This window comes from Anabrus simplex, chromosome 1 (assembly GCF_040414725.1).
Source record: "Anabrus simplex isolate iqAnaSimp1 chromosome 1, ASM4041472v1, whole genome shotgun sequence".
In the NCBI taxonomy this organism is placed as follows: domain Eukaryota; kingdom Metazoa; phylum Arthropoda; class Insecta; order Orthoptera; family Tettigoniidae; genus Anabrus; species Anabrus simplex.
The window spans coordinates 187,144,030-187,376,554 of NC_090265.1; the positions used below are offsets into that span (position 1 = coordinate 187,144,030).

Here is a 232,525-nt window from a genome sequence, read left to right on the forward strand (position 1 = left end):
CAACTTCGAGATTTGGAGAAAACACTGCTATTTATTTTAAAAATGAGTTAAAATGTTAAAATGAGTGGTCTTAAGGTGACTTTTTCGGATGATTAATTTTGGCAATTTGGAAATGAAGTCGATAGAATTTTAGGGGAGCTCTACGTGTATCAACAAAGTCGTCAGACTTGGTGAAGCATTGGAGGAGATCGGGTGTGCTGTTGATGCTGTATCTTGTCCAGAATCCAGAGATTTTGTTACATGAAGAGTGGAAGAGCCTCCCAAAAAAGAAAAGTTTTCAGCCATGAAGAAACCTGCTGCAGTGCTTCTTACTTTGCTTAGGTCATCGTGCACCTGTGAGTAGCTGTTTTTCACGATGAACTTTATGAATTCATCAGTCAGAAACCGTCTTGGTTTAGATCTAACCGTACCTTGCAAGTTATCGAAGATAAATGGCATGGCTAGTAAATTCCAACTAAATGTGATCTAAGTCATTGGCAGTTTACTTTTTGTTTAGTCCTATTTATTTCTAACATTATGATTTAACGAAAAGGTGTTTTACACATATTCTATGGGCTTCTTATAGCTTTACGAATTAATTGTGTAGATTAAAACAAAATATATCTTATTCTTAAAATTTAAGTTTTTGAATTATAATTTATGTGATATTTGCAAAATGAAATCACGGAATATGCAGTGCAGTGTATTTATATGTGATACGTATAACTATTAATAATGTATAAATAACGAAATACAAAATACAATTCCAGAGGAAAGGAAAATAACAGATGGCAGACTACTCAGAAGAGATTTGCCATCCTTGCCCTAGGACATCACCATTTAGAACGATGTTACTTTTCTTCTTCTGACAGAATCTAGCTCTTGGGAAAGCAGACCCGAACCTTTTCTTATTTTCGACGAACTTTCACTCAAAGAATCCTCAAACTGAACTTGAGCACGAGTTTGGTAGACTGAAAGACATTCCGTCTCTGTAGATAACCTTGGTATTACTTTCGTATGCTAAGAGAAAATGTCTATAACATCCTAATTAAATGATAGCCTATAGCGCTGTAACGGTCATATACGTTAAACGACTTGTTTGTACCGTTCAAGTTAGGTCCTCATAATCACACACTCACTAATTAAAACCGTGGCGTGCGCTGTACGTAAGCAACTTGATCCCAAACCTTTTATTTAAATTGAGAAATAATTTAAGAAAAGCCGCTTGATCAAATTTGAAGACACCTTTAGTTAAACATGTTTCCATTCTTTCTTAATCTCTTTGGATCAGGGCATACAACTGGGAAGGAGAACAAGTACCTCGCCCAGGCGACCTCACCTGCTATGCTGAACAGGGACCTTGTTAGACAAGGAAGAGGCAAGGAAGCGGCCGTGGCCTTAAGTTAGGTACCATCCCGGCATTTGCCTGAAGGAGAAGTGGGTAACAACAGAAAACCACTTTGAGTATGGCTGAGGTGGGAATTGAACCCCCCTCTACTCAGTTGACCTCCCGAGGCTGTGTGGACCCCGTTCCAGCCCTCGTACAACTTTTCAAGTTTCGTGGCAGAGCCGGAAACCGAACCCGGGCCGCCGGGGAGGGCAGCTAATCACACTAACCACTACATCACAGAGGCGGACTAAACATGTTCACAGGGCTCCTAATTTGTGTCACCTGTTTGTCACGGACACAAGCCTAATCCCACAGTAGAAATAAGGCATCACTGTCTACAGTGTTCTTCGTTTTCATTCTGTTGTGACCGAGCTCGATAGCTGCAGTCGCTTAAGCGCGGCCAGTATCCAGTATTCGGGAGATAGTAGGTTCGAACCCCTCTGTCGGCAGCCCTGAAAATGGTTTTCCGTGGTTTCCCATTTTCACACCAGGCAAATGCTGGAGCTGTACCTTAATTAAGGCCACGGCGGCTTCCTTCCCACTCCTAGCCCTTTCCTGTCCCATCGTCGCCGTAAGACCTATCTGTGTCGGTGCGACGTAAAACAACTAGGAAAAAAATACATTATGTTGTGTACAGACGCCAGCTACGCACCACAGCCGACTTTTCCAACTTTCATAGACAATACCCCACGACCAGGAGCACTGTAGCATTATATACTATTTTGAAAGTAAAATATGTTAGTGTCACATTCATTTTCCGATATTCTTGGAAGCGAGGTTGTGATTATTTCTTCTTGCACGCAGACATACATACAACACATGTAATGTATATCGGGTATGACTTGTACTGACATGTGGTCAACCCGCAGAGTAATTCACGTTGATAAACAGTCACTGCAATAAAGTAGAAAATTTGTGGGCCCCCAGGTAAACATTCGGGACAGGGGACATTTTCCAAAAAAATGGGACTGTCCCGGGAATAACGAGGCGGATGGACACGCTCCTTGAATTTGTATATGCCGTAAACTAAATCTGGACGCTGAATAACATAACAGTCTATAATTCAATGTATATATGTACGTACGTAAGCATGTAAGCTTACCGGACAATAAATTAGTCTCCCTAGTGCGCACGCACAGATGGATCGTTAAGCCTATACAGATGGCGCAGCGAACGAGTCCCGTGCTCAACCGCAAGCGCACTGCCTCTACGTGAGCATAAGGCAGTAAGCGATCAGTGAGACTTTGATGTTTCAAGCGGACAGTGTACGTCAACATGGATAATGTAAGGATGTGACAGAGTAGCAAAAAGGGATAATCGTGTTTGGCCGTGCCCATGACCACACGGTGCGTGAAGTTGCTGGATTTGTTGGCGTTTTTCAGTGGACTGTTCAACGTGTCTACAAGCGGTGGTGTACTACATATGGCCACGAAACACGAAAAAGGTCGGAAAAAGGTCCTGACTGAGAGACACCGGAGATGCATTTCACAGCTTGTGAACCAAAATCCCTTCTACACCCGACAGGAATTCCTGCAGTCAGTGAATGAAGGTCCATCCTAACATGTTAGCGAGAGAACATCGCGACGAACTATATGCAACGCACGTTTGGAGTCGGTCACGTCGCAAGCGGCCATTGCTCACACAAGCACATAATAAAGCTGCGCGTCTTCAATAGGCTATAAATCATCGAACATGGACAGTCGCTGACTGGCGGAATGTAATGTGAGCTGACGAATCACGTCTTTGCCTGTGTTACAATGACGCACTTCGTCGAGTGCATCGAAGGCCAAATGAACCATTTCATCCCGGACATGTGCAAGGTCAGGTTCAAGCCGGAGGTGGGTCTGCGATGTCTTGGGGGTGTTTTTCGTATCATGGATTGGGCCCACTCATTGAGGTGACCACTAACATGAACCAGCATGTTTATTTAAACATTCTGGATGATCAGTTGTTGCCTTTCAGTCAACATCTGCATGATGAGTATTCTATTGATACCCTGATTACCGAGCTCAATAGCTGCAGTCGCGTAAGTGCGGCCAGTATCCAGTATTCGAGAAATAGTGGGTTCGAACCCCACTATCGCCAGCCATGAAGATGGTTTTCCGTGGTCTTCCATTTTCACACCACGCAAATGATGGCGCTGTATCTTAATTTAGGCCACGGCCGGTTCCTTCCCACTCCTAGCCATTTCCTGTCCCATCGTCGCCATAAGACCTATATGTGTCGGTGCGACGTAAAACAACTTGTAAAAAGAGACGCATATGTGACTGGTTTTATGAACACTCCACCGCCGTAATACTTCTCGATTGGCCTGCAAAATCGCCTGACTTGAATTCCATTGAAAATCTATGGGACATGTTGAAATAGCGGGTAAAAGGCCGACATCAGAATCCCCGAAAATTTGGTAGAATTGTGCGATCACTTCCTAATCGAAACCAGTCAGTCGGTTATCAAGTCCAGAGGCGGAGTTACACGGTATTAAATGACGCTTGTAATGATTTCTCCAGGGGTGACTAATTTTTTGTCCGCTGAGCTTATGTATGTATGTAAATATCATGTCGTACCGGTACTCTAGTCTTCCACTCGGTTTATGAAATATGTTTTACGTACGTGAGACGCGCTCTTTTTCCTACAGATTTTCCTTACTGTCCGCCTTTGTGGTATAGTGGTTAGCGTAATTAGCTGCCACTCCCGGAGGCCCGAGTTCGATTGCCGGCTCTGCCATGAAATTTAAAAAATGGTGCGAGGGCTGGAACGGGGTCTACTCAGCCTCGTAAAGCCAACTGAGTAGAGATGGGTTCGACTCCCACCTCAGCCATCCTCAAAGTGGTGGTTTCCAACTTCTCCTCCAGACAAATGCCGGGATGGTACCTAACTTAAGGCCACGGCCGCTTTCTTCCCTCTTCCTTGTCTGTCCTTTTCAATCTTCCCTTCCCCCACAATGCCCCTGTTCAGCATAGCAGACGAGGCCACCTGGGAGAGATACTGGTCCTCCTCCCCAGTTGTATCTCCTGACCGCAAATCACCGCAACAGGACACTGTCCTTGAGGCAGTAGAGGTGGGATCCCTCACTGAGTCCGGGGGGAAAACCAATCCTGGAGGGTAAACAGATTAATCAAGAAAGAAAGAAAGAAAAAGGAAGAAATATCTTCCTTACTTTTGGTAAATAATAATAATAATAATAATAATAATAATAATAATAATAATAATAATAATAATAATGCTTTATGTAACATTTCTTGCAGGGATTTTACATTCTGGACTGAGGTTTGGAACGGGGCTCCTCCAGCCTCACGAGACCAAGAGAGAAGCTGTTGATAAGAGAGGCAACGGGCCTGATCAAAACGGGGGCGGTAGAATAATACCACCGGGCGAGTTGGCCGTGCGCGTAGAGGCGCGCGGCTGTGAGCTTGCATCCGGGAGATCGTGGGTTCGAGCCCCACTGTCGGCAGCCCTGAAAATGGTTTTCCGTGGTTTCCCATTTTCACACCAGGCAAATGCTGGGGCTGTACCTTAATTAAGGCTACGGCCGCTTCCTTCCAACTCCTAGGCCTTTCCCATCCCATCGTCGCCATAAGACCTATCTGTGTCGGTGCGACGTAAAGCAAGTAGCAAAAGAAAATACCCACGGTATTCCCTGCCTATCCGATTTCATTCGCCATCATTCATTTCATCTTAATTAGTTCTTCAACTGAGGATGGTGACAGAAAGACATCCGGCCGTGAAACATGGCAAATCATATTACCTCATCCCCTACTCCTTATCAGGAAATGGGTCTAAGCGGTAACATGCAGTACTTCGGAATTTTCTTCATTTACACTGTATGTTATTCTGAGAATGTCATTACTAAAAAATTGAGAATTGAATTGAATAAAATGTAGCAGGTCTACTTGAAAATGTTGGGAAGGGGGTGGGTGTCATAATCATTTTCAAGTTTATGCAACAAAAACAATGCTGTACATACTTTATACGCAAGTTTATAAGTGATTTGTTAGAATCTGAAGATGTTCTTGAAGTGTGTCCAGTTATCAATGTGTTCTTTTACAGGTAGGCAATGTTTATAGTGTTATAAACGTTGTAGGTACTTCGTGCTTCGATAAACTGGAAAACTCAAAATTTATAGTATTTCAAAGCTTGAGAAAGGTATTCGAGAATAAAGGGTTAGCGAAGGAGCAAACTACACGATACAGGAGCGTAGCTGTAAGCTTACATTCGGGAGATAGTGGGTTCGAACCCTACCATCGGCAGCGCTGTTTATCCACGATCTTCCATTTATACACTACGAAAATGCTGCGGCTGTAGGCCTACCTTAATAATAATAATAATAATAATAATAATAATAATAAAATGACGAATACAAGACCAAGTGTGAGGTAGTTTGTGGTCCCGCCTGTGCAAGCGATTATATCCAACCAAATACAGTAGAGAAAATACGCGACACTGAGCGAGATTTCGAGGGATAGCTACTGGAGCTCACTCTAGCGGATAGACCTGAACAGTACTGATTCTCTCATAAGAGCACGTGTATTTTTGTGTGATGTTTTTGGTGCTATTTATGCGTTTTCAGTGAGTTGACATAAATAAATAGTAGTGTGTGTCATTCCTTGATATCTCCTCTCAACATGAGGGGAAAGGTATGTGCTGTGTTTGGCTGCAGTAATTACGAAGTAGAGAAAAATGTGCGGTCGTTCTTCAGGTTCCCTCGTGACAAGAACATGTAAGTAATATTGTGTTTGCATATATATTCTTCCAGTAACAGAGATTTTTATAGTACTTCATAATCTTCTGACCTGCTCGACCCATATTTTAACTGGCATAAAATGTAATTCGCATATTTTATTCCATAGTGCAGCAGTTAACCTTCAATACCGATGTGTTGTTGTAGGTGTGATCCGTGGGTTTTGAAATGTCACAGAAGCGATTTGGATAAGGTGTACAAGAAAGAAGGGACGTTACGCTTATATAAGAATTATAAGATCTGTTCAGATCATTTCCAGGCCAGCGACTTCAGAAATCCTCGACAATACAGCCAAGGGTATGTTATATTTTTGCTCTAATTGTACGTAAATATTCCTTAAAGCATCACTATCGACAACATTTTCATACTTTTCTTTCTTTATCCCTCTTCTCAGATTAAAGCCGGGATTTTATAGATTATCTTTCTGTTAGTAGGCTTCATGTTAGGAGGAAAATTGTTCAGCTATTAAATGTTAATTCGCCGGGCTGAGTGGCTCAGACGGTTAAGGCGCTGGCCTTCTGACCCCAACTCGGCAGGTTCGATCCTGGCTCAGTCCGGTGGTATTTGAAAGTACTCAAATATCTCAGCCTCGTGTCGGTAGATTTATTGGCACGTAAAAGAACTCCTGCGGGACTAAATTCCGGCACCTCGGCGTCTCCGAAAACTGTAAAAGAGTAGTTAATGGGACGTAAAACAAAAACATTATTATTAAATGTTAATTCATTGCATCATATGTGTAAGGAATATCTTTCTAGTAGGCGTCATGTTAAGAGGAAAATTGTCCAGCTATTAAATGTTAATTCATTGCATCAGATGTGTAAGGAATGTGCCAATATTTTTATTGGCACGTGTCTTAATGTGATGATACAATGTTTTTAAATGAGAAAAAAGACAAATCTAACCGTAAGAGTTCAGGCAGGAATGCTAAAGCTAAAAAAGTAATGCATAAATGAAAGATCAAGCCATTTCACACCAGTCCATTTCACTTCTTGTTTATATGTCTAATTTCAGTCTTTGAATAATAACATTTTAAATAATTCTTAATTCATTTATCCAGAAGTGCTTTAGCAACTTCGAAATTAATATTTCAATAACACTTTCTTTCTAGACGTAATTTATTTATCAATTTCCGTATATACATTTCCATTGATATTTGAATTTAGCGCGATTTGTTCAGGTCAAGTCACTAGGAGCGCCACCGTCGAATTGTCTCCCATTTTAGCAAGGCGAAATCCGTAAGTGTCGCATATTATCTCTACTGTATTTGATCCAACACGTGCTCCAGTATTTCCGGTAAGCCAAGTATAGAAAAGTGCGGGAGACGTTAATGTGTGAGATACTTCATTGAATAAGTTGAATTTTCTTTGCTTTCAGTTCCTGAACTCAGTTCATTGTGTGCTTCAAGCATGTATCTTATGTGGCTTGAATAATTTACTAGTTCAACATGCCGTACTGCTTTGTTCCTGGCTGTAAGTCAGGCTATGGTAGAATGGTTGATGATATGCAGTTTTTTCTCCACCGAAGGATAGACGTCAATTTGAAAAATGGGCCAGAGCTATTCCACGGAAAGATATGGAGTTAACGCATAATAGCAGAATTTGTCATGTTCATTTCTCTGATGATTTGATAGTACATTCAGATAATCTTATAGTCAACGGTGAAAAAGTGGATATCTCTCATGTGAGATGGAAATTACGTCCAGGAGCAGTGCCACATATTTTCCCTAATTTTCCGATATACCTTTCAAGTGAGATTAAGTCCCCTGAAACTCCCAGCAGAATAAAGAACCTAGACAGCATCAGGAAAAGAAGACTGAAGACGGGAGTGCAGCAGCGAATGTCTTTCTAATGTTGATCAAAATTTGGGTCATTCTAGAGTACTTTCTGATGCCGACAAGACAATATTATCGCTCAAAAGGCACCTAAAAATACTAATTGAAATTAAATTCGAGCTAGACCCAGTCTCAACTCAGCAAAATCGAGAATTAATTTTTTGCTGGAGGAGCAGGTTAGAAATACACAGGCATGTCGTTATAGAGATAAAAAACACCTTAGCAAGAAGGAAAAGATGATAACCAACATGCTCAAGAAATGCCAGGTGAAACTGCTAATTGAATGAGGAAGAGCAATAAATTCATTTTAGAGAGTTTATTGTTGAGTGTAATATTTAATGGAAAACTGAACTCAATATCGATGTGGGGCGAAATATTTTTTGATTGTGTCGATTCGCTGGTTATTGTTTTCAACATGTTATGGATGTAATCTCCAGACTTGTTTATCATTATCTGAAGTGCCGATTTTTCTTCAGAACGAAGCAAATCCGGCGAGATTTACAGTCACAAACGTCCACCAAATCCTCACGCCTACTTTCGAAAGTCCAATAACCGACAAATCGTCGTCGTCGTAAAAGTTTTCATTCCACACCCACAAGGGGTGGGGAGGGCCACCTAGAGGGTAACGCCCTCTCTCTGGCCAGGAGAGGTGGAGGGGTTGAGGAGAAGTGTTTAGAAGAAGGTGATGGGAATTGGCGATGTGAAAAGGAGAGATTAAGGTGCCTCTTGGCTAAGAGGGGTGTAATGCTAAGATGCTTTATTGAGTATAATAAATACAATGACATTATTACAAGTATTGTAAAGATAGACATGAGACAATAAATAAGTGAGTTATGAGGTGAAATGCAAGGGAGGGAGTTGAAGTTCAGAAGGAAGTACCGGGGTAGAGGTGCAAGGCAAGGAGATGAAGGGAAGCAGTTACATGGTTAAGAGAAGCAATGAGAAGATGAAGGAGTTCAAATGTTGGAAGGGGAGAAGGGATGAAACTGGCTGGAGGAAGGGGTAGACCAACTGGGGGAGGTGAAAAAAATGGAGGAGGAGCTGGCCGGGGGCGACGAGATGGACGATTGAAGGATTGGCGACCAGGTGAAGGTGGGGAATGAGAGGACTCCACGCAATAATAATGTCCGTGGACATGGACACTGGTGTTGATGAGCTGTTGGACCGCTTCAGAAGTAGTCAGCTGGAGCTGCACCATAAAAGTTGGGCCATAGGCATTCCGGATCCGACTGGCATGATGGACGGGACACCTGCTGCACGAGATTCTTGGAGAATGTCCCTGTCGGAGAAGTCAGGAGTGATTCCACGGAGCACACAGCTATACACGGCAGAAGGGGACGAAGAAGGTGGCTGGGCCGATGATGACGGCTGGGCGTAGAAATTGGGAGAGAGGACGACATAACTGGGGATGGATGACAAGAGGTAACAGTGGGGACAGGAATTGAAGAAGGGGTAAGGGCAGACGGCGTGGTGGTGGTTGTTGGGAAGGTGGGTGTTGAGGGCAGGAACGTCGTCCGGGATGGAGGCTCATGGACAACTGGGACAAGGGCTGGTTGCAGAAAGCTGAGCTTGAATGTACGGAGGGGGGAGGTACCACTGCGTAGTGGCTGCAGTGAATCATCGTGCCCGAAGTGCAGAGACGGCGAAGGGCGTCCTCATCGCTGAGATGTACCAAGATCTGTGAAGACGATGTACAGGTGAGGCCATCAGTCATTCCGTAGACATTACGGACTGGAAAGTCAGTGGCGCAAAGGTCGTCAAAGACGTCATCTTTGGGGATGGCAGGATCCACTCCAGGTATGATGCAAAATGTCATCGTCGTGGGGAAGTCGACGGCCAACGAGGCGTCAACCGATATGCTAATTGAGGTCGGCTAAGTAGCAGATAGAGGTGAAGGCCACTCGGCCAAGCAAAAATAATTCTGAAGTCCAAAAATAATGTTGAAGTGAACCGACAAATTGAGTTGGAAAGTAGATAGTTCATGGGTGTTTGTTTTTAACATGCTGGGAGTTAAGTGTTATATATCTGTATATGTACACTCCAGTAACCTGTCCTTTCCGCAACATATGATCAAGGCCGTAGCTGTTATTTCCATGTACCCTCTCATGGTATTTTCATTGTTATCTCTCATTGTTTTTTAAAATACAGTGTACTGTATATAATTATCAGTTACGGAGTAATACGTTTTGTCTGGAATCATTCCTAAGACCAGCTGATGAAGGCCGTAGCTGTTATTTCCATGTATGATGTTTTCCAATGTACCCTGCTGTGGTATTTTAATTGTAATCTCGCATTGTTTTATAAAATACAGTGTATATACTTATCAGTTACGGAGTAATACGTTTCCTCTGGCATCATTCCTAAGACAAGCTGATCAATACTGTGGAGCTGGCCCACTCTAGCACTACCTGGCAGGATGCGCTTAAACTTGAGGAGTCCTCGCACTTGTTCTTATATTCTTCATGATAATGATGTTATTTGCTTTACATTCCACTAACTACTTTTACGGTTTTCGGAGACACGATCACTTGCTTGCATGATGTTACTGTACAGGTACCACATTCCTGGCAATTTCTCGGGCTTTGGAGTAGGTGACATCTAAAATAAAATTGTACCGTTGAACTGCGCACCTTCTAGAAGGCCATCTGTGCTGTGAATCCTAAATTATGTATCACAAGATACTTGGAGCTTTAACCTTTAGATATCTCTACTATCAGCCTATGTGCCCCCTCTGGTGGGATTACGGATAATTACCCTTTAAGGGAATTTAATTTTCAGTGTTTGTAAACCTTGTAGATTGTTTTTTTATGTTACAGTTGTCAGCAATACAATGGCTTCTTTCTTCCTGAAGTTATTAACCAGTCAGGAATTTCTGTGTATTTTTCTCTAGCCAATTCAAATCGGGGGTGTGTACAGGCATTCTGCCTAGCTCAAGATTGTTTTGGAACTTTCCCCTCTGAGATACTATAAAAGCTGGGCGCATTAGGCATGTATTGTCATCTTCATCGCTCCGGTCTAGTATGCGTACGACATAATAGAAGGCAGGGGCTGTAGGCCCGCATTCGGAAGACCCATCAACTCAAGGTAATGGCAGACATCTCTTAACATATAACAGATCCAGGCAGAGAACTTGAGGGGAAGGTTTTAATCTCCTTTTCTTAATGTAAAGTTCTAAAATAACTGTTTAAATGTAAATTTTCGGCAAGTCTGAGGACTTTGTTCAAATCCCTGTGGGGAAGCATGTAATTTAAAGGAACATAGAGTGTTCACCCTCTGTTAATTCCCATTCAGCTTGGTATGGGGGTGAATAAGATTTTCTAAACCTCTTCACACTACTTTGGTACTTAATATTTCACATCTAGTCACCCCTCTGTAGTATAGGCTTATCCTCTGCAACTTCGGGGCATAAGCCCAATTAGGATTTTAAGTTCTTTTCAAAAGGAGTGCATGAGTTCCGCCTCCTAGCATTTTGTTCGTGGCCGATTGTCTTAAACTTTTTATTCTGTACACTAAGGCCATTTAGAATGGGCACTCATTGCCATTATTTATAGGCGAGGGTGTAACAGACTGTCGAGCAGAAATGACAGTAAATACAGTTTTTGAAGTTTACAAGGTGTAATTTTGTTAGAAGCTTGTGCCTCTGAGAGGATGGACTGTAGTAACTTTTGGAGCGCAGTCTCCTAGAATGAAAATGAATGGACCCAACATGCTCTTGTAAGAGTGTACCTGTTTTGAGCTAGTTTGCTCAACACTTGCAAATAATTGTGTCAATAATTTTCTCTATTGTACCTGATTTTTTACTTTAAGTCATTGTTACTGTGGGAGCTAACAAGCCCATTGTTAACTGTTGTTTGTTGTTGCTTATTCAGAGTATCTATCAAATTTTAAACTCACAAAAAAAACAAGGAAAGAAATAAAATTTCAAAATTTAGTGCTTTAACTTATACTCTGATCATTTCACTGTCCACCCATTCACCCCAACACCTCCTTGCACCTCTGTGAACCACAGAAATTATCATCATCATCATCATCATCATCATTATCATCATCATTTCTTCGCTCCAGCAAGCCGGGTGCGGTTGTGTACGAGCCTCCTCCAGTTTGTTCGAGGAGTCCTGTGAGGGTTCATTCTTTTCATGTGACCATACCATTGCAATCTCTTCACTTCTAGAGTCTCCAGCAAGCTTCTTTCCAATCCAAGCTGTTGTCGGATATCCACATTCCTTATTTTATCCATTTTTGTTTTTTATAAACAAGAACGGAGAAACTTAATTTCTGTTGTCTGAAGATGACTCTTTGTTGGTCCAGTAAGTGTTGCTGCTTCCAGGCCATACGTCAATATAGGTACTAGATATATTTTGTACAAGCTGAACTTGGAAACTAACAGAAATGTTTCATCCCAAAGTATTTGACGTACAGCGTGATAGAATTTGGAAGCTTTCTGTATTCTGTTACTAATCTCTTGATGTATGGTATTGTCTGATGACAGAACACTACCTAAATACTGGAAGTTGTCTACAATATCCATTTCCACATGTCCAATTCTTAGATGAACAGTTGGAGGGTTTCTGCTCATCACCAAGCCAACTGTCTTAGTTTTGCTGATTTTGAGACCCAAGGTTGTAAAAGCTTCATGCCAGAGATCTAGTCTAGTTTGTACTTCCACTTCGGCCTCACCCCATACCATTACATCATCAGCAAAAACCAGGGCATTAGTTGTTGGATCCTTTCCCTTAACTGCTTTTAAAACTTCATCCATTATGATTATGAAGAGAAGTGGTGAAAGACAACTTCCTTGCTGGACTCCACTCTTTGTTTCAAACCAACCTGACCTTCCATCCTGGATCTGGACACAACACTTGGTTTCATCATATAATCGTACTCGTGCTATGATGTCATCGGGCACTTTCTTATGTCTCAAACATTCTCATATATGCCTGCGTGGTACATGGTCATATGCTTTCTCGATGTCCAGAAAAACGGTTATAAGTATTTTACCTTTCTCTCAATACTTCCCATAGAGCATTCTGGTGGCAAAAATGAGGTCTATAGATGATCTATGAAGTCTAAATCCATGTTGTTCCTCCTCAAGTGTAGGTTCAACATATGTTCTAATCCTGCTCTCAAGGATGGATTTGTAGATTCTGAGGCCATGTGACAGCAGAGTTATACCTCTGTAGTTGGTACATTTCTTTCTATCACCTTTTTTCAACAATGGGATGATGACTCCTTGCTTCCAGTCACTGGGTGTTACATTCTCTTTCCAGATTCTATTTAGTACCCTGTACATCCACTGTTGCCCTACCTCTCCTACTGCTTTGATCATCTCAATCAATCAATCAATCAATCAATCAATCAATCAATCAATCAATCAATCAATCAATCAATCAATCAATCAATCAATCAATCTTGATCTGCATTTAGGGCAGTCGCCCAGGTGGCAGATTCCCTATCTGTTGCTTTCCTAGCCTTTTCCTAAATGATTTCAAAGAAAATGGAAATTTATTGAATGTCTTCCTTGGTAAGTTATTCCAATCCCTAACTCCCCTTCCTATAAATGAATATTTGCCCCAGTTTGTCCTCTTGAATTCCAACTTTATCTTCATATTGTGATCTTTCCTACTTTTATAAATGCCACTCAAACTTATTCATCTACTAATGTCATTCCACGCCATTTCTCCGCTGACAGCTCGGAACATACCACTTAGTCGAGCAGCTCTTCTTCTTTCTCTCAATTCTTCCCAACCCAAACTTTGCAACATTTTTGTAACGCTACTCTTTTGTCGGAAATCACCCAGAACAAATCGAGCTGCTTTTCTTTGGATTTTTTCCAGTTCTTGAATCAGGTAATCCTGGTGAGGGTCCCATACAATGGAACCATACTCTAGTTGGGGTCTTACCAGAGACTTATATGCCCTCTCTTTTACATCCTTACTACAACCCCTCAACACCCTCATAACCATGTGCAGAGATCTGTACCCTTTATTTACAATCCCATTTATGTGATTACCCCAATGAAGATCTTTCCTTATATTAACACCTAGATACTTACAATGATCCCCAAAAGGAACTTTCACTCCATCAACGCAGTAATTAAAACTGAGAGGACTTTTCCTATTTGAGAAATTCACAACCTGACTTTTAACCCCGTTTATCAACATACCATTGCCTGCTGTCCATCTCACAACATTTTCGAGGTCACGTTGCAGTTGCTCACAATCTTGTAACTTATTTATCACTCTATAGAGAATAACATCATCCGCAAAAAGCCTTACCTCTGATTCCACTCCTTTACTCATATCATTTATATATATAAGAAAACATAAAGGTCCGATAATACTGCCTTGAGGAATTCCCCTCTTAATTATTACAGGGTCAGATAAAGCTTCACCTACTCTAACTGTCTGAGATCTATTTTCTAGAAATATAGCAACCCATTCAGTCACTCTTTTGTCTAGTCCAATTGCACTCATTTTTGCCAGTAGTCTCCCATGATCCACCCTATCAAATGCTTTAGACAAGTCAATCGCGATACAGTCCATTTGACCTCCAGAATCCAAGATATCTGCTATATCTTGCTGAAATCCTACAAGTTGAGCTTCAGTGGAATAACCTTTCCTAAAACCGAATTGCCTTCTATCGAACCAGTTATTAATTTCACAAACATGTCTAATATAATCAGAAAGAATGCCTTCCCAAAGCTTACATACAATGCATGTCAAACTTACTGGCCTGCAATTTTCAGCTTTATGTCTATCAGCCTTTCCTTTATACACAGGGGCTACAATAGCAACTCTCCATTCATCTGGTATAGCTCCTCCAACCAAACAATAATCAAATAAGTACTTCAGATATGGTATTATATCCCAACCCATTGTCTTTAGTATATCTCCAGAAATTTGATCAATTCCAGTCACTTTTCTAGTTTTCAACTTTTGTATATTATTGTAAATGTCATTTTTATCATATGTAAATTTTATCACTTCTTTGGCCTTAGTCTCCTCCTCTATCTCGACATTATCCTTGTAACCAACAATCTTTACATACTGCTGACTGAATACTTCTGCCTTTTGAAGATCCTCACGAACACACTCCCCTTGTTCATTAATTATTCCTGGAATGTCCTTCTTGGAACCTGTTTCTGCCTTAAAATACCTATGCATACCCTTCCATTTTTCACTAAAATTTGTATGACTGCCAATTATGCTTGGCATCATGTTATCCTTAGCTGCCTTCTTTGCTAGATTCAGTTTTCTAGTAAGTTTCTTCAATTTCTCCCTACTTCCACAGCCATTTCTAACTCTATTTCTTTCCAGTCTGCACCTCCTTCTTAGTCTCTTAATTCATCTGATCCAGTTGATGTGTTGTTTTTCAGCTTAGATATTGCTGTCTCTACTTCCAACCATGTCAGATTAGTGGTATTTGTGCTGCCAAAATCATAAGGTTCGTCGTCTAATGGGGTGACATTTTCATAACAGTTAAGCGAAGTTTCAAAATGCCTTTGGAACTCCTGTAATATTTTGGTCTTATCCCCAGTCACCTCACCATTAGGAAGTTCTACAGATTGGATAGATTCATTTTGAGTTCTTCTATTCTTAACAGTACTGTATAACAGTTTTTTATTTCCATCCTGTTATTTTGGTAGCCAGATCTTCCTTGCATTTCTGCTTTTCAGCTACAACCAACTGTTTCACCTGTAATTTTTTCTTTCTGTAAAGCGACAGTTTCTCCTCTATTTCGTGTTGATCTCCCCGCATTCTTGCTTGATATAAGGATCTTATTGCACGGTTTATGTCATTGATAGCCTTTTTAATATCATCATTCCACCAGACAGTTTCTTTAGGTTTCCTTATTTGACTCTGTTGTCCACATACTTTTTCTGCTGTACCAACCACAACCTTCTTTAGAGCATCCCATTCTTCATCTACCAATTTCAGTTCTTCTCTTGGCAACAACCTGCGGACACCTTCCCTGAATTCTTCCTTTACACTTGGCTTGGTTAGTTGCCAAGTTTTTATTTTTGGGACTCTTTTGTTACAGACTTTGGGAGGTCTTTCCTCTACAATAACTGCAACCAACAGTCAATGGTCTCCACCAAGGTCTTCACTTGGAATGACCTTAACATCATTGACATTTTTGAAATCCCATAACAAAAATAAAGAAAAGTTTGTGAACTGATCGATTTTCACGAATATGTCAGCATTACACGACTATCCCTAAATAGATATCCAAAAATCTGGGGGAAAAATTAAAAATAAATTTTACCTGATCATTTTTGGATGCAGGACATTTTGGAACCAAACTACAGAACACACATAGTGTTAACTTCATATGACATTAAACTCCGCAGCATAACTTTAACAGGTTTAAAAACTAAAGACATATACAAGCTGGACAAACCGCCATGGGTATACAAACAGCAGAGTCATCATCATTTTAATGGATTTTAAACTGAAATGCAACATCATCATGTACCATATTGTATTTCATATTCATCTGTGCAGGTGTTATAGTATGTTTTAAAGTTGTTTAAAGTTATATTGTGTTTGCCCGATTTGTCTTGTTGGCTGATGATGGCACAAGTTTAGTGCTGAAACTAGTACCTCATGTGAATGATATATGACTCATTCACGTTAATAAATATCTTTGTATTGAATAGGGGGAACCCTCTTAATTTCAATTATTGTAATCCCACTTCAATACAAATCATGAAATTTCTAAATATCAACATTCCTCTTGGTTATCAAGGTCCACCAGTCGGTCTTTAGCACAAGTGAGAGCACTGGGGCTGCGAAAAACTCATCCTTTTAAGGCCTAAAGTCTGACGGCTTTTCCAATCTCTATAAATAAAGTTGTAGGGGGTCTGCTATCTGTAATTTTATTTGTTTTGCCCATTTTTCAGATATTTGTTTGTTTTAGCTAAACTCAAGACCAATCAGTGGTTTTTATTTTTTGCGTCTGTTGTTTGTTCCTACATCATGGCAAAACGGCTAAACAGATCTTGACCAAATGCCATATTTAGAGTATACTTATCCTGGAGAAGGTTTTGTTATGCAAATGATTTAAAAATCTATGAACAGACAGGAGGTTTATAGCAAAACCAAAGCAGTTTTCTTCCATTTTCTCTTATACTACTGATTTCCTGTAAAATCTGTTTACTATATGTGAAACGTCCCTTCATTATAGACAACTTTTGTTAAGTACAATATGATGGAGAAAATTACTATTTTGTGTGGGTCTCATGCTCTGCATTGTGTGAGTGACAGAGTGACAACGAACCTACAGGTTACCATGGCAACGTCTCTAACTGCTTGCCAACAGGGAAGTGACATATTGCCATTTTCGTCATCATTTCTGTAAACTCGCCGTTGATCATTGGATAGAGAGCAAGAGAGACGTCAATCAGCCATTTTGCAGGATATTGGCGGAATACCGTTGGAGATTACAATCGTCCTCGAATAGCACTACGGAGCGCTGTTAATATTTGAACAGTACCGTGGAATGTAGCCCATTATTTCACTCCGTAAGCTGTTTTCTGGCATTTCCTATAATTTTTACTGAATTTCTATTCTACTCCTGTTTTCCGCTTTAATTTCTTGCCTCTGTTTTGCCTCTTTAGGCTTAAGAAATAACACCATAAGTCATTTTCTTATCTGTTTACCTAAGAAATGCTGTGCCTAAATTTCTTATATCTGTAACTCATACCGCCACAATTTATTGAGGGACATTTTATTTTCCAATACATCCACTTGGTATTTAGATATTTGTCCTATCTGGCTGTGCTCAGTTATAATCCTATTTTCTATTAATTTCAACTTCCTTATCTGTATTACTTATCCTTTATTACTCCGTACGTATGCAAATGCTAATCCCAAAACCTGGACACACTTTTTTCTTTGAGGAAAAATTCCAAGCTGTTCAAATGTATAACTTTTGGCTCCACAAAATATCAAAATATTATAATAAAATTACATTAATAATTATCTGTCCCTGAGATAAATTAACATTTGATTTTATAATGGAGTATTCATGGACATCTTGGTGATACTTGAAAGTGACATTTTGATCCTCAATAAAGTCATGAATTTCTACATGAAGAGAGAGAATTGCAAGGTGTGCATGTCATTCTCCATTTTAATAGAGACATTAGCTAGTTAAACAAGATCCTATTGAACAATTTAAGCAGTGAGAGTGGTAAATGGAGAATGCTGATTAGAAGAGCTGATTCATTTTTAATAGATGACCATGAGTGAAGTCATTAAAAAGGAACAGACAATACCCAAGTAAAGTTTGCCCTGAGTATTTCTTTGTGACAGGGAACTGCCTGGAGACATGTGTCAAGAGATGGTAATAAATATATCATACTCTGTACTGTAGCTGCTGACGGACTAAAGTTCCAGAGCGACAATTATTCAAGGACTATGGTCACTGCCAGGATGGAAGCTGGGACCAGTTCAACTGCTTGTGATGGGTTAACTCAGCATGGACAGCCCATGATGGGCTGACACAGATAAGAAAACAGATGTCTTTTCAATCTAGTATAAAAGGGATTCGTTTTTGCAGCCAGGGTTTTGTAGAATATTGTAAATAGTAAGCTGTAACACTGTATTGGTGAAGTTCGTAGCTTTAACCGGAATGAAACCATAATGCATGTTTCTAGAGTTTGACTTTCTTTATGGTTTGCCTTAAGGGGAATTTATTTTAATCAGGTTTATTTTACACGAGATCACCAGATGCTAGTATGTTATAGAGCAGGGGTTTCCAAACGGCGGCCCGTGGGCCGCATGTGGCCCGCTAAGCCATATAATGATGTGAAGAATAGTTACAAAATAATATTTTATAAGTCATTCAAAATGTATTAATTTTTATATTCGTTATAGAGCCATGTCTGAACGAGTTCATTCTTTAATATTATTTCCTCTTTTTAAAAATTCATTTGATCTAAATAGATTATTTTTCATTTTAAAAAATTGAAAATAAAAATTTCAGATAATAATAATGATCCATTCTTACGTCCCACTAACTACTTTTGATGTTTTTTGGAGACGCCGAGGTGCCGGAATTTTGTCGTGCAGGAGTTCTTTTACGTGCCAGTAAATCAATCGACATGAGGCTGATGTATTTGAGCACCTTCGGAATGATCTAACATCGAACCTACCAACTTCAGAAGGCCAGCACTTCAATCTACTGAGCCACTCAGCCCGGCTCCAAATTTCACCCTTTTATGCAATTGTAAAATAATGTTTTAGCTAAGTAGTTAAAATTATCAAACCTTTATTTTATTGAATTATGCATATTTTTTTCCTAATGGTACTTCTGTAGGCCTACTATGTGCAGAATTTTACGAAAATTAGCCTATTATTCAAGTGCGGGCCGCGAACATGACTAAAGTTTCCAATATGGCCCTCGAGCCCTTACAAATTGGAAACCCCTGTCATAGAGAGTAGTTTATGTATGCATAGTTATGGAGTCACCTTATGTCAGGGGCTATTGTACCCCAGTTAAAGGTTGAACTGGGAGTTTGAGAAGATAGGACAACCATTTAATGTTAGTGCATACATGTGTTGTGTGTGTTTCTAGAGTGCTTGAGCATTTCACATAACGTTGAAGACTGGCCAGTGATGGTGTATGCTGTTGCTATAAGGTGTTCTAAAATACCAAGAAATGGGATCGTTCAGTAATACCACCAGGGGTCGAACCAGGGTGTTTCAGGTTAGAAACCAAAGCCCTGATAAGATAAAGTTGTGTCTAATGAAATATGGCCATGAGGTTTGAATGAAAGAATTAGAGGTGTTCCTCATGGATATCTAAATGCTGGCTGTGGCTGAGGAAGTAATTAATGCACAAGCCAGAAAAATAATTAAGGGAATGAATAAGTTGCCGAGAATCAGCTGTGAAAGGGGAGAGTAAAATAGGTTGAAATTCTATGAGCAATGTATTAAATGTGTCTTTTTTTCTTTATTGTGTGCTCTCGAAAGAGAGAAGTTCTCCACGGTAAACCGACTTAAAAGGGGCCATATGGAATTAATTCTGTCTGGACCTTGTCGTGCTGGGACGACTGAGAGAATATGGGTTATTGAATCAGACGGCTTCTTAAGTAATTAAAAGGGATATTGGTATATGAAGGGTTGTTTGACTGGACCAAGGACGGAAGCCAGCTGACCATATACGAGACCGAGAGGCACGGGTTTGTGTTTGTGTCCCATAAAGTTGTTTACAAGACAACATTATTTTCATGTGGATATTGTTTGTGTTTTCTTTGCAGGTATAAAATTAAGTGTGGTGATCTCCATGCCATTTAGCGCAGTCATAGTAGAGTGTACAATATAACTATTTATAATAGTTTATTTAAATCCGCCTTGATCAATACACTCATTAAATGAAAGAAACATTATTTATTAAACCATACATGTTTCGGGAAATCTCAACCATTCCCTTCATCAGTGGTTAGATCAAAGAATAACATAATATGACACAATCTTTTGTTTTACAATTTGAAGGAGTATTGTGTCCTAATACATCATGTCAAAGAGTAAAGAGAACTTATGAAATATTATAAAAATGATCAATACATACAATTTTGGTTGAACTGAATGAGAAACACTATACAAATTTATGATCTTCAAGTTTTTCTTCTTTTCTTCTTCTTTTTGTTCCTTAAATGATTATATGCTAGCCTAAACAGTGGGTTATCTTCTGTACTTTTCTCATTTAAACTTGATTCAGAATTACATTTTTGTGTAAGGTAAATTTCTAAATTTTCCAAAACATTCATTAGTTTTCCCTTTTTGGTCGAATGTAATAATTTCATGTCATTGGAAATGTCTGTAAATTTATGATTCATTTCAACCATATGTTCTCCCATTGCCGAATATATTAACAGTCATAGTAGAGGGCGATGGTGACAGTCAGTTGTGGATAACAGCTCATAATAAAAGGATATGTGTGATGAAGCTGGTGTTTCTATGGTATAATTTGATTACCTCAACTGGTGTAATGAGTAGAAATGAAGATATATCAACAGGTTATGAGCCCAGAGCTCCAGAGCGTCAAAACGCCACAGTACATTCCGGACAATATAAGTTGAAATGGAGTTAAAGGATGAAACAAGTTGTGACATTATTGACGGAAAAACATGGCGACCTCGTGGACCGGCGAAGAAACACTGAATAGGAATGTGGCTAAGCTTACAGTGGAGAAATATTTTTCGTGGGCATTGAAGGTGAAACAAGAGCTGTTGTTGAAAGATGTTTGGGAGTCAGTAATAGGGTATGAGGATTCACCAAATTGTCAATTGCCTCAGACAGAAACAAGACGACGAGCGTGAAACATGATTGCGTTAGCGGTTGTTTTCAAATATGTGGGAGAAAATTTTGAAAGTGATATTGCAGATACTGAATCAGTGAAAAAGGCATGGACGAGTTGTGTAATGACGGAGGGCTAGTAAATGGTGCTATGACCCTGAAATAGCTAACTCATTTTGTGAAGCCTAAGGACATGAGTGTTCAAGAATACTTCACAAAAATAAATCAACTGTGGAGGAGAACGAGTGAAGCCGGATAGGATTTCACGTATCAACAAGTTGCAGGAATGATCATCGGAAATCTTACAGAAGAATATGCAGGTTTTATACCTTCCTTGGAAGCTGATTTGGTGAAGCTGACAATCTTGAAGGTGAAGGCGAGATTACTCACTGAGGAAAGCAGAAGGAAACTTCAGCAAAATGGAGGAAAGGCTTATGACACTGGGAAACGTGAGGAGGATGAAGCTCAAGCCATGGCTGTTCAACAGAAATGATATATCAAGAAAGAAGACATGGGACAAGGAAAACAGTATAGTTGCTACAATTGCGGTAAGCAGGGACATAAATATTGTCGCAGTACCCAAAAAGTGCTTCAATGTAGTATTCTAAAGTATGTCCAACAACGAAGAGTGACAAATCATCACAGGAGAGTAAATCAGTGAATGTGAGTGGAAAAGTGGTAAGCTCAGAAATTATACATGTAGTAGATAAAGCAATGAGCATGGTAGTTTGTGTAGGAACTGAGAAAATTAGAGATTGGCTGTTTGATTCAGGTGTGTCCCATCATGTGTGTCCAACAGAGGAGATGTTTATAGACATGTCAACAAATGTAACTGGGAATGTAGAAATAGGAAATAACTCTAAGCTCGATATTAGAGGTATAGGTAAGGTGAAAATAAAAATGTCTACAGGATGGACAATTACATTTACAGATGTATTGTATGTACCAAACTTGGGTGCGAATTTAATATCAGTTGGTAAGTTAACCAGCAAAGGTTTCAAAGTATAATTTGCAGGTGAGAAAGCAGTGGTTGTAGATAAGAATGGAGATGAAACATTGTTTATTGCAAACAGAAGGAGTGATGTTGCCATTGATTTTTTTCTTGAATTTTTTAATTTTCTTCTGATGACGCAGAGCACAGTTCTCTGCAAATTTCACCTTATTTTCTTGACACGGCATAAGCCCAAAAGCTTATACAGTATCATGTCTAGGAGGAATAATGTATATTATGTAGTACAGATAGAGGGAAGAAATGATATTGTAGCTGTGAGTGATTTTGACCAAATAATAGATCAAGAATGTAATAACAATGTAGCATTTAAATGTGTTGGGCAGGTTATGTTGTGGCATGAGATACATTCTGAAACATTGTTTAAATTGCCTATGTTAGAATTGAAAAGAAGTGATGATATTAATACTTGTCATGTATGTATTCAGAGGAAACTAAGTAACAAGGGAGTACCTACCTAAGTCTTGTGAGCATTAGTTGGAAAAATGAATCCACTATCACATGGGAAAGCTCAGTATTTTGTAACTATGACTGATGAATACTCCAGATATAATGGTGTGAAAAATAAGGATGAGGTATCTTAGAAGTGAAGCTTCCACGGTGTGAAGAATTATTTAATTTCATTTCCGGGTTGAACCGTGTTGTACTTGTACGCACATCATGTACAGTTGCCGACGTTTCGAATACATTGCAGTATTCTTTGTCAAGGCTACTGAAATACCCCTACTCGATCCAAGGTAATCAGTCTCCCAGGCAGAAATTACACTACTAGAGTGACCTTGATCTTGGCCTTTTATATCCTAGCCTTTCTGGCTGACGTAAGCCCTGGCTGTCTCGTGAGAATTCTGGAAAGTATGTGTCACAGCCAGGTAGTGGGGACTTGCCCGCGCTGTTATGTAATGGGGTTGCGGCCCGTGTGTTTATGTTGTGGTCTGTATGTCTTAAACTATGAATGATAGGCATCCAAGAATTACTGATTTTATATCCTTCTTCTAAATTTATGTTGTTCGGATGTTTCTTGATTTCGATAGCCTCGCGGATTTTCCTTTCCAGATTCCAAGGGATAGCTGCTAGGATCTTGGTCTTGTCAAATGATATTCCGTGCCTAGTTTCGTAGGAATGCTTGGCTACTGCTGAAATGTCTGTGTTTTGGTTCTTGGTGTGATGGATATATTCTTTTAGGCGGGTGGAGATCAGACGTTTTGTCTCACCTACATAACAGGCTCCACAGCTACATTCAATGTGATATTCAGTATGCAGTATTCTTTGTCAAGGCGACTGAAATACCCCTACTTTTAAAAAAAAATGGAAATGCTGTCATGTCCATCGAAGGAATTGTAAATCGTAGTTTATACACTTTGCCGGCCCCGTGGTATAGGGGTAGCGTGCCTGCCTCTTACCGGGAGACCCCGGGTTCGATTCCTGGCCAGGTCAGCGATTTTTACCTGGACCTGCGGGCTGGTTCGAGGTCCACTCAGCCTACGTGATTGCAATTGAGTAGCTATCTGACGGTGAGATAGCGGCCCCGGTCTCGAAAGCCAAGAATAACGGCCGAGAGGATTCGTCATGATGACCACACAACACCTCAAAATCTGCAGGCCTTCCGGTAGGCCAAGGCCCTTCACACGGCTGTAGTGCCATTGGGGGGGGGGGGGGGGGGGGGGGGGCGTTATATGCTTAAACCCTGTACCTTTGTAGATTGTAACAAAAAATTATAACGTGTCTGAATGAATAAATATAAGAAAATAAAACTGACTGTTTATACCGAGCACAGTATAAATCAATCCGGAATATCGTGAAAAGGTCGATAATGTTGTGAAATGGACAATACGCAATGGTATGATGATAAACGGGGTTAAAAAGTCAGGTTGTGAGTTTCACGAATAGGAAGTCCTCTCAGTTTTAATTTCCACGTTGATGGGGTGAAAGTTCCTTTTGGGGATCATTGTAAGTATCCAGGTGTTAATATAAGGAAAGATCTTCATTGAGGTAACCACATAAATGGGATTGTAAATAAAGGGTGCATATCTCTGCACATGGTTATGAGGGTGTTTAGGGGTTGAAGTAGATGAATAAGTTTGAGTGGCGTCTTTAAAAGTAGGAAAGATAACAATATGAAGATAAAGTGGGTATTCAAGAAGAGAAATTGGGGCAAATATTCATTTATAGGAAGGGGAGTTAGGGATTCGAATAACTTACCAAGGGAGATGTTCAATAAATTTCCAATTTCTTTGCAATCATTTAAGAAAAGGCTAGGAAAACAACAGATAGGGAATCTGCCACCTGGGCGACTGCCCTAAATCCAGATCAGCTTTAATTGTTGATTGAACACAGGTAAATTGAGTCGAGTGGTGTATCTTGGTTTGCTTTGTTCTTTGAACTGCTTGGTGTGTGTGACAGTCAGTTGTGGATAACAGCTCATAATAAAAGGATGTGTGTGATGAAGCTGGTGTTTCTATTGTATAATTTGATTACCTCAACTGGTGTAATGAGTAGAAATGAAGATATATCAACAGTCCATGATGTGCGGAGCACGCCACATGCATTTAGAGGTCTTGGGTTCAGTCCCGTTCATGCTGTATAGCCACGTCCATAACATTTAGAATCTGTGTTCTGAGGTGAATTTATTTGAATATGTCATTTGCCATACCTAGATGAGCTAGGAGGATTTCCCGTGGTTGCAAAAATTATTCTTTTTCTTATAGGCTATAACATGTGTTGGACCAAAAGTTAAGAAGAATAGTTTGTTATCCATGTCAATGATCTAATATCTCCCAGTTTCCATAAAATCAAACTTAACATGATAATAATAATGGGACATGACCCATGCAACCTTCAGTTTTTCATGCCCTACAATAATTTGTAATTTTATTTTATGAATAGGGTGATTACTTTGTTTTAGACCATTAAAATATATTTTCCCCCATGTTGTAATAGTTCTCATTCATAGTTATATGCTCTTATCCTGGCCTTATACCAAACCAAACCTCATGGCACAACAGCACCGAAGGGCCTTGGCCTACCAAATGACCGCTGCTCAGCCTGAAGGCCTGCAGATTATGAGGTGTCATGTGGTCAGCACGACAAATCCTCTCGGCCTATACTCTTTGGCTTTCTAGACTGAGGCTACTATCTCACAGTCAGATAGCTCCTCAATTGTAATCATGTAGGCTGAGTGAACCTCAAACCAGCCCTCAGATCCAGACAAAAATCCTTGACCTGGCCGGAAATAGAACCCAGACCTTCTGGGTAAGAGGTAGGCACGCTACCCCTACACACAGGGCTGGCTATTCCTGTCCTTTAGAATAAGATTTTATAGTTAGAGTTGGAGGCCCCTTGAATTTACTGCAACCCTGATAGAAAATGGTTAGCCAGGCTTAATTTAGGACAGGTAAAAGATATTTATACAATAATAGGTATAATAATAAAGGGTTGCTAGGATTTAGACTGATACTTTCACAGCCTGTGTTAATAGACCTGATGATCTTTGAGTTTTTTTGCCATGTGATTTGGCAAACACCCTAAAGATGACCATGTCTAATAATGAAGGGGTTAGTAAAATATCCTGCCAAATCCCAGGTCGTTGTAATGCACTGCTTGAGAACCACTGCCGGTACTGTATAGCAGCAGGGTTAAGAAGAAAGTAGACTACAAATAATTTAGTTGAAAGGCAGGAATCAAATGACAGCACAGAGTGAAATAATTCGCTATGGAGCTGTTTATCATACCTTTTGATTGCACTCAAGTAATAATTATACCAATTTACTGGAAATAAAGTAAAGATACATCGTTATAGAAAGAACACCAATAGAACCACATAATATTTAAACCACAATGAAAGGTCAGCATCAAATGAAGGAGCAATAGAAAAGAAGGGAAAAAGAAATATAAAAACATGGAATAAAAACAATCTCCTCATTTCCATATACTGCCTTCGTCAAATCCTAAATCTTCCACAATAATTTCTTCTCAGTCTCCAACAAGCTCGTTTCTGCTTCCCAGCTTCGTCAAGATGGTAGGTTTCAGCCCTTACTGATGGCCATCTTGACAGTCTTGATGTGGGAAGTATGAGGCTAAGAAAAAAACTGGATAAACACAGGAGAAAGGAAGATACAAAATAGATAAAGATGAATACAGATGGCAAAAATTCTAGGAACACAGGACAAACACAAAAAGATAAAATGAACCCAATATGTCAATGCAAGTAACAACCTCCGTGGCTAAGGCAGCAGTGTGCCGGCCTCTCACCGCTGGGTTCCATGGTTCAAATCCCAGTCACTCCATGTGAGATTTGTGCTGGATAAAGCAGAGGTACTGCAGTTTTCCTCTGTCATCCTTCATTCCAGCAACACTCTCCAATATCATTTCATTTAATCTGTCAGTTATTAATAATTGCCCCAGAGGAGTACGACAGGCTTCGGCAGCTGGCACAATTCCTATCCTCACCGCTAGACGGGGGGCTTCATTTATTCCATTCCTGACCCTGTCAAATGCCTGGAAACAGGCTGTGGATTTTCATTTTCATGAAAATGCAAGTAATGGAAAGGCACAAAAAGTTGAAAAATCAAGTTAGATATTGAAAGACAGGAACATCAACGTACTGATACAACAAAAAATGGAAAGCAACAACAGCCTTACTGTTTGCAGACAACATAGTAATATGGGGAGAACATGAAATGGAAGTATAAGAACAAGTTACTTTATGGAATTGGGTGGTAGAGGAATATGGAATTAAAATAAGTGTAGTGAAGTGTAAAACAGTGGTGATGATGAGAGGTAATAGAGAAGGAAGAGGAAATATTGAAGTAAAGGGAAAATAAACAAAGAAATTGGAAAGATAATCCAACGAGCCACTGCGTTTTACCAATGTGTGAGAGGTATAGTGTGGAACCAGAACATGCCAGAGAAATGCTAGAAAATTCTGTACTCATTATATTACATCATAAATTTTGACATACATGGCAGGCACATGGACAACAACAAAATGCGATGAAAGCAGAACCAAGTAGCTGAGATGAAATTCCTTAGAGGAATAATTAGGAACACATGAAGGGATAAAATTAGAAACATAGAAATCAGAGAGAGAATTGGATTCCCTAAACTGCAAGACGAGATAGAGATCAGTGGTTTAAGGCAAGATGCCCTTCCTGACACCACATGATTTTCAGGTGAGATTCGAACCACAGTCATCCAGACAGAAAGCCAGGAGCTAAGTCACTGAGCTAATCATGCCCCCTCATATGTGTTGCATAGCCAGCCATGATATGTTCTCAATTTAGATTAAGTTCTAAAAATGGTTACTTGGGTTCGTACCTGAGTATTAACTCGAGTCCAAACCCAAACCCCATGGCGCAACAGCCCCCGAAGGGCCATGGCCTACCAAGGGACCGCTGCTCAGCCCAGAGGCCTGCATATTATGAGGTGTCGTGTGTTCAGCACGACGGATCCTCTCGCCCGTTATTCTTGGCTTTCTAGACCGGGGCCGCCATCTCACCATCAGATAGCTCCTCAGCTGTAATCACATAGGCTGAGTGAACCTCGAACCAGCCCTCAGATGCAGGTTAAAATCCTTGACCTGGCCGGGAATCGAACCTGGCGCCTCTGGGTAAGAGGCAGGCATGCTACCTCTACACCTCGGGGCCGGCACTCAAGTCCAAAGAAGATGTTAAATATGAAGGTTTTTTCTTTGCTAGTGGTTTAATCTCGCACTAGCACATCAAAAGGTTTTGCTGATGCAAGGAAGGGAAAGGGCTAGGATGGGAAGGAAGTGGCCATGACCTTAATTAAGGTACAACCCCAGCATTTGCTTGGAATGAAAACAAGAAACCATCGTCAGGACTGCCAATGGTGGGATTCAAATCCACCATCTCCCGAATGCAAGCTTATAGCTATGCAACCCTAACCAAATTGCCCACTCGATAAATATGAAGTTATAAAGATGATGGTTTATTTAATGTTTCAAGTACTTACTACCATCCATAGTTAAAGTTCTTATGGTACTCTGATAACGTTTAAATATGTTGAAGAGTTGGAAGAAAAGGAAGTTCCTCCAGAGTACAAGCTACAAGTAAATAGAAGTTGTTATATTACTCTGATGATGATTATAAATTTGCAGTTCCATATATACTGTTTCAGTGGAATAGCACTGGCCTCAGGTCCAACATTAATGACCTGATAACATGTAGATTACAAAGGTCTTATGACTAACAATTAATTTGGAAAGCTGCAAGCAAAACAAACTGCCTGGTTACATAAAGATTAAACATTTCTTGTGACAAACAATATGTCAGGAAACCCTCCCAGGAAGAGGAATCGCCTGGGTCCTATGTCAACTTTAGATAGTGGAGGTGGAGTTGTTGTCTTATGACAAGTACAAATACATAAACAGATAAGAGAAACTCAGTCTGGAAACACAAGAAATAATATTATAATTATATTGCACTGTAGGGTGTACAATTATGCCACATATATTTCTATGTATAACTTAAGTATACCTCCTTGATTAGTATAACAGACAGAATAGAGGGTTAATAAACTGGATGATACATACTGCAGTTTCAAATCACAATAGGGCCTAAAGAACTAAAAAAAAAAAGAAAGAAATGTAAACTTAATGTTCCGTGCAACTATGATTGCAAGTCTAGGGATATATAGCTTTATGTGAAATATAAACCACTGAGAGGTGAATTTCTATTTCCAAAATCTCTTATTTTTATTAGTATTTTAACTGTGGTTGCCTTTACGAGAGTCTAGTGATTAAGTCACTTATCGTAATAGAGCAAAAGTTACAGCTGCTTGTCATCCACCTCTCAGATAGCACTGACACTAGATTTAACTGATAGTGACCTTAATTAGACCATGAGTCCTCAGTCTGAAGGCTAGTTGGATCCCCAACAGTTTCACACTCAGCTATCAGCAGCACTTGGCTAGGAGCTGGGGCACAGTGATTATTTGAAAGTCACAGCAGTCACTTTTCCGGCACTCAAGTGGCTGACTGCTTTGTGCTTTGTGCAGTGATTTGAGCCTAAATGCTGCTATTGCATGGTGTGTTTCATAAGACTTCAAAGACATTGCAGTCAGTGCTTCTTATTCTTTACTAGCTGTAGTGTCCAGCTCTGTTTGGGTAATTCTTTTGAGTCTTTATTTTAAGGATTTGTATTACCTGCTTGAAGTGAAATTTTGTAATGCCTTTACTGTGACATTGATCGATAATTTACAAACTCTTTTGTAGATTTAGAAATATTGTTATGTGTATGATTTTAATTTGAGATTATTTATTTTTGTGTTAAATTATTTCCTTGTGGCAGCCCAAATTGTCTGGGAAGTAGGTGATCCTTTCAAACAAATAATTAAAGTAAGTTACTAATGAAGTGAAGAAATGAGGTCATGACGCTAAGCGATGAGTAAACCGACTGATGATGATGATGATGATGATGATGATGATGATGATGATGATGATGATGATGATAACTGTATAGATATGATGTACATAATTCCAACTGTCTCTGCCACCAATCAGCCTAGGGATCCCAAAAAAATATGGAATCAATGCTCCTTTCGGTCATTTTGGACATTATTTCTACACCCCTTCTGAACTCCCATGCTGAGGCTGAACTTGGACTTATATGGCATCTAAGATGTCACAGTTCATCTCAGCGACCCTGAAAACTTTGGATTTGACACTAATATCTGTCGTTTTCAATTATTTTTACATGTCATCCCCACCTCTACGGGGACAGGAATGTCTTAACCCTACAGTATTTTTCCAGATAGTAAGTCATATGTGTACATCCATAAACTCAGGAGGGGTGAAATGTAAAAAATAATTGAAAACAACCAATACTAGTGTCAAATTCATAGTAATCGGGTTCGTCGGGATGAACTGTGACACTCAGAATGCCATTTAATTAATAGTTCAGCCCCAGTCAGAGTGGAGGGTGAGAAGGGGTAAAAAGGAATGTCCAAAATGACCAAGATTATGGAAGTATGTGTATATATTTCAGTATATCTCTTAACTCAACTTGGTACTTATGACTCACTATCGGCAAAAAAATTCTGTAGGGGTAATAAATCCCTAGCATCCCTTGGGTCGGGGATGAGGAGGGGTCAACATGTAAGAATAATCAAAAACGAACAATTAAGACACCTGTAGCAGCCCTATGAGTGGAGGTGGAAAGGGGATGAAATATAAAAATAATAGAATTCAACCCACATTAATGTAGAATCCATAGTTGCTGGGATTGCTGAGATCAGTAATGACACTCAGGATGTTGTTCCAAGTTCAGCCCCCAAAATGATTATTGATCATTGGAATGCATTACTGTAGCATTGAAGTTGGATACTTTTCAAAAGACTCCAACATGTTGTAACTCATCTTCATACAGGACATGGCCATTGAAGGAGTGGAAGGTAAATGTGGTATTGTAAGTATAATGTAAAGCTAGTAGTAATTCAATATACCACTCAATCTATTGTAAATTGTAGTGTTAATGTATTGAAAGTCCAGGGGGTTCAATTTCCAGCCAGGCCAAGAATTTTAACCATGTCTGGTTAATTTCTCTAGCTCAGGGGCTGAGCACTTGTGTTTGTCTTAATACACATCTTTCATTTACATACATCACTCTACATACCACCACAGAAACATGTAAAAGTGAATACATCCCTACACATAGGGTTGGTGTTATCCAGCGAAGAAACTGAGACAAATCCGCACAAAGCATCAGATAATTGGGGAAAGGCCAGGAAGAAGAAGAAGTGTTAAGGTATGGAAATATTTTCATTGACGAATTCACAGTTGACTATATTAATTTTATTTGTAAGTAATTTTTAATTTCTATTGATTTTTTTGTTTGAATGTATTTTTGATTCATTTTTCTTATGTTATCATGTAATTCTTTGTATTTTTTATTTTGTTTAACTTTTTGTTTTTTATATAATTCTTTGTGCTAACTGGAGGGTACCACATTATATTTAAGAGCCATTGCTGTACTACTGTAAATAGATATTCAATGTATTTTTTAATAATTAACAAAATAAATAAATAAATAACAAAGTCATTCTAGCCCATACTAGAAGGGAATCTGCCACCTGGATGACAGCCCTAAATGCAAATTAGTGATGATTGTTTGGTATATGTAGAGCTTTCAGCCCAAAGGCTGGTTGAATCCTCAAAAACTTCAAAATCAGCTGCCATGAATAGTCTAGACATCATTGAAGAGGCATACTTGGGAAATGAGGATTGAGGTAGTTTCCCTTTGCTTTTGTCTCTGCACCAGAAGTCGCTGTTACACATCAGGCTGCCAAGCTCACCACAATGGGCACATCAACCAACCCTATGGGAGACATTTTCTCACCATTGTTATCAGGGACTGGCTGTATAAAGAATGGCATTACTCACACTGCTCATACCTCAGTCACTTACATTTTTAAAATTTGTTTTTACAACTTGCTTTACATCGCACTGACACAGATACGTCTTATGGTGACAATGGGATAGGAAAGGCCTAGGAGTGGCAAGGAAGCTGCCGTGGCATTAATTAATTTGCCTGGAGTGAAAATGGGAAACTACAGAAAACCATCTTCAGAGCTGCCGACAATGGGACTCGAACCTACTATCTCCCGGATGCAAGCTCACAGCTGCGTGCCCCTAACCACATGGCCAACTCGCCTGGTACTTACATATTATAGCCAAGGACAGTCTTGCCTAAGCCACGGACGAGTGAGGTCGCATTGAGTGGAGGGTCCCGGGAGTGGGAGATGTGGGTGAAAGTGCCGAGAGCTGGAAGGTTGTGGAGAAGTGTGCCGACAATGATTAGTGTAGAGCAGTACAGGGCGACGGTAGGAAGATGGCAGGGAAGAATGAAGAAAGAAGAAATGAAATTAGGAGGGTGTAAAATGGATTCGGAGAGAAAAGGTGAACTATTGCTATCAGCGGCGGTGATTATAATTTTGCTATGCATTGGGTGGGGGGGTCGAGCTGAACCCAGGCCCGACCTCTAGTAGAAATGAGGAAAGGGAAAATATGGACGCATTCAAAAGAGGTGGTGGAAGAAGTTGGCCCTTTTGAGCAAATTAAAAATATGGTTAAAGAACAAACCAGGGAGTTTGGAAAAATGGAGGTATGGTTAAGAGAAAAAAAGGAAGATATAACAGCACTAGTGAGACATAACTCCGAAGAAGTTGCAACATTAAGGGAAAAAATAGGACGATTAGAAGAGGAGAACTTGAAGCTGAAGGTTGAAGTGGAAGCCAATACTTTATATCGAAGAAAGAAGTGCTTATTTATATATGGTGTGCCTGAGGAGTTGAGAGAAGACAAAGTACTTACAACTTATAAAGTAGTGGACTTAATACAGGGGAAATTGAAACTTAACTGTAGTGAAGTAGATATAGACGATGTGCAGAGGGTGGGAAAAATTAGGGGCAACAGGCCTATCAAACTAGAACTGTTTTCTACGTTGATGGCTGATGCTGTGATAAGAAATGCGAGTAATGTGCAGAGAGAGAAAATATGGATCAGGAGAGACGTGGGATGGGAGGCGATTAGGAACGAGAAAATACTCAGAAAACACAAGATTCGTGCAATAAATCAAGGGTTGAGAGCGACTATTAAAGGGCAAGAACTAGTGGTAGCAGGTAGAAATTGGAAGAGAATCTGATCTGTAAATAGACTGATTGACTTAGACAGGAGGATAAAAGAAGACGAAGAAAAAATGAGTAGTGCAACGAAAGGTGGGGAAGTGAGGCGAGATATCAGTAACAGTGTGCAGTGTGAAGAGGGTCAGGGAGAGTGCCAAGTGAAAATGTGATCATAAACAGTGAAGAAGTCCAGGGAGAGGTGCCAAGTGAAACTGTGTCGAGTACTTAGTTAAGTATGTGGAGTTGGGTAATGATTTGGGATTGCATGAAGGCAAGGTCTTTCTGTTTGTGTTAGAGTTGGTTGGAATGCAAGTGCTGAAATGCTGAGTGTTGTTGTTTGGAGTATTGATTAGGTGTGCTAGTGCTGAAATGCTGAGTGTTGTTGTTTGGAGTATTGATTAGGTGTAGGTCAGGAACAATAATGTGACGCAAGTGCAGTGCGCAATAAGGACACTTGATGAGTATGTTTGAACATTGAGTAAGTGACTGCTACAGCTAATGACTGCTAGGAATAATGCTATCATATATATATTATTATTATTTTCTTTATCATTATTTCTCTCTTGATTCTGGGGTTTTAATTCAACGGAATGAGGGGCATGGCACGAGGTTCTGAGGATGACTGCTGTGGTGACTCTATTTTGGGGGTTGTACGTTTCCGGAGTATCCAACGAACCTCATGGCATGCCCAGGGGATACGGTAATTTCTTTCCTTACCCTTTTTTGTGATAGGAATTGTCTATTATTATTATTATTATTGAGATTTGATTATTCTATTTATTGTTGTGAACGTGGTGGCTTACGATTAGGAGTGGAATGGTGAGAGGGAAAGCATTGTAATCTGGTTGGATCTTGGGGCCTTCAGGAGGTCTCCACGGGAAGGGCCGGTCGAGTCATCATTGGGTTGGCGGCCTTCTTCTCACCAGGGGTGATGACTCGGCCGGACGGTAGGTTATTATGTGGTGTTTGTTCTGTTTGTGTTTGTTTATATGGTGGAGTGTGGTGGCTTAGGTTGGATTATTTTATTGTGAACATGTATTTGGGGCTGAACGCCTGTTATGTTCATGAATAAATGAATGAATTATAGCCAAGGATGAGACTGAGACAGGTCAATAAAAGTCCCAAATTTGATCTAGCCCATACCAGAAGATAGTGCGTTGTGAATATGTATTAATACTGTAATTACTAAAACTAACAAGTCTTTGGATGTTGTGAAGAGAATGCATAAATGTAATTGTTCCTAGGTAAAAGGCATTGGGATATTTATCGCTCATGAGGCCAACCCTAGAACATTGAGTACCCATTTGGGACCTGTATGAAACAGGGCTCATCAATGAAAGAGAGATGGTACAGCCAAAAACTTATACTACTCGTATATCTCACCAGAGATGGATCAGAGCTTTATAACTATTACTGAAACTAAATACTTATTACTTAACCCTCTACCCACCAATGTCTGATTGATCAGACATTTGGAGTTCAGTCCAAAAATACAAACATTTGATTGATCAGACATTCTGGAAAAATATTTTACAAGTTATTTATTTGTTTTAATAGTTCATAGTACATCTTTTGAGCTGGTATTGAAATAAATATGACTAACCCTTGCTGGCAAGATGTAGTGTTTACAGTGCGCTATGTCTTCTGGTATGGGCTAGAGCAATTTGTTACTTTCATTGACCTGTCTCAGTCTCATCCTTGGCTTTGACGATATGAAAGTGACAGAGGTATGAGCACTGCTAGTAATACCATTCCTTATGCAGCCAGTGCCTGTTATGATTGGTGTGAAAATATCGCCCATAGGGTCGGTTGGTGTATGCATTTCAGTGGGCTTGGCAGACTGATATGCAATAGCAACTCCTGGCTCAGCGAGGAAAGCAACGGGAAACTACCTCACTCCTCATTTCCCTAGTATGCCTCTTCAGTGACACTTAGGCTGTCTATGATAGCCTTTGGTGGAACTGTAGAGGATCAGACCAGCCTTTGGGTTGAATACCCAACATACACATATATGTACAACAAGTTATAAACTTGGTGATACTGATGAACTTGTAGCAGTGAATGTTAGCTGATGCTAAGGCACATCCTAAAAATGTGTAAATAATAGTAAATAGTTCCTTAAATTATATGTTTTCATGCAAAAAGTGAATTTTGGTATGTTCACTCTGTGTGAAGTAGTGAAATAGACATTAGTCATCAGTTTTACTGAAAACTACCTGGGAACTGCAGCCATTTTCATATAATGTAAGCATTAGCACATTTTCACATTAATGTAGTAAACCAAAAAATATATATATTGTTACATTTTTTATAGAAAGATGTTGGAAACATCACCTCTATAAAATAATGCAGTTTTATCTTCAATATTTTTATCTTAACAGTTTTTGATCTTGAAATAATTTTCTTTTGAAGTAAACATTTATTTGAATCATCATGTTATTTAAAATACAATTTATAAAATAAAGGTGTTATTAATATACAGTAATAAAATGCCCCGAACTTTACCTTAAAAATAAAACAAAAACCATATAATTTACATAAATAATACAGAAGTTATTACATATTATTTACTACCTAAAGATGCAGATTAGACCTTGGTGGTATAGGGGATGGCTGCTGTGTATGACGCTGGCAGTAAAAGGGGTTAAGACATAAGATTAGAAACAGACACAAACCAAATCTCTTGCTCTCTAAACATATACATCAACTGATTACACTTGGATGATCAGCCATTAGAAAGCATAATGAATGTTGAAAGTTAATTAGCTGCATGTGGAGTGCTTTTTAGAACAAAGACTGAAATAACATTTTTCTGCACGGAAAGTTGATATCTATAGCTAGGATATTATTCATATATATACATCCAAACACTTCATTTTACAAACCAACAGTATCAATTTGCAGTTTCTTCAAAATAAAATGTGTACAGTCATTTTCAATTTTGTCATGGGAATTTCTTTTATAGCAACTTTCACCCTTCATTTATCATGTCTTTCAATGACAGCTTTGAAGAAAAAATAATAATCCAGTAGATTTCCAGCTATCCATCTTGTGGCTATCCTGCCTAGTTCCAAAAACAAAAATTATCAGTAATAAAATGAGGAATAATTTACTTTGCCAAGGGGGTGCAAGTGGGCATCTGCTACAATCCTCGTGTGCCATGAGTAAAACACAAGTTGCAACATGAGAAACGCAGATTGCCACTGCCCTGCTACCTGCTCTTCGTTTTGTCAGTTGTGTATAAGATGCCAACAATGTATGTTTGCCATTGTTCCCGGTTATATTCCTAAATTGCTTTTTGATGGACTTCATTGCTTTTTATTGAAGATTACAAAATGGGTGATACACAAAAAGAGGGACTGCTTATTTATCATATCAGAAGCACTAATATATATGTATATATACTCCTGTGCAACCAAAAGGCAAATATATAACAACATAATAATCATAATATAAAAGGAAAAAAAGTCCCAATGTGATAGATCTGGACTGTATAAGTGACATCCTGTTGAGCACGAAAATGGAAACTATCCATTATAAAGTGACTGGATTCTGGGGTAACGGCAAAAACTATTGTTTCAGAGTTAGGAGATGGGAAAAATACAGTTGGTGACTGGAAGAAGAATTGCTAGTGGCTTTACGTCGCACTGTCACAGATAGGTCTTATGGCGATGATGGGATAGGAAAGGCCTAGGAGTTTGAAGGAAGCAGCCGTGGCCTTAATTAAGGTACAGCCCCAGCATTTGCCTGGTGTGAAAATGGGAAACCATGGAAAACCATCTTCAGGGCTGCCGACAGTGGGATTCAAACCCACTATCTCCCAAATGCAAGCTCACAGCCACACGCCTCTAACCGCACAACCAACTTGCCCGGTAAAGAAGAATTGAGCAGAAATTGAAAAGTGGTGTGCTACCCAAGGTAATGGAAGTGAAATGAAAGTAGAAAAAACTATGCTGAAAGGTAACCAAAAGAAGTTGAGGAAAATGAATTTTGTGGCATGAATACTTAAAGAGGGAAAGGCTTGCCTATTACTGGGCCAATATTGCAGGTAAAAGGATTGCAATTTAAGTAACAAAATAGTAGAAGGAGAATTCACAATTTACTTCAAGTGATGCATGATTAGATCACTGGAAAAATAAACATACTGTCACTTGCAGAGGTATGGAAAACATATTTATAGGATAACAAACCCAAAAAAATAAGAGAACTTCTGCTGATACTGTTAGATTCCATAGCAGTGTGCACAGTAAGGACACTATTGGGTGAACACTAAATGTCACTTCTAATAATATCTGATATTTTCTGGTACAATCTGTTGTTATATGTTTCCTTTTTCAGGTACCTTCTAAATGTATTTAATCATAAATTAGTTTTGATAGGCTGAATAACCTAACAGTTATAGGTAAGAAACGATTCAGTATTCACAAGATTACCATAAGTGGGAAGGCTTTCTCTGCTGATAAAGAGGCTGTATCTTTCTTCATTGCTTTTTAAGTTGTCCAAAGACTGATTTTTTAAGCTTATTGTAAAGAAGGGAATTTCTGGGGAGTATGGTAGTTGTACAACGGTGACAAAACCAGTTTAAATAGAAAGGTGTTCCCTACAAAAATGCTTGCATCTTAAAAAGAAGCCACTGCACCAGGACACAAGGAAGGTAAGGAATGAGTGAATCAACCTCTTGGCTTTCAGTAATGCAACTGAAAACCACAAGCTTAGGCTGACTCTAATAAGAAAATCAAAGAAATCTAGAGGTTTTAAAAAACTAAAAAATCAGGCATCACTACCCTTATATTACACACATCAAAAAAAAAAAAAAAAAAAGAAAGCAAGGATGAATTCAGAAATCTACCAAGGCATCCTTGAGATGCTAAAGAAACAGTATTGCCAGCATCTTGCCAGTTCATTGATATCAGCTATTGATAATAATGAAGACCAATCTCCATTGGTTGTGGCATCATACACGACCATTAACCCAGCTGAAGGGAGATAGGGTCACCTTCCCTATCCTTCACTTGAGTAATTCTTGTCTGGCGCATCTACGTTGCGGGGGTGGGTATCCTCTACATCAGTAGGCCGGTATAAAAGAGAGCTAAGTTCAGGCAGGGACCCAGTCTCACGGGGTATAACGTAGAACCCATGCCCAGGGTTACGGGTGAAGACCTTAACAGCATCTTAGGCAGAAAAGGAGACCTTCAGAATGGCCAAGATGGTGGATGAGACAACCCATCCTCTCTGGGGAAAATTAGAAGAGGAAACCACTGCCTTGTGGAGAAGAGGGATCTTCAAAGGCCAAGGGAGTAAACCCCGAAAGAAAATCCTCAGATGCGTTAGACTTAGCAGGTCAGCAGATGAGTAAATTTGTACTTACTTTCAACTATAATACAAGCCTCAGATGGAAATGGAATTGACAAGTCTCTGGCTACAGTTTCACAGTATGATGGTAATGCTGATGTTCGTGCAAGTGTTAGATCAGGGAACAAAACCCGACTTGGAACAATAAATATTTTAACAATGAATGGGAAGGAAAATGAATTGATTGACCTAACAGAGAGATGAAAACTTGGCATCCTGGGATAAGCAAGGTAAAATGGAAAGGGAAAGGAATGAAGAAATTAAGAAAGGGGTACGCCTTGTACTGGATGGGTAACAGTAAAGAGTAAAGAAATGGAGTGAGATTTATAGTGAATCAGAATGTTGAACCAATAGTTGAAGTTGAGTATGTACAAAGTAAATGAAAGAATACATGTAAGCAAGGAACTGCTGAAGATAGTACAGGTGTATGCTCCACAGACAGGATGTAGCATGGAAGAAAAATAAGATTTCCTCAATGAAATTGTTGGAGATGGGATCATGATAATGGAAGATCTGAATGCTCATGTGGGAACTGAGAGAATGGAATATGAGAACGTTTTGGGCCCACGTGGGTATGGCGATAGAGATGAAGATGGAGAGAAACTGTTAGACTTTTGTATCAGAAATAACCTGAAAATAAAGAACACATGGTTTATGAAGAGGAATAGCCATAAGATCAGCCGATATAGTTGGGATGGACAGTATGGAACACTCATCTATTTTATAATAACAGACCGAGAATGGGGAAGATACGGCATGAATACGAAGATAATCCCCAGTAAAAGCGTGGAAGGTGATCATAGATTATTAATTGAGGAATTAAAACAAGTAGAAATCCCTAAATTTGTACTGAAGAAGAAACCAAAGATCAGGATTTGGGAATTGGAGGAGGAGAATAAAAGAAAAGAATGGCATTCCAAGATTGGATAAAAAGGAAGTTGCCTAACATGGAAATATGAAGTGGAGAAGAAGAGTGGAACAATTTAAGACAGACATTTATGGAAGCAGCAGTTGAGGTATGCAGGAAAACAAAAGCAAAGGTTAAGGGAAAGGAGACACAGTGGTAGACAGACAAAATTAAAAAATAAATAAAAGAAAGGAACAAGGTGAAGAAAGAAATGGATAAGGAAAAGCAAAAAATGCATCAGAGGAATGAGAATAAGATAGACAAGTTACATGTGGAATACAAAGACTGAAACTACAAGTAAAGAGGCATATCAAGGAAGAAAAGTAGAAATGTTGGGGAGAGTTTACCGACAAAATTGAGCAAGATAGCTAAGGAAATCAGAAACTGTTACACAGAGTAATAAAATCTAAAAGAATAAATCAAGAAAATATCAAGGCATTAGAGAGAGAAGATGGATCCATAGTACATGACAAAAAGGGTCTTCAGAAGGTGATGGCACAGTATTTTGAAAAACTTAATAATAAGGATACTGCTCAGAGGAAGAACGAGATAAGAAAATGGAAATAATAGATGGAGGAAAATAAGAGAACCCGGTAACATGGTTGGAACTAGGAAGGGCAGTAAAAGCAATGACCAAATGTAAAGCAAGTGGAAAAGATTAATTCAATGCTGATATGACTGAGGCAACAGGAAGCATTGGACTACAGTGGCTATACCGAGCCCTCAATGCCATATGGAAGGATGAAAGGATACTTGAAGACTGGCAGCAAGGAAGCATTGTACCATTGTTCAAAAAGAAGGAAATAGGAAGAAATGTTAAAAGTTACAGAGGTATAACTCTATTATCAGCCATACCCAGATGACTGGAGTGGGACATTGATAATGATGATGATGATGAACCCTATTATCACATGGGCTAAAAAGAATGGAGAAAGTCATAGACAAAATACTGAGGGATATAGTAGAAACACAGTTAGAGGAAGAACAATATGGCTTTAGACCAAATAGATCAACAATAGACTTGATATTTACAGTGCGAACGATAATGGAAAAACATATGGAAAGGAACAAAGAAATCATCTTCCTATTTTTGGATATGGAAAAAGCTTATGATACGGTTAAGAGAAAATATGTATGGGAATGCCTACTGAAAAGGAATGTAAGAAAATAATTAATTAACAAGATAAAAATGTTGTATCATGAGAGTAAAAGCAGTGTACAAGTGGGGAGTGGTGAATCTGAAACATTTTGTACAAAAAAAAGTCTCAAGCAAAGTAGTGCACTGTCGCCATTATTGTTTATTATATTGATGGATGAAATCATAAAATGTGTAAAACAGAGTATCAGTAGTGATGAAGTGAATCCTTTGGTATTTGCAGATGATGTGCTGATTTGGAGAAAGGGAGAAAAATAAGTACAAAGGAGACTGGACATTTGGAATAAAAATCTGAAGGAGTTTGGAATGGTAATTTGTAAAAAGGAAAGCTGTAGTCATGCTCTGTGGAAAAGAGAAAAAGAGAAGCCAAGTGAACATTAGTGGAGATCGGTTAGAGAATGTAGAACAGTTTACATACCTGGGTAGCATTATTAATGGAAGTAATGAAATAAACCCTGAAATTAATAACAGACTAAGTAAAGGTACAACATTTCATCATCAAGTCAGAGAGCTTCTATGGGATGACAAAGTACCCAAGAGAACAAAATTATCATTATATAAACAGCATTTCATACCAATTGTAACATACAGACTAGAAACACTGGTAACTAATAAGAGACAAGATAGTAAGACCCAAGCAGTAGAAATGAAATTTTTAAGAACATCGGTTAAAATGACAAGAAGAAGTAGAATTAAAAATATTAAAACCAGAGAAGAGCAAAATATAGAACTGTTAGAACAGGAGAACAGAAAGCAAGACTGAGATGGTTCAGGCATGTAAAAAAATGGGAAAGGAACGGGTAGCAAGAAGGGAATTGGAAAGAGAAGTTAAGGGAAAGAGACCAGTTGGAAGACCAAGAAGAAGGTGGATGGAGCAAATTTGGAAGGACATTAGAGAAGCTGGATTGGATGTGGCGGAGGTAATGGAGCAGGAAAAGTGGAAGGACGGAAAGGAGTGGAAGAGGCTTGTTAACTAAACCCCGGGTGACTGAAGTGAGACATTGATGATGATGATGATGATGATGATGATGATGATGATGATGATGATGATGATGATGATGTATCTGAAAAAAATAAAGTGCTAAATATCATAAGGTGGAAGGTCAAAGTATGGGGAGAGATTCCAAACATATCACTTGTAAGGTCTTGTAAAATTCTTTTGGAGCATGAAGATGGACATTTCAACCTAGAACCCATGTGTGAAACTGAAGTGGAAGTTCAAAACGATAAACTGTGGAGCATTATCTGATACTGTAATCATTGAGAGGGGAGTTCTTCAAGGCAGTATTATTGAACCTTTATGTTTTCTTATATAAATGATATGAGTAAAGAAGTGGAATCAGAGATTATGCTTTTTACAAATGATGTTATAATGTATAAAGTAATAAATAAGTTACAGGATTGTAAGCAACAGCAAAAAGACCTCAACAATGCTGTGAGATGGACAGCAAGCAATGGTATGATGGTAAATGGTGTGAAAGTCAGATAGTGAGTTTTACCAAGTGGAAAAACCCTGTCAGTTTTAATTACTGCATTGCTGGGATGAAAATACCTTGTGGGGATCACTGGAAGAATCTGTAAGATCTTTTTTTTTTTTTTTGCTAGGGGCTTTACGTCGCACCGACACAGATAGGTCTTATGGCGACGATGGGATAGGAAAGGCCTAGGAGTTGGAAGGAAGCGGCCGTGGCCTTAATTAAGGTACAGCCCCAGCATTTGCCTGGTGTGAAAATGGGAAACCACGGAAAACCATTTTCAGGGCTGCTGATAGTGGGATTCGAACCTACTATCTCCCGGATGCAAGCTCACAGCCGCGCGCCTCTACACGCACGGCCAACTCGCCCGGTGTAAGATCTTCATTGGGATTATCAAGTAAACAGGATTTTAAGTAAAGGTTACATATTTTCCATGGTTATGAAGGTATTTAGGGGTTGTAGTAAGGATCTAAAGGAGATTGCATACAAGTCTCTGGTAGGACAACAATTAGAGTACCGGTATGGTTCCCATGTACATGGGTGGCCCTCGCCAGAATTACTTGATTCAAGGACTGAAAAAATCCAAAGGAAAGCAGCAAGATTTGTTCTGGGTGACTTCTGACAAAAGAGTAATATTCCAAAAATGTTGCAAAGTTTGGGCAGGGAAGACTTGGGAGAAAGGAGACTAGCTGCTCAACTGAGTGGTATGTTCCTAGCTGTCAGTGCAAACATGGCATGGAATGACATTAGTAGGTGAATAAATATGAGTGGTGTTTTTAAAAGTGGGAAAGATCTCAGTATAAAGATAAACTGGAATTCAAGAGGATGAACTGGGGCAAATATTAATTTATAGGAAGAGGAGTTAAGGACTGGACTAAGTAACCAAGGAAGATGTTTCATAAATTTTCAACATCTTTGAAATTGTTTACAAACATACTAGATAAACAAATTACAGGGAATCTACCAATTGGGCAAGTGCCCTAAATGCAGATCAGTGGTGATTGATTGGATTTGATTCGATGTATTTATTTATTTATTTATTTATTTATTTATTTATTTATTTATTTATTTATTTATTTATTTATTTATTTATTTATTTATTTGTTTGTTTGTTTGTTTGTTTGTTTGTTTGTTTGTTTGTTTGTTTGTTTATTTATTTATTTATTTATTTATTTATTTATTTATTTATTTATTTATTTATTTATTTATTTATTTATTTATTTATTTATTTATTTATTTATTTATTTATTTATTTATTTATTTATTTATTTATTTATTTATTTATTTTTATTTTTTTAAAGAAGAGACCTACAAGAGGGATAATACTTGGAGGGAAACAGTTTAGGAAGGTAGAGAGTTTCAAGTACCTGGGAAGTTTCATACAGAAAAGTGGAAGAAATGATAAGGAAATAATCATATGTGGAAGACAAGCAGGACCATTCCTGAAAAGTGTCAGAAGCCTGGTTTGGAGCAAGGATGTCCCTCAGAAAAGCAAAAGAGTAATATACAGGACATATTATGTACCATACCTATTTTGATGTATGGTATGCAGCAGAAACTTAGGTAATCAGAGAGCTGTAAGTAGGATACAGGCAAGTGACATGAAATTTCTGAGAAAGAGGATAGGAGTGACAAGAATGGATAAGATGAGAAATTAAAAGGTTAGAGATATAGTAAAAGAAGAGCCACTACAGAACAGGATAGAGGCATCTAGACTTAGATGGTATGGACACATGAAGAGAATGACAGAGGAAAGGATACTGGTACCCAGGAGGATGCACGAAATGGAGATAACAGGAAAACAACCAAGAGGAAGACCAAGGACAGGTGGATAAAAAGAGTGGAAGAGAGAACTGAGCAAGAGTGAAGTGGGAGAAGTGGTGGGAAGACAAGAGGAGATGGAGATGCTTATGTTCCAAGCAGACCTGGCCAACAGCTGGAAACTGCCTATGATGATGTATTTATACAATCACACAATTACCCCAAGAAGATATTTAACATGTAGGTGCTTACAGTGATCCCCATGAGTTACTGTAATCCCATCAACACAGTAATTAAAAGTGAGATGATTTCTCATGTGCAGTGTTCATGGTTTTATATTTCCTGCAATTAATTTAAACAGTATAAAATTTATCTTAAAATGTGTACAATATTTTTGTTTTTGGACTTCCTTTTTCTGTAATGAATGTTTAAAATGTATAGTATAGTACATAACAAATATTTATAAAGTACTCTCCTGGAATTAGAGGTCAGAAAATATGAATACCTGTCATGCCTTTTTGTTATCTGGTCTGCCCTTCTGCCACATTAGACAGGATAATCGAGAGGGTACTGTATATACCATAGGAATGTACCGTAATCAAGTTCTCACTATTACCTCAAATATCTAGCCAATGAGTACCATGTGTTAGAAGTACAGAAAATAAATTCTCATGCCAGGTGAAGGTTGTCGAATTCTAACAATGTTGGTACTTTCTGCCAGGGGAATGTACCGTAACAGAGACTGACTATCCTTAGGAGTGTTTGTGGGTAGGATTCTAATTACCAGTACCTACTGTCTGGTTACTCACCAAGACAGAATATAAAAGGAAAAGCTCAAGTAGGCTACATTCTAAATTCCTTTGTCCAATCAGTTGCACTGCATTTTCTACAATAATCTCCAATATGCCTTACTGAGAACTAGCTAAACCCATGAAAAGTTTGGGAGCTAGTGATCAAATATCAGCCATTTGCAGTAGGCTACTTCTATGAGTCATTCCTGAAACCACTTAAGAGATTCCTTGCTTTAAAGAAATATAATTTCCTGAGTAATCTAGTTAACATCATTAGACTACACTATCCAGCCAGACTAGATCAAAGCAATTAATTGCTGACTTACTGTGTATTATATTCTACTTCAGTATTGTTTTCAAACACTCTGCTCTGGTAGCAAACTAGAGAATAATATAAATCAATTAACTATAATATTGTGGCAATTGGTCTGCCTCTGTATAGACTATCCTGTAATGTAACAGCTGCTGTATTCAGTAAGCCAACAAAATTAAATAAATGGGTACAGTATCTTCAATGACCTCATTTGATATTAGGTGGTATATTCATCTGTACACAAGTGGTGACTTATTAGATAATCTTAGGTTAGATCTAATCTCCTTTGATCATGAGAAGCATAAGTTTTTGTATTTGAAACCTTGGCAGTTGGCACCTGTCTCAAGGCCACCACTTGAGAGCTGCTACTGTGGGAGGCCAGGTTGAATGCATTCAAACTTGTTACAGCAAAAAAAGGTATGAGTTTTAGGAACTTTCTGAGTTAATTTCTAAGGTAAAAGCTTTTGATTTGTGCCAATCATACTATATGATTTTCTAGAGAAAAAATAACTCATTAAAATAGCAAATGAGAGTTGCAGTTATAAGTGGCAGATGAATCTATTTTACTAAGATGTTGGGGCAGCCTCTCTTATAAGTTTTATAACATTATTTCTCAAAAGTGACATGGGCATGTCCTGTTTTCTTGAAAATTTTGTAACCGAATTTTGTTAAAGCATGAACCTAACCTAATTTGTGCATGCCTGTATGAAAGCACTAAAAAAATGAAGTTCTGTCAACACTTGTATGAGAATTCCAGTACCTAGCTAAGAAAAATATTGCTTCTCTGAAATAAGTTCAGAAATAGAATTCTAAAATAAAATAAAATTAGCCTCAGAACATTGTATAGGTTAGTCATGGTAATTGAAGTTGGGACTATCAAAAGCCATTGTTTGATGTTATTTATGAATTTAAATCATTGCATTAGGGAGGTACAGTAATAAAAAATGCGCTGTTTATCATTTAAAGTGCTCAACCTGAATTAAATAAAGGAAAATGAGGTAATTTCAGAGTATTTATGTAGAAAAATAAAGTAGAATTTCTAGTAGGCCTATATGTGGAGCTTTTGTGAAGCCCTTTTTACATTTTAATTTTAAAAAACACCAGTACGGTATCAGAAAGTTTTGTCAGAAGTGAATGTATTGTAAATTTTAAAATATTTGTGGACTACAGGTACTGGTAGAGAGAAGTTGTAGTAATACACCATAAACAGAATTGTATAACAGTAGGCCTACACAGTATTGTAAAAGATGTTTAAAGGCAAAAATGGTTTAGTAAATATTTAGGGAAGATGGAGATCAGGGAAGTGTTACATAGGAGGGGCAGGACAAGAGGAAGGGGACCAGCAGGAAAGGGAAACATACAGTAGAGGATAAGAAGAGGTAGATTGAACAGTGTAGTGAGGGGAGAAAAGGGAGGAGGAAGTGAATTCTGCAGGCGTCAGGGAAGTTAACCTTTGTCTAGTCGCGCAAAAATTATTACGTTACTAGTCGCGCATGGAGGTAACCTCCGGGGTTAAAAATGCATCCTTTGAGATGTTGTTTTGGCATGTTCGTTTGCAGTATTCTTTGGTATAATTAAAAGAAACCCTTTTAAGCACTAGTAGGTTATTTTTACACAGTTTGTTTGATCTAAAAGCAGATTACTGTAGACCTTAACTATGTCAAATGATTTTATGATATTAAATTTGTGAGACTCGCCATTATCTACGACGATCACATCATATGAAATATGAAATAATATTTTTGTGAAATAAGTTTAGAAGAACAAAACAACAAGGTCATCGACCTCCAAAATTAAAAATTATGCCCTAAAGTATAAGATAATTTAATCGCATACCGGTACGGATTAAATGTCCAGGCGATGTCACTTGTCAAAACAATGATCCCACACTAACACACAGGATGCACGATCACGCCAAAATGCTGACAGGACAGGTCCAAATGAATAAGGAGAAAGGTATAGGGATGGGAAGACCCACAGTTCAACTGGGAAGTTCAGTACCGTGCAAAATGTAATCGGCCCGGAGGAAATCTCCGTGAGCGACTAACTAAAGGTTAAGGGAGACCGGGAGAGGAGGGGATCTAATGAGAAGGGTGGGGTTGAGGCTCTGGTCATGGGTGACTCAAATGTCAGACGTGTGTGGAGAAAAGGGAATCTGGGTAGAGTGTTATCTAGGAATTCGGTTAAGGCAGATATTGGAGAAAATAGAAGGGTTGGGGGTTGGCAGCACAGAAGAAGTTTAAGGAAGCAGAGATTGGTATCATTGCGATACTGTGTAGGAGAGATACTGACTGGAAGGTGACTGGGGATTTAAATGAGACTACGGAATGGGTACGTCGAAACTGGGAGGAAGATTTGTAGATCCTAATGGGTGGGTAGGAGATCGGGGTCTATGCTCAGATAGCCTTCACTTAAACCACAATGGTACATGTAAGTTAGGGGGTTGTCCAGCCCCGCGGTGTAGGGGGCAATACGCCTGCCTGTCAACCAGCGGCTCCGGGTTCAATTCCTGGCTGGGTCAGGGTTTTTTAATTGTAAATGATTAATATCCCTGGCCTGAGGACTGGATATTTGTGTTGTCCTTAATGTTCTTTTCCTCACATTCAACAATCTACACTTCCTCCATTCCAATTACACGCAGGTTCATATCACATGGTGCAAGTTGGGGCAAGAGATCTTTATAGGTCAACGCCCCAAACAAATAGCATTTTAAAAATAAAATAAAATGTTAGGGGGTTTGTTTAGAAGAGTTATAGGGAGGTACAGTCAGGGAAACAGGGTGGTCTAGGGAGTGGTGGCAGAGATGACAGTATAGAAAGCACTAAGTCAAGTAAGAATGACATAAAATGTTTGGTGTTAAACTGTAGACATAATGTAAAGAAAGGAATAGAATTCAGTAATTCGATAGATAGATAGATAGATAGATTAGATATATTTACCAGGTACTTTAATAGGAATTGAATTATGACTAAGAGGTGTTATTATGGATGCAGAAATGTTCTCATTGAACTGGACTGTTTATCGTAGAGAGAGGTTAGGAACAATAGGAGGGGGTGTATTCATACTGGTTGATATGAGTGAAAATGATGTTCAAAAAGTTCTGGTATGCTATGATAAACTTCCGTAGAACTTTTATCACCACATTCACCCCCTCCTCAGAACTGAACATAGTCCTGCATAGGGATGCAGCTGGTGCGACGTAGTGGTGTTTCTTCTTGAGTACAGTCTGGGGTTCAAAGTGGACTATCAGGAGTCACAGGGATATTGACCTGAGTTGCCGGGCTCCCTTCATTAGCTGGCCATACACGGACAGATTCTTTGGCAGGCCTCGCCTTTGGGGCCAGATCCGACAGACCGCCTGCCAGGCGTGACCTTCAGAGACCCGGCCCGCTGCTCGCCATCAACTGTGACACCAAGCCTGCCATGTTGTGCAACATAATCTGTCAACATTCCAGACCCTCTCGTTAATGGAATGATCCCTTTGTTCTCAGCAGGCCAAGCCTCATCCGCTGGCCTTTCAAACTAGTTTGAAATCCTTGCCGGTCGGGTCTGCCGTACTTAGAACTGTGCGATGGACATCGAAGCAGACGGTGTCCAGAGGGGAAAAAATGCTGTTGCGGCCGTTGGAATGTGCATTTTGCTATATGTTAAATCATGCAAACAAAAAAATCGATCGAAGTGGATGAAATCATGGATAGGACAGCGAGACAGCTTTAGTCACATGAGTCTGATACAACACCTGAGAGAAAATGAACCGGACGATTACAAGAATTACTTGCGAATGGACAACAGCGTTTATGATATGATGTTAGGTAAGCATGTACCGGGCGAGTTGGCCGTGCGGTCAGTTGCACGCGGCTGTGAGCTTGCATCCAGGAGATAGTGGGTTCGAATCCCATTGTCGACAGCCTTGAATATGGTTTTCCGTGGTTTCCCATTTTCTCACCAGGCAAATACTGGGGCTGTACCTTAATTAAGGCCACGACCACTTACTTCGAACTCATACGCCTTTGCTATCCTATCGTCGCCGTAAAACCTATCTGTGTCGGTGCGACGTAAAGCAGCTAGCAAAAAAAAAAAGTAAGCATGAATGGATTTTTCTCATTATTACGTTAAATGTTTCATCCTTCTCAGTCTTATCCTTGGCTTTGACAATATGAAAGTGACTGAGGTATGAGTGATGCTAGTAATACCATTCCTTATGCAGCCAGTCCCTGTTATGAATGATATGAAAATATCACGCATAGGGTCAGCTGGTGCGTGCATTTCAGTGGGTTTGGCAGACTGATATGCGAGCAACTTCTGGCTCGGCGAGGAAAGCAACGGGAAGCTATCTCACTCCTCATTTCCCTCGTACGCTTCTTCCAGTGATGCCTAGGCTATCTATGACAGCTGTTGGCATAACTGTGGAGGATCAGACCAGCCTTCGAACTGAATACCAAACATACACAACACATACATAATGGACTTGTTTACCGGGCGAGTTGGCCGTGAGGTTAGGGGCGCGCAGCCGTGAGCTTGCATCCGGGAGATAGTGGGTTTGAATCCCACTGTCGGCAGCCCTGAAAATGGTTTTCCGTGGTTTCCTATTTTCACACCAGGCAAATGCTATGGGCTGTGCCTTAATTAAGGCCACGGCCGCTTCCTTCCAACTCCTAGCCCTTCCCTATCCCATCGTCGTTATAAGACCTATCTGTGTCGGTGCGACGTAAGCCACTAGTAAAAAATGACTTGTTTTGCGTAGCTCTTACTGGAGAACAGTCTGGTTGAAAGCGTATTTACTGTGGATATTGTAGCTTCTAAGCTGAAGAAGGAGGAAAGGAGGATACTGAAGAACGCTTGATTGCGACACCTCATGTTTTAATTGTCAGAGACACAGCCGCTCTTTGTACTTTCAATAAATTTCCCTAGCAGTGCCTTTGCCCACTCCATGCTTTCCTTACAGGAGGCTTGATCTGTGAGGCGAGGTCTTTCCGTTGAGGTGCTGACAACAGATCTGGTCTGTAGCGGATAACGCCTCAAACTGACCTTGCTCACTAACGAGCAGCCCTAGCCTGTCGGTATGCGTCACAAAAGACCTCGCCTGTCAGAATTCCTTTCCGTGTATGGCCGGCTATTGGAATGCTCAGGATCCATGGTGGATTTACCAGGGTATGGTGCTGGTCCATCATTCATTGTGGGACTGTCTTCTCCTCTTTGTGCCAGGTGACTAGTAGATACCATAGACTCTTGGCATCAGGGTACCAGATTAGGGTACCATATAATCATGAATACCATCTAGGAGGGTAACTTCTTCAACCAGTGGATCAAATTTAGATTGACAATTGAAGCAACAGAGTAGTACAGCTCCTGGTTTCATATAGGAGGGGAGCAGCCATTGCTACTACATCATGGGTAGCCAAACATGCGCTCGTGAGGAGTAGCATTTGTGGCGGTGCAGAATAGAGACCGAATGGCGTTAAGTGCTTCTTGAAGTATGGATTCCCATTTGGTGATTGTTAAACCTTTATCTTTCAGGGCAAGTTGAATTGTTCTCCAGATTATCCCATTAAATTGTTCAATCTGGGCATTACCCTGTGGGTTGTAGTGTGTAGTGTGGCCATTCCAAATGAAGTGAAAAAATTTCTTGAATTCCTGAGACGTAATGATTAGCCTTGATCCATATGTATATAGGATGGGGCTCCAAATATGCTGAAAAGTTGAGGTAGGCTGGAGATGACATTTGAGGCACTCATGTTACGGCAAGCTAAGGCAAAGGGGAAACTAGAAAATTCATCAAATATGGTGAGAATGTAATGTTATGAGTCTTAGTAGGCAATGGTCCCTTGAATTTCAGATTTAAATATTCAAATGGGACTGTAGCCTTTATAAGAAAACCTTGATGTCTGAAGAACTGAGGCTTTACCTCAGCACAGGTCCTGCATGAAGATGTGATGCACCAGATATCTTCTATTGAGAAGGGAAGATTTTTAATCTGTATCCAATGACCCATTCTTGTGATCCTTGGTGAAAAAGATGAAGAGAGAGTAGCTTTTCATATTCTGTATTACGATTGATTACTGACTCTCAGGAGGATGTCAGCAGCTTGGTTATGGTTGCCTGATTGGTATACAATGTCACGTGAATAAGGGGATAATTCCAAACTCCAGCGCATTATCTTCTCGTTCTTCATTTTTTGGGAATGTTTTGAATCAAACATGAAAGTTATGGAGCGCTTGTCTGTGATGAGGTGAAAATGATGGCCCATGAAGATGTACCTCCATTTACGAATGGCTTCCACAGTAGCAGAGGCTTCCTTTTCGATCACTGAATGGTGGCACTCAGAACCTGAGAGTGTTCAAGAGAAAAATGCAACAGGCATTTATTTTGGGAGAGGGTAGCAACAATAGTAGAATTGGATGCAACAGTCTCGAATGTAAAAGGTGCGTTGTTATCTATGTTACCAGGTGCAGCATTTTCTATAGTAGATATCTTCAAAAGCTTTAAGAGCAGTGGCAGATAGAGGTAGTGAGGCCTGGCACAGAGGTTGACTTTTTGCTGCGAAGTTTGGCACGAAGAGCAAATAATGTGAGAACATGCCAAGAGTTGTGCTAGGAGAGTGGTGGTCACATGGAATAGGATAGTCTCTGAACGGTTTCAGTTGACCAGGATCAGGCCCAATAGTCTTGTTATTGATTGTATATCCCAAGAGTCTGATGCATTTTTGTGAGAAGTTGCTTTTCTCTGAGTTGATTGTTTGACGGCCACTTTAAGGAAGTTATTAAGGTTCACATTACGTTTATCTTGGGCTACTCCACATGCTGTGACATCATCTAGGTGAGTGTAGGTATTCTTAAGACCTTTAGCTTCAATGATCTCATCAATTAATCTCTGGAATGCTACTACTCCATTTGTCATATCGAAGGGTATGCTGGTGTTCTGGAACAATTTTCCACAAGCCTCAAAACCAGTAAAGAGGCGATCGTGCTCAGGGATGGGTACCTGATGGTAACCACTACGTAAATCAGTGGTACTGAAAACTTCATATCTTGCCTCCTGTGTAATTATACCATTGATCTGTGGCAAGGGATAGACATCCAAAAGGGTGAACTTATTAACAGTCCAAGAATAATTACCTATCATGCGACGTTTGTAATTAGTTGTCAATATGACATGTACCTATGCTCTCCACGGGGGAGTATTACTCTCGGTTACACCTTCCTTCAGTAGTTTTTCAATTTCAGCTGCAATTAATTTTGAATTACTATCAGAATAGCAATGAGATTTAACAACTATAGGTTTACAATCAGGCAGTAAGTTAGAAAAGAGTACAGCAGGCTTAACTTTGGCTGCCGCTAGCCCCCAAATAAGGAGAGGGGCTTTAGAACCTCTGAAGTCGAACTGGACAGAGGAGTGAATCTTCATTAGGTCACGACCGATTATCAGATCACAGCAGAGGTTAGGCAGGATCGACAATACTATTCTTGAATAACGATGTCCACACATTTTAATATCTACGGTACATTGACCAATGATTTTTGCTTTGTGAATAATAGAAGCAAGACTCACTTCTACTGAGGTAGGATGAATTTTACAATTCAGTTCTTGAGCAGTAGAGTCATCTATAAATCTCAGATCACTACCAGAGTTAAACATGCCTGAAATAGGATGTCCATTAGTTATCACATCAGTCTTAACCTTTGATATATGAGAAGATACGGAACACGACATGATCATTGACATTGGTGCAGTTTGTTTTGATTTGCTAGGTTTAACAGAGGTAGACCTACAAACTGTAGCCCAGTGTCCACGTTTTCCACAAGAATTGCAAATGGAGTCTTTGACAGGCCATCTACTCCTGGAATGCCTATGTAAACCACAAAATTTGCATATGTTTACATAGGCATTCCAGGAGTAGATGGCCTGTCAAAGACTCCATTTGCAATTCTTGTGGAAAACGTGGACACTGGGCTACAGTTGCCACTGCGGGATCAGGGGGAAGGACATTCTCCTCAACTGGAGAGTGATTGTATAATTTTCAACACATGTTATCTGTGTCACTAACAGCATTAATTAAGGGCGAAGCATTGTCATATAAATGGGAGTGCAATTGGGCCTGTTCTAAAAAAAAAGTGCCTGAGAGTAAGCATCCGAAAGTGTAAGCGTCGTGTTTTCTAACAAGCTTTGGTGAATGACAAAACTGACTAATCCTCTAATAAATCCCTCTCATATGTAATCATCACAATTAGTTTCAGCAGTCATGCCTTTAAATTGACAATCTCTACAGCAAATTCTTAGTGATTCTATAGTAGATACCAGTCGATTGATTTGTTAGGTTGTTGCCACCAAGTAAAGAGTTGATGTCTAGCGAATATTTTGTTACCAAGTTGACATATAATATCTTAAGCTAAATATTGCATCATTATATAAGAACGTCAGTGACTAATGTGTTCGTAGTCGACAGGAGAAATATTGTGTATTAGCATATGTAGCTTTTGCTCTTCTGTAACTTCTGGAAATTCTCTTAGGAAGTTTTGGGACCAATGATTCCAGCGAGTTGTGGCTGTCGGTGAATTCAGATCAAAGTCTAGTATAGTTGGTTTCAGATGGTGATCCATGAGATTTTGTTTAATAAATTGATATAAGTGAAAATGACTATTTGCCTTTAAGTAGGTTTTGTTAAACAAATCTCAGCATATAGTTATGAGACTCTCAGTTATGTAATTGATGAATTAGATTAACTAAGTGAAAGAGCATCACAGATATGTTCGAAGAGTTCTGGTATGCTACGAACAAAATTCCATAGAACTTTTATCACCACTGTGGTGAAAGAAAAATTTGTAAGCTACAGAAAAGTTAAGGATGAGGAACATAAAATTCTAGGTGAAAGATTTATCTATAAAGATAATAGGCACTGTTGCAGAAAATGATTTGATAAGATAATCAGCTATCGATTCACTCGCACTCATTTTATAGGCTGTTTGTATGATAGGTTCACCACTCCCAAAGGCATTTTATTACCTTCTGCCAAGTTCAGCTTAGGCCGCCCCAAACATGGATTCGGAGACCTTTTGTAGCTGCTCCTCTGGAGTACAGACGCGCTATGGGTTTGCCCCTTCCGCCATCTCCACCGTACCGAAGTCCATCTTCTTCGCCGTAGATGCCGTTGATGTCTTCACCCATAACCCAGGGCAAGGGCCCTCCGTATTTATGACCAGGGTGTCCCAGTATTTTAAAGCCCCCAGGAATTGGGCTACCTGTTGGTCCACGAGTTGTATTGGTTATTTCAACCAGCCCTACGTACTGTAGGGTCTCCCTATACACCACCTGGGTATGCGCTCTGTAGGGATCAGGTTCCCCTTGTTACTTATTGGAAGTTAACCCCACCCACAAAATGGTTTAAAGTTGAAACTGGTCTCCCGACAGGGAAGTATACTATCCCCCATACTATTCATCATAGTCATGGATGAAATTCATAAGAACATTAAACAGAAATTGGGAAGGTAGGCAACAAAAGCCATGTTGTTTGCAGATGATATAGCGATATGGGTTGAGGATGAAACGGAAGTGCAAAAACCAGTAGATGTATGGAATCAAGAGATATTTAAGATGAAACTAAGCACAGAGAAAAGTAAAACAAGACAAGGGGAGGGAAGGAAGGAAGGAAGGAAGGAAGGAAGGAAGGAAGGAAGGAAGGAAGGAAGAGGAAAGATAAAACTGAATGGTAAAATTCTGGAAGTGGTTAAAAGTTTCAAGTACTTGGGAAGTGTGATCACAGATGATGGAAAGATAACTGAGGAAATTTGGAAAAGAATACAACAAGCAAACAGCTTCTACCAGAGTGTAAGGGGTATTTTGTGGAACCAAGATGTCCCAAAGAGATGCAAGAAAGTATCATGTTCAACCTATTATGAACTCATACTAACTTATGCAGCTGGATCGTGGACTACAACAGAACGAGAGGAGAGTAGAATACAGGCAGCGGAGATGAAGTTCTTAAGAGGTATCGAGGGCAAGACCAAAAGGACAGAATTAGAAATGAAGAGATAAGGAAAAGGACAAGAATCTTGAAACTTCAAGACACAATAGAAACAACAAAGCTAAAGTGGTACGGGCATATGATTAGGATGGGAGAAGAGAGAGTGCAAAAAAAAAATTTTTCAGGAAGTTAACAGGAAAGAGACCACGAGGAAGACCCCAAAAGAGATGGACTGATTCTGTGTGGGAGTGCATAGAGAAGAGGGGAGGAAAACCAGAAGATGTACCTAAAAAAGGAGAAGAGTGGTGGAGAGACAGGTAGCGATGGAGGTCCTTGATTCACAACCCGACCTGGAAAGCTGGAAATGGGAAATGAAGATGATGATGATGATGATGATGATGATGATGATGATGATGATGATGATGATGATGATGAATCAGCTATGTGGGGAATGACACAGAAAGGGTGGTTGTTGTAGCAGGTGATCTGAACTTATGAAATGTTAACTGGGAAGGGAATGCGAACGACAGAAAGCATCACCAACAAATTGTGAATAAGTTAATATGGGAAGGACAATTGAATCAGAAAGTGATGGAACCAACTAGAGGGAAAAATATTCTAGACGCGGTGCTGATAAACCTGTATGAGCTTTATAGAGAAACTGAAGGCTCAAGTTGTAAGACTGCAGGACAGAATAACAGCGCAGCGACTGAGATGGTATGGACATATACGACACATGGGAGATAACAGGTTAAAAAAAAAATATATATGTATGATTTAAAACTTGAAGACAAAAGACCAAGAGAGCGACCAAGACTCAGGTACAGGGACATGGTGAAGATTTACATTCAACAGTGAGGACATACTTTGGAAAGCATCGAAGAAGGAGAGAGAGAGAGAGTGTGTGTGTGTGTGTGTCAGATGGTATAAGAGACCATGAAGCTGTTTTTGTTATGTTTAAAAATATGGTAAATGTGATAGAAAGGAATATTGTAAAAGTAGGACTATTAAGCAATATCTTATGTGTGATAAGTGAGGCATGGGGAAAAATTTTTAAAAAGCAATTATGATCGATGGAAAATGGTAAATAAAAAATGAGGAGTGTGAAAACAGGTATGTACCTTTAAAAGTGGTAAGGAACAGTAAGGACCCATTCTATTATAACAAGGAAATAAAGGGATTAAGAAGGAGGTGCAGATTAGAAAGAAGAGTTAGGAATGGTTGTGGGAGTAGGGATAGATTGAAATAGGTTACTGGGAAATTGAATTTAGCAAAACAAAAAACAACAGTGATGATAACATAATGGCAAACATACTTGGCAGCCATATGAATAATAGGGAGCAATGGAAGGATATGTATAGATACTTTAATGCAGAAACAGGTTCCAGGAAGGGCATTCCAGGGATCACTAATGAACAAAGGGAATGTATATGTGAGGAATTACAAAAGGCACAAGTATTCTGTCAGCAGTATGCAGAGGTAAGTGGATATAAAGATAATGTTCAGATAGAGGAGGCAATTAATACTGGTGAATTACTGAAATTTACCTATGATAATAAAGGCATTTACAAAAGGTTACAAAAGTTAAAAGCTAAAGAGGCAGCTGGCATTAATAACATTTCTTTGGATATATTAAAGGCTATGGGTTGGGATATAATGCCATATCTGAAATACTTATTTGATTACTATCAGCATGAAGGAGTGATACCATATGAATGGAGAGTTGAAAAAGTAGCCCCAGTAAACATGGGGAAGGGTGATAAATATAAACCAGATTATTAATGGCCAGTCAGGTTGACATGTGTTGTTTGTTAGCTCTGGGAAGGCATTTTTTTCTGATTATATCAGACACATTTGTGAAATTACGAACTGGTTTGATAGAAGGCAGTTTGGGTTTAGGAAAGGTTATTCCAGTGATTATGCCAGCTGCCTTTTTAGCTTTTAACTTTTGTATCCTTTTGAAAATGTCTTTATTATCGTAGGTAAATTTCAGTAATTCCCCAGTAGTAGTCACCTCCTCTAACTGGACATTATCTCTATATCCGCTTCTTAGGATTGCAGCAAGATATAGCAGATAGTTTAGATTTAGGAGGTCAAATGGACTGTATTGCTATTGTCTATCTTTGTATCCACTTGTAGGATTCCAGCAAGATATAGCAGATACTTTAGATTCAGGAGATCAAATGGACTGTATTGCTATTGACCATACCAAGGCTTTTGATAGGGTAGATCATGTGAAATTACTGATGAAAATGAGGGCTCTTGGACTAGACAAAAGAGTGGTTGAATGGGTGGCTAAATTTCCAGAAAATAGAACTCAGAGTATTAGAGTAGGTGAAGTGTTACCTGATCCTTTAACGATTAAGAGGGGATCCTGCAGGGCAGTATTATTGGACCTTTATGTTTTCTTATATATATATATATATAAATGATATGAGTAAAGAACCGAAATCGCAGATAAGGCTATTTGCGGATGATGTTATACTGTATAGAGCAGTAAATGTTGCAGGATTGTGAGCAACTGCAGTGTTGTGAGTGAGTGTTGTGAGTGTTGCGAGATGGACAGCGGACAATGGTACGATGGTAAACAGGATGAAAATCCAAATTGTAAGTTTCACCAAAAGAAATAGTCCTCTCAGTTTTAATTACTGTGTTATCTGCACACTTTTTAGCGATAGATTTACACCCTAGTGCTGAATCGGTCGACTTTGGTTATCTTCGAGATTCGTATTGGCAACCTTTGAAACACAAACTAAGAATCGCTTATCATCGCTGTGCGACATCTGGCATACACTTTAAGTACTCGTACTGTTGTTGTTTACACAGCAAAGCCAAACTATAGAATTCATGCTAGGAACACGTTTCGCATCGGGCGTTGGCGTAAGATAATAAAGGTTTAGAAAATTCATATCGATCGATCATATTATCGATTCAATTCAGATTTCATTTTCATTCAGTTGGCAGTACTACCGGAACCGGCAGTGCTCCCTTCTTACTCCTCAACCGAGTACAAAAATCTGTCACTAAAAAGTGTGCATACTCTATCTAGGTGTTAATATAAGGAATGATCTTCACTGGGGTAATAATTTTAGGGAGATTGTTAAGAAAGGTTACAGATCTCTTCACATGGTTATGTGAATAATTAGGGGTTGTAGTAAGGATATAAAGGACAGGGCATATAAGTTTCTAGAAAGACCCAAATTTCAGTGTATGGGATCCACACCAGGACTACTTAATATGAAAACTGGAAAAGATCCAAAGGAAAGCAGCAGATTTGTGATTTCCAACAAAGGAGTAGTGTTACAAAAATGTTGCAAATTTTGGGCTGGGAAGACGGGAGTAAGGAGACGAGATGCTCGATTTTGTGATATGTTTTGAGCTGGCAGTGAAGAGATGGCATGGAATGTCATTAGTAGCCAAATAAGCTTGAGCGGTGCTTTTAAAAGTAGAAAAGGTCATAATATGAAGATAAAGTTGGAATTCGAGAGAACAAATTGGGGCAAATATTCATTTATAGAATGAAGAGTAAGGGATTGAAATAAATTATCAGGGAAAATGTTTGATAAATTTCTGAGTTCTTTGAAATTTTTTAAAAAGAAGCTAGGTAAGCAATTGATAGGGAACCTGCCACCTGGTCGACAGCATAATCATTGATTGATTGATTGATTGATTGATTGATTGATTGATTGATTATGCCACCTTGTCGGGAGGTGCATGTTGTAGGGTAAATTGATCAGAGATTTTCTGACAATATACGTAGGCCTATAAATTTTTACCATGGAGGTTAGGCATTGCGAATTTTAGACTGCAACCCATGCTGAATGGGAATATTGCAGCTCAGTGACATTGTAGTTTCTCTTGGCAATGCATCTGAGATTTTAAAACTAAAAGGTTTTGTCCCTACAGTTCCACAGCAGCTTATCACATAACAGCAGTCTCCAGGTACAACTTTTTCTTTGTGAATATGCTACACTAACTACCCTTACAATCCTCTGTTAACAACCAGCAATCTAGCCTCACTTGCTTGTAAAATTTGGACTCCCTCTGAATAGTTTATGTTGACTAGTTTTGTAGAACATTTGATTCAACACTGAACTCTTCTATGGAAGGCTTATGGGATTGAATCCTTGCACAGTGGGTCATTATTTAAGGGAGTTCAAATGTGAAAGACCAGTCTGATCTGGTGATGAAATGTTCTGATACTGATTTTCTGTTATTTAAATGTAAAAAGGGTTTCGCAAAAGCTCCATATATTTTACTGATACATTGGCATTATTATTATTATTTATTTATTTTCACATCATTATGCCCAACTGAGGAGCACGCTTGAACTTATTTCGCTCATGATTTTGCTTTCTTCTCTTCCCAAAATCTCTTCAACCTCTCACTGAAATTCTTCTTAGTTCTTCTGTCCAGGTTTTATTAGTTCTAGCTTTTGGCTCTGCGAAACAATGATTATTAATCAGTGTTCTGAAAGCAGATTGATGCTTCACAGTTTCCTCATTGATGTTGATTTCCTGAAGATCTGATTCTATTTCGTTTAGCCAGTTGTTCTTGACTTCCAGTTTTAGGGCAAGAATTAGAATTCTTTTGGTCAGTCTATCGTTGTTCATTCTCAGATTGCGACCATAGAATTTCAACCTCTTTTTCCTGATGATGTCTGAGATTTTTTCAGTATGGCAGTAAATTTGATGAGATTTCCTTTTCATCCATATTCCCTCTGTGCAGACTGGGCCGAAAATTTTCCGTAAACTTTTTCTTTGTTGCTTTTCTATATGTTTCATGAGTGATCTACTGCCAATGATTAAGGTTTCCAATGCGCATAATGCTTCTAGTTTTATTACTGTATTATAATGTCTTAGTTTTGTTTTCCGAGATAATGATTTTTTGTTATATGTGTTCCAAGTGATTTGATATGCTTTCTGTAATTTAGTAATTCTCTCCTTATTTGCTTCATGATTTAATCCAGAAGGTTGAATCATTTCTCCAAAGTATTTGAATTTATTTATTTGGGAAATTTGTCCAAATTTAGTCATCATAGCTTGCCCGTCTAGAAACCAAGAGGCTCCTTCGATGTACTGGATTTTTTCATATAATATTTGAAGTCCTATTTTGGCTGCAATTTCATGTAGGTTTTCGAGGAAGTGGATTGCTTCTTGCCTATTATTAGAAAGAATTGCCAGGTCGTCTGCAAAAGCTAGACACTGCACATGAATTTTTTTTCAGTTGTCTGCCAAGAGTTATTCCTTTTAACTTCTTTTTCCCGGTTTCTGATTACTTTTTCTAGAAAGATTTGTGACAGTCCATCTCCTTGTCGAACCCCTGTGTTGACATCAAAAGGCTCAGATATTTCTCCTAAGATTTTAACTTTGGAAGTAGTGACCGTTAATGTTTGTCTGATCAATTCTCTTGTTTTTCTGTCTACTTTAAATTCTTCGAGTACTTTGAAAAGTGTCTGTCGGTCTATGGAGTCATATGCTTTTCTAAAGTCTACGAAGGTCTGGTTTTGCGCATTTGTAAGATAGTTTTGAGATTGAGTATTTGTTCTGTGATGATCTGCCCTTTCTGAAACCTGCCTGGTATTCTCCAATGAACTTTGGAAAAACATTTGTAGGTAAGTGATACCAAGGAGATACCTCTATAGTTGTTGATGTCAATTTTATCACCTCTTTTTGTGCAGTGGATGATTTAGTGCACATTTCCAGTCCTCAGAAATCTTTTCCATGATCCAGATATCGCTGAGAATAGCATGAAATTTCGAGGCAAGACTTTCGCCACCAATTTTCCACATTTCGACAATTATACCGTCTTCACCTGGAGCTTTGTTATTTTTCAGTTCACTTATAATTTGTTTGACTTCTTCTGATGTAGGTGGTTCTGAATCTGGATTTGATGTGTTTTTCAAAGGTGAGTTGTTCTCCGAGAGATTCACAGTTTAAAAGTTTCTGAAAATGGTTTGCTAACAGTTGCAATTTTCGTGGTTATTTGTTTCTTGAGTTCAATCCGGACATTTGAAACAAAGGCTAGGTGCCTGGTAATTTAATATGTCTTCTCTGAAAGTTCTGTAAAAGTTTTGTATGTTATATTTTTGTGAATTCCAGTTCAATTTCTGCCAATCATCTGTGATTACATTTGCTTTCCTCACATGTGGTTATTTTTGAGGTTTGCTTCTGGATCTTAATGAATTCCTGCCAAGTTTCCCAGTTCTTGTTCTAAGTTCAATGGCCTTGTCGCAGGTTTCATTCCACCATCTGTGTTTGCGTTTCCTGGGAGGCATGCCTATACTTTTAGAACCTTCTACAAATGCTTTTTTGAGTTCTAACCAGTTGGATGGAGTCTGGTTGGAGATATTTGCAATAAAGGTTTTCTTTAAGATGTTCTGGGTTGATTCACAGTTTCCTGTTTGTTCTGATTTTGGGTCTGTTAGGTTGAAATTTGACTTTAACTAGAGGTAAATGGTGATCAGAATCATAACTCCTTTCTTGACTTTAACATTCATAATTTCCCTTTGATTTTTCTTAGAAATTGCCAAATGATCTAACTGGAATTCCCGTAAATGAAAGTTAGGAACTCTTCAAGTCATTTTCTTTTGTGATAGTGTCACGAAATGAGTTGACATTAATTTTAAATCAAAACTCTTGCAGAAGCCATTTAATCTTTCTCCATTTCTATTGGTTCTGTGGTGAGCCGGATAGAGTCCCACAATGGTTCTGAACTTCTTTTCCTTGCCAATTTGGGCATTAAAATCTCCCAAAATGATTTTGATAAGATGCTTTGGAATTTTGGCTGTAGCTTCCTCTAGTCGTTCCCAGAAGGCGTCTACTTTCTGTGGATCTTCTTGATTGTAGTTGTTTGTGGGTGCATGTGTGTTGATTAGTGTATAGGCTTTGTTTCCTGAGTTAATTGAGAGTAATGAAATTCTTTCAGAAGGAGACGTGAAGTTCAGTACTGATTTTGTAAGATTTATCTTCACTGCAAATGCAGTACCAAATTGATCTGGTGTGTTAGGGAGGGAGATTGCTGGTTTATCTTTGTAAATTCTGAAACTGTCTGAATCAAAATGATTTTCATCAGCATACCTGATTTCTTGGAGTGATAAAATTTGGATGTTGAATTTATCTAGTATGTTTGTTAGTTGTTTTAGCTTTCCAGTCTCAAGAAGAGTATTGATGTTTAATGTGCCAATGAAATGTTTGCACTTTGGGCAAAGAGATTTGGGAAGCTCTGATCCATTCCCGCATGATATTCTCGGTCCCTGAGAATCCAATGGCCGAGAAAGACTAGTATGAATACTAGGGCCTGGGGTAGTAGTGTCCTGAACTGACGTTTCCATCATGCTAGTAAGTTGAAGAAAATGGGGAGATTGACCTTCGTCAACCTCATGATGTTTTCTGGCTGTACCTGTTATTGGTCCACGAGAGGTATTTTATGTGCCCGATAGAGGAATGGGAAAACCCTATTATTATTATTATTATAATAATAATTATTATTGTTGTTGTTGTTGTTGTTGTTGTTGTTCTGCCTGCTGTCTTGATGGATACAGTGCTTTTGCATCCATCTCTTGGCACAGGCCAGAGTAAAGTGTAGCTTCCACTGAAGTCCCAGTCTCATCCATGGCTGTGACAATATGGAAGTTGCTGGGGTATGGATAGTGCTGAGTAATGACATTCAGAGCACGACTAGTGCATCTGAGTGTTGTGAAAGGTGCTGCTTATAGGGTCAGTCGTGTTGCAATAGTACTTTCTGACCCAGTGAGGAAAGCATTGGCAAACTACCTCACTCCTCATCTTGCCTAGTACGCCTCATTTTGGTGCTGCCATTGGTTTTTGGGGTTTTCTTATAACCGCATAACCTTTGGTGGTGCTATTTGAGGATCCAACCAGCCTCTGGGCTGATGACCTAACAGACATTATTATTATTATTATTATTATTATTATTATTATTATTATTATTATTATTATATATTTTTAATTATTATTGGCTTTATGTTGCACCGACGCAGATATGTCTTATGGCGATGATGGGACAGGAAAGGGCTAGGACTGGGAAAACCATCTTCAGGGCTGCCGACAGTGGGGTTCGAACCTACTATCTCCCGAATACTGGATACTGGCCGCACTTAAGCGACTGCAGCTATCGAGCTCGGTATTGTTGATGTTGTCGTTGTTGTTGTTTAGTAATTTTTTTTGTGGGAATATTAGCAACAATATCATTTCAAAATCCTTGTTTTACATTTATCAGAATTAGATGGTAGTGTGTGATAAGACCTAAAATAAGTGGATCCTTCTGTAGTCACATTTTCTATAATTTATGACAATATCTATCTGTCTATCTATCAGTTATTTTTGACATACTCCTTGGTGTCAAGAATCTAGATTACATTTCATCACTCTTCGGTTCATGAACTAGAAACTATTTGTTAATGGATTGTATTTGTGGTGTCTGCTCTAAAAATTAATATTGAAGCTAAGATAAGTGCTTCTGGATGTTTTTGTTTGAAAGAGAGTAAAGTAAACCCTAATGAGAGAGATCAAACTGTCAGAGGATGGTCAGTCTGAACCTTGGATCTTTGAGGACAATATGTTATCAGCCTAAAATGAACAATGCTGATGATTAAAATAAAAATCTTGAGTTCATTGAAATTCATGATATGGGATGCAGTAATTTATCATACAGGATACTGAGCAACTTCAGCAGCTTTGAGGTAACAACAGGTGGTGGGCCCTGTCTGCCTAACTACTTCCTGGTGAGTCACTGGCCTCACCTTGGACATCCTGTGGTGAATCATAAATTTGAGCTCTTCATTTACATTCTGTTGTCTGTGATTGCATTCTGTCTGCTGCTGTGTGGTGGTATTATTCATGCATCTTTGCTCTTGAATCAAGATTAGCACTGGTACTTGTATTTTGAATAGTTTCTGAACAGTTAGGAAATTTGACAAAATAACTGATGAAGAAATTTTTTTCATTCATGTTGCATTGATATGTTGTAGATTCTTCCAAGTTTATACCAGTAATAAACTGGTGAAAATATAATTAGATAATTTCCAGTCCCTGTTATGAATGATGTGAAAATATCGCTCATATGGTTGGTGCATGCATTTCAGTGGGCTTGGCAGACTGATATGTAATAGCAACTTCTGGCTCGATGAGTAAAGCAATGGGAAACTACCTCACTCCTCATTTCCCTATGATGCCTCTTCAGTGAAGCCTAGGCTATACATGATAGCTGTTGTTGGAGCTGTGGAGGATCAAACTAGCCTTCGGGCTGAATACCCAACGTATACATACAAGATAATTGCAGCTAACTTGCCGAGACAAAGTCCCTTCATTGGAAGGTTCTCCCTAAAAACAAGTCATTTCTGCAGTCCCTGCATTAGAAATTAATGTTGTCATTATCAGCATCAGTTATTGTAATTTCTTTAGCTATTACTACAATATGAACTTCTCAAAATTTTAAATTTTCGAACAGATTTTGTGTGTTTAATTGAACTTCATATCTAGGAAAGTTTGCTGCACAGTTTCTCACATTATTCATATTTCTCATATTATTAACTTAGGCCTATATCAGTACCAAAATTTATTTAAAAGCTGATATCTTCTTTTCATTATTTTATTTGAATAATATTTTAGATTAATTATTATCTGCAATACTCATAAACAGAAGGCCTCATGTTACAAAACATAAATATCTCTATGCTCTGTAAGTAAATAAAATAGGTACATGTCACTACAGTTTTGTTGGGTCTCTTGTCACAATGTCATTGTTTTACATTTTATTTTTGTATTGTTTCTGCTTGACTATAAGACTTACAGTATTTCTACATAGAAATTATTGCATTCAAGAGATGGTGGGTTTGAATCCCACCATTGGCAGTCCTCAAGATAGTTTTCCATGGTTTTCCATTTTTGCACCAGGCAAATGCTGGGGCTGTGCCATGGCTGCTACCTTCCCAATCCCTCTCGCATCCTTGTGTTGTCAAAAACCTTTGATGTGTTAGTGCAACATTAAACCACCAGGAAAAAAAAAAAGAGAGAGAAAAGAAAGAAGTTATTATCTATGTGGAACCCTTTGTATCAGTCCTCTATCTATAGATTAGATTCAGTACAACATGAATTTCTTCATCTGTATTAGTTTAGAGCAGGGCTCCCCAATGATTATATAGCCTTAGAACAATTGTTAGATCTACACAATATTTCACAATGCCATGAATTCCTTGCTACACTAGTAAATGGCAATTTCATGGGCTACTTGCTAGGAAAAATATACCAACTATGTTCCAAGGCCACTCATCTAAAGGAAAGCAGCCAAGGAAACATAAGAATAACTATATCCAAATTCCTTTTTGCCACGTGCAATTTGCCTGTACAGATTGCCCTAAGATGACAGATGGCAGTAGAAGCTTAGAAAAAGGAGAATAGCACTTGTTCAAAGCAAAAATAAATAGAGAACAAAGTTCCACCATGTGGTTGATAGACGCCAGCACACTTAGAGCTAATTTCAAAACCACGTCACTTTACGTAAGTACTGCTCTGGTACAAAGTTAAAAACGTACATGTACGTCCGTACTGCACTGGGCCAAGTCAACAGATGGCATTAATGTACGTCCGTACTGTTCAGTGGGTTAATCATTGCCCCAGAGGAGTGCGACAGGCTTCGGCAGCCGGCACAATTCCTATCCTCGCCGCTAGATGGGGCTTCTTTCATTCCATTCCTGACTCAGTCGAATAACTGGAAACAGGTTGTGGATTTTCATTTTCAGGGCCACTAAGGACCGCGAGATCTCAATTGTTTGTATTCTTGCGGGCCCACCAGGTTTTCATCCTTTCAGAGTGTGCTTTCTTCAATGCATCACAATGGACATGCTTCAGTTGAGTTGGGACTTCTTGGTGAGCCTGTCTAAGTTTATGTTTGAGTGGTGCTCTGAGTTGCATATCTGTTTCTAAGATTCCATACTTCATTTTGAGACTTCTGAAGTAGGATAATAAACATTTACAAATTCTTTCAGCTGGGAATGTGAAGAGGTGATCGTAAAAAGTTATCCTTCTCTTCTGGATTACGCTTGATATCTTCTCAGTGTGGGTGTATATTTCTAAGTTGCTCCAAAGTCTGTAAACACCATCTTTGATTATAAGCTATAAATTTTTTTTTTTTTTTCTTTCCATGTTCAAGTGCAATTATGAAAAATAAATTGACAAGTAAATAATATGAGTATTACATCAGTCTTGGGACTAGTTTCAGCCACTTAGTTGCCATCTTCAGCCAAATAAAAATTAAACAGATCATGTGATAACTAAAACATATGTATACAAGACAATGTTGCAGAAATAAGTATAACATTAAAATACATATAATAACAAAAATTGTGGTTGTGATCTTCTTGTCATAATACAATGTATTTAAGCTGAGTTAGGACCTCAGGCAAAGAAGTAAATCTGGAAATGATAGCCAGAATTAGGAATGAATAAACATACAGAAAAGAAATTAAAAAGGAGGAAAATTATTTATGAGACTCACCTCTATACTGAAATGTACAGTCTATCTAATGTCTGATGTAGAACAAACACTGAAATGCTGGAGGAAGCAGGTAGGCCATGTAAGGAGTGGATGGGGAACAAGCACTGACTTGTTGTAGGAAGCAGGCAATGTAAACAAAGGAGTAGATAGGGAGGGGAGGTGAAGGAGAATAAAGAAGGGATGTAATATTATTTACTTGATTGTATTTTTGTTAATTTATTTCTTATCACCATCGTTGAGGTTGGGACCAAGAACTTTTCAGATAATACTCCTTTCCTTAATTGCCAGTTTTCCAATCAAGCTGTGTGTTCAAAGTGTTAAACATTCTGCTGCATATGATACTTCAGGTCTGATTACAGTTTGATAATGTTGAATTTTTGCATTTTGACAGATGGATGTTTTTTTATATATGTCAGAAGGCTGTTTCAAACTTGTTGACACATCTTAAGATGGCAAACTTTTCAAAATTGTTGGATTCAGCCCATTCCCCAAGGTAGTTGGATCTTTCCACTTTCAAGATGCTACCATGGGTAGTCGGAAGATGTGCTGGAGCATGTACTGTACGATGTTAGAAATGAAGTGGGTTTTGGTATTGAAGATTTTGAGGCCAATCTTAACTGCACACTCATGCAGGTAATTGATTTGTTGAGTCGCTAGTTCATCAGAGGAAGTAAGGAGAGTGAGGTCATCTGCAAAAGCAACACAGTCAATATTAATACCATCACGAGTTCAGCCTATTTGAACTCCATTAGGAATTCCTTTAGATTGGAGAACATATCTCCATTCGTGGATGACCCTCTTGAGAGCACAGTTGAAAAGTAGTGGTGAAAGACCATCTCCTTGTTGAACTCCTGTTTGGATTTGAAAGGCTTCAGAAATCTCAGATCTGAATTTCACTTTGGAAGACGTACCTCTGAGTGTATTTTAGATGATCTGTCGGGTTTTGTTGTCTAGGCCAAATTCTTGGAGAACTTGGAAAAGGATTGTGTGGTCAATCGAGTCATACGCCTTCTGGAAATCTACAAAAGTAATAAATGGTCTGGCTCTGAGTTTCAAACAGGTGATAGTCATTTTTAGATTCTGAGTTATTGTAATGAATATTCATATTCTTCAAGTCTGTATTATGTAGGTAGGTCCTTTTCTGTCTGTCTCTCTCTCTCTCTCTCTCTTTCTCTGTGGGTTTTTTTTTCTTAGTAATTTCAGTTTTAATCAGTTTTAAAGCATTAATAGGTAATAATATGTATGTGGTTAAGTGTAAGAGAGTGCCAAGATCACTAACATTGCCTTGGATATCAAAAATAAAGTCAGCATGTGGCATTTTCTCATCAGGTGATAAGAAACTCACAGTAGGTGATTGTAGTAACTAACACAGTTTCTTTTCTGTGTTACATAGCATACAAAATTAGTAAAATATTTACTTTTAATGTTAAAAATTTTGTTTTGCTTATAGCAACCACACTTGTTAACATAACAAATCGGAATTACTGTATGGGTGGTACTTCCACTGGATCTTTCCGGATGAAAAAGCATTTCAAAATGATGTGAAACAATACCTGTTTTCCAGGAACCCACCAATCTGCCCATAGAAGTATTTTTACTTATATAGACAAATAAAAATGAAGACTGTGTAAATGTGGCATTTGCAACCATTTCTGTGTTGCTGTTGACTGGCATCGGTCAGCTGTTATGGAAACAAGTTTTCTATTCTCTGATAGACCTTGCATCATGTGTGCCCACAAGGGTGCCACCATGGTTGAATATAAGAAAATTGTGCAGTTTCAAATTATTGTGGTTAACGCCTTTAACCTTACTTTTGTCACTTCATCACTTGTTTGTTATATTTCAGCAGAACTCCAGGGGATGATAGAGGCCTATTGGCTGCTTTGCCACCCTAACCTGGAAGCTTATGCCTCCAGATTCCCTTTGCTCCCCAAGCCCGATTGTCACTAGCTGGACGTAACCAATCCAAGCCAATGGTATTGTCACTAGTTTGGGCTTGTAAAAACTGTGGCCTTGTCACTAGCAGGACCTAAGTTCCTAAGTTGTGGACATTGTCCATATGTTGGATCTCTAACCTATCTTTCACGAAGGGTCAACAGAATCTTTATCACCATCTGTGCTACCTAGTGGCATTTTTACAATTTCAGTGACTTTGAGCTCGATAGATAGCAGCACAAATCAAAACAAAGAAATGTTCCAAGGTACGCTATTTTCAAGGTACAACAGTCTCCCCTACATACATACATTTTCTCCTGCTAACTGTAATTTTTCATGAGCCATTTTTTGCAGCTGTTCTTTCCTGTTTCCTGTTGTCTTTCAGTTTCCTAAAGCAAGTTTTTAATACAATGCTAATTGAGGTTTAATTCATTTACAGGAGAAATGCCAAAAACAAGAAGATTTGTCCTGGCGAGGCCATTTGAAGGAGAGCCAAAAGAGAGTGACTTTGAAATTGTAGAAGAGGAGCTCCGTCCTATAAAAGATGGAGGTATGTGGGAGAAAAAAAAAATTGATTATCAAAGATTTTTAAGAGAAAAATATGAAGATTAAATAGCATATGCAAAAAATTATTATTACATTGTGCCACCATGTGTACTTTGAACTTAGAACTTTCATATATACATACATACACGACGGGGGTACCCAAAAATAACCGGACGTAATTTTCTGCGTGCCTCACTCTTGTAGTTTGGGCTTCTCCCTCCAGGTGGGTGTTCAGTAACCCCTCCTGAGTAAGTACGTCAACCGACATGGGTTGAGACAGTTGTAGCGAGCCTCTGTGACAGTTTTCGTGCAACATGTTTTTTGACCTCTTCGATTTTGTCATTTTGTGAATGGTGAATCAAGTCTTCTACTTGAGTATTTTGGGTCAGTTGCGTAAGAGTGTTCAGTTTAAACAGGCCAATTTGTGACAGAATGGAGACTGGTTCTTCCACCATGACAATGCTTTAGCTCAGACAGCCATTTCTGTGTGTGATATTTTGGCAAAAAATGCATGAGACTGCTTCCTCATTCACCCTACTCACCAGATCTCACACCTTGTGATTTCATTATGTTTCCCCAGATGAAAAAGGAGCTGAAAAGGAAACATGTTGCAGACATTCCAGAGGTGAAAAGAGAATCGAAGGCGGTGGTGCAAGGCATCCAAAAGAATGGGTATGAGTATGAAAGGTGTTTCGCACAGTGGGAAAAGGTTTGAACAAATGTATAAGTGTTACTGGGGAGTATTTCGAAGGTGACTAACATTTTTAACTCAAAGAAATTAATTCTGTATTGTTTTCTATTGTTTTAAGAGGAAGGACAACTAAACCATCCTGAAGATTGGGGTAAATGTTTTTGAGGATTTTAACTGAAACAATAATTGAATGTGGTTTGATGGAGAAAGGTGTGAATGGGGGCAGGAAGATTCATGGTTTGAGTTTTACTGGTAGTGTAGTGGCCACATATTTGCTTGGCTGGATTGTTTTAGTCAAGCCAGTGTAGAAAGTTGGGCAGAGCCTGCATTGAAGTGGTAGATGTTGTAGAAAGTGCAGCCATGACAACTTTGTATGGGTTAAGACTTGGTGGTGCTGGGTATTTGTATATCGTAGGACTTGCTGCAGTTGTGTTCAAGGGGAAAGAACCAGAAGGAGGTGGAGGTGGGGGTTAGTGTGGTTCATAGCGAGTGAGAATGTTTTTGCTCTTTGGTAGGAATCTGAATATAACTGGAGCTTTTTGGAAGAAGATCAAGGGTGTGGGATGAGGGTGGGAGAAGTTGGAAGCTTTCTTTTAACATATTATGTTTGATTTTGTGGAGATTAGGATGATCCGTGTTTATGACGGATACTGGGTTTGGTTGCTTGGGGAGTCATGGCTCAAAATCTGGCAGTCAACCAGTCGGGTAGTGTAACCATTAGCAGTAAAGGCCTTCCTCGAATTGTTGTAGGAGGCATGGACTTTAGTGGTTGAGCGAATCTATTTCCCCACAATCTCCCCCAGATAGCAAGGCTGATTGATAGTGATCATTTCATTATTATATGGTTGAAAACTGTTGTAGTGGAGGTACTGTTGATGGTTGGTGGATTTGATTTATACAGAGGCAGTGAATCTGCTATCATGGAAGTGGAGGTCAGTGTCAAGGACAATGAGAGATGTAGGGGAGATCGATCAAGTAAGGTGAAAACTAACAGACAGAGAGCTGTACACGTTCTGGATCAAAAGGGTCCAAGAGGTATGGTTCAAACTAGCTGCACTGCAAAATGCTGAATGATTGCCAGGCACCTCACAAATTGCTTGATTCAATCCATTTCTGCACGAGGACATCATCCGACTTGGTGGCAGACTACAATTCTCAGATTTGTCTCACAGTGAGCAACACCCAACGGTCTTGGATTTTTATTTATTTATATCATGTCAGAAGCAGAGTAAAAAAAAAAAAAAAGCTATTTGTTTAGGACGTCGACCTATGAAGATCTTTTGCCCCTACTTGCACCATATGTGAGGAACCTGTGTGTATTATGTAATGGTGGAAGTGTAAAGTGTTGAAAGTGAGGAAAGGAACATTAAGGATGACACAAACACCCAGTCCCCAGGCCAGGGATATTAATCATTTACAATTAAAAATCCCTGACCCGGCCGGGAATCGAACCCGGGTCCGCCGGGTGACAGCGGACACGTTGCCCCCCACACTGCGGGGTCAGACAGAAGCAGAGTTACATATAAAGATGTACAAAAAATATTTTGTCGCCTCAAGCAGCTCTTTCTCAGTACACGTGGCAGGACAAAGATGGCAATCTAGCAGATGGGCCATAGTCTGCCCTTCACCACAGCCACTCAAAACAGAATCCACTGAATATCCCCACTTGTGCAGATTGGTCTTCCACCTAGTAACACCCAAGTGCAGCCTATTTAGAGATCTCCAAATCGTCCAGTACTCCATATGCCCAGCTGGTAATTCTTCACAAGATGTTTACCATTCTACAATATGCTCAACCCTAGCTTGCCACTAGGTGAGTTTTGCGTACTGTTGTGTTCCTTCAAGTTTTTGTGCGGTCTTCAGGAAACTTTTGCATGATCTTAACCTTGATAATGCTGGTTGGAGTCCATGCAGTGGATGAGCTTGGGATTTTAATGATTTGGTCTTCTCCTCATGGGCTGCTGCCTCATGCTTGATGTCAGGAAGTGCGATGCCAGCAAGAGAGTACAATTTTTCTTGCAGTGCAGGTTTTAGACAGCCTGTGATGATACGACGCGTTTCATTGATTGCCATGGCCAAGCGTACTCTGCTGCCAAGTAACATAATGCTAGTGCTGAGGATGGCCATCATCGGTTCACCGAATTGATCATTCAAGAGACCCACATCATACTTCACCATCTAGGAACATGCATAGTACTGGCAGAACTATGTGAAGAATTCTGGATTCTGCAAGCTCGACAAATAACAAAGATTTTGCATTCCTGTCTACCATGCAAATTAGCACACAACAGCAGACCGCAGATGATTGAGGTGCCATTACCAGCAGACCACAACACAGTTGATGCAACTTTCTCTTTGACCAGTATCGACTTCACTGGATCCCTGTATTTGAGATGCGGCAGCAATGTTAACAAATCATACGTTTTTTTCACTTGTGCTGCCACCCATGCCATTTATCTAGAGCTATGTATAGACATGTCTACAGATAGTTTCTTGATAGCCATGCCGAGATTTGTCACCAGACAAGACGTGCCGTGCCGCACCCTTTATATTCCAACAACACCCAGAAGTTCCTCGCCACTTATAACGAGCTCACAGAATTCAACAAGATTGTGGCTGACTCCAGGATGCACCACCACTGTGCTCGCAGTGTGATCCGTTGGAAGGTCATCGCACTGGGGGTGGCGTAGTAGGGATGCTTTTGTGTAAAATGATGCCTAAGAAAAGTACTTGGTTCTTCCCAACTGAACGAAGGGGGTCTCAATACAATATTGACAAGTATTAAAGCCATTCTCAATAGCAGATCATTCTCTTGGGCTACAGACATGGGAGAACTTCTGACACCATCCCATTTTTTAGTTGGGGAAAGGCTAATGTCTATTCCAGAAGGACCAGAACCGAGTACAAGAAAAAATCTGGTAAAAGAATACAGAACCCAACAAAAGGTCTTGGGGAACTTTTCACACTTCAACTGAGAAGTAACCAAGGGGATAAAAATCCGAGGACTGAAATGCATTTGCCCAAGATCAAAGACATTGTCCTTCTCCAAGAAGACGTCAGACCCCGCCACATGTGAAAGAGAGCAAGGATAGAAGAGTTGCGCCCAGGGAGAGACAGATGCCCAAGAACAGTTATCCTGCAGCAGCCTGACAACACACTCATTACTTGGCCAGTTCAGCCGGTCATCTCTTTGGAGATAGACCAGGGTAAGGAGGATGTTGTGGAATGACACTTGTTACATCATCTATGAGATATTTGTGTAATTGTATATAGTTGTATTTATTTTGTGACAAGAATGAGCTGTGATAATAAAGGTAATGTTATAAACTTAAATTATACAATGTATACAACATAGGTAGTTACAGTGATCCCCATGAAGAACTTTCACTCCATCAACACAGTAACTGAAACTGAGAGGACTTTTCCTCTTTGTAAAACTCACAACCTAACTTTTCACCCCATTTACCATCACAACACGGCAGTTCTCGACAAAGCGCAGCTAAATAGCATTGAGGCAACAATCATCGTTATCAGCTGAGATGGTTAGGCCATGTTCACCGCATGGGTGATACCAGGCTTCCCCACCAAATTCTTTATGGTGAACTTTGCTCCGGCAGTAGACCTCATGGAGCCCCTCTTAAGCGTTTTAAGGACCAGCTGAAACACATCATGAAGACAACTGGTATAGATATACAGACATGGGAAGAATGTGCTGTGTACTGCTCACTGTGGCGCAACACTACATCCACCACTGTCAACTTGTTTGAAAAACAACGCCGCAGACATCAAGAGGCCAAAAGACAAGTTAGAAAACTCCGTCAATTACAACCCCGCCCTCCTCCATCCATTCAGTGTGATTTGTGTGGACGTATTTTTTATGCCAGGATTGGTCTGTTTAGTCATCGTAAACACATCCATAAACTGAGTTGAACTGGTCAATGTATGCAGGAAGAAGTTATATATACTTGGATTGAGTTACAGCTGACGACAACGATTGCCTGCTGCCCATCTCACATCTCGAGGTCATTTTGCAGTCACTCATAATCTTTTAAAGACCCATTATATTATAACAGAGAAATAAATAGATATGGTGGAGGTGCAAGTTAGAAAGGAATGGTTAGGGATGATTATGGAAGTAAGGAAAGGTTGAAGAAACTTACTAGGAAATAGAATTTAGCAAAATACCCAGCAAAGAATAACATGATGGCAAGCATAATTAGCAGTCATATGAATTTTAGGGAAAAATTGAATGGTATTTATAAGTATTGGCAGAAACAGGTTCTAGGAATCATTAATGGATAAGGGGAGTGTATATGCAAGGATTTAAAAAAGGCAGAAGTATTTAATCAGCAGATTTAAAGGTAGTTGAACATAAGGATAATGTTCGGGTAGAGGAACGGACTAATACATGTGAAGTACTGAAATTTACGTATGTTAATAAATACAAAAGTTGAAAGCTAAAAAGGAGCTGGAATTGATAAGATTTCTGGGAATATTTTAGAAGCAATGGGATACAGTACCCCATCTGAAGTACCTATCTGATTACTGTTTACATGAAGGAGCTTTTATTTCATTAATATTTTGAATTTGATTATCCAGATTTTTGCTTATTCAGACAACCCCTAGTATCAATTAGTCTAGATACTGAGTTCCTATTGTGCACTAATTTTGTTGATTTGTAGACAGAGTTGTAATATTTAGCTTGCAACTATTAAATTTACTTTTCTTGTCCAGCAATGCAAAGGTATTGCATGTGGTACACTACTTGTATGTATATACAGTATTTCCAACGTTATCTGTATTTTTATTTATTGTCATTTATAAACCTGAAGATGCCATGTGATTGGATGAAATATATCATTCTGTGTTTAGTGATCTTTTTGTTTCAGCTTTTATGCCTTAATTTTTTCTCTTTAAAAAAAGTAAATTGTGCTTGTCTAACAGGAACAAGTTAATTTTCTTGCTCAGTTTGAAACATAATATTTACTCAGCAGTGTCAACACTTATACACTGTAATATTATTGAAAAAAGGAATTTTATTCTTAGTTATGACTTTAGAGCAGTTTTTCAAAACCTTTTTCTTCAAAGAACCAAGTTTTTTATTAATATTTGATGTGGAGTACATACCTGGTTTAAAAATGAACTGTGACAGATTAAAAGAAGAAAGTTCTGTAGATTATCAACTCTGTGCAATGTTGCATACACTTCTGAAACTCTGCTTGGTATTTACCTTTTATCTCATTTTTCCTGTGTTTATTTGATTTTCTTCTTGTCTTACTCTTTTCAAGAATAATCCCCCACCTTCTAATTAATTTTGGGAGTAAAAGTGAGCTTGTTGGGAACTGGGAGGAAATACATCTAGAATAGTTTGGATTGATGAGGACAGAGTGAATCTGTGTAAAGATAGGAAAGTGTTTAACAATCAGTTATTAGTAGGGCTCAGATTGATATGCTCGATAAAATCTCCAGATATGCTCGAAAACCATGTGTTATATGCTCGATAGATATGCTCGAAAAACCATTATATGCGGTTAAATATGCAGAATATACTCAGAAAACGCCGTTAAAAACTATATAAAGGAAAGTGAAACGAAAAAACCAATAACATATCTTTATATACGAGCTTTATTTTCCAATTGTATGTATGATACACTGCAATATACTCGCATTCAAGTTTCAAGTATATATATGAGAAATTTTCTTATAAAAGTTACAGTTTAAAAGTTCATTTACAAAATGTTCAGAATTAGGCTAGTCAATGAAGTAGATCTGCATTGGTCTATACAACAAGAATTTTTTCTATGTTTTCAGTGTTGAATGATTTTCTTAAATTAGTCGGTAAAAGTTTCAACGATGAGAACGATCTTTCGACGTCAACTGACACGAGAGGTAAATACTTGAATGATGCTGCTTCTTGTGCAGAGTAGTTCGGAAAATCCTCTGGTGGTGCAGACTCACCACACAGTATCCTCTCCAAGTCCAAGACTGAACTCCAACCGAGATTTCGAGTCAGCACGAACTCCAACTTTTGTTTCACAGTTTTCCCAGTCTCTCCAGGCCACGAGTCGGCTTCTTGGATGACTCCTTGTATTGTAGCGACCACTTCAGCCAAATCCATCCGTCGCGATTCCAACTTTAGGATGGCCTCAGGAATGACGCTCGTGTAGGCTTTTATGACAGTCAAGGATGGCTTCAAGCCCTTCATTTTAAAAGCAGCCTTAGCTTTTGCGATGTACTTGCTGTTCGCCTCATCAAATGTATTGATCACCTGGAAAAAATACAATTGAAAAACATTAGCCAAGGAGAATAACTGAGAAAATTACAAAATTAGGCGCCGTGTGATGGAATAAACGTAAAAGGTATGAAAAGAATGATAGAGAAAACCTTGAAAATGAGAGGATTTTAAACATTTCAAATAGTCTTACATCTTCAATTGCCCTATGATTTTCAGCGTAATACAAGGCAGCCAAAATCCAAGTTCCCCATCACGTCAATATGGGCTCAGGAGGTAAAGGTAGCTCTGGATGTATCGTCTTGAAGGCACGGACATGAGAAGGAGCCTTGACGAAAATTTTCTTCACTGAAGAAATGACGCTGTTGACGCTGGACGATTTTTTGTGCAGCTCCTCAGCAACTCTGTGCATTGCATGGGCAAGACAAGTAACATGTAACATCTTCGAGTAGAGAAGCTTGAGGCTCTTTCCAGCCTCAATCATGTAGGGAGCAGCGTCAGTCACCAATGCGAGTACTTTGTTTACCTCCTCATCTGAAAAGTTTGGCCACAGCAAGCCTGAAACAGGAATGCATAAAATGAAGGGTGAACCATTCAGTTAATAGGATTCTGACATGTCGTACGACTGTAAGAGATATTTAACTATCAGAACTATCAGAGTCTTCACTGAGCATACGTAGAATGCATTGAAATTATAGTCAGACTGTACTTATTCTTTTTTGGCAAAATGCTCAAAAAATAAATTAACAAAAATATACTTACGCAGAGCTGCTTGCACTGCTCGCACAATGGTACCATGGTTTGTCACATCTAGCACCCTGCACAGAATTAGGTGGCCCTTCCCTGGTTCACTGGGACTGAGTTTCCCAACAATAACGTTGCCCATGTATCTTCCACGACTGTCTGTGGTTTCGTCGATAGATAACCAAATTGGGTGGCTTCCGATGTCATCACTGATTGCGTGTAGAACGTGGTGAAAAAAGTACCTGAATGAATATTCTTCATGAAATGAAGGTATTATCGAGAGATTACCTTCATTACGACAGATCCAGATCCATTTTAAAATTACTTCTAAATTGTTTAAACGAGAATGCGGAATACAGCAATCGTGCATGAATTCATACCTTTTCATACTCTGAAGAAACCTAATTTTTACATAGGGTTGACTCGTGAGGCAACTCTCTTCCTGCAAAGTCCTTGAAGAGAGCTCTAATCTCAGCATGTTCGACCTTGTAGAGGGGTATGTTGGCGCTTAGAAATGCCCTACAAACTCTGGAAGAGAACTCGTCTGAGTGCTGTTGCTGATTGAACAAAGGTTGTATCAGCGCTTGTGTTTTTTTTTTTTTTTTTTTTTTTTTTGCTGAGTGCCCACTTATGGCTTTATGTTGGGAAAATTGAAAACCCTTCAAAATCTTGATCTGAAAATAAATAGGTAGGTATGCATAAGTGAGAAAAAATACATTGAATGAACAAAAATAAAGCATTGTGGACTATGAAATTATTTTCAAATATTGCAGTAGAAGTATGAGCACCCTCTCAATGATCCCATGAAAAACCAGCAAATCCAAATGTCCATTTCCGCCTCGGAAATGTAAAATCCGACGATCTAACGGGTCTACACTCCGAATTCTTCGACTTCTCTCTACTTACCTAGTAAGTAGGCACCGTATGCTGCACATACGGCTTACTTGAAATTTCAACTGTCTAACCAGTAATATCTTTAAGAACGTAGAAGTAAAAATGTCAATAAGAACTTAACTCTTTTTTCGCACATTTTGCAGAAAGGAATTTTCCCGGCAGTAGAAAACGAGTCAGGGTCTTCCTTTGCACATTGTCGGAGTAAAACACACTTTAGGCATCGCTTACTTAGAAATCACAAGAATTCAATAGGTACGTACGGATACGATTACGAACTGAGAACTGAGAGTAGAATGCAGAAACTTCACTTGACCGGGTCGGATCTTCCACCACTTCATGGGAAAAGCCACCTAAACAATACTGGTTCCCAAAATAGGCACACCACTAAAATACCTCACATTTCAAAGTGAAAGGATGCTTGGGGCTTCCAGAGCTTATCTGACGAGTCGCACTCTAATCTGGCAGAGGCCAATTAAGGTGTGTGAATGACCTCACTAAAGGTTAAAAACCTGCGGTTCTATTATTCGCATCAGATTGGCTTTTCAATAATTATTTCTGTTTTCGAACCATAAGGATGGTCAGGGCCCGAATTCGGGGGGGAATTCGAAGAAAAACAAACTATTAAGACGAAAACCACAAGAATATGCATTTATATGCTTCTATTCTGAAAACCGCAATTTTATGCATTTATATGCTCGATAAATTTAAATTCTGTTGGTCCCAGAGATATAAAAATACCACTGAAAGGCTTCTTTCAGTGTGTACTATTCAGGAAAAAAATATGCTAATATGCTCGAATCCGAGCCCTAGTTATTAGGTATCCCGTTCATCAGTAGTGCATGCAGAACACTTACAGGTAGAAAGTACGGCGGGCCGATGACCTTTGATGTTAGGCCCCTTAAAACAACAAGCATCAGAAAGTACGGTGCTAGTGGATCACCTAGTATGTTAGAACAGATTATTTACCTTACTTTTACCTTCCTCACATCATTCTCAACCTCTCTAAACAAAAATGTTTCTTGATATTTATATAATCTCCTTATTATCGAAGTATTCTGTCTATCAACATAGCTTTATTTCTCCATAACTTATAGTTCCTTAGCCTTCTTCCCTTTGTATTATTATTCATCACTAATTATCCTAATAATCTCTTGTATTTTTACAGAGATCCTAACCGAGGCTGTATGGTTAAGTGTAGACCCATATATGAGGTAAGAAAATTATATTACATCTGCATTAATTGTAATTTATAAAACAAGACTGTAACCATAGTGCACGGAGTGAGAAGTGTGTTTTATCTGTAATAGATACCTATGGTTTATCAGATTGTTCTTGTGTAGCAGTGAATAGCCTTGTGCTTGAAGAATGTATTGTAACTGCTAAATCCATACTAGCACAGAAGTCCAGCAGACACTTCCCATTCCTATGAGCTTCCATATCTTCCCCACATTTACCAACCACCCTTTCGAATCCTTCAGTTCTATTTCCAGCTCTCGCATTGAAATCGCCCATTACACTACCCTATCCTTGCTGTTGACCCTGACTATGATGTCACTCAATGCTTTATAAAACTTGTCAATTTCATCCTCATCTGCTCCCTCACATGGTGAATACACTGAGACAATTCTCGTCCTGATGCCTCCACTGCCAAATATCCCCACATCATTCTCTCGTTTACGTGCCTAACAGAAACTACGTTGCATGCAATGATATTCCTGATGAACAGCCCTACCCCATACTCTGCCCTTCCCTTTTTAACACCTGTCAAGACACTTTATAATCTCGTATCTCTTCCTTGTTATCTCCCCTTACCCAAATACCACTTACTTCTAGCACATTCAGATGCATCTTTGCTGACTCAGCCAGTTCTGCTTTCTTTCTTCCATAAGCCCCATTAATATTGATAGCTCCCCATCGAATTCAATTTTGTTCGCCAAGTTGTTTCCAAGGAGTCCCTCGCCTGTCAAATGGGAGTGGGACTCAGTTATTCCCATAGGTCTGAGGTTTGCTTAAAATGTTCTGAGCTCAGTAAATTCTTGCAGCAGGATGCTACCCTACTTACACATAGTCCAAGTAAGGATCTCTCCTCTAATGGATTAGGGACCATCAGTGGATTGTGTAGTCCTAGCCACCTGAGCACAAGGAAGACCATGACTCAGAGTATGTCCAAGATGCCCACTCCCATTCCATAGCATCTGGTATCCCAACTCTCAGGACCACTTACTAGGCCACTCAGCTGTTGCCCATGGTTCACGAACTAGGGAATGACTACAGTAACCCACACCATGAACCATACAAATAAATATATATGCATGCATAAGGTAAAAAAAAGAATGAAATGGCATATGGCTTTTAGTGCCGGGAGTGTCTGAGGACAAGTTTGGCTTGCCAGGCGCAGGACTTTGAAATGACGCCCGTGGGCCACCTGCACATCATGATGAAGATGAAATGATGAAAACAACGCATACGCCAGACTCTGTGCCAGCGGAATTAACCAATGATAGTTAAAATTCCTGACCTTGCCAGAAATCGAACCTTGTACTCCTGTGACCAAAGGCCAGCACTCGAACAATTTAGCCATGGAACATGCATAAGGTGAAAGTAACTATTGATCATCATGCTATAATTTTATTACTTAGACCTACCTTCGTGTCAAGGCTGGTTCTGTCTTATGTTTTAAAGGAGACTGTACGTGATGCAAATGTAAGAAGGTATTAAAAAAAAGTTGTTTTTTTATTCATAAACTAGCAAGATACCCGTGCTTCGCTACGGTATTATACTGAAATTTATAATTGAATGCTTATTGTTGTAGATATATAATCCGCCGAAATTCGCGATCTGACTCGTTTACTGCGAGAATCCGCCAGAATTCGCGATCTGAGTCGTTTTCTAATAGATTACGGCAAGTTTCCTCCCATTTTTCAATCTTTCTTTCCAGCAATCAATTTCATACTTCCCGGCTAGGTCCAGGTATTCCACCCGGTCAGTTGGGTCCCTAAATCTTTGCCATCTTTTCCTATAAGCATTTTTAATATGGATCAAATCCTTCAGGAGATCCGGCGTGGTGTCTTCTTGGGTGCCTTGGTGGTAATGAACCCGCGGCCGGACTGCATTCTTAGTCATTACCCATCCAGGACCCGTTTCCAGTGGGATCCGCACATTTGACGACGATCCAAGGCAAGTGTGTGGGATTTCTGGCGATACGAATGACATACTCCCGTGCATTATTGACCTTATTATAGAGGTGAACAATTGGACGGTCAATCTCTTTCCTATCGTTTATTTCAAATGTGTTTAAATTTTTATTTATATGCCAGGAGAATCTACTGTAATCTAAGAACGTTCTCCGAAGGAAAAGATGGTTCTTGAAAACGAACCCAGTAAAGATTAGAAATGATCGGTTTATGATCAGAATAAGTACATCGAAAATCTACAGCCTGTTTCCAGTCATTCGATAGGGTCAGGAATGGAATGAATAAAGCCCCCGTCTAGCAGCGACAATAGGAATTGTTCCGGCTGCCGAAGCCTGTCGCACTTCTCTGGGGCAATGATTATTAAATGACAAATGAAATGAATTGATACTGGATAGTGTTGCTGGAATGAATGATGACAGGGAAAACCGGAGTATCCGGAGAAAAACCTGTCCCGCCTCCGTTTTGTCCAGCACGAATGTCACATGGAATGACCGGGATTTGAACCACGCAACCCAGCTGTGAGAGGCCGCCTGAGCAACGGAGGCTCCTTGTAAGTACATTGCGAACAGTAAAATCAATTGGTCTCCCCTCCTTGACACCCCACCGCCGTTAAGTCTATTTACCCCCCAAAAAGGAATGAAAAGGTGGCGTGCTTCTTTATGTTTAAAGGAGATTCCATACACCAATGTGGTCACGTCTATTACTTTCAGTTTTGAGATATAAGTATACCCATAAAAATAATTCACTTTTTTCACTTCCTTTCACACTCCTCCCCCTCCCCACCCAACCAAGTGAATTTTCCAGCAAAAAATACTTGTTTCTTTAATAGTAAAGGATCTTCTAAATACCAAATATCACGACTCTAACTTTTTCAGTTTATCCTCACGAAAGGAATTCAACTCCTTTTCACTCCAGCCCCCCCCCACACCCCAAGATGGTTTCCCCCAAAACGTGTTTTTCTTTGTTTTTAAAGGAGATCCAAATACCAATTTTCACGCCTGTAACAACTTTAGTTTTTATTAGCTTATGTATTCTCATACAAATAAGTCAATTAAATTTTCAATTCTTCATTGGATTTTCCGAGAATACGTGTTTCTTTACTTTTAGAGCAGATTCCAAATATTAAATTTCACGTCTGTAACATCTTCATTTTTGAGATATCAGTAGCCTAATTAAAAGAATTCAACACCATTTTCAGTCATTATTAACTACCCCCTCCACCCAAGTGGTATTTCCGAAAACTAAAAGTACACGTTTCTTTATTTTTAATAGAGATAAAAATACCATTTTTCACTTCTGTAACATGTCAAGTTTTTTTGAGATATACTGTAGAAATTCTCATTTTAAAATTTCACCCCTTTTTAGTTCCGTTAAATGGAGTTTCCAAAAACAAATCACCTATGTTTCTTTACATTTACAGGAGATTCCAAATACCTACTTTTTACGTCTGTAACATTTTACGTTTCTCAGATATTCTGTAGATATAGTCTTTCAAAAAATTCACCCCTATTTGTCACTCCTGTTTAACCGCCATTAATTGGATTTTCCAAAAACAAAAAATACGTGTTTATTTTTAAAGGAGATTCCATATAAAAATTTTGAGTTCTGTAATATCTTCAGTTTCTGAGATATATATATCCTCATTAAAGGCATTCAACCTATTGTTCACCCTTTTAACCCCTCCTGTTGGGATTTACTGAAAACAAAAAAATACGTGTTCCTTTATTTTTAAAGGAGATTCTAAATACCAATTTTTACATCTTTAAAAACAATTAAAGTTTTAAGATGTAGACACACTCATTTTAAAAATTCACCCCCCTTTTCACCCCCCATTATTTGGATTTTCCAAAAACAAAAAAATACCTGTTTCTTTATTTGTAAAGTAGATCCCAAATACCAATTTCAGGTCAGTAATATCTTCGGGTTCGGAAATATAAGTAGCCTCATTAAAGGCATTCAACCCCTTTTTCACCCTTTTCCACCCTTCCTATTGGGATTTTCCGAAAACAAAAAAATACTTGTTTCTTTATTTTTAAAGGAGATTCTAAATACAAATTATTACATCTATAAACTTTAGAAGTTTTGAGATATAGATACACTCATTTTAAAAATTCACCCCCTTTTCACCCCCCATTAATTGGATTTTCCAAAAACAAAAAATACATGTTTCTTTATTTTTAAAGGAGATCTCAAACACCAATTTTCAGGTCTGTAATATCTTCATGTTCTGAAATACAAGTAGCCTCATTTAAGGCATTCAACCCCTTTTTCACCCTTTTCCACCTTTCCTATTAGCATTTTCCAAAAACAAAATAATACATGTTTCTTTACTTTTAAAGGAGATTCTAAATACCAATTTTTACATCTATAAACTTTAAAAGTTTTGAGATATAGACACACTCATTTTAAAAATTTACCCCCTTTTCACCCCCCAATAATTGGATTTTCCGGAAACAAAAAGATATGTGTTTCTTTATTTTTAAAGGAGCTCCCCAACACCAATTTTTAGGTCTGTAATATCTTCAGCTTCTGAGATATAAATATCCTCATTAAAGGCATTCGAACAATTTTGCACCCCTTTTCACCCTTCCTATTGGGATTTTCCGAAAACAAAAGAATATGTGTTTCTTTATTTTTAATGAAGAATCTAAATACCAATTTTTACATCTGTAAACTTTCAAAGTTTTGAGATATAGATACACCAATTTTAAAAATTCACCCCCCTTTTCACCCTCCCATTAATTGGAGTTTCCAAAAACAAAAAAAATACGTGTTTCTTTATTTTTAAGAGATCTAAAGTACCAATTTTCAGGTCTGCAATATGTTCAGTTTCTAAGTACCGGTATCCTCATTAAAGGCATTCAACCACTATTTCACCCTTTTTCACCTCTCCCATTGGGATTTTCCAAAAACAAAAAAATACGTTTTTCCTTATTTTTAAGGAAGATTCTAAATACCAATTTTTATATCTGTAAACCTTTAACGTTTTGAGATATAGATACACTCATTTTAAACTTTCACCCCCCTTTTCACCCCCTTAGAGACGGAATATCCAAAAATCCTCTCTTAGCGAGCACCTACATCTTATTATGAATGTATCCTCAAAATTTCATTTCTTTATGTCCAGTAGTTTTGGCTCGGCGATGATGAATCAGTCAGTCAGTCAGTCAGTCAGGACAAGTTACTTTATATATATAGATATATAGATGAAGTTTGAAATATCTTTTGGGAACAAAAAGGAATTGAATTATTATATGAAAATAATTAAATTATAAACCATATCATCCCCTTTCTAGCAAACTAACGGATGTGCAAATTGTCAAAAATTTAGGAGAGCTGAAAGAAGTTGTGATTACTCATGTCAAATCAATTTTTATATTTCAATGATTGGTTCTATGTGTCATCCATAAGAATGAGCTGCAGATGTGAGACTTTGTCAGAGGATGGACATCATATTATATATAAATAATAAAATGTAGACCAAGACTTCAGAACTACAGGCTCCCTAGTTCATCACTTTCACTAGTTTGCCGTAGTGGCGACGATATCTATGAATATAAATTTTTTTAAAGCAAGTATCTGATCCTGTCCAGTCCTTTTGATGTATTAACTTATTCTGGCTACCTGCATTATGCATACTATTTAATAGTACAGTATTTTGCTTTAGAAGATTTCCATCTGGCACAACTTTTTCATATTTTCCATTTACTGATTTCAGAGTATATATGTCTCGTTATCCTGTTGGCTCAACTATGATAGGACTGCAGATTGCTAAGTAAGTATAATGAAATTTTAAATATATAGCACTGGATAGATAGAGATAAAGCAATGGATAGATAATTGCTTAAAGGTAAATAGCATGCACCAAAATGGGAAACATTCTTGTAGAAGTATTTTTCTAACATATTTTATGGATGTGTATTTATTTCCTCACACATGAAGGTAAAAATGGAATAAATATGAAACCTAAATGATATACAAAATAAAACAACACAAATCTGCTTATGGATTGTATCCTTCAAAAATAGTTTCATTTCAATACATTCATTGATGAAGATTACATTAATTCCTGAGAACTTGCAACTGTTGAACACATTTTTTGAAAGTAAGTTACTATAGAATGAATCTTCCAAATATATCAGTGTAACTTACATAAATCATTATTAATCTCCCTCCTCCTACTAATATTTGACTGGCAGCTGGCTGTAGCAAGAGATCAAGGCTTCAGCTAATCTATTCCAAATGTATAAACTTTCCCAGTTAGGTCATCTTAATACATGTGATCTCTTTCTTGATAGTTGACCCTTGTAGTTGTCACAAGTCATGCCTTTTCTTGCATCCCAACCTTTGTATTAACATCTTTGTAACACCTCCCAGTCTGAAATTACCCATGACAAATTCACACCCTTCTCTGTTTTCTTTCCCATTCTTTCACCAAGTATTTGTAAAAATATTCCCATTCATTTGCCATAACATTTATATTACTGCTGATAGGTAATAATTTCATGAATGGACTCTTCTTAATCCCAGTTCCTTCAGAACTCTCTCTTCTCAGGTATCAATTCCAGGGAACAATGGCTTGGCCACATTGAAACACTGAATCCTGCGAGACCTCTGAAATTAAGCAGCATTGGCTGTGGTCTCCACTTGAATGGGTAGCTTACATGTTGTTGTCTTGATGAAGAGTGGAAGGAACTCTTCACCTTACTGCAATTAAACTCTGGCTCAGAACACATGATCAGTGGCCCTTGGCTTAGCTAGGGCAATAACTAGGTCATCATCATCCAAGTTCAGTTAAGGCACTTAGTTATTATTATATATTCCATAAATATTTTCCCATAGAAACTCCATTTCCTTTAGTTACTTCTAGATATTTAAAGCAATTGCCTTAAGGAACTTTTAACCTTCCATTGGTCAGGGGTGAGCAGAACGCTCACTTTCTTTTTTAAACCTATGCCATACAAAGCTAAGCAGTGCATTTGAATCACCGCATAGCTGCCATTTGGGGTGTTATCAGTGAGGCCATGAATGTTAGAGGGTGCAACGCAACCTTCATTAGCAACCAGACTACCATATAACTGACCGCAGTGCAGTACAAGTGACTGAGTCGCTTGTGGGGACTAGAATATCACAGCACTTATAATTTATTTTATACTTCAATATTTTACACTCGAAAGTTACTATCTATCATTACTGTATTATCTAATTCCTAACAACAAAATGATCTCCAAAGACATCATAACATTCAGTCACCATTTCTTTTCTCCAAGGAGTACATAAGCCAACTCACTGTCAAGGACTACATTACTCATGCGGTCTCAACATCATTCCCCTCCAAGTCACTATCAAAACTTCCAAATACTGAGCAGGGAAGTCCACTTTTCTTCCAGAATGAGTTGTTGTCTTTACATTAGGGAGTTGTTGCCGGGATTGCTGGTTGTCTTCCAGTGGTTTATCGTGGATAACCTCTTGTGGTGTTGGTACTGGTCATTTCATGTAATGTTCTCCTTGGTTATCAGCAAGTAAGTAGGCAGATTTGAGGCAATCAAGTGAGATGTGGCTGTGCGGTTTGGGTCCTGTAGCTATCAGCTTACATGTGGGAGATAGTGGGTTCTAGTGGATTCGAGTTCCACTGTCGACAGCTCTGAAGGTGGTTTCCTGTGGTTTTCCATTTTCACACCAGGTAAATGCTGAGGCTGTACCTTAATTAAGGCCACAATTGCTTCCTTCTCACTCCTAACCTTTCCTATCTCATCGCCGCCAATGTTGGTGCAACGTAAAGCAGATTGTAAAAAATATATATATAATATCCTAGTTTGTAATTATACAGTGTTCACTTCCTATTTACTTGTTGTAAAAATGTACGGTATGTAATATGTTTCAAATATAAAGTAGTAAGGCAAGATGATTTAAAAATGGCTTGTGTAGCACACAGTACTTTACTGTGGTGTTTGTAATAATTTAGTACTGTATACTCTACTTCACTAAATATTGTACTACTGTAAACTTGAGCTATCCACAACAACAACAACAACAACAACAACAACAAAACAAATACCAATATTAAAACAAAGTAACCAATAATAATAATAATAATAATAATGTTGATAATCTATATATAAAAAGCGTTTTGTCTATACATTGCTCAGAATTTGAAAAGAATGGTATTTCTGTATCGGTCATGTCCACAGTAACAAGAAAATGCACTTTCTACTTTTCCGTAATTTCTGTCTGTCTGTCTGTATGTATGTATGTATGTATGTATGTATGTACTAGCTGATGTACCCGTGCTTCGCTACGGAATTCTAAATTTTATACAGAATTCTAGGTTAGGTAGTGTAAACCTTGTGAGCAAGATTGTATTAAGTTGCATAGCTGTTAATGTTGCCCTAGAAGCACGACGGTCAAGTCACCAACGTCTTTTCTCATATCAAGACTGGGTTAGGGAATTTTCATTGTAATGGTAGGCCAGCTTGCCTACCATCAGTCACAATCAGGTTGAGGAATTTCCATTATAATGGCAGACACTCATTCTCCGCCTGCCTTTATAGATTCTCAGAACGACTCTCTTAGTGGTTTTCCCAACTGAAATGAACATGGGTCATTACAATGACATCGGTAGGAATGGCGCCTTCATATGAAATTCTCGATCAAATGAAAAACCACACGTTTTCACTTTTAACGAACAGTACTATGCTGCCGAACTAACAGTCCAAAGCTACAGAGCTGGAATGACCAAGACGCAGATATCCATGATCCATGAACAATTGTCGTCCTTTTTTTCGGCGGGGGGAGGGGGGCGGTGTGTGTTCAAATAGTAGATAGTCCCAGGGCAAAAACTATGCCCGTTTACTTATCGGCTTCCTGGGAATACCCTATGAGTCGGAAATCTCAATTCACTACACTGGCGGGGGAAAGAACTATCAGACGTGGAGGCAATTTTTCCTCCAAGCCAGAGAAGAAACCACATCTTTGCTGCTAATTTGGAATAAAATTAATGTAGATTTAATGAAAGTGAAGAGGAAGAAGCTTTTCCTAAGAAACGGTTTTTTTCAAGGTTGAATTTTGAGTTATTTAGAGAATTCTGGTACTATAATTTGGAATAGGGCTAAATTGTAATTCCAGACCAGTTCATACTACTACTCCTACTACTACTATCTGAGCCTCTGACTTAAGTGCGCACACTGTTCATTCAAAACAGCGCGTCAGAGTAGGTACCGAATAGTTGGCATACTATGATGAACCAGTGTGTTACGTACCAGCAGTATCAGAAAATGTATGAACCAGAGGATTTGCATGCTAAAGAAGAAAGTTATCTAACTCCTCAGCTATTTCCCGCCAATATTCAGTTAGGCTGTTATACTCGGTACGCAGCAGTAATCCCATCTATCGGAGTTGAATGTCAGCATAAGAGACAAAGAACATTACAACAAACAACGGTCAATGTAATGTTATTGTTGATCTATGTTATGCGCTTTCGATATTGTAAGCCGTCACATTATTGTCTTCTTGTTCTGAAATACCACTCTTATCATAGTCGGTACGGTAAAACTGAATAAAACATAAATGATCGGAAATTATATTCTCTATAACTTTTGTTATGTAGTCATTTTCCATAGGACCAAGAACATAGGTATTTAAAAATTAAATTTTAGGTGCCTTCCCCTAAACTACCATTTCACCCAGGGTGAATAACATTGTTTATAGCTTAAACTGTAGTTTCTTATTCCTCGACTCTATATACCGATTTTCATTAAATTCTGTTTACCCACTTTGTCGGGGCTCGGCGTTGATATGGACTTGGCAACAAAAATCCAAATTCATGAATATCTCTGTTATCATAGCCGGTACGGTAAAAATGCATAAGACGTAAATGATCAGAAATTTAATTTAGTATTTAGTATTAAATTTAGTATTTATCGATATGACCACTAATAATATAAATACTTGAGAATTGAATTTTAGGTCTTCCCCTAAACTACCATTTCACTTAGCGTGAATAAAATAATTTATAGCCTAGATTGTAGCGGCTCACCTCCCGACTCTACATACCGATTTTTATTAAATTCTCTTCAGCCGTTTACTTGTGATGCGCGTACAGACATACAGACAGACAGAAATTACGGAAAAGTAAAAACTGCATTTTCTTGTTACTGTGGACATGATCGATACAGAAATACCATTCTTTTCAAATTCTGAGCAATGTACAGACAAAACTCTTATTTTATATATATAGACTAGCTGATGTACCCGTGCTTCGCTACGGGATTCTCAGAAAGACTGACTTGGTGGTTTTCCTAACTTAATCCAACATAGGTCATTACAAAAACGTCAGTAGGAATGTAGCGATTGAATGCAATGTTATCATATAAAATACTCGATCAAATGAAACACCGCACACTTTCTCACTTTCAACGAACAGTACTACGGTGTCGATCTAAGAGTCCGAAGTTCCAGAGCTGGAATAACCAGGTCGCAGACTGCCGTGAACACTCCTCTGTCATTATTCCTTTAAACATGCACACTACTCATTCCAATCAGTGCCTCCGAGTAGGGATTGAATAGCTCGAATACTATGATGAACCAGTGTGTTACGAACCAGATATATCAGAAAATGTATGAACCAGAGGAATGGCATGCTACTTCCCGCCAATATACAGGCAGGCTGTTTCAGTCGGTACGACCAGGCGAGTTGGCCGTGTGGTTAGGGGCGCGCAGCTGTGAGATTGATATATATAGATTTATCTATACGACCACTAATGACGTAAATAACTTATTTGAGAATTACATTCCAGGTCTTCCCCTAAACTACCATTTCACTCAGCGTGAATAAAATAATTTATAGCCTAGATTGTAGTGGTTCATCACCCGACATTACATGACGATTTTCATTAAATTCTCTTCAGCCGTTTCCTCTTGATGCGTGTACATATACATACAGACGGACAGACAGAAATTACGGGAAAGTAAAAAAATGCATTTCCTTGTTACTGTAGACATGACAGATACAGAAACACCACTCATTTCAAATTCTGAGCAATGTACAGGCAAAACACTTATTTTATATATAGATTACATTTCAGGCCTTCCCCGAAACTACCATTTTACTCAGTGTGAATTACATTATTGATAGCCTAGATTATAGCGACCTATTCCCCGACTTTGCATACCAATTTTCGAGAAGATACGACCACTAATACAATACATTTTTGACAATTAAATTTTAGGCCTTCCCCTAAACTACCATTTTTTTCAGCGTGTATAGCCTATATTGTAGTGACTTATTTCCAATGTTTGTCTACTGATTTTCATTAAGGCACGACCACTAATAACATAAATATTTGAGAATTAAATTTCAGGCCTTCCCCTGAACTATCATTTCACTCAGCGTGATCAAAATAATTTATAGCCTAGATTGTAGCGGTTAATCACCCGACTTTACATTCCGATTTTCATTAAATTCCCTTCAGCCGTTTTCTCGTGATGCGTGTACAGACAGACAGACAGACAGACAGACAGACAGACAGACAGACAGAAATTACGGAAAAGTAAAAAATGCATTTTCTTGCTACTGTGAACATGACCGATACAGAAATACCATTATTTTCAAATTATAAGCAATGTACAGACAAAACTCTTATTTTATATACATGGTGAAGTGAAATTCGCGCACTCAGGCGTCGCAGCGCGACTGCTCACATGCCAGCAATAAAAAAATGTCTCTCACAAAAGTTGGTCCTTCGAGTATATCCGGCAGAAAAAGGGCATTGAAGAGTGGCAATCTGGCAACACTGTAACCACATGTAGGGTAACTACCTCTGTCAGCACGTATTCTTTGCGCTGTACAGTTGGTGCAGTGGTTACAGTATTGGGTTAGCATCCAGGAGGTCGAGGTGTCGATCCTGGGTTGAAGCGTATTATTTTTATTTCATAAATGTAGTCCAGGTGGTATGGTATCTGGCAACTTAATCGTCAACAGCCATTGCAGCGGGTCCTCTAGAAACCCTTTGCACTTACATACTACGATCCTACAAATGGACGAACAATCGTTTCCCTTGGTCAGCTTTGAAAGACGTCCTTTCCACGTTGTGGGCGTGAATTTATTCGCACAAATTCATATACTAAATGCGAAACCTGTTTTCTTTCTACCCTCCTCCAATGATCTCATAGATTAGTAGCAACTGTTATTCTTGCCTCGTTCAAGTCCATTGTATTTTGTAAGGGCTTACGTTACCAGTAGGCCTAGCAAGGTATTTGTTGTGTTCAGCGTTACAAAATGTTGTAAATATAGGATACATGAGACCTAAGGTACGGTGTCTTACTGTATTACATTATGTAATGTCCGATGGAAATTAGTAAACAAAAAATTGCGCCTCTACCCAGGATCGAACCCTCTACCACCTGCATGCCAACCCAAAACCCTATCCAATGCACCCACTGCTCAGCGCGAATATATGTTGCTGACAGAGGTACTTACCGTACATGTGGTTACAGTGTTGCCAGATTGCCACTATTCAACGTCCTTTCTCTGCCTGATATACTCGCAGGACGAACTTTTGTGAAAGACATTTGTTATTGCTGGCATGTAGGGAGTCGCACTGCGACGCCCGAGTGCGCGAATTTCGCTTCACTCTGTATATAGATTACATTTCAGGCCTTCCCCTAAACTACCATTTCACTCAGTGTGAATAACATAATTGATAGCCTAGATTATAGCAACCTATTCCCCGACTTTGCATACTAATTTTCGTGTGAAGATACAAATAAATATATAAATAAATAAATAAATAAATAAATATTTGACAATTAAATTTTAGGCCTTCCCCTAAACTACCATTATTCTCAGCGTGTATAGCCTATAATGTGGCGACTTTTTCCCATCTTTGTCCACCGATTTTCATTAAGACACGACCACTAATAACATAAATATTTGAGAATTAAATTTCAGGCCTTCCCTAAACTACTATTTCGCTCAGCGCGATTAAAATAATTTATAGCCTAGATAGTAGCGGTTCAACACCCGACTGTACATTCCGATTTTCATTAAATTCTCTTCGGCCGTTTTCTCGTGATGCGTGTACATACATACATACATACATACAGACAGACAGACAGACAGACAGAAATTACGGAAATGTAAAAAATGCATTTTCTTGTTACTGTGAACATGACCGATACAAAAATAACATTCTTTTCAAATTCTGAGCAATGTACAGACAAAACTCTTGTTTTATATATATAGATTACATTTCAGGCCTTCCCCTAAACTACCATTTCACTCAATGTGAATAACATTATTGATAGCCTAGATTATAGCGACCTATTCCCCGACTTCGCACACCAATTTTCGTGAAGATAGACCAATAATACAATAAATATTTGACAATTAAATTTTAGGCCTTCCCCTAAACTACCATTTTTCTCAGCGTGTATAGCCTATATTGTAGAGACTTATTTCACATGTTTGTCTACCGATTTTCATTCAGACACGACCACTAAGAACATCAATATTTGAGAATGAAATTTCAGGCTTCCCCTAAACTACGATTTCACTCAGCGTGATTAAAATAATTTATAGCCTAGATTGTAGCGGTCCATCACCCGACTTTACATTCCGATTTTCATTAAATTCTCTTCAGCCGTTTTCTCGTGATGCGTGTACATACATACATACAGACAGACAGACAGACAGACAGACAGAAATTACGGAAATGTAAAAAATGCATTTTCTTGTTACTGTGAACATGACCGATACAAAAATAGCATTCTTTTCAAATTCTGAGCAATGTACAGACAAAACTCTTGTTTTATATATATAGATGTATGTATGTATGTATGTATGTATGTATGTATGTACATGCATAACTAGAAAACGGCTAAAGAGAATTTAATGAAAATAAGTATGCAAAGTCGGGGAATAAGTCGCTACAGTCTAGGCCTTAAATAATTTTATTCACGCTGATTGAAATGGTAGTTTAGGGGAAGGCTTAAAATTTAATTTTTCAAATATTTATGTTATTAGTGGTCCTATCTTGATAAAAACTGGTATAAAAAGTCAGGGAATAAGTCATTACAATCTAGGATATAAATAATTTTATTCACGCTAAGTGAAATGGTAGTTTAGGGGAAGGCCTAAAACTTAATTCTTAAATATTTGCATTTTAGTGGTCCTATCTCATTGAAAATTGGTATGCGAAGTCAGAGGATGAGCCACTATAATAGAGGCTATAAATCATTTAATTAACGCTGAGTGAAATGGTAGTTTAGTGGGAGGCCTAAAATTTAATTCTCAAATATTTATATTATTAGTGGTCGTATTGATAAATTCCACATAACCAAAGTTATATAAAATTCAATTTCTGACCATTTATGTCTTATACATTTTTACCGTACTGGCTATGATAACACAGATATTCATTAATTTGTATTTTTGTTGCTTAGTCCAAATCAACGCCGAGCCACAAAAAAATAGGTAAAGAGAATTTAATGAAAATCGGTATATAGAGTCGGGGAATAACACACTACAGTCTAAACTATAAACAATCGTATTCACCCTGGATGAAATTGTAGTTTAGGGGAAGGTGCCTAAAGTGTAATTTTTAAATACCTGTCATTGGTCCTATCGAAAAGTACTACATAAAAAATGTTATAGAGAGTACAATTTCCGGCCATTTATGTTTTATTCAGTTTTAACATACCGACTATGATAAGAGTGGCATTTCAGAGTCAGAAGAAAACTAAATGTGAAGGCCTACAATATCGAAAGCGCATAACATTGATCAACAATAACATTACATTGACCCTTGTTTGTTGTGATGTTCTTTGTCTCTTATGCTGCCTCTCAACTCCGATAGATGGGATTACTGCTGCATACCAAGTATAACAGCCTGACTGAATATTGGTGGGAAATAGCCAGGGAGTTAGAAAACTTTATTCTTTAGCATGCCATTCCTCTGGTTCATACATTTTCTGATACAGTTGGTACGTAACACACAGTGGTACATCATAGTATTCTAGCTATTTGATCCCTACTCTGACGCACTGTTTTGAATGAGCAGTGGGCATACTTAAGGCAGAGGCTCACTTAGTAGTAGTAGTAGTAGTAGTAGTAGTAGTAGTAGTAGTAGTAGTAGTAGTAGTAGTAGTAGTAGTAGTAGTAGTAGTAGTAGTATGGTCTAGATTAACAATTAGGGCTATTCCAAATTATAGCAGCACAATTCACTAAATAACTCAAAATTCAACCCTGAAAAGAGCCTTTTCGTAAGAAAAGCTTCTTCCGCTTCATTTTTACTAAATTCTACATTCATTTTATTCCAAATTAGCAGTGAAGAGGCGGTTTCCCCTCTGACTTTGAGGAAAAATTTGCCTCCAAGTCAGATAGATTTTTCCGCCGCCAGTGTAGTAAACTGATATCTTCCGACTCATCGGTACTCCTAGGAAATAGATTAATAAAAGGGCATAGTTTTTGCCCTGGGAGTCGTCACTATTCGACCCTCTCCCCACCGAAAAGGGACGAAGAGTGTTCACGGCCCACGGCAGTCTGCACCTTGGTCATTCCAGCTCTAGAACTTGGACTGTTAGATCGGCAGCGCAGTCCTGTTCGTTAAGAGTGAGAAAATGTGTGGTTTTCCATTTGATCGAGTATTTCATACGAAAGCATTGCTTTTTATCGCACCATTCCTACTGACGTCATTGTAATGTATGTTCATTCCAGTTGGGAAAACCACTAAGACAGTCTTTCTGAGGATGTAAAAAGGCAGGTGGAGAGTGTCTACCATTATAATGAAAGCTCCCCAACCTGATTGTGACTGATGGTATGCAAGCGGGTCTACCATTACAGTGAAAATTCCCTAACTCAGTCTTCATGTGAGAAAAGATGTTTGGTGACTTCCCCGTCGCGTTTCTAGGGTAACACTAAGAGCTATGCAATTTCATACAATCTTGCTCACAACGTGTACACTACCTAACCTAGAATTCTGTATACAATGTAGAATTCCGTGGCGAAGCACGGGTACATCAACTAGTATTTATATATATTCATATTACTCTCGCCATCAAGTAGCGCTACCTACACACTACAGTTTCTTTGTCCATTCTGACACGTGACAATTATAATCTCCATGTCTATTGTTTTTCACGTCATCCATCTGTGATTTACGTATGTGATAAATAGTGTCATTCTAATATAAACCATGCTGACCTTATTACTTTCCGAAACATCGTGCCTTTTTCAACAAGTTACGGGCCCAGGATGTGCGTTTGGAAAGTGATTAAATGTGTAGTGATAAAATACACTGAAGAATAGACACGTGAAAACATAGTGTCGCGCACGGTTGGCGGGGTTGAGTTAAACATTTAGCCAAATGTCTTCTGTGAAGAAATAGTGTGTGAATATGAACACTTCAAGTATGGTGTGCATCGAGCCATTGTCAAAGGACAACTTTGGCACGTGGAAAATTCACTTGAAGGCTATGTTAGTAAAAAAAATTGTATGTGGGTGTACGTATCTGGGATAAAGGGTAAGCCTGAACCAGTCAGTGAAAACGTGGCCGCTATCACAGAATGGGAAGAACGTGACAGTGAAGCAATGTCAGATATCAATTTGGCGATTCAACCCTCGGAATTGAAACAGGTAAAAGATTGTGTTGCTTCGCGCGAACTGTGGCTAAAACTAGAGTCAATTTACCAATTGAAGGGGCCAGCGCAGAAAACAACATTATTAAAGCAGATCGTGCTTCAAAGAAGGAGTGAAGATGGGGATATACGCGATCATTTGCGGAGATTTTTCGACGCCGTGGACAAGCTTAGTGGTATGGACGTGGCAATCAACGAATATTTGTTATCCATATTATTTCAGTATAGCTTGCCAGTCAGTTTCAAATACTTTCGGTGCGCGATAGAATGTCGCGACAAACTTCTAAAGCCCGAGGTATTACGCATAAAAATTGTCGAAGAAAGTGACGCGAGGAGCAGTGATCGGAACAACATGATGCAAAACTGTATGACTGTTGAATGAAAATACAAGAACAAGAATTATAGAAAGCCCACAAGCAAAGTCGATAAAGGCGAAAAAAGGAGGATCCACATCTCTTCGTTATCATTGTAAAAAGATAGGTCATAAGGCGAAGGAGTGCAAATCGAGTAAAAATGATCATGACAATGCTCACAAGGCCAAAGGAAGTACCTCGCTATATATTACATCAAAACTGAACTCGTGTAAGTTTGTGACGGACCGCGACGCAGATACAGTGTGGTGCCTCGACAGCGGCTGTACATCGCACATGTGTAAAAATCTGGACTATTTTTCACTAGTAGATCCAATGTTTCTGACTATTTAAAGTTAGCGAACTGCTCTACAACAAAAATAAATGCAAAAGCTGTTGTGACAATGTCAATGTACATTGATGGTTGTGATAAAAGTTTCAACCTATGCGATACATTATACGTACCTGATCTGCATACTAATTTACTCTCAGTCGGGAAGATCGTAGACAGGGGTCACCGCGTAGTGTTTGACAAAACATCCGCTCGAGTTACAGATGCGAACGATAGTACCTTATTCATTGCACATAGAAAAGACGGACTTGATTACGTTAATGGGTCGTACACCGAAGAACAGGGAGAAATTGCCCGAGCTGGATATACACACAAAGGGTCTATTGTGGACTGGCACATTCGATTGGGACATCTAAACATAACAGATCTACGTGAGACAGTGAAGAATAAAAGGATAGACGGAATCGAAGTCATTGACACTGAAGAGGATTTTGAATGTGAGATTTGTCTCCAAGGAAAGATGACACGTACCCCTTTTGCGAAGAAGTCCGATAGGAGAATGGAACCAGGGGAATTGATTCATTCTGATATTTGTGGCCCTATGAGGGTTTCCTCGAATGGAAACGCGCGTTACTTCGTCACATTCGTCAACGATGCGACTGGATGGTGCGAAGTGAAGTATCTTCGTCAGAAAAATTAAGTCATTAATGAGTTTCAGGACTTCAGAAAACTTCTGGAAACACAGAAAAACCCAAAGATAAAGATTTTGTAGTCTGATAATGGTATGGAGTATGTGAATTTACCAATTCGACGCATTGTTGAAAAGCTGCGGGATCCTACAACGCCTGACAATTCCGCGTAACCCAGAACAAAATGGAGTAGCAGAAAAGAAAAACCGTACACTCATCGAGATGGCCAGATGTTTATTAATGCAGCCCGGACTTCCTCCTCCTTTCTGGGCAGAGGCTGTTTCAACAGCGAATTACATTAGGAACAGATGTCCTACAAGTAAACTGAGTGGACGAACTCCTTATGAAGCCTGGACTGGAAAGGTTCCAAATGTTTGTAAATTCGAAAAATTTGGATCTAAAACCTACTGCCTAAATCGATTGCCAAACGTAGGAAAATTCGACCCTCGAGGACAAAAGGGCATATTCCACGGATATGCGGAGCAGTCCAAAGATTACAGAATTTGGATACCACAGGAATGAAAAGTGAAAATGTCACGTGATGTCAAGTTTTTGAAAGGAGACGGAAACGAGCAAAAATACGATCTTGATATTTTTCCAAGTCAGCCCCGAAATGTAGAGCACTTTGATGAAGATCATCTCAGGATAGAGCCAGAGGAGGTTGATTCTTTCATCAATGTAAACATATCTCTTAGACACACAGAACATACAGAAAGCATCAAAGATCCGGATAGTTCAGAAGAAGAATTTCTTGGTTTTGAAAATGAACCAGAACCAGAAATACGACAGTCTCAACATGCTCCAGAAAGACCAAAAATGAACTCGAGGCAGACCTCGAAAGCTTTACCAGTAACACGGTGAAGGACAAATTGATTCAGTATGTCTGGCTGAGGTTCCAATTCAGATGGCATTTTCAGGTCCAGAGAAAAATGAGTGGATGCTGGGGATGACAGATGAATTTGTCTCTATTCTAAGAAACAAGACCTGGGATCTCGTAGATCGTCTAGAATATAGGACGACAATTGGAAGTCGTGTAGTCCGTAGGAATAAGTACAGAGCAAATGGCGAGATCATAAGAAGGAGAGTCGTGGCCAGGGGTTTTTCCCAGAGGCCAGGTATAGATTATACAGAAACATTCGCACCAGTAGCACGACTCAGCTCAATATGAATGGCTATTGTACCTGCTGCACATCATGGAATGTATGTCCAACAATTCGATGTAGCAACTGCATACTTAAATGGAATTGTTAAAGAGGAAATCTTTATGGAAGTACCAAACTACACCAGGGAAATACTCAAATTCATCATACAGGAAATCAGTGCAACATCCGAGATCATAGCTGAAGCCAAGAGGATGCTGAAAATACTGAACAAGGATTGTGTGTGCCGTATTAAAAAGGCTGTGTATGGCTTGAAGCAGGCTGGTCGCTGTTGGCACCAACGCTTAAACAAACAACAACTAAAGCTTGGCGATTCGAGCGTCTATGTGAAGGGTTCTGATGCTGATGCTCTCCTAATCATAGTTTATGTTGATATTTTAGTTTTGTCATGGAACTCGAGAGAAATTGATGAGGTCCATGAATTTCTACAAAAGTCGTTTGAGGTCAAAGACCTAGGAGACATTAAGTACTGTCTCGGGATTGAGTTTTCTTGAGATGATGCCGGTATCACCTTGAAACAGAAAGGTCACGTTATGGACATTTAGATCGCTTTTGAATGTCTGATTGCAAGCCCGTGGCCTCACCAATTGAAGCTGGAATTAAACTGTCAAGATCGAGTACCTGGTCCAAGGATGATGGTGAGAAGCCCCCCTACAGAGAGCTCATAGGTGCTCTTATGAACCTATCAACTGTATCGTGTTCAGACATATCTCATGCAGTGAGTGTCTTAAGCCAATACAATGATTCTTTTGGCAAAGAACACTGGCAAGCGGCAAAGAGGGTACTGTGGTACCCGAAGGGTTCTTCTGGTGTGGGAATCACCTTTGGAACTGATACGAGTAATTTAACTGGCTATGTAGATGCTGATTGGGCTGCATGCCTTTACAATGTATGGCGGAGTCGTATCTTGGGAATCCAGGAAACATCGGACAGTGGCATTGTCCTCAATGGAGGCTGAATATATGGCCTTGAGTGAAGCTTCAAAAGAGGCAGTGCACTAGCAAGGGAGATAGGCATTAACAGCGTGTTGACTGTACAGCTATATAACGACAACACTGGAGCTCAGAAGCTTGCTGGAAATCCTGTTTTCCACTCTCAGACTAAGCACATTGATGTGCGACATCATTTCGTACGAGAGATTCTTTCGTCTGGGGACATTCACCTCAAATACTTGTCAACTGAGAAGATGCCTGCAGACATATTAACCAAGGGACTACCGAAGGATAAGCACTGGAAGTGCTTAGAATGTCTGGGTGTCAGAAGACTGAAACGTAGAAGCTGGTTCAGCCTTCGAGAGAGGGCGTTGAGAATATTTATATATATTCATATGACTCTGGCTGAGCCACCATCAAGTAGCGCCACCTACACACTACGGTTTCTTTGTCCATTCTGACACGTCACAATTGTAATTTCCATGTCTATTGTTTTTCACTGCATCCATCTGTGATTTACTTATGTAATAAATAGTATCATTCTAATATAAACCGTGCTGACCTTATTACTTTCCGAAACATTGTGCCTTTTTCAACAAATAACAACAACAATAAAAGTCACAAAAAGCATATTACATGAGCAGTGGCATCACCCATGACCAGAAGTGTTACAAAATGAGGCATGACCAAGAGAAGGTTCAGGAACGTTATCTTCTTGTTTGTATAGCTGGCTGCTTGACACCTCCCTGGATTTATTATTATTCCATTTTCTGTAAATCAATGTTCTAATTAACTTCATCCCAGGTGCAAACCATAGGAATTTCATTCCTTGTATTTTGTTGCTCGAGTGGTAGTCATACAATATGCTCTCTCTGCAAATCAGTGATAGTGTCGGCTTCTGGAAGTCGTATATTTGAAAAGCAGAACAAAGTTCATTTGGCACTCCATGTTGTACAATTTAAGCATATAAAAGATCTTTGTTCACACATTTTATGTTTACCCAACAAATTAAAATTCAGTCTTAAATCTCCCAATAGGAATCTGTATCTCTACCATCTAGTAAAATAAAATGGAATGTTGAAATTTCCATGCAGGCACCCCAAATGGTGTCAAATTAAAATGCTTTGCATGTGGTAGCCATACAATTATTATTATTATTATTATTATTATTATTATTATTATTATTATTGTTGTTGTTGTTGTTGTTGTTGTTGTTGTTGTTGTTGTTGTTGTTGTTGTTGTTGTTGTTGTTGTTGTTGTTGTTGTTGTTGTTGTTGTTGTTGTTGTTGTTGTTGTTGTTGTTGTTGTTGTTGTTGTTGTTGTTGTTGTTGTTGTTGTTGTTGTTGTTGTTGTTCAAACAGATTCTAGAGGGCGGCGTACAATGGAGATGACCGCCAGATTGGGATTAATGGTTATCAACGTTGGTAATGTGACAACCTTTCGGCGACCAGGATGTCAGGGAACTATACCAGATGTAACCTTTGCTTCTGAAGACATTGCATCAAGGATAACTGAATGGCGAGTAATTGAAGAATATACTGGAAGCGATCATCAGTATATCACTTTTCGTGTACTTCAAGAGACTCCGCATCTAAGGATTACCACGCGCAAGCCAGAAAGATGGAACATAGCCACTATGGATAGAGAAAAATTTCATGAAGTAATACTGAATGGAATGGACTGTATGACGGATACATGTCACGGAGGCAAAAGAAGCATAATTGCTAATAAATGCGTGGAACACACCATGAGACTCCTTCAGCAAGCATGTGATGCATCAATGACCAGAATCAAACAACGGAGAGGCAAGCGTCCAGCATATTGGTGGAATGAAGAAATTGCTGAGCTGAGGAAACAATGCCTGTGACTCAGACGAAGGACACAAAGAGCACGACATAACAATGAAGCTCTTTCAGTAGAGTATAAGACTATGAAGAAAAGACTGTGAAATACAATTAAAAAGAGTAAAACTGACAAGTGGTAGGAAATGTCTAAGGAAGTGGATGAAAATCCATGGGGATTAGGGTATAAAATCGTTATGAAGAAATTCGGGATGCTACCAAGCCCTATCATGGATCCACGCACCATGGAAGAAATAGTACACGCACTTTTCCCTGATCATGCAGAGAGGATTAATGATGAGGCTGAGAAAGAACTAGATAATGTACCACCTTTTACAACTGAAAAATTGATAACAGCAATTAATTCCTTTAGAAATAAGAAAGCCCCTGGACCAGATGGTATTCCAGCAGAAATACTAAAGGTGGCAGTCGAATTATGTCCTCAACTACTGTTGAGAATGTATAATCATTGTTTGAAAGCGGGAATTTTTAGCTTTCGTTGGAAGATAGCTAGATTGGTTCTGATCAGTAAAGGGAAAACGGGGGGTTACAGACCGCTATGTATGCTGGACACTGCCGGGAAAGGTTTAGAGAAGCTACTACAACCAAGAATACTAGCAGCAGTCCGATTATCCGACCAACAACATGGATTTCGCAGAGGTCACTCAACGCTAGATGCTGTGAAGGAAGTGGTGAAAACAGCAGAACGAGCTCAAATGGGTAATCATTACTCTAGAAAGCTGACGCTTCTTGTGACTCTAGATGTTAAAAATGCTTTCAACTCAACAAGATGGAGTGATATTTTGGAAGCTCTACAAGAAACTTTCAAGCTACCAGAATATCTCATGTATATACTGCGGGACTATTTGAAAGACCGTACATTGTTATACGACACGGAAGATGGTCAGAGAAGAAAACGGCTCACAGCTGGTGCAGCGCAAGGCTCAATTCTTGGAGCACACCTTTGGAATATTATGTATGATGGTTTGTTGCGGCTGGAGATGCCAGAAGATGTAACACTTGTGGGTTATGCTGATGATGTGGCTGCTGTGATTGTAACCCCTAACCTAGAGCTGGCTCAATTTAAATTGAATCAGGTGATACGACGTGTCAAAGAATGGATGATAAATCACAAGTTAGAACTCGCAGATCATAAAATGGAAATTGTTCTCCTGACGAGGAAAAGGATTAATACTGTTGTACCGATGCAGATCGGGCAGATAGCCATCGAAACAACTAGGAGCACAAAATATCTTGGTGTAACGCTTGATACTAAGCTTACATATTGGGACCACATCCAACGGGTAACAGATAAGGCAGCGAAAACCATGACTGCACTTAGTAGACTCATGGGAAATATCAAGGGGCCGAAATTAGTAAAAGGCGGCTTCTCATGTCGACTGTTCAATCGATACTGCTATACGGTTTAGAAATTTGGGCTGAATCATTAAAAATTGTGAAATATCGGAGAAGAATTGCGCCTGTACAACGGAGAGCAGCTTTACGAATTGCTTGCGCATATCATACAGTATCAGAACCTGCGATTCTAGTAGTAGCAGCAGTAGCTCCTATTGACTTGTTGGACTTTGAAAGACAAGAAATTTGGCTCGCACAAGAAGAGCTAGGAAGGAAAAGGGCAAAGGCTTTGGCTCTTAGTCGCAGAATGCAACGATGGCAAAGAAGATGGGAAGATGATTCTAGAGGGAAATGGACGAAAAGACTGATACCTTCTCTGGGCATATGGGTTGGCCGAAATCATGGTGAAGTGAACTACTATCTCACACAGTTATTGACGGGTCATAGATACTTCCAAAAATTTCTTCATAGACTAGGGCTAGCAACTAGTCTGGTGTGCATATACTGCGGTGATATTGACGACGTATTACATACTTTCTTTGTGTGTGTTCATTGACTGCCACAAAGAAGACGCTTAGAAGTTATGCAGGGAGAACTGACGCCAGAAGGGATCGTGTCAGTAATGCTACGAAGTCAAGTATCTTGGGACCAGGTGGCAGTCTACGTAGAAAATATTCTGCGTCAGAAGAAGAAGGACCTGGATGATTACGACAGACAGTAAAGCAGAAGAAGGAAGATGAAGCACAAGATGCATTAAGCACGACATCCATCCTGAATGGAAATTCTAAGTTCCCATAGAGGGAACTAGATATATTTCCACCAGTAGCGCATATCAAAAATCAGATAAAAAATTAGATGTAGGGTTTTTCCGGCGTTTGCTCTATTAACCAGCGTTTCGTCTTAGGTCTGACACTAGACTCGTCAGAGTGGGATGTGTCAGACACTACCCACGGATGCTGGGGTGCATGCAGGTGAACTTATCAGAAGCCTATTTAAGAGGCACAGTCTGATAACTGCATACGGGAGATAAAACTCCACAATGGAATTAATGCCCACCTAGCAATTCCAAATGGAAATTCTAAGTTCCCTTAAGACACTGCGAAAGTGTAGAAAGATCATTCCCTAGCCATAGCACAGCTGCTTTAGAGACCACTGACACCACATTCCATCCTTGCACAATACTTAAGTTAGCGCAACAGAGTAATACAGGTGGTTTTCCCTTCCTACTTGTTCACTGCTCACTCCGCTCTACTCTAAGCACACTGATGTCCTTAAGAGAATATTTCACATAATAGGTCTATTCACTGAATTAAGAACAGTTTAAATATCATGTATTCACAAATTGTATATTTATGTCATTGGTGCCTTCATTCACTTTATTTTCCTTAATCTTCTAGAGTCATTGAAACCTGTCATCCAAACTACAAAGTTGGTGACCATGTGGTGGGTTTCTTTGGTTGGCAAACATTCACCATCACAAACCTTAATAAACCAGCACCTCCAGGTCATCTCAAGCCATACATCATCCCAGATTTTGGAGATCTGCCACTCTCACTTGCACTTGGAGTGCTGGGACGAACAGGGTAAGGTTTAAACAGTTGATGAACAAAACAGATACAAAAAAATGTTGCCATCACTGATCTAACTTTTATATCTCTGTAAACTTTGTTGTATAGCTGTGCATTAAATTAATTAACTTTATATCAAAAAGATGAGATTAGATAAAATCTGAAACAATAAAATAGTCATACATTGTTGTATTTGATAATATTACTTTCATGCATCTATATATATAAATCTATATATGAGGCGTCTAGTATCAAAACCGGCCAAGTCACTCAAGGCATATTTTTCAATATGGACGAAAAACCTGTAGAGACAAAGCAATGATGGTCAGAAAAGATTTTTTTTCACAGTTATATCCTTAATGGTTTAATATTTAAGTTCCGCTGTTTTGAGAAATCTAACTCATAATTAACCCATCTTTTTTGTTAATTTAAATTTTGACTTGGCCGTTTTTGTTGCAATTTTGTACAATTTCTCAAGGTATGAAAGTAAATCTTTCAGTTCTCCACTTGGAACAATATCCACGTTACAGCACACAATAATGACAAAATACGGGCACACCGGAAATAGGACTGCTTTGGCGCCAATGACGGTAAGAAGCCCGCCAATACGTAAATCAGTGTTGCATATGAACAAAAAACAAAATATTATGACTTCAGAGAATATACATTACAAGGAACGATTTTGCCTACTGATATTATCACCTTGTTGCTTAATGTAACAACACAAGATTCCACACAATAATGCTGCATCATAAAGATTGTCGCTCGTTCCTTGACTTGGCCGGTTTTGAATTCACTGGCTGCATGACTTGGCCGATTCTGTTGCAAGACCGAGAATTCAGTGCTCTATAACATGAAGACATGGACGATTTTAAAACATATTCTTGTTTTACCTGATAGTGCTATACTTCTACTTCAAATTTATAACCTTAACTCATTTTCGTAAATTTTGTGACTTGGCCGGTTTTGATACTAGACACCTCATATATGTCCTGACTGACTGATTGACTGATTCATCATCGCCGAGCCAAAACTACTGGACGTAAAGAAATGAAATTTTGGGGATACATTCATATTAACATGTAGGTGCTCGCTAAGAGAGGATTTTTGGATATTCCATCGCTAAGGGGGTGAAAAGGGGGGTGAAATTTTAAAATGAGTGTATCTATATCTCAAAATGTTAAAACTTTACAGTTGTAAAAATTGGTATTTAGAATCTTCTCTAAAAATAAGGAAACGCGTATTTTTTTGTTTTCAGAAAATCTCAATAGAAGTGGTGAAAAAGAGTGAAAAAGGGGTTGAATACCTGTAATGAGGATATTTATATCTCAGAAACTGAAGACATTACAGACCTGAAAATTGTTATTTGGGATCTCTTTAAAAAATAAAGAAACATGTACTTTTTTGTTTTTGGAAAATCCAATTAATGGGAGGGTGAAAAGGGGGGTGAATTTTTAAAATGAGTGTATATATATCTCAAAACTTTGAAAATTTACACATGTAAAAATTGATATTTAGATTCTCCCTTTAAAATAAAGAAACGCGTATTATTTTGTTTTCGGAAAATCCCAATAGGAGGGGTGAAAAGTGGGTTGAATGCCTTTAATGAAGACACTTATATCTCAGAAACTGAAGATTTTGCAGACCTGAAAATTGGTATTTGGGATATCCTTCAAAAATAAAGAAACACATATTTTTTTGTGTTTGGAATATCCCAATAGGAGGGGTGAAAAGGGTTGAATGCCTTAAATGAGGATACTTACATCTCAGAAACAGAAGATATTACAGACCTGAAAATAGGTATTTGGGTTCTCCTTTGAAAATAAAGAAACACATACGTTTTGTTTTTTGGAAAATCCAATTAATGGGGGTTAAACAGGAGTGACAAATTGGGGTGAATTTTTAGAAAGGCTATATCTACAGTATATCTAAGAAACGTAAAATGTTACAGACGGAAAAATTTGTATTTGGAATCTCCTGTAAAAGTAAAGAAACATAGATGATTTGTTTTTAGAAACTCCACTTAAGGGGAACCAAATAGGGGGTGAAATTTTAAAATTAACATTTCTGCAGTATATCTCAAAAACTTAATATGTTACCGAAGTGAAAAATAGTATTTTTATCTCTACTAAAAATAAACATGTATTTTTTTGTTTTCTGAAAAACCACTTGGGTGGAGGGGTAAAAATGACTGAAAATGGGGTTGAAATTTTTAATTAGGATACTGATATCTCAAAAGCTGAAGACGTTACAGATGTGAAATTTGGTATTTGGAATCTCCCTTAAAATATAGAAATACGTAAATTTTTTTTTTTTTTTGTTTTTTTTTTTTTTGTTCTTGGAAATCTGCTTAAAGGGGTGAGAGAAATTGATAAATTATTTGAATTATTTGTATGAGGATACTATTATCTCAAAACGAAAGATTTTGCAGACGTAAAAATTTGTATTTGGAATCTGCTTTAAAATTAAAGAAAGTATTCTCGGAAAATCCAATGAAGTGGGGGGGGGGGGGTGAAAGAATTGAAAAATCAATTGAATTAATTGTATGAGGATACTTACATCTAATAAAAACTAAAGATGTTACAGACGTGAAAATTGGTATTTGGATCTCCTTTAAAAATAAAGAAAGAAGCGTTTTGGGGGAAAATCATTTTGGGGGCGGGGGTGAAAAGGAGTTGAATTCCTTTTATGAGGACACATATCTCAAAAACGGAAGATGTTAGAATCATGATAATTGGTATTTAGAAGGCCTTTTACTATTAAAGAAACAAGTATTTTTAACAGGAAATTCACTTGGGGGGGGGGGGGGCATGAAAGGAACTGAAAAAAGTGAATTCTTTTTATGGGGATACTTATCTCTCAGAACTGAAGGTAACAGATGTGAACATTGGTATTCGGAATCTCCTTCAAACATAAGGAAACACGTCTTCATTTGGGGGGGGGGGGGTAAATCAACTTAACGGCAGTGGGGTGAAAAAGGAGTTGAGACCAATTGATTTCACTGTTCATAATGTACTTAATCTGATCATGAACTGATCATTTTTAATCTTTCCTGGGTTCGTTTTCAAGAACCATATTTTCCTTTGGAGAATAAAGTTAACTTATAATACAGTAGATTCTCCTGCCATATAAATAAAAATGTAAACACATTTGAAATAAATTATAGGAATGAAATTGACCGTGACATTGTTCACCTCTATAACAAGGTCAATAATGCACGGAAGTATATCATTCGTGTCGCCTGAAATTTCGGGCACTTGCCTACGCGCGACAATGGTGCTGGTCACATTGTCAGCAATGACAATGGCAGCAGATGTAATTTACCACCAAGTAGCGGTCTTGTATTTTGCTATGGGTTCCAGGCCATCAGTAATAATAATAATAATAATAATAATAATAATAATAATAATAATAATAATAATAATATGTATGTATGTATGTATGTATGTATGTATGTATGCTAGTTAGCCCGAAGGCTGGTTTGGTCCTCTGCAGCTCCGCCAACAGCTGTCATAAATAGCCTGGGCGTCACTCAAGAGGCGTACTAGGGAAATGAGGAGTGATGTAGTTTCCCGTTGCTTTCCTCACCGAGCCAGCCGTTGCTATTTCATATCAGTCTGCCAAGCCCACTGAAATGCATGCACCAACCAACCCTATGAGCGATATTTTCACACCGTTCATAACAGGGACTGGCTGCATAAGGAATGGTATTACTAGCATCACTCATACCTCAGTCACTTTCATATTGTCAAAGCCAAGGATGAGACTGAGGCAGGTCAATGAAAGTAACAAATTTGATATAGCCCATATCAGAAGACATAGTGCACTGTAAACACTACATCTCGCCAGCAAAGGCATAATAATAATGTTCTGGACCGTCTTCAAAATGTGCAGACCGCGCTAGAAACGGATCCTAGCCGGGCAATGACTACAATTGCAGCCCGGCCACGGATTCAGTACCACCAAGGCACCCAAGACGACACCACGCCGGATCTCTTCAAGGATTTGATCCATATTAAAAATGCTTATAGGAAAAGATGGCAAAGATTTAGGGACCCAACTGACCGGGTGGAATACCTGGACCTAGCCCGGGAAGTACGAAATCGATTGCTGGGAAAAAGATTGAAAAATGGGAGGAACTTCGCTGTAATCTCTCAGAAAACGAGTCAGATCGCGAATTTTGGCGGATTCTATCAGAAAACGAGTTAGATCGTGAATTTCGGTGAATTCAGTTATAAATTTTCATTATAATACCGTAGCGAAGCACGGGTATCTTGCTAGTCTTTTAATATGGTAATAATAAAATTTCCCAGAAGACTGCAAGTGTACAATACCTCATCAAAATGATCTCAAAAGGAACTTAAGAAGGTTCAAAGGTCTATTTGTTTTTTACGTCGCACCGACACAGATAGGTCTTACGGCGAAAGGTCTATTTTATTAGCCATGTACACACATACTGAACTCTACTGAATAGTAAAGAAAGCATGAGATCACGATATTCAAGCGTGAGTCTGAGTATATGATCGAGGAAGAACACACATATAGAGTATGCACGAATGTATATGACCACAGGTAAAATTGTAGATGGTTGATTTTGTGAAGTTTGGGATGGTGACAAACAGTACAGGGGAGGTTTGCGGAACCTTGGACAGAGTACAGTAGATTATCCCCTCACAGCAGATGCCTTGGTGAGAGTTTTGTCTTCTGGTTATAAAGTAGGATAGTGGAAGGGGAGCAGATTCATCAGCAGTCATTGAACAAAGAGCAATTGGCATAGAAGGAGTGAAAGATTTTAAAATGAGGGTAGCAGTGTTGATGTGAAACAGTTACTGTTGAACAATTGCAGAAGGAGAGGTCAACATCATGGAGCGTGATGTTGGTATTGCTAATGTGTCACAAGCAAAGTACCCAGACAGTGGTCAAGAAAGGAAAGAAAACTTCCAGATACATACAGTAATTGAGCCATTTGAAAAATATATCAGTATAGGGGCTAGATGAGTTCCATAGTGAGGAAATCTTCAAATTAGCATAGAAAAGCACTGATGATGGTAAAGGTACAAAATAAAAAGTAATTGGACTCAGTTACAGTTACCTGAGAAATATTTTTGCTCATTAGAACAAGTAATCTGTAAAATTACTTTATAGAACACCAGTCTTCAGGAAATCATAGACTTTTTTTCACATGGTGCTGGAACGATACCAAAGTTTGCAAGGAAAAATACATTACTTCATTTTGTATTTTACTTAGTATAGAGGGAGGCATTGAGTGGCTGTCATCACTAAGTTACACCAAACGTGATAATTCTACCTTGAAACTTTCAAAATTTCAGGAAAGCGTGCATTTCACACTCATGTTCTCATTATTTTGATGCCAAACTGTGTCTCTCTCTAACCCTTGTTGCATTTCTCCATGGGGTCGGGTATGAAATGAGATGAATCTTCGTAGCAAGTTTTTATGATCAGATGCCATTCTTAACATCAACCTCATCAGAGAAGTTAATGAGATAAAATGAATGACGTGATATATGATAGTAGGAAGGGAGAGGGTGAATTCTGATGCCAGTACAGAGCCTACTCCTGTCAAATAGCACCAAGGAGGTCTGCTCAAAACTTAACATCCCCATCTGATGGACAAATCACCATCAGCTGTGTGCTCTCATCCTGTATGAATGCTATGTAGAAGTTCGAAATTGAATCCAGGCTTTTGGCATTTAATCTAATGATTAGAAATTGTATACTACCACCTCTCCTATCCTGCCGCCCAACATTCTGATGGTGAAACTTATTTTGATCAACGGGACTCAAACTGGCTAATCACGGTTACAGACCATATTGACTTGACTCCTTAACGATCATGGCCACCAGCCAGTTTGAGGCACAACTAATTTGAAGTATTTATTCAAACATGGAATGGAAATTCCTTGACCTCTTCACCGTCACATGTTTATTCTGGTTCTGTTATCAACCACATGCAAACTCACAAAGTCATAGTATATAAATACCTCAGTTTTAAATAGGAACGACACTGAACGAGTGCACATCATATCTTTGGCTTTATGTCCTTGCAGTGATGCCTACCGAGTGTTGCGGCTCCAGTGTTTTCACTCTCTCAATACGATGTTCAGTATATCGATTACTAGAATGTAATGACTACAATTTTATTTCAAGAAGTAAATTACTAGTAAAAATTAATTTTGTGAAAAGTAACAATTACAAGCAAAAATTTATACAAAAGTATCAAGTGATGTCCCAACTCTGGAAAGTACTATTTTTTGCTATCTTTTTACGTTGCACCAACACAGATAGGTCTTATGGCAACAATGGGATGGGAAGGAAGTGGCCGTGGCCTTAGTTAAGGTACAGCCCCAGCATTTGCCTGGTGTGAAAATGGGAAACCACGGAAAACCGTCTTCAGGGCTGCCGACAGTGGCGTTCGAACTCACTATCTCCCGGTTGCAAGCTCACAGCTGCACGCTCCTAACCACACGGCCAACTCGCCGGGTTGGAAGGTACTTTGTTGGCTCTGCTGATATGGATATTAATCTGGTGACAGAAGTTGAAGATATTGCTGATGAATTGATAGGGGCAGGATAGATGAGGAATCCAGAAATCAGAAGGATAACATGGATGGCATGGACGTGTTGACCTATAAAATGTTAAATAGTCTTATGGCCCAGAGCATGAGCACAGAGGTTGGTTGGTTTGCTCATCAGCCAGTCAAGAAGTGGCAAGTTAACAGACAGTCCAACTAGATGCAATATAAATATTGGTCAGTAGAATGAAACTTATATGAAGGCTGCTGTGACTATGTTAGAGCAATGGTTCATCAAGATGCTACACGCTTAAGTGTGGCAAATATCAAGTATTCGGGAGATAGTGGGCTCGAACCCCACCGTCGGCAGCCCTGAAGATGGTTTTCCGTGGTTTCCCATTTTCACACCAAGCAAATGCTGGGGCTGTACCTTAATTGAGGCCATGGCCGCTTCCTTCCCATTCCTAGCCCTTTCCTATCCCATCGTCTCCATAAGACCTATCTATGTCGGTGCGACGTAAAGCGAATAGCAAAAAAAAAAAAAAAAAGATGCTATACAATACATAAAACAGCCTAGAGAGAAGATTTCTGACATTAAAGGTTTAGACAATCAGAATATTGTAATAATACAAAACGACACCATAAAATGGACATATTGTAAATATACAACAATTAGGTACCTTATTATTTATTTATTTAGGATTGTTTCAACCTCCTATGGGTTACGATTACACAACTTCCTTGACTGTTGATGTTCTTTCAATACTTCTTCATTCTCTGGCTTGCTTTTGCTTGTTCCCCATCCAAGAAAACCCTTCTTGTTCTTCTGGGTTTCTCTACAAACAGATCTGTCACCTCCGCAATTTTCCTTCTGAACACTGTTCTGTTTGTAGTATCTCCCTCATCAGTGCCTTTCTTAAGATCCTGATGAACTTCTTTCAGCCATGGTACTTGGGTCTTTCTTCTTACTTGGAAGATGAGGATCTTATTTGCTAGGCGTTCCGGTCCCATTCTTCTCAGGTGTCCATAGAAAGTTGGTCACCTTTTTCTTATCGAGGTTGAAATGTTCTCGCATTTTTCATACAGCTCTTGATTTGATCTCAAATGGAAGGTAAGTTATATATATTAATAAATGAATTAATTAAATGCATGTCTATTAATTAGTCAATTGCATTCTAAACTTTCTTAGACCTTGATAAAAGAAATTTAAAATGAAAAGGCTGTGATGATGGTATTATTCAGATTTAGAGTTTAGTAATAGAGAAAGCGCAACAGATGTAATTGGTCACAGTGTAAGGTCCATGTAGTGACCTTTCCCCTTGTAACCTTAGTAATAGAGATATTAGAACCGAGCAAATTGGCTGTGTTGTTAGGGTTGCGTAGCTGTTAGCTTGAATTCAAGAGATGGTGGGTTCAATTCTTACCATTGGCAGCCATGAAAATGGTTTTCTATGGTGTCCCATTTTCACACCAGGCAAATGCTGGGCCTGAACCTTAATTAAGGCCACGGCTTCTTCCTTCCCAATCCTAACCCATTCCCATTCTCACGTCGCCGAAAACCCTTGATGTGTTAGTGCGACATTAAACCACTAGCAGAAAAAAAAAGAGAGAGAGAGAGATTAGAATAACGAAAAGTTTCTGTCAATCAGAATGAGGCAAGAAAATTTTAAAGTCTATGCATAGGGTCTGCAATCTTCAGTTACTGCTGATTAGAGTAAGCTTAATTTCCAGCTTTTTTATGGTGCTGACTAACATTGAATTTTGAAGTATCATTCATTCCCAATTTTTTTCTGACCATGCTGAAAACAGGACAGAAACCTGCCAGAATGTAAGTAAGTTACAACCATTCTTTCAGGTCCAGGGAGATATACGGTAACTAATCACTGTTTTACATTTTTCAGAAATTCTGCGTATTTTGGATTTCTTGAGCTGTGCCAACCAAAGCTGGGTGAAACTGTGGTAGTAAGTGGTGCTGCGGGAGCTGTTGGTAGCCAAGTGGGACAAATTGCTCGCATTAAAGGTAACTACTTCACAATTATAAAATGAAATGAAAATTGCTCAGGCAAAGACAAGACACGCATACATATACAGTAGGACAATCTTCTGATGACATTGTCTATATTCTACAATTTTTTTATGTGCTTCAGTATGGTTCCGTGGGGTGGTCTAGGGAGTGGTGATAAGGATACAGGGATCTGAAAGTCAAGTAGGGATGACATAAAAATGTTAGTGTTGAACTGTAGAAGTGTTGTAAAGAAAGGAATAGAATTTAACCTTCTCCATCCCATGTCCGAGTTAACTCGGATGTCAAAATTTCTCCCGCTGTCCCAAACTCGAGTTAATTCGGATTTAAAGCAATGCGCTCTTGTTCACTTCCGAGTTCAGTCCAACGCTGTTGACATGCTTTGTTCAGACGACGGACGATTCATAAATCGCCTTACCATTTTTTGTCGATAATTATGTGCCTTGTGTTTTTCTTTCATAGCTGTCTTCTGAGATGGGTGCACGGGAGTGTAAAGAACGCATAACGAAATATTATATTTTAGAAATTTTAGGCAGTGATGATGAGTCTGATCTTTTATGAATATAGTGGAGATACGTTTCAGTGAAACAAGCTGTGGACATTTATCACCCCAAGTTCTTTCAAGTTTTTGGAAAAGTGTTATGAGAAAACTATTGCTAATATTGTCGTTCCATGACTTTTCAGTAGCTGTGTAAACACAAAGTATTTATGGCCTATTACAACCACTGTCGAAACGTCCAAAATAATCTGGTATGGGGCATGCATAAGGCTGAAAGAAACTTGGGAGTGAAAAGGTTAAGTAATTTAATAGATATATACTTACCAGAAATTGTAATAGGAGTTGAATCATGGTTGAGGAATGATATAATGGATGCAGAAATTTTCTCACGGAACTGGAGTGTGTATTATAGAGATAGGATAGGAATGGTAGGAGGGGGGGTATTCATTCTGGTGAAAGAAGAATTTGTAAACTACGAAAAAGTTAAAGATGACAAACATGAAATTCTAGATTTAAGGCTCAGCTCTAAAGATAATAGGCAACCTGATTTCTTTGGAGTATACAGACCAGGAAGGGGTAGCGCTGATGCTGATTCAAAATTATTTGATGAGATAATCAGCTATGTGGGAAACGGTATGGAAAGGAACGTGATTGTAGTGGGTGATCTCAATTTACCAAATGTCAATTGGGAAGGTAATGTGAATGACAGGAAGTATGACCAACAAATGGCAAATAAATTAATATGGGAAGGACAGCTGATTCATAAAGCGATGGAACCAACTAGATGGAAGAATATTCTGGACGTGGTGCTGGTAAAACCAGATGAGCTCTATAGAGAAAATTAAGTAATAGATGGTATTAGTGATCACGAAGCTGTTTTTGTCGTAGATAAAAATAAATGTGAAAGAAAGGAAGGTATTAAAATTAGGACTATTAGGCAGTACCATATGGCTGATAAAACAGGCATGAGGGAGTTTTTAAAAAGTAACTATGATCGCTGGAAAATGGTAAATAAAAATGTAAACAGACTCTGGGATGGGTTTAAAGCAATTGTTGAGGAATGCAAAAACAGGTTTGTACCTTTAAAGGTGGTAAAGAATGGTAAAGACCCACTGTATTACAACAGAGAAGTAAAGAGACTAAGAAGGAGGTGCAGGTTAGAAAGAAATACAGTTAGGAATGGCTGTAGAAGGAAGGATAAATTGAAGAACTTACTAGGAAAATGAAACCAGCAAAGAAGTTAGCTAAGGATAACATGTTGACAAGCATAATTGGCAGTCATACAAATTTTAGTGAAAAATGGAAAGGTATGGATAGGTACTTTAAGGCATAAACAAGTTCCAAGAAAGACATTCCAGGAATCATTATGTACAAGGGAAGTGTATGCGAGAATTTCCAAAAGGCAGAAGTATTGAGTCAGCAGTATGTAAAGATTGTTGGTTACAAGGATAATGTCTAGATAGAGGTGACTAATACTAAAGAAGTATTAAAATTTACCTATGGTAACAAAAACATTTACAATAAGATACAAAAGTTGAAAACTAGAAAAGCAGCTAGAATTGATAAGATTTTTTGGGGATATACTATAGACAATGGGTTGGGATATAGTACCATATGTGAAGTACTTATTTGATTATTGTTTGCATGAAGGAGCTATACCAAATGAATGGAGAGTTGCTATAGTAGCCCCTGTGTATAAAGATAAGGGTGATAGACATAAAGCTGAAAATTACAGGCCAGTCAGTTTGATATGCATTGAATGTAAGCTTTGGGTAAACATTCTTTCTGATTGTATTAGACATGTATGCGAAATTAATAACTGGTTTGATAGAAGACAGTCGGGTTTAGGTAAGGTTATTCCTAGAGCCCGGGTTATGTGTAATTACATATTCTGTTCCCATATATGTAGCTACAAGTAAAGCTAAAATGTCGATGAATAACACCAAAAGAGACCATTTTTCCAGGAGTTTAAAGATACATATTTTTACAGATTTCGATGCCTAATAAATATTTTGATAAATATTACATATTATTTAAAATATTTTGAAGGATATAGCGCATTTGAAAGAAAACAAAATTCTTTTTTCACTAATTTTACATTGATTTTAGTTCTTTAAATAAACACTTGAATATAGTTTAAAAAGTCCGTATGTCTCTAACATCTAATAATAACTTAATATTTATAAGTGAGTTATTCTGTTAAAGAATAGCTATATTGACGGTGCAAGTCTTGGGTGTTCGAGCTGTGTATATCAATCTTCCCTTGCACAAACTTTGTCACATTGTTCTCCTCTCAGATTGAACGACTCTTCTTTTGTAATCCCTTCACCAATCCTCGGTTTAATGTCATGTATCAAAAGCGCCCTTTCTCTTTCTTTCTTTCTTTCTTTCTTTCTTTCTTTCTTTCTTTCTTTCTTTCTTTCCTTCTTCTTCCCTTATTGCCCATGCTTCACTTCCATAAAGGGTTACACCATACAAAAGTCTTCAGAAACTATTTTCTAATAAACTATTTGTGTTTGATGAGATCAAATTTCTTCTCCCTTAATAAGGACCTTCCTTGCTTGAGCAAGTCTACTATTAAATATTTCTTTACCAGTCAATTTGAAATACGCACCAGGGACTTCATATGAAGTTGAAAGGTCTTTTTTTTATAAGAACATCCTAACAGTCAGAAGGCATTCGATGACTACACAATCATCATCATCATCATCATCATTTCCCTTTATCCAGCTGTAGCCGGGTAGGGGCAAATATGGTTCCTCTCCACTTTCTTCGATCTTTCCACCACTCCTCCTCAAACACTGTGTCCCAGTCCAGGTTCCTTTCTATAATGCTGCGTTGGATGGTATCCTTCCATCTCAATCGTGGTCATCCACGGCCTCTCCTTCCTTGGATTTGCATTTCCATCACCTTTTTTGGCATTCTTTCGTCGCTCATTCGCTTTATGTGCCCAAACCATCTTAGTCGGCTCTTCTCTATTCTATCATTCATTTTTTCCACTCCACTTTCTTCCCGGATTTTCTCATTCCTTATTTTGTCTCTTCTACTCTTGTGTATCATACTCCTCAAGAATTTCATTTCAGCTGCCTGTATTCGACTCTCATCCTTCTTTGTCATTGTCCAAGTTTCTGCTCCGTAAGTTGTTATGGGTACGTAATACATCTTGTACATAGTATCCTTTGCTTCCATTGGCACATCTTTGTCCCATAACATGTTTCTTACACTATGATAGAAACAACTTCCAGCTTGAATCCTTTTACTAATCTCAGCATCCAGTCGAGCATTCTCCATTAATTCACTCCCCAGGTATTTAAACGTTTCCACTACTTCCAGGGACTTGTCTGCAAGTCTAATCTGACCTTTCCCTTCTTTCTCCCCTCTAGTCATAACAAGAGTTTTACTCTTTTCTACACTTATTTTCAATCCACATTCTTCAATCTTCCCTTTCATCACATTCAACTGTTCTTGAACCTTCCTGTCGTCTTCTCCCCAAATCACAATATCATCTGCAAATAACATCATGTTCATTTCTCTTCCTCCATATGCTGCTTTTGCTGTTCTCATGATGTCATCCATTACTATTGTAAACAGGATTGGTGATAGAACACTTCCCTGTCTCAGCCTACTAGTTATTTTGAACCAACTTGTCCTGCCAACTTGTGTTTGTATGCAACTACAACATTCCTTATACAATGCCATGATCATTTTTATTAATCCCTGTCCAATTCCTATTTGCACCAGACTGTCCCAAACTTTCGTCCTAGGGACACTGTCATATGCCTTTTCAATATCAATGAATGTCATCACCATATCATTCCCGTACTCCCAATGCTTTTCCATTAGTTGTCTCATAATGAAAATGGGCTCTATTGTTGACCTTCCACTTCTGAAACCAAACTGATTTTCCTGAATCTGATTCTCAACCCTCAACCGTATTCTACTTTCCAGTATCTTTTCCATTATCTTAGCAACATGGGATATTAGAGTAATTCCCCTGTAGTTCTTCAAAACTTTCTTATCACCTTTCTTGAAAATTGGGATGATTATTTCTTTTTGCCAATCCTCAGGGACCTCCTTATTCTCCCAGACATTCCTGAGAACCCGATATGTCCACTGCAGGTCTACAGCTCCAGCTGCCTTTATCATCTCCACTGAAATTTCATCTATTCCAGCAGTTTTTCCATTCTTCATCTTTCTTACTGCCATTTCAATTTCATTCATTGTAATCTCTTTATCCATTTCTTCATCAACTAATTCCCTTTCCTGGTCGTCCATTGAATGACTGCCATCCGTTCTTATGTTCAGCAGCTTCTGAAAATACTCTCCATCTCTTTCTTATTTCTTCTGGCTTTGTTAAAATTATGCCACCTTCATCCTTCACAAATCTGGTGTTTACTTGATCTCTCTTTTTGTTTCTTAAGATACCATACAGTAATTTCTTGCTGCCCTGCGTATCATCTCTCAATTTCTGTGTGAATAAGGCCCAGCTTTTCCTCCTTTCTTCCTCCACTACTTTCTTGGCCAAATTCTTTGCCTCCACATATTTTCTTCTACTTTCTTCAGTCTTAGATGTTTTCCATGCTTTCCATGCCATTTTCTTTTCCTTCACTTTAATCTTTACCCTATCATTCCACCAGTGTGTTCTTTGTCTTTCACATTTCCTGATGTTCTACCACACACCTTTTCTGCACATCCAACCAGTGCTTCCTTAAATCTTTTCCATTCCTCTTCAACATTTCCCACCTCTGTCCTGGGTACCAAGGGTATTATTTCCCTTTGAAATTCTTCTTGTATGCTTTTCTCCTTCAACTTCCATACTTTAATTCTTTTCTCTCTTCTTAATTGGGGTTTTTCAATCTTTCCAACTTTCAATTTTCCTATCACAACTCTATGATCTCCACCAAAGGCTTCTTCAGGCATGGCTGTTACATCTACAAGGTTCTTCCGGTGTTCTTTCTCTATGATTATATAATCAATCATGGTCTTTGTTCGTCTGTCTCCCCAACCAAACCTTGTAATCTTCTGACTGTTCTTCTTCCTAAACCAGGTGTTTCCAACAATCATTTGATTCCTCATGCAAAAATCCACCAACAACTCGCCTTCTGGATTTACATTTCCATATCCAAAGGGCCCTACAACATCTTCCTTTCCTTGTCTTTCCATTCCAACTTGTGCATTTAGATCTCCCATCAATAGTACTTCCTTATCTTCTATCTGTCTCTCCACTTCCTCTAAGAAGTCCTCTAGATGTCCATCTATGCAACCAGTTTGTGGGGCATGTTACCGTGTTTTGGTGGTAGTTATGCATGAAAGAAGGTGCTGGGTGGTGAAGGGGTCTCAAGCTACTAAAGTGAAATTAATTTTAAAATTTAACAAGGTTATATTTTCTTTTCAAAATTAGGTAACAACAAATAGAACAGGTACTTGGTAGCCGAAACACGATTGACAAATACATTTACATAGGTACCCCATTTAGGGCTTCAAAAAGTCAGAAACATAATTCTTGAGCCATGAGCCCAACCTTACGATGAACACCATACAACAAAGGGGCCGAAAACCCCCAAACATGCCAGAAACACCGGCTTCCAATTACATCCAAAAGCCTCCTTGAGGCAGAAACACAATTTTCAAAAAGGGCAACTTCCCCTTATAATACAAGCCTATCATAGGCCACTCCGAACTCCACCTTTAAGCCGTCCTCAAAGGACATATACACAGGGGCAAAATACCCAATCTACTGAGGTCTGTTAAATGACAAGAAAGTTAATACATGACCTCTAAAATCACAATTTGAGAGGAGGCGAACTTGCACTCCTAATACACTTTGTCTTTAAGACCTATTTTGGCTCTAAGGCCACTGATGCAAGGGCTAATCCCATACTACAGAGGTGACTTAAGAAACTACTAACTTACATTACTGAAGAATAGGTTGCAAAAAATAAGTTCACCTCAAACAATGTGAGTGGGAGCTCGAGAGGGTTAACACTCTCTATCCCAGTATGTCGCTTTACAAGAGAATAGAAGAAAAGAGAAGTTACATATTAGGAAAAGGTTACATAGGGGAACGCTTAGAACCTGCCCCGAAAGTTAAACTGCTGAGCTGGCAAAGAAAAAATTTATTAATCGGCCATTACCTTATTGTTGACCGCTGCCGAGGAAAGAGGCGCTTCCCGCCTCCTGCTATGTACTTAATACACTGAAAGATGGAATAGAAGTTGCCCGGAGACCCTAAAATCAGCAGTTTAAATACTCTCGCAGAAAGTTCTAGGCGTTAGGGGAAAGAAAACACCCTCCCACAAAGATTTTATTGGGTAGGACCCCGCAACAGATTCAAGTTGGGGAAAGATACACCAGATTGGTCAGAAATTAATTGAAAAAATTCGTGATTGGATACATTCAAAACAAGGGGAAGAAAGGGGTAAATATTGCCCACTTAAACAATGACAGAAAAAAATTTAACAAAGAACAAACTCCTGAAATTAAATTTTCTCCAACAAAATAGTTCTTTGACTCCGCACTAGGGTGCACTATTGTTGATCTTCAGTAGTGTCCTCTAGAAGAGAAAGTTCACACTTCTTAATACAAGCAAGACAAAAGTACGTCAAAAATGACACAGTTCACAAACTCAAAATTTTCAAGGTAGTGACATCTTCTGAGAAATTTGGAAATTAAGACCGTAGATAAAGTTCAGACTTCCTCCAGAAGAGGAGTTTCAACTGGCGCAACTTTTAAATAAACGGTGTGGAGGTGTACCGCCCGGTACAGGGCATACAACTGAAATAGATCTTTCACGCCATTTTCAAACTGGAGTCTCATCATCATCATCATCCTATCGCTGAGGTACTTTGTATATTCCAGATATTCTTGGATTTCTCTTCTAAGTATGATGGCCACTCCATTTTTTGCTTCAGGTCCTCCGCTGTAATACAGCCTGTATCCTTCTCTCAGAGGGATCTCCCCTGTACCCCTCTTCTTGGTCTTGCACAGTCCAAGTATGGCTATATCTTTTTCTATCATGAAGTCAACCAGTTCTTCTGTCTTTCCCGTCAGTGTCAGTACATTAACTGTTGCAATTTTGATGTAGTTTCGCGCTGGTTGCCCATTTTTCACAGTTCCCCCAGCACCTGAAGAGCTGCGCATCGCTTTTAGCAGGGGACGCCCTAACCTTTTCTGAGGCACCGTATCTGCTTTGTCCATATACGCTATTGTTACGATGGGCTCGCCACACACAAAGGCATTTTATATCTACTGCCAGGTTCAAAATTAGGCCGCCCCTAACATGGAGACAGACGTCTTTCGTAGCCGCTCCTCTGGAGTACAGACACTACGGGTATGCCCCTTCCGCCATCTCCGCCGTACCAAAGTCCACCTTCTCCGCCGTAGATGCCGTTGAGGTCTTCACTCGTAACCCTGAGCTGGGACCCATACCAGATGTTACACACCGGGTCAGTGTGCTCTGGGACTCACATAGGCAGGGGCGCCACTCCCTGGGTAGGGCTGCCTCTGAAGAGGGTCCCTACCTGCTACCTGCCGATGACTACACAAAATTTGGAAAAATATTTAGTGATTAATTTTTGCCTCCAAATGAGAATTAGAGGTTGAATAACATCTGCAGTTTTATCTTTTTTTCAATTTGTTTGCTCTTCTATGTACAAGAATACGTCATTGGATATTAAGTTACATATTTTTTATTTATTACATATTTAACTATATATTTTGTCAATTTTAGCTACATATTTCTCATTTTTATACTACATGTAATTTGAGCTCTAGTTATTCCACAGAAGCTCAACTTATAGAATTCCAGATATAGCAGATATCCTGGATTCAGGAGGTCAAATGGACTATATTGTAATTGACCTATCTAAGGCATCAGATAGGGTAGATCATGGGAGACTACCAGCAAAATTGAGTGCAGTTGAACTAGACAAAAGAGTGACTGAATGGGTGGCTATATTTCTAAAAAATACAACTCAGAGAATTAGAGTAGTCAAAGCATTATCTGACCCTGTAATAATTAAGAGGGGTATTCCTTAAGACAGTGTTATTGCAACTTTGTTTTCTTATAGGCCTACATATAAATGATATGTGTAAAGAAGTGGAATCAGAGATAAGGCTTTTTGTGAATGATGTTATTCTGTACAGAGTAATAAATAAGTTACAAGATTGTGAGCAACTGCAAAATTACCTCAATGTTGCAAGATGGACAGTAGGCAATGGTATGATGATAAACGGAGTGAAAAGTGAAGTTGTGAGTTTCACAAATAGGAAAAGTCCCCTCAGTTTTAATTAATGCATTGATGCGGTGAAAGTTCCTTTTGAGGATCATTGTAAGTACTGTACCTAGGTGTTAATATAAGGAAAGATCTTCATTGGGCTAATTACATAAATGGAATTGTAAACAAAGGGTACAGATCTCTGCACATGGTTATGAGGGTATTTAGAGGTTGTAGTAAGGATGTAAAGGGGAGGGCATAAAAATCTCTGGTAAGAACCCAACTAGAGTATGGTTCCAGTGTATGGGACCCTCACCAGGATTACTTGTTTCAAGAACTGGAAAAAATCAAAGAAAAGCAGCTCGATTTGTTCTGGATGATTTCCAACAAAAGAGTAGTGTTACAAAAATGTTGCAAAGTTTGGGCTAGGAAAACTTGGGAGAAAGGAGGCGAGCTGCTTGACTAATGGGAATCAACATCCATATCATAAGCGGTACATTTCAACCTGTCAGAGGAGAGATGGCGTGGAATGACATTACTAGACAAATAAGTTTGAGTGGTGTCTTTAAAGGTAGGAAAGATCACAATGTGAAGTTAAAGTTGGAATTCAAGAGGACAAACTGGGACAAATATTTGTTTATAGGAAGGGGAGTTAGGGATTGGAATGACTTACCAAGAGAGATGTTCAATAAATTTCCAATTTCCTTGCCATCATTTAAGAAAAGGCTAGGAAACAACAGATAGGAATTCTGCCACCTGGGCAATTGCCCTAAATGCAGATCAATAGTGAGTGAGTGAATGATTGATTGATTGATTGATTGGTTGATTGATTGATTGATTGATTGATTGATTGATTGATTGATTGATTTGATTGATTGATTTCACAACATTAATTGGAAGATAAAATAAAGGTGAAACTCATCCATATCATAATTACCCATAAAAACTTCCAGAAAAGGTAGATTTCTGGAATAATTTAATATGACTCTAATTTGAATGCACATTCTTTGGTTTGGTTGAATTATCATAATTTTCCCTTATCCAGTTCCAGCTAGGGACTTCTCCACCTTATTGTCTTCTATAACTGTGATCCAGTCGATACTTCTTCCTCTTACATTTGTCTTTATCAAGTTTATCCACCTTGTTCTAGGTTTTCCACTAGCTCTCCTTCTCACAAAATTGACTCAATCATATGTATCTGAATTCTTTCCTCCTTTTTTCTCATAACATCCTAAGACAACTTGGTCTAGGCCCACTCAGTTTTGTCACTCAGCTTGTTGATACCAGTTTTGTTTCTAACATCTTCATTTCTTGTTGTCTGTCCTTGTCTTCTCTATCTTGCCTCTTGGGAATTTCGTCTTGCTTCCTTACAATCGTCTCACTTTTCTTTTTGTCACCATCCAGGCCTTGGCTACATGTATGAGTATAGTACATTCTGTACTTTATCACAACATTTCTCTGGTACTTCTTTCTTCCAAACTATATTCCCTACAATCCAGTAGAATTAATTTCTGTGTATCTTTTTGCTGATTTCTTATCCATTCTACATTTAGCATCAGTTTATCCCAAAGTACAGTATTTAAAACTGTCCACACTTTCCACTGATTTTCATATCATATTTCAACAATTCATTCGTGTGTTTATTTATTCTTGCATTTCCTCACTTTTACTCTCTCCACACTGCAATATCATCAGGAAATAGGATTGCCTTCAGTTATGTTCATCCGTATGCTTCCTTTGACATCTTTATAATTACCCTACAACTATTTCTGTTACCATTATGAGCAGCAGCAGTGTCGATGTTAGTCCAGTAACATTCCTAAAGCAGTCTGTCTTCCCCACTTGGCCGGATCATGCCATAGTTTTATGTATATTATGTACAGGTTGCCAACATTTGAAATACCATATAATCCCGAATAGGACGTGCACATTTTTTTTTTTTTCAAAAATATCGCTTCTCAAAATTGGTGGCGGGTCTTATTCAAGCCTTTCATTTTGCAACACGATACTTCACGCATCTTAGGGAATATTAAGTTGTTTAGTGTATTTTAGTTTTAAGGGTTGGCACTGGATTTAACCACATCTTCCTACAGCGTTTGTTTGAAAATAACAGGTGGACATATGTGTACTGTATTGTTCTCTCTTATGTATTTCATGTGATAATGGAGATTTGTTCTACAATATAAATATATGCAAAACTTTCCTTAAAGTCGGCTGTTGTTTATAAGCTCAGTAAAATTATTTCTAAATGGAACAACCCTGAAATCAAACATCGGCGCTCTCATGGTCACCGTAACTTGGAAACCAAACTTCTTAGCGTGCGCTCCCTCAACACCAAACACACCTTCACTTTTCTTTTACCCTAAGTGCTCAGCGGCAGTTAGTCTACAGTCTCATGTTCTTAGAGTGCCACGCATGAACACGAATTCAACAGTGTTTGTGGTCTTTTACTGTAAGTGAAAAACTGAAAGTTATTAAGGAAGCCGAAATTATCGGAAATCGTGCCACCGGTAGAAAATACGATATTGATGAATCTTGCATTTGATATTGGAGAAAGAAGAAAGATTTTCTTTTAAACAGTAGTGGTGATTGTAGAGCTTTCCAAGGGCAGAGTGCACATGTTCTTGAAATTGAAAGGATTCTGTACAAATACATAACAAAAAGGCAGGAATTGGGATACGGCGTGTCTACCAAAATGTGCCAATTAAAAGCATTAGAAATCACAAAAGAACTTTCTACATCAGAGTTTAAAGCAAGCAGAGGGTGGATCAGACAAAATTTGTTGCCCTGTTATGACACATGCTTTCTCTGTGGAAAAGTAGTTAAAGGTGTGTAGAACCCCCCAAAAAAATGAAATGTCCTCAAAATAATGTTATCTTTCTTTCAAAAGAAATGTCAGTACTTACTTTAAAAAACGTGCCTCATAATTGGTACCCATGTAGAGATTGAAAGGTCTTCCATACATGGGGATGAATACATCAATTTCTGGAGATATCACAGTATCATTGTTCAAGTTATTTGTAATGCCATGGAAGAAATCACTAGTGTTGATGCGTTGTGGCCGGAATCAGTACATCACTCCCGCGTATGGTCAAACTCAAACACATGAACAGTCATGTTGGAAAACCCTGCAAACACTCTGCTCTTAGGTGACTCTGGATATGATATTGTGCCATGGATTATAGCATCTTTCTGCAACCCCATCACTCTAGAAGAAAGGACTTATAACAATTGCTTTACTAAGGAACTTGTTATTATTGAAAGGTGTTTTGGACAAATTAAACAGAGATTTCCTATCTTGCAAACAACTACTTTGAACAAGGAAAATTCCTTCAGTGATCTTGCCTTGTTTTGTACCCCATAACATGGCTAAGCATTTGAGAGGTGAAGAGGAAAAGAGTCCACGTGTCAGGTGAAGAGGACAGGAGAGAAGAAATAGAATTGCAATGATAATACATGATGACCCTTAAAAGGAAGAGTAGTTCTGATGATCTTAATTATGCAAATAAAGCATTGATTTGTTTATTTCAATGAATTATTATGAGAGAAAAATTCTGAAAAGTACACTAAACATTGATCCTTTAATACATATAGCAGAAAATAATCCTAATTATTATGATGCAAAGTATCATATATTATTGGTGAATGCACGTTATTGTGACGTGTTGAAAAAATTATGATATTCTAAAAATAGTACTGCAGTCTAATAATAACAAATTTCTAAGTGTCTGTAAACAAAACTGCATTCAAGTAATACTAGAGAAAATAAAAAAAGAGAATCTTCTCATGGTCAGATCATGTCCCTGTTGTGGATGTTACTTGTGATACTTAACTAATTTTCTCACAAATTGAAGAAAGAGGCCATGTCACTATCCTGTTCAAGAGGTACATTTTCATTTTTAAAAGCACTTAACCATTCACTTGTTTTGGTGTAAACCTGACTCTTGTTCTGAAGTCACCAGTTCTTGTAACAGTATCACTTTTTGTAGTTCAGTTGCTGACAGATATCTTGTTTCATCTGTCTCATAACACCACAAGGTCGCCAAACTACTTTGCCAATGGAGAGGTGGATGAGGTGGTATTGATTTTTACAATTGTGGATTTGTTGGTGTTTCGGGTCTTGGCCTTCCTCTGGCACAGGGATGGAGACCACAGATTCTTCAGTACAAGATCCCTTGACTCCAACTTTTATAGCTCCTGTAATAATAAATTAGAAATTACACCACTCAAATACTGATAAAATAATTCCAAAATTTAATTGCAAAATTTAATTACATATTACTCAATCTTAATCAGTCCAGTAAACACTACCTAGTAATAGGTCTACTCACACTGTTTCAGTTTATTGTGATAGGTGTAATAAAGAAAGGCAAGGAATTGAATTTTACACATATTCCAACTTCCTATTAGAACCCGATTTTTACAAAGATGCATACAAGTAGCTGGATTACCAAGTAAAACCATAAATTTAAATGAAAAAGAAATACTAAGGTGCATAAAATTAAATTTAAGACATAAAATACAACAAAAAATGAAAGTATATTTACCTGGTGTCTGGTTTATTGCAGGATTAATTCCAACATCCATCAGGTTTCCTTCAGTTAACTTTTCATAATTGCTCATTTTTTAGCATCTGGGTTATGGTTAGAGGGATACCAAAACACTGCTGATGCTTTTCTTTGACTTTATTTTTATTTTTTTAATCTGCTTTACGTCGCACTGACACAGACAGGTCCTGTGACGATGATGGGATAGGAAAGGGCTAGGAGTGGGAAGGAAGCGGCTGAGGTCTTAATCAAGGTACAGCCCCAGCATTTGCCCAATGTGAAAATGGGAAACCACGGAAAACCATCTTCAGGGCTGCCGACAGTGGGGTTCGAACCCACTATCCCTCGAATGCAGGCTTACAGCTGCACGCCCCTAACCGCACAACCAACTTGCTCGGTTCTTTGACTTTAGACAGTACAACAAATGAATTTCATCTTGGTTCCATTCTGACTTACAATTTATGTACAAAATTCTCGCAAAGAACTTTATTTCTGGGTCAACTAAACTATACTGTGGTAGGTTCGCTGTTTTTTGGAGCGAGGGTTGAGAGGGGAGCGATTCATTATGGCTCCACCCCATGTGATGTTGACGCACCAACTCCTCGCTCTTCACTACATAGCCAACCTGATGGGGGAGGGCCAGCACCCATTGATCAGACACCACTGCAAGTGCCGTCGTTGGCTGTTACGTCGCTGAGCCCACAGGCTGAGAGCCTTCTATATTTGGAGGTTTCCACGAGCTTCAAGGGGCTGATGTATCTCAAAGAGATGGCCCTCTTATATCAGGCGGCAGACAAGTGCGAAGAGTTTAGTTCAATTTAATCTCAGACAGTGAGCGAAGGAGAACAAAGAATGCTACAATCATGGGTTCAGTTCAGTAAGTCCGAGTAGTTGGAGTCGAGCTCAGCGGTTGAGAGCCATCGTGACAGTTGAGTTGCCAGTTAGTGACCGAGTGTGAGTGACAGCCTGTCTGTCTGTCTGTCTGTCTGTCTGTCTGTCTGTCTGTCTGTCTGTCTGTCTGTCTGTCTGTCTGTCTGTCTGTCTGTCTGTCTGTCTGTCTGTCTGTCTGTCTGTCTGTCTGTCTGTCTGTCTGTCTGTCTGTCTGTCTGTCTGTCTGTCTGTCTGTCTGTCTGTCTGTCTGTCTGTCTGTCTGTCTGTCTGTCTGTCTGTCTGAGGACCCATTCTGTATGCCTGTCATCGTGGGTTGTGTCTCTGGGACCAGCTGCTGTAGAGAACATTGCGCAGCATGGAAGAGAGTGGAGTTCTATCAGAGTATGTGTGGATGGTGGGTACCATCCTGAACTGTGAGACTGATGTGTGCAGGCTGTGAACTGTGGACGGTGACAGCAGCAATGAAGTAACTGAGTGACTTAAGGGACTGTAGTGCTAGTGACCAAAGAATGAGTGAATTAGTGTGAATGAACAGTGAGAAATAAGAAAGAGAGTGCGAACTGTGTAAGTGTATGTCCTGTACTTTGAATATAAAGGGGTAATCTTGGTATGCCTGCGTGTTAATGTGTAGACTAAGTAATTAGATAGATACCGAGCTCGATAGTTGCAGTCGCTTAAGTGCGGCCAGTATCCAGTATTCGGGAGATAGTGGGTTCGAACCCCACTGTCGGCAGCCCTGAAGATGGTTTTCCATGGGTTCCCATTTTCACACCAGGCAAATGCTGGGGCTGTACCTTAATTAAGGTGACAGCTGCTTCCTTCCTAGTCCTAGCCCTTTCCTGTACCATCATCGCCATAAGACCTATCTGTGTCGGTGCGACGTAAAGCCAATAGCAAAAAAATAATAATAATAATTAGATAATTTTAGAACCTTCTGTGCTTATTTATTTACCCTGCCAACAACTACAATACAATATCAAATATTTATTAAAAGTGAATAGTTAGCTCAAGACTGTCTGGCATGTCCAGTCTGCTATAGTAATAGAGTAAACTGTACAGCCAGCGACTTTGCACCGAGTGTCGGATGGCGATAAATAACTCAACCCCCTAAGGGGACCAATGGTTTCAGGCGGATCGGTTCTCGTAGGTGGGGGTGATGAACCCCTCAGTGTTGGAGATGATACTGGAAACCATCAAGCAGTATCTGTCCCCAAGTTAGGGGCAACTGCAAAAGGCGCCTGTACTCCATGTTAGGAGCAGCCTCATCACCTGCTGGCAGCAACTCTAAAATGCCTTTGAGAGTAGCGAACCCATCGTAATAAGAGCCTACAATGTGAGCAAATATGGTGTGGCCTCAGAAAATGCTAGTGCATCCCCTGGAGGCAACGAGCCGTTCTTCATGTACTGGAGGGAGCGGTGAGAAGTGGGTGACCAGTATCACAATGTATTCGAATCGGGACAGCCAACATCCTAATCCTGACAGACAAGACGGTATAGCTGAAAGAGTTCATGAAAGAAAAGGTCATAACCATCCTTAGTCTCAGTGGAACAAAATGAAGAGGGGAAAGGAAACTGAAGGAAAGGTACACGCTGTTTTCCAGTGGAGGACAGGACGCAGTGAACAGAGTAGGAATGATCACTAGAAAGGATGTCTTGGAATATGTGACGTAGGTGAAGATCGATGACAGAATGATCATAGCAAAGTTACAATTTTTAGACAGGAACATGAGATCTCTTTCAAGTATATGCTCCACAAACTGAAAATACAGATGAGAATACAGAATAATTTTTTGAAGAAATGGAGAAACATGTAGAAGACAAGGAAGTAATGAAAATGGGAGATCTGAACGTACAAGTGGGAAGAGAGAGACTGGGAAGAGAAGAGATTCTGAGGCCATATGGATATGGCAACAAGAATCAAGAAGTGAATACGTTAATGGACTTTTGCCAGAGGAACCAACTAATAATAGGAAACATATGGTTCAGGAAGAAAAATAGCCAGAAGATTACCAGGTATGAATGGAGAGCCAGAAGAATGAAAACGTTGATTGATTACACATCAGTGAAAAAAGAGCCATTGTAAAGATCTGATGGATGTTACAGCTATTTTTGAGGAAGCCTTTGGGGGTGACCATAGATCAATGACAACAAAGTTGAAAGTAGGCAAGGTCACAAAACTACAAGAAAAAAGAGAAAAACAGATTAGGGTCCGGAGATTGAAGGAAAAGGAGGTTCAGAGAGAGTTTAGGATAGGATTACAAAAACTGATACCAGGGACAGATATTAGCCACGTTGAACAAGAATGGAATAATTTTATGAGTGCAGTTGTAAGGTGTGCAGAGAAAACATGAGGCAGAACATCAGGAAAGGTAAGAGAGAAAGAGACAAGTGGTGGAATGACATGAGTGAAAGATAAATTCAAGAAAAAGAAGAAAGCTTGGAAGGAATGGAAAACACAAAAGGCTGAAGAGAGAAGAGTTTGCAAAAAAGTAGTTATTACAAGATATTAGAATCATTCCGTATTGACGGTTTTCACTTTACAATGGCGAAAAATGAAAGTATCCTCCTATTCAATAGATCATATATTCCGTCATTAGACGGAGTAAACAAGTTCAGACATGTTTCGGCTCGTTTGAGCCATCTTCAGTGAAAAAATTAGGGGGGTTGGAATAATTATTTACATAATATGAGTTGAAAAAATGCTAAAAAACATAATGAAAGCGCAAATGAAAAAACAAACAAAAGAGAGCCTAGACGGAAACAAAATAGCACAAATATACAATATTTACATCAATATGCAGAGCAAAACAACTTATTGCGACAAAATTCAGTGAAACAGGTGTTAATTTGAAATAATAATTGATACTAAAAACTGCGTTAACCTAAGAAACAAGGGAATGAGAAAACAAATGATGCAGATGGAAATGAATAATAGTAGCACATGGTGGGGTTGTGGACCTCATAGTTTACAAATTATTAGTTTATAAAAACGACAAAACAGTTTGAAATCGCTGTCAAAATCCTAGTGGAAACCCATCACATCAAAATGGTCAGGAGGAGAGCGGGAGCAAACATTTTGAGAGAAACCAAGCCTGAATTAACCTGCAGGCGAAAAGCCTGTGATAAGGAGAAAAAACACCTTAAATTTAAGGTTTCAGAAATAGCAGCATTCTTAATATCTTCTCAATCTAGCGGTCCCTTTCTTCATTATTGTTTCATAATGTTGGCTGGTGTTTTGCCTTATTATAGAGGGGTCGGAAGGGCCGCATATAAAAATATGAGAAGCTGTGTTAGGTAGAAGACAGATGCATAGTAAATTGTAGTAATCTAGTGGAAACCGTCAATGAAGTTCTAATCTGTAATGGAAAAAATGAGGTTGTATGAGAAACATGGGTTGATAAGTAAAAAGTGTGGAATGGTTGTGAAGAAAGCTTAAACCTACGGTGTGCAGTAGGTGGTTGTCCTCTCTAGTGGCAACCACCTACTGCACACCGTAAGTTTAAGCTTTCTTCACAACCATTCCACACTTTTTACTTATCAACCCATGTTTCTCATACAACCTCATTTTTTCCATTACAGATTAGAACTTCATTGACGGTTTCCACTAGATTACTACAATTTACTATGCATCTGTCTTCTACCTAACACAGCTTCTCATATTTTTATATGCGGCCCTTCCGACCCCTCTATAATAAGGCAAAACACCAGCCAACATTATGAAACAATAATGAAGAAAGGGACCGCTAGATTGAGAAGATATTAAGAATGCTGCTATTTCTGAAACCTTAAATTTAAGGTGTTTTCTCTCCTTATCACAGGCTTTTCACCTGCAGGTTAATTCAGGCTTGGTTTCTCTCAAAATGTTTGCTCCCGCTCTCCTCCTGACCATTTTGATGTGATGGGTTTCCACTAGGATTTTGACAGCGATTTCAAACTGTTTTGTCGTTTTTATAAACTAATAATTTGTAAACTATGAGGTCCACAACCCCACCATGTGCTACTATTATTCATTTCTATCTGCATCATTTGTTTTCTCATTCCCTTGTTTCTTAGGTTAACGCAGTTTTTAGTATCAATTATTATTTCAAATTAACACCTGTTTCACTGAATTTTGTCGCAATAAGTTGTTTTGCTCTGCATATTGATGTAAATATTGTATATTTGTGCTATTTTGTTTCCGTCTAGGCTCTCTTTTGTTTGTTTTATCATTTGCGCTTTCATTATGTTTTTTAGCATTTTTTCAACTCATATTATGTAAATAATTATTCCAACCCCCCTAATTTTTTCACTGAAGATGGCTCAAACGAGCCGAAACATGTCTGAACTTGTTTACTCCGTCTAATGACGGAATATATGATCTATTGAATAGGAGGATACTTTCATTTTTCGCCATTGTAAAGCAAAAAAGTAGTAGTCGAAGAAAATTCAGGAAACATTCACCCTGGAAGTAAAGGAAGCTTTGAACTGCGGAAAGAAAAAAAAATTATTTGGAATTTTAAGAAACTGTAGGAATGAAGCGGTGAACACAGGGTTTGTGAAGAATAAAGGAGTAATACTGACAAAACCAGAAGAGATAATGAATATACGGAAAGAATATTTCAGTGAACTGCTAATGGTGAGAAACCAGACATGTGGAGAAGATATCCAGGCAGCAGGAATAGAAGAAGAAACAGAAAAGGCATCAGACATTACAATGACAGAGGTGGAATGGGACAGTTGAAAAGATGATGGGAAAAGCTGTGGGAATAGATGAAGTAGCCATACAAACAATGGAGGCTGAAGAACCAGCGGGACTCCAGTTGACATATAGAATACTTAAGTATGTATGGAGGAAGAAAAGAGTGCCCAAGGATTGGGAAAAGCAGATTATAATACCAATATTCAAGCGAGGAGATAAGAAGCAGTGGTGACACCTGACTTCTGGTTTAGGGGATGTAACCGGGAAAAAAAAAAAAAAAAAAAAAAAAACCATCAACGCAAACAGACCGTAATTCCAAACACATTTCTCAAGAGAAAATAACAAACAGGGCCAACAGAAAAATTTATTTAAAATCTCACATTCACCAGTCCAATGGCCTGTTTCATAAATATATCTGTTGAAATGACGAACACATGACTTAAGTTGTGTAGTTACATTCAGAATTGAACACGGTTGTCCTTCATTTATGATTCTGCTTTTCTCCTTAAAAGAAGGCATATTAAATGTGTCTCTTAATAATCGTTCAATTACACAGTGGTTACAATAATTCAGTTCGGATTGTGCGGTAGAAACGTGTGACCCTGGCGCTCCTACATCCATGCCTGCTGAACTACTCTCTGATCAGTGTGGTGTCATTTCAAAATCGCATTATTCCCGCATTTTCTTAGTTTCATATTTACACTACAAGCACACGAAACTAAATTATTTATAATACTACAACACACATGTGTCATATATCATCATTTATAGCACAAGAAAAGAACCGCTTTCTAGAACTTCAGTATTCCATGAAATAACAAATAAATCCCGGCCACACGTGATAACTTACAGGATTCCAGCTTACACCACCCTCTTGACGAATGTGGCTGTTCGTTTCGCATTCCAACCCCACGGAAGAGGTCAACAACCAGCAAGGGTTCAGTTCTCATGCTCGTTACTTCCATCTCTGAGTATTGATAACTGTGCATTTGAATTTTATATAAATAACTTCCATGAAAATATGATCAATAAATATTTTTCGTTGAAAATACAAGGGATGTAACACATCAATCGCATGTATGGGAAATTCGCCTCTGATAAGAAGATGTGTGGTAACTACTAAGGAATCACCTCCTATGTTGCCAAGATAGTGGAAATGATACTGGAAAGAATAATTAGAGAAACGGTGGAAAGTCAATTACAAGATGAACCATTTGAATTCAGAAGTGGAAGGCCAACAGTGGAAGAGTGGAACAGTGGATCTTTTGGATCTTTTCCAGTTCTTTCACCCCATCAACCCAGTAATTAAAACTGAGAGGACTACGTGAAACTTATAACCTGCCTTTTCTTCCCGTTTACCATCATACCATTGTCTGCTGTCCATCAAACAATACAGTTGAGGTCATTTTGCAGTTGCTCATAATCCCGTAACTTATTTACTACTTCATACAGTATAACATCATCTCCAAAAAGCCTTATCTGTGATTCCAGTTCTCTAATCATATCATTTATCATAAACATCATCCATTTCTCTTTATCCAGCTCCTGCCAGGTTGGGATGTTTATGGTACGTTTCCTTTTTCCTTTCCCCAACCACCACCTTAACTGTGTTCCAATCCAGTTTTCTTCTAATTATACTATTCTGGATCATTTTCAACCACCTTAACCTTGGTCTCCCTCTTGTCCTCCCACCTTCCACCTGGATCATCATCCGCTTTGGCATTCTTCCATTCTCTTAACATGTCCAAATCATCTAAGTTTATCCCTTTCCATTCTGTCATAAAGCTTTTCTACTCCAATTTTTTTTCCTAACATCCTCATTTCTCACTCGGTGCTTTCTTTTTTATAGTTTTCTTCATTTCAGTTTCCAGTCTTCTGGGTCGGATTGCAAATCAAGGATCTCCACAGTTGTTTGTCTCTTCACCACTCCCTCCCTTCCTTCCTCCAATATTTCTTCTACTTTTACTCTTCTCTATACTCTCCTTCACCATGTCCATCCACCTCTTTCTGGGTCTTCCCTGTTACCTTCTTCCTATTATCATCTCTGTAAATACTCTCTTTGGAACTCCAACTTCTTCCATTCTTTCCTCATACATCATCTTCATTTCCCATTTGCAGCTTCCCGCGCCGGGTTGTGAATCAAGGACCTCCATCGCTGCCTGTCTCTCCACCACTCTTCTCCTTTTTTTAAGTACATCTTTTGGTTTTCCTCCCCTCTTCTCTATGCACTCCCACACTGAATCTGTCCATCTCTTTCAGGGTCTTCCCCATGGTCTCTTTCCTGTTAATTTATCTGAAAAAAAAATTTTGCACTCTCTCTTCTCCCATTCTCATCATATGCCCATACCACTTTAGCTTTGTTGTTTCTATCCTGTCTTGAAGTTTCAAGATTCCTGTCCTTTTCCTTATCTCTTCATTTCTAATTCTATCCTTTCTGGTCTTGCCCTCAATACCTCTTAAGAATTTCATCTCCGCTGCCTGTATTCTACTCTCCTCTTGTTTTTTTGCAGTCCATGATCCAGCTGCATAAGTTAGTATGGGTTCATAATAGGTTGAATATAACACTTTCTTACATTTCTTTGGGACATCTTGATTCCAAAAAATACCCCTTACACTCTGGTAGAAGCTGTTTGCTTGTTGTATTCTTTTCCCAATTTCCTCGGTTATCTTTCCATCTTTTGTGATCACACTTTCCAAGTACTTGAAACTTTTAACCACTTCCAGAATTTTACCATTCAGTTTTATCTGCCTCTTCCTTCCTTCCTTCCTTCCTTCCTTCCTTCCTTCCTTCCTTCCTTCCCCTTGTCATCACTATTGTTTTACTTTTCTCTGTGCTTACTTTCATCCCAAATTTTTCTATCTCTTGATTCCATACATCTACTTGTTTTTGCACTTCCATTTCATCCTCACCCCATATCACTACATCATCTGCAAACAACATGACTTTTGTTGCCTGTCTTCCCAATCTCTGTTTAATGTTCTTATGAATTTCATCCATGACTTTGATGATTAGTATGGGGGACACTTCCCTGTTGGAGACCAGTTTCAACTTTAAACCATTTTGTTTTCCTGTACTAGTCTTCATACTACTAACATTCTTTCCTATCATACTTAAAAGTTTAACTGGCCTGGATTTTACTCTCCTCTCTTTTATCAGTGTTTTGGTCTCCACTACATATGTCAACATTGAGCAGCAGTACATCTTACACATCACTTCTTTACACTTTATTGGTTCTTCCTTCTTCCACACCAGGTTTCTCACACTCTGGTAGAATGCATTTCTTGTTACTGATCTTCATGTCCAGGTGTTCATCCTGCATCTCTTTATTCCCCAAGCTCTCCACAATTTCAAGGTTTTGTCCCTTTATTTTTATAATTCCTTTCTCCTCGAGACAACAACATAGAGTTACTCTTTTCCTTGTTAATTTTCAAAAATCTTGCTCAGCATGTAGAGTTGCCCTTGTACCTCCTCTCTGTTCCCTCCCCACACCACATCATCATCATCTGCGAACAGCATTACCTTCAGGACCCTGTCCCCATGTTTTACCTTTACCTTTGAATATTTATCATTTGTTTTTCAAATCCTTTCTGTTGCATTACTATCCATACCATTGCTCCTAAATCAAGGAATATTGTTACTATATCTCTTCTGTATTTCCAATGTTTTTCCATTAACTGTCTCATACAGAAGATGGGGTCTACTGTTATCTTATATCATTTAAATACATAAAAAACTAAAGGTCCAATAATATTGCCTTGCAAGACCCCCTCTTAATTGTTACAGGATCAGATAATGCTTCACTATTCTAATTCTAGTTCTGTTTTCTAAAAATTAAGCCACCCATTCAATCACTCTTTTATCGAGTCCAATAGCCATCATTTTTGTGAGCAGTATCCCATGATATACCGTATCAAAAGTGTTGGATAGGTCAACAGCGATACAATCCTTTTGACCTCCTGAATCTAAAATTTCTGCTATATCTTATGAGTTGGCCTCACTGGAATAACTTTTCTTAAACCCACACTGCCTTCTTTCAAACCAGTCAGTAATGTGTCTAATATAATCGGGAAAATGTTTTCCAGAGCTTACATGTAAAACATATCTAGCTGACTAGCCTGAAATTATCTGCTTTATGTTTTTCAATCTTTCCTTTGTACAGTGGATTTACTTTAGCAACTCTTCATTCATTTGGTATAGCTCCTTCATGCAAACAGGAATCAAATAAAAATTTCAGAATTGGCACCATATTCCAACCCATTTCCTTTAGTATATTCCAAAAATCTTATCAATCCCAGCAGCTTTTCTAACTTTCAACTTTTGTTTCTTTTTGTAAATGTGTTTATTTTCATAAGTATGTCAGTATTTTGCCAGTATTAGTCATCTCCTCTACCTGGACATTATCCGTATATCCAAATGTCTTTACATACTACTGACCAAATCTTCTGCCTTCTATAAGTCCTCACATATACAGTCCCCTTCTTTATTAATGATCCCTGAAATGTCATTCCTGGAACTTGTTTCTGCCTTAAAGTACCTGTATATACCCTTCCATTTTATTTATTTTTTACTAACATTCATTTGACTGTGAATTATTTTTGCCATCATGTTTTTTTTAGCTAACTTTCTTGATAAATTAAATTTGCTAGTACATTCCTTCAACTGCTTCCATAGCCATTCCTAACTCTTGTTTCTTTCTAACCTGCACCTCCTTCTTAAAGGGACTTTGACGTGAATCTGTAGTATGTTTTGAGGCTAATATTTGAAAACTTATATCAATGAAACTGTTATTTCTACAATAACCAAACTTGACTTATGTATTAATACTATTTCTAACAACATCTGTGTGTAACATTAACAATGTATCTCCTCATAGTTCATTAACAGTGACCTGAAAAGTAACAAACTAAAATTAAAAATTCAAATTTTTTGGATGAAACTGAGGTACAATTTTCAAAGCAAATACAGGGTATTGCATTATCAGCCAAAATTATTTTTATGCACATTAATAACTCTAGTGCCTGCAATGTAGGCCTACAATTATATCCAAATAATTATTTAACGTTTTAAAATGGCTTCTCAAAAACAAAATATTTTTCCCTTAAAAAAATTTGGAGGTTGGTTGTGCCATGCAATTAATATTTGGGGAAATTTACACTATTTGTAGGTCTTTTTTGTAGCTATCACTTAGTTAAAGAAGTGTGCTTTCATTGCTGTGGCTCTTATGTTTCCGGAGAAAACTGTATATAAACATTGAAAAAATGTAATTTGTGGTAAAACACCTCCTTCTTAAGGGGACCTGATAAACTCAGCCTTCAGTGCTTTAAAATTCTCCAGCTCCATCTTCATCTTGGTCCTTGCTTTCCTGGTCCTCTTTCTTCGTCTTTTCACTCTTTCTTTCCAGTCTGGCTTCCTTACTCATTTGTTGGGTATCAATTTCAACTTCTAATATAATACTCTATGTCTGTCCATAACGAGTAATCTTGTCTTCATATTTGAATCACTTCTGATCCCCTGCTGGTCCATTACCTTAACCCTACTGAAAGCTCCATCATTGAAACAGATGACTGCATCCATCATCCCAATTTTTGGAGTCTGGGAGCCAATAAACACAGTTTCTGGAACACGTTCCCATATACAGTTATTAAAACTCTTATTGGGGTTTTGTGTCTTACCATGTAAACACCATGTAAGCACCATGTAAGCACCAAAATATACAAAACACACGCAAGGTTTGAATTACAAGGCTTGCAGCTTACTTTTGCAGTATTACCGGTATATTATCATTGCCACATATTCAACAACTCTTTTTTTCTAGTCTAGTACTCATTTTTTTGAACAGTCTCCTGTAGTCTACCCTATCAAAAGCCATGGATAGGTCAATATACTGTTAACAGTATGGTACAGTTCATACCTCAACAGACCAGAACTCTTTTATCAGTATCTGGAGAAATGAAATGGCATATGGCTTTTAGTGCCAGGAGTGTCCAAGGACATGTTCGGCTCGCCAGGTGCAGGTCTTTCGATTTGACTCCCGTAGGTGAGCTACGTGTCATGATGAGGATGAAATTATGATGAAGACGATGCATACACCCAGCCCCCGTGCCAGAGGAATTAACCAATGATGGTTAAAATTTCCAGCCCTGCCGGGAATCGAACCTGGGACCCGTGTGACCAAAGGCCAGCACACTAACCATTTAGCCATGGAACCAGACAGTATCTGGAGAAGCAACAGCATATTAGATTGTTGGTTTAATATGTAACTTGCCATTTTGTAATGATTGTACATACAGTAAACTGAGTTGTAATAACTCAAAGAGTAAGATATTAGCTTTCCTCTTAATCGTTGGTTGTGGCAGCAATCAAAAACTGTCTCTTCTTTCCTGACAGCTCTTAGCCATCTCACTCAGATGTCCATATGAATCCTGGACCAATTTTCTCCTCATGAGTTAAAGGTTTCTTGAGGTACAGTAATGATCATACTGCATTCATGTTTTTCATTAATTGTCTAGGAAGGGTTTATTTTTTTTTTCAATTTGCTTTACGTCGCACCGACACAGATAAGTCGTATGACGACAATAGGTGAAGAAAGGGATGATAAGGAAGCGACCATTGTCTTAATTAATGTACAGCACCAGCATTTGCCTGGTGTGAAAATGGGAAACCACGGAAAACTACCTTCAGAGCTGTCTAGAAAGTATGGATCCTTGAGTTCCATGTACCCTCTTTGCTCCATTTCTTTCTCTAAGTACCGTAATGGAAAGGAACAAACAAATGACAAATTAAGTCATGTATAGAAATAGGAACATGGGAAGGAACACATAATATATGATAAACACAAACTCAGAAAAAGAAAAGGACAATCCCCATATCTTCATACACTATTACTTTCCATGACTTATTCTGACTTGTTCGGTTTTTCCAATTGTGTTTGTCCTATGTTCCTAGTCTTTTACCACCTCTAGTCATCTTTGTCTTTTTGTCTCTTCCATTTTTCTGTGTTTATCTGCTTCTTCTTATCCTACACTGAAGACCTGTTACAACGTTCTCCTACCCATTGTTGATGCCCATTTTCCTGATGAAACTGTGAATCTAAAACAAGCTTACATGGGGTTTGAGAAGAACTGGATGTAGAACAGGGACTGATAAGTACAGAGCCAATCTGTTTGAAGACAACAGAGCATGAAGATGTAAAGATTATCATTTTGTGTTTTCATATTTGCCTTTGTCTCCTCTATTCCTACACTGACCTCTCATTGTTTTTCTCCTATTAAGTGTTCCTGTTCATGTTCCTTGCTTTCTACTGTATGTATGACTTTTTGATCATATCTGTCATGCTGATAATGTCGGACCATACTAAATAACAGATATTATTGCCAAGTTCTAAGAATTTTATACTTTTATCCAGGTTGCAAGGTGATTGGGTTTGCAGGATCTGATGAAAAAGTAAAATGGCTGTTAGATGATCTGCATTTTGATGCCGCTTACAACTACAAGACCACGGACATTCAAGAGGCCTTAAAAGAGGCTGCTCCACAGGGAATAGACTGCTACTTCGATAATGTAAGCGATTTTGTAATATTTATTTACATATTTAACCTTAAATACACAAGTAAGACTACTCTGTTTCAGTTGCATCACCTCTTGCAGGTAAGAACAGATAGACCGAGCGAGTTGACCATTCGGTCTGGGTTGTGTAGCTGTGAGCTTGTATTCGGGAGATGATGGATTCGAATCCCATCTTCGACAGCCATGAAGATGGTTTTCCATTTTCACACCAGGCAAATGCTGGCTGTACCTTAATTAAGGCCATGGTCACTATCATCCCAATCCTATCACTTTCCCATCCTTGCGCCATCGAAAACTTTTGATATGTTAGTGTCACGTTAAACCACTAGTGAAAAAAAAAAAAAAAAAAAAAAAAGCAACAGATGGACAGGAATTAACTTATAAAATAGCAATATATTGAAAGAATACAGTAGAACCTCTGTTATACGTTCCCAGAAACTATGTTTTCCCGTATTATTCGTTCAAATTACGTGGTCCCATGAGCATCCTAATTAAATCACGTTGTAAAAATCACACATTATCAGTTCCTCAAAGAAATGATTTCCCGGATCAGCCGTCCAGAAATTTCAGTCCCATCAATGCTAAATCCTCGATCACGCATTTTCCAAGAAACTGTATCTTACAAAAGGATGGCTACGGCATACTTGCAGATCTTGGTGTTGACGTCCCATCATTGTGGTAATTTGAAGAAGTACTGTACTGTACTGTACTGGAAAAGCGATCGGTGGTGAACTTGTATAAGGGATCATCTTAGCATCGCATTCGGGTAGTATTGTTTAGAGAATCCTCGGAAATCATAAAGCAGAGGGTGCCCTCGACAACTGGAAGGAGACAGAGCACTTTTCGACAGCTCTATTTGAAGACGGAACGAGTTTCGTCAAATGTTCATACTTGCAAAACGTCTACATTATGTCCAGGGTTAGATGTTTATTTTTTTACTTTTTTCGAGTGTGTCGCCGAACAGGTTTTCGGCATTTTCCTCAAGGCACTGTATAGTCGCTGGGCTTTCAGGCAGGAATCGAAACTGCTCCTTCTTAAGTAACCCAAATTTAGTATTTTAATATTATCGTATACGATAATGTTATCGAGACCAGAACGGATGTTGCACCTTACATACTGTACACAAAGCCATGGGAGGTTTTGGGATTGCCTATTACCGTTTTCGTCCTAATATAAGACTGGGAATTTCACGCTTTTCTGTTAAAATGATATAAAAACCGCAGTCCTTTTATTTGCGCACGTTAAAAACTTTGTATCATTTCGCACTCGTACCGACTTGTACAGCGAGCGCGCTTTCCAGCTGAGCTTTAAGGTCGCGAATGATCGTAATTTCGGAAGTGTTAATAATATTTTTTCTCTTTAGTGATTAGTGACGGGCAGAACTAAATATAGTGCATTCGAGAACTTGAGGATTGATACTTTCGAAACCATATTCTCGCGTTCAACATAAGCTTTAAAAGTCGATGTAGGCCTAATTTACGCAGTACAAGATTTTCATAAACTGACTAGGAACAAATACTGGTGACCAAATTACAATGGAAGATTTTAAAAAAAGGACTTTGCCATCATGTTGGACACTTTTGTATCTAATGTGCTTTATTTTATTAGATTAGAGAATGAAACACTACTTGTGGTTGATTGTTCTTTGGCTTGGCATTGCGGGTATTAGATTTTTCAAAGAGTTCGGCTGATCAAAGTTGCTGAACTGAAAGAAGTTTTCAAAAGAACATGACTAAGTTTTCAGAGGAAACTGACGAAGTTTCCCTGGTAAAACTGAATGTAAAGTTTGATGATTTTTAAGTCGCGTACCGGTAATTAACGTTTGAACCCAGCCCCGCAGTCTAACTTGCCTGCCTCTCACCCGGAGGGCCCGGGTTCGATTACTGGCCAGGTCAGGAATTTTTACCTGGATATGAGGGTTCCAGGTTTAGTCATTCTACGATTACCTATAATTGAGGAGCTACTTAATGGTGATATGGCGACCCCAGTCTAGAGAGCCAGGAATAACGGCCGAGAGGATTCGTCACACTGACCATGTGTCACCTCATAATCTGCAGGCCTTCGGACTGAGAGCGGTCGCTTGGTAGCCCATTGGGGCTGTAGTTTGGGATGGTTTAGGGGCGTTTGTAAGTTTATAAGTATACATATTTCGTTTTTGTGATGTTTAGCCAAATTGTTGATGGTTCATTCGTTCCCGGATTTTCCGTTTTCCCGTGTTGTACTTTTTTTTTCATGGTTCCTTCTATATTAACAAAACCAATTCTCAATGCTAGTTATTTTGCTTTCCTGTTTTAGAGACACTTCCTGTTTTGCTACGTGTATTTACTGTTTTATCAATTTGGACTATACTTCCATGAGGAGAACTCTAAATTTTCCCTAGCATCTTTCCTTCCTGTTTATTTTTTCCATCTGCGAGAACCCCCTTCTTAGCCCATACGTCTTTGAAGTTCTGTCTTTGTTTCTTTTTCTTATGTTCTTCTATTTTTCTGCTGCTTTTTACAACTACCGGTGTAGTAAGTAAAATTCTTTCAAGAAGGAAATGACTGTGTCCGCCTATTCAATACAATTATATTTTGTAGTGATTAAATCCTACTGAATTATAAATACTAGTTAGGAACATGTTTCGCCCTAGTTTTGGGCATCTTCAGCCTAATACTAATCTTAAGGTCTAGCCTTAAATCTATTAAACATTGGAACTTAATACTAAATACAATGGTTTACTGATGCTGTACGGAAAAGGCGCCTTAATTTCTATGGCCATATCTACAGAATGAACAGCGACAGACTAACTAAAAGGTTATTCAAAGTAATCAACTCAAAGAAGGTCAAAATAAAATGGCTAGAAGAAACTAAGGCGGACCTCCAAGAAATAAATATTACAGACGACATCATGGAAAATCGTGGAGCTTTTAGAACCAAAGTAGCTAATCATAAATTTAGGGAGAAACCAAAAAAGACAACTGGTAGGAAGTGGTCGACAGAACGCAAGATGCAACACAGTGCATTCATGAAGAGATTTTGGGAGGATAAGAAGGCACAAACCATCAAACCAACTATCAAGTTCAAACGCGCTCTATGAATGGGCATAACGAAGGAAGAAGAAGAAGAAAAGTACACGAGCTATTTCCTAATTCAGCATCAGCTGTTATGCATTTACTCACAGGTCGTCCCTCCTTACTAGTGGCAACACCCTCACTCGCAGTAGGTGTCAGCAATCGTGTCAGCACGAGTTCCGCTCCTGTTTCTTGCACGTCATCATTCCTTCTTCCACGTTGTGCTGGTACCGCACTTCCTTCCTGCATCAAGGTTTCCAACTGGGATGGCGAGTAGTTCTTTCTCCAGCCATCACCTATGATGAATAGTCTCTTGCCCCTTATGAATGCTGTAAGGCCCTCTCTTCTTGCTCTCCCCATGTGAAATCAAAGAACTCTTCATCTCCTTCCTTTCTTCAACTCCCAGGTCTCCCTGAATCCAAACTTCCATCCCTTTTAAATTCCTGACATTCCAAAAGATTTGGTAGGTTTTCATCCCAGATACCAATTGTATTTTAATCGGCATGTTCTCTTGGGTCCTTCCTATTCTCTGCACGTCATCCACATCGGATTCCGTGCAATTTACTTTCACTCCTAGCATGAACACTTCCAACATAGAAGCTAGTAATGCCAGTTTGTCCTCGCTCCTATTCTCCTTAATCCCATGTATAACCAAGCATCTGTTACGTTGGGCAAACAATGATCTCCGGACCTGCATCTCCATCCCCCTTGTGTGCTGCTCCAACACCAATCGATGTTCCTTTGCAATTTCCATTTCTTCCTGGTATTTATCCAGAGATTCTTTTATTCCTGCCATGTCACCCCTTAGACTATCTTTTATATCCTGAATGTCCTTATTCTGTGCCATGATGAGCTCCCTCGTTGTGTCTGTTTGGCTGACCTCTTTTATCACCTTAATCTTTTCTACATCTTCCCAATTCAGTGGCCCAGGGTTTCTTTCCACTACTCCAATTACTAATAACACAGCCCTCACTATCGCTGCCAGAATGATTTCAGAATATATTATATCACATTTTAAACCACATACCTGATATTTTATGCTATTGTTCCATTGGCCGATGACCGCTCGGTAGAGTTCTAAGCTTATTCCCATTTTGCTTACGCCACAACACTCAGCACTCCGCACACACGTCTGCTCCATTTGCAGGGCTCCAATCGAATCAAAAAATAAGTTAAACTAGCTCGCCGCGAGAGCAAACTACAGTAACTGCTGACACGTCCAGTAGGAAGGTTGGTGTGGTATTGCATCATGTTGTGTGTGCAGAGCAGGTTGCTCACTCCAACTGGATGTCCACTCCAAATTGGAGGTGCGTGTAATGATCAGATTTCTATGGGCTAAACGGCTCAATTGCACAGACATTCATCGAGAAGTCACTGCTATATATTGTGAGCATGCAATTTCTCGCTTGGGTATAGTAAAGTGGTGTAAGCAATTTGATGCCGGCCGCACGGATCTCACGGACGAATTGCGAAGACAAGCCTGCAACGTCCAGTACCATTTGCAAATGTTGACTATGTGGATGGGATCATTAGAGAGAATCAGCACAAAACATTGCAGGAACTTGCCAGAATGCTGAACATTTCATATGGCAGTGTGTTCTCCATTGTTCACCAGTACCTTGGATTTCGTAAACTGTCAAAGATGTGTCCCATGTCTGCTCACCGATGTTCAGAAAGGACAACGTTTCCAATTGTCTCTGGCATTTTTGCAATGGTATTCCGCGGGGGGCAACGAGTTTCTGCAGCGAATCATCACAGGGGATGAAACGTGGATCCACCACTTCTCCCCCAAAACAAAGAGAACATTGATGGAATGGGTGCACACCACTTCACCACCACGAAAGAAGGCCAGCGTCCAACCGTCAGCAGGAAAGATAATGGTGACAGTGTTCTTTGACATGGAGAGTGTGGTACACATGGAATTTATGCCAAAAGGCATGACAACTCGGCTTCGTATTGTCAAATGTTGAACCAGTTGCATAAGGCAATTAAAGAAAAGCGGCAGGGTAAATTGAGCACCAGTGTGATTTTGTTGCACGATAACGCAACACCTCATACAGCCTGCCAAACATCTGAACTGTTGCAGCAATTCAAGTGGGAGGTATGACAACATCCTCCATACAGTCCAGACTTAGCGCCATGCGATTATCATGTGTTCAGTAAGCTAAAAAGGATCTCATTGGACGACAATTCCAAAACGATGAGGAGGTGAAAGCAGCTGTCTCCAGGTCTTTACATAGTGCCTGGAGGTGATTTCTACGCATCCGGAATCGAAAAGTTGGTTGACCGTTCCAAGAAATGTTTACAGTCTCTTGGGGACTGTATGGAAAAGTGAACTTACGTTCTATGTTGTCATAGCCATGTTGCCTATGTGTAGGTGATTTCATAAATGGCCATAACTTGAAAGTGTAACTTACTTTTTCATTCGCCCTCGTACATACATACATACATACATACATACATACATACATACATACACCTACATACATACATACCGGTACATAAATATACTACCTAGAACAAGGAAGCAAAGACGAGAAGATAAAAGACATTACATTAGAACTTTTCTCATAACGAGTAACAGAAAATTTTTATTAATTCAGTGTAAAAGAATAATATACCATTATAACAACAATTCGAGTTTTCTTTCTTTCTTTCTTTCTTTCTTTCTTTCTTTCTTTCTTTCGTACCAGATCAGTTTTGAGTATTGTTCAAAGTTATTCAGTTCATGGAATGTTACTTCATTGTCATTATAAATTGGCATATCAGATAATCTCACCAGACAAAATACAGTTGAACCTGACTTATACGTATATCAAGTGGAAGATAAAAAACTACTTGTAACTCAGAATTACAGTACTTAGAAATCAGACTTACACAATACATTACATATTTACAAAAACAAAACAATGGAATAGACCTACATGGGTAAATTTGTGCAAATAATAAATACATTAAGACAGAAAATATTATTTTGAACTTGGTCCAGCCTTAAAGAAATCAGATAGTTTGGTTTGATTCACTTTTCTTGCATTAAGAGTATAAACCTCCTTTTGCAAACTTAGTAATGAATTCAAAGCATTTTCACTACAACTTTTTTCACTGATGTAACGCCTACACACACTGATTGTACTTAACACTTTAGTTCAGGTGTTTCAAGATTCAAGTTGTTATCTCCATCTTCATCACTGTCACTATCGCTTGTAGCTGGTCCATCACCACCGCGTTGTTGGCATACATCAGCAGTAATCTCTTCATCTGGTTGTTCTCCACATACAGCCAGATTATCATCGAAATGCACAAAAGTATCAAATTCTACACCCTCCGGTAGCATTAGCTCATTGCCAGACAAAAGTTCGTCCCCATAATCATTGTTAAAGGCAGCCTCTTCTAGTGAGGCACCAGCTTTGTGGAAACAGTTGCTGATTGTGGAGGATGACACCTGCTTCCAGGTAGCCGAAATAAAGTCCATGGTTTGTAGCAAATTAATGAAGAGAGGTTCATTTCCTGCATCGCTCAGTGTTATTAAATGTTGAACCAGTGTTTTTTTATTATTCACTTTGAAATTTGCAGTGATGCCCAAATCAAGCGGTTGTAGAACACTGGTACAGTTAAGAGGGGAAAATTCAGAATGATTTGAGGTGGATGTGCTGCACATCGATCCATAAGAAGAAGGATCTTCTTCTATTTCTTTTTCATTTTAATGCCCAGTTTTTTCAACCACTGTACCATTAGAAGCACAGTCATCCCAGAATTTCTGTTGGATTTATATTCCGTAGGTTTTGTTTTCGCACTCTTAAAACACCTTGGATTCTTCGATTTTCCTATCACAAGTGGATGAAGTTTGTCAGATCCATCTGCATTGGTGGCGAGAAGTACTGTTACATGAATTTTACTTTTCTTCCCTCCGTGGCATGGGCCACCTTTTTCAAGTAATGTTTTATTGGGATGGAGATTGTAGAACAGGCCGGTCTCACCACAATTGTAGTTGTCTGTAGGCTGATAATCGCTTACGATACCCGGCAAAACCTCTTCTTTCCAGTGTTACACCATGACATCGTCCACAGCTTTTGAGTCACTGCAAATTGTTCTCCCTGTGATTCCATGACGATCTTTAAATCCTTGCAACCATCCTGATGAAGCCTTGAAATCAGCAGTGATACTCATCATTTTAGCTAAATCTATCGCCTTTGCCTTCAGCATGTCGCCACTAATTGGTAGAGCTGCAGCCCGCTTTTGCTGGAACAATGTGAAAAGTGCTTTCTCCAAATCTACGTACCTTCCGTGGTATAAGCAATCCCTAAGTCTGAAGCAATTTCAGTTTTGATTTGGTGTGGATTAGCGTCCACTTCTTGTATACATTTTACTTTTGCATCTAGGGTATAACTTTTCCTCTTTCTGTTCCCCATCGCTAATCAAAAGCAACTGAATGACAAAATGACTGTTCAACAGTAAACACCAGATACCAGCATTGTGGACATTTTACTTCTCCGTTGTTCCCACGAAAGAAATTCTCATATTCAAACAAATTTACTGTATTTTCTTTTGTTTCTGCACCGAAACCGCCCACTTTGCTTGTAATGTATCTTAATCTTTGGCGGGATTGCAAAGGTCAAAAACGACGAAGGTAGAGGTGGAACAAGATAGAGAGCGAAGGGGACTCGCTCGATTGGGCTTTGTTAAGCCGCCAGTAAGTAAGGGTCAACAGTGTCACTCGGCAAAACTCTTTGTGTTCTGTTTCAGCACCAAAACCAGACCGCTCTACTTTTGCCTACGCCGACCAAGAGGAAATGTTGCAAATACAGTAGTTTCTTTTAAAAAAGCACGCGCTGATTACAATTACGCAAAACTCAGTCACGTCGCAAATACAGAAGTTTCTTTTAAAAACGTCACAAATACAGTAGTTTCTTTAAAAAAAGTACGTGCTCATTACAATTACGCAAAACTCAGTTATATTTCACTGACACTTAATACGTATAACAGCGAATTATGTACAAACGGATTACATATAAATAAGGTTTAATTAACACGCTTTCAAATTACATTTTGCCAGGACCTAAAGGAAATTACGTACAAATACGAATTACACAGAACAAAGTTACGTATAAAGCAGGTTCAACTGTATTAGTCACCTCTGGGGAAATAATTACATGCATCTTTAAAGACCGTGTAACTCCGTCTCTGGTCTTGATAACTGCCTGGATTTGGTTAGGAAGTGAATCCACAATGTTGTGCAGGTACGTCGCATCCAGGTTAAGCCAGTCTCTGAAGATTTGATCGCGCAATTCCAATACTGATGTCGGCATTTTTCTGCTGTTCCAACACGTACCACAGATTTTCAATGGGGTTCAAGTCAGGTGATTTTGCAGGCCAATAAAGATGTAATAAGGTGAGGAGTGTTCATAAAACCAGTCACATGCGTCCAGGCCAATGAACTTTGCTGTTGTCATCTTGAAAAATTGGGGTATCAGTAGCATACTCATCATGCAGTTGTTGACTGAAAGGTAACAGCTCATCCAGAATGTTGAAATAAACATGCTGGTTAATGTTAGTGTCACCTCAGTGAGTGGGCCCAATCCATGATACGAAAAACAACGAGCATGCACAATCACAGACCAACCTCCGGCTTGAACCTGACCTTTCGCACATTCAGGATGAAATGCTTCATTTGGCCTTCGATGCACTTGACGACATGCGTCGTTGGGGTACAGGCAAAAATGTCGTACATCAGACCAGATTATGTTCTGCCAGTCAGCTACTGTCCACATTTGATGATTTCTAGCCCATTAAAGATGCACAGCTTTATGTGCCTGTGTGAGCAATAGCCTGTTGTGAAGTGACCGATACCAAATGTTCATTGCATGCGGTTCCCATCACAATGTTCTCTCGCTAACAGGTTGGGATGGACCTTCATTCAATGCCTGCAGCAATTCTTGTTGGGTTTGGAAGTGATTTTGAATCACAAGCTGTGAAACGCGTCTGCGGTCCCTCTCAGTCAGGATCTCTTGCCGGCTACAATTCTGATGCCGTGTTTCGTGGTCACATGTAGTATACCAATGCTTATAGACACGTTGAACAGTCCGCTGCAAAACACCAACAAATCCATCAAATTTATCAAATTTACGGCCATGGGCGGAGCCAAACACGATTGCCCCTTTTCGCCACTCTGTCACATCCTTACATCTACCCATGTTGACGTACACTGTCCATTTGAAACATCGATGTCTCACTGATTGCTACTGCCTTATGCTCACGCGGAAGCCATGCGCATGCGGTTGAGCACGGAACTCATTCGCTGCGCCATCTGTACAGGCTTAGCAATCCATCTATGCGTGCACATTAGGGTGACTAATGTTTTGTCCGGTGAGCCTATGATTAAGCTGGTGCTGGGTTATTCCGAGACTGACAAGGAAGACGGGCCACGGTGCACACGTCAGACACTTAATGTCGTGTGACTCTGTTGGTCTGCTTGTTTTACTCCAGAAAAGACATCCCGAAGCTAGCGTGAGAGGCTAGAGTAGCGTGGTAAATAAATTACATTTCAGCGCATTTCAACCTACCAAAAGTACACTATTCAATTACAAATCAAATGAAACATACTGTCTCTTACTTTCCTTGGTTGATCAAAATGTAAAAATCTCACTGCAATAAAGATATGCACACACTTAGAAATAAAATTTTGCTAATGTATCTGATTATGAACAAGTATATGTTAGAAATATCTTATTTAATTCAGAATTAAAAGGTATTGTGAACTATTTACTCTGATTAAAGTACTTAGTACAGAAAGCTACTATTGTACTGTACTGTATCAGTTTTATAGTTCCAGTATATCTAGCTGTGATTTGTGTTTCCATTTTACAGTACCTGGTAAGTATTGATAACCTTGTTTCATTAAAGTTCAGTATAACATTACTGGTGCTGAATAGGTTATGGATGGTGTTAATTTTCTTTTCCTAGGCGCGACTTACTTCCCTTCAATAATATAGATTTTTCATAACTTGGACAGATTTCTTCCCATTTTGGTCTGAATTATTGAGAGTTGACTGTATTCAGATATAATTAGCTAATAACCCCCCCCCATTACTCATAATTTTAAAAAATCAATTTTCTTCTGCTGACTTACCAGTAGTATGGTATAGTTTGATGAATATTTCCAGGTTGGTGGCAGCATGAGCAGTACTGTGATAAATCACATGAACCTATTCGGCCGAATTTCAGTATGTGGTGCTATCTCAGCTTACAATGATGATGTCAATCAGCTACCACATGGTAAGAACTATTACGTTAAAATTTACATGTGAACGGTGTTGTTATAATGTTATCATAATAATTGTATTGCTTTGTATTAATAGCAATATTTAATTAATTAATAAATAATATTATTATGATTATTGAACAGTGAATTTTGTATGTTTGTTGAGACTTGTAGGCTCTTAATATGTCTGTTACTTCTGAGTGAAACACATTTGGTGCAGTCAGTTTATTCATTTTTATGATCTTACATATACACAGTGAGTTTCTTTACATACAAAGACTAGCTGTAGCACCCACCATTGACAGATCAATCTCACAGCATGTGCATGATTACATGTTTGTCCATCCCCTCATATTGTTCCTCCCAGATTTTGAGACACATTAGTGGGCATGCCTCTACCTGTCAGTGGCTTTTTGTGATGAACCCGCTTCCTTGCTCTCTGTGGTCCTTTGCACTTTCATATTCTTTTGCATTATTGCTGATCTTTATTTGATTTCTATCTTCCTGTATAAAAGAAAGCCATATATCGGGTTACTATTAAAAACTCTACTGACAGATGTACAAAGTCTTTAAAATGTTGTCGGAAAGACCTCCATAGCAATTCTCTTTATAGTTTATAGAGTTGGTTAACTGCTCTTGGACTTAAACTTTCATATGACTGCCACTGATATTTCCCTTATTTTTGGCTGTATCAGAAAAAGATATAGAACGAAAAATCACCATGAATTATTTTAGTGTAAAACCAACCATTTGAGAGATACACCAAGTTTTATACTTTAGGCCCCTTCTGAAGCACCTGCTCCTGCTGAAATTTTTTGAACAACTTATATCTAAGATCATACTCAACCTTATTCTAAACCAAATACCAAATTTCATTTAAATCCACACGTCCGTTTTTTCCCATGATGCTGTAACAGACATGGACAAATATTTAACTGAATTCAACATAGGTCATAACAATCATGTCAGTATTCTTGTCACAGTACAATATTAACCAACTGGAACATTGCAATTAAAAGCAATGTTATCATTTATGAAATGCTCAGTTGAAAGGCAGTACAGTTTATCCCTTTTCACGAACAGGTACAATGTTAGCATTCTAACATTAGCAAGTTACAGAGCTGGAATGACCCCGCAACAGACAGCGGTGAACACTGCTCTGTTGTTTTCCGGTTAGTTTGCACCCTGGTCATTCTCCATTCCTTTCAGTACCCCATAGCAGGAATCGAATAGCTGGAATACTATGATGAAATGGTGTATGGCTTTTAGTGGCGGGAGTGTCCGAGGACATGTTTGGCTTGCCAGGTGCAGGCCTTTTGATTTGACTCCTGTAGGCGACCTGCACATCGTGATGGGGATTAAATGATGAAGACGACACATACACCCAGTTCCCATGCCCCAACCCTGCCGGGAATCGAACCCAGGACCTCTGTGACCAAAGGCCAGTACGCTAACCGTTTAGCCATGGAGCCGGACTACTATGATGAACCAGTGTGTCCTACAGACAGACAGATGACAGAAAATTAAAAATTGCATTTCCTTCTTACTGTGGACACCACTGATACAGAAATACCATTCCTCTTTAATTCTAAGCAGTGTACAGACAAAACTGTTATTTTATATATATATATAAATTTATAAATACAGAAAATACCATACTGCAGAGGTGATTCCTTCAGTAAAAATGGAAATAGTACAACAGAAACTTCTGGCAATTTTTGCATTGTTTGGGCTACCAAAGTCTTTAAAACAGATGGTGGACCTCCTTTAATGGATTTGATTTTGAAAAATTCTGTAAATCTCTGTGGATATTTCATAAAAGAGTAATGGCCCTGTACATTTATAGAGACTGTTTTATCATAAAGTTTTTTCAAATGAGTGGAAGAGATGTTATAATGTTAGAATAATAATAATAATAATAATAATAATAATAATAATAATAATAATAATAATAATAATAATAATAAAGCAATATTTAATTAATTAATCAATCACATTATCATGATAATATTTATTGCATTTAAATCAATTGTAAAAAGAGAATTATTGAACAGTGAAGTTTTTATAGTTGTTCAGTAAATAGTTCATGAGTAGTGGTGGTGATTACTGTTTTGAGAGGAAGTATAACTGGGCAACCATCCTTTATTAACACTAATCACAGGTTGAAAAAAAGAAAGAAGGAGGGGTCAGATACTTTGGAAAATGAAGATACGGGCTGAAAGGAAGACAGTGGTGTGAAAATGAAAGACTCCCTAGGCCTCGCAAACCTAATACCATCAGGATCGGAAAAGCTGCTGATACTTCTTTTTAAAAACACCCCCATGGCTCTCTTATCAACTGCTGTAGATGGTATTGCCTAACAGTTCTACTTTTACAACCTTCCTTTCTATCGCATTTATTTTAACTATGACAAAACAGCTTCATGATCACTTATACCATCTATCATTTCAGTTTCTCTATAGAGCTTATCTGGTTTTACCAGTACCATGTCCAGAATATTCTTTCCTCTAGTTGGTTCCATCACTTTCTGATTCAGCTTTCTTTCCCAGATTAACTTATTTACCATTTGTTGGTCGTGCTTGCTGTCATTCACATTACCTTCTCAATTGACATTTGGTTATTCTACTTCCCCAACTCACAGGGAGAAAATAGTTCATGAATAACGACATGTATGCGCTTAATAATTATGTGTGTTACTTCTGAGTGAAAGACATAACAGGTGTGAATAATTGTAGAGTCTCATGAATGGGTTGTCTTTAGCTCCTATTCTCCAGCCTGCTGTTGTGGGTAAACAGCTGAGGATGGAGGGATTTTCTGTCTCCCGCTGGTTGGATCGTTGGATGGAAGGCATTCTCCAAAACTTGGAATGGGTAAAAGAGGTATGTAGAATTTTTATAGCATTATTTAATATGATTATACAAAGACAACCCTAGCATTGGAAATACTCCCAGTCATCACATCAGTGCACCTTTAATTTTCAGTCTAAGATCTGGGAGAAATATAAAAATTAAAAGCAGAGTATTGTAAGAGAAGAAAGCTGTTGTAATGTCCCAATTTGGTAAATAAAGAATTAGCACATTTTTGCTCAGTTTTCTGGAATAGAATGACTTACCCTGAGCATTTACTGTACTTCAAGCAGGAACCAACAAGATGAAGGAGAGATAAATAGAAAACGGCTTAAACCCAGAGTAGAAGACAAGTCACAGATGGGGTGTCGAATGACATTAGTAGAAGAATAAGTTTGAGTGGTGTCTTTAAAAGTAGGAAAGATCACAATATGAAGATAAAGTTGGAATTCAAGAGGACAAATTGGGGCAAATATTTGTTTATAAGAAGGGGGAGTTAGGGATTGGAATAACTTAGCAAGGGAGATGTTCAATAAATTTCCAATTTCTTTGCAATCATTTAAGAAAAGTCTAGGAAATTAACAGATAGGGAATCTGCCACCTGGATGACTGCCCTCAGTGAAGATCAGTAGTGACTGATCAATCCATCATCATTGATCTGCATTTAGGACCGTCACCCAGGTGGCAGATTCCCTGTCAATTGTTTACCTTGTATTTTCTTAATTGATATCAAAGAGCTTGGATATTTATCATTCATTTTCCTTCATAAATTACAGTATTCCATTCTCTAATTCCTCTTGCTATAAGTGATTATTTCCCTCCAATTTATCCTCTTGAATTCCAACTTTATCTTCATATCATGATCTTTCCCTCCTCGAGCTCCACTCATTCGTCTACTAATATCATTCCATGCTATTTCTCTGTTGACAGCTCATAACATCCCACTTAGTTAAGCAGCTCATCTCTGAACTTCCAAGTCTTCCTAGCCCAAAATTTGCAACATTTTCATAACACTACCTTTTTGTCAGAAATCACCCAGAACAAATCATGCTGCTTCGTGTGACTGGTGACGTCTGATAGGTTGTGTGATTGTGGTACGTAGTCTAGTAACATTGACATTTTACTGTACAGCTGAAGAGCACTGTTGTTTTTATAATTATTAGGTTGTTATTATATTTTTATAGTTATGGAGTAAATGTTCATGATATTTAGCTTCTAACTCGTGTACATATATCACTGTTTATTGCCACACTTGTATTTCTGTTAATTTATTATGTATTGTGTTCTGTTTATGCACTGCTAATGTTTTTCAGTTTGTATGTAACCTTGTGAAGACTTTATCCCATTCTTTTTTACTTTTATGCTCAGGATTACTTGTTATCTTGTTTTATTTGTTGCACTTTGCTTTCATTCTTTCTTATATGTTCTCCATATGTGGTATTTAGGTTAGTTATCCTTCATTTTATAATAAAATACATAGTACATCAGTTTTACCATATTTACTCGCGTATTAGACCCCTTTTTTCCCCACTTGTACAGCCAAAAAAAGTAAATGGGAGTCCAGTATGTGATAACCTCGAATTATGTGCAGTGAACACAGGACTATAAAGGCTATAAAGAGCTTTAAATTGTACGTATAAACATTCTACACTGTTCTTTAACAAACGCATGAATGTATTTGAGTTATACTGACTATTGTTTTTGGAAGGCAGTATTTCTAAATGTAAAGGAGCTGATGACCTTAGATGTTAGGCCCCTTTGAACAACAAATATCATCATCATCATCATCATAAAGATAATATAATATAATATAATATAATATAATATAATAAAGTAAATATAATCCGTTTTAGTTACTCATATCACATCATTTGTGTCATCTCATTAATTCCTCTGATGAGGTTGACGTCAGGAAGGGCATATGGTCGTAAAAACTCGCTATGAAGATTCGTCTCACGTCATACTCAACCCCGTAGTGAAAAAGGATAAGGGAATCATATTATCATATTATACAATATTGATACAAAATATGTCAATGGCCAGTCATTTGTCTCTGTCAGTTGAGCAGTAGGCCTACCACATAGTAAACCTGATCACTGCTTTCATTTTAATTGTCTAACACCGCTAACTTCCCTGCTACCAGCGTGTTGTCATTCCAAGTGACATCGTCTTCACTGCCATGTCGTCAGCCATGCACTGCAATGGAAACCGAGAGCATTCGAAGTCCCGTCTTTTTGAACCTTTTAAAAATAGCTTTGTTCCCGACTGTAGAGTCCAAACTGTTTGAAGTTATTCCCAAATGATTTCTGGAGATGGTCTCTGGTAATCCCAGCTGGTGTGTGTGTGTAGCAGAAGCCACTCCTTCTGAATAAAGCCATGTTGTTGAAAGCGTGCCAAACCACCAGCTGATAACTAGCGTATGTTACGAGTTTCATTTCCGAATGTAATACATAGTGACTGGAAGCATTCTTTTGATAACTGTGGCTGTTGAAAGCCAGATCCTTATTTTTAAGTACATTTCATGCTTGTTCTCTAGATTTATCACATCAGGATTTACCTAAACAGCTGTAAATGAGATAAGAGAGACTGCATTGTTTAGGTTAGGTATGGTATCGCCCGGATAGTGCCAAAAGTTCCACGACGGAAAGAATAAAAGTAAATAACAGGAAAGTTTACCATATTTATGGATATTTCATACGTTAATTGTCTCCCATTATTCATTAACTCATACCCTAATATTTTTTGTTTGGCGTCTTCGAAAATCGTTGAAAGTAAGTGGGGACATAGAAAATCATTATTATTATTATTATTATTATGTGTTAGGTACATTGGTGTGTAAAACAATTGTGTCTGGATTGTTTTTATCACATTTTAAACCTACTTCTCTCCCAAAAAACTCTACATTGGCCCACGTTACGAGATATTAAACGATCACTTTGTTAATGATCTCGTCTGCCTATATTGAGTGAGTTGCATGTAACATTTTTACCGCAACCAACCTTCTTGCCATTCGTAAATATCTGGCAATACGGTACCGGGAATCAAACTCAGGCTCCTGAGAACGGCAACTACAGTAATTGTGCTAACCATTACGATGGCGGACATTCTTAACTACAAGACACAGACATATATACATGACTGGTGTGTGCTTGCAATGCGCAGGTCGGACACAAAACTATTCACCTATTTGTGCGACGTCATCAGAGCTGCAGTAGGCCTATGCTACGGAGGTGGACATTTCTTAACTACAAAACACAGATGTTTCACATGACTTTGACGCATGTTTTTATTGCGTGGGTCGTACGGACGAAACTATTCACAAATTTGTGTGATGTCATCAGAGCTGCATAAGGCTTATAGCCGCTTCGAAGAAGAATCATCGTTCTTCTCTGATGAATTATGTTGGAGGGATCTTGTGTGTGAGATCTTTTTTTCATTTTCTTCGTCCCAAAAAGCCAAGGGGGGTCTAATATGCAAGGGGGTCTAATACATGAGTAAATACGTATATACATAAATTGTAATTCATGTGGTTAAGTGTAAGAGAGGGCCACGAACCCTAACTTCACCACTGCTTAAGTCGAGTAAATAAATAAAATAAATAAAAATATCAAGTAATTCTGGTGTGAGTCCCAAAAACTATAACCACACTCTAATTGGAGTCTTACCAGAGGCTTATTCGCCCTCTCCTTTACATCCTTACTGGAACCTCTAAAAACTCTCATACCCATATGAAGAGATCTGTACCCTTTGTTAATATGATTACCGCCAATGAAGATCTTTCCTTACAAAATACCTAGCTACTTACAGTGATCCCCATGGGGTACTTTCACACCATCAAGACAGTAATTGAAACTGAGAGGACTTTTCCTCTTGGTAAAATTCATCCTGTTTACCATCATCTGCTATCCATCTCACAACATTGTTAAGCTCTTTTCACAGTCACTCACAATCCTGTAACTTATTTACTTCTCTATACAGTATGACATCTGTAATCTGTCTGATTCCAGATCTTTCCTCATATCATTTATATACATAAGAAGAAATAAAGGTCTAAAAATACTGACCTGCAAGATTTCCTCTTGATCGTTACAGGATCAGGTATTGCCTCATCTATTATAATTCTCTGAGTTCTGTTTTCCAGAAATTTAGCTGTGCATTCAACCACTCTTTTGTCTAGTCCAATACCCCTCATTTTCATCTGCAGTCTTCCATGATCTACCCTATCAAAAGCCTTTTAACAAGAGAAGAGAGTTGTACTCTGTTCCGGAATTGAAAACAACAGAAACACTTGACGATTTAATGAATACAGCCCTACAATTTTCCAGGGAACTCTTCCAGTTGTAATATGCAGCCACTTTATTCAAACAAGTTTATCGTCTCATAACAACAAGATTGAAGAATGATAAATGTTTTTAAATATTGAGTTTTATAGTATCTGTGTAATTTTTTATCTTTTCATTTCTGTACCACTGTTTTATGTCTCAGTATCTTTAAGCTGAAGATGACCTCTAGTAAGGACGAAACATGTCCTTTTATAATGTAATGTTTTAGACAAACCATTTGAATTGGTAACAACTTGGTACTGAATAGGTGGAAAAAAATGATATTCGTAATTCATTTTAAGAATTATCTTTATAGTCAAATCAATACAAAACTGATAATGAAATTTATTGCATGTAATGAAATATTAACAGCTCAGTTAATTACCTACCATATTCTGTTAATACCTGTGCAATACTTTGCACTTGCAATGTTGGCATTCTATCAACGCAATGCATCATAAATGCAATGTTTGACACTTACCTATTATTTGGTAAACAGCCCAGTAAAATGCACATGAAATATAAATTGTAATGTGTGGGGATATGGAAACTAAAGTTTTCTTTCTCCTTCTTTCAGGGCAAGGTGAAATATCAAGAAACTATTACAGAAGGATTTGAAAATATGCCCAAGGCTTTTATTAGCATGCTGCGAGGTGAAAGTGTTGGCAAAGCTATTGTAAGAATGTGATGGTATACTACTAAGAAAGTTGTAGTTTTGGGGGAATTGAAGTATTATTATTTGTTCGAACTTGAATTTTTTTTAAATTATGGCAAATGGCCCCTTGCACCAAGCACATATGGGTGCAGAAAAGACTGAAGAAAATTTTATTCCTTCAAGAAATTTGAAGACAATGCTAGTCCCAGACTGATTTTATTTTTACCTTCACCTACATAAGATAGACTGTTTTCAAATTTCCAAATTCTCCAGACAAGGTTCTTTACAGAATATGCCCAATATGGAATCCAATCTAAAGGAACTAGAATTTTATCACTAATGCCTAGATTTCAGTTGTGTACGGTCTTTTTTTTTTTTTTTTGAAGGCCTAATCGTTGCTTTAAAATGAACATTGAGCATGATACTCTACTTTTTTTAAAAAATTTGCTTACAGTATTCTTGGTCAAATTCTACCTTTTTAGTGGTAATATTTTTGTTATTTATTTGAAAGTGTTTTATGCTTTCTTAAGTTTTTCAACTTTTTGTATTTAAATTATATTTTGATACTATTTTGAGTTAGGACTGATTTAATTATTTTAATTGCAAGCCAGTTTTTGAGGGGATGGTAAGAACGTAGAGGTACCATTTGGCAGGCCGCTGTTATCATTCACGTCTGAAAGGGCTATAGACATAAATAGATGTCTACCACATTACTACACTAGGAGGTGTCATGAAGCAGGCAGTAACTGGACCTCCCTTAGACTTCAACCTTGGTGTAGCCATAGACAAGTTGAATTACAGAAGGATTTGAAAATATACCCAAAGCTTTTATTGGCATGCTGTGAGGTGAAAGTGTTGGCAAAGCTATTGTAAGAATATGATGATAAACTACTAAGAAGATTGTACTTTTGGGGAGATGGAAGTACTATTCAATATTTGTGGGAACTTACATTTTATTTATTTTTATTAATTATACCAAATGGCCCCTTTTACTAAGCACATATGGTGACTCGGCCATGTCAGTGGCCACCAGACCAAACACTCCAGATCCAGCTAGGCAAGCACAAGGGTTAAGCCTGTGAAGTAATTTTTCATGCATTTTTTATTTTATTCATCTATTCATACTTTTTAAATGTACAGCTTGTTAACAGGACTAAGAAAATGCAAATTGGCCTAGTAAAGATGGAACACTTTGGTTTATGCTGAACTTAAAAAAAATATATATTTTTCAAGTCCCTCCTCCCCCACCCCTCCCTCTCCCCCCTCTCCCTAACTTCGGGCAAGTGAGAAATACCAACAAATTTTGAGAGGTCTTCATGTATTATGTTTCACAGTAATGAATATGGAAATTGAAAAAATGATCTGTAAGATACAGCATTTGGAGGAACTTAAAATTACATTTTCAAATCATATTTATTAGACCTTGAGTCATTTCATAATAATTAATTTCTTTGAGGTTTTTGTTAAAAGGGTAGGCTCTAGATATCACATTAGAATAAACCCAATCCAGTATCAAAATTATTGAGGGTAATTTAATATTCATGTTTAGTAGGTTCTATTTTCATGTTGGTATATAACACATCGTTATGGCTATGTCTTAGAATAATGTGTTTAATGTTTTTATTAGCACTTTCATGCATTTTTTATTCTTTTTAGGTTTTTCTACTCTTTGGTTGTTAAGTTGCCATGGTGTTCTATAAACATAAAAAAATGTATGCTACTCAGTCACATACATTACAAAAAATCTTTTTATCCTGCTTCTTATGTTAAAATTATTGTATACTAACACAAATGAGTGGGATGGCCATGGTATATTGTCATTATCACATCATAATCATCATCTTATGGAAAGATATGAAAGACATAAAACCAGACCTAAGTTAAAATTCCATTCTTCTTCATTTTGGAGACTCAGTGGCATCAGTCGCAAATTGTAAATAATAAAAATTATGTTGGTTAAAAAAATGTTTTCATGTATTGTTTGTTATCTTAGTTTATTAATGTCATGAAACAGGGGAACAATTTAAATACTGTGATAAACTTTGTCTGTAGCTGGGATTTAGTTTTCAATTAATCTGATTTTTTGATTGTTAAATATCACTGGCTTTGTGTACATCCTAATGACAGTGGCAAAACTGTTCGTTAGTTTCCAAATTTCAAGATTCTATGAGTCAATCCTCAGTTTTCAGTAATTATAGATATAACTTTTCTTACTTGCTACCTTTTAATTCACAGACATTCTACTTCTGTCATATTTAAAATATTAATGCTTACTTCTGTTGGGAGTTTGTTTCTGTCTAATATTTTTGGTAAGAGAAAATTTTATAATGCTGGAAAAGGATAAGAATGTGTATGATTTGCAAATGCCAGTATATTATTCTTAATATCATAGGCTCATAGAATTCTCAAAGTAGGCCCATTTAGTTCTAAATCTCACTTTAAAAATTCCACATCTAAGCAACTTCTCTTTTCATGTGTATGAGTTTTTAAGTCTTTAGTCTTGTTCCTTAGCATTTATCTGCAGACATTACTGGCCTTGACTACATCATTTGAGCTTTAAACTACATGGTTTCTCATATAAAACCTGACCAGTCACACACAGCTGATCCAAGGCCAGCTGGCTTCCCCCACACCCACGGCCTACCTGACTATCTGGCTAGCTTCCTATCCTTCACTTCCGATGTTGAAGTCAGTTGTCTGCATTTGTTTGCAAAGATAGGAAGACAGACCTTAGGAGTAATGTATTTTTGTATGTAAATGTTATAAATACAAATGGAAATTGCATTTGTGCGGAGTTTATCAGGAAGTTCCCCGGGCAATAGCCCCCTTCCAGATCTTCAATTCACTATCTTGTAATTGTAATTGTGCAAAAGCATGCACTGTTGTGCATTTGTGCTGTCACTACACTTCACTACCGCACACACTACACATACGCAGTCGCAAATACTGCAGCACACCACAGTCATCTTAGGTGTAGTAGTGAATCCCCGTAGATGTCCCTGGACCATTTAATAGCATCAGAGATGCAGATTTTGGACATCATCTTCAAATAATTCTTAGAGATGCCCAGACAGTGCAGAGTCCTGGCATTGGCTCCATCCCAGGTGCCAAGCGAGCCCATCACAAATGCTTCAAGTCTGACATTATAGCCAGCGTCCTAAACCAAAAACACCACGTGATAATGTACAGTGTTAACAGAAGGAAAATTAGACAAATTGGCACAAAACTTTAACATTCACCATGAAATTTACAACTAAAATTAGCACAGCAAGTTGGGGTTTCAGTGACTTCTGCACATACAGCAAAAAAAAAAAAAAAAAAAATTATTAAAACTCAAACCTTATAAATGCACATGTTCATAATATAAAACCAGCTGATCCCACAGCACGTGTGTGTTATTGCGAGTGACTGAAGGTTCAATCGACCCTCATCTTCCGTTCTTTACAGATGAGGCATAGTTCCACTGCACATCCCTCCAACACATTATATTCATGTTCAGAAAATCCACATTATATAGAGGAAACTCCTCCTTAAGAAAAATCTGAATTTGATGCGCAATTAGCACAACATACATAATCAATGTAACTTTTTATGAGGACACAATAAAAGGAGAACTGTACCAAAATGCCATTCTCACCCCATTTATCAATCAGCCAATGGAAGAAGAACAGTCATATTCTAGGTCACAGTCTAATATATACAGTCGCGAAGCTCTGGTGATATTTTTCATCCAGGGCGACTACAGCGCTCCAAGCGGCGAGGTAGAGGCAACTTGCTAGCAGACAACAGGGAACGAATTACCACTACAGTCTAAAATGGTCATAACTTCTGAACGATTCATGCAAATAATGTCCTGACAAGGTTATTGTAATCCTTATGAAATAGTGGAGGAGGTCAAACAATTTATTTCGATGAGGAGCTTGAGTATAATATTGAAATATTTATTTAATCTTAAGGAGTTCTTTTTCTTTACCGCGGACTATAACATAAAATCACTTCTAGAGGGCAACCAGTTCGAAATAGGTATATACCATCGCAGACTTTTTTGTAGAGGTTTTTATGCTCTACAATTCGTACGCTTACACTTGGGGTCTATCATTGACGGTTCAGGCAGCATAAGCCAAGAAAGCAAGTGACCGACCGACATCGAGCTTGCCAAGTTGGACTAAGAAAGCCAGCGCTCTACCATGGTCGGTCACTTGCTTTCTTGGCTTATGCTGCCTGAACCGTCAATGATAGACCCCAAGTGTAAGCATATGAATTGTAGAGCAAAAAACTTCTACAAAAAAGTCCACAATGGTATATACTTATTTCGAACCATTTGCCCTCTAGAAGCAATTTTAAGTTATAGTTCGCAGTAAAAAAACAACTCCTTAAGATTAAATAAATATTTCAATATTATCCTTGAACTCCTGATCGAAATACATTGTTTGACCTCCTCCACTATTTCATAAGGATTACAATAACCTTGTCAGGACATTATTTGCATGAATCGTTCAGAAGTTATGACCATTTTAGACTGTAGTGGTAATTCGTTCCCTGTTGTCTGCTAGGAAGTTGCCTCTACCTCGCCGCTAGAGGTGCTACTGTCGCTCCAGCTGTCAAGTGGATGAACCTTCCTCTTGTTACAGCTTTGCGACTGTATATATTAGTGTTCTAGGTTTCAACAAGATTCTGCAACTGCTCATGCAGCAGAGAAGTCCATAGATACAATTATGGAAGTGTTTGAAGATAGTGATTAGTGCTCCCCAGATCTAGCAGCCTGTGATTTTTCTTTGTGGAACAACCTGAAGGACAAATTGTACCAAACGAATCCACACATATCAGAGGGACTTAAGGAAAACACACAAACTGCAATAAGAAACATTGCAGTTGCCGAGCTACATCGTGTCAGTTGAAGAGAAGCTTATTTCCAAAAGTACCAGATTCAAAAGCAAAATTTTATGAGAGGAAAAGTGCTCACAGTGAAAAATTTCAACTGAAAATTCATGTTAGCACTTTTATTATATTAAAATAGAATAAATGAATTATTATACAAAGTATTTCCATTAAAACAATTGCACTTCAAGAAATGTGCAAGGAAAAAAGGTAGATTTGGTACTTTTTGGAACTGAAACTCTAAATACTTGAATCTGAAAGATATAAGTTTCACTGCAGTTATCAGAAAACTGACTATTTATATATACAATGATCAAAATGATACAGTTGTTTATAACGAAGGCACAGATTAGTTAAATAATATTAAATGAAATCATTGAACACAACAATCATCATCATCATTTTACAGTTCCAGTTTCCTGGGTACTGTTGGTGAGCTGCTTCCATTCTGTCTTATTGAGATACATTCTGCTGTTAATGATGTCCTCCAGTGTCCATCCCCGATCTGCAATGTCCATCTTTACAATGTCCATCCTGCGGGTTCTTGGACTTCCCACCATTCGTTTCCCTGCCACATGTTGCTCCAAGTTAACATATGCTGTCCTTGTTGGCTCCATCCTCATTACATGCCCAAACCACTTCAGTCTGGATATGCTGATCCGGTCTAACAATGATGTAACAATCCCAGCTTCCTTCCTAACCACATCATTCCTCAACTTGTCCAGTTTGGTTTATTGAATTGTGGACCTAAGAAACTTCATCTCAGATGCCTACAACCTTGATGAGTCTTTCTTAGTGAGGGTGCAGGTTTGAATACCATAGGTTAAGATTGGTATGAAGTACTGATTGAACATCACCAGCTTGGATTTTTTTGGTATTTTGGGATCCCAGAGGAGTTTTTGTACTTGCTGGTAAAAGTGAGAGCACTTCTCCTCTCTGTTTGCCACCTCCTTTGTGCCTAGTGTATCTCGAGATATTACACTGCCGAGGTATGTAAAGCTTTCCACACTTTCTAGCATGATGTTCGCTGGTCGTCACTCTCTGTTTATTGCCATCACTATTGTTTTGAGTTCGCTTATCTTGAGATTGAACTCCTGGAACTTAACCTTCCATTCATTGAGTCTCGACTGTACTTGTTCCTCAGTTTCTCCCCAGATCATAACATCATCAGCAAAGGCCATTGCATTTAGTTCACCAGAGGTTTTCTTGATGTTCTTCATTATGTCATCCATGATAGTGAATAACAATAATGGGGATAGTGCACTGTCTTGCTGGATTCCACTTTCGGTCTTGAACCAGGATGAATGTTCGTCACCCAATCGCACACAGCTGGTACAGTTCTTATACAGCATCTGAACTTTCTTTACCAGCCCCTCTGACACATTCCTTTTTCTCAGGCATTCCCATATCTTCTCTCTTGAACACAACAATGTAAATTAAATGGCTCCTCATTGGCTGCATGGATACATTATGTTTTGGTCAATTCACCCTGTGGATTTGGTACTTACTGGCATGAAACGTGATTTTTAATGCCGTGTAACAGCATGGATTTGAGCCGTTTAGACGACTATTTCTTGTACTTTCACATTGTGGAGCTTCCTACCAACATATGTTTTCCATCATCATCTCCTCAATTTTAATTTTTTTTGGATTTGGTACCTTTTGGAAATATGCTTTTCAAATGTGTTTACCCAGTACAATGACCATTTATGCTGTGGAAAGATGACATTTCCAGCATTTGCTATGAGGTAAGAGTTTAGTCTCTTAAACTTAATATCCAGATTTACAGATTTAAGAAGGGAAGATAGAGTACAGCCTAACTGTGACCAAGTGGGCTGTAAGTTTGAGGGAAGGCAGCAGACCGACCGGCTTTGGCTCAGCCACATGCGAGCGGTCAGGTTTTATACAGAAAAACCTGTAGTATTATTTGCAATATATTTTACATATAATATTTCTGAAAAATCAGCTCTCAAGACCACCATAGGATTCCCAACAGAGAATTGTCCATGTTTTCAAGAAACCCATCAAATGTTTGAAGTAATCTTTCTGCAGTCTAAAATAAGAGGAAGAAAATTTGAAAGTGCTTTATATTATTTTATGTACAGTATACACACATATCAGCATTTCTTTGCTATTGTTGTATCCAGAAGCTTAATGTATGATGAAATTTCAAGAAAATAGTCTATATTTTTAAAATGTTATATGGTTGGTGTGTTGTGTACATATATGTTTATTTTATATACTGTATTTAGCAATAAAATTTGAATTTATCATTCAGATGGTGTTTCTTTTATGAACTTCAAACCCAGCAAATAAACTCTATGATTAGCACTAACTTTGTTCTTATTTTTAGCTGTTAACAAATTGAATTGAAATGTTAAATTATAAAGGGAAGGAATAAGAAGAACAGACGAGAATGAACTCTTAGCCATCCAAACAGTTTGGCTAGTTACAGAACTATGCTCATTTTATTTTTTTGTAGAAGTATTGCTATCTATTCTGAAGGCTAAAGAGTGTTTATATTGATCTTGAAGTGAAATAAAATACGAGTACTGTACATGATTACATTGACTTCTAGTCCCATAAAAAAACAGAAGATATTTATGTAAATGTCTCCACTACACGGAAAAGCATAGAATCATGGTTATGTTTTATGGGATTAAAAGACGAGAGAGGGAGTACAGATTCTTTGCTGATTCCCTTCTTAGTATCCTCTCATGACATGCAGGGGTTACATGTCACTCCACCCACAGAGAAGATAAAGAGTTCCAATAAATCGAACAAAATACATAGCATCATGATCTGCGTCCAACAGTACCGCAGCTGATCCAATGCACAATATTCTCATGCCATGCCATAAGATAGCCCCATCTATCAAGATTTAGGCCCAACAAAATGGTTGCTGATTTAGCACACCTTTTATGGCCATAAATATTTGCAAAGAAAGTAAAGAGGACTGGGGCAAGGACACTAAAAGCATGGTTATTTGCTGATGACATCATGCTGTTAGGTGGAAGTGAAGAGGAAGTTCAAGAACAGGCAAACATACAGTAGTATGCAAATTAATCCAAACAAGATACAGAAAAGTGTTTTTATAACAAAAGTCTCAAAAACTACTAAAAATCAGTTCTTCAATTATAGAAAGACACAACATAATACTTTACGTGACTTCCTTTGGTCTTCAAAACAGCATTGACACGTTTTGACATGGTTTCCAACAAATTTTTGCAGATATTCTCTTCATCGTGAACCACACCTTAAGAAGCAAACGTATCGTGCTCGCTTTCATTGATCTAAACAGTTTTTCCATTCTCTTCTTACAAATGGCCCATAAATTTTTTATGAGATTGATATTGGTGAGTTGCCAGGCCAAGGGATTACTTCACAGATTTTGTCTTCAAAAAATTTGGATATGTGGCATGATATAGATGTTTATTCCCGTAGGGAACCTGAAATATTTGTCCTGAATTAGTACATTTATAATACCTATATTGGTATTATGTGTGGCATGGTTCAAGATCTTGTTAGAAAACACTTTCACTGCCTGAAAACAGACATGCACGTTGCCAAAAGGCAACTTGAAAGTCCTGCACCAGGCCTCTACGGGGGACCACGGCATTATTGTTGTTGTTGTTGTTGTTGTTGTTGTTGTTGTAATATTTGGAAAAAGATTTCCTACCTCAGGCACTACCCTCCTTCAAAGGATTTCTATCTGTCCATCTTTGCTGGCCTGTGCACTCTTCTTCCTGCCTCCAACAGTCTGCAGTGAGCTGTTTTAACGTGAACATTTCACACACTCTGACTTACAGTAAATCTCAGTTCAGGGCAAAAGCTGATAGCCTAATGAATTAACAGTCTTCTTTCCACGTAGTCTTGCATTTCTAACCACAGTTTCCTTCCTTCAGCAACAAAAAGGTCCACCTCTGTAGCATAATGGTTAGTGTTATTAGCTGCCGTCCTCGGCGGCCCGGGTTCGATTCCCGGTGCTGCCAGAAATTTAAGAATGACAGGAAGGATGGTATGTGGTTGAAATGGTGCATGCAATTCACCTCCATTGGGGGTGTGCCTGAAAAGAGCTGCACCACCTCGGGATGAGGACACGAGTTTGCATTTGCATTTAGCAATAAAAAGGACCAGTTTTATTGGTATTGCTTAAAAATTTAATATACCATAGCCAGATCAGCACCACATTGTGAAGAAATTTGTCTTTGTGTCATAGAGTTCTGCTCGGCTAATATCACAATTTTTTAACATTTCTGTGGGTTGGTATCCATTATCAAGTTGCAGTACAATAACACGACACAGTATTGAAAACATATATGGCCTTACCCAGAGACATTCATTTAATTACTGCATTATAATGAACATCCAGTAATGCCGAGTAATGTTAACAATAATATTGCCATACACTTACAATGCAATTAGCTTGAAAACAGGAACAGTATTTAGCAGGAATCCATGATTCTTCCAACATTAGTTATAATTTATAAATAGTCTTAGAAATGACTGTGTTCGGATTAATTTGCACACTACTGTAGGGAATGAAGTGATTAAAGAATGGGGAATGAAAATTATCAAGGAAAAGAGCAAAACTCTTGTTTTTACACGTGGATCAAGGAATGGAAAAGGTGATATAACAGTACAAGGGGAGCCACAAGAGGTAGTAAGAACATTCAATACCTTGAGATTGGGATATTGGAAGATGGAAGAATAACACAGGAGATAAGCAGAAGAGTGCAGTTAGCTGAAGGGTTTTACCAGAGTATGAGATGACTGTTATGGAGTAAGGCAGTGTCATACGATGCAAGGAAATCATATACAAAAACTACTTTCTAGCAATGTTGACATATAGAGTTGAAACTTGAGTAACAACCAAAGCAGAGGTAATTAAAATCCAGGCATTTCTTATACCTGTTGGAATTCCCTGTCCTTTTGCCTCTTAGAATGGACTCTGTCTTGTCTGCGCTGTATCACGTCGTGTTGACGATTGAACACTGAAGAACTGCCAGTAATTCTCACACTTGATTTTCCTTGTTGACACTTTTCATCAAAAGCTCTGTCCTACAAATAAAAACGGTTCCACCACATTTAAACGAGGAGTTCCCCACAATTCAACCCAATATATGTTCGGCCCATTTTATGACCATAACTTTTTATGAATTACTGACTCAGGGCTGCGCATGCCTACTGGTGATAGGCTCCAGTTACCTGTTTTGGTCTACAAGTAATGGTTGAAACATTCAGCTGCATTGGCTGTGGCATAAGGATTGACACAGTAATTTGTTAGTTTGTGTTTGAGGACTTCTGTTTCAACATGGTTGCTTAAAGAGATACTACTTTTATCATAGCCTATTTTCTTTTGTTCAAGTTTTGCTACTGAAGCGATATGGCAGCAGCATAGTATTCGGTACTATTCTGTTTTATAATTGTTCATAGGAGAGATGAGCATATTAAGGCCCTAAAAAACAGTTATTTTGTACTTCATTGCTTATGGCAACCTGCAAAGTTATTATTTATTTTCCTGGTACACGGTGATTACAAAGTATGTTGTTCGGCACATTTTATACAAACACTGTATTAAACATTTAATTATGTGATGAGATATCCTTAAATGAATGAATCTATACTTGTATTGTTTGGAGTACCGTAGTTATGAACGTGTAACATACACCCCTCCAGGCTTGTGCTATCTGATAACGTCCTGGGTTAGCGCTTGTAACAGCTCTTTCTTGTGCACGCAAAGTTGTCAGTCAGCTTGTGACCGTGAAATTCCTGCTTTACTCTAAATATGGGTGAAGTTTTTCTTTTTCTGGAACAGTTCCAGTTGTTCCTGTTCCGAAAAAATACCACTGTATGTTTTAAAAGTCCAGGGTTTAAGAGGTGGGGAAATTTGAAAATATCAACAAACCTCATGTTTGTGTATCGCCCACCATGGCAAACCAAACCCCAGGGCACTACAGCCCTTGAAGGGCCTTGGCCTACCAAGCGACCGCTGCTCATCCTGAAGGCCTGCGGATTGCGAGGTGTTGTGTGGTCAGCATGACGAATCCTCTCGGTCATAATTCTTGGCTTTCTAGACCAGGGCCGATATCTCACCATCAGACCATCAGATAGCTCCTCAATTCTAATCACGTAGGCTGATTGGACCTTGAACCAGCCGTCAGGTCCAGGTAAAAATCCCTTACCTGGCCGGGAATCGAACCCGGGGCCTCCGGATAAGAGGCAGGCACGCTACCCGTACACCATGGGGCCGGCGCCCACCATGGCGCTGCAGCCCTAATGGGCATTGGCCTACCAAGTGACCGCTGCTTAGCACGAAGGCCTGCAGAATACGAAATGACACATAGTCCTCTCAGCCGTTAAATTGCATAGGCCAAGTGGACCTCAAACTAGCGCTCAGATCCAGGGAAAATTCCTGATCTGGCCGGTAATCAAACGCAGGGCCTCCGCGTGAGAGGCAGGCACGCTACCCCAACACCGCAGGGCCAGGTATACGCTATGGTTTCCTCACTGCAAATTTCATGCTTTGTTTTAATTGGATGCTCGTTAGGGTAGTTTAACCCAAACAAGGTAAGCTGTTTACCTATCTTTATCTAGAGGGGACTGGGAACAATATGAGGAGGATCGCAGGAAATCGGAATGAATAGTTAACTAATAATGTGATGACTTAAAGAGACTTAGATGAAGCTGAATCTGTGGACAAGAAATCTAAGAAACATAAGCCTTTTATGTAATTACATTCACTCATCTGGTGGTATTTATACATTTTAAATAACCCAATAGTCCTGTTTCTTGAACAAGATCTTCTAACACTTCTAATTCACAAATTTCTGTAGAATGCACAGCACAGACAGCCGCAAATCACGGTAATGTATACTAGTTGGCGATGCATGTTGTTAATCGCAGTGAGCATTGAAATGAACAAAGATTATCATTGCCATGTATACAATACTTACAGCGATTCACTGTCTGTCAAATTGCTGACTAAAAATGCATGCCTCTTACAAATTTATATTTTGCGGGTTCCCTTTCCTGGCCCCCTGGGTGTCCACTGCTGTTGATTGCACCCAATGACTAGTTCCAAAGAACATCAAAAACAGTGAACTCACATTCTCTCGGAGTCAGCACAATCAACCAACCAGCAGAGCTTCCGAGATTCTCAAACACCTAGACCAATATCCCTGAACTGCAGGCGATTCTGAACAGTTATTTCGGAACATGATGTTGTTGCGTATTGTTTACTGGAAGAACAGTTCCAAAATCACTGTTTTGTTATTTTTTGCCTATCTCTAATTTACCCGCAGCTTATTGTGGTTACTGGTTGAGATAAGATAATTGCGTACCACAACTTTGTGAGTTTGCACGTAGTCGATAATTGAACCAGAATAAACATGTGACGGTGAAGGGGTTAAGGATTTTCCAATTCCCTATTTGAATAAATATTTTGAATTAGTTGGCCCTCAAAATAATGAGAACATGGGTGTGAAATGCAAACCTTGTTTGAAAGCAATAATTTTGAATGTTCAAAGATTGAATATCATGTTTAGTCTCAGTAATTATGCTTAATGCCTTTATGCTTTAAAAAAAAAAAAAAAAGCACAAACGGAAGTAATATCTTTCTCCGTCAGTGATTTTCTAAAGACTGACATTCTATAAAGTACCGGTACAACTAATTGTAATTTTACTGATTACTTGTTGAAAAAATAATTTGTAATTGTCATTGAGTAAAATATTTCTCAGATAATTGTAATTCAGCCCAATAAATTCTATGTATTATTTATCTTTCTTCTTCTTTCTTAATCTGTTTACCGTCTAGGGTTGCTTTTTGACTCAGCGAGGGATCCCACCTCTACTGCCTCAAGGACATTGTCCTGAAGCGAAAGACTTTGCGTTGGGGGATACAACTGGAAAGGAGGACTAGTACCTCACCCAGAAGGCCTCCCCTGCTATTCTGAATAGGGACCTTGTGGGGGGATGGGAAGATTGGAAGGGATAGACAAGGAAGAGGGAAGGAAGCAGCCATGGCCTTAAGTTAGGTACCATCCTGGCATTTGCCTGAAGGAGAAGTGAGAAACCATGGAAAACCACTTCCGAGAATGACCTCTACTCAGTTGACCTTCCAAGGCTAAGTGGACCCCGTTCCAGCCCTCATACCACTTTACCACTTTTCAAATTTCGTGGAAGAGCTGGAAATTGAACCGGGCCTCTGGAGGTGGCAGCTAATCACACTAACCACTACACCACAGAGGCGGGCTATTTATTTATTTATTTGCCATAACAGTGAGATGCCGAATTACACAGTTCCGGAGTGAAATAGATATTTACAATAGAATAGCACAATGAAGAATATAAATGAAAAAGGAAAGAAGAAAAATCAATAATAACAAAAGTAGTGGAAGAAAATTGAAACTAACATGATAAATGTAGGGAATTAACAATTTAAAAAACCCATGGCCCTACAGCCCGTGAAGGGCCTTGGCCTACCAAGCGACCGCTGCTCACCCCGAAGGCCTGCAGATTCCGAGGTGTCGTGTGGTCAGCACGACGAATCCTCTCGACCGTTATTCTAATTAACAATAAAAATGAGAAGAATAGGCCTATGAGGAAAATTAAAGACTGGAAGTAAAACGAAGAGAACTTATACCAGTAGCTAGGCACAATAAGACTATCATCACTAATTATTATCACAAAATTATTTTTTGTTGCGGTAATAGTTTAACGTCGCACTAACATATAGAATGTTTTCAGCAACGTAACGATGAGAAAGGACTAGGACTGGGAAGGTAGCAATCGTATCCCTGATTAAGGTACAGCTCCAGCGTTACCCACATATGAAAATGGGATAGGCCTACCACGGCAACTCGTCTTCAGGGCTGCTGACGATGGGATTCGAATCCACCATCGCCCGAATGCGAGTTCACAGCTAAGCTATGCGACCCGAACAGTGCAGCAGGCTTGCTCTATATATTACCAATATATATATATTGTATGGGTTCTGCAGTCAAATGTGTATACACCCTCACCCCCACTATACTTAACTTAGTCTTAACTTTACGTTCTGTACTATTTATCCATCACCTTCCCTTCTACGTCTACGATTGCATATGCTACATTGGAATGGGTTCTATTCTCAGCTTTGTTTCTCTACTAATTTAACACTGCTTTGATGATCTGCAACGTCCTGAAAGCGGGATAGATTATTTCTTGCATAAAGATCACGACATTCACGTCTACCCGACGGCTCCTATCTTCCCAGTCTCCACACCCCCGCCTCCCTCCGCGAACGAATTGGCAACATGGTAAGGTCGTGTATAAAATAGCTGACTCGACGTTAGCCCCTGACGGGCTGCAACATCAAGCTTGCATTGCATTTAGAAGATTGATGCGCTCGAACCACACCGTCGGCTGTCTTCAAGTTATTTTTAATGGTTTCCCATATTCACTTCAGGCATCGCCGAGGCTTAACTTCTCAGTTTCCTATCCGGAAACGCTACCTTTGTTAAGTTAAAGAGCTGGCTAAAAGAAAGCCGTAGCTTCAATAAATAGTAGCAAAATCATGCAAAACTGGTCTCTAAAATGTAATTATGTCAGATCAGTCAATTCTACCAACTTGAATAGTTACTTCAGTTTAAGAAACAGCTGATAGGGAATCTCCCACCCTGGGCGGCAGCCCTAAATACAGATCAATGATTGATTTGATTTTGATTTGATATCGTCTTATTCAATTTGTCTCACGGCTGAGCGACATGACTGAAATAATTCAACTGGCTAGTTGATGAAACATACTCCGGAGGACCTTGCCCTCAAAATTCAACTTTAGAAGGCAACCTGATCGGTGCATCACATGTCTTAAATAGCGTGCGATGTGCTGAGAGGTCTTCTTACAAAGCCTTTAATTATAGAATATATTGAGATGGGAAAATAATAATAATAAGTAGTAACGTACCTTCATTCAACAAAATATATTTTAAGGATTGCTGGAGGCCAGAATATTACTCTGAAAAAGGTTTGTTAACACGCCAATTACTCATACGGATCTTCGCATTTAAATTCTCTAGAATGTCAAACGACTGCACTGGAATTCGATCCCACGACCCTGTGTGCACGTAACCTAATACGCTTCGCAGCCGGTCTGTCGCTGCTGTTAAGGTAATCGGGTTCGGGTATCGAGTAACTTTTAGTTTACATGACTCATCGGCCAGAATTTGTTCAAGGAGAGGGCGAGCAGTACCACCGCCCAGGGTGACAAAATCTTAAAATATGAACAAGGATTATAATTTTTAAGGCTGTTGACAGTGGGGTTCGAACCCACCATCTCCCGAATACAGGCTAACAGTTACGTGACCCAAACCGCATAGTCAGCTCCCTCTGTGATCATATTTATGTATGAACATTTGAGGGCAGTTCAGGAGAGCACTTGCAATTATCGTACGGGGTGAAGTGGCTCAGACGGTAGAAGTGCCGTTTAAACCCAAGTTGACGGGTTCGATTCCTGCTCAGTCCAGTAGTATTTGAAGATGCTCAAATATGCCAGCCTCGTGTCAGTCGATTCACCGGAACGTGAAAGAATCCCTGCAGGAAAAATCTCCAGCTCCTCGGTGTCTCCAAAAACCGTAAAAGTGGTAGCTAGTGAGACGTGGTACCCATACCATTGTTTTCGAACTAGGATTTTAAAAGGTACCGAACGATAAGAAACCTGCAATCTCAGCTTTTGAATAAGAAACGACAGGCAAATTCTTGAGAAAACAACACTCATGATGGCCACTGTGGTGGTGGTGGTGGTGGCGATTATTGTTTTACGAGTAAGCGATGTCTGGCCAAGGTTACTTGCTACACCGGGCGAGTTAGCCGTGCGATTAGGGGCGCGCAGCTTTAAGCTTGCATCCGGGAGATAGTGGGTTCGAACCCCACTGTCGACAGCCCTGAACATGATTTTCCGTGGTTTCGCATTTTCACACCAGGAAAATACTGGAGCTGTACCTTAATTAAGGCCACGGCCGCTTCCTTCCCACTCTTAGGCCTTTCCTATCCCATCGTCGCCAGAAGACCTATTTGTGTCGGTGCGACGTAAAACAAATTGTAAAAAGTAGTTACTTTCTACGGGATGGAGAAGACCGTACAGCCAGTGACTCAAACGCCAAGCGGTTAATAACCTGACTTTACCGACTCCCCAAAAGAGCCAACGGCTTCGGGCGGAGGAGCTCCTTTAGGTGGGTGCTGCACCCAAAGTGGAAGAAATGCCACTAAAATCCAGTATGCAGCGTCTGTTCTCCATGTCAGGAGCGACTACACTGAAGCATGGCAGTTGGGTATCAAATGCCTTGGAGTGTGGCGAACCCACCGTAATAATAGCCAACATGAAGCGCCAAAGTGGATCAGTAGCCTAATATACTGTAAGTCAATGATCCACTGCCCGACCCAAGAACCCCCTTGGACAACAGTGATGAAGGAAGAACAACAACAACTGGGTAACCATTTTTAGATTCAGGGCGTCAAATGTACTGCATTGCTACAGTATTATCCTATGCAAGACTTGTGATAGGGTAGATCATGGGAGACTACTGACGAAAATAAAGTGATTGAACTGGTGGTTTCATTTCTAGAAAGAACTCAGAGAATTGCAGTAGGAGAAGCATTATTATTTTGACTCTGTAATAATCAAGAGAGGGTTCCACAAGGCAGTAGTCTATTATTGGACCTTCATGATTTCTTGTAAAATTATATGAGTAAAGAACTAGAATCACAGATAAGGCTGTGTTGACGGAGTAAAAGTAGCTCACGGGGATCGCTGTAAATATGCAGAAATATGTTAATTGTGGTAATCAAATTAACGTGATTGTAAATAAAGGTTACAGATATCTTCATATGATTATGACCGGGCAAGTTGGCCGTGCGCGTAGAGGCGCGTGGCTGTGAGCTTGCATCCGGGAGATAGTAGGTTCGAATCCCACTATCGGCAGCCCTGAAGATGGTTTTCCGTGGTTTCCCATTTTCACACCAGGCAAATGCTGGGGCTGTACCTTAATTAAGGCCACGGCCGCTTCCTTCCAACTCCTAGGCATTTCCTATCCCATCGTCGCCATAAGACCTATCTGTGTCGGTGCGACGTAAAGCCCCTAGCAAAAAAAAAAATGATTATGAGGGTATTTAGGGGTTGTAGTAAGGATGTAACGTAGAGGGCGTATAAGTCACTGGTAAGACCCCAATTAGACGATGGTTCCATTGTAGGGGACCCTCCACCAGGATGACTTGATTCGAGACCTGGAAGAGATCCAAAGGAAAGCAGTGCGATTTGCTCTGGGTGAGTTCCGATATATGGAAAGTGTTGCAAACTTTGGGTTTAAAATATTTTGAAGTAAGGCGACGAGCTGCTCGATTAAGCGGTATGTTCCGAACTGTCAGTGGAGAGATGGCTGGAATGACATTAGTAGACGAATAAGCTTGAGTGGAGTTTTGGATCATAGGAAATATAAACTTGGGAGTCAAGAGGACAAACTGAGAGAAATATTCCTTTATAGTGAGAGGAATTAGAGATTGAAATAATTTACCAAGGGAGATGTTCGATACATTTCCAACTACTTTGAAATAATTTAGGGAAAGACCAGGTAAGCAAATGACAGGGAATCTGCCACCTGGGCGACAGGCCTAAATGCAGACAAAGTTTGATTGACTGATTGATCGATCCAGCCACGGTACGCGTAAGCATTGGTATTCAAACCTGGGACTTACTTCCAGGAACCATAGCACCCAGTCTTATGTATTTATGCTAGGCTTGTTACAATTACGAGTACATAGAATATTGCATACAATAGCGGCAACTCGGAATTAAAAGTGGTTGTGGGGGGACGGGGGGGGGGGGGGCACCAAAATGTATGACAACAAAAAGACCCGGGTCCAAGTGATATAGCGGGGAGGGGGGGATGTGTAGACATCAAAATTGAAAAAAAAAAAAAAAAAAAAAAAAAAGCTATAAAATGGTTTTTGATGCTCTCTGAGCGAATTTCGATAGAGACGTAAAGGTTGACAGTTAACCAACTTAAGTGCAGTAATAATCGCACTATACAAAAGAACAATAGTTACGCATGTATTACAATTAAATAGAAGTACGGCGTGATTATACAATTAGAAAGTAATTTAGTATTTGACTATTCACTAACAAGGTAATAAACACTAGATAGAACTACACACACACACGCCGGCAAGCGTGCGACCTTGGCAGAAATATAGTCCTGCTACCCTTCATCACAGAACATGAAAATGAGTTTTGAGAAAAATGAAAATCAAACTTCACCCTCTTACTGTAAATCAGAGAATGCTTTTGCAAACGTATAAAACATATTAAATGCTAACAATGTTAATGTTTTTCACACACTGGATGTTTATGCCACGAGTTAGTTGAGTGTGGACGATATTAAATTCAAAATAAACAGAAGATACTGACTTAACCCCTTTTACCCGAGTAGCAGTAAAGACATATACCCTTTTGCACCTTCAAAATTTTATTTAAATATTGCAATACACTAACAAGTACAGAGTATAAAAACAAAAAAGTTAAAAGAAAATACTTCATTGGTGCCAGAAAATGAATTTCCAAATTATCAAAGGAAATTAACTTTTTCTCATTTCACAAGAATACTGAATGCTAGAGATATAAACAATATATATATATATATTTTAAATTAGTAATGAAACTATCACAAACAATGCCTTTGTTACATTTTAGTATCATCATAACTACAAGTTTTGTCTATCTATTGGTAAAGCTCATCATCACCTTGTCCGGCTCCCTGGCTAAATGGTCACAGGGGTTCCGCGTTCGATTCCCGGCAGGGTCGGGGATTTTAACCATCATTGGTTAATTTCGCTGGCACGGGGGCTGGGTGTATTCATTATTTCATTCTCATCACGACGCGCAGGTCGCCTACGGATGTCAAATCAAAAGAACTGAATCTGGCGAGCTGAACTTCTCCTCGGACACTCCCGGCACTAAAAGCCATACGCCATATCATTTTTTCATCATCACCTTCCTTATCATGTCGGCAACAGTGTCAGGAAGAATAGAGAGAGTTACGTTTGTTGGAAGTCCCTTATAGAAGTTGTGAAATACATCAGGTATTAAAGGGAGCAAAGAAAGATCTTGTTTCTTCAGCACTGAAGTCGGTCCATTGTAAGACTGCTGAGGTAATAGTTGATTATTACCTTGACCTCATCCAGCGTGTCTTTGTAGAGAAGTGCCGTTGACTTTTTCTCATATCTAAGCCACTTTACATCCTTCCAATAAAACCTTTCCCAGTCATCATTGTTTTTTCTTCATTTGTAACACATTTGTGTACAAGTCAGAGTACTCTTAGAAGTGTTCCTTACTCATAGGGTATACTTTGAAAGGATGAGCACCGGGCGAGTTGGCCGTGCGCGTAGAGGCGCGCGGCTGTAAGCTTGCATCCGGGAGATAGTAGGTTCGAATCCCATTATCGGCAGCCCTGAAGATGGTTTCCCGTTGTTTCCCATTTTCACACCAGGCAAATGCTGGGGCTGTACAGTACCTTAATTAAGGCCACGGCCGCTTCCTTCCAACTCCTAGCCCTTTCCTATCCCATCGTCGCCATAAGACCTATCTGTGTCGGTGCGACGTAAAGCCCCTAGCAAAAAAAAAAAAAAAAAAAAAGATGAGCCTTTCCACAGGAGCGAGCAAGCTGCATCCAATCATGTGGATGATAAACTGGAATTGAAGCTTTCTTCTTTTTCCTCTCAATAAAGGCATGTTCAGTATCACATTCTAAGTGTGTCTGACCAGGGATCAAGAACTTGTGGTCTATTATGTCTATCGTGGAATCATTTCTTAATGCAGACATGCACATTACCACCATATTTTTATTTTATCCTCCACATGTATCTGAGTACATTATTACTCTTTTCACATGAGAAGAGTCACCTGTGAGATGTCTGGCCACACAAGATGCAATCTGATTGGAGCCTCTTCCACCATCTGCTTCACTCCACATGTAACAGTGCGCCTGATTAGTTGTGCAGTCATGTACAGTGAGGTTGAAAGTCCATAACAATCTCTTATAAAATGCAACAGAACTCTCGATGTTGGGGGTCGGAAGGCACTGTTGCGTATCAAAAGCCAAGGCAACAATAGTGCTATTTGAATGGGATAGTTTCTTATCATTGGATTTTGCTAAATATGGCTCATCAGCTAACCTGTGGTGAATAGCAAGAGATGTCTGCAAAGTTAATTTCTGATCTTCTTCTGCCAAACTTATCTTCAATGCGTACTTGTCACAGGTGTGACAGGTATCCTTCTTCGGTGATTTTATGGACAGATTCTGTTCATGAAACAATCACTCATAAACAGTTCGACTAACAAGCCTATTGCCATCGCAAGCTCTTCTATATTCATCATACAGTTTACTTAAAGTATAATGAGCTGGAATATACTTTTTTGAAGTCTCCCTCATAAGCAGGTATGTAAAGTATGCGATTCTTAACTTTCTCGATCACTTCGTCATTTAATTTGTTTGTGGGAATGTGGCGTCCCCTACAGTCAACAGGTGTTATTCCAGTGAGTGATTTCTGGGACTTCTTATAATGACATTTGCTATAAACTTATTTGTTTCATCAAAAGTGTAAAGGAAGCACTTTTTGCATATTACTTGTAGTTCTCCATTAATTCTTAGATGGTAGCCTATGTATGCGTTACAGATCTGCTTTTTAGTTTTTCATCAGGACATGGTACCTTTCTTCTTCTCTCACTTTGTTTCTCATTGGTTGTTATTAAGCCGGAAATATATAAAACTCTTTTAGAGTAGTCTCCAATACCCCAGTATTCTTTAAAAATTACTCTTCTGTCTTCTTTCAGAAATGGTTCCAGTGTATGGGACCCTTACCAGGATTACTTGATTCAGGAACTGGAAAAAATCCAAAGAAAAGCAGCTCGATTTGTTCTGGGCGATTTCCGACAAAAGAGTAGCGTTACAAAAATGTTGCAAAGTTTGGGCTGGGAAGACTTGGGAGAAAGGAGACGAGCTGCTCGACTAAGTGGTATGTTCCGAGCTGTCAGTGGAGAGATGGCGTAGGAGGACATCAGTAGACGAATAAGTTTGGATGGTGTATTTAAAAGTAGGAAAGATCACAATATGAAGATAAAGTTGGAATTCAAGAGGACAAATTGGGGCAAATATTCGTTTATAGGAAGGGGAGTTAGGGATTGGAATAACTTACCAAGGGAGATGTTCAATAAATTTCCTATTTCTTTGCAATCATTTAAGAAAAGGCTAGGAAAACAACAGATAGGGAATCTGCCACCTGGGCGATTGCCCTAAATGCAGATCAGTAGTGATTGATTGATTGATTGATTGATTGATTGATTGATTGATTGATTGATTGATTGATTGATTGAAATCTATGTTTACACTTCAACCTACAGTCTGGCAAAGATTTAGCCTTCCTTCCCAAAACAACTTTCCCTGTTTCAGTCGTATATTCGAGACCTCTGTTTCTTTTCTCCTTACGATCTCTACGAATTTTTCGGGTACGCCCTTTAATTTGTTTCCACTTTCCCAGCTTTTCGCACATTTTCAGAAGCGAAGTCATTATTATTATTATTATTATTATTATTATTATTATTATTATTATTATTATTATTATTCACTATCTACGTTTGATTTCCAAGTTCATGCACCTGGTCTAAATCACCCTTCCTAGTTCTGAACACTGGATCTTCTTCGTAAAATCCCAATAGCTGTAATGTAGTTAGTTTCCTTTCACTTATCCTTATTTTCTTTGGTGAATGAATGTCTGATGAAACAGGTGAACAGCTGTCTTCTCCATCTGGCGAATAAAGAGTGTCATCATCAGAATTTAGCAGGTCCATCAGCTGAGGATTAATATCTGGTGCAGGGCTGGAATCTGAAGAGATTAAAGTAATTGGACAAATAACTGAGAAATAGTCATGTAAAGATTCTCGCAAACCAGTTGTTTTACTCATAGTAATATCCAAGTTCCTTACCTGCTGAATCATCGCTGAGTTTCTTCTGGCAAATAGCCAGTATTGACTTTGTTCGCGAACTAAACATGATGATACGTATTGACTTGCAGATAGGAATAGGCCACACTTCACAAATTTAATTCATATAACATCCTTCCAACCACGGTGGCCTATAACAGAATCCATCACTCAGGCATTTATGTACCAATAATGCATTCGTAACAAACATCCTATTGTAGACAGCTGATAACATGATTGTTGTCAACTTGTCTTTTTCATTATCTTAACGACTGAACTTGAATTTCCTGGTTTTCAGTTCGAAACTCCTGGCCGGTTCACTATTGCTACCAAAACATTAATAATAACAACTTAATGGTCCCCTTGTTTGGACAGTAAACTGGGCAAAAAGGTTTAAGTCAAGTTAAATGTGATGCGTAAAAGGAGATAAGTGACTTAATCCCTTCTACTCCTTCATATAACATCCTTCCAACCACGGTGGCCTATAACAGAATTCATCACTCATGTATTGATTTTTTTTTTGGTTTCAACCCCTATTACACATTTACGTAGTGGTCCTAAACATGAAGATACGACTTAGCTCCTTTTACCCAGTGTAGAATTTATCTTCTAGTTTATTCTGAGCAACTTAACTTCATTTAGCGGAAACACGCACAAAATGTCGTTCATCGCGGCGAAGTGAAATGTAAAACGCCACAACAAGTAGTGGAGACCCGCGGAGCAATGTGTTGTGCGTGTTTCCGCTAAATATTTTTCTTAATAATTGAACAAATTAAAGGAAAGCTTTTTTTATGTTAGCTTTACGTCGCACCGACACAGATAGGTCTTATGGCGACGATGGGATAGGAAAGGCCTAGGAGTGGGAAGGAAGCGGCCGTGGCCTTCATTAAGGTACAGCTCCAGTATTTGCCTGGTGTGAAAATGGGAAACCACGGTAAACCATCTTCATGGTTGCCAACAGTGGGGTTCGAACCCATTATCTCCCGGGTGCAAGCTCACAGCCGCGCGCCCCTAACCACACGGCCAACTCGTCCGGTAAATTAAAGAAAATAATTAGCTGAAAAGACAACATGGTTTATAATTTTTTTTTAAATCCCAGTTTCAGGTGCCTAAATTGGAATTTTTTCTCCACAAAGTGGGGGGGGGGGAGGGGGGCGACTGCCCCTAATCGCCGCTACTGTTGCATACAGTAGGTAACATTACTGCAGATTCACATCACCTTACATTGGACTAGTGGCCTGAGACAACTTCTCCATCGGTTCTATGAGCAACATGCAAAGGCATGTTATAAAAAAAAGCAGAATATTTAAAATAACGTAGTATTCCTTTTCTTCATGGAATATGTCATGTGATTCCAACAGGCAGTGGTAATGAGTTAGGTACTGAACTGAGTCTGTTTTCTCGTTTCTTGGCGACTCTTAGTAGATTCTTAAGTTTCGTACTTCATTTCTACAAACCTATCTCAGCCTTCTTTTTTTTTTTTTTTTTTTTTTTAATTTGCTTTACGTCGCACCAACACAGATACCTAGGTCTTATGGCGACGATGGGAAAGGAAAGGCCTAGGAGTGGGAAGGAAGCGGCCGTGGGTTTAATTAAGGCACAGTCCCAGCATTTGCCTGGTGTGAAAATAAGAAACCACAGAAAAGCATCTTCAGGGCTGCCGACAGTGGGGTTCGAATCCACTATCTCCCGGATGCAAGCTCACAGCTGCGCGCCCCTAACCGCATGGTCTTCTTATCTTTTACCATCCTCTTTCACAAGGAAGCGATTAATCACGTATTCAATTCCCTTGTAAATCTGATGAACACTATAATCATCACCATCATCGCGCTGTTATTGTTTTCCTTATGTTTTCTTATGTTCGCGTTTAGCTAATACTTTTAGTTCGGGGCGTTGCCTGGAGTCGCCAGTAGAATGCGCAAGAGCTAGCTGAATGTTCTCATGTCCGGGTGTGGCGAGGCGAATGGAGGGGGGCAGTCTGTGACGCTGAATGTGCCAGCACGTACATCGTTCTCGGTAAAGGTCGACAGATGCGACTAACCCCAGAAAATTGTGCATGTTACAGCGTTGGGGCTGCGTAATGTTTAATCATTACGATAATATTATAAGTTGTACGGTATTCATTTATGTGATTCTTTAAGTAGGCCTACACGTGTGATTTCCGTAAACTACCTCGTAATATTTTAAAAGTTATTATGTTCGATAACGTACATGCGCGTTTCTTATCGTAAATGTGAACATTTAGGACCTATTCTCGTTTCTTGTTCGTTTGCAATCTTGATAGCCTCATAGAAAGAAATGGAGGATAATGTAACATTCGGTTGTAAGTGCAAATATCAGTGTAAAACTATGCAGTCATTAGGTCTAGATATAGGAAAGTTGTATCCTTCATTTTTAACTCTGGATAAGAATGCACAAAGAACTTACCTCCTTGGTCAAATACATCTACAGAATGTTGCTAGGCGACGGCATGGAACATACAGTGACCCTTCAGAGAGCAGAAGGCAAGTGACGATAAGATACACTGTCCCCGATGGTAAAGGTGGAAATGTACAAGTTTGCAGCAGAACCTTCAAAAACATTTTTGGAATCACTTCAAGAAAACTACAAACTCTTCAGACAAAAAAGAAGAAAGGATGCCTCATTTACTGCGATGAAAGAGGAAAATCAAATGCAAAAAGGAAAAGTCACTCGGAGGGAGAAAGACATTTGGTACCAGCTATCTTTTCTTCATCTTCATTTCAAGATTATCAAGACTGCTACACGTGAGTAGGCTAATATTATGACAAAGTAAAGAATAGCAGGAAGGAACGGTAGCTTTATAGCTGCTGCTCAGAGCCGTGCATATTTTATTTATTCACAAAATATCTATAACTTCTGGAGAGTTCATTTCTAGGGGATCGATGTTTTATTCAAGAAATAATGAAATATCATAACAATAATCGATCGAGTTGACTACACGGCTCAGGTCGTATAGTTGTAAGATATCATAACAATAACCGATCGAGTTGGCTACATGGCTCGGGTCATATAGTGGTAAGCTTGCATTCGAGAGATGGTAGGTTCGAGCTCTGCCTTCAGCAGCCTTGAAGATCCGTGTTTTCCCATTTTTACGTAAGACACATGCCGGGTAGAGTCCTGCACGGATGCGGAAATCCGCAGATACGGATATCTGCTAAGTTAGTATCTTGGCGGATACAAACGGTATGGCAGTGCGGATAATTTTGCTGATAATTTCTAAATTTATTGATTTTCACTCGGGTATACTCTTACTTTTGCTTGTGGTTAAGCGACCCGTGACATTGGTATGGGAGAATGGTGATAAATAGAACCTTGAAACCATAAAGCTGTAAATATGACCTAAGCCTAACTGGCTCCTGTCCGCAATTAGAGGAAGGAAGGAACAAAGTTCAGGCGTCGATAGGTGTCGCAAGAGAAAATCTATATATATAAAAGAACTTGTCCTGACTGACTGACTGACTGACTGACTGACTGATTCATCATCGCCGAGCCAAAACTACTGGACGTAAAGAAATGAAATTTTGGAGATACATTCATATTAACATGTAGGCGCTCGCTAAGAGAGGATTTTTGGATATTCCATCGCTAAGGGGGTGGAAAGGGGGGTGAAATTTTAAAGTGAGTGTATCTATATCTCAAAATTTTAAAAGTTTACAGCTGTAAAAATCGGTATTTAGAATCCTCTCTAAAAATAAGGAAACACGTATTATTTTGTTTTCGGAAAATCCCAATAGGAGGGGTGAAAAGGTGGTGAAAAGTGGGGTGAATGCCTTTAATGAAGACACATCTCAGAAACTGAAGATATTACAGACCTGAAAATTGGTATTTGGGATCTCCTTTGAAAATAAAGAAACACGTACTTTTTATTTTTGGAAAATCCAATTGATGGGGGTTAAACAGCAGTGACAAATTGGGGTGAATTTTTAGAAAGGCTATATCTACAGTATACCGTATCTAAACGTAAAATGTTACAGACGAAAAAATTGGTATTTGGAATCTCCTGTAAAAGTAAAGAAACATAGGTGATTTGTTTTTAGAAACTCCACTTAAGGGGAACTAAATAGGGGGTGAAATTTTAAAATTAGCAATTCTGCAGTATATCTCAAAAACTTAACATGTTACCGAAGTGAAAAGTAGTATTTTTATCTCTACTAAAAATAAAGAAACATGTATTTATTGTTTTCTGAAAAACCACTTGGGTGGAGGGGTAAAAATGACTGAAAATGGGGTTGAAATTTTAAATTAGGATACTGATATCTCAAAAGCTGAAGACGTTACAGACGTGAAATTTGGTATTTGGAATCTCCTTTAAAATATAGAAATACGTATTTTTTTTTTGTTCTTGGAAATCTACTTAAAGGGGTGAGAGAAATTGATAAATTATTTGAATTATTTGTATGAGGATACTATTATCTCAAAACGAAAGATTTTGCAGACGTAAAAATTTGTATTTGGAATCTGCTTTAAAATTAAAGAAAGTATTCTCGGAAAATCCAATGAAATGGGGAGGGGGGTGTGAAAGAATTGAAAAATTAATTGAATTAATTGTATGAGGATGCTTACATCTAATAAAAACTAAAGATGTTACAGACGTGAAAATTGGTATTTGGATCTCCTTTAAAAACAAAGAAAGAAGCGTTTTGGGGGCGGGGGTGAAAAGGAGTTGAATTCCTTTTATGAGGACACATATCTCATAAACGGAAAATGTTAGAGTCGTGGTAATTAGTATTTAGAAGGCCCTTTACTATTAAAGAGACAAGTATTTTTAACGGGAAATTCACTTAAGTGGGGGGGGGGGTGAAAGGAAGTTAAAAAAGTGAATTTTTTATGGGGATACTTATCTCTCAGAACTGAAGGTAACAGACTTGAACATTGGTATTCGAAATCTCCTTCAAACATAAGGAAACACGCCTTCATTTGGGGGGGGGGGGGTAAATCAACTTAACGGCGGTGGGGTGAAAAAGGAGTTGAGACCAATTGATTTTACTGTTCATAATGTACTTAATCTGATCATGAACTGATCATTTTTAATCTTTCCTTTAATCTTTCAAGAACCATATTTTCCTTTGGAGAACATAAAGTTAACTTATATTACAGTAGATTCACCTGCCATATAAATAAAAATGTAAACGCATTTGAAATAAATTATAGGAATGAAATTGACCGTGACATTGTTCACCTCTATAATAAGGTCAATAATGCACGGAAGTATATCATTCGTGTCGTCTGAAATCTCGAGCACTTGCCTACGCGCGACAATGGTGCTGGTCACATTGTCAGCTATGACAATGGCAGCAGATGTAATTTACCACCAAGTAGCGGTCTTGTATTTTGCTGTGGGTTCCAGACCATCAATAATAATAATAATAATAATAATAATAATAATAATAATAATAATAATAATAATAATAATAATAATAATAATAATAATAATAATATGTATGTATGTATGTATGTATGTATGTATGTATGTATGTATGTATGTATGTATGTATGTATGTATGTATGTATGTATAGCCCGAAGGCTGGTTTGATCCTCCGCCAACAGCTGTCATAAATAGCCTAGGCGTCACTGAAAAGGGGTACTAGGGAAATGAGGAGTGAGGTAGTTTCCCGTTGCTTTCTTCACCGAGCCAGCCGTTGCTATTAAGTATCAGTCTGCCAAGCCCACTGAAATGCATGCACCAACCAACCCTATGAGCGATATTTTCACACCATTCATAACAGGGACTGGCTGCATAAGGAATGGTATTACTAGCATCACTCTACCTCAGTCACTGTCATATTGTCAAAGCCAAGGATGAGACTGAGGCAGGTCAATGAAAGTAACAAATTTGATATAGCCCATACCAGAAGACATATGCACTGTAAACACTACATCTCGCCAGCAAAGGCATAATAATAATAATAATAATAATAATAATAATAATAATAATAATAATAATAATAATAATAATAATAATAATAATAATAACCTAAATTCAACCAATATTACCCACCCTAATAATAATAATAATAATAATAATAATAATAATAATAATAATAATAATAATAATAATAATAATAATGTTCTGGACCGTCGTCAAAATGTGCGGACCGCGCTAGAAACGGGTCCTGGCCGGGCAATGACTACGATTGCAGCCCGGCTACGGATTCAGTACCACCAAGGCACCCAAGACGAAACCACGCCGGATCTCCTCAAGGATTTGATCCATATTAAAAATGCTTATAGGAAAAGATGGCAAAGTTTAGAAACCCAACTGACCGGGTGGAATACCTGGACCTAGCCCGGGAAGTACGAAATAGATTGCTGGGAAAAAGATTGAAAAATGGGAGGAACTTCGCCGTAATCTCTCAGAAAACGAGTCAGATCGCAAATTTTGGCGGATTCTATCAAAAAACGAGTTAGATCGTGAATTTCGGCTAATTCAATTATAAATTTCATTATAATACCGTAGCGAAGCACGGGTATCTTGCTAGTCTATATATATAAAATAAGAGCTTTGTCTGTACATTGCTGAGAATTTGAAAAAAATGGTATTTCTGTATCGGTCATGTCCACAGTAACAAGGAAATGCACTTTTTCTTTTCCGTAATTTATGTATGTATGTATACGCATCACGAGAAAACGAATGAAGAAAATTGAATGAAAATCGGTATGTAAAGTCGGGGGATTAGCCACTACAATCTAGGATATAAATAATTTTATTCACGCTGAATGAAATGGTAGTTTAGGGGAAGGCCTAAAATGTAATACTCAAATATTTATATTATTAGTGGTCCTATCGACAAATACTACATAACTCAAGTTATATAGAATTAAATATCCGATCATTTATATCTTATAAATTTTTACCTTGCGGGCTATGATAACACAGATATTGATGAATTTGTATTTTTGTTGCTAAGTCCATATCAACGCCGAGCCACGAGAAAATGGGTTATAATTTAATGAAAATCGGGATATAGATTCGGGGTGTATGAAACTACAGTCTAAGCTATAAACAATTTTATTCACCCTGGATGAAATTGTAGTTTAGGGGAAGGCGCCTAAAATTTGATTTTTAAATACCTATATTTGTGGTCCTATCGAGAAGTACTACTTAACAAAATGTATAGAGAGTACAATTTCTGATAATTGGTTTTATTCAGTTTTACCGTACCGACTATTATAAAAGTGCTATTTCAGTGTCGGAAGAAAACTAAATGTGAAGGCCTACAATATCGAAAACGCATAACATTGATTATCAATACATTGACCATTGTTTGTTGTGATGTTCTTTGTCTATTATGCTGCCACTCAACTCCGATAGACAGGATTACTGCTGCGTACAGAGTATAACAGCCTGACTGAATATTGGCGGGAAATAGCTGGGGAGTTAGAAAACTTTCTTCTTTAGAATGCCAATCGTCTGGTTCATACATTTTCTGATACTACTGGTCCGTGACACACTGGTTCATCATAGTATTCCAGCTATTCGATCCCTACTCTGACGCGCTGTTTTGAATGAGCAGTGTGCACACTTAAGACAGAGGCTATGTTAGTAGTAGTAGTAGTAGTAGTAGTAGTAGTAGTAGTAGTAGTAGTAGTAGTAGTAGTAGTAGTAGTATGACCTGGTCTAGAATTACGATTTAGGCCTATTCCAAATTACAGCACCACAATTCACTACATAACTCAAAATTCAACCCTGAAAAGAGCCATTTCTTAAGAAAAACTTCTTTCTCTTCACTTTTATTGAATTCTACATTCATTTTGTTCCAAATTAGCAGTGCAGAGGGGGCCTGGCTTGGAGGAAAAATCTGCCTCCAATTTAGATAGATTTTTCCACCGCCAGTGTAGTGAACTGAGATTTTCCGACTCATCGGGTACTCCTAGCAAAGAGATTAGTAAAAGGGCATAGTTTTTGCCACGGGACTCTCCACTATTCGAACCCCACCGCCGAAAAACAGACGAAGAGTGTTCACGGATCACGGCTGTCTGCGGCTTGGACTGGACCGTTAGATCGGCAGCGTAGTGCTGTTCATTAAAAGTGAGAAAATGTGTGGTTTTTCATTTGATCGAGTATTTCATATGAAAGTATTTCTATTAATCGCGCCTTTCCTACTGACGTCATTGTAATGACCTATGTTCATTTCAGTTGGGAAAATCACTAAGACAATCTTTCTGAGGATGTAAAAACGCAGGTGGAGAGTAAGTGTCTGCCATTATAATGAAAACTCCCCAACCTGATTGTGACTGATGGTAGTCAAGCGGGACTACCATTACAATGAAATTTCCCTAACTCAGTTTTAATATGAGAAAAGACGTTTGGTGTCTTCTCCGTCGCGTGTCTAGGGTAACGTTTAGAGCTCACAACGTGTTCACTACCTAACCTAGAATTCTGTATACAATGTAGAATTCCGTAGCGAAGCACGGGTACATCAGCTAGTCTCTCATAAACCTGTGACTGTAGGGATTCTGGCACCAGGTATCAGGCCTATTTTATTATGTTAACAGATCTATCCGTTTTAATATCTTTTGTGTAATATACTGTAGATAAATATTTATAAAATCCGCGGATAACCATTCGCGAATGCGGGTGCGGATATTATTTATTTATTTATTTATGTATTTATTTATTTATTTATGTATGTATTTATGTATTTATTTATTTATTTATTTATTTATTTATTTATTTATTTATTTATTTATTTATTTATTTATTTATTTATTTATTTATTTATTTATTTATTTATTACGCACGCCGGTAACAGAGTTGTCCTCCAATTGCGACTGCCCTAAATGCAGATCAGTATTGATTGATAGACATTATGAATGAATGGATGAATGAATGAATGAATGAATTAATTAATTATATAAAAATACTCTTTTCTCCCAGTCACGGACAATCACCAGCTGGGGAGAGAGTATGCATTTATTGATTGATTGAATGAATGAATGAATGAATGAATGAATGAATGAATGAATGAATGAATGAATGAATGAATGAATGAATGAATGAATGAATGAATGCTCTCAGCCTACAGCTACGGAGCTCCAGCAGTTGAGGAGAGAACATCCCATCTATAGAAACCTTAAATAATCCACATGCAGTTTAACAATTAATTAGATTAAGAAATGATAATAACAAATATTCTAATTAGCACGGTTATGCCGTTCTTTCTTGTTTATTTATAGAAGATTTATGTTCCAGTCTTAGCTATCTGGCCTTAGTCTGCCCTGCATTAATTTCATGATCTTGCAGCTTTCTTATGTACTCACTTCTAATTACTAATATTAACTTACTGCGATTACTAGGCGTAATTCATTCTTTCCTTATTCTGATGAAACTGTGCCCATTCTCATCCTGAGATAATTCATGTCCTTCATTACTATTAAAAGATTTCCTTCTTACTAGGGTTTTTTTTACAAGATCTCATCAAGTGAAATTCTTCCGTATTTCTCCACAGAGTAGGCATCTTACTGAATCATTTTTCCTGATTCATTACTTATTTTTTATAAATTCTCGTCATCCATCTATTTACATTTACAGTAGTTGTGTGCCAGTGGCGTGCTGTGACCATTCTCACTAGGGTCTAGGTTTGAAGAGAGGGCTCAAAATGTGCAGAAATCGAATGAATACAGGCATATAGATAACTCATCAACATAAATAATAACCTTAATATATTAAGGAAAATGTATAATTAAACAATCATCTTCTTGACGTCTTTTCTTAGGAGGTCCCACGTTTTCATCGTCGTCTACTTTCCTATACGTCTCTTTAAAATCGTTTCTTGCTTCTCTAAGGGAAGATATTGTGAGATATCGCCTTTTTTTACTTTCTCGATGCAGTATATCACATCCAATGTATTACTCTGAAGAATGTTGAATAGTGTGTCGATGAGCGGAAAAATATGGCAGAAAACTTTCAGCCTAAATTCAAAATCGAAATCCAATGACGATGCATAGCCTTTTGTAGTAATGAAAGCTCCCGTGTCCCAGCGGTCTTTATCTTCAGCAATACCCTAAAAAAATCCGATGAGTTGTGTTTGGAGTTCATTCACTGCATTCACTATTCTGGAATTATTGTAATTCCATCTTTTATCGGCAATAATTGGAAATCGTTCCGTTACGTCAGATTAAGCAAGTGTATCGACAAATGCGAAAAGAAATTTGGAATGCCACTCAGTGTTTTAAAAAGTATCTTATATTCTTTGATATGGGTAACAGACTGGAAACAACGACATTGAGTCTGTGAATATAGTGTATATGATGAGTGCACTGGGACACCTATTTTTCACAAGTGTCCAGAAAATGTGGCAGCTCCATCATAACCTTGCGCTACAAGCTTTTGCTCACAATTGAAATGAGAGAGGATTTAAAAAACATGCTCGCTTAGAGCAATCGCAGTGCTGTCACTATTGAAATCTGTAAAACTAACGAATCTCTCATGAATAGCGCCGTCTTTCATGTATCGAATGACGGTTGAAAATTGAGAGAGCTTTGCAATGTCCGTAGTTTCGTCCAACATTATTGCTGTAAAAATGCATAGTTTATTTTTTACTTAATCTTATCCAACATTACGTCACTAACACTTTCAGTAATATCGTTCAGAATCCTATTAGATGTTCCTTTAAACACTCCCGTGCTGCGAAGATGAAAATTCAATTTACAGTACTATCGTATTTAGAAAGTAACTTAATTAGCTCAATGTAGTTTCCCTGGTTGACAATCTTCCCGCTCGATATGACCTCTGAATGGCAGCTCTTGTTTAGCCAATATCAATCAATCAATCAATCAATCAATCAATCAATCAATCAATCAATCAATCAATCAATCAATCAATCAACCAATCAACCAATCGTTTCATTAGTTTTTGGTGTGAATTAACCTCTGCATTATGTTTTAATACATCTTAACTTCTTTGCTCACTCAACTGAAAATCAATTCTGGTCCTCCGGAAGGTTTTCAATTTAGTTGTTGTAGACACGTGTGAATGATACTTTTCGCGGTGCGCTTTGGCCTTGTGAAAATTAATGATGTCACAAAATGCATCATTATTCCACACTCCCTCTTCTGTCCGGCTCCATGGCTACATGGTTAGCGTGCTGGCCTTTGGTCACAGGGGTTTCCGCAGTGGCGTATGCTGGGATCAAGACGTAGGCTACCACTAGACTTAGGTAATCCCTTTTCGATAGTTGGTTTAGTGATCGTCAAGCCTTAAGCGTTTTGAACTGCAGCCAATAGCCAACGGAGTAGCCTACTGTGCTGTTAATGCTGTTTCACAAGCTACTGCCCTGGCCTCTGCTACTGTCAATAATCAACACCTGATCAGTGGAGATGGTAGCCTTTGGCTTTGTGACTAAATGGCTAGAATGCTTGCCTTTGGTCCGGTGGCCCCAATTCAATTGTCAGAATCAAACCCTTCGTACTCTTAATTCCCCCGGCTTAGGGACTGGGTATTTATCACGTCTTCGCCATTCATCCTCATTAGTTCACCACCAAGCCTATACAGATGCCGTGCATCATTATTATTATTATTGTAACGGGGCTACCCGTGGATCAGCAGAGGTGAAAGAAGGTGCCGGGATGAATGGGTCTAACTACAAAGTCAAAATTAATTGAAAATTTTAACAAAGGTTATATTTTCTTGAAACAACAAAATTTAAACAACTTAGTGAAATAACACTGACCCAGCACATTAGACACAAGACTTCGAAAGATCCAAGATTACAGAATTTTAACACACTTGGGCTATAAGCCCCTAGTTTTACAATTTTGAGCTCCTAGCTCAACTTAAAAGCTTACAATTTTACACAAAGGGCAGAAATCCCCTAATACCTGGAGCATTTGCTCCCTAATTTACAATATCAAGCCTCCTAGAGGCATTTTCCAACACTTGAAAAGAGCTGACACGCTCTCAGGTTTTTCAAGCCTATTCTAGGCAATACCAGAACTTACAATTCCTTGCCCACAAGGCACAACTTACGGAAAATGAAACAGGGGTATCTCGTACCCAACCTACAGGGCCTTCGTGTGGCCTTCGTGTAAAAGAAATAACAGTTAAATAAATGGCCCGAATACAAAATGAAAGGAGGCGAACACTTGCACTCCTCTATGTAGCTTCTTAAAACCTAAAAGGCACTAGGCCGATGAAACAGGGGCTATTCCCAAACTATGGAGGTGACTCGTATAAGAATTATTTAAGACATTAAGGAAGAGAAGAAAATCAGTTACCAAAACGTAGTCACCTCAAACCAAAATGAAGGGGAGCTCGAGAGGGTAAATCACTCTCTATCCCCGAATTACAGTTACAGATTTAATTAAGTTTTTACATAAGCCGGCAGAAAATTACATGTTTAGAAAGATAGGTTATATGGTAAAGGTTTCGTACCTTTCCCGCGGGTTAAACTGCTGAGCAAGCAAGATGTTAAACGGCCATTACCTTGCTGAAGACCTGCTGCCTGATGAAAGAGGCTCCACCCGCCTCCTGCTTTACATCCACACACTTAGATAGATGTTGATCAAATGGCCAAGAGACGTGAAAATCCGCAGTTTATAAACCGTTGGGGAAGGTTCAAGACCTTTCATGAATAACTTAACCACACCCTCTCAATTTTATTGGATAGCTTACAGTTACACGCCAAATCGAAGAAGAAGCCTGTGATTGGTAGGAAATTAATTACAGAAATTCTGCATTGGCTAAATTCAAAACTGGCGGAAGGAAAAGATAAATATTGCCAACCCACCAATGAATGAACGAAATTTAGTAAAGGACAAACTTAGGCATACAAAATACTTACGGTAGTGACATCTTCTGAGGAAAAGTTTAAGTAAGTCAAGTTCCAAGTTCGGTGTTTCTCCTGTAGAGGAGGTTTTATTGGCGCAAGATTTAAAAGTGCGGCGTAGGGGTGTACCGCCCGGTACAATTATTATTATTATTATTATTATTATTATTATTATTATTATTATTATTATTATTATTATTATTATTATTATTATTATTATTATTATTATTATTATTATTATAAATTTTACAGCATTACCAGCGACCGTAACCATCGTTCACTGGTTTATTAGTTTCCTCGAGAGACCAGTGGTGCTGTCCGACCCATGGTCACGGGTTCTGTTCCAACCAACAAAAGTGACCACTAAACCGGAAGATTTCATTTCATTTTAGCAGATCTACCTATAAAAAGAAAACTATATTACTCCTATAACAGTATCCCTGCAGTGTTTCCTACAAGGATGTAGAAGCAAACGGGAGTAAAATACCAGCACTCTGTTATCTATACAATTATGTTTAAGTCAGAAGTATGAGGTGAGGAAGCATATACGATGAGTAACGCATGGTTGTTCGTTAGCAGTGGCGATCTAACGGAGCGAAGCCTAGCACACCATTCTCCCCGGCCCCCGCATCATCCTGACACTCAGCAGCATGCCGCGCGAGGTAAGGCGAGGGGAGAGGGACGCAGCGCTTGGACTGCGACATCAGTCTCCGATGCCTTGCTCTCAGAAATACGTGTGACGGTTTATCTCATTGCTTTCAAGTATTGTAAATGGAACAATGTATCAGATGCTTACATTATAATGTGCTTTAGATTTCCATCGTTCTCATTTGATGTTTGGGCTTTACTGATAGCCTTGGTAACCCTCAGTATACGCCACTGGGTTCCGGGTTCGATTCCCGGCAGGGTTGGGAATTTTAACTATCATTGGTTAATTTCGCTGGCACGGGGGATGGGTGTATGCGTCGTTTTCATCATAATGTCATCCTCATCACGACGCGCAGGTCGCCTACGGGAGTCGAATCAAAGGACCTGCACCTGGCGCGCCGAATATGTCCTCGGACACTCCCGGCACTTAAAAGCCATAAGTCATTTCATTTCATTACTCCTTTTTCTGCTTCGAACAGAATGCAAGGTCAACAACACAGTTTGTTCCTTGATTTGAATGCAGTTAAGAAGAAACATAATAGTCCGTTTTGAAATTACGATTATAATCTTTCATTTTTGTCTTTATTGGAGTTGACCCTTTTCTTCAAAACTGCGGCCTCCAAATGATATCATGAATAATTGGTCGAGAATGCAGTACTGAGACTGCCGGTACCCACTCGTATTCTCCACCGTATCGCTTGACGTAATGACACTGCAGAAAAGGACTAGATTTCTTAACCGAGTCCTTTTCCATCACTTCATTGTTAATGATGTTGGTTTCTTGCGTCCCACTAACTACTTCGATGGTTTTCGGATACGCCAAGGTGCCGGAATTTTGTCCCGCAGGAGTTCTTTTACGTGCCAGTAAATCTACCGACATGAGGCTGACGTATTTGAGTACCTTCAAATACCACCGGACTGAACCAGGATCGAACCTGCCAAGTTGGGATCGGAAGGCCAGCGCCTCAACCATCTGAGCCACTCAGCCCGGCACTTTACACTTCGAGTCACTTTCAAAATATATTGATAATCTTAACATTTTCGCATTTCACTAGACCTCTTTCAGGGTCGAGATCAATAATGTATGCTTAATAACCTTAAAACTGCCACTAGTATAACAAGTACCGGGCGAGTTGGCCGTGCGGTTAGGAGCGCGCAGCTGGAGAGCTCGCATTCGGGAGATAGTGGGTTCGAATCTCACTGTCGGCAGCCCTGAAGATGGTTTTTCGTGGTTTCCCATTTTTCACACCAGGCAAATGCTGGGGCCGTACCTTAATTAAGGCCACGACCGCTTCCTTCCCATTTCTAGGCCTTTCCTGTCCCATCGTCGCCATAAGGCCTATATGTGTCGGTGCGACGTAAAGCAAAATATCAATATATATATATTAAAAGTAAACGAAAATTAATATTACTTTCTAAGGAACGTCCGAGCGTAGCGCATAAACAACACGACATGCGGACTATTTAGACAAGTTCACCTGTTCCCTTCCGCCGAGAAGAGCCGAATGTCTCCGATCGTCACTCAGCGATCACAGTAAGCACCCGGGTGGCAGTATGTGAGAATAATAGTACCAAGCAGCGTTGCCAACCGTACGATCTGGTATTTGCTTTACGTCGCACCGACACAGATAGGTCTTATAATTATCATACGATCTGGATCATACATGTACGATAATTCGATGTTGTGTACTATCGTAGGACCAACCCGCGGATCGTACGCCTATTGTACGATCCTATGACGTATCGTAAATTTTGTCTTGTTTTCCCTTAACATGCGTCTGTTTTTGTTCCTTATTTTATTCGTGCAAGTTATGTTCTATCATAGATAACAAGTTGGAAAGAGAGGAAGAGTCTTTTCAAATAATGAGATTCTCAAAGGGAATTTGCCAACAATGGGCTCTTTCCTTTCTGAGTTACTTCACGGTCTCGCAGCTGTACTATAGTCAGTGGATCATAGCATTCGCCTTCAGCAGATTGATGATGACTGGATGAATTTACCCTTTGTCAACATCAATGTTGACGTCGGCGGTTGCAGAGTTGGCTTCGGCTGGTACGACGGGTCTGCACTCCGACCGACCAACCGAGCAGAGGAGGGATGGACGCGGCTTTGCCGTGGCTCTACGCCTCTGCATTCGGGAGACGGAGAGAGGCTGGTCCACACCGTCGACTGTCCTGAGAATGATTTTCCGTGGTTTTCCATTCTCCTGCACTAAGGCGAATGCCGGGACAGTTCCTAGTTTAGGCCACGGCCGCCAACCCTCTCACCTTCTCCGCACATCTCCTCCTTCCTGGACTGAGAGACGGCGTCATCGTCTAAGATGCCCGCCTCCCCCTTCAGGGGAGGTATGAAAACACTTTAGTAGTAGTAGTAGTAGTAGTAGTAGTAGTAGTAGTAGTAGTAGTAGTAGTAGTCAATGATGATATTAAAGCCTGCTCTGATGTAGATTGATTTTGGGCTAAGTTACAGGAGGTGAAAAACACGTTTGGTGAATGCGAGTTTCCCGCACTTAACAGAATTTGCACCCTGTTTTGTCACTCCCTCCCTCGAAAGCTGATTGTGAAGGAATATTCAGCAAAATTAATCTCATTAAAGTCAAAAACAGGAATAGACCTATTACATCTACGCTGAATGGATGCTTTGTTGGCCAGTCAGTGGTATGTGTAAAGATTTCAAACCGTCTGAGAACATGCTCAGGATGACTAAAGCAGAGTTGTATGATCAACCAGCAAGCTCTAGTACCGGTATTTCAGGATCTTCTGTTGTGAATATGCCTAGACGTTCCATAGAAGATGATCATGATTACGATTATGTAACTTCAGTGACTTTATATCTCATGTTGACTACTTCTTTACAAATTACCCAATTCTTGAGTAATCTAAATAAAAATTGTTTTCGTATGTTTGATACTCTATCTCACATAATATTAGCACTATGACATATTTATCTTCCATCCTAACCTGTTTAAATGTGGAGTTGCGGCAGTGGGACACCTAGCTGTGGTGTTCTAGGTAATTCGCGCCACGCACAGTTTTACGTGCGACCAGAACCAGAGTTACTCGACTTTTCGGAAATTTCATATTATTAACCAAGAATCGAACCAGTCAGCTTCCTCAGAAGCAAGCTGCTGCGTAAGTGAGCTATTGCGTCTGTAAAGAGACTTAAAAAAGCCAATATTTTTTGGGTTATTGTACGATCCTGACCATCACAGGTTGGCGCCGGTAGTACCAAGTGTTATTTTGCTGCGAAAATTGAGAAATATAAACTACGGCTTTTTTATTCTTGTGTGTTTATCGCAAAATATTTACATTAAAACGTCAGGCAGACCGTGCGTCACTGGTTGTGTCCATATCCTGACTTACCCTGTTGAATTCTAAGAGGATCGCTCTGCTCTTACATTCGGACACCAACCAGAACCACTGTCTTTGTATAACTCTAGTCGTATAACAATTTGTTTTCTCTGTGATTCCTCAACCATCTCAAAGTCCTTCTGCCAATAATTTCCGAATCCCAAACTCTCTAGTGTATTTTTCACTTTGATTAACCAGTAGGCCTACCCTTCCGGAATATTGTTCCTCTGATGATGGTATGCCACCTGCAAATGTTGGCCACCCTCTCCTCTCTGCCGTCTTAACCAATATTTTAAAATTATTTTAAGAATGTCTATTTGAATACTTTCTTCACATATTAGTCTTACCCCACAATTTGCCGTACAATTCGGTAGGCCCATTATAATATTGCAGAACTTACTCACTTCCGGATTCAGTATCTCACACTCTTTCTCTATCCCCCATAGTTCAGCTCCATATACAGTAACACTCTACTTCTCACTAAAGCTTGTAGAATATTTTTTGAATCTTATATTTTATGTTTGGAATTTATTTTCAAGTATTTTATTTACTGACAGTGCTGCCAGACCTTTCCATTTTGCTTACCTTATCTAGTGAACTTTACAATGGCGAAAAATGAGAGTATCCTCCTATTCAGTACATCATATATTCCGTCATTAGACGGAGCAAACAAATTCAAACATGTTTCGGCTCGCTTGAGCCATCTTCAGTGAAAAAATTAGGGGGGTTGGAATAATATACATAACATAAGTTGAAAAATGCTAAAAAACATAATGAAAGAGCAAATGAAAAAACAAACCAAAGAGAGCCTAGACGGAAACAAAATTAGCACAAATATACAATATTTACATCAATATGCAGAGCAAAAAACAACTTATTGCGACAAAATTCAGTGAAACAGGTGTTAATTTAAAATAATAATTGAAACTAAAAACTGCGTTAACCTAAGAAACAAGGGAATGAGAAAACAAATGATGCAGATGGAAATGAATAATAGTAGCACATGGTGAGGTTGTGGACCTCATAGTTTACAAATTATTGGTTTAGTAAAAATGACAAAACAGTTTGAAATTGCTGTCAAAATCATCCTAGTAGAAACCCATCACATCAAGTTGGTCAGGAGGAGAGCGGGAGCAAACATTTTTGAGAAACCAAGCCTGAAATAACCTGCAGGCGAAAAGCCTGTGACAAGGAGAAAAAACACCAATGAAATTTAAGGCTTTAGAAATAGCAGCATTGAATTGTGAGATTCAGTGACTTTATATCTCATGTTGACTACTTCTTTACAAATTACCCAATTCTTGAGTAATCTAAATAAAAATTATTTTCGTCTGTTTGATACTCTATCTCACATAATATTAGCACTATGCTATATTTATCTTCCATCCTAACCTGTTTAAATGTGGAGTTGCGGCAGTGGGACACCTAGCTGTGGTGTTCTAGGTAATACGCGCCACGCACAGTTTCATTATGTTTTTTAGCATTTTTTCAACTTATATTATGTAAATTATTCCAACCCCCCTAATATTTTCACTGAAGATGGCTCAAGCGAGCCGTAACATGTTTGAATTTGTTTACTCCGTCTAATGACGGAATATATGATGTATTGAATAGGAGGATACTCTCATTTTTCGCCATTGTAAAGTGAAAACCGTCAACACGGAATGATTCTAATATCCTGTTATCTAGTGAACACATTTCCCATTGTTTCCTGTAAGTATTCCCAAGTAATCTATTAGTGACCTCTACTTTACAACAATCTGTTATTACAATTGTTGTTTTGAGGGACAAAGAATGGATCTCCATTTCACTGACCAGTTTAGTTAATCACTGCGAGATACACAAGTGTAAGTGGCCTGCATACTTCAGCAGAATGAGAAAGTCTCTGTATGATTTGTTTATGCTCACGAACTACACTAGTGTCCAAAAGTTAAGCATAAGTTACGAGTAAGCAGGGCAACAGGAAATAGACCGCAAATGGCACGACATGTGAACCTACCAACCTTACGTGTTCGCTCTGTATAGGAAAGGAGTGTTCCCTGCTTTGACTAGCGCCGTAACCGCACGATAAACACAGCCAGTACCTGCGCCCCATGTTCCCTCAGTCGTGTTTGCCATGTTATAGTGTGCCTTGTGGTGAACGTGACAACATAACGGCACAACGACGCCATTTGGACCCCGTTTTGCAGGGTAGAATACTCAGCGCCTGGGAGCAGGCCAGACATAGACCGAAGTTGCCGAATCCTTGAATGTGCCACAAAGTGTCAGGCTTTGGAGACGATTTAGAGACACAGGAGAACTACACTAGGCCAGTACCAGGTCGACCAAGGGTAACCACCCCACAGCAGGACCTATATCTGATCTTAACCGCCTGACGAAATCGAGTGCACCTGCAAGACAATATTGTCGGCGGAGCCTGCAGCTGTCTCAGGGGTTGCCGTTTCCCGGCAAACTGTGTACCGGAGGCTCAGAACAGCAGGGCTGTTTGCCGGACGTCCAGCGGTATGCGTCCCGCTCACTCCAGCACAGAGACGGGCCCGTTTACTGTAGAGCCGTCAACATCGAAACTGGACCATGAATGAATGAAGGCATGTGTTCTTCACAGATGAATCCCGCGTCAGTTTGCAGAACGACTCCCGTCGCACATTAATGTGGAGAGAACCGGGTAGCCGATACAACCACAGGAACATCGTGGAACGGGACCAGTATGATGGTGGTGGCGTCATGGTGTGGAGCGGCATCATGTTGAACGGCCGTACGGACCTGCACATCTTCATGGGTGGTCCGAGGAACACTGATAACGCTCGGAGACACAGGGATGAGGTACTGAGACCACATATTCGACTTTTCAGAAGTGCGGTTGGTCCAGACTTCCTCTTAATAGATGATAATGCTCGACCGTACCACGCTGCTCTGGTGGATGAATTTCTGGCTGGGGAAGACATTCATCGCATGGACTGGCCAGCGAAGTCTGCGGATCTGAATCCTATAGAACATGTCCGGGATTCATTGGGGAGGCGAATTTCATCCCGTCAGCTTCCACCAAGGAACCTCCAAGACCTTCGCATTTCCCTTTCGGTGAAATGGGATCGACTGTCACAAGAGCTCTTGGGCCATATGATACAGAGCATACCACGTCGCTGCGAAGCATGTGTGGCCGTTAGGGGTAACCACACACCCTATTAACAGCATATTTTGTTGTGGAAGACATTGCCAAGTTTTGTTGTTGTTGTCGAAGGTGTACCTTAGCTATCAGAACCTTTCTGACACTTTTTTTGGACAAGTTGTGTGACATATGGTGTGTGAGTCAGCTTCCGTTTGTTCAGCAATCCGTCTGACATTCCTATCAGGCAGTATGGCCTCGTTTAGTGAATATGCTTAACTTTTGGACACTAGTGTAGAATGTATGTCTACCCCCTTAGTCCCGTTTCCTGATACGGGTCGTGGATGAGGTGAGATTAAATTATATGACATGTTTTACGGCCAGATGCCCTTCCTAACACCAACCTCGGTTACTGAATTGGGTAAGGAGGTGGAAGGAATTGGCTGTGGACTGTGAACAGGAAGTACCCCAGAATTTTCCTGGAAGTGAAAATAGGAAACCACAGTAAACCATTGTCAGAACAGCCGGCAAGGGGTTTCGAACCCACTCCTATCCCGAATGCAGAACTTGGCTCCGTCGTCGTAGTGCGTTAACACGTGCGGCCACTCTATTCGGTCCTGATCTTTTTTGCTAAATACGGCGCAGACTGGTCCTCCATGGAATAATAATAATAATAATAATAATAATAATAATAATAATAATAATAATAATAATAATAATAATAATAATAATAATAATCATCATCATCATCATCATCATCATCAGCAGCAGCATCAGCATCATCATCATTATCTAAAGGCTTTGCCTTGTCGCTGCAACCACTGATCTCTTCTCTCTGCGATCCTTTTCATATCTCCATAACCTTGGCTTCCCATCATCTCAACTACCTCTTCAAAGATCTTCTTCCGTGGTTTCCCTCTGCCTTTCTTCCCCATCACCTTGCCTTCAAACAAGTTCTTCATGAAGTCATTATGCCTGAGAAGTGACCAAAAACTAATGCTTTTCTCCTTTTTATCGTTGTTATTAAATGAAAAAAATGAAATGTGGTATGGCTTTTAGTGCCGGGATATCCCACGACGGGTTCGGCTCGCCAGGTGCAGGTCTTGCTATTGGACACCCGTAGGTGACCTGCGCATCGTGATGAGGATGAAATGATGATAAAGTCAACACATACACCCAGCCGCCGTGCCATTGGAATTAACCAATTGAGGTTAAAATCCCCGAGCCGGCGGGGAATCGAACCCGGGACCCTCTGAACCGAAGGCCAGTACGCTGACCGTTCAGCCAACGAGTCGGACAATTATTAAATATCTCTGGGTGTTTATTTTTCTAAGCACTGCTTCATTAGTTTTCTTCTCAATAATAATAATAATAATAATAATAATAATAATAATAATAATAATAATAATCGTCGTGTCGGGCTGAGTGGCTCAGACGGTTGAGGCACTGACCTTCTGATCCCAACTTGGCAGGTACAATCATGGCTCAGTCCGATGGTATTTGAAGGTGCTCAAATACGTTAGCCTCGTGTCGGTAGATTTACTGGCTCGTGAAAGAACTCCTGCGGGACAAAATTCCGGCACTCGGCGTCTCGAAAAACCGCAAAAGTAGTTAGTGAGACGTAAAGCCAATAACATTATTATTATTATTATTATTATTATTATTATTATTATTAATCATCGTATGGCCTCAGCTACTGTCTGCAGCCATTTTAATTTGACGCCATCTGACTGTCTACTCATTAATTTCAACGTTCCGTTTTACTCTAGGTCTACTAGATGGCACAGTAAGCCGAATCTCTCTTGGGCGTCTACGGCTGAGTTTTAATTAATTTTGTTGGGTGAACACCAAATGTGCCACCAACGATCTCGTACATGCCGACATCGTACGACATAGACTTATGTTTCCGCCCTTCAAAAATCTGACTACCTCTGCCGTGTTTGAACCCGCTGTCTGGGAATTCGAAAGTTGACACTCTACCACTGATCCACGGAGGCACTAAATGAAAACCAAGACATGATTATTTAGTTTCTAGTCCTTTTCGCATCCCTTTCCCATCTTTCTACAGCACACAATAACGATAAATTTCACCCTAGCTTTATTTTGGATATATCTTGAGTGGTTTCTGTTGTATACAAGGAACTTAGTATACAGTAACACAACATAAAGTTTATTGCTTCAATAGTTTTGTACAGTATTTACAAAAAATATAACTAAATTTTTCTTGAAGCTTGATTAATGGCACGCAGTTAATGTTGATATTAAAAGGTAGACTGAAGGTCTGTGGCGTATATACATTTATACAGAGAGAGTCCTATAACACATTCAGTCCTATCTTGATGAGATAGTCTGTTCCAATGAGAATGTCCTTGGATAGTCGAAAACTATCTGCTGAGTAATAACAATGGTAACTCGTAGCGAGAGTTCGTATTAACAGGAAGCTAGTATTAGGCTTAGACTTGCAAGGAACTTGCATTAATATTCTTAATTAGCAGAATGCTAAGATTGACGTCGGAGCACTGGGAGGACTTGAGGGGGTAGCAGAATGCTTGACTCGGGGCTCGACGTGGCTACGGGGATCAGGGAAAGTGAGGCAATGTCCAGAGGTGAGACCTCACGGCCAGAAATCAGTCCACCTGTTCAAACACATTTTAAAGAGAATGCCTCCGTGTCTGACTTGCGGTGTGGTCTGGTCGTTGGACACTGGGGTAGTCCTGGAGAGTCGAGGAACGTTGCTCGTTATATAGCGCTGGCTGACGTCACAGACGAGCATGCCAGGCGCAGTGCAGTCACCTCGTAGGCTCTGGAAACATCGGTGATGCGGCGGGCTGCGGAGCTTGTAGGCGCGGAGCTTTAGGTGCGGAGGACACACACAACACCCTCCCGTCCTAATTACGCCGGTACGGCGCGAAGCGGCGACGGCGCTGGCGGCGGCAGCGATGCTGGGCCGGAGAGTCGGCCGTGTCTGTTGGGTTGTCCGGAGCCTGGGCTGGGCGAAGGAGCGTAGAATCGTCCTGAAAAGAACCCATGTTGATTAAATGGTCCAGAGCTCGTTCTGCAATAGATTTGGTAGGTGTTACAAGGGAATCAACAGAAGATGGACGATAGCGGAGGCGAATCTGGTCCTGGTGGCGGCAGATGCGTTTCTCTGCGGTCTGTATGTCGTAGAGACGATGGCCCAAGGTACGGCAGATGATACCAGGTATCCAGGGAGGACTGGACTTGAAAGTCCGGACATAGACTTTGTCGTTAACGTTGAACTTCGGTTGCAAGCGCTGCGGCTGGGCAGGAAGAGGCTGCAACAAAGAAAGCAAAGTGCGATGAGGGCGTCCACGAAGCTTGTGAGCTGGAGTGAGGTTGTCAGAACCAGGCATAGTTCTATATCTTCCTAGGAGTTGTAATAATGCTTGATCTTTACTTAAACCTGAAGATACAGCTTTCTTCACGCTTTTCTTGAATGTTTGCACAAAACGTTCAGCTTTACCATTAGACTGTGGGTGAAAAGGCGGTACCAGAATATGCCGAATGCCATTATGAGTACAGAAGTTCTGGAAGTTAGTGGCAGTAAATTGGGGACCGTTGTCGGAAATGAGCACATGAGGTAAACCTTCAGTAGTGAAAATCTTCTGAAGTGCGCGAATGGTAGCTTCTGTAGTAGTAGAATGCATTTCTACGACGTAAGGAAAGTTGGATAGAGAATCTATCACTATGAGCCACGTAGAGTTGAGAAAAGGTCCAGCGAAGTCTATGTGTACTCGTTCCCATGGAGAAGTAGCAGGAGGCCATGGAGCGAGGTCAGATGACAGTGCGTTCTGGTGTATCTGACATGGGTCACAGTGGCGGATGGGATGAGTCGCTCAATGTCGGCGTCAATACCGGGCCAATAGCAGTGTTAACGGGCGAGTTGCTAGGTGCGTGATACTCCCCAACGACCGTCATGTAACAAGTCGAGAACTTGTCTGCGTAGACTAAGTGGAATAACCACTCGGAAGAGGGTGCCTGTTTCCAATAGTATTACACCGGCTCGAGTCGTGAGGCGATGCTGTAGACGATGATAAGGTGTAAGGCTGGTAGGAAGCTTGTTTTGAATAGGCCAACCGTTGCGGATATAAGTACGCACTGTAGCTAGTGTACTATCCTTATCAGTCGCTTTGGCGATGCAAGTAGCGTCAATGGGAAAACTGGAGACTGTGTCTTCAAGTTCTATGTCTAACTGAAGACATGCAGATTCCTGAGAATCGAAAGTAGTATCAGGACCTACAGGTAAGCGAGAGAGAGCATCAGCATTACAATGCTGGGATGTGCTACGATAGACAATCTGATAGGAGTAGTCAGACAGAAATATGCACCATCTTTGAAGTTTCCTTAGAGAATGTTCAGGGATCTTATTACCAGGATGGAATAAGTGAACAAGAGGCTTGTGATAAGTAATTATGAGGAAATGGTTGCCATAGAGATACTCGTTGAAACGGCGAATACCAAATATAATAGCTAAAGCTTCTTTCTCGATTTGAGAGTAGTGACGTTGATGTTCGTTGAGTGTCTTTGAAGCGAAAGCTATAGGACATTCTTGTCCGTGACGATCCTTCTGGGAGAGAACGGCGCCGAATCCATAATCAGACGCGTCCGTAGTTAGAGTGAGGAGCTTACCAGGCTGAAAATGAGTCAGCTTGACAGCGAGGACAAGGTCCTTGTTGATAGTCTGCCAGGCATGTTGACATTGCTGATACCAATGAAATTTAGCACCTTTCTTGCGTAAGGCGTTCAGAGGAGCTGCTACTGAAGCGAAGCGTGGAATGAACTTGCTATAATAGTTCGCTTTGCCTATGAATGATTGGAGCTGCTTAATTTTCTGCGGTGCGGGCATGTTGACAATGGCAGAGACGTTCCGTTCACTAGGTCGAATGCCAGTCTTATCCAGGATATGACCTAGGTAGTGAACTTGAGGTTGAAAGAACGTGCATTTAGCGAGATTCGCTCGGAGGCCATTTTCCTTCAGTTTGGTGAGGAGTAGGCGCAGATTATGTAGGTGCTCTTGATGATCTTTGCCAGTCACAAGAATGTCATCAAGATAGTTAGCACAACCGGAAACAGAGGCGGTAAGCTGTGCTAAATAGCGCTGGAAAATCGCAGCGGAGGAAGAGACACCGAAAGATAGGCGCTGGAGCTGGAGAACTCCAAGAGGGGTATTCAGCGTGAGACATTGCTTGGATCCTTCGTCTAAAAGTAGCTGTAGATAGGCTTCTTTGAGATCAACTTTAGAGAAGAACTGAACACCGGCTAAACGGCGAAATAAGTCCTCAGGTTGGGGAATTGAAAAAACGTCGGTTTCAACCTGAGCGTTGATGGTAGATCGAAAATCACCACAAATGCGAATATTGCCATTAGGTTTCTGAACTACAACGAGTGGAGTAGCCCATTTACTGGAATTGACGGGAACTATTATACCGACAGCTAACCATCTGTGTAACTCTTGAGTGACTTGGTCCTGAAGTGCAAGTGGGACTGGACGTGCTTGAAAAGGCGAGGCTTGGCTCCTGATTTCAGCTGGATATGAGCTGTGTAGTCTTTGGCTTTGCCTAAGGTAGAGTCGAAGACTTCTGGAAATTGTTCGAGGAGATCGGTGACATCAGAGGTAGGCTGTAAGGCTGAGACTACATTGACGTTGTCATGAATTTGAAAACCAAATAAATTAAATAGATCCATGCCGAGAATATTAGATGCCGTGTAGTTATTGACTACGAGTAAGGTAACGACCTTATGAAATTCTTAATTTCTGGCTGGAATAGTGATTTGTCCTTTAATATCAATTTTCTTCTTGTTAAACGTAACAAGTTGGACGTCAGTAGGAGAGAAAGACGGCGATCCCAAATTGTGATATGTAGGAAGGTTGATGATGGAGACAGGTGATCCAGTATCTAATTGAAAATTAGTAGAGTGATCGGGGAAAGAGATCGGAATGATGATCTTGCTGGAATTTCTAGTAGGAAGAATGAGATTAATCTGATCAATCTCCATGCCTTGTCGTGTCTTCGTACTAGTTTTCTTTGCCGGAAGGGTACTGGCAGGGCGGGACGTACTTTTACAGACAGTCTTGATGTGTCCTACTTTATGACATCGATCACAGGTGGCTTTGAAGAAGCGGCAGTCACGGTGTTCGTGATGCTTAAAACATCCTCTGCAGGAAGGCAGCAGCTGAGGAGTTTTCTGAGAAATGCGCGTCTTCGTAGAAGAGCGAGAATGAACCTGTCGGGCACGCTTAGAAGAGAGCGAGTGGACCTTGTGGTTCGAAGGAGCAGAATGCGTCCTGGCCGTATGAGATACGTGAGAGACTTCATGTTTAGTAGCTATTTCAACTACAGTCTTGGTAGTCATCTTGTAGACTGTGGCAATACGCTGTACTTCTTCCAAAGAAGGGTTACTACTCTTTACAGCATCGAAACGAACCTTGTCGTGGGGAGTATGGAGAATAACCATGTCCCGAATGAGTGAATCTGTGTAGGGCGTGCTACAACCATCCTTGGAACAGATAAACTTACAACTCTTGGCGAGACCTCGTAATTCCGCAAGCCATTCAGTGTGAGTCAGGTGCGGCTTCATCCTGCATTGAAGAAACTTGTAGCGAGGTGCTACGATGTGAGGATCTTTAGCATAATGTTCACTAATGCGAGCTAGGAGCTGTGCAAAAGGAACTTCCGATATCTGTTCTTCGGGGCTTAATTTCTGCAGTAGTTCGCAGGTAGTATTCCCTACAGAAGTGAGAAAAAGAGCGCGTTGGCGCTTCTCGTCCGTGATGGAGTGGCAGATGAAGTGTTGTTGAAGTCTGGCTAAGTACACTGACCATTCTTCCTTCTCCGGGTCGAACGTAGAAAATTGAGGAACGGTGGTGGGCTATGTAGATGCAGAGAGAGCTTGTATTGCTGTTAGCAATACTGTCTGCTGTTGCTGCATGAATTGTTGCTGTTGCTGTTGCAAAGCCTGCAATATAGCCGCTAGTTGCTCTGTACTGGGCATGGTGACAGATGAGACAGGGAGCACAACTTGCGAAACAGCGTGTAAGGAGACCAGCTGGAAGCTTGACTTTCAATCGATCGCCTGTGAGTGAGAGAGAAAGAGAGCGGGCGCAGCGAGAATGCCGTGGAGAACCGGTGCTTGTGTGCGAGCCGTGAATGTCGACTTGCTGTCCGTAGTTCGAAAAAGGCGTACACTGGGCAGAATTGCACTGTACAAATGCGAAATGTTGGCAGATTGCTAGCTGAGCTAACTTGTGTCCCGTAGCGATGGTGATATGGCGAAACTATTTGGAATGTTTGCTTGCCGTTAATATTGTTGTATTGGCGATAGCTGCGCGTGACGTGGGCGTCGTTGCCAATGGTGCTGGCGATACCCGCTAATAAAGTGTTCCTCGTTGCCAATTTTATTGAATTGGCGGTAGACAAGACGGTTTTCTTCGTGGCTAATTTTGTTAAATCGGTGCGACCTGCTATGAAATTTTCCTCGTCGCCAATTTTGTTGAATCGGCGAGACCTGCTATGAAGTTTTCCTCGTCGCCAATTTTGTTAAATTGGCGGGGCAGTAGTACTTTTCCTCGTCGCCAATTTTGTTGGCGACACACACTAATAAGTTTTCCTAGTCGCCAATTTTGTTAAATTGGCGAGACCTACACGTAACTTTTCCTCGTCGCCAATTTTTGTTGTGTTGTATACAAGGAACTTAGTATACAGTAACACAACATAACGTTTATTGCTTCAATAATTTTATACAGTATTTACAAAAATATAACTAAATTTTTCTTGAAGCTTGATTAATGGCACGCAGTTAATGCTGATATTAAAAGGTAGACTGAAGGTCTGTGGCGTATATACATTAATACAGAGAGAGAGTCCTATATACACATTCAATCCTATCTTGATGAGATAGTCTGTTCCAATGAGAATGTCCTTGGATAGTCGAAAACTATCTGCTGAGTAATAACAATGGTAACTCGTAGCGAGAGTTCGTATTAACAGGAAGCTAGTATTAGGCTTAGACTTGCAAGGAACTTGCATTAATATTCTTAATTAGCAGAATGTTAAGATTGACGTCGGAGCACTGGGAGGACTTGAGGAGGTAGCAGAATGCTTGACTCGGGGCTCGACGTGGCTACGGGGATCAGGGAAAGTGAGGCAATGTCCAGAGGTGAGACCTCACGGCCAAAAATCAGTCCACCTGTTCAAACACATTTTAAAGAGAATGCCTCCGTGTCTGACTTGCGGTGTGGTCTGGTCGTTGGACACTGGGGTAGTCCTGGAGAGTCGAGGAACGTTGCTCGTTATATAGCGCTGGCTGACGTCACAGACGAGCATGCCAGGCGCAGTGCAGTCACCTCGTAGGCTCTGGAAACATCGGTGATGCGGCGGGCTGCGGAGCTTGTAGGCGCGGAGCTTTAGGTGCGGAGGACACACACAACAGTTTCCATAATTATGGAGGAGGGGGCCTCTCGTATTTCATCCACAATTTTGCTTTCCAGTTTAAAATAGTGGGTCAATACATTAATTCTGCACACTGGGACTCAAATATTTAGTATGTCCTTTATGCAGCACTTCCTGTAAAACTGGATCATATATGACAAGCAGTTCTCTAATTCTCATGAAATCTCCACTAAGTTACTTTCACTAGGTATGTTTTCTTTGTGTCTTCGGAGTGGTAGATTGCACAATGCAAAAGTGAGAGTAACATTTAAAAGGCCATGTAATGGATGCCGTAAACACCACTGCTCATACACAAATGTGTTTTCGACTTTTCGTGTGTGTTTATTATTCCATTTGTATGTTTCCAATCACAATAACCATCTATCCAAATGTCATGCAATGCCCTCCAAATGTCTCCAAAAAGCCAGCAGTATTCACCGTAATACTTCCTTAGAATAGGGTGACCGAGCTCGATAACTGCAGTCCCTTAAGTGCGGTTAGTATCCAGTATTCGGGAGATAGTGGGTACGAACCCCACTGTCGGCAGCCTTGAAGATGGTTTTCCGTGGTTTCCCATTTTCACACCAGGAAAATGCTGAGGCTGTACCTCAATTAAGGCCATAAGGCCTATCTGTGTCGGTGCGACGTAAAGCAAACTGTAACAAAAAAAAAGATTATGGTGAATAACATAATCTAGAGACGGGAGTTACATATCGTAACATGATACTGTATCCTATTCCATCAGTGTAAGCTGTTTCAGAAATATTATATTCCACCGGTGGCCATAATACAAAAGTAACTGTCTCAAGAAAACCAAGGGGAGGGTAGAGGTTTCTGATTGGCTAACGGGTATTAGTTAGTACCTATAGCAGCTTGCTTTAAGAACGCACTCCTGCGCAGGCGCGAGTGATAATTTTCTAACAGTTTAGAGGCAGTACTGATCGTGATATACCTATCCTGTTACTTGCTGGCGGGTTACAGATATTCTTTAGTTATTCGAATTGCTTTTTATTAGGCTTACTGGTGGTGATAAACACAGAAGCGTAGTTCCTCGAAACTGTTACGCGTAGTCTTCCCACTTTGCATCTCGTGTTTCACGCCGTGTTGTGGACAAGGAGCAAAGGACCTGATACGATTTATGTGGACCAAAACTCAATTACAGGGAAACGGTTCCTTAGAAACGCGTTGTAAGAAGGTGCAAAATAATAATAATAATAATAATAATAATAATAATAATAATAATAATAATAATAATAATAATAATAATAATAATAATAATAATAATAATAATAATAATACCTTTAAAAATCAACTGGTTAATGCAGTTCTCATTAATGTACATGGTAACCAAGTATCAGGTCCTGAAGAGCCAACGTAAGTACCATCACGTGTATCTGTCTCTCCTGAAATTTCGACATCGACTGTAACCTGCAAGGCAGTGCAGCAACAGCTGTTATCATAATTTTTTACCAGTACAAAGAAAAAGAGTGATATACTGAATAAGATTCTGGACAAGCCACTTACACAATTTTTTTCGTATATTCCCAACTTCATCCTATGGCGGAAGACGAAGATTTTGGAGATTTTTTACTGGATTTCCAGAGCGAGTTGGCAACGCAGTTTGCGTCACGTAGCTGTTAGCTTGTGTTCGGGAGAGTGGTGGTGGTGATTATTGCTTTAGAGGAAGTACTAGACAACCATCCTCTATATAACACTAATCAAGAGAAAAAATAGAAGGGATCCGACACTTCAAAAAAATGAAGGTATCGGGTAAAGAATGACAAGGGCCACGAAGGGCATGAAAATATATTCCCTAGGCCTCGAGTGCTCTAATACCGCCGGGGTCAGGAATGAACAAGAGTTGACCAAGGGAGGTCGGAAAGTTTAGATTAAAGTGAGGAGCCTGGCACAAGTAAGTGGAAGCAATGCCAGAAGTCAGTTAAGGGCTTCGTGCTCGCCAACCCGCGCTTCAAAGTTCAGAGCCCCTGGGGCTCCTTTAGTCGCCTTTTACGACAGGCAGGTGATACTGTGGGTGTTATTCTACCACCGCCACCCACAGAGGTGTGTGTTCGGGAGATTGTGGGTTCTAACCAGACTGTCGGCAGCCCTAAAGATGTTTTCGGTGCTTTCCTATGTACACACCAAAAATGGTGGGATTGTTCCTCAGTTGAGGGCACGGTCGCTTCCGTCCTAGCCCTGTCCTATCCTATTCCATCGTCTGTGTCGGTGGGACGTAAAAAGACAAAGGAAATCTGGATTAAACTCTGCTTACGTTTTACCTGATAGAAGGACTGTTTCCTCGTCTCTCATTCTGGCAGCATCTGAAGTGTATATGACACTCGTTCATCAACATATTTTATAATGTCGGGTCCGAGTGTCTGTTTAAATATAAATCCTTGGACAACTAGGAATACACAGAGCTACCTAGCAATCATGGTGATTTTTACAAATGAAGGTTTCGAAGTATTAGTTCTCGGAGTGTATACGGGTCACTGCAAACAATTTCTAGAAATACTCAAGAATGTGAGTAACGAACTGGCGAAAGAGACAGTGAGAGAGAATAATACTAATAATAATAATGTTATTTGTTTTACGTCCCACTAACTACTCTTTTACAGTTTTCGGAGACGCCGAGGTGTCGAAATTTAGTCCCGCAGGAGTTCTTTTACGTGCCAGTAAATCTACCGACACGAGGCTGACGTATTTGAGCACCTTCAAATACCACCGGACTGAGCCAGGATCGAACCTGCCAAGTTGGGGTCAGAAGGCCAGCCCCCTTAACCGTCTGAGCCACTCAGGGCGGCAGTGGGAGAGAAGAAAGCGAGATGAAGATATAGTATTGCTATTTGTAAGTACTTACTAAGGCGCGGTTAGGGGCCACAAGAGGCAGCAGGTATAGTGGATGTTCCTCCCAAAAAGTTGACCTGCAACTTGTATTATGTTACTTTTATATCCTAACACTACAACCTAATACTACACTTTAGCGGGTACACAGGAGCATGATACTGGAAAGTAACCATTTGTCTCATTCCTACTAATGTAATCACCGTAATACTTTCTTCCGTAAAACTTTCTTAGAATAAGGTGAATAACGTCCGCCTCTATGGTGTAGTGGTTAGTGTGATTAGCTGCCACACCCAGAGGCTCGGGTTCGATTCCCGGCTCTGCCACGAAATTTGAAAAGTGGTACGAGAGCTGGAACGGGGTTTACTCAGGCTCGGGAGGTCAACTGAGTAGACGAAGGTTCGATTTCCACCTCAGCCATATTGGAAGTGGATTTCCGTAGTTTCCCACTTCCCCTCCAGGCAAATGCCGGGATGGTACCAGTACCTAACATAAGGCCACGGCCGCTTCCCTCTCTCTTCCTTGTTTATCCTTTCCGATCTTCCCATCCCCCCCGACAAGACCCATGCTCAGCATAGCAGGTGAGGCCGCCTTGGCGAGGTACTGGTTCTCCTCCCAGTTGTACCCCGATCAAACGTTTAACGCATCAGGACACTGCCCTTGAGGCGGTAGAGGTGTGATTCCTGGAGGGTAAACGGATTAAGAAAGGGTGAATAACACAACTAATGAATTCATATTTCAATTTTTAGTCCTGATTTTGAAGTAAGTTGCATAATAATAATTCTGAGAAACTTCTTTTACGTGCTACAACATCGGAATAAATAACTAAACATACTACAGTGCAGTGTTTCAATTTTGCCTTTATTTCTTTCTCTCTCTCTCTCTCTCTGTGTGTGTTTATTTTAAGGACTCAGAACTGTTAAAATTACGAAATCTAAGTACAATATTATGGAAGATTAATATGTGTATATGTATTCATTTTATATTTTGTATTTCAATGTATTTGTAAAACTTTTTAATTAGTGGTACAACCACACTTAATCCTCATTCGTCACCATACCATTGCCTGTGGTCCAACTCACAACAGTGTTGACGTCTTTGTGTAGTTGCTCACAATCTTAACTTATTTGTTACTCTGTACAGAATAACATCATCCGCAAAAGGTCTTATCTCTGATTCCAGTTTTTACTCATAACATTTAGGTGTAAATGTATAAGAAAAAATAAAAGTCCAATAATGCTGCTTTGAGGAATACGCCTCTCAATGAATACAGGATCAGATAATGCTTCAACTACTCTATTTCTCCGAGTTCTGTTTTCTAGAAATATAGCCACCCATTCAGTCACTGTTTTGTCTAGTCCAATTGCATTCATTTTTGCTAGTAGTCTCCCAAGATCTACCCTATCAAATGCCTAAGATAGGTCAATCGCGATACAGTACATTTGACCTCCTGAATCCAGGATATCTGCTATATCTTGCTGGAAACCTACAAGTTGAGCTTCAGTGGAATAACCTTTCCTAAACCCGAACTGCCTTCTATCGAACCAGTTATTAATTTCGCAAACATGTCTAATATAATCAGAAAGAATGCTTTCCTAAAGCTTACATGCAATGCATGTCGAACTAACTGGGCTGTAATTTTCAGCTTTATATCTATCACCCTTTCCTTTATTACACAGGGGCTACTATAGCAACTCTCCATTAATTTGATATAGCTCATTCATGCAAACAAAAATCAAATAAGTACTTCACATTTGGTACTGTATCCCAATCCATTGTCTTTAGTATATCCCCAGAAATCTTTTCAATTCCAGCCGCTCTTCTAGTTTTCAACTTATATATCTTATTGTAAATATCTTTGTTCCCGTAGGTAAATTTCAGTACTTTGTTAGTATTAGTCACTTCCTCTGTCTGGACATTATCCTTGTAACCAATTATCTTTACATACTGCTGACTGAATACTTCCGCCTTCTGTAGATCCTCACATACACACCCCCCTTGTTCATTAATGATTCCTGGAATGCTCTTATTGGAACCTTTTTCCTCCTTAAAGTATCTATACATAGTTACATACCCTTCCATTCTTCACTAAAATGTGCATGACTGCCAATTATGCTTGCCATCATGTTATCCTTAGCTGACTTCTCTGCCAGATTAAATTTCCTAGTAAGTTCCTTCAATTTCTCCTTACTTCCACAACCATTTACAACTCTATTTCTTTCCAACTTGCACCTCCTTCTTAGTCTTTTTACTTCTCTGTTATAATATAGTGGGTCTTTACCATTCCTTACCACCTTTAAAGGTGTATACTTTTTTTCAAATCCCCCAACAATTGCAATCGAAGGGGTAGAAAACACATCCTAAACACCGTTTACATTTTTATTCACCGTTTTCCACCGATCATAATTACTTTTTAAGAACTCCCTCTCGGCTCTCTTATCAGCCATATGGTACTGCCTAATAGTCCTACCTTTACGGCCTTTCTTTCTATCACATTTATTTTTAACTACGACAAAAACAGCTTCGTGATCACTAATACCGTATATTACTTCTTTTTCTCTATAGATCTCGTCTGATTTTACCAGCACCACGTCCAGAATACAGTATTCTTCCCTCTAGAACAGAGGTGCTCAGCTGGCCGCCCGTTGAGGCTAGCCCAGTGCGGCCGGGCTGGCCTGACGTAAATGCGGGCAGCTTACGTAACAAGCATACGTCACAATGAAGCGAGAGAGCGAACGCACTTTGCAGGGAAGGGAGGGGGCATTGATTTTTACTTGTGATTACGAAGCTCTCTTCCACTACTCAACGAAATGCTAATTGGGGTGCAGTATTAAAAACAAAGCGCTATAATCGCATAAAAGCCTGATCTTTTCAAGATATTCCGCATTGATTTATAGTATATTGCGCTCGATATAAGCAGTCAGTTTTATTTTCTTATATTTATTCATTCAGAGAAAACTGACACGTTATAATTTTTTGTTAGTCTACAAAGGTACAGGGTTTAAGCGTATAAACTACGATTTACAATTCCTTGGATGGACACGACAGCATATCCATTTTAAAAAAAAGTAAAATTCATGTTATTCATTAAGCAAAAATTAATATAATTCAACAAGTTTACTGCTTGATTTTGCGCAGTGTTGTGTAACTTTCTCTGTTCACTGAATTTCTGAAAACAATATTTAAAAATTACCAGGCGTCCAATGATAATAGGTAGCCTCTAAATGGCGAGAGGGAGTTTCATCACGAATGAGGACACAGATGTTTACTATCCAAGATTAAAGTACAACAACAATGTAAATACACAGTTCAAAAAATTAGGGGAGCATGTCTTTGAACGTATGCTGTGCTCCACAAAACAATACCTCACACCCAGGTTTAGTACCAACTAAACCTTTATTCTTTACCGTTGAAGTATACGAAAGAACATCGATGGATTTGCGTTCATTTTCAGAACACAAACGGAAATGTCCAAATAGGGGCGAAAACAAAGTGATAACAGTCTTCCAGGGTGGATTTTTATCGCAGTTGGAGAGCGTCAGTATGGTGTATGTACTCCACGAGCATTTATCACAGCTTGGCACCTACGTGGCATGCTCCACATAAGTCGACGGAGATCTCGTTGAGGTATCCGGTCCCATTCTTCAATGAGAGCCTGTTCGAGATCTTGGCGTTTCTGTGGTGGAACAGGACGCCCACGAACAATTCTCTCAAGCCTATCCCCACACATACTCGATGAGATTAAGATCGAGACTCACTGCTGGTCATTCCATCTCTTGAATGTCCAGTTCTCGCAAGACAGCTCTGGTGATGCGCGCTACATGAACCCTGGCACTGTCGTGCATGAGTACGAATTCAGGACCAACACCGTACGCAGCACCCAACACATGCTGTAGCAGTATCTGCTCGATGTACCCCGCAGCGGTAAGATTGCCACGGACGACGACAAGATCCGTACGGCCATCAATACTGATGCCACCTCACAACATCACAGAACCTTGTCCTAATCGCTCGCCTTCCTGGGCAACATTTGGCATCTACTGCTCACCACGGCGTCTCCATACACGATGACGTCCATTACGCTGTGTCAGGGGAAATCTGGACTCGTCTGTGAACAACACAGGTCTCCATTGGCGAAGTTGCCAGTTGACGCGGGTACGAGCAAACAGAAAGTGAGCTGTGCGATGTTGCTGCGTTAAACAGGGCACTCGAACAGGACGTCTGGGTCGTAAGGACACTTCTCTTTACCTGTTCCTTACTATTTGGTCAGACACCGTGACTCCAGTGACCCTCCTGAGGTCTTGTTGCAGTTCTCTGGCAGTTGCTGATGACGCCGCAACGCACAGATGGTCAGATATCAGTCATCCCGTGGGGTTGTCATGCGTCCACGACCTTGTCCAACCCTCTTTGTGAACTGGCCAATCTCACTGTAGCGATTCCACAAGCGTTGAATAACTGACGGAGAGACATTGAGATCCACAGCAACACGACGAAACGTCCATCCTGCCTCGATCAAAGTGACGGCCCTTGCGACTTGAACCTCGTTAAGTTGTCTAATGGGATGTGCTGGTTGACGTATAACGTGCTCAAATGACCGCAGTAGTCTGTGTACCTCACAACGACACACGGACGCACCGCTATTCACTTTGTTTTGAGGGTCACCTGACAGTTTAATGCATGGTTACGCCTACAGATGGAGTATAACTTCGATTTGACATACCCTGAGTATCTAAGGTCTCAAGGTATCCTGTACGACAATTGGAACCCCATTTACCAAATTAACGTTCACATACCAGACGTTACAAAACATGATCCCCTAATTTTTTTGAACTGTGTATATCTGCCAGATAGTATGCCTTCAAATAAATAATCTAATTGATGTTATTCGCGGTAAGCATAATTGGATTGTCGGTGAGTTTATCTGATAATTTAATCCCAAACAACCACAAGTCACTGCTTATCCACCTTAACTCCGTATTGTATTAGAAATATTTCTAAAGTACCTCTTAAAATTTAATAGTGAAAATTGTAATTCATTGCGTAAAAGAAAGCAAAGCCATCTCCTTACAGGCCATGAAGGCTCTTGGAGGGGTGGAAGGTAAAGGCTTCCAATATCCGTAACCTCGGCACTTCATGGGATAGGGTGGTTAGCTCGACTCCCGGCCGCCTTTGCCCCCAGGAATTAACCTGGTACTCATTTATTGTGTAGGCTGAGTGAACCTCAGGGCCATGTGCACCTCCGGAAGTGGAAATCTCGTTTCTTAAACTCTTCGACTTTCCTACGGGGAATCGAATCCACGTCCTTTCGGTTGAACCGAGCATGCCTTTACCTCCTCGACCAGGCAGCCCCTACTTCGTTATGCACATTATAAAAATATATGAGGTTGTAGGCCTAACTCTTTATTGTATCCGATCGAAATATTGTTACGTGCTCAAGCGACCGTCAGCCTTGTCATAGCCCCTTCGGTATTACCTGAAAGGGAATGACTAAGTCAGCTCGGGGAACTTCCCAGCCCGCCCGAGGGCATGCCACGGCCCTTCCTCTATTGTTCCCTTTATCTAGTTTCTCCACGCGATTTCTGGAAGATATGACGGGAAAGTTCGATCTACAACCGAACCCTGAATATTCTAGTGGCCCATCGAGGTATAAGGTCCCTGCGAGCAAATGGGTGTTGTGGTGTCGGAGAGACCGGTGAGTGTGTAACTGGAAGCGACAGAACGTTGTACTGTGTGTTCGTGTAATCCTGTGGACTGAGAATCGCCGTGAGCCAGCGAGGAAACGCGCTATCGTGAGTGCGAGGATAAATGAACCTGTGTTAATGTTCGCTGTTGTGAGTATCGTCCTGCTGTTGACTACTGTTGAGGTGTTTAGTCGTTCACTGCATGGGACTGTGTGAAGTACATCTGTGGAGCCGAACTAACGAACAATCGTCGCGTGTTGTATAGCCAGTGGCACTGTGTTCAAATCCAGCTGTCTACGCACAGCGGCTGTAAGAGGTGACTGGACTTTGGGAAAGTGAAATTAAGGATTAGCGTCCCAGGTAAAGAACGGGCTGGACCCTTGTTGCGCCATAAGGTAAAGAGATTTGTAAATAGACTGGTAACTAGTGTGGCCATTCATAGCTGGTTAGAATTGCTTGTGTTTAAATATGTGTGTGTGCATTTATTAGGCCATCCTGAAATAAAATTAGAGTAATGAAACAGATGGAGTTTTATTCGTAACAATATATAAACTGCAATGGACGTAAATAAGTTATTTCTTACAACGCAAATTGAAAATGACGTGGATTTCTGCCCTCTTTCTTTTATTATTTTGTGCCTCCGTTTCAAACTCGGGTATCGCCGCAGTGATCGAGAGTGACTGGGAGAACTTCGCCCAGCCTTCACGGCCTGTGACGTACCACAACGCCACTGAGGTTGAATAGCACACGCTGCGCTCATCGCCCGCGGGACGGAATGCCCAGCGTGAGCACCTTTGCTCTAAAAGCTTCCGTCACTTTCTGATTCAGCTGTCCTTCCCAGATTAAGTTATTTGTCATTTGTTGGTTATGCTTCCTGTCGTTCACATTACATTACCAATTGACATTTGGTAAATTGAGTTCACCCACTATAATCACGTTCCTTTTTCCGTATCGTTTCCCACATAGCTGATTATTGTATCAAATAATTCAGAACCAGTGTCTGCACCATTCTTTCTAGGTCTGTACACTCCAGGAACATCAAGTTGCCTATTTTCTTTATAGATGAGTCTTACACCTAGAATTTCATGTTTGTCATCTTTAACTTTTTCGTAGCTTACAAATTCTCCTTTCTTCAATCTTAATTTTCAGAAATCGGAAATATGGTCCATTGCACTGACACGTTGTGTGGGTCCTTCTGCTGATGGGCCCCTATACTTTTGTTATTCTTGCTACTCTGTGGTTACGCCACTGATGATGATTAATTGCTTGTTGTTGGCTTGACCCTCTTGTTCGCCAAGTTTACCCGACAGGATAGCCATGTCGAGAATTTTCGGATCTATGACTAGATTTTTTTTCAGAAATAGACAATACAAGAGGTTTGGCGACTATGATTAAACTGGCAGAAAAAGAATACTTTGTTGGCGGTTATACTGTATATTTTATATTACAGTCATTTCAGAAAGCTTTATTTTAGAGTTGTGTTTTATATCATTTTAGAAATAGTTTTAATATTAAGTGGCCAGTTAAATACTGAAAGCTCAGAAGCATTTCAATCTGCATTTATTTATTCGGCAAGTGTTCATGTTGAAGGGATTTTTGATGTGTGGATCTTTCCGCATGCTTTGCTGCACAGATGGCTTAGTTACGGCAGCTGTAACACGCGGGAAAATCCTGGGTACAATGCACCTGCAGTGATGTAACCTTCAAGCTGTTTGCCCTAAGTTGTATGAAAGAGGACATGGGCGGCGGAAGCCCTGGTGCCCGCCCTGAAGTACCAAGCAGTGTAATTTGTGCAACGATACAGAGTTATTCAGCTGAGTTGTCCATCTCAAATAAGTCGTAAACAGTTAAAGATACTGACATTCTGTTTTCACTTTCAGTAATGGCACCAAGGGGCTCATAGTTGGACATACAGACTTTCTCATGGTTTCAGTATATTCTGATAATTTTATTGGGTTTGACATCACTAACTACTTGTGACGATTTTCAGAGACGCCGAGGTACCAGAATAATAAAACTGTGTCCGCAGGATTGTTTTACATGCCAGTAAATCTACCAACACGAGGCTGGCGTATTTTAGCACCTTCAAATACCACCGGGCTGAGCCAGGATCGAACCTGCCAAGTTTGGATCAGAAGGCTAGTGCCTCACCTGTCTGTCCGGTACTATCTTCTGAGATGGTACTAACTTCGTTTTTTCAAATGGAACTGCACTGTTTTCTACACCTAGCCTTATACCTACAAATATTACAAATTCATCAGCGTGATTATTTTGAAAATCGTACAAGTACTTCTTGAGAAAATGTATTATATCGTCGTTGCCGGGACAAAACCTCCTATGTGATAATATTTTTGGAGATATACTGACCCCAGCACGTACATTATGAAGAGCGAGAATGCCTTGACAATATTCACACAATATTGCACCTTAGATGATAGAACCTTACCGGATAAAGTTCTAAGCTGAAATATATCACATAGGAGGTTTTGTCCCTGCAGCGACGATATTCAAACGTGCTTCATTTGCCAGCCGAGGTGCCCTGTTCGATTCGTACTGCGTATGAAACAATGAGCTCAGTAGCCGTTGACATTCCGGTACAGAATTCCAGAAATCCTGCAGCATCTTCTGACAGCTAGGCATTCATCTACTGTGCCCATAAATATACTATGATAAAATGCATTATTTAACACCTTCAGTATCGCCGTAGGTAATAGGTAAAGGAAAAGCTGATATGCGATGGGTACTAAAGGACATTAGTACCATAGAGTTAGTAAATTATACACTAGAGGTAGCATTGGCGCCACCGTCTACGAGAGAATCGCTGTAGCCAGCGGAGCATGTTAAAATCGCAGCTGTTTGGCAAAAAGCTCACTCCGCTGTATTCATCAATGTAAATAGGGGACTTTTAAAACTGTGTGGATACAGATATGGTTTAAAATTCTTACATGTAAACATTCTCAGATATTACAGTATACTTGCGATGCTTCTCTCCAGTAAAAAAGAAAGCCCTAAAAGCATAAATACAGGAGAAATGCGTGACAAAATATCACGGTGTTCAGGTGCAGTTAAGAAACACAAAATCAATATACTGTTCATATTAAGTCTTCTAACAACATAGGTTTAGAAGGAGGGCACGTATATTTCGCTATCTTTTGTGTAAATGACCAGGACTTTAGCTTAGTTCTGCCCAACGATCGAAAATGTCCTCTCTCGTTCGAAGCGGATGAGCGAGTTTTTAGGCCTAAAAGCGTTGGTGAGATTTTGGGGGTAAAGTAGACAAAATATTGTTATCGCAGGTTTAGACGCTGGCTTTCTAAACCCAAGTTGGCAGGTTCGAGCCTGGCTCAGCCCGATGATACTTGAAGATGCTCAAATATGTCAGCCTCTTGTAGATAAATTTACTGCCATATGAAAGAACTCCCGTGGGAAAAAATCTGACACCCCAGCGTCTCCGAAAACCGTGTAAGTAGGTAGTGGGGCGTAAAGCCATTATTATTATTATTATTATTATTATTATTATTATTATTATTATTATTATTATTATTATTATTATTATTATTATTATTATTATTATTATTGTTCTTGTTCATTTTGGCCTACTAGGAACCACGGGGCTCGTCTTAACTCTTAGTTAAGGTCTTCTGCTTTCTCTTGGCCCAGTATGATTTCATTTTCTGATTATTATTATTATTATTATTATTATTATTATTATTATTATTATTATTGTCGATGTTTTCTAAACGCGATTACAAGTGGAAATACGACACTCGGTTGTGGTTTCAAACTATTATGGAGTTTTTATTTAGCATTTCCTGACATGCATGATTTGCTTTAAGATTTTGACTTATAAAATGATTTCCGTTAATGGAAAGGGAGAGTGGTAAATTATATAATTGAAGAGAACTGAAAAAATACTTATAATAATTTTTACAATTTGTTCTACATCGCACCGACACAGATAGGCCTTATGGCAACGATGGGATAGGAAAAGACTAGGCGTGGGAAGGAAGCGCCCGTGTGCTTAATTAAGGTACATCCCCGGCATTTACCTGGTGTTAAAATGGGAAACCACGGAAAACCAGCCTCGGGGATGCCGACAGTGGGGTTTGAACCCACTATTTCACGAAAGCAAGCTTACAGCTGCGTGTCCCTAACCGCGCGGTAAACTCGCTTGGTCAATATTTTATTATGCTTATATCTTTATATGACATTTCAGGGAATAATATTGACGAAAGTAAAGGACTCAGATGTTCACACGGTGCAGGACATCTATAATAGTCTCTACATTTTAAAATATGGTAAAGTATGAATGGGGACTGCTACACGTATTGTACGAAGGGAAAGCAACAAACTGTATATACAGAAAATATATTCAATAGCTTTGAATGCTATAAATACACACAGAAAGTGAAAAGAGAAGCACAATTCCAGGCTATCATGCACATCTTTTCTTATTTTCTTTTTTGTACCAATTTGCTTTATGTCGCACCGACACACATAGGTTTTACGGCGACTATGGGACAGGAAAGGGCTAGAAAACGACTGTGGCCTTAATTAGGGTACAGCCCCAGCATTTGCCTCGTGTAAAAATTGGAAACCATCTTCAGGGCTCCCGACAGTGGGGTTTAAACCCACTATCTCCTGAATGCAAGGTGACAGCTATGTAAAGCCTACAGCCACTCGCTCGGTATCATGCATATGATTTTTCTAGATATTCGCTTTCATTGAAAGGAAAATGTCATCCCTTATATTTCCTAAAACATTAATTTCAGTCTTCAAGGAAAGATCCAAAGAATCTCATTCACTCCGACAGGGGAATCAGTCATTAAGCCAGCCCACGTAGGCCAATTCATATGACTATAAGTGTCACGCAAATTATTATTTTATACGCACGGAAATGAATTTCAAGGAAACGTACCTGTGAAATGATACGCCACTGCCCTTTATGAACCTCTCTATGCAGCCATAAGCTGCACAGGAGACTGGCATTTTCCTTCAGAGAAGTATATACTAAAATTTAGCGGGAAGCTCCAGTACTGACAGTGCCAAACAATCCAGCTTTTGCCAAACAGCGCGCTCGTTCAACTTCGCACGCGACTGCAGCGCCAATGCTACCTCTAGTGTATTATTTACTAACTCTATGATTATTACCCTGGCGTGACATTAAGCTATACTGTAGTATTCGGCACGTAAGGCTATTCAGTATTCACTAAGAAGCAAATATCGCCGCTCTATTCTCTTTTCTTTAATGTCTCATCACTGCCGCCAACTTGACTAGTTAAATATTGAAATCACGAGAGATAACGATCAACAAACTATCCTCTATGTAAGTATCAACAATGGAGGTTCCCTTACCAAAGTAAATGGTCAATGAAGATATGCATAATTAAGTCGTTTTTCAGGCTCAATGAGGAATTTGGAAATAAACAATCTCTCTCACCCTCACTCAATTTAATGTTATATATTTCTGCTCTTATTTTGATATACGAATTACTATAACCGTACGGTATTCTTCGGTGTTTGCCTGGTGTAAATAATTCAGCTCCCTTCATTAAATTTGCTATTACTTGTCGGACTGAAGTGAAACCACGCTGTAATAATACATACAAGCAAATATGTTCACCGGACGAAAAATTAGTCACCCCTGGAGACGTCGTTACAAGCATCATTTAATACTTGATAACCGCATGGATTCGGTTAGGATGTGAGTCCACAAGGTTGTGTAGGTACGTCGCATCCAGATTAAGCCACTCGCTGAGGATTTGATCGCGCATTTCCACCAAATTGCGGGGATGCTGATGTCGGCGTTTTACCCGCTGTTCCAACATGTCCCACAGATTTTCAATGGGGGTTCAAGTCAGGTGATTTTGCAGGCCAGTCGAGATGTAATAGGGTGGGGGATTGTTCATAAAACCAGTCGCATATGCGCCCAGTCCGATGAACTTTTCACCTTGAAAAATCGCGGTATCGATAGCCTTTCAGTCAACATGTACGTAATGTTTACATTACGTACATGTTGACTGAAAGGCAACAACTGATCACCCAGAATGTTTAAATAAACACGCTGGTTTATGTTAGAGGTCACCTCAGTGAGCGGGCCCAATCCATGATGCGAGAAACATCCCCAAAGACCCACCTCCGGCTTGAATCTGACCTTGCACACATCCAGGATGAAATGCTTCATTTGGCCTTCGGTGAATTCGACGACGTGCGTCATTGGAATACATGCAAAAACGTGATTCGTCAGACCACATTATGTTCCACGTGTGATGATTTCCAGCCTATTGAAGACGCGCTACTTTATGTGCCTGTGTGAGTAATGACCTCTTGCGAGGTGACCGACTACAAGTGTTCATTGCATGCAGTTCCCGTCGCAATGATCTCTCGCCAGCAGGTTGAGATGGACCTTCATTCATTTACTGCAGCAGTTCCTGTCGGGTTTTGAAGCTATTTTGATTCACAAGCCGCGGAACGCGTCTCCGGCCCTTCTCAGTCAGGATCTTTTTCCGACCACAATTCTGACGTCGTGTTTCGTAGCTACGCACGTACACCACTGCTTGTAAAAACGTTGAACAGTCTACTGAGAAACACCAACAAATCCAGGAACTTCATGCACCGTATGGGCATGGGCGCGCCAAACACGATTATCCCTTTTTGCTACTCTGTTACATTCTTACATCTATCCATGTTGACGTACACTGTCCCTCTGAAACATCAATGTCTCACTGATCGCTATTCGCTGCTGCCTTCTGCTGACGTAGAGGCAGTGCACGCGGTTGAGCACGGTACTCGTTCGCTGCGCCATCTATACAGGCTTAACGATCAGTAGTGGCACTGAGCAGCTCGCCCCCTCCCCCGCAATAATTGAAAATGGGTCCCCTCGTTTCCTGATAAGGAACATTAAAAGTTTATTTCGTAGTACAAGGTTCTACATCATTACAATGATCAACAACGATAATAATAATAATAATAATAATAATAATAATAATAATAATAATAATAATAATAATAATAATAATAATAATAATAATGTAGATTTGTACAAAGCAATCGACAAGTTCACCGATACCGTACGCAGGAGACGATTGAAATTCTATGGCCACATCTGTAGAATGGACGACACTAGATATGCAAAAAGATTGCTTGGTATAATTAATTCAAAGAAGGTCAAAATAAGCTGGTTTGAGGACATAAAGCAGGACTTAAAAGAAATGAACATCACAGAAGATGCCATCAGGGATCGCAAAGCTTTTGGGAATCTGGTTGCAAAGCACGCGTTCACGGAAAAGGCTAAAAGAACCACAGGGAAACAATGGACGGAAGAACGCAAGAAACAGCAAAGCGAGTTCATGAAGAGATTTTGGGAGGAGAAGAAGAAAGGAAAACCATCATCAAGCTAACAAGTTCCAACGCGCTCTGTAAACGGGCATAACGAAGAAAGAATGTGTGAATAGCGGCCAAATGCAAAGGCGCGTCAACTGGACGTTCACTCCAAATATGAGGTGCGTGCGACAATCAGGATTCCTATGGGCCAAAAGGAAGAATTGCACGGACATTCATCGTGAAATTAGTGCTGTGTATGGGGAGCGGGCCATTTCCCGGCAAGGTATCGTAAAGTAGTGTCAGCAATTCGAAGCCGGGCGCACGGATATCACGGACAACCATCGCGAAGGGAGGCCCGCAACGTCCAGGACCCGTGCAAAGGTCAACAGTGTGAATGCGATCATTAGACAGAACCGGTGCATTAAACTGAGAGAAATCGCGACGCAGCTGAACATGTCGTATGGCAGTGTGTTCGCCATTGTTCACGAGGACCTTGGATATCGTAAGCTGTGTCAAAGATGGGTTCTACGTCTTCTCACCGATGAGCACAAGGGACGTTTCCAATCCTCCCTGGCATTTTTGCAACGCTATGTCACAGACGGCAACGTATTTCTGCGGTGAATCGTCACAGGCGAGAAAACGTGGGTGCACCACTTCACCCCCGAAACGAAGGGAACATCTATGGAATGGGTGAACCCCTCATCACCACAACGAAAAAAGGCCAAGGTTCAACCTTCAGCCGGTAAGGTTATGGCGACAGTGTTCTTTGACATGGAGGGTCTGCTGCACGTGGAATTCATGCCGAAAGGAGCGACGATCAACGCGGCGTCGTATTGTCAAACGTTGCACCGGTTGCGTAAAGCGATTAAAGATAAGCGCCGGGGGAAATTGAGCGCCGGTGTGATTTTGTTGCACGATAACGCAACACCTCACAAGGCCCGCCAAACGAGAGAACTGCTGCAGCGTTTCAAGTGGGAGGTCTGGCAACATCCACCGAGTGGTTGCAGAACGCTGGAGGAAATTTGTATGCATCCGGCATCGACAAGTTGGTTGTGCGTTCGCAGAATTGTTCGGAGTCTCTTAGAAACTATGTGAAAAAGTGACGTTACAGTGTATGTCGTTATAGTCGCGTTGCTGTTGTATAGGTGATGTAATAAATGGCCATAACTGGGAAGTACAACTTATTTTCTGATCTGCCCTCGTAGTAACCAAAACACGCTGACCGTCACAATATTAAGAAATAATCTCGCTCCAAGGACCAAACAGTTTACAACTCAACTGTCCATCTTAGGCCTACTTAGCTACACTGACTGCCAAGCGTTATAAAAAGGCTCGAGACTTCAGTATTTAGGGTTTAGATAAGGAGGCTGTCTTTGTTATCGCATCTTTGCTGACTGTTGGTTTCTGAGAACTGGCTAATTACTTCAAAAGCCTTGTTGATTGTCGTGAGTTGCAGCAAGGGAAGTTATTTTTGGAACAGGCTAGGAAAACCCACATTCTTTCAGAAATAACTACCGTACTCCTATTGACGAAAGAAGCTCTGCACTACGACGGCCAAAGTTTGGAATAACCCTCTGTAATACAAATAATACTGTGTTGTGTGCTGTAGCTTTATCAGTGTGTCAAAATCACTCTTCAGCTACTGAATTAAGGAACAGTCATGGGCCCCTCACAAGCCATGCCCCCCCGCCCGTGGGGTCTGCGGGGTCCATATCGCCGCCACTGTTATAAGTTATAACGATCCATCTGTGCGTGCGCTCTAGGGTGAATGCTTTATCCAGTGAGCTCATATTAGATGTACAAATGCCGTAAGTCAATAAGGCTGTGTTTGTAAAGCGTACCAAAGTCGCGACAAGACAAGACAAGGTTAGGTTAGGTTATACTTTGCTGATAACGAAATTTCCCTCCATTTCACCTGAACTGATCTTTACAGAGGAGGTAACTTTGCTTTCCTTTCCAGGGGAGTTATTCCAGATTGTTTTTCGTTTCTTATACATCCTAGTTGAATTCTATACACACGAAATGGACGAAATAAGACCGTATTAATAAAATGCCGCGTTCGTCATTTTATCATTTTACACCAACTACCTGTACGTTATTAATGCATTTTTTGAACATGTCTTAATTCAACTTACCTAGTTTTACCCAAACAGATTTATAACTCTACCGAAAAAGAGAATATGCTTTACTTATTCCGGCAAATGTAACACTAGTGATTTTCACAATAAGGCAGTGGCAATACGTGTCGGTATGTGACTCGTTGGCTGACTGGTCAGTGTACTGGCCTGGTTCGATTCTCGGTCGGTTCGGGGATTTTAATCGCTTCTGATTAATTCTTCTGGCTTGGTGACTGGGTGTTTATGTCCGTCCGAACACTCTCCTCTTCATATTCACACTACACACTACAAACCATCACAGAAACACGCAATAGTTATTACATCCCTCCATATAGGGTTGGCCGTAAAACAGGGCCAAATCCACATTGTACCGGGAGGTACACATCTACGCCGCACATTTAAATCTTGCGCCAATAAAACCTCCTCTACAGGAGAAACTCTGAACTTAAAACTGGACTAACTTATAAATTTTCTCTGAAGATGGCGCTACTAAATTTTTTTGTTCTGGTGAAGTTTCCCAGAACTATGTACATTTCTACTTGTTTTGTTTCCCGTTTGGCAAGAAGTGTGAACATTCTCTCATAGATGTCTCTGCTAAAAAGCTATGATCATGCACCCTGGTGCGACGTGAAGGAACTCTTTGAAGAAATTTTGTACTCATAAGTTTTTTCTTTACTAAATTTCGTTCATTTGTTTGTGGGTTCGCAGTGTTTATCTTTTCTTTCCGCCAGTTTTGAATTTAGCCAATTCCGAATTTCTGTAATTAATTTCCCACCAATCATGTATTTCTTCTTCGACTTGGAGTGTACCTTCAAGATTGACCAATAAAGTAAGAGGGTGTGGCTTGATTATTCATGAAAGGTCTCGAACTTTCCCCGAGGGTTTATAAACTGCTGATTTTCACGTCTCGTGGCCACTTGATTAACATCTAACCTAGTGTATGGACGTGTAGCAGGTGGCGGGAGGCGCCTCCTTCATCAGGCAGCAGGTCTTCAGTAAGGTAATGGCCAAGTAACATCTTATTTCTCGCTAGCTCAGCAGTTTAATCCGTGGGAAAGGTCCGAAACTTTAATATGTAACCTACCTTTCTGTAATGTAAATTTCTGCCGGCTTATGTAAATATCTTTAATTGTAAATCGGGGATAGAGAGTGCTTTACCCTCTCGATCTCCCCTTCATTTTGGTTTGAGGTGACTACGTTTTGGTAACTGATTTTCTTCTCTTCCTTAATGTATTAAATAATTCTTATACGAGTCACCTCCATAGGTTGGGATTATCCCCTGTTTCATTGGCCTTGTGCCTCTTAGGTTTTAAGAAGCTACATAGAGGAGTGCAAGTATCCGCCTCCGTCCTTTTACTTGGGCCATTTATTTAACGGTTATTTCTTTTACTCGAAGGCCCTGTAGGTTGGGTACGAGATACCTCTGTTTCAATTTGTAAGCTGCGCCATGGAAGGCCAGAAAGTGTAAGACATTTTTGATGTTGCCTTAACTAGGCATGGAAAACTGAGAGCGGGTCTGCTCTTTTCTAGTATTGTAAAAGTGCCTCTAGGAGGCTTGACTTTGTAATTCACGGAGCTAGTACTCCATGTATTGAGGGGTGTTCTGCCCTTGCAGAAGCACAAGTTCTGTTTATACCAACTATCTTGTCTTAACTAGATTTGACTTTTGCTACTAGTACCGGTGATTTTGTTACTTGTTGACATTTTTACAAAAAAAACCCTTTGTTAAAATTTTAAATTAACTTTGACTCTGTAGTTAGACCCATTCATCCCGGCACCTTCTTTCACCTCTGCTGATCCACCAAATCACGGTAACACACATGTTCAACGCAGTTCGTTCCCGCGGTAGGAAAAGAAGAAGAAGAAGAAGAAGAAGAATACGTCTCGGTATGTCTATCGCAAGTCACGAAAAAAAAATTATGACTACATAGTGTCAACCTTCAAGATTAACAGTATCGGCAAGTAGGGTCCCTAAGCTGTATGGTTAGCGGCGCTGAATCGAAACCAACAGATAGAAAATAACTCTAAATTACTACCGTCAATATTAACAGGTGAGAAAGAGTAAGGTTGTGCCCTTAGTGTATCCGCTTACATGGCAGGGACTATACATAGGACCGAAAGAGTTAGCTGCGCGATGTGGGCTGCGTAGCTGTTAGCTTGCATTCGGGAAATGGTAGGTTCGAACCAGTAGCGTAGCCAGGATGGGCCGATGGGGTGGGGGGTGGGTTATAGTTACGAAATGATGATAAAACACAATAAAGGTGCTTGTGCGTGTGCGGTGTTGTTATAACTGCACTGATACGAGTGAATTGTGTTGATATTCAGATTGCAGTACAATACGAAATCGTAAGTTATATTAACATACAGATCAAGAACAATATGATCAAGGTCAACAGCTTTACAGCGAATGGTGTGTTCAGTTTACAATCAAAGATCCAACTTTTATCGTTCTCAAATGCGATTTTATTTGACGGAAATAAATATCACACGAGAACAAGTTCACTTCCTTGTATAAATTACTTTGTCACTGTAAGTCACAACATACAATTATACACACAAGCAAGTGACACTACAACACTTAATAGCGGAGTACCCTGAAGTCGATTCTGACAAGTACAGATATCAACAACACTGACTCGCGCACTAGGCCTATAACCAAATACAGTAGAGACAATGCACAACACTCAGTGAGATATCGAGGGACAGCTATTAGAGCTCTCTCTAGCGGATTGACCTGAGAACTATAGTACGCGCACTTTTTCTTGAGCCCTAGTTCCCATTCGTTACTATGGAGATCCGGGCTCAAGATAAAGTGCGCGTATAATACTGAGCCTGTCATAAGAACACGTGTATTTGTGTGTGAAGTTTTTTGTGTTATTTATGCGTTTTCAGTGAGTTGACATAATTAAATAGTAGTGTGTGTCATTCCTTGATATATCCTCTCAACATGAAGGGAATGGTATGTGCTGTGTTTGGCTGCAGGAACTATGAAGTAGAGAAGAATGTTCGGTCTTTCTTCCGTTTCCCTCGTGACAAGAAAATGTAAGTAATATTTTGTTTGCATATATATTCTTCCAATGACAAAGAGATTCTTATAGTACTTCATAATTTTCTGACCTGCTCGACCCATATTTTAACTGGTTTAAAAAATAATACGCACATTTTATTGTATAGTGCAGCAGTTAACCTTCAATACCGATGTGTTGTTATAGGTGTGATCTGTGGGTTTGATTTAATTCAGGAAAGTACATATGCATATGAGTGTGGCTGGTTGTGTTCCAAGTTACCCCCATTTTGGAATGCCGTAATGCGTTGTCAAGCACTGAAGAAAATATGGGTGATTTAAGAAATGTACATATTTTGTTGAAACAATATGATGATGCAAATTTGCTTTACCCTAATGTAATGGCATTATGGCAATATTGCTTACAGGGAAAGTTTAATGTTTTTGAGGCTACATTTATAGATTTTCATTTTGTTAGTAGGCTTCAAGTTAAAAGGAAAATTGTCCAGCTCTTAAATGTAAATTCATTGAATCATGTGTGTAAGGATTGTGTCGATATTTTTGTTGACACGTGTTTTAACATGATGATACAATGCTTTTAAATGAGGAAACAGAAAAATCTAGCCGTGAACGTTCAGGCAGGAATTCTAAAGCTAAAAAAAGTAATGCATAAATGAAAGATCAAGCCCTTTCACAGCATTCCATTTCACATCTTGATTATATGTCTAATTTCAGTCTTTAAATAACCTGTTAAATAATTCTTCATTGTTTATCCAGAATTGCTTTAGCAACTTTGAAGTTAATATCTTAGTAACACTTTCTTTCTAGACGTAATTTATTTATCCATTTACTATATACATTTCCATTGATATTTGAATTTAGCGCGAATTTTCAGGTCAAGCCACTAGGAGCGCCACTTGCGACTTGTCTCCCACTTTAACAAGGCTAAATCCGGAAGTGTCGCGTATTTTCTCTACTGTATTTGCTATAACATACCATACACTCTCTTGAACTCACCGACTCCACCTCGGACCCGAACAGTCACTCGCAGTCCATCACTTGCCTTCGTCCGACTCCATGGTTAAATGGTTAGCGTCCTGGCCTTTAGTCACAGGGGTCCCGGGTTCGATTCCCTGCAAGGTCGGGAATTTTAACCTTAATAATTTCGCTGGCACGGGGCCTGGGTGTATGTGTCGTCTTCATCACGACGCGCAGGTCGCCTACGGGAGTGAAACCAAAAGACCTGCATCTGGCGAGCCGAACTTGTCCTCGGATACTTCCGGCACTAAAAACCATACGCCATTTCATTTTTTTACTTGTCTTCGAGTCCAACCTGACTCCGAGTCCAACACTGACTCGCAGTGACTGACAGCTCGATATACTGTATATACTGTTCGATCAACCGTCTAGAATTGTCGATTTCTGGAAGGGTTCTTACAACACTAGTAGTATAATTGGATGGTTCTGCGGCCACCGCCACCGCGGGCTCCCAGAGGCCACATCCACCGCCACCACAGCCAGAGGCCTCCCAGATGCCTCCTCCACCGCCACCACAGCCAGAGGCCTCCCAGATGCCTCCTCCACCACCACCACAGCCAGAGGCCTCCCAGAGGTCTCCTCCACCACCCGCGGGAAATTTGAATTTGTAAACAAAGCCACGTGCTTTTTGACAGCTATCATCGACAACAACGCATCGCTAACCTCAGTACTGCCATCTTGACGGGCCTAAACCTCAGTGGTACCAACTTAACCTAACTAGCGCGAGGTAAACAAATCCACGTGTTTTTGACAGCCACGTGCTTTTTGACAGACAACAACGCATCGCTAACCTCAGTACTGCCATCTTGACAGGCCTAAACCTCAGTAGTACCAACTTAACCTAACTAGCGCGTGGCAAACAAAGCCACGTGCTTTTTTGACAGCTGTCATCCGCCATCTTTAAACCACAGAGCACTGTGCTGCCCTCTTTATCGCAGTAGCTGCAAATTCGTCACCTGTCATCCGCAGTGCTGCCATCTTAACGGGCCTAAATCTTAGTGCTACCAATTTAACCTCACTAGCGTGAGATAAACAAATCCACGTGCTTTTTTGAGAGTTGTCATCCGCCATCTTTAATCTATAGAGCACAGTGCTGCCCTCTTTAGCTACTTACCTTTGAAATGTGGTGGCGGATAATTTGAAAAATGCTTTTTGACAGCAGCCTTCCTTGAGCACCGTGCTGCCCTCTTTAGCTAGATACCTTTGAAATGTGGTGGCAGGCAATTCCACATGACAGCAGCCATCTTTAATCAAGAGAGCACCATGCTGCCCTCTATGTGGTGGCGGCAATTTGAAAAATTCTACATGCTCTTGTTTGGAAACAAACTCACGCGCTTTTTTGACAGCCGTCATCCGCCATCTTTAATCAACAGAGCACAGTGCTGCCCTCTTTAGTTTGAAATGTGGTGGCGGCAAATTCCACGTGCTCTTGTTTGGAAACAAAGCCATGTGCTTTTTTGACAGCTGTCATCCGCCATTTTTAATCAACAGAGCACCGTGCTGCTATCATGCGGGCAATTTCGTCAGCTGTCATCCGCCATATTTAATCCACAGAACACCGTGCTGCCCTCTTTATGACATGTAGTAGCAGGCAATTTGAAAAGTTCTGTTAGCTATCATCCGCCATCTTTAATCAAGAGAGCACCGTGCTGCCATCTTTAGCTAGATACCTTTGAAATGTGGTGGCAGCAAATTGAAAAATTCCACGTGCTCTTGTTTGGAAACAAACTCACGTGCATTTTTGACAGCTACCATCCGCCATCTTTAATCAACAGAGCATAGTGCTGCCCTCTTTAGTTGAAATGTGGTGGCGGCAAATTCCACGTGCTCTTGTTTGGAAACAAAGCCATGTGCTTTTTTGACAGGTGTCATCTGCCATCTTTAATCAACAGAGCACCGTGCTGCTATCATGCGGGTAATTTCGTCAGCTGTCATACGCCATCTTTAATCTACAGAGCACCGTGCTGCACTCTTTAGTTGAAATGTGGTGGCGGCAAATTCCACGTACTGTTGTTTGGAAACAAATTCTATGTGCTCTTCAGCTGTCATCCACCATCTTTAATCAAGAGAGCACCGTGCTGCCCTCTTTGTGGTGGCGGATAATTTGAAAAATTCTTTTTTGACAAGCAGCCATCTTTAATCCAGAGAGAACAGTGCTGCCCTCTTTAGCTACTTACCTTTGAGGCGGTTAATTTGAAAAATTATTTTCGACAAGCAGCCATCTTTAATCCAGAGAGAACAGTGCTGCCCTCTTTAGCTACTTACCTTTGAGGTGGTTAATTTGAAAAATTCTATTTAACAAGCTGCCATCTTTAATGAAAAGAGCATCGTGGTGCTATCTTGCGGGTAAATTTTACGTCACAGCTGTCATCCACCATCTTGCATTGCTAACCTTAGTGCTGCCCTCTTTAGCTACTTACCTTTGAAAAAAATCTATTTGACAAGCTGTCACCCGCCATCTTGCATCGCAAACCTCAGTGCTGCACTCTTTAGTTGTAATGTGGTGGCGGATAATTTGAAAAATCGTTTTGACAAGCAGCCATCTTTAATCAACAGAGCACCGTGCTGCCATCTTTAGCTACCGCCATCTTACATCGCTTACCTCGCTGCTGCACTCTTTAGTTGAAATGTGGTGGCGGTAAATTCGAACAAGTTTAATCACGCATCGGGAAAGCTAGAGTAAGGACGTGCTGCAGTGATGACGTCATCATGCATGTTTAGACTTGTCCGTTTTCTTAAGAGTAAGTCGGTGTAAAGGAATGCAATAAGTATGCATCATAAAAACAAGAGTTTGCATGTGCTGCAGTGATGACGTTATTGTGCATGTTTAAACCCGTTCGTTGACTAAAAGCTTTAGTTTTCGAGAAACAGTGATAAAGAGTGGAGTGCAAACATGACGAAAACATTAATAGTTGATGTGCAAGGCTTTAAAGTAAACGGAAACAAATTTGTGTTTAAAGAGGTGGCTGTGTTAGATTGCAGTGTGTTGTGGGCACCAAAACTTGTTAGTTTAGTATTTAGTCCACCGTTCCCTTACTGTTTGCAAACAGATGAAGATAGAAAGCAGACTCAGTGGATTGAAAACAATTTAGGTTTGAAGTGGGAAGAAAAAGGAATACCTTATCGTTTTCTACCTTTAATGATGAATGCACATTTGTCAAGAGCGGATCTTGTTCTTTTAAAGGGTTGTGAAAAGAAAGAATGGTTGCGTGATTTTCTACCATCATCGTGTGAAGTTATCGACATGCATGAATTGGGGTGCCCATCATTTAAAACTCTTCCGAAAGAGCATAGTAGAGAAACAAGTAAACAGTCTTTACAACATGTATGCATGCTCTTTGATTGGTTGTGTTGCAGTGCATGCCGGGAAGTGAACAACATATGTAAACTGCAATGTCGAAATAACCTTAGTGTAAAAGAAACATTTGTAGAGTAAAGACATCATGTCATTTCTAACAGATACTAAGTGTAACGCAGTTGAAAAGGTGATCGTAAAGTTTTATGCATGCAAAAAGAAACTAAACACTTTTACTGAAGAAGAGTTAAATGCATTACCAAAGGCATTTTTGGTTAATGTAGCTGCGAATGCTGTAAAGAAGATTTGGGATAAGGTGCCTCGTGAGTGGACTCAAGATCCTGTTTTGTCAGAGCTTCAAACGTGTAGTTTACATCATGAACACGTGAGTTTCGGTAGAAGACCTTCTGTGAGACAGTGCCGTACATGTCAACTAATTAAACTGTATCACGGACCTAAAACTAACGAGTTGTCTTCGCTTATAAACACTTATCATGGCTGTGGAGAGAGTAAACAAGGAAAAGGTGAAGAAACGTGCTGGGAGAAAGATGAGGAAGCATGTTGGGCGTGGACTCATCAATAGAGTGATTGATCTTCTTTTCTTCGTGCTTCATCTCCCCTGCGGCCCTAGAACACGTTCGCCTGACATGTAGTTACATGCTGCCTGCATAGAGTATGTCGTGTAGCTGTTAAAAGAATACCTAATAAAAGAACTAGATGGTGTGCAGAGGAAAG

The 232,525-nt window shown here is 39.4% G+C and overlaps 1 protein-coding gene across 5 annotated transcripts; it reads left to right on the forward strand.

Moving 5' to 3' along the window:
- The first annotated feature begins 30,925 nt into the window (after nucleotides 1–30,925).
- Nucleotides 30,926–156,644, forward strand: LOC136885463 (prostaglandin reductase 1). 5 transcript variants are annotated; one of them, XM_067158054.2, is made up of 10 exons: nucleotides 30,926–31,013; nucleotides 68,494–68,604; nucleotides 78,327–78,372; nucleotides 84,074–84,130; nucleotides 103,007–103,192; nucleotides 111,611–111,729; nucleotides 137,970–138,124; nucleotides 148,344–148,455; nucleotides 151,202–151,320; nucleotides 156,187–156,644. In XM_067158054.2, the coding sequence occupies exons 2-10, from the start codon at nucleotides 68,499–68,501 to the stop codon at nucleotides 156,295–156,297; spliced, it is 1,011 nt and encodes a 336-aa protein (XP_067014155.2). In that variant the 5' UTR covers nucleotides 30,926–31,013; nucleotides 68,494–68,498; the 3' UTR covers nucleotides 156,298–156,644. The 5 variants fall into 5 exon arrangements, with proteins under 5 accessions (XP_067014155.2, XP_067014163.2, XP_067014128.2 ...); XM_067158062.2 differs by lacking the exon at nucleotides 30,926–31,013 and adding an exon at nucleotides 33,343–33,367; XM_067158027.2 differs by lacking the exon at nucleotides 30,926–31,013 and adding an exon at nucleotides 33,720–33,836.
- Nucleotides 156,645–232,525: the final 75,881 nt, after the last annotated feature.

Bases quoted from the DNA above. Each gene is read 5' to 3' on its own strand.
- LOC136885463 (XM_067158027.2), top strand. The intron at 84,131-103,006 runs GTAAGTATAATG...TTAATCTTCTAG, and splicing joins ATAGGACTGCAGATTGCTAA to AGTCATTGAAACCTGTCATC. The intron at 103,193-111,610 runs GTAAGGTTTAAA...TACATTTTTCAG, and splicing joins GGAGTGCTGGGACGAACAGG to AAATTCTGCGTATTTTGGAT.